We start from the raw sequence: 252,327 nt of genomic DNA, 5'->3' as shown, positions 1-252,327 counted from the left end.
GCATGCACCCCCGGGAAGACTTTTTTTTTTTTATATTGAAGTTAAAAGCATCAATCTGGTGCACTTTGCAACATTGGGAGATCTATGGAAACATCTCTCAACACCCATATGAAACAGAACTGTAAACAGATTTTCTTTTTCTTTATGGATATTTTACAAATCACTCCCCTTTCAAACTCTATTCTTGTTTATTAATAACAACTTTTTTGTACTGTCAGTATTTTATACCTGTTTTTCATCTATTCTCTTATTTTTTTATAACTATAATGATCATATAGAGGTGTGCCTTTACCTCACTGAGCTGAGGTTATCACCCCACGGCCGCTTACAATGTAAATTCCAATGTTAATAAAAGCACACAGAAGCTGTGTATGTTTTTTGGGAGTTTGATTTATTTTAAATGAATACAAATACAAATACAAAATAAATTAAAACCTATAATTGCACACTAAAACCATTATTTAAAAAAAAAGAACAATTTCACATAAACCTTTTTACTGGGACTGGGGCAGTTCAACTTGATTTGGGGGGGGGGGGGGGTGTGCCATAGTTTATGGGCGCTGTACGCGTAGTTCTGTTAGTATAAGATAATAAGATGTACTTTGTTGATCCAAAATCGGGAAATTGTGTATTATGAAATTAAAAAAATTTTTTTTTTTAAATTTCTAACTTTTCTTTTTTCTTTTTCCGGCGCCCCCTATGGGTTGATGCGCCCTTAGCATTCGCCTATACTGCCTATGCCGAGGGCCGGCCCTGTGCCCAGGGACACAACGACATGACTGCAGTGGGGTTTGAACCTGTGACCCCCTGCTCCGAACACATTACATTACATTACATTGCATTTAGCTGACGCTTTTATCCAAAGCAACTTACAATAAGTACATTCGACCAGGAAGACACAACCTTGAAGAAAACAGAATCATATAAGTACATCAGGTTTCATAGAGCTAAACATTTCAAGTGCTACTCAACTGGCTTTAGGTAAGCCAGTCCTTTATTAGTATAAAAGTGCTTCGTTAATAGTTCTAACGCTCGAAGTGGAGTCGAAAGAGATGAGTTTTCAGTTTGCGCCGGAAGATGTGCAAGCTATCTGCCGTCCTGATGTCAATGGGGAGCTCATTCCACCATCTTGGAGCCAGGATAGCAAACCCACGTGTTTTCGCCGATGGGTACGCACAACCCACTGCACGACACGCCTACAAGGCGTTTAAACATAATTTCAGCAAGATTAATGAATCCACCCACGATGTATTGAAAGAGGACAGTAGAAGAATAGTTTTAAATAATTGTCTCACGGCTGCTGGAAATAAATAAGAAACAATTGTGGAGCTCTTAATGTAAAATCATTCAGTTCTCGAATATTCAATAAAGTATTATGTTCAAAAAGCAGACCTAATTGATCCCGCTCTTTAGGCAACATATCTGCTATTTATCATACTGTCAAATTGAAAACATTGATTTCAAAATGAATGAAAGAATAGTGGAATCACGTTGCTATGACATTACTAACTATGCCAACAGTTTAGAATTCCCATTCAACAGTTGCAAGGGAAACCAGTAAATCCGGCAATGATCTGGTAAGTAGGGTTTGACTTCGCAAAGTATTTGGAATGCTACCGTGCTGATGATGAAAAAAAATCTAATGGTTCTATTTTCTTATTTATTAACTTTTTGACCAAACTGTTGGTTATTCTCCACAGGTTGTGAACTAGTTTAGACCGAACAACTCATATTGTGTCACTCCGCCAACACTTGCTACGCTACAAGTGTTCAACACACCCTTTGCAAAAAGGCGGTCTGTTTGAACGGTTTCCGTCTGCCATCTTGCTGCTACACTGTTTTACAAGCTAGCTGTAGCTAGTTCTGCTGCTCATTTAGCAAATTCTCTACAAGTGAGCCTGTTTGAGGCATGTTTATTTCGTGCTTTAGCTACCATTTGAGGACTTATAAAGGATGCATTATGAGTAGTTAGTATTTTTCCATGCTCTAAACTGGAGCGAAAGTGGGATTTCAACTTCTTCACTTATCAGGTGAGTATTGTAAGGCAAGTGCTGCTGGTACAAACACATGATGTTTATCTTGAGATGTCTTGATTCTGGAGTTTTTGTACTTGGCATTGGCAATGACTGTAAAACATGAAACAAGCTAGTTTACACTGCTGTAGGCATTCTGTTGGGGACTTGTTGTTTATCAACACTACTAAAAAGTTGAAGCAATTGTTCGTTTTTTAGGGATGCAACTGAACAAGCTTATAGTAAACATTGACATTATCAATTTATAGGTATTTGAATAACATAGGAACCAGGTTTCAGGGCGTAGCTTCCTCTGTGCAATACTGTACTTTTCCCACAGAAGCCACACACTTTTGTTTATTAGAGGTGTCTACACACTGATAAATAACCATTAGCTCGAATAATGTTGCAATGAATGATATAAGAAATGCACTCTTATCAAATGGAAATCTAATGTCTTGTCATTGGTTAAAATGCCTGGTGGTCTGCAGTGCGGCTGACATAACTTCTGTGGATAATGTGTGTAATGTGATTGATCTGGACATGAGCACGTTGTTTCTTATGTATCATAGCTCAGGGCATTGTTGCTTTACTTCGTTTTACGTGCTTCTACTATGATGTATTAGTGTGCTTGGATTTGCTGTCATATTGGCAATTCTCTATGACCAATGGGGTTGGTGCTCACTACTGACCCTCACCTCCTGACCACACATGATGTTCACTATCAAACTTTTCTTAGTAGCTTAATATTTGATGTCAGAGGCAGTGATAACTGATTAAGCGTATTGCTCATATAACATTTTGAGTCCCACCTTGTCCGCAGTGATTTTCTCTCAGAAAGTTTCTCAGCACCCTTTTCTGCTATGTTGAAAGTGGTTTATGTAGTGAGGAGATCAGAGGACTTAGATCAGTTGGCTGACTGAACTGAAGTTGAAACATTCCAAATGACACAGGGTGGTATTTTGATACGAAAGCCTTACAAACTTGCATAAAAAAGGTTTGCATTGCAATGATATTGATTGCATCTTATCGTTGACTCAACCAAATATAATTTATTGTTTGTGTAATAATAATACATTTTATTTCTATAGCGCTTTTCTTGAACCCAAAGACGCTTTACATTTGGGAGGGATGGTGGAGGGCTTTGTAAGTGAGGACCAGGAGTTTGTAATGGTGGCGGTGTGAAACGGGGAGCCAGTGGAGTTCTTTGAGGACGGGGGTGATGTGATGCCATGATTTGGTGTGGGTGAGGAGTCTGGCGGCTGCGTTCTGGACACGCTGGAGTCTTGAGGGATGTAGTGCTGATGCCGTAGAGGAGTGAGTTGCAATAGTCAAGGCGGGAGGAGATGAAGGTGTGAATGAGTCGCTCAGCTGCAGGGCGGGTGAGAGAGGGACGGAGTTTGGCAATATTGCGGAGGTGGAAAAATGAGGTTTTTACAACTTGACGGATGTGGGGCTCGAGGGAGAGGGTGGGGTCAAATATAACGCCAAGGTTGCGTGCCTGGGTGGAGGGGGAAACAGGGGTGCCATCAATGGTGACTGTCAGGTTGGGGGTTTTGCTGAGGGTGGATTTGGAGCCGATGAGGAGGAGTTCAGTTGTATTGCTGTTGAGTTTGAGGAAGTTGTGTTGCATCCAGGATTTGATTGCAGTCAGACAGGATTCGATGTGGGTGAGGGGGGGGTTGTGGGGGGATTTGGTGCTCAGGTAAATCTGTGTGTCATCAGCGTAACAGTGAAAGTCCAGGTTGTATTGGCGGAGAATCTGACCAAGGGGGAGGATGTAGATGATGAAGAGGAGGGGGCCGAGTACTGAACCTTGGGGAACACCTTGGGTGACTGAAGCTGTGGCAGAGGAGTGGTTGTTGAGGGAGATGAAGTGGGATCTGTCGGAGAGGTAGGACTGGAGCCACCTGAGTACAGTACCTTCGATACCGATGTCCTGGAGTCGGGTAAGCAGGATGGTGTGGCTCACGGTATCGAAGGCTGCACTCAAGTCGAGGAGGATGAGGATGAGGATGTTGAGGGAACCGGTGTCAGCAGAGGTGAGGAGGTCATTGAGGACTTTGATGAGTGCCGTTTCTGTGCTGTGGTGGGGACGAAAACCAGACTGAAGGGGTTAAAAAAGCTGGTTGGTTTGGAGATGGCGGTGGAGTTGTTTGGAGATGATGCGTTCTATTGTTTTTGAGAGAAAGGGGAGGTTGGAGATGGGGCGGTAATTACTGAGGGAGGAGGGATCCAGACCGGGTTTCTTGAGGATGGGAGTGACAGCAGCAGTTTTGACGGCAGAGGGAACGGTTGCTTGGACAGGGAGGAGTTGAAAAGGTTGACAAGGTAGGGGCAGAGGACGGGGAGGCAGGACTTCAGTAGAGGGGTCGGTAGAGGGTCAAGGGAGCAGGTTGTGGGTTTGGAGGAGCTGATCAGTTTGAGTATATTATATATAGTTTGAGTGTATGCATGCAATGTCCTTTTGAAAGGACCGGCCTATTGAAATATTTTGTGTACCCTGACAATTGCGACTTGCTTTGTGGGGGAGAGGATCCCATTCTGCTGCTGTGGGATGAATAAGCACAGATGTCAACCTTTTCACTGTGACTCTCACCTTGTCCACTCATTAGTAATGAAAACAGTTGCCTTTTGTTTTACGTTGAATATTACTCCAGGGCAACAAAAGGCACAATTCACATTCATCCTGTGAAGCAGATCTAGGCAGATAAAGGCAGGCCAGCGCTGTCTGCTCTGACCTTGGTGGCCTGACTCTCTGGGTTTAGCTGGCCGACTGCCACTCAGGTTCCAACAATGAAAAGAGCCACTGCCTTGGTTTATCTGTGTCTCCTTGCTAACTTCCAGGTGGAGGCACATTAGTATATCATTGTCACTTTTGGGCTTTCTCCAACTTTTCTACTTTCACTTTCACGGGATAAGAGCCTTTCGTCTTCCTGTCAAGTGTCTGGTTGGTGAGAAAGTGGTGAATTGAAGAGGCAGACGTATTATCCGGCTTCTGACCTGCCCCAGCCCCTCTCCACTGTCCCTGCCTCTTTCTTCCTGGCGGGATAGAGTGACAGCTTGTCACTGTGGGAGCGCCACAATACGGCTCAGACTCCCTGACTATTGTGGAGCTCAGAAAAAGCATCAAGGTCTTCCTCTCTCTTCTGTTCACTCTTTTCAAAGCAGGGAATCAATCAGCTGTACACACACACGCATGCATACACACGACTCACTTCTTTTCCCTTCCATCTGTCTATTGAGCAGCCAGTGATCATTTAGACTTGACATGTATTGTGAAAAACTGAGCAGCTCTGCCTCTTTCTTCTTCTTTTTCTTTCACTCCCTTTCTCTTTCAACTGTCTGTCATTAATGTCCAGGTCTTACAATAAACGAACAGAGGAGAAGAAGAAAGCGAAGAGTGAGGGATGAATTGATGGATGGGAGGATAAGCACTCAGTGTCCTTTCTTTAAAGATTTGTTATTGTACAGTACTGTCGCCCAGTCATTTTTGGTTGGTGTTTCAGTCTGAAAGCCCATCCACGTGCTCTTTTGTATGGGAAAGCAATAAGGCCCCATTGAATGAAGCTGAATGGACCTGCCATCCTTAGGGGCTGAGGCCTGAGGACTCCTATTCTTTAGCCCCCAATCTAATTGGAGCTGAAATGAAATGGAGGTTTCTTATGAAAATAGGCTTTGTTTGGCCGCAAGGCTGGTAATTCATAAACAATAAGCAGGGCCCCATTGTGTAGATAATAATATATTCATGCTGCTGGAGATGGGGAGAAGGCAAAGCGAAGGCTGAGGATATATAAGGAGGATAGGCAGAGACAGGGATGGAGAGTGGAGGGGTAAGGGGAAGGGGAGGAGGAACAGTAGTGGCTAATAGCAAATAGGGGGTCAGAGAAAATTGGTAATGGTTGGGTAGAGGCAGAGGACTTATTAGAGGAAGTGGAGAGACTCAAAGTGGCTGGGAGTGAAAACTGAGTGGGAGTTGGGGCTGAAAATGACAAGGATAGGCGAGATATACAAGATAAGAATCAGGCGGGAGATTGGGAAATGGCTGTGAGTACTTTGAAGCCTACAGGTGTCTGGTTTGGCAGCGGTGGGGGGAGATGGCAAGTGAGTGAGAGCATAACAAAAATGGAATAGGTTGCACAGTGCAAATCTGTGTGAGGTTGAGAGCGGTGGAGCTGATGGAATGGATTGGTCAAGTGCAGGGATGGAGCAGAGCAAAGCAGTCAGTGTCTAACAGGCGAGGGGGGAAGCTGTGAGAGCACAGCAGTGGAAAACTGACAGGAGGGCTTTCGATGCCTGAAAACACGATGGGTGGATGAGCGGAAACAGGTGAGCTCTCATGCCACTTTGATGCATCGGTTTTCTGGATTATCTCTCACTGTTATCGTCTGTAATCGTACAGGTCAACGCTGCTTCTGTGGGATCATCAGCTGAGTCTTGGAGAAGTGAGTTTCTCTGTCGGACATTCTCAAACGGGAAACAAAAGTGCTGTGTGGAGTGACGGACTGACTGAGGGGGACCCTGCTTCCTGTCAGCTCTGAGCTGCTACCCTTCCTCTTATATGCTTTTCACCATTTTCTTGGGAAGTGAATATAGACTGTAGGACTGGAGACACACGTTCCTCTGGATTCTTTGGGAAACTCTCTTCTGTGAAACCTTGACTTCTTCAGCCTTTTTGTCTTATTTTTCACCTCAAACAATATATCCTGAACAGAGTTTTGTGACAGTGGAGGGGGAGGATGTTGTGGACATGATTGCAAAACTGATAATGTAAACACGTCTGAGTTGATGTTACTGCCTTAAGAGATAGATGTCATAACTAATGGTGAGTAAACCTGAAATGGCACTTTGTTTCGGTGGACTTTAACTGAGTTTGTGTGAGTCTGTCTGTGTGAGTGTGTCAGGAGAGTTTGCATGCTGCTACACTAACAGGAACAGCATTTGTGCAATGTCAAGGTTACAAAGTAATCCACTTAGTTTATCACTACCAATTCTTATATCAAAGTTATTCTGTAAACACTTTGTGAAGCTTCTCAGCAGTGAAGGAGTCTCTAAAGTATGCAAAGTCATGAACGTGGCAGGCTTTATATACAAAAGTGACAATTCTTTAACACTGCAGTTGTGTTATTACATTTTTCAATACAACTCTAACATATTATGTGTGCGCCCGTACGCTTGTAGCCTTGACTGCTTGACTGAAGATGTAAAATTAAGTTAATTGGAGAATTACTTGTTTATAACTTGTATATATAATTAGTCTAGCGCAATTAGTAGTCTGGTGCTACAGGAGAGTTAACGTATCACTTTGCATCATCTTAAGAATGCATTGCCAATCAGTTATTTCAAAGGGTAGTGATTTAAATCAGAGTATTTAAATGTTCTTCTTGGAAAAATGTTGCCTATTTCATATACTGATGTAAGACAAATCAGGAAAAGGTTTTTTTCTTGTTACATGGCTGTATTGGCCATGAGGTGGTGGTATTTACTTAGATCTGAACATGTGTGATCTTTGCCCACCTGGCACTGAGAGTTCTCAGGTTGAGCCACTAGATGTCAGTAGTTATCCACATATGAACCAGAATGGCAGCCCGACTGCTGAACGTATGTGTTCTCTCGATAGGCTTGACTGGATGCATGCATTTAGCAAAATGTGCAATTATTACTGATGATTACAATGTGAGGATATGCATTTAACTATTACTTATCATACAACAGTAAATTAGTGCTCATGCTCTGTTTTTAATGCTTTAGCAGTGTCGTTAATATTTAAAGTTGTACTTTTATTAGCTTAATCACAGCGGCAGACTAGTCTAAGTCCTTAAAAGAGACTCTGAGAAACTCCCTTTATGATCTTGGCTAAGACTGAACTGTCATAGTAAAGATAATGCATTTATTCTTAATCATATGGTTACTCCTACCACGAGATGGCAATCACACATAATGAAAATCCCCTTAACTGTGCGTGTGTGTTGGGGGGGGGGGCATGGAAGGGCTTGATGTGTATACACTCTTCATGCATACTTTTGCAAATAACAAGATGTTTCTTCATTTAGATTTGGATGTGCTCTATCCTCAGTGTGTGTGTCTTTTCATTAACCTGCTGTCTCTAGTGAGTATCTGTGGGAGCTGCATGTCTCCCTGCTGGAGGTCCTTGTTTGTTTTTTGTTTATTTACATGCAGCAAAGTGGTTGCTGGCGGTGCTGGTCACTACAAGTGGCTGGCACCCGGAGCCTGGTAATCAGGCAGCGGGTAAACTGGGTGGCAGCGCTCCGAATGGTTTGCTGGAGATTATCCCAAAAATTATCCATGAATTATCCCTAAGAATTACGCCATTCCAGTCAGGCCTTGTCCATTGATGGGACTGGGAAGAGGGAGAGTGTTGGACCAAGAAGTGTGCGTGTTGTTGTCGGGGGGAGATTTGGATGGAGCAGTGTATTTCCGTGTGTGTGTGTGTAATGGCTCTGCATGGCAGTGTTGGTACATTGGGGTAATGGAGCATGTTAATCCACATCAAACAGCTATTAGCAGAAGATTTTACTCGTACTAGTTACAGTTCGAGGAAGGACAAAATTAACATACAACCTGTTTTACTTTTTCATTTTTTAATCTGCCAGCCAGTGTTTTATTTTTACAATAGGCATTTTCTATTGTGCCAACAAGAGACAATTGCGCTCAAATCTAATGCAACAGAAGTTTGGCGTCCAGCCCTTTTACCAAACTATCATCAAATCCCTGAAATCTGCAACAAGCTGCTGTGTAAATGTTGCGTATGTCAACATTTTTACAAGAGCTGTTTTCTCCCACAGCTACAGGTTTTCCTGCCATTTGGAGCATTGTATTAAATTCATTTGTGTGTGTCTGCTGTCACTGCACATCGCGCTGTCATTATAGTGGAGGTAGATAGGAGGGACTAGTTGCCTGCTTGTGTGTGGCTGCTGGAGCCCCAGGAGAATGAATAGTCCTGGTGAACCTCTCTGCGATAAGTGTTCGGTAAACGGGTCAGTGGATTGTCCTCCGAGGCTCAATCTGAGCTATTTTCCCTGACTGAGAACACAAATTATCCTTCGTATTCATCCCATAAACAGACCACCAGTGGTGCAGACGGCACATAGTTTGTTGTGGCTGTGTTTGTGTGCTCAATCACCCTGTTTGCCTGCGCTTTGGCTCAACGCAGGGCCGCGTGTACATGTGAATCACAGTATGGGATAAAACATGCACGCTTTCACCCACTCAACAACAAAGTCCAAATGCAGCGCTGGCAAACAGATGAAAGCGCAACTATTGAAGATGAGAAGACAATTAGATGAAGAGCGGTAGCAAGTGGAGGATCACAGTGAAACACACACCGGCAAGGAAAGGGAAAAAGAGGGATTGGCCAAGGTTGGGAAAGGTTAAGTAGCCTACTCCTCTTTTTTTTGGGATGCTGTACTTCCTGCAGGGCCTTGTTCCTTGACCCGCTGCTTAGAGGAGGGGGGGAGAGAGGAAAGTGAGGAGAAAAGGCTAAAGCTGCATGCGAGGTTGCAAGGTGAGAGGTGGAAGAGCTAAAATGGGAGGAGTATTTGCCGCTGGCTGATGGGGAACAATTGGACACACAAGGAGGCTCGCACACACACACACACGTACACGCGCACACACTCGAACCAGAAACAAAAATGGACATTCACACACACACACACACACACACACACAGAACTACAGTCCCAGCAGGCTATGAACTTCAGTGCAGTTGTTGCCATGGTGATACACTGAGTTGCTGACCCCCCGACTCCATTTTTCCTGCCGCTTGGCTATTGAAAGAGATGATTGACAAGTGTCCAAATGTCAGCCGACCCAGCCGGCCACACAGACGGGAGAGGGGGGTGTGTGAGGCGGCAGCTATTTAATGTTACTTTCACTCGCGGGGGGGGGTGGATGCATATATGCGTGTATGAGTGTCTGTTAAGGCTGAACAAGCACTTAAATGGCAATCACAACAAATTGTATCTACCCCCTGATGCTAAGAATACATAGAACACATCAGCAGAGATAAACACACATACTGTAGATGGTGTATTTACACTGACCTGCATAAAGGAAAGCCTCCTTTTCACTGCGAGACAGGGTCGTATATTTGGTTTGTCTTTTGAGCTGCAGCACTGATAACCCATTCAGGGAAGGCGCTGGATTGGTCGGTAGTGGCTATTGAGTTTTTAGCGTGCTGTGTGCATATTTATGTGTGCCGCCCTGATGGATTGAATCTGCATAAATCCACTTATTCCTACATCTAATATGATAAACAGTGGTTTACATGTTGCTAACACAAACAGATCCTTGTTAACGACAGGGACTTTTTTGCTTATTTTTCTATATTTCTTCCCACCTTTTTACCTCTGTTTTTTTGTATCCTCTCTCCCTTTCTCACCGTCTCATTGTCCGCGGGCTTAAAGGGATCGGTCTTATCTTGATCACCCACAGCAACACATTAACCTCTCCGCTCTTATCTCTACACTGGTCATTAGTGCCAAAACCCTTAACGTCCTATTGACAAGGGCCACCAAACTCTGCGTCTGCGTGTGTGTGTGCGTGTGTGTGTGTGTGTGTGTGTGTGTGTGTGTGTGTGTGTGTGTGTGTGTGTGTGTGTGTGTGTGTGTGTGTGTGTGTTGTGTGTGTGTGTGTGTGTGTGTGTGTGTGTGTGTGTGTGTGTGTGTGTGTGTGTGTGTGTGTGTGTGTGTGTGTGTGTGTGTGTGTGTGTGTGTGTGTGTGTGTGTGTGTGTGTGTGTGTGTGTGTGTGTGTGTGTTGTGGTGTGTATGTGTGCATGTGCATGCTTTGAGTTATCGTAGGTGACATGCGTTTGAGATCTGCTGAGTTGGTGATCTGAGCCGATAACATTATTAGCCTGCAGTGTGTGTGCGTGTGTGTGTGTGCGTGGGGTGTGTGTGTGTGCGTGCGTGCGTGTGTGGGTGTGTCTTTGTGTTCAAAAGAGAAGGAGATGGAAACATGCTGTAATATTTATTTCAAATGTATTTGACAGGTGACGGTATATGTTTGTGCTTTTTATTGCTTCTTTAGTTTAGTTAGAATTTTCCGATTTATTTCGAATTAGGCAAGGCAAGTTTATTCATGTAGCCCCTTTCAACACAAGGCAATTAAAAGTGCTTTACAAAAATGAAAGACATTAAGAAATAGTGCAGCAGAAACATATTATCAAATGGCATTTAAAAACACTCTTTAGTATATACAATTAATATATTAAAAACAACTCGTCATGTATGTGCTATGAGATCATTTAGAAACGATGAAATGTCCTTTCTGTCTCCTATGCGGCAGCAATGCTGTTGAATGGGTTACTTTATTTGTTGCTCATGGAGCATTACACTTCAGCTCAGTCAAACCGCTGTCAACAGAGAGTGTGTCGCAAATGAAATAATATCATGTCATTCCACACAGCAATCACATCTCTTATAGAATAAATATTAGCACCTGCTTTAAACACTCCTTGTATACTGAGGGGTGTTGAAATACAAGTAACAACAACAACTGAATACATCCTTGCATAAATCAATTAATTCATCATTTTCTATCTATTTCAGGGTCGCAGGTGCTGCATTTATTGTCATTTGAATTAAAGCGACAAACATTGAATTGCATATGTCTGTTTTGGCAGACTTATACTCATTACATCTCATTCATAACTGATAACCAAAATCTAATTCATGATAATATGTCATAGAGAGATTAAGGCATAGTTTTGTGTTACATGTGTGCCACGGTTTGTCTGTAAGCGCGGTACTTATCCGTCTGTTTTCTGTCTCCTCCTGGCCCTCTGTGTTAGTGCGGCTGACAATCTAACAGGTTAAAAGAATAATTGCAACTCTATTTACCCTAAACAGCCTCTCCTCTGCACATAATTACATCCACACACACACACACACACACACACACACACACACACACATGTACACAGACACACTATCACATACGGAGACACACTCACACATAGAGAGAGAGAGAGAGAGAGGAGGAAAGGGAGAGAGAAAGGGAGAGTCCCTGCACTAATATTTAGGTAGTAACAGTCATGTGTTTGAGTGAACCCTCCTCTTGTCCTCCTCTTCAACGCAAAGCACTGTTAACCACCGACACTCACCCAGAGAGGAATACACCCGCATTGACCGCACTCCTCGTGCTGTGGGTGTGCTGCATGTGGGCGTGCATGTGTGTGTGCTGGAGGAGAGAATAACAGATGTGTGTATGTGAAAATATTATGACAATACCATACTCCAAGGTTAGGTGCTATGTAGCGAGTCATATATGAAAGACTGTAAACATTAGGAGCAATTTATATTTATTATAGAATCATATTTGAATTTCCTTTTTTATTAATTGATAAACTGTTTCATTATGTATAACATTTCAGGAAAATAAATATCTATTCTATTTCCCAAAGCTCAAGCTGACATCTTTAAACTGCTGGGTTTTTTTGTCTGATTTATTTGCAAACTAACAAAATATTCAGTTTACAGTTAGATTATATAAAGAAAAACACCGGTATTTGTTTTGTTTTTAACTTAAATGATTGATTGATTGTCAAAATTGGTATTTTGACTAATTGATGCACTTAATAATACTTAAAATATGTTTATAATAGTTACTGGCTTGTTGTAATATTTGTTGTAATACTGCTAAATTGCTGCTAAATATATGTCAGTGCTTCGTAAAAATGGAATCAGCCTAATCTCCAATTACCTCTGTTTTACAAAGCTTACATTTTCTTAAACATCTGAATCAGAATCAGGGTTATTAGGCAAGTAAATGCACACATAGAGAGAATTTGTCTGGTTCATTGTAGCTGTCAATGCACCTTGACTTATTATAATAAAGCCAAAAAATCATATTTAATAATACAAAAAACTGTATAAATAAAATAAAATAAATAAAAAAGACTGCACAATCAAATGTCTTTTTACAGGTCGAACTGTAACAAATAGTGCAAAGAAGCCTATATTAATTGAAGGTAACAGTTTGTTTATAGGTGCATGTGTTCACACCTATGACAACATATATACTTCCATTTACATTTAAAAAGGTGCAAAATATTTACCTGTTCTTGCGAAATTGTGATATAAATATTAACATCACATCGGTGCATTTAGACAGTTATCCGTCCAGCTCAGCTCCAGGTACAGCGTCCGTCTGCAGGTGTTTGGTTCAGCCTGCAGCCCTGCAGTACCCCCCCTCAGACAGTGGGGGCGCTGCTGCTGCACTGCTATTAACGACTGCTGCCGCTATACTGTGGATCCACTCACAATACCCGGCATTGCATTAGCAGACATTATCTAAATACTCAACAAAGTGAAATTGAATTTAGGGCTCCGTCTCCAGTCTCCCCACCGCCCCCCCCCCCCCCCCCCTTTACACCCCCCCCCCCCTACAACCGGCCCGCTCTAGGATCCATTCTCTCCTTATTGTTAAAGCGAGCCGAGCAGGATCCTCTGCTCCTCATCCACTCTCAAATTGAATCAGTCTCAATTTGACCTTTTATGTACCAGAATCTGCTACAGATGTACAGTATGTGCATGCAAGTAACGTTTGACACGTGTGTGTGTGTGTGTGTGTGTGTGTGTGTGTGTGTGTGTGTGTGTGTGTGTTTGTGTGTGTGTTGTGTGTGTGTGTGTGTGTGTGTGTGTGTGTGTGTGTGTGTGTGTGTGTGTGTGTGATTGTGTGTGTGTGTGTGTGTGTGTGTGTTTGTGTGTCCCCACATGTGCCCTGGTGTCAACTCACATTGCTCACAGTGAAGTGGGAAACAGCATCTCCCTATTTGCCGCAGAATAGACCAATTAGTGTTGAGCAACAGAGCAGGAACCCATGTGAATGTGTCATTGATTAGCAGGATTTGGCTAATCATCACATCTCATAAACTCACGCGCTAATGTCAGCTGGATCTCCTACAGTACGCCTCCTTCTCCTCGCTCAATCTATCCTCCTATCTCCTCTCCTTCTCCTTTCAGCTCCCTCTTCCCGTCTGTCTTTCCGCACTTGTCTTTTCGCCCATCTGTCTCCGTCTGTCTTCTCTCCCTTCCTTCCTCTGTTTCTCTCCCCTCTTCTCAGTTTCTTCCTTCCTCTCTCCTGCTTTCTTCAACACTTGAGGGTTTATAGTAGAAGGAGCTGAGCGGATGCTGACTTTCCTCCTCGTACATCAGGAAAAGTCAAAGAAAAATAGTTAGTATTGCTGCTGATGTATACAGGCAATATGTATTTAGCAATTGTCCACTTTGCGGTTATATTTGACTGCTTCTGTTAATTAACCTGCAGATGATTTTCTTGATTAAACTTTGTTTTTTATTAAATGACATGACAAAGGCATAAAATACAAATCTCTCAAAGCCCAGGACATTGAGACATTGCACTTCAGCATCCAAAAATGTATTATTATAAAAGAAGCAAATACAATTGAAAAGTTTAAACAAATAATACATTTTCAAATGAGTAAATAGTTGCAGATCATCGACAAATCATATAAGTACTCACATTTGACATTGAGTTAGAAAAGTAACCTTGTTATAGAAAATTATAATTTGACGATACAGACCACTGGAGTGCGATATGTTTGAATTTATTTAATCTCCAAAATGTTTTAACTGAGCTTGTTTTGAATAATTCTTCAAGTACACTTACATTTCACCACCTACTCATTTATGTACTGTATTAGCTGTGATACTAACATCAAGAGTTTCTTTTAAATCATTTCATCTTTCTGCTTTTTGAGTGAAGAGAAAATTAAATGAGTGGTTTTGTAGCTTTGTGTGTTGTGTAATAGGTATTAGTTATCATATGAATTAGCATCTGTGTGACACAGTATGGTGGCCAGCTGGGAGCATGAAGGTGTGTGTGTGTGTAGGGGGGGAACTCGCAGCGTTTGATTTGTTGTGTTGCTAATGTGACACTGATTATACAGGTCAGAGTAAAACAAAGCGGTGAGACGCTGCAATGCTAATACAGACGCTGTGATAACAGGGTTGTCATCTCACACACACACTCTCAAACACGCAGATAGACAGATCTGTGAACATACACGTGTACATATATACACATCTACGCATGCTTGTTTCCTTGAGAAATACATGCAAAGATACATCAACACATACATTCGCAGGTCATAGAAAAACGTCTCGCAGTGACTTCAACAAACCACACTGAGCTTTTTTTTTTGTAAGAGGTAGACTGTTGCCATGGAGAGAAGAGGTTACTGATTTTGACCTATGCTATCATGCTAGCTTTGGTCCCGCAGCTGTAATTTCAAATGAGAGAAAAAAATATGTGTTTCTCACTGAATTGATTTATCCCTATGTTTATGAGTAGATAAGTGCAGTGATGCTTAGATGGAGGGTTATTTTCATGGGGTGACTCTTTTGTGTGTATTGTGTTTATCTAGGCCACTGTTGATGTAGGGAGTGCTGTAGCTCTTTTTCTTTCTTTGTGTTTGTGTGTGTGGGTTTTTCTGTATGTGCGCCTGCAAACATTTTTTTTTTCGGTCTGTGTGTGTGTGTGCCAGTCTCCACCGCAGGTACGGCAAAGGCATGGTAGACATTGTGCTTTATGAAGAGCGGTGCGTGATCAGACTGCCACGCAGCAGCAACGCAAAAAAACAGTGACAATAGGAATAAAAGAAACAAAAAAAGTGACCAAACAAGATGCAGTGTATTAGTCCTGAGTTAGTCACCATGTAACCTGCTCTTCCATTTAAACCGAGCCAGTCCTGTGGCCTTGGTTCTGCACTGCCTTGTGAAGGAAAATAAAACTCCCATTACCTGCAGCATCAGAAAGCTTTACATTATGTTACACAATCCATTGTGTGAGACAGAATGGAGTGTACGTGTATGTAACATATGGAAGACGACAAAAGAGCAAATAGGCAGCAGCGATATTGTCGTGTGTCTGGGTTTTGGGGTAATTTGGCCGCGATGGGCGGCGACGTGTCAATCATGTGTTTGACAGGGTCTTGTATAGGTTGTCATGTTGCCTGGCAGCCGAGGCAGAGGAGCCACGGACCTGGGGGCCACGCGGGGGTCACCGTCTGCCCTAAACGGTCCCCTCGACAGCACGGGGTGCAGATAGGCGAGGCGCTGCTCCGGGGAGGTCAGCGCAGGGGTGATTCAATTCTCTGTGTTTGGGCGTCGGGAGATTGTGTGCTCACCTCTGTCCACCCCTCCACACACAGGTCAGCAACAATAAGATGGGAGACTCACAGCAGCGGAGACAAGGGGTCGACATGACAGAGAGTATAACCTGTGTATGTATAATTCACCAAACAGGGTTGTGTCTCCTCCGTGCTTTCTCCAGTCGTCTGCACAGGCAATGTAGTGGACACCAATGTGCCTCTAAGTTCTCAGGTGACCCTTAAAGGCCCCAATGGGGATAAGAGGAGGTGACTTTGCTCCTGCAGCCTGGGACACTTCCATATTCATTGTTTCCTTTTTTCCTATCTTCATATACCTGTTATCTCGCTGTCATTGTCCGTCTTTACTTTCCCTTTTTTTTCTACCTTGCCGTCTCAATTTGTCTTTCAACTTTCCTCCTTAGGGACACTCTTCACCTTGCTCCTAAATGCTGACGGTGTTTACACAGATCAGTGTTCGGTATTCCTGTGTGGCGCTGTCCTTATTGGTTTTATAATACAAATCAATCACGTGCTAATCCTCTCAGTAATGTTCCAAAAGTGTCTTTGGAGGTGAAGGTTTCTGAAGTTGTGATCAGTTTTTGGCGAAAGGCTTTAGAAACATGTTTCACCTGCTAAAGGACTTTGTGTGTGTGTGTGTGTGTGTGTGTGTGTGTGTGTGTGTGTGTGTGTGTGTGTGTATGTGTATGTGTGTGTGTGTGTGTGTGTGTGTGTGTGTGTGTGTGTGTGTGTGTCAACCACTGGGAACTACCATCTGGTGGTGAAGGCCAGTAGACCGTTGGAGGCGGCTGCTCTACCCTTGTCAGTGGCAGCTGTGTGTGTGTTTGTGTGTCTGTTGCACATGTATGTGAATGTGTATGCACCACACTACGTCTGTGTGTGTGTGCTCACTAATTACGACTGTTGTGGGTGTCACTGTGCAATCAGACCTGTAACGGTCATCATGTGTTGACACATGGAGTTTCTAACATCTGATCGCTCCTGCCTCCCGTGGCTCTGACTGACTCCAGCAGTGATGGCTGTTCACGGCCATTACTTGATGTTTCACATGTGTAAAGTTCTCAGTTCTCTAATTGAAGTGCTTTAATTACTGGTAATGATAGTTTCTTGATTAATTAATGAATAGTTTGGTCTGTGAAATGTAAGACAGTAGTGACATTAACCTACTCAAGGTGATGTCAAATTGCTTTTGTGCAGTCTAAAACTAAAAATATATATTTAGTTTTCACACAAAGCAAAGAAAATAAACAAATACTCACAATTGTAAAATAATCTGTAGGTACAACATTTTCGCTCAACGGTCATTTGGTCTTGATAAGGTGAATAAGAAGAGGATAAGAGCTGAAATGATTAGTTGATGAATTACTGAACAGAGGATAAATACATAACTATTTTGTAATGGCTTAATCATTGTAGACATTTTGATCTCCAGCAAAATAGTTTTTATATCACTGTGAAATAAATCTTTAGTGTTTGAATTGATGGTTGCATGTCACATTGGGCTTTATGAAATTGTGACGTGTTTTTATTTTTGTATTAGTAGGTTAGCTGCAGCCCTTTATAATATGTTTCCATGAAGTACTCTACTATATTGTTTGAGCACAAGCTGGATGTTTCCCTGACACCGATTAACTTGAAAGAGTTAGCCTAAAGGTTCAATTGAGCGTCTGCCCAACATCCAAATGATCTCCTTTCATTTCAGTATGCAGGGACTCTTTTGAAAGCATCCTCTGCTGCTGCAATTCAAGATCATTTATTTACCTGTTTCCCCATCAGTTTTATAATGGCAATGCCACTGGACAGCTGACTCTCAATGTCAAAGCTCCCAAGAACACACAGGATGTCCCCGATGCCAGTACTGTGTGCTTGAGGAGAATTAAACGGATACAATGTTTTCTTTACTAGCTCACCTCAAACAAGGTTAAAACATTCAATGAGCTTAAACACAATAAATCGAGTGGTCTTAAGCAATAAAAACTTGAGCAAAAGACAGATATTCATGTTGGAATATGAACCTGGGCCGTTGGGTTTTAAGTAAATACTCTAAACTAAACCATTCACTCCTTCCTTTGAATTTCTTCATCAGTGAAGCATCCTTCACATAAAGATGACTGGATTTCAACAAAAGGCTTAAAAATGTACTTTTGCACTGCTTGCTAAATATTTGGAACTTAATATAACATGAGTTTGTGTATTAATTCAGGTTTTTCACATCTCTTGTTCCCAGTTTAAGACGTTTGCCAACTTTTCAAATCCAGCTGAACCCGCCGAGTGTCTCTTTTCCTCCTCTCCCCCCTTCATCGCTCCTCGTTCATCCGCCTGCTCCCCCCTCACTCCAATCCCAAGGGCAAGCCAAAAGCTGACAGCTTTGTTTGTGTTCACCACTAAGTGATTTTTAATCAACTGGTCTGCATGAGTCCTCCCAGGGGCCGGAGCGGCTGAGGCAGTGAGAGATGGAGCGAGGGCTGCTGGAGGCCTGGCGGGAGATAGTGGAGGTGAGAGGAGCAGCAGGCATCCACCGTGAGCGGATGGTTTAGAAAACCAGCTTATGTCTAAAAAACAAACACGTGTGGAGCCGCGTTTTGGCCTGAGATGGTACTAACAAAACAAAAAACAAACTCAAAATCAAAAACCCATTGCAAGTCGTAAAGCAAGTTGAACAAAGAACGACTCCTGCCCTTAATTAAAAACCGCCGTCAACTCAATTTGAATTATAACTACAATAATCACACTAATCAAATATTCTAAAAACTGCTGTACAATAAATAGATAAATACAATTATTAAACATATTTAGTTATTAAGTATTGAAAAAAAACTAATAGCTCCTAAAACGTGATGCCCACTCTTCAGGTTGTAGACTAGTGCGTTTATTTCTCTCCCCACAATCTTTTAGTCCTTTCATCGATAATAAATACTTAATTTTAACTGAAATTAAATCGTTTTCAGTCTGAACAGACCTTTTTTAAAAAACATTTTACAACTGCAAATTCCTAGTACATTAATCAACATAAATACAGCTTACTGACAACACCTGTATTCTGTGATCAGCTGTATTCACTTTTAATAGAGTTAGAGAACACACAAAGTATTTTTGGTGCTACTACCGTCCCCAACCATATGCAAGCTGATTCTTTCAAATAGTCTTTCAGATTCAGTTGCTGTTTCAGTATTTATCCACTCTGGGGACTACAAACTGCAGCTTTGTGTTAATGTTGGGGGGGGGGGGGGGGGTTTTTGAATGTGTCCGTACGTGGAGATGTACTAAAGGGTGATAGTGAAGGTTGGTGAAGGCCTAGAACAAACAGGTGGTCTTTTTTAGAAATCCAGTAAACTTGGATTAGATACATTTGTTTCCAGTGTTTTCATTTGTTTCACTATTGCAGTCTTTTATATGTTAATGGTTGGAGTGAGATATAAAATGATTTCAGATTTTTAAACGGTCATATCCAGGGTCACGCTTAGCAGGACTCCATTCAAAATGACAGTAAACTTCCATGTTTTTAATGGCCATTACAATATGAGGAAATTATGAATTTTATGAAGTTATTTGAGCCAGCTTTTTCTTTCATGTTTTGCCAAACTACTGTAAAAATGTGTCACGGTGATTGTGAACAGGACTCCATCGGAAATTACAGCAAAAAATATTTATTAGCACTTCTTTGGCGGTTCTATTTGTGGATAAAATGTGAGAATTTGAGTTTCTCTTTATCCTTTATGGTCGCTCAAAGTACCGCTACCGTAACACTAATAGATGTGCGTCCACACAGGGTTTCACTCCACCATATTGTTTATAGTGCTGCTCTTGCTCTGTGCTTACAGCTCTTGTCCATCCGTTTTTTTCATTACATGAGAATATTGACATGTGAAAGGTGTCATTGCACGGGTCACACGGTATATTCATGACTTTGCAGCGCTGCTATAAATGACACTGAGGATTACAAATGTTTTTAAAGAGAACAACAGATCAGGTCGCTGCTTTGATGTCACTAAGAAATCACTTTTCTAACTTATAGCAAAAATCACAATTAGAGTTTGACCATGGTATGATATACACTTGTCCATAGGTTTTTTTGTTATACTGTTTTCATTTAGTTAGATACCCCTCTAATATCTCTACTTGTATGAAGCCATGATGCAGGATATCTTGCAATCCATGATTGCATTTGTCAGGTATTAGCTGGAATCAGTCATTCCTGTCTGAAAATGGAGTATGTAATAATATATAATGACTAATAGTGATATAAAATGATAGATGATTTATCCACATTACCATGCCCTTGTCACAATCGTGAAAATGTCACTTTAAAGTGTATTATTCAGAGATTTCCCTGCCGCTCCGCTGACATTTGAATCCACGTGGTGCAGTATAATGTTGAAGGGAGTGTGCACTGATGGATTGTCGTCTGGCGGCTGTCAAAGTGGAGGCATCGAGTCTATGATGCTACTTATTACGAGATGGGATTAGTCTACAGATTATTTATGTTGTTATTAATGTGGTAATTCACAGCGACAAAGATCCGATGCTTAAATGCTTCAACTCTCCATGTAGAGCAGATGCAACACAATGCAAACAGCCCTCATCTCACACAGCTCTGTATCATGAAAGGCTTAAAGAGACTTGATGTGAACAAAATCCAATGAGCAAATAAATTGAAGGATTTAAAGCATTTATTTAATACTGGATTTTCTCTACTTGCTTCATTGCTACCACAGTGTCATTTAAAGCACTTAAAGTTCAGGTGAATAAATGTAACATTACAAGCCTTATAGCAGGACAGAGAGCAGGGAGGATGACAACACTCAGCCCACACACACAGAGAGAGAGAAATAGGCCATGGGCTGAGGTCTGCATTCAGTGTTTTCACGCTTCTTATTTCATCCAATCTACCCCGAGCGAGTCAAGGTCTCAGTCCTACAGAGAGAACGCGGTTTGAGTGTTATACTATTAGAGAGGTGGGGGCTACTTACTGTATAAGAGCTGTACTTGTGTTTTCCTATTGTTAAACAACCTTCAGGAAGAATGGCAGCTACTACCAATATAACCAATCAGGCCTTCAACATTGGGAGAGACGAAGGGGAGGCTGCATCTGTGGAGAAAAAAGGGATGCTGATGAAATGCGTCCTTGCATCACTGCTTTTGAAATGGGGCTAGGCGATATGGATCATATAAAATATTACTCTATTTCTGACCAGATATGTTGATATTGCAACAATATTGTAGGGTTGACTATCGGGTGCTTTTATTCACACAATGAGAGTTTTGATACATAAATGACCAGTAATGTGTACATAATGACTAAGTAGGTAGGTAGAGAATTTCGAAAGTGACAGTAAAAATACAACATTTGCCATATTACAGTGTGACAATAGACAAAATCTAACAACACATCTCATCTCGTATCACAATATCGATATTCTCCCCAGCCCTACTTTATAATAAGTCAAACTTTTGCCTTCTTTCCGACTGGTTCGGTTCACATCAGAGCGCACCAGTTGCTCACATTTGGACAGGTAGAAATGAGATTAGACTTCCTCAGTGGTTCAACTTTAGCTCCAGCAGATCATGGTGTAGGATGCTCTGAATACATCCACACACACACACACAGCTGTTTTGCCATCCCGAGCGTTTGGTCTCGTTCCCTCCTGCTCTGCACAGGCAGCTGCGGAGGAGCAGAGATAACTCTTAACTTTGTTTTGACACTTTTGATTAAGGACCATTGAAGGAACACCTGTATGGCGGGAGGGAACAATGCGCCGAGCCCGTAGAGAGATTGATTTTGTGCATTAGAGAAGCAGCCTTTGTCTAAAGCCACGAGGCCCTTTGTTATGCTAACCAGCCGTGGAAGATTTCCAATTCAATTTCACCTGAACGCTGGTCAGCAGCACGCTCCATTGTATGGCGTCCCTCGGGCCCCGGCAGCCCCCCCACCACCGCTGCCTCTCCCCTGTCGTCTCTCAAACTGCAATTTAGCTGCCGAGGAGTGTGTGAGTTGGGTTGTGTGTGTGGGGAGGTGGAGGTGGGGAGGGGGGGGGGGGGGGGACTGTGGCCTAGATTGACAGCCGACTGGATACTCTTGCCACAATATTCACTGCATCCCGTCCTCGTGTGTGCAGTGGGCCGCGCGGAGGATCACAGGGAAATGAGATGATATTAATTATCCTAATCCTGATAGCTCTCTCTGGAACTCGGCTTCCACTCCAGGGTCTCAGGAGAGGACTTGGATGGTCAGACAGAGAGAATGTCAGAGAAATGAAATGAAAGCCGACAAATTCAGCTGAGAATACTCCCAACAAAAACACTGCTCAGTGAATAAGGTAGATTTGCTGCTCGGTCTGTCTTTCGCTTTTCTTTTCATGATTTCATGGTCGCTTAATTGCCTCTTCTATTTCCCAATATTTCACTCTCATCTTGTAATTGAGGGTCTCCTTTTGCATAATTGAATATCTTGATTTGAGAAGGAATTAAACGTATGAAAATACGAAATATCCAAGTTGTTTTTTAATCAAAGTTGCAATTCTTTTCAAATAAAATGTAACTTTAATCAAGATTCCCTCTGTCGTGCACAACCCTGCATGCACACAGCATTTCAAATGACTATTTATATATTGCCAAATGTATTTTTTGATAAAACTAAAAAGAGGAGCCTTTTTAATTGAATATATCTTGAAAAGAGCCCAAGATAATTGAACCAGAGGGGAAAGGCAGGCTGCATGAATAGGCCTGTATAACATAGAGATTTGTATTAAGATGGAGTCCCTACAGTGATGAAATAACACAATGCTCAGCTGCAACCATTTACTCCCATACATGCACTAAGAGAAACTTCTTAACTCAGTCATTATACTTGATGATTGTATTATTTTAGTGGGGTCACACTCCAGTGGGCTAGATTTGATAACATAACTCTCACAGCTCACAGCCATTAATTAGTTTTTCTTCTTCTGTGGTGGTTTTTCTGAGTGAAATGCAACTTCAAGACTCTCTGAAGTTTCAGTAAATGCAGCTTTGAGAGCGTAGATACCTTTGATCTATTCCACATTTGAGTGTATTGTTCACAGCATGGAGTCTCCTTTATAAAAACCATTCAGATTCCAGCAATCCAACACAGTTTATTTCAACACGTTTTAAAATTAATTGATTTATCTGTGTTTGCATGGTTGTTTTAGATTCTGATAGCTCTTTGTGTCGTAATGCAGCACATCAACACGAATGTGTGCACAGAAAGGCCTAATCCTGGCCTGAAGTGGAGGTGCAGTATATTTAGAGCGTTTTTGATTGTGAAGGTTGTTATTATTGAATTTGAGTGACGATCACGCTCGTTTGATCACGAATCAATGCCTCGCTGTTCCTCGTCATGTGCTCCAGGGGACGCGGGGAGTGTAGAAATTGTTTCATGGGGCATTTTGTGTTTCTTGATCTTTGGGGGGCTCTTGTCTTCTCTCTTGAGCTTCGCCCTGTAGCCTGATGAGACCCTGCAGGCACCCCCCCCCTCACACCTCACACTTACTCACTCACACCCTGAAACCGCTGCAGCAGTGAAGTGAGGAGAATAGCTGTTTACCCCCTTGTGCCTGAGGTATCAGTGCCAGCATAGAGTGGCACATCTCCCCCCCCCCCACCCTTCAATAGGCTTGTGAAGTGTGAAGTATATTTTTGTTCTCGTGTTTTTACACCAATTTTAATTCCACAGCTGCATATCTGAGAAGCAGGATTTCCTTGGTTGGCTTCCCAGATTTCTCTTTCTCTCCATCTTGCTATTTCCCTCCCTTGTATCCTCCCCTCTCCCTCACCCCCTCCGTCTCCTATACTCATAGCCCTACAATCCCTAACCTCTCTGTGTCCTCTCCCCCCCTCTCCACCCCCTTCCGTTGCCTGGAGGCTGATTATTTTTTGTGGAAATACCGCCACCGTGCATCTCTGCCAGATCCTGCCAGCCCAAGCCTCTGCCACCCCGCCCCTCCCCCCCCCGCCCCATACCCCACATCCCTCCACTTAGAATAACCAATCTGATGATGTGACAGTTTCTTTCTCCCCGTAGAAAATCTGCCTCTAACCCTTTTTCCTCTCCCTCTTGCGTGTTGGATTCCAGCGTTGTTTGACATGTTATGGGAAGGGTTTCAGCTTCCCACCTCCGCAATCCTCATTCTATCCCAGGGAAGCGCTTGGCATGGGAATCTAATACTTGGCAAAGAAGGCAGGGAAGGAGGTGGTGATGGGAGAGGGTGATATTTAAAAAAAGAAAAAAATATATTTTTAAACACACTCTCTCCATGTAGTTCGCTTCGTTTCCATCTGATTTGTCTTGTGTTTGAGTTACGCAACTTCACTCAAAGTTACAAAGTAAATATTGTGTACTTGTGGGGAATTATTTCTCTCTTAGTGCCTGCATCTATTTGCGTGTGTTTCAGGTAACTATGCCAATGGTCTTTGGTCCTCAGGTCGATGGTCATCGGTTGCCATGGCTCTGGCATAAGGAGAAATCGGGTCCGGTTACAAAGCTTTGATGAGAGAGTCATGAAAGCCTTTTTCTTTATAACTCACACACACATCAGCGTTGTCTCTACACTTTATGTGTCAGTTTGCAGACATGTCGTTGTTGGCTAAATCACGTCTGAAGACTCTGATGCCAATCACAACACTTGACACCACAAAGTTCCAAACGCACCTTTTTAAATTTCCCCCCTGCCAACAGGTGTGATGTTGGTCATGAACTAATTTTTTGTCATCAGCTTCATTGTCAACGCAATCATATAGTTAGAATTTGGCCAATTATGATTCACTTATGTTGGTTTAAGGTATTTTAGGCACAGGGTAAGCCGGGAAGAGGTTAATCAACGCTCTCTTGGTTACATTGTCTCAGTTTAATGTATTGCCCAAAAGAGCTCCCTCTCTCCCCCCCTCTCCCTCTCTGTCTGTTTCTCACAATGGCTCAGCCTTGGTGGGATCTGGCCGCCTACAGATAACTGCAGGCTTTGTGCAAGCCATTCTAAGCAGATACATACTGTACCATTCAGACAGGGTTAGGTTATTTATTTGTCCATTCTGATCATTTACATGCATTTCCATCATACGTCCGTGAACTGATACGTTTATTCAGTCGCAAATCTGTGTGGTTTTTCAGCCCACATAATGCACATAAAAACCATAACACAGAGGCTTCAAATGTAAAATAGTGGTAATTTAATCTGGTATCAATCAACATGTCCAATCTGCACATGCAAATGGCCACATATGCGTTGCGATCTTGCGATGGGCCCGTATTAACATGTACGGGAGAGGAGATCGGTGTAGATAGCCCCGTCTACGGCGAGTTGTTTATCAACGTGCGTTCCTCTCGGCATGCAGAGCAGCCTGGCGGCCCCCAGCAGCCAGAGCTGTCATTGTTTAACGCCTCTCCTGATTAGTTTACTCTCGCCTGATTAGAAATTAATTAAAATGATGACACAGATCCCAGCAGAGGAGAAGGAGGAGGTGAAGGAAAATGAGGGATATGGGGAGGAAGGGGGGGGGCGAAGTGAAAAGAGGGTTAGTGGTTTGTTGGTGACGTCCATCGGGATGGGGTGATGTTAAGTCAGGGAGCTTTTAGCAGGAGGGTGTGCAGCAGGAAGGGATTTTGGTGTGGAGTGTGTGGCAGGCATGAGGGGGTAAGTGTTTGGGGCAGCGGGGGGGGGGGAGGGGGGGAGTGGTGCTCTGGCGGGGGACAAACATGGCTTAATGAGTGACTCTTGTCGCAATCAGAACATCGTTTCCTCATGCATTCTAATGAGCTGGATGTTGCAGAGGAGATCGGTGCACGCTCTAATTTATTCAATATATTTTGTGTATTCACCCTGTTTATTTAATAACAGGGACCGTGCACATTAATCAACATCTCAGCCATCATCACATTAGCACAAATATTCCAGAGTGAGTTTCCTCTGCTCGGTCACGTCACGCAGCTTCTGCAGGACAACAGGGTCTGCTATCTGCCTCTTGCTTATTGCATCTGTAGACGTGTTGCCGTGCAAATTCAGAACAAAAGCTCTGAGTATTACATCCAGGCCTGATAACATCGCGGTTGAGCAAATATCACTGTTGTAAACATTTGAGTGTGTGGCTGAGGCTTACATGTCACCCTTGGATGAGCCTGTAATTCTCTCCGCTAATAATTCTCCCTGGAGTCCCGCCCCCTGTTCTCCCACCACAGCCTGTTTGTTGCTTCCCCCCCCCCCCCCTCCCTTGTTTACACGTCCCGTATCATCGTCTCAGTGACACTTTTAATCCACAGGGAGATTTTCAAAGTTCTTCCCTACAGTATAGCAACCAACTTTTGATCTCTAGCAACTTTCCTTTTTGCACAATCATTTAGTCATGTGTCTTTTCCTCTTTTCTACATCCTTTTTTCCCTTTACCCATGTCATAATGTAATCAAAGGGTTGGAAAAAAGTAGTGCATGAGGTTATGGGTGCATGTGTGTGTGAGGGGGGCTGGAGACTTGTGGGTTTCCCATAGCGATGAGGGCCCGTGGTTCTCCTGGTAACCTAATTGGCATGTGTTTCCTGGCAGGTCTCATTGTGGCCTCTCCTAATCACTGTCCCCAGCCCTAACAAGAGCGACCTACAGTATTGCTGCAGCGCTGAAGGAGCATGTCTTTTGTTGTTTTATTTCTTTCTCCTTCTTCCTCTTGTCTGTCCTCATCCCCCTCGTCCTAACAGAGGGACTCGTTGAGACGGCCTGATTACCACAGTCAGATCTAGAGATTTATTTATATGTGTGTGTGTGTGTATATGAATGAGCTTGCTGTTTTCCCCCCCCCACCCCAAATAAAACCAGTTGGTTTATCGAGGCAGACTCCTGCCCAACTGAGCATGTAAACCCTAATTGGGAAATGCTTTAAATAATTTCTAATTAGTACAAGTGTGGTAATAATTGGCTGGGTAATCTGAGGATTAATTAGTGATGTTGCGCATGTGTGTGTGAGTGACTGTGAATGAGTGCATGCATGTGTGTTGATGAGCATGTGTTTGGGTCAGTGTGTGTGTGTGTGTGTGTGTGTGTGTGTGTGTGTGTGTGTGTGTGTGTGTGTGTGTGTGGTGTGTGTGTGTGTGTGTGTGTGTGTGTGTGTGTGTGTGTGTGTGTGTGTGTGGTGTGTGTGTGTTGTGTGTGTGTGTGTGTGTGTGTGTGTGTTGTGTGTGTGTGTGTGTGTGTGTGTGTGTGTGTGTGTGTGTGTGTGTGTGTTTGTGTGTGTGGTTGAATAGACCCCAGGTTCTGCAGCTTGCTAATGGAATCCTGCCCACTCAAGGAGGTCTGTGGAGGAGGGAGGCCAAGACAGAAGCAGCTTTGTTGGCCAAGTTGTACCGTGGGTGGCCCCCCCCCCCCCCCGCCTGCAGACCCTCATTTGTATCACGGTGGGCATCCAGCCCCTCTCTTATGACCCCCACCTTATTTAACAGCTAACCTCGCCTCCACCTCCCCTTCACCTAGTCCCTTCTCCAGCCCCCCCTCGTCGTGCTCTCATCTTCTTTCTTTGGCTAAATGACACTTTTTATTTTTCTTTGACCCAATATGCTCCCAAGCCTGGCTGCTTCTACCCCCCCCCCCCCCCCCCTCCTCCCTGTTTTTACCTAGACGTATTCTTCTCCCACTTTCTGCTCTCCAGCCCCTTCTACCCACCTCCACATTTCCCTCTTCCCATCTTCCTGTGGAGGAGAGGGTGCGGCGGCGAGCTAACGCCGGGCTCTTGAGTTGTGTACTTCCACCTGGTCTACCCTCTAATTACTGCATCCTTTCTTTACAAAAGAGAAATGGAGGAAAAAAAGAAGGAAATGAAGGGCAAGAAGAGTACAACCACTTGTTGCTCCAAGTATTGCTTTTATAACACTCCCTATTGAATTGTCGTCATTGAGCAACAAGAATATAAGCTTCTATGGATTCATTGGATTAGGAATTTATATTTCCAGAAAACATTTATAGCTCTGTACCGCAAAGGATCTCATTGTCCTCCTTTATTTCCCCTTATATTATACTAAGTCTCCACTCTTAACCTATTGGACGTTTTTTTTTCATCCAGCTTTATCTCATCACTCACATTAAAAATCACTCTCCCTCCCTCTCTGTCACCTCCTGCCTCCCTTCTCTCACCCTCTCTCTCTGTGTGACAGATGGCTGTCAAGGCCGCACAAATGGAAAGCAGTAAGCAAGTAAACAAACAAGACGCGATCAATATGGCAGACTAATTGAACAATGACACAGACAATTTTGCTGATGCCTGCTCTTAGTCATTTGTTGGTGTCTCGCAAAGCTTGAAAAGTGCGACTGGCAGGCAAGGCCGGCGTGAATCAGTGTGTGTGAGCAACGTCACTCACAAATAATTGTATTGCAATTAATAATACTAATTCATACATGATTTATTTTTTATTATGCAGCAAAAGAGGAACATATACAAATAAGCCAAGCATTAGATTTCACAGATGGGATTAATGCCTTTTTTGGAGAATTAAACGAAAGATTTAAGACGGATAGGATGACATTGTAATTTAATGACTTCAACAAAAGGTGTAATTTACACTATGAAAATATGCACATTGCTGAGTACTAATTTGCACTGTTATACTGATTTAAACATGGCATCTACTGCATGTTACAGGGTTTTATGTGTGTTTTTTCTGACAATAACACATGATTATTCTGTGTTTTATCACTTCCTTGCTAATCTGGATATGCATTCAAAACGTTTTCTGTTTAGTATGGCAGAACCTCCCTATCATGCTAACACACATATGGGGAGGATGTGAATGTTACTTTGGGTTTAAAGCTGTCCCCGTTTCCTCTGTGCTGTGCACTCAGACCACGAGGCGAGTCCGGGTGCTTGGCCCATTCTGTGACATTTACTGGGCTGGTACAAGGACGCACCCTCTCCCTTCCCCTCCGCTTCCTCCCATTCCTCCCAGTTAATCAGACTGGTGTGAAAAGGAGGCTGATAAGCCCATTGTCTGGCTGACAATGTCTTGGTGATAGGCCCGTAGTGGCCAACTGGATGGTGCTCTGTCCCCTCTCCTCCCGCATCAACCCATCCCATATTTCCCTGCCCTGAACCCCTCCCCCCTCCTCCTCACCCTCTATCAACCCTTCTTCACCCTTTTTCTTCAAAACTCTCTCACCCCCTTTCGCCTCTGCCATGCATGCACCTCTCCCCACCCGGTGCTATCCCTCCCTGACCCCTCTCCTCTCTCCCCTCACCCCGCTCTTTCCTCTCCTCCATTGAGCGCCGCAGAGCCACCAGAGGGAACTCATTAGTGCACTGCTCCCAGGTTAATTGGCTGGCTCAAAGAAAAGCACTGAGAAAGAAGAAATGAATGTGAAGAACACCCACTCTGTCCAGGGAGAAAAGGGAATCGACCTGTGTGTTTCTCACGCTAGCAGCTCTACTAAACAGTGATGCAGCTGCTGTCAGGCCAGATGTGATCCTCTCCCACTGATTAGCGCCGCGGTCCCATTAACCGAGCATGCAGAGAGAGCAAGGCCTTGGCCCCCTATTGTTGGATTTATCTACCGTGGAACTATGCAACAAATCTGTTGGGCGCCCCATGTGACAGGTTCATATTTCTCTAAGAAAAGGAAAAGCGATAACATCAAGCTGAATTGAAAGTGTTATCTCTGCCGGCTATCTGGATGAGTCTATGCAGAGATGGCGGCTGTGGAGGTGTGCACGACCATGTTTATCCACAACAGGCCGTGTGCTTCGGGGCCCCGGAGGGCAAAGCACGGCCCTCCAGATCCTAAGAAACAGAGGGAAATGACTCTTGAGGGAGTGTGTGGTAGGAGTGGTGCTTATGACAATACCAGAAGTGTGTGAGTGGGAGTGCTGTCCACTCTTTAATTAACCACACCGCTTCCTGTCACCTCGGGCAACCAGCACATGGCTCCCTATGTCAACACAATATTAAATACATTAGGATGACATTGCATTTGTTCTGACAAGCTGGGTCTGAAAAAGTTGAATTTATTATATTGATATATTATTTACATCCCCAATACAGAAGACAAGAGAGGTTTAAAACAAAGATAAAACGGCATGAATAATAACAGGGATAAGATATAGTGTTAGGCTTTGCAAACAGCCACAAGTGGGTCTATAGTGTTTTAGAATGTACAGCTTTTATCGCAAATGTTAGAAATTGTTCTCGTCCTGTACCAACAGATCAGTGAGAAACTCTGCAACTATAAATAAGAAGTCCTGCAACTAACATCAAGTACTGGTCTAAAAAATGACCAGAATTAGTGAAAAAATATCCATCTCAAAGTTGAATATGACATATTTAGATGTCTTGTTGTTTCAGTACAAAACACTAAGATATTCAATGGATGAAACCTACCATGTTCTGCTATTTCTGCATCAAACATGACTTTTCATTGATTTTATAAATAGTTCACTATTGCAGCTCTAGAAGTAAGAACATGAAGAATCTGTTAACATTGAAAACTTCAGAAGAAAGTGTAGTATTGTGCGTATTGGCTCAGAGACATTCGTGGTGGGGATTGAACCGCCAAACTTACCATTTGTCGCTGTTCGCACATTTTCACCTGAGCTACAGAATTGCTAGCATAAACATGTTATTAGAAGAGGTCCCTTGAGGTTAGAAATAATGTAAGATCTCAGTTTAGTTGCCGTTGGAGGAAACGGTAGGCCTGAGTGAAAAATAAACCACGCACATCCCTTCATCCCTTTCTCTTTCTTGCTCGTCTCCTCTGGTTCTCTCCGGTGAGATGATAACAGGATCAGTGGCGCACTGGGCTTCAGCCAGCGCAGGGATCATATTCATATGAGAGGGGCTGAGACTCTCCAGATTGGTGTGTGTGTGTGTGTGTGTGTGTGTGTGTGGCGGGGGGGATTAGGAGTCGGGAACAGCGTTATAGTCACAAGCTCATCTTCTGCCGTCTTCACTTCTCCTCTGGCTCTGCTTCAGTTTGTTGGACATTACTCCTTGTAAACCCCCCCATCTCCATCACCTCCCCTCTCTTCTCTGTTTTACACACACACACACACACACACACACACACACACACACACACACACACACACACACACACACACACACACACACACACACACACACACCACACACTAAGCTCCCTCTTGTCTTTTCAGCTGGGAGAGAGAGAGAAAGCAAAAAGCAAGACAGGGGGGCACTGCATAGATTCACTGCCATTGTGTGTCAATCATCCTGTGTGTGTGTGTGTGTGTGTGTGTGTGTGTGTGTGTGTGTGTGTGTGTGTGTGTGTGTGTGTGTGTGTGTGTGTGTGTGTGTGTGTGTGTGTGTGTGTGTGTGTGTGTGTGTGTGGTGTGTGTGTGTGTGTGTGGTGTGTGTGTGTGTGTGTGTGTGTGTGTGTGTGTGTGTGTGTTGTGTGTGAGAGAAATAGAGAGAGAGCCCTTGCCTTCAGTGATTAGCTCTGTCCATGCTGTGCTCTTGCTGCGTACAGAATAATACAGTAAGGAGAGGGGCACGAGGGAGAGGAGAGGAAGGTGGTCTGCCTATAGGCCGGTCAATGGTGTGTGTGTGTGTGTGTGTGTGTGTGTGTGTGTGTGTGTGTGTGTGTGTGTGTGTGTGTGTGTGTGTGTGTGTGTGTGTGTGTGTGTGTGTGTGTGTGTGTGTGTGTGTGGTGTGTGTGTGTGTGTGTGTGTGTGTGTGTGTGTGTGTGTGTGTGTGTGTGTGGTGTGTGTGTGTGTGTGTGTGTGTGTGTGTGTGTTTGAGAAACTGTGTTTGCTCTTCTGGGAGTGTGGTGGTGTATTTTTGGAAGTGAATTCAAGCTGAGTTGCTTGGTTTTGTTAGACGGCGTAAGAAATAAGAGTTGGATGTCTGAGACTTGGAAGTTGGAACACTTAATATATAACAATTACTACAGTCTCACACACATGTACACACAACGTGTATTCCTACATCTACAGTCAGTATACACTCTTCCTGTCACACTTTAACTCTGTAGTCTTTTGCTCTCCATTTCTCTCATAGACACTCATACACACACAACAATTATTCCTACATCTCAGGTCAGTATGCAACCTTTCTCTCTCTTCCTCTCTTATTATTCTGTAGTCTCTTGCTCTCCATCTCTCTCAGACACACACACACTCCCTCTCACACACATCTTTTTGCTGGTCATAAGTGGGTGTGCAGAGTATTGCCTTGAGCTGCAGATGAACATGAAATAAACACAAACTAGGGTAGTGACAGTTTTAAATCGGCTTTAGATCACTATGAAAGGTAAAGGATTAGGATGCTTTTTCCCGTCCTGAGGAGATAGGACGCAGTGTTGGAGGAGAGCCCACTCCTCTCTCTGTGGGCCGCCCGTCTATCTTCTAATCTTCTAAAGCACTCTTCACCATTTGCATGTAGTATGGCCTACATAGTTAGCATATGCCCGTCTTTATAGGCTGTTGTTTTAAAATGGATCTAGTGCACAATGGTGGAAGAGTATTTCCTTGTAGTCCTCAATTTCCCCCGGTTTGTTTTATTTCTACCTCAGATTACAAATTGTCCACTGGAAGCTGTTTTTAAATGCATGGTCTGCTCTGAGGACAATTAAGAAATTAAGGTTATTTGTTTAAAGTGGGTGCAAATATGTAGATGTATTATGTGTATTGTGTTATTGTGTGGGCTTCAGCTCATTAAATAGTCACATTTAATATGTGCATCACTTATTTATATTTTGGCAAATTACACAAATAATGCAAATGAATACAAATGAATCTGGTTCAGTCGATCTGAACTAGTTTAAAACTTACTATTTTTAATACCAGGTCAATTAAAGTTAGGCTACTAATTATTTTCTGTAATTTATCTTAATGTCTTTTGTTTGACCAATTTCCTTTCATTTCCTTGGACAAACCAAACTTGAAGTCATTTATTTCATAATAAACAGCTAATTTAATCCATGTTTAGGCAGTGTGTTTATCTAATCGCAGTTTTATTGTGAATATACGTGTAGGCTGTCTTTTGATTACCGTGGGTTTTGTCAGCTTTTTTCTAACTAAATCAGCCATGAAGACGTTTTTTTTTTTTAAATATGCTTTTCTTTCAGCTTCGCTTTCGAGTGCACGGAGGGAACTCGCAACAAAATCAAATTAAATTTCCCATTGAAAATGTTGCTCTTGTTATTCAGATGCTGGTTTAGGGTCTTTTGTGTGGATCTAATTATTCTCCACTATCAGGACGGTCCACAGGGTAATTAGTCACTTCTCACCAAAGTCCTCCTGCATCCTCAGATTCTTATCAACATAACTCTGACATTTTAAAAGAGACATTTTTCTCTGATAGCCTGGAGTTTTTTTTCTCATTCCTTCGCGTCCCCTTATTTATTTATTTTTAAAGCAATTTGGTGATACGCGCGTAAATAGTCACCGCTATCAGAAAATGCGTGTTGGAGGGGAGGCAAAATAAAGGATTGTGCCGCCTGTGTGGGGATCCTGGTTTTTGCAGAGAAGCAGAAAATGTTGCGCCGTGCCAATCAGAGCAAAAATAATGCCGTGCAGAGTTGGGAGGTGAGGAGGAACAGGAGCCTTGAAATGAAAAGTGCTTTAAGATCCGTCCGCGGAAAGGAGTCCGGCAGGAGCACAATTCAGCGACACACACTTACACTAGGTAAAATACTTCGAATAACCTCAAATATCATAAAAATACAAAGGTAATATGAAAACCCCATAACACCTATGAGTGTTGAATGTATTTAGTGCTGATTTGATTTAATCAGGCCTATCTTCTCACTACTTTTAAAAAGGTCCAGTCGTTTTTTGTTTTTTGCTTCAGCTCCAAACCCTTATTCCTGTATTTAATTGCTGAAAATCGACTATGCTCCTGATTGTTGCACAGCATGATATCTTTTTGTCTCCAAGCATTTATTTTATGTTTTGTTCCCCATGTTGCCCTCTGTTGTGTTTAAAAAAAAATCTTAAATAGTGAAGGCTGTGGAGTTTACTAATAAGCCTGTGTAGTCGGTGATTAGGCATAGTCAACCCCCTGGTTGTCATTTTAAAGAATTAAATCAGTTTGATACCTTCTAATGCAGCACTCTGTGCAACACCAAGCAGGTTTTCAGTACTTCTGACTTCCATATTTTTACAAGTATACATATTTTCTCTCTTTAATGCAATTAGAGCTTTACTCCTGACTTCATTTGCTGCTAAACTCTGCGTCTTTTAATCCACAATGCTCATTTCTGCCACCTGTAGGCTGTGACCTTTAGGTAACAGGAGAGTTTACACTTTATAAAAAATCATGGTTGTGCATCAAATCTTAGCCAGCCAAAAGTGTAGAGCCCTATGTGTTGGTCTTAAAGTGGCATCTAAATATCAGTCATGTCCGTTAAATAATTTAAAGTAAAATGACACAGACAGACAGTCGGGGGAAAGGGAGGACAGCAGCGGTCAGATCAGCAGATCAGTCTGACAGCAGTGAAAACTAACCAGTAATTAAGATAGGCCGATAAGAGGAGCGACATAAGTGTGTGTCTGTGATACAGCAAGTTTTACATGTGTGTATGTGTGCCTGCAAACATCCATTCATTTGTGTTTGGCCCTGGCAAATGTTGATAATATGTGATTTTGGTGGTTTTAGAAAGAGAGAATGGTTTGGGGGGGTGGGAGTGGAGGGTGTTTTCTAATCAGAGTCACTGTCGTTTTGTTGTCACCTGCTCCCAGACAGACAAAGTGGCATTTCCTGACTGTTCCCATCCCCGTCTGAGTTATCTGACACCCAAAAATACGGCTACGGGGAAGCAGGCAGACGAGGCACCACAGCCTTATCCCGGTGAGGAGATGGCTTCTTATCAGATCAGTCTAGGAAGTTTATTTTATGGAGTAAATCTGTATAGAGGGGATAAAGAAATGACACATCCCTTGCGGACACAAAGGGAGAAGGAGATTAGTCCTCCAGCAGCATATATGGCTTTAGTTCAACCTGACAGGCAGCGGATTGAAAGGTCATGAAATAATAATCCCCCTATTCTTCCGCTCTAATCCTACGAGGGTGTGTTTCACTATGGGAACGTATGGGCTCAGGCTATGTGCTGCAGGGTGGATGTTCATTTAGTGTTGTCACTGTATTTAGATAGGCATCCAACCCTGATTTAAATTAATTAGACTAATTATGATTGAAGAGGGATTTTTTTTTATGATGAATGTCAGCGCCAGTGCGTCTGATGTGTTTTCTACGTTTGTAATTCATGTTTGTACACAAGCTGCAGGTTATTTTCCGTGCCCCTGCCACTTCCTTTTTTTTTTTATCAGACAGGTTTTTAGGTTAAAGGGACATTACAACAACCTCCTATCACCAGGAGACTTTTCCAACACCACCTCACACACACACACACACACACACACACACACACACACACACACACACACACACACACACACACACACACACACACACACACACACACACACACACACATTAAGCATCAGGTGTGATACAAACACACACTTCAACCCATTGTGTAAGTGTGAGTTTGTGTGTCCATGCATGTAGACAAAAAAGAGGGGGGGATTACGCCATTTAGGGAAGTGTGATCTAGCACGGTGTGTGTGTGGGCATGTGTTATGAGTTTTGAGTGTGGTGGGTAGAGAGGTGAGGGAGGGGGGGGGGGGCACAGTCTGCCCAACAGCCTGATAATCAAGCATCGAAAATGAGAGAGAGAAATTCAATGCAAACTAATGTGTTCCACACAATTACTCGATTAATAATTCTTATTCCATTACAGTGCCATGGAGACTCGGAGAAAGAAAGAGAGACACGGTGGGAGAGGGAGATTTTCAGAAACAGGGAAGTAGACAAGAGGAGAGGGAGAGAGGGAGAACGCATCAGGCTAAGAGATCTGCAGTGGCTGTATATTTCCCAATGCCTAGTTAAGGCTGCAAGGCAGGGGTCAGGAAACTTAATTATAGCGTAAGTGGATAGAAACTGCAGGATGATAAAGAGAAACATGCAGGCGGATTGGAATGGCAAGGACAGGTTTAATACTATTTTCTCCCGTCTGCCTCCCTCCCACAATACAAGCCAGACCTGCAATCACACGGGGAAACAGCCCATACACCCCGTCTGACAATAACACTAATGCATATCAAAATTACATACTCGACAACTGCACCGCATTTTGCATGGCCACTATTACTTTCCAATTTCGTGAGTTGAAGAAAATACATATCCCATGTAATGGTGATATCAGAGGAACTTATTTCCATGCAGTGTGTGTCAGGGCTTCAGATAAGCGTTCACCTGTGGTCCAACGAGAGTTATTAAACCTTATCTGCCTGGATGGAGCAGCTGAATAAATAATGTTTTTTAATTTGTAGGTTTGACATTAATTCTTCCTCCTCTCCTTTTTATTTATTTCCCCCTTAATATCTCATGGGCCAGATTTTTTTCCCCGGAAGCCACATGTGTGTCTTGTAATTCTTGCTACTTGATTTGGATTTCAAATCAGCGGGCCTCAATGGGGCGGCCCAATACACACCGTCCATAGAGCGAGCTCCGCAATCTATTTGCACTGTATAAGATTTGCATATCTGCAGCTCATGAAGCAAGGCTTTAATTTCCTCCTGCTGGAGATAAACATCACCTTGTTGGAGCAGATGGGCGGAAGCAGGATGGGGTCAATGAAGAAGAAGCAGGACAATGGCATTGGTTCAGGCGCTGAATGGCCAGAAGTAATAAAATTGCACAATTTACATACGGTGGCCAATTCTTATTTTGATAAATTAGGATCAAATGTGATATAAGGCGATGCTGCAGAATTCAGGGGAGGAAAGATTGGAATTATATTCAGAGTTTTGTGCATGTTTTGAGGCATTCATACACGACCAAATCTGTGACATGCGGTATATTCCTCATTTGTAAACTGTGCTTTATTCTTTTGGACTTGGAAAAAAAATCCCTTTTCGTTGACTAAGGCTTCTTACCGGAATATGATCTTTAATGTTAAGCTAGCATTATAAACCATCATTTTAATATATTTTGTCATAGGTCAATGTCTATGTTGAATATAATTAATACTCTCCATTGAGCGATATTCTTTTCTCGCCACTGTTGGCATATTGTACTGATCACACGAGACGAGAAGTGCCACATCATATGAATTAGAGTGTCAACTAAGCACCTTTCTTATGACAATATTAGACACAATGGAAATGATTAATTAGCTTAACATAGATGGAATTTAATCAGTGACTGAGCTGGAATTCAGTGCACATGTACGGAGGAGAATTGGACGTAAGGTTATACAAAGTGAACTTTTCTTGATTTTCACTTTAACTTATGGGAAGTGCATTGTGGGAACTTACACACAGTGTTGAACGCCATTTATATTAGAGGGGGGAGAAAGGGATAGCAAGAATAGTTTCTGAATACTGAGCAGCTCACGCGGGAGTTATGTAAACCTCTAGTTATTTGGAATGTAAGAACCTCATAATTAAAGTACTTCTTAAGGGGATAGATCCGCTTTCCGCCTGGAGGAGGGCGGAGGTTACAGAGGGCTGGAGGATTGGGGGGGTGGGCGGAGAACACCCTGGTCTTTTGTTAGCTCGCATTATCTTATTTTTATATATTTATTTATCAGAGACACCTATGCAAATCAGGATCCCAAGTCATGGATCCCGCTAATGACTCCGACAAGAGTAATTTATTAAAAAGCAGATGCACATATACACACACAAGCGCTCGCATCGTACATGTACAAAACCCCTCGTGTAACAAGTTCATCTGATTTTCAAAGACGCCACATAGCCGGATAAGGCGAGAAGAGAGAGGAAAAGGCAAGAAATCTGCATCACAGTGCTAATTGAATCAGACTTCAGTAATACCTCTTCTTCTGCTCTCTCCCCAGGCAGCTCGCGGTTTCTCGGCTAGCTTGAGGAGAAGATGAAGGGAGCTTTCAGCCTCTTAGAAGATGAGGGTTAAAGAACGGAGAGATTAAGGAAGTGAGAGTGCGACTGAAAGGAGGGCTGGGGATTATGTCATCTACAATTGATGTGCTCTCTTAATGTACCTTTAAACATGTGCCACCGGGGCCTGCTTTTATAATGTCTATCCACTCATGGGAGGGGGAGGGTTAAAGTATTAACCCAGGGATACTTTGCAACATATGCGTGGCTCATGTATTGAGTGTAGTTATCAGGGTTTGTGTCACTTTGATATGTATACGGCATGTGGAGAGATCGGCGTCTTTGTCAAAGGAAGTCCATTTCTGCTCGGCTTCCCGCACACTGCCATGCATTGTGCTGATCTCCATATCAAATAGGAGATCCTTTATCGAACGATCATAGGGACAAAATGTGTCTTTATTCCACGTCTTCGGCTCCAATGAAAATGTTCCCGCAATCTAATCCAACTTGGACTACGAGCAAAGGATTTATTAAATTGACTGATTCTCCTCTAACGGCTGAATGAATTGTCTCTCAAATTGCTGCTTGTCTCAACAAAATGACAGCGCAGAGAGTGTGAGGAAGATCTGCAGATCTTATCCATAAGAATGTTATGGGGTTAAGAGTACTTGGAGATGTGTGTGTGCTTATACACTTGTCTGAGTGTCTGTAGTGTGTGAGCAACCATTCGATTAAATCCACAGCTATCACTAACAGGATTAGCTGAGTGGACAGCAGAAGTCTATCATTGCTTATTGATTCCCATCAGCCCATCAGGGCAGGACATTCAGTGAGTGGTCCCGGTGGGAATCGCTGCAGAGGGTCCGGGTTAACGTATTGTGGCTAACGTATATGAGAGGCTTCAATGCAGGCGGCCATCGTTCTGTGTCAGGAAAAGTCAAATAAGTCAAAGCTATCAGGGGCAACAGATGCTCCCGTCCCTCTGTCCTGTGTGAAAATTACAGTTCGACTGCATCTCCAGTGAAACACTCAGAGATCAATGTAATCAATGAATCACTAAGACGGTACTGTTGAGCAACAGCGACTCAGTCTCTCATGACACTGCGTAGGATGGGACATTCCTTTTTCTCTGGTAGTCAATTCTATTGGTCAAAATAAACAATGTAATTGACATTTGGTCTAACCCTTGCCCAAGTCTGTTGCATGTCAGTTTGTGTTACCAACAAATGCTTTAGTTCGATTTATACTCATGGTTCCCATCAATACATGAAATTCTTGAAAGGTTGAGAATTTGAGGGCATTGTGGGAGGAGAATTAAGGCCTCCAAAGTTTTTGTAATTAGACATCAATAGACATTGATCATTTAAAGTTATTGAATTAGTTTGAAGTGGACAAATGAAGTTTGTTTTGATATATTTTGACACTCAACTATAGTAGATAGGCTTTGTTCCACTGTCTGCATGCAGTGGCCTCATTGTTCACACAGTACTTCTTGCCACAAATGCCATTTTATTAGATACACATATACTGTGTTCAATAAAATGTGTCATTGAGTCTGCTTTGATGTTGCCTATAATGTTCAGCGTTGACTCTGTTTAAAGGGGTTGATTAAATAAAGTTTTAGCCTTGGAGTCATACTTATAGGTGGCATTGTATAGACTACACTATATTGAACAATGTTATTCATCTTCAGCCCCTCTCATGTAGGGAGGACAACACATACCTCAATATAATGCAATCATCTACCTTTGTGAGCCCAATAATAAAGACATATTTGATATACACATTTCAGACAGTGCCATAAAAAATGTTGACCGTGATAACGGATAGACGACTTTATATTATCTGTTTCGTAAGGATTCATAACACTGTGGAATGTATTATTTGATATAATAAGCCTTCAAGAATCGATTTTTACAGTAAAAAACAATACTAAGCGGTTCTTAATTCAGACAAATCAGCAACTCGTCTGCTGTTCAAACGACACAGGTAGATTATATCTAACTGAAAAGGTCTAAAATCATTGAAGACGAGGTTGCGTTGACAAGTTAGTTAGTCCAAAAGGATCGTACTCAACATTAAAACGAAATTGTTGATGGCAACCATTTTCCTCTGTCACAAATGACTGCACCATCGTCTCCTTCCTTCAAGGATAAGAGGAGAAGCGGTGATGGAGCGCAGAGTGATGGAGGGCAAAGTGCGAGAGAAACGCAGAGAGATACTAACGGGAGATAATAATCTAGAGGAAGCTGACAGCAGTTCACCCTCGATGGCTCGGGTGTCAAAGGCTAAAAGAGGTCGACGGAAATTTGCGAAATTAATAATAGCTTTTGTGAAAGGGTGAGAAAGACATGTACGAGGAGGTTTAAAAGTGTACCTCTGGATGCAGCTGTGACAGGACCAGAAGAATTAGTCCAATTAAAAGTGGTAATTGCTTTGCTAATTTCTCCTATTCATTTCTCAGAGTGTACGGAAAGAGTGGGAGCATAATAGGCGAAATGCTTTAACCCTTCATTGCCGTTAATTCCTTTTCCTAAATGATGCCTGCATGCATGCTCTTCTTGTATCTTAATAGCCCCCCCCCTTTTTGCACTCACCTGTGATTTTAAAAGTCTCTTTGTCTTTTGCTTTTTTTTTGACAACCCGAAGATTCCCAAATAATTTGTTCAAGTTGGCAGTTTAAGAAAAGATAATTGAAACAAGGAAGATAGTTTATTGAGATCATGGTTACACACTTTTATTGTTCAGTATATTGACAAAATAAAAGCATGACTATAATATCACAAAAATTGCATTTATCCATGTAGTAAAACAGTATATCCATAGCGCTAGAAAAAGCTCCGACTGCACACATGATCTTTATAGCGGGGAAAACTGCTCTAGCTTGTTGGTATTTATTTAATCCATTCAGTATTTTCTTCAAATGATGGTGCCTTTGTAAAATTAATATGAGCTAAACCGGAATTGGAGAATTCCTTGCGAAACAAATTGCAGGCTTATACCCACAGTCTTCATCCAATTAGGACTAAAACTGCAGTGGTACCGCAACTACAAATTTCAAATATTTGTTATATTCCACAAACGATAAAACATTTTTTGATATCAAGACTCAATTCAAGGGTTGATTGTCATACGCACAGTTGCTACAGACTAGATATGGCAATGATAAACTTAAGTCCCAGGCTCCTCCCATATCTTTGTGGAAACAGCATCTTAACATCATGTTCCTGGGTGGGTGGTTCCCAAATGTACATCTAAGGGCCAATGATGCTAGGAGATGCACCTTCAACTTCCTGTTGCCTGTTAATGCTAATACAAGGCAATTCTTCCCCTTTTCTATAACAACCTCATATATACTGTAGTTCTGGTTATGTATCAATAACAATGTCATTTGGGAGGACTCATTGAAGTCAATTAGACTAGCCTTTCTTTTTGTTCCTGTTATTGAAGCACCTGAAGAATCATCATATAATATGGCTCGTTCATGTAATGAATGTCAGAGTTCTAGCTATTGTGATTTTCTGACTTCAAGGTTCAAGGCTTTTATTAGTCATACGTACAGTGTAGATATGACGATAAAAATCTTAGGTCACAGGCCACACCAACAGTGCAACACAATAAAACAGAAAAAATAGTAATAGAAAATAGTGCAATAAGAGTCGATATACAAGTGATTGGAATATGATATATTAGATACATAATTTGTAAGTTGCAGCCAGATGAATGTTATGGATGTTGTTTCAGAAGTTCAGGTTGCAGATACATCAACTTGCAAGTTATAATTAAGGCTGGTAAACTCAGACACTCTGAAAGCTTGGCTATATCTGACATTTGCCACTTATGGCCCTCCCAGGTCACCTTAACATATATGGATGTCACAGATTATTTACTGTGATTAAACCCAAATGTAATGAATATGGTGTTATATTATGAAAGCACAGTATTTTCATCCACAACGATCAATCATTCAACCATCATTTTGAAGGACGTCCATCCCATATTATGCAAACGCAGCATCATTGTCTATCCACCAGTTTACAACGGAGAGAGGTTTATCCACCGTGAAATCTACAAATGTTGTTGTTTCATGGCAAATTTTGGCAAAGGAACAAAAATACTCATAATAAAACATTTGACCATTAAAAGTTAACAATCAAAAAGATCCCTTAGATACTGACTTCTTAGCAGAAATCTATTGTAATCTCAGTTTAAACACCAGCTTTGGACCTCAGCTCCCCTGTGGAAACTGCCTCATCATTATCACATATTTTGAATTCATGAAGAACAGCAAAGCATTTATTTTCTCACTAATCATTGTCTTATTGTGTTGTGACTGGACATCACTCCTGCAGGGTCAGAGAAGAGGATTTCCCTCAAAACACATGTGTCAAACAAATATCCGAGGAACAATTGATTCTTCTCCTCTGCTACAAGGTGGTCAGCCATGTAATTTGTTCCGTCTAGCTCAGAGTGTGTAGTGTAGGCACTCCATTGAATTCCCATCCGTCATGGTTAGTTACACGCTTGTCAGCTGCTCTCCCTCTGCCCAGCGGTGGAGCCATCACCCCTGACCTGGAAGCATTATATCTAAATCACATTACATGGCCTTGTGTTCCTTATTTCTCTTTTGAAGTCACCAGAGTGAGACATCTGTCCGGCCCTGTTTGAGTTTACTTCCCACTCAGCCGCCACATCTTAATTAGCTGATCAGATTTTCTGTGTTGTGCACTGTGTGTGCCTTTGTGCACTTTTTGGTGTGTTTGACAGTGTGCATCTATGTTTGTGTCGGCAGATAGGGGTTTGTTTGTTGGCTGAGGGTGATTGACACGCTGATGGGAAGATAATACGCTGAGAACGACAACCAAAAGGACCTGGAATTCATTCATTGTGACGATAATGAATCTGAGAGAAAATCCTTGTGTTTGTTCATTAGCCATTGAGTCTGGATGACACGGCCTTCCAGGCACTGTCAGCCACAGATGTCCCTCACTGAAGGATTCTGCTGCACCTGAGTCCTTTCCTGGCTAATAAGGTTGTAATTAGCACAGCCGTGAGAGCGGCATGGCCCTGAAATGAGATGAGAAAAAAGTAAACATTTCTACTTGGCAATTCCAGCTCCACTCAGAACCAGTGTACATTTTATTTTCTCCTATATAGCCTAGAGTGTGTGTAAGTGTGAATGTGTGGTTCATGCTCTCAACATGAGACCAAATGCTTCAACGCACCCCCATCTATCCGTGCCCTTGTCTCTACATGGAATTGAATGAGACTGAATGCTTGTCTCTAACGTTTGTGCCCATACCTGATGGAAATTGGGTTCACTTCTCTTGTGTCCTTGTCAGTACCGTTATGTGATTATGGCTTAGTGAACATACTAAAGTGTCCTTTAATATTGTCCTTTTGTACGTAGTTTTGACCAAACAGCATAAGGAAAAGTCAATATATATATATGTTTGCAATGTACAAGATAGATGAATGAGAGACGGAGGTGGAAGAAAAAGACTCCACATTAAGGTCATGGTTCTGAACCCCTAGCTAGAACCATTGTGCGGAAAAATAGTCTCGTTTATACTCTGCTAGAAAACTAATTAGCCTAGCAGCACTCGACCTCATACTCTACCATCTCTCCATGTATATAGTCTACTCTGTGAATGTAGTGCTCAAGGTATACTATTACTGCATTACAATGATTTCACATGGCAACGCATTGAGACATTGTGTGATCACGGCAATTAGCCTCAAAATTAGACAGCTTTGTTACGTTAGATTTGTTCAAAAGTGATCACTTAACAAAATATGGTTATTATCAGAGCCTAGTTGTAATGGTGAACAGTTTCAGCAGTAACAAGGATATTGGGCATAAATGAAGTCAAATACTGAGTCACTCTCTGTTTCATCGCACAGTGTCTTTGAAAGATGACACGTACTGTATACAGTAAACAACTTAGGAAGAATCAGCTTTAAGTGGTAGCTCATGCTGTTGGAATATGTTCACATTATATGGTACAAAAATAAATAAAGAAACCCCAAAGCTTGTTTGCAGACCTCCAGTGTCACCTCCAACTTAACTTGGCCTCCACGCTCTACATAACATCCATTTTTATAAACACAGCAAAGTGAACACACCCCATTTATCATGCACTCACATTCTCTGCCCCTGAGATCCCATGAAAAAGTGCAGGATAGAAAAATATCCTTCTTTTAGTACGAGGGAGCAGCTCAAGATAGGATCAGGCCCTTGTAAAGGGCAGGTGAAAGTTAAGTGAATCCAAGGGAAAGCACATTTTTAGAATAAGAGTTTACTATTGAAGCTGGAATGCTCAGGCATCTACATTTCCACTTTGCTATTTTCTGCTGGTTCTTAACGTGCATTTGGTTGGGTAAACACCTCATACATTGAAGCTCCACAAGTAATATAACACTTTCTGTGTGCCTCGGTGAAAAGGACACAGTTGGGTAGCTTACTGTGCAGCACGCTGAATAAAAGCATTCCCTTTTTCAACCCTGAGAGAACCACGTGTCGTTGGATTACATTAACACCTGGGGTTCAATGTTTCTCCATGTTTACATTGAAATCATTTGGTTCGTTGAATCTTTATTTCTGCTATTAATGTACATCACATGTGTCAAACTCAAGGCCCGGGGGCCAAATCCGGCCCTTGGTGGATTTAATTTCGGCCCGCAGGATAATTTGTAATTACTATTAGATCTGGCCCGCCGGTATATTGCACGCGCACCTTCATTCAATCCTGAGGATTTCCTCCGCTCAGAGCCTGAGCCCAAACATTGATGAACTTGCGCCCAAGATGAGATGCCAAGTATCTGAACTAGCATCACAGAGCAGCACACTGAGTTTACATGGATGTTTCCTTTTTGCACTTTCTTTCTTGAGACAACAGGGCATGTTTGGTTTTCTCTTTGAGGAGAATAGTTTTGTTGAAGCTGTTGTTGGCCTGTGGAAAAATGTAATCATAACAAATGACTGGAAAATCTGCAGATAGAGCCATAAGAAATGAATGCAACTGATTATTTAATGTTTAATGTTGTTTTTATCGGCAATCATTTAAGCTTTGTTAGTTCCAGGTTTAATATGTGCAATAAGTTCATTTCAATAAGTTTTGCAATAAACGTTGAACCAGTCCGGCCCTCGACTAGTACCGATTTTTTTATCTTGGGCCACTGTGTATTTGAGTTTGACACCCCTGATTTACATCTTGATCAAAAGTCTTTGAAGCCACGGGCATTTGTTGATTCTAATACAGAAGGAAGCAAATAGCCCTCGGACAAGACTAGGGCTAATACTCAGAATGTTATCAAAATCCAATGGGCACTTGTGCAATATAAAAATCACACGACTCAAATAGGACGCAAATAGTCACACGTCCATACAAAACCCACACTTTTAATAACATGGATCAACCCACATGTTGCTGTCTGTTATGCTGTTTTATTGTGACATTATTGAATAACAGCTAAAACTTGACACATTTACTTAATAAACTTCATACACACAGTTGCAAAGTTGTAGAAACACATATCTTAAAGTCTGGTCAGTGTCGAAGCCATGTTAACGCCTCCCCTAATTTCCTGCTGTATCATCATTTCTCTCAGTAACATTGTTTCTACTTGTGTACTAAGGGTGTATACAATTAGACCCTATTCAGTACAGAACAGTAATATGGATCTCTAACACAGATCAGGTGTATTGAATGAACACTGGGCCACTGATCAATCAATGACATCCAGCTCAATCCAAAGGAGTCTGGTTTAAAATACATTGACAGTACCAGGTCAGTGTAAGAAGTCCTGACAAACACACCATTTAAAAAACGTTTCTGTGGAGAGTACGATTATGGTTCAAAGACAAAATGTATATCAATACGCCTTCCCATTGCCTAAAATGTAATGTGTACGACTTAATATAAACACTTTCATTGTTTTAGTCCTAAGTACTTTTTTAATGTTGCTACAAGATCACTTTAAGCAAAAGTAGACTTCAAAGCAGTTTAAGTATATTTGTGGAGTCATATTTCTTGAAGCCTTTCCAATTCAAGTGTGCTTTGCTTATATTTAATCACTGTTTTGTTTCATCAACTCTTTGGATGAATATCTCAGCAACTAGCCACTCATTGCAAATGAGATGAAAGAGTCTGAAAGCTTCAAAGTGCAAGATTCTTAGGTTTATCATTTCAGTGGCACTGGTATTAGAATATTAATACTTATAATTATAATACAAAGTTAATCAGCCAGTCCTCTGAGTTTGTTGCTCACTTATGACAATGTGAGGGAATTTTTGTCAGCTTCACCTTCGAAACTTAACGGGTGACACCGTCAGTCACCGCCCCATCACATACTGTATCTGCAAACCGAAAAACAAAAGACATCAGTTTATATTTTTTGTTGCGTCAAACAAAACAAAAAATAAATGTGTAGAGGGTTGGGGTTAGACAATATTCACGTTTTTTTAAAGTACCTTATCTCGGTGTATGATTTCAATAATGGTCGAATGCACTTTGGATAAAAGCCTCAGCTAAATGCAATGTAATAAAAAAAATATATTTTATTTATATATTTGTCATTGCTCTTATACTCATTTCTATCCCACGCTAACGCAAACTATGAAATATCTATTTATTTATTTGAACATATTTATTATTTGTTATTGTATTTATTGGCATGGGACTGAATACAAAAGGTTCAAATGATGATTATCCTGGCTTTAACCATTGCAATTCACAATAATCATCAACGTTTACTCTTAAAATGCCACTAAAAGAGTGTGTTATCACTTAGCTTAAAACATTTTAAGACACCATTTTAAATATATAGGACACTAAACATTTGTACCCCTTATAATGAAAAGCAATCTTTAAATAAGGTTACCATAAATGATTAGGCCCCCTTTTCAAAGGATAAGATGATAAAATGATGCTTCCTGTATTTGTAAAATCCGGCGCTCTTTTTCACTTATCTCCCGTTATACCAAAAATAGCTTTATCAATATACTCTTTGTGTCACAAGTTAGACACATCTATTGTTGTTTGTTTGGTTTGGCTCATTTGAACTCTCCTGTCATTTCAGATCCCGCCTTCCTCCAGGCCCTTGTAATCAGCTCACTTCCCTCACCTGGTCTCCCCAGCCCTTCCCCTCACCTGTTACTCATTCCCTCATCACCCCACAGTATTTATACCACCTCACTATCACTTGTCCTCCACCAAGCTCTCCAGTGAGTGTTGTTCTCTAGCCTAGATTTTTGTCCTGCCCGGTTTTTGACCCCTGCCTGCCTGTATTCGGATCTCGAGTTCCTGTCTGCTCCCTGTCTGGTTTTGGTTGCCTATCTGACGGATTTCCTGGTTTTGCCCCTGCCTGTCCCTGACCTGAATAAAGTGAACATTGCTAAAAACTGGTTGTATCTGAGTCGTGCTATTGGGTTCTGATCTGTACCTGTGATCGTGACACTTAGAGGATATTCACGATTATCCTGATGAAGGAAATTCACCATGATCAGCTTATTGTGGGTTATCTATATCATCCTATCCCCTGTTATTACCACTCTGATTGATATTGCCAGTGTCTGTGTTGAATGTACACAGATGGAGCCGTCTCTTGTTCTCTGTTTACAGAAGAAGAGTGTCCATGTAATCATTATAATTTTTCCGAGTATACAAACGGCGCTTTTAGCTCCTTCATTTCTGGTGTTCTCAGTCCAAGGCCGTGTGCTCACATCCAAACCTCGGCTGCCTCCAATTAGCATTTAACTCACGAGTGTCAGTCAGGGGCTCCTTGTTCACAAAAGTAGCCGGGAATTCAATTTCTGCCTGTCCTTAAAATCATCTGCTCCGCATCCCCCCCCCCCACCCCGTCTCCCTTTATATCGTCCACCTCTGTTTTTCTCCGTCTTACCTGTGCAGACTTTCTTGTGTTCACAGTTGAACTGTTGACGAAAATCGTTTTATAATGTGTGATAAATAAACATGGCTGTTCATTTTATGTCATCTTGAACAAGTATGAAAATGGGCAGCAATAAGAAAACAGTTGTCTATTGATCCGTCGGAAAACTGATGAGTCAGTCTGCAAAACAATCAGCAACTTGTTGGACAATTTGATTTATCATATCGGTTGTTCTTTAAGCCTATACGCAAAAAGAATCTCACGTTTTCATGTATTTGATTCATCATTGTAGTTTATTTTCTATCTTTTATTAGACTTATGATCTTAGTTTTCCTCACATCCTTATCGACGTATTCCTGTTCTCACTGATAAGTTAACATCTCAGGTTTTATTGTTCCCCAGTGTTTTGATGATTCATCACGAAGCAAGCTTACAATATGATCAATCAGTCTTTATCAACTGGGCTAAATCAGATCCTGACAAGTCTCTCTGATCATTGATTTACTGGATGTTTTTATCGCTTCTCTGCTCTTTTTCTTTATCATGCTATCAAACCTCTTCCACATTACTCCTCTTTCTCTGATGGCCAACCCAAGCTTCTGGATGCATATAACAACTGAAGTGTCCATACACCTACCAAGATTAACACAGCTGTAGTACTTCCTGTTGTCAATCAATCAATCAATCAATGTTTATTTATATAGCCCAATATCACAAATGTTACATTTGTCTCAGTGGACTTTACAGTTTGTACAAAATATCAGTATGACAATACGACACCCTCTGTCCTTAGACCCTCACATCGTACAAGGAAAAACTTCCGAAGAAAACCCACAGTTTAAAGGAAAACATGGGAGAAACCTCAGGGAGAGCAACAGAGGAGGGATCCCTCTCCCAGGACGGACAGACGTGCAATAGATGCCGTGTGTAAATTGAAAAGATAATACATTTGCAACATAGGTAGTCCAAACGTTTGGAAATGCACGGAAATGTTGTGGTTGTTGTTCTCTCTTTCCAAGGCCGTGAGTCACTCAGGCTGCACTTCCATTCTATCTGCAATATACAATCTGCATATAGGCTCAGTTCTACAATTGCTGTTACAGCCGCCGTATGATCCGTTCTTCCCATCGTCTGTCTGAAAGTGTCATGATCACTTTCTCTGTTTAATTAACAGATGCTTATTTTTTCCTTCTCTGACTAATAGCATAAAAGCATCATGAGAGGTCCAAACTTTCACAACATCTGCACACAAGGACAGACACACACACACACACACACACACACACACACACACACACACACACACACACACTCCTGCGACCTTCCTCCCAACAAGGCCAAGGGACATTCATACTGATTTATTCAAAAGGACGGTTCTCATTCAATTTTCTCCATATTCATAAGCGTGTTTCGCACCCCCGCTCTCGTTTTCCTTTTCAGCTTTAAATTAAAGGTACAGGAACGAGCCAGGCCTTTCATCTCGAGCTGGGGGTGGAGGGCTGTGGGAGGAAAGCAAAGGTGTGTGTGTGTGTGTGGGGGGGGGGGGGGGGGTAGCGTTGAGTGAGGGATGGAGGGAGGGATTGGTAGTGGTGAGACTCTCTCCACTCAGTATTTATTAGCCCCCCTCTCCCGCCCCTTTAGCCCCCCTTACCCAACCTTTTCTCCCCCCAAACGACACCTGGCGAAAAATGATTCATTAATTCAAAAAAGCAGCATTTTTGAAAGCCGTATTTCAAAGGCTTTCGACAGGAAAGAGAGAGGAGCTGAGTGGGGCAGGGCGAGCCGGGGAGAGTGAACAGGAGGTGGGGGGGGGGGGGGGGGGGGAGGGGAGGGCAGAGCCAAGGTGTTTGAAGGGGCAGAGTACACTTCAAGTTTCTGTCACGCCAAAGATCAAGCTGGCGTTGGGGAGGGGGGAGAGCTCAGAGGGGGAAAGGTAAAAAGGATACAAGGGGGTTTACTTCAAATGTAGTCATACTTACTGATCTCCATGCAGGTGGCTTTCATTTAGCAATAGCATTACAGACAATAGTGATGAGATCAGTGTCTGGAGGAAGTTGACGTAAATAGAATATCCATATATGAATCATTGAATCATAGTTTTGGGGTTAAATGTAAACATTACAATGTGTGATGGATGGATGCATATGGATAGAATAATATTTATTATAATTTCCCCTAATCTACGAAGTCCCTGTTTGTATCTGGGCGTAAGGAGTAACCTGAACAAAATCCACACTAACATTTATAATACACATAATACATAATACACACGATTATATTTCATTTTATAATACTGTGATCATTTCCTTTTTTCTCAAGTCTGGACTTTAAGTGATGTTTTCATGACTTTTTTTCTGCAGGTTGGAAAGAGAAGGATTTTAATAATCACATCTCATTCAAGAGATTCATTCATTCAATTATTGTATAATAGTTAGCATGATGACTAACACCATTGATTTACAGTGATGTAACAGCAGAAGAATAATCTTGGGTATACCTTAAAGCTTCCATACAAAGAGGAAATTAACAACAATTAAATGGAAGAATTCAATTGATAAATAAATGTGCAAAAAAATCATAGATGGATAAAAAGATAGATAGACAGATATTGCTTATTATCAACCACTTGTTGCCTAAACGAGTAGATCTTCAACGCATTAACCAACACACACACATTTCTACACACGCGCTGTAAACACTAACAGCGGGATCATGTGTCGGCCACTCCCCGTCCAGCTGAATCTTTCATACGGCTGCAGATGATGTGGTTAATTATAGATGGCAGGACAAGCCGGGATCCTTAGCCTCAATTAGACGGGGCCACCGGGTTACTGACCTGAGCAACGACTGTCAGTGCCTATTACACACTACACATGGCCAGTGACAGCGGGGGGGTGGGGGCCGGGGGTGGAGGGCAGGGCTACAGGGTTACAACGACTACTGCTGTATTATTTTCTTTCCCGGTCAAAAACAGCACACACGTACACAAACACAAACACACACACACACACACACACACACACAATAAGATAATAATTTGATTAATTCCACTGATTGCAAAATCAGCCTGAAGAGACGACTGTTGTTTTTCAGCTTGTGGGAATTCTGATTGTGTGTGTGTGTGTGTGTTCATCAAGTCTCAGCTGTATTATTTGTGTAAACCAACTAAATGCTGCTGCCCAAAAAGCGGACATATTTGATATGTTATTACATGGGTTAGAGGCAAAATGATACTATGTACCAAGTTCCTTTTATCTGACATAAATGTACTGCGTGTGCCTCTACATCTCTTACTCACCTTACTCGTACCGACCTAACTTTGTGTGCAAATATCAGCATCATGCTCAGGTTATTTAAAATAATTAATAATAAGGCATCTTTCATTTAAAAAAACTAACATTTGACCTTATAACAAACAGCATAAATACTGTAATAAAATCAATACCAAGATTAATTTGATTTTCATCTTCATTAGAAGCATTTGGTGGGGTCAAATCGAACCTTGTGCTGAGCCAACTTTGGCCCGCAAGCCCTACTTTGCAGCACTGCTCTAAACATAGTAAGTTATTTTGTATTATTAGTTTGTGTCTGAACATCCTGGTCAAGACGGTCATTACAAACGCATTGTGCAACTCCATTAATCCTGCAAATGGCAATAAGGTGCATGTCAAAGTAATGTCCAATAACAAACAAAACATGGAGAAACTCAACTGTAATACAAATATTTAATCAATTAAGTTATGATAAAAAAGATACCTAACAGTCTGAATGCTCAGTGGATATGATTTCTGTTAGTGGTTAGTTCTACAAAGAGGTGAAACATACATTAATGATGCCCTATAGCAACTGAGAGAATTCACCTGGCAGTGCATGACCCAAGAAGCCAAAATGATGGCTGCTTTCCAGAGGATTGTCTTTCATTTTGTGGCAGAAATAATTCAGACCTCCTTGTTTAGATCTGACAAGTTTGATGAGACTTAAAAAACAGAGATTCTGGCTCTATTCCTATTATTCTGTGTTCATATTTAATTTGACCATGATAACATATACTTTAAACTGCTGAAATCTTGCTTGAAAGAAGCCAGTAAACACATTAGGTAAGACAATTAAACAGCCTTCTAAACAAACCCAACCAAACTTATCTTAAAGTTACAAAAGGGTGAGCTGTAAAACTACAACACAAAATGTAATAATTTAACACCAGGCTAAAATTGTTAATGATAATTGTATTATGTGACACGTTATGGTTGAGTTTTTTTTTGGTTTAGGACCCTAACCACTCTGTTAAAGGTGGGATGGGTAATTTTGGAAAAAACAGCTCGAGTGCGCTAGAATTTGAAAATACACAGCCGGAACAAATCTGCCACTTCCTTATAGAGCCCCTCCTCCAACACACACGAACGCGCACATGACCAATGAGGGCACGAGATAGGTTTGTGCACAGATGGAAGGCTGACAGGCAGGTAGGCCATCCAGTTATTTTAGCCGGGCCGGCTCAGATGATTGGTCGTGCTTTTTACAGGCTTCCACAGATGACATTTTTTTATGTATTTATTGTCAAAGCAATTCCATGGAATATAACAAATAGAAAATTAACATTTTAGTTAATTTAAAGGAATGTGTTAGAGGGAGGAGGGGCTATGGGGTTAAGTGAAGGCTGAAGAGGTTAATATTTAGGGAAACCAGACCATTGAGACCTTTAAAGAAAAACGGCAAGTTTAAAATTGAATTTGGTATAGTACTGTCAGTGCAGGTTGGCAGTGGGATTGATGTGGGCTCTTTGCTTTCTTCCACGTCTTCACGTTTTGTTGACCCATCTGTCCATCCCCATCACCTTCCTATGCAGACTTGTGGATCTATAATAACATAACTTTTGCTCCTGAGAGTCATAATTGCTACAGCTTCTAATAGGCTTTCACACTTGAGCGCTAACATAAGTATTTTATTTTCCCAACAACAGTTAAAAAATGCCTGTGTTTTTATTGAAAAGAAAGTCTTGAGTATTGCTATGCAGTGAGGGCTTAGTACCTTCATAACAGGAACACATTTTTATTTTTAAACTTCAAATGAAGAGGTTTAGATAATCTTTATAAACTATTCTCTCAACCTGCAGGTGCAGGTCACCCTTGAAAAAGAGATCTTTTGATCTCAAGGGGCTTTCACCTGGTTAAATAAAGGCTACAAACAAACAAACAAACCTGATAGAAAGTCTAAGAATTGTCCCTTTCTTGCCTGATTGGATGTCTTTGCCTTAATGTCGCTCTGAGTCTCAGCAATGTACCTTTCTGAGCAAAATGTTATTATGACTGACACAAAACAAAAGCTACAAATAAACTTGAAACTGAAAATGTGCATGGAATAAAGCTCCGATAAAGGTTAAAGGAACAGGGTAATTCAACACACAAAACAACACTTTTGAAAATGTTGTGTAATTTTATAAACTTGATGTTTCTATACACTATCTTTGCTGTGTCTTCCTGAGTTGTGATCTCTAACAATCCGGTGCGATAACAAGCAAGTAAAACATCAGTGTCACCCACAGCTCGGCTCAGAGCATTGATATTTTCCGTGTTTTTCTCACGGAGGTAACTATTGGTGTAGTATGTCCCATTCCCAGGGTGTCTGTCGTAATACTGTCTCTGGGAACAAAACCAGGCAAATAGCCCTGAAATCTATCATATAATGATCCAGGCCTAATGACTATGGCTTCAGGAATAGGACAGTCCTTGAGTTAATCACTGCTGTCTACCTTATACTCTGTGTCTTGTTATTACAGTGTCCTCCAGGCCCCGTCTGTCCTCTGTTCCAACACCACTTTATCCCTTTATCCCTGAAATTGTGGATGTTTCGGAACGGGATATAGCTTGGCCCTGTTATTGCTGCTTTAAGCTTTTTTAAGAAATGCTAATTTAAATAACTTCACCCTCGACACTGCACTGAGCAAAACATCCGCCAAGTGAGAAGTCGATCGGGGTAACACTTGATAAGGAATTACAAAAAAAATAATGATGTGCTGTAGATCCCCGGTTTCTCCATCTGTCTTACTTTTTCTGTTCTTGAATGAACCGTAGCATGTGACGATATTTATGCTGTACCTAACATAAGTTTGTCTGCGTAACACTAAATTGGTGACCCCCCCTAAATACATTAAACACAATCAATTACAAACTTGAAGGGCACCTGGAGAGCGCAGACCTCTGCCAAGGTGGTTTCTCTAAAATAGAAAAATAATTTGTGGATCCGCTCCAGAATGTTATGGATTCTTCCTTGAACATCCTTTGGCCATGTTTCATAAAAATCAATCTAGCTGTTTTTTTTAAAAAATCCTGCTGTCAAACAAACTGACCAACCAAACCGAAAACATGACCTCCTTGTGCGAAGTTATAAATATGTCCCATAGATCAAAAGAGCTTATACCCAATATTGCACCTTCTTTGGTTATTAGCAATACAGCAGCTAGGTGAACAATCTGTAGAATTATTATTTAAGGAGAAAATTGAAGATAGACAGATAGACAGAAACTCCTTCATTTAGTGCAATACTAAAAGGGAAAAAAGTTGTTTATATTTCCCTGAAACCGAGGTTGTGTGTAAACAACTTTTCAGACGATGCCAGTCATTTTAGAAGGAGGATGCGCCATGAGTTAAGTTTGTATCTCTTGATCAAAACTCCAGTTAATGCCACCGCCTCTCTTATCAAACCAGCTTCATCCAGCCTCCCCCATGCTCCTCCTCCCCCCCCTCTCCCCTGCTGCCTTACCTGTACTCACCTGTGTCTGTCTGTGCGGGTGAGTGCGAGCCAAGCCCCCGTTGGGACCTGCTGATTAGGGTATTAAAAATAAATAGGCTCAGTTTAGGGGGGGTTTGGTGGCACGATGGTATATATTTCTGTTAATTTTTCCCCCTCCTCCTCCTCCTTTCTACTATGTAGTGACTGATCTGGCAGAATATGATAGCATGGGCTGTCACGGCAATAATTAGGCCTATTTTCCGTGAGGTCATCTTACAGGGACGCTGGGCGGCTGTGGTTCACACACAGGGTGCTCTGTGCTGCTGCTGCCCCAGAGCCCCCAGGATATGATCGTCCACACAGGGCAACAAAGAATCACTCCGCAGCAAATGAAGGAAACATAAAACACCTACAATCTGATATGGACCGCGGGTTTCCGAAGCTTTATACACTGGGAGAGTTCACCTCGTTGGGCTTTCACAGCTCAAAAACAGCCTTGAATCGTGTCCATTCCAAAATATTAGACAAGATCTGAAGGAGGATTAAGTTGTCGAGGGAATCACCTGAGATGAATTTCAAAGCGAGAGCACGGTTTTTTGTTTGTTTCTGCACAGAAGTTAATTCAATGTGAAAAGTTTCAAAATAAAACCTTTAAGTGTGAGGTAGACTTGGGGGTAATTGGTAACGGTTCTGCTAGCAGAAAGCCAACGGTGCCAAGTCAGAGCGCAACATATTTCAGCTCCATTGAAAACACTCCCTGGTTGGGTCAACAGCTGCAGGCTAGAATTAGAAATCAATTATTCAGCTTCGACAAGCTCATTAAGTCTCTGAATAGGATTTTCTGTTCTGAGTCTGCCTCCTCATTTCTCCTAGCTTGCAGTTTCTAATTAGTATTTCTTTTTCTCTTTAAAGTTTGATGGGAGTTTGGGTAAAGACGTGGGCAGTGACTTAACACTCACAGGCCCGCTGGCTCCTCTGAACAGTATCATTATCTGTACAAGAGGCTGTATCGGTACATTGGAGGCACACTGAGGTTGTTTGCTTTCAGTTTGGGCACCATCTAATGATTGGAGTCATCAGGCTAAATTAGGCATTAATAATCAAAGGAGTCTAATCTGGGTAAATTAAGCATTAATAATCAAAGGATGACTGGAAATGATCACACACACAGCAAATGAAGCAGCACTAATCAGCAGGAGGAAAGAGGGCACGAGGCCGACAAAGTATTTTGAGACGGAAAATGGAAGGATGTGTACGGGAAGAAAAACGCATTTATAATCAGTTCCCGCTGAAGGACTTTCTCTCTGCAGAAATGATTGATGTTGTCATAGAAACTTCCATCCGCCCCACTCGATGGCATCCTTCGCCAGACATAAGCTTTCATAATGTCGCCTACTGTTGCCTACATCACCTACAGTGCAAGAAGGCTTATTAGCAAACCTGTTCCATCCCTCTCTCCTCGCTCTGCCTCCTCCCTTCCCTCCCTCTCTCCTCTCTCCCTCTCTTCTCTCTCCCTCTCTTCCTCTCCTCTCCACATTGTGTCTGTCTATCTGATCCCGTGGCCTTTTGTTGCGCTATGAAAGGCCTGATGCCACACTCATTATTTTCTCCTTTATCTCTCTCCCCACTGCTCTGATTAGAACAGTCGCCCCTGACAGACGCCCTCAGCCAGCTCCTATCCATTACACTGTGTGTGTGTGTGTGTGTGTGTGTGTGTGTGTGTGTGTGTGTGTGTGTGTGGTGTGTGTGTGTGTGTGTGTGTGTGTGTGTGTGGTGTGTGTGTGTGTGTGTGTGTGTGTGTGTGTGTGTGTGGTGTGTGTGTGTGTGGTGTGTGTGTGTGTGTGTGGTGTGTGTGTGTGAGAGAAGCTACCTACCTACATATAAATCATAAGTGTTTTCAACCCAGTAAATGTCTGTGTTACAAAGAAACATATGAAAACATAGATATTGCATAAAAGGGTAAAATATGAGGGGGGGGGAATTAGGTGCATTTTGATAATTTTGAGGTTTTTGTGAAGTAAAATGACACTCTGTGCCACACATGCACACAATACACACTCTTGCACTCACTCACATTTGCCACCACACCATGGGAAAACTGGCTAACCCAAGCCAAGTTTTCTGTTTGGGCTTTTGTGTTCTGGTGCGGCTAAGTTGGACGGCTCTGAATTCTGATTGGTTCTGAACTCCTCCTGGGGAAAAGTGCACAGACGTCCATGCACTGCTTTATGTGAGCATGCATTGCCTGCACATGCATTTATGAGAATTATTGTCATCCCATTTTCCTCTCCTTCTTATGTTAAAACACTAAAACACAGGTACGTCGCTCTGCAAAGGGTATTTCACTACTGAAGGTTTCTCAGTAGATACATCCGCCTTCTCTCAAATGAAGAAAATTCACATACTGTCTTACTGCGTCATTTTGTAATATTAGGTGTCATATATACAAAGTCTGCTGAAACCCAGCAGGGAGCATTTAATACATCAGTCGCTAATCTCTAATAAGCTGTTTACAGTTCAATTTATGCATAAATCAGTCAAGCTGAATTATGGGAAACACTTTTAAATATTTACCGATACATGTAAAATGGAACCAAAAGCCTTTTTTACTCACATATATTATTTTCTCATATGTGCTCTCCCTCCCTGAGTAGGCTGAATATGTCATTTGCTTTTAAATTGCATTATCATGCAAAACGAAGCAGACATTTGATGAAACTCAGATGGATTCACCTGAGTTAATGGAATATGGGTTTAAGAGGGAACTAATTATCCCAGTTTAGCAGGGAGCAAATGTATTTCTTTGGAAGGCCTGATTTTGAATGTAAACATTAATGGCCTCCTTGATTAGCATAAGAATTGCGTGTTATTGTGCTGCTCACTCTGCGTCCTATTGGATATGCGTGTTATTGTGCTGCCACACGCACACACAAACTCTCTCTCACACACACTGCCACAGACACACACACACACTGCCACACACACACACACACACAGACCTTTAATACACTTATTACCTGCCTTATCTACTAATGATGCCATTTCTATTTTATTGTTTTGCTAATCCAAAATCAAATTACTGTTTTAAAGACCAGAAGCATTAATGGAAGCTTCTTTTTTTTGTAGAGGCCACGACAAAAACAAAAACACAAACAAACACGAGTTACAACTGACTGTTGAGGTCAAGGACAATGTTTAATAGAAGCAAAACTGAAGAGGCTGGCTGAGTCATTGTGATTCGTCTTTGGTGGCTATGGGTCCTCATTTACTTTGTCTACTGTGAAACAAACCACAGGAATATGCCTGTTTGGTCAAAACAAAGAATAGATGCAGGGGAAAATAGGGTTTAAAAGAAAGAGGGAATCATGGCACCCAGGTGAAGAGTTAAATTAAGAAAAGGAGGCGATGAGGAGAGTTAAAGGGCAGGTGAAGAAGGGACGCTTTGACTTGGGGCCTCCCGGGGACGATGACCTTATTTCAAATTCTGGGTGAGGGACTATAGTTAGGCAACTGAGGAGCCCCCCTTCAGTTTCAAACACACACACTCATACACACTTTCAAGGCTGCCTTTAGGAGTCCTGCAGCTCCCTCAAAGGCCAAGCTGCTACCATTGTGGTACTAAAGCTACACAATAGGTAACAGCTTACAATGTTCCTCCAAGGTCCAACTCTTAACCCTTAGTGGAATAGTAACTAAGTACTTAATCCTTTTTAACTATTATATTTGATAAATGTGTAGCTCATTCTCTGTTTGTTTACGTACTAGATGTATTCTGCATGAGACCTTCGCCCTCACATGCACAATGTGAATTCACTTTCTGTTATTAATCACACTGAGGTTACTGTGTGGGCAGAACAAGTGCATGGTTCACATAAACTAACAACCCCAGTGAGTTTACACGTTATGTAGAGGTAATGTGCGGTAACATGCAGGAAACATCTTATAAGGTCATGTTGATAAAGTGTAACATTCTTTCATCATGACTTTAGTGGGTTTAAAGGCCCGGACACACCAATCTGACAACAAAGAACTGACACAGACGGACCCCGACTGTTGCGTCGCCTCGCGTCTCTGCGTTTTGGCCATGTGTCTGCCACTGGAACACACCGCAAAGACTTCAGCCGACGGCCAAGAAGCACGTACGAACTGCGCATGCGTGAGTGGCAATAACTCTCCTTACCAGCAGGCGGCGGTAGTGTGTATTCGTCATTCAAAAGAGGGCAACAACCGGAAGACAGACTGCGTGATATAAACAAACAACAAATAGCATGTGCGTTCCATTTTCACTACAACGAGAAGCTCATGGGGCTTTCCCGATCCTGTGTCGAGAGCTGGAGTTAAATGAAATCTCAGATTTGCCTTCTTAATAGTTTGTTTGGGTCCCTCACTTCCGTTTCGCTTCTCATGCACTGATTCGCTAGCTGAACAGCCAATCAGAGTGATTTATTTTGCCGACTGCCTTTGGCCGAATGCCCTCCGATTCAACATGGGCGTCGGCACGGTTGAAAAGACCCGACAGTGCGGGACACACCAATCTGAGTAGGGCGTGTCGACGCTCATCGTCGGCCTGACGCCCACCGACGCCGATAATCGGCCTGGTGTGTCCGTGCCTTAATACTCCAGCACACAGCCTTTATGATGTAAAGTACCAAACTATAAAAGACAACAATTGGTCTAACAATAGAGAGGTGCAGTGATGACCGACCTGAAAGTTAGCATCGCAAGCGGTCCCTCGGCAATGATTACCCATTGGATTTCAGTATATTGCAGAAAACAAGCTGTGGCCAGCACACGTTTATGAATCTTAACACATTTTGTTCAGTAGGATCATCTCCAGATATTAACACCACTTTGTGATGTGATTAAAAGCCCTTTATTTTGTTTAAAACTACTCAGAATAACTTCTTCCCCTAAAACCAAGGCAGTGATGAGTTGTCATAGCTAATATTGGTATACCTTTGAGGTAGCGACTCTCCAGTCAAACTATACCGGCAATCCTTTTTGTACCCATAAAAAAGATCTCTGATTTCATATTTTAGTTTGAAGTCAATCACTCTATCTTCGATTCAATGCAAAGTGTAATTTCCCCACCACTCAGCAGCTAAAACCTTTATAATCTGTGGTCTGGTCGAACCGAGTTTTGTTGTAATTGGCAGTTTAGCATTCAGGGAAATGCTCCCAAAACGTTTGAAAGTAGCTTGTACAGTTGTGTTCAGTTATTTAATAAAAATGTATTATTTTTAAGGACTTTCAAACGGTATTCTTGAATAAATCATCTGAATGGGGAGGGATGTTGGTGGCATTTTACACAACTGAATGTGTCACATCAACTTAAGTACTTTATATGTATCGCTATAACTTTAAGGATGATGGCATTGTAACTTATATCATATTTTTGTACCTAGCTCTCTTTACACGGCTCACTTTTCATTTCTCCTAACATGGGTCATCCTCCCTCCTTATCGTTACCTGTGGCGCTCTGCTTTGCTACACCCACTGCAATTTGGTGTCAAAAAGTGTAAAAACATGCATCAGCAGCTGAATGGGCTGCAGAGTGCATCTTTGCTAACAAGGTCTAAAGGTCCAGAGTGGTTAACTAAGCGTCTCTCTTCCTCCCTTACACTCTCTCCGGCTCTCTTTCTGCCTGCCGCTGCTTTATTCTTATCGTTGTTTTTTCTCTTGTCAGTCTCTATATCTTGTCAACATGATGCATTTCGCCGTCATCAAAGAAAGATTTTTCCATTAATGGGCGCTGACCTTGTCTGACTATACTGTACTTAAAAGCCTTCCATGCAGCCATGCGCACTCTCCCCTAATCACTCTCCTCCCTCCTTGACCTCCCCGCACACCCCCAACTTTCCATTTCGTCTCCTCACCATAATCTATTTTTTTCTCCCTCCCCCTCCTCCTCCATAAATGTTCTGCTCCTCTCACCTTACAAGAACCCCCCCTGTTGTTTGTGGGGGCTTGCCTGATAGCCATTAGTGTTACACCCTATTACATCAGTAATGACTGACTGTGAGCTCTAATTAGAGATGTGTTAGGGAGAGCTGACTTGCCCCCCCCCCCTCCTCCTCCTTACTGCTTTTCCGCAGAGCTGTTACCGTGACTCCATCGCCGTGGCGACACCATTAGCACAGCACCTCTAAGAGTTGCAACTCTCGACTGTTAAAACCATTATGTTCATTACAGACCAATCAGAGCGGATGGTGTTATGGCTAATTGATAAGCTGAACAGTGCATAAAATCTTGTCTCTAATTGCCCTGCGGGAAAAGGAGAAAGCGCCCTGGGAGGAAGAGACAGTGAGGGAATGAAAGAAAGTGGGGAAGGGACTGGTGTGCTAATTTCAAAATCTGATATTTTTCCACTCGAATAATTTAGGTTTACAATATGTCTTCATCCGAACACGGCGTGGAGTTTTTTTTCTACTTCTTGAATAATGGGATGTTTCTTCCGGGTTTGTTATCTGTGATAAGATGATTATCTGAAAGGTCTGGGGCACATTGTGAAGAGAGTCTCGCCTGCTCTGCTGGAGTAGGTAATCCTGGGTAATAGCATTATGGACACAGTGTTTTCCTAAAGCCCATGATTATCCACTGCTGTTTGCCGTGGGATTGACATTGGCCTCCCTGGTGTCTCTCTCCTCTCCCTCTCTCCCTCTTCTCTTTTTCTTTCTCACTTGTTCATGTCATCCTGTCTCTGACTCACCACTCCATCAAGCCCTTCTCTTACATTTCTACCAAGAGAAGAAGATGATATAAATAGAGCACATGGAGCAACAAAAGAACAAATTGCTTGTAGACAAGACTGCCCCAGATTTGAATGGCATGTTATGCTGCCACTTTTTAGTTTTTCGGTTTGCTGTTACCACCCTGCTCTGAAACTCAAAAAGGACACGGTCCATTTCAACATACATTAGTAAATCCTACATATATCAAGTCTGAATATTAACACTAGATCTCATTTATTTTAACGTCTTACATTCTTATTTTATCCATAGCTTTATTATGTTTTACATTCAATTAGTGCCATGGTACATTAGAGGTATTTTACATAATGTTCTTATGTAGTGAACTAAAGAAAATGTTCCACTTTTGTGTCTAATAGTCTTTTCTTCTATTAAGTTATAAAAATAATTTATTTCATTATTTCTATTCAAGTGTGTATAGTTTCAGCAGTGATTCACCTGCACAAACTATTTGAATAACGTTAAAGAGAGACTTTTAAAGGAAACACATATAAAACCTTTGACTTCTAAGATGTGTGTGTTGTTGCCTCTCGATGTTTCTGAGGTTTTTGAGTATCCTGTTGTGGGGATTTGTGTGTTGGAGAGTGACCATATGAACCGAGCTAAGACCTCTGCTTTTATCCGATTGGCTCACTCTTCCCTCAGCGCTTGTAGGCCTGAACCTGACCTCCTTTCTCCCTCGCTCCCTCTCGCTTTCTTCCCTCTTTCCTCCCTCTTTCCTCCCCCTTTCAACGTTGCCTTTCACTAAGCTTTACCACTTTGTGTCAATCTCCTGCTTGCGTAGTTTGTGTGCTACTTATTTGATGCAGTACATCTGCGCAAAGTGACAAAGTAATCTCTGGGGAATGAGTATAAATGACAGGACGTAGACGTGGTTTCAATGTGCAGCGAGTTGTTTTTTTTCTGGGCCGAAAGTGTATGAAAAGTTGTTTAACCATCATCATCTTTTCGACTGAAGTCAAGAAAAAGCAGAAGGGCTATTCTGAAATGTTGAACCAAAGTAGTGTTAGTTGAGATATTTCTCTGTGTTATACAATTCTAGAAAAATAAATAAGATTCTCCATGTTAAATTATATATTTGTGGATGGCAGGCCCACGGTTTGTCCAGTTTACCTCAAGTCATTATACAGCAATGAATGTTCTGTAGAAAAGCATCACCAAGATTTGTTTCCACCCCTTGTTACTAAACAATAGAAGGTCTTACTTTTATAGGACGCACACTGTTTTCACCTTGGCTCCAGCAGTTAGCAGATGGGTGTGTGAAGCAGCTCCGAGTCCTGCCAGCTACATCAGCTCCGTCAGGGCGTCTGGAGCCAGGAGGCCTGTTGCAGTGTGATTCATTAACAGGGAAGGAGCCGCCGTGCCAGGCTCTGCTGCTGTTTGCAAAACAAACAGACATGTGAGGGTAATATGAGAAAAATACATCTGTGAGGTGGGAAAGAGTAGATTGAACAGACCTGCTGGTGTGTATAGAGTGGCAAGGATTAGTCAACTGGATAAGCAGCGACAGAGAAATACCGGACAACTTTTTATGATCAGAAAATCGACAAAGGAATTCTTTATGGCAAGAAAATTGTTTTCAGTCCCTCAAATATGGATTTCCTTCTTTTCTATGCTTTATATAAAAATAATCTGAATGTCTTTGGGTTATTGAGTGGCAAAACAGACATTTAAAGACATTACCTCAGCACTTGAAGCAACTAGAATAGAAATGTTTCACAATTTCACAACATTTTATACATTTAACACATCAACAAAGGAAACAGTTGCCACTAGACCTGGGCAATAAGGAGAAAATCAAATATCACAATATTTCTGATAAAATACCTTGATATTGATATCGAGACAGGGTTGACTAGTCTATTGGTGCTTTCACATAATATTAACAGAACGACATTTTTGATAGATAATCATCAGTAATGTGAATATGACAATAATGTCATCACTTTATACTGTAATGCCAGTAAAGACTCTGATGCAATATTACGATCTCCCAAATGTAAGACGATATGTGAATAAGAAATCTTTAATGATCCCAGCTGTTTCTTATACAGTATTACATATGTTTGTGAGTGTGCGTGTGTGTGTGTGTGTGTGTGTGTGTGTGTGTGTGTGTGTGTGTGTGTGTGTGTGTGTGTGTGTGTGTGTGTGTGTGTGTGTGTGTGTGTGTGCGCGTGTGTGTTTCTCCACCTAGAAGCTGTCAGAGCCACATGCTTGCAAGCTGTGCAGGTTCATAGGAACTGAATCTAATTGGATACTGTGGACTTCACAGTATGAGGCAATATTTGAGGGTTTGAGGATCACATTGTTGGACACAGTGTATGTCCTGAGTAAAAAAACAGCCTCCAAAGTCAATACCTCTCCCCCCCCCCCCCTCTCTCCCTGCATCTTTTTCTGTTCCAGGATCAGTAATGGGAGTCAGTATACAGGAGGAGGTAAGGAAGGGGGGGTGCTGGGCTCCTCCCTACTCCTCGCCCCTCCTCCCCCAATGCGGCACAGCTGCCTTTCAGAACCCGCCGCTCCAGCCCCATTCATCCTGGAGAGCCAAAAAAAAAAGAAGTGGCTATTTATTAGAATACTTGTTTTGTATTGTTCTGTGGCACACAAAAGATGCTCCATTATGTTAAAAGCAAGCCCCTTTCGCAGAGAGAAACAATAACTTGGAATTGTCTTTTTTAGAGTGTATAATAAATGTCATTTCTTCTTGTGTCTGCCCCTCAGTGTGTGTGGTGGGTTTGGGCACCGGGCACGGATGGCCTTGGCACTCGAGCGGCCAGATTGTAGTGGGAGTAGCGGTTTTACATGAGGCTTTGCAGGGTTTAGGACGGCTTTAGGAGTATGGAGTATGAAATCTGCCCACATGGTCTGGAGTAGAGGGAACGAGGGGAACATGCGTAAGTTTGCATATAATTCCCTTCAGAGAAAAGGCATTTTTATAAATATGTAACCTGTGGATGCTTTATTAGGAAACCTTCCTGTTGTGCGTAAAATCTTCAATTGCGTAAAGTGGATTTAATCCTGAAAAACGGGAGGGGTAAAGCGAACTAAATATCTGTATTTATGGCATCCCTTTATTTCGGAACGTCTGCGCTCTGCTGTGTTTAATTCAAAGCAGATAATATGTGTTTCTCGCTGCAGGCTGTCGTTTTATTTTTGGGACAAGGGAGACGCACCGGGGCTTGGCTGCACATTGCGCACTGCTCTGGGCTCGCGGTGCTACCAGTTGCTCTCCGTTAGATTTTCCGAACAGCTCCTGATGTGTTCGGGAGTGAGAGGTTTTCGGTTCCACCTTTTTATTTGCCTGATTAACGAGAACGATCAGCTGCATGCTGTAAATTCTGGGAGTGTTTATTACAAGTTGTTTTACACGGCTCGGTTACGTGATTATCTCGGTGTTTTTACTTTTAGGAGGAGGGGGGGAGCAGGTGGGGGCTGATCATCACATGTTGTAAATAGAAGCAGTAACACATTTATTTTATCTTGCTCTTCCCGTGTAAACTGCTGTTTTTGTCCAGGTCAGGTGATCATTACTCTTTTTTTATTTTTCTTTCCCAAAACCAACACCACCCAGTTTTACGCGCGCCGCTGGCTTTGCACACACACACACACCGAGACACGTGGACATTGTTGTTCTGGCTTAACAGCTTTAGGAGGAAAGATGACAGATTAAAGGGGGGAACCTCAACCCAGATACAATCGGTCTCTCTTTCACTTTCGTTGTGCCTGCGTGTTACTTTGCGAAGAAGTTGGCTCATAGTAAACCGCACAATAAAACGCTGTGCATTTTAGATTTGACTATTTATACCTAATTTTTCTCTTTTTTAATTTTCACTTTTTTATTTTTCTATTTAAATTCATTAGGGGGGTTGGGGTATAACTGCTTTGACCCCTGGCCCCAGTTGTGCACCATCATCGCAGTGCGCACATCCTGTTGCAGAGGCCGCGCACAAAGGCCAGGTTTTGAAAAGAGGTTTGTTAAAAGAGGAGTGACTGATGGGGGATGACAGGGAGAGTAAACAGGGGCCACCGGGGTCCCAGTGTCACTGTGAAGGCTAATCCTCTACAAGCCTAAACCCACTCCACAATGAGAGGAACAAATAATCACAATAATAATTAATCATTCTCGATCGATCCTAAAACATATATACCCCTTAAATAATCCCCCCGGATTTGAACATTGTGCAGCATCGTTTGTGAAGACTGAATTAATTTAAGCAGGCTATATTAATATGTATCAAAAAATATTCAGATGTTTCATTTTTTTATTGGAAAAACATCCATTGTATTTTGGTTTATATTACTGTAATTAACTGATTTGGTAAATAAATAGTAATCCTTACTTTTTAAATGTAGAAATACGTTTTGAATACTTTCAAAATGTTTACTGTGATTGTGATGTGAGGTAGTTTAATCAGTGTTAATTCAATTTCCTTATCATAAGTTTATCGTAATTATTATTTGTTATTAGGAATATGTATTTTGTTGTGATGGCTTCACTGGCACTCGCTGACAAATCTGTAACTCTCCATGTGTCACCATCATCCTATCGCCATCTTCTCGGGCCTTGAGCCACATGGACCAGAGGAGACGCTTATTGACCATCGGTCTGATATCCCGTTAACCCCATTACCAGGGAGGCATGGATCTGTCCGAGTGATCCCTCTCCCTCAGGCCCTGAACACACCGCCATATCAAGCTAAGCTCCAATTAAAAATAAAAAACAACAAAGGACGATTAAATCGTTAGTCTCGCCACGGGAAGTGGTATTCCGTTTTCCTTTTCAATTAAGGGTTGATTGGGCTTTTCAGGGGAGGTCAGCTGTGAAATCTGGATTATAAATGCGCGGAGTCCAAGACTTCCCTGTCAGTTTTTACGCACGGGTAACCTGTTAAATAAGAAACTTTAAAAAATGTATCAGCCAGGTAAGAAAAAAAAACTCCAGAGAAGATGGCAGAGTAAATGACACGTGGCCTTTCTTTTCATCCTCAGCTATACACACACACACACACACACACACACACACACACACACACACACACACACACACACACACACACACACACACACACACACACACACAGGCGCATGCACCGCCAGCAGACGGCGATCACGACGCTTTGCCCCAGCAATTTCACGTCATTATATGGCGATCCATCCCGAAGGGCTTCTCCTCTTAGACCAACATTTTTTTTCTCTAAATCTCTTTCACATCATCTTCTGTATTGAGTGTGTAAATGTCTTTCTATTACACCTACTATTACTACCTTAATTACACACCTGAAGGCAGAGAGAGGCAGGCAGAGAAGAGGTCTGAACAAATGGATTTTGAAGCTCTGCTCGAGCCTCAAATCGCCTGATATTGAATTGGTTTTGGCTGACTGTTGTGTTATTTTAGTACATATAAATACAGTTGGGGCCCAGGGCTTCTAGTAATCACAAAAGGTTTGAGAATAACTCGCTTAAAAATGAAGGAAATTGTCTGATTTTCAAGCATTCATTAAGAGAAAAGTGGAAATATTTATACCCAAACTTTAACTGAAGCATGCGAATTTAAAAGCGGTGTTATATTGAAGCTGTGGGAAAGGGATTTCCGAAATTCAGCAACTAATCTTTAAAAATATGTCGAGATGTTTGACTCATGGTAATCACAGTCTGCACCCCACTCACTGCTAACAAATCTTAGTTATTTTTGTTTAGCTGAAGCCTCTGAAAGCGTGTTTGGAAATTTCAAATGCCTTGTGCTATTTGTGGGATTGACCCTCTTTTCTGCCCCCCTCCTCCTCCTCCTCCTCCTCCTCCTCCTCCTCCTACCTCCTCCTCCTCCTCCTCCTCCTCCTCCTCCTCCTCCTCCTCCTCCTCCTCCGGTGAGCTCTTCCTCTATGGTCCTCTGGTCACCTGACCAAACGCCATGCAAATCAATCTGCTGCTAGAGCCTCATTGGCCGCTTGTGGCTCATTTAACCGCTGCCAGTGCGCATCATATGGCCGCCGCTTTAACCCAACTTCTCAACTCCGACAGGGAAAGTGGCTCAAATGCGCATTCTGCCCACAGTGGATGTGAACCAACCCAGGCGAAGAGCGCGTGAAGTACTGGTTGGAGAACATTTTATATCCCTTTTGGATTAATTTTGATCTTGAATCATTTGGAGTTAGAATATTAAATTGTGTTATCCAGTCATCCTGTGCGCACTCGATCCTGTGCGCTGCTATCTTGAAATAGACTTTTTTCTCTGTTGGTGGCGAACTTTAAAACCAGGTGAATGTATAGCATGATGATGGAAACTGACCTCCATTCCCCCGGTCCCCAAACGAACACAAACACGGGGCAAACGGGGCCGAACAGTGGGTCCAAAGCGAACCAGGAGCGGGTGAAGAGACCGATGAACGCGTTCATGGTTTGGTCCCGGGGCCAGCGGAGGAAGATGGCACAGGAGAACCCAAAAATGCACAACTCTGAGATCAGCAAGCGGCTGGGCGCAGAGTGGAAAGTGATGTCCGAGGCTGAGAAGAGACCTTTCATCGACGAGGCGAAACGGTTGCGAGCCATGCACATGAAGGAGCATCCGGATTACAAGTACCGGCCAAGACGGAAGACCAAGACGCTGCTGAAAAAGGACAAATATTCCCTCGCTGGTGGACTTCTTTCTGGGCCAGGCGGTGGAGTTGGAATGGGAGTTGGAATGGGAGTCGGGATGGGTTCATCCGGGGTCGGGCAGAGGTTAGAGAGCCCCGGGGGTCACGGAGGTTCCGCCGGCTCCGGCTACGCGCACATGAACGGCTGGGCGAACGGTGCGTACTCGGGGCAGGTGGCAGCAGCCGCGGCGGCCGCAGCGATGATGCAGGAGGCGCAGCTCGCCTACAGCCAGCACCCTGGCAGCGGGGTGCACCACCACCACTCACACCACCACCACTCACACAACCCGCAGCCCATGCACCGCTACGACATGACGGCCCTGCAGTACAGCCCCATCTCGAACTCTCAGAGCTACATGAACGCTTCTCCATCCGGCTACGGCGGGATCAGCTACTCACAGCACCAGGGCTCCGGCGTCTCCTCCTCGGCTGCCATGGGGACGTTAGGGTCGCTTGTGAAGTCGGAGCCGAGTGTAAGCCCTCCCGTCAGCAGCACACACTCACGGGGTCCTTGCCCCGGTGACTTGAGAGAGATGATAAGCATGTATTTACCGACCGGAGAGCCGGGGGACCCGTCAATGCAAAGTAGACTCCATGCCTTGCCGCAGCATTACCAGAGCGCCACGGCTGGAGTGAACGGGACGGTCCCTCTAACACACATTTAAAACTCACAGAATAATTGAAAACTGCAAACGAACACATAACCAAATATTTACCTCTTTTTTAAATAACCCCGGTCCCGAGAACTACCTGCATTTTGTACAGAATGTTTATGATATTGTAAATGAAGGGTAAATAGCAAATTCATCTCGGCTTTTTTTTTTTAATAGCCTCCAGTGGAATTATATATCTGATACTGAGATTTTGGTTATTGTGCTACCATCTTTTTGTCCATTACTTCACAGTTTAAGTTGAGGGTTAAACCAGGTCCACTTGGGGGTATTTGGTTAAATTGTCTCATTTTTTTTTTTTGGGGGGAGGGCTCTTGTAAGTTATTGAAAATGAGATAACGTGTCATAATCTTAAGAAAGTGCTTTAAAAGAAATGGGGAAATCACATTCTTTAAACATTTGTGTTCATTTGCAGAAGCCTGTGTCTTAATTCTTCGAAATCATCTCTTTTTATTGTAACACTCTAATTATTGTAAATTGTGAATAATTTTAATATTTCAAATGATGACGGGCAACTGCTGTTGTAATTTAAGTGCTTTTCTGCAAGTGAAAAGCCCTGATATTGCAATGAAGAAGAATTGAATAAATTTCACCAGATGTTGCTTTGATTCTCAAGAATACGGTCTTAGATTGATTATTTTACACAATGTTCTCACAGGAGTGTTTTCACGTTTTAGGACACAAGAATATTATCAAGCTCCCACTCGAGAAAAATAGACACCTGTTAAAATGTTGATCCCACGAGCTTCTAAATAGCTTAATTGTTTGTGCGTAATCGTGCGTGAAATCTTCAGTCTGTAGGCCCTGAGGAACCCGTGTTGATAGGATGGTGTTTTTCATGGGTCAAACTTAAATGGGTGTAATGAGAAATTAATTCAAACATTTATTTAATATTTTATTTTTAAGTGGCATGCAGGTCAGACCATATTCAAGCTGTGAACATTTAAACAATGCCACATTAATAGCCAATATTCCATATGTATATAAAAAATACACATTAAATGGCATTGTCTAAATATATCTGATAACACAGAGTGGGTGAAGGCCTCATAACAAACCACCTGTTAGTGTAAATAACTAAACGTCCTCATTTGTTACAGGAATAAAAGGATTTACTTAAATAATACAACCGAATATTACCATATAAAGAGTTTTAAAATATCAGTGTCAATTTAAACAGATTTATTTTTATTGTATTTAATATATTTATTAACTTCTGTCAATGTATAGTCATTTTATTAAATACGTTATTCATAAGATTTATATTTTTCTAACGAATTCCAAAGCTGTTAAACATTTCAATTTCTTAGATCACATAAATAATGACTTTCTCTAACAAAAATGTACCAGCCTATCAAAAGGCTTTATTACTTATTTACCATTTTTCACGTTTTAACTGTGGGTTAATGTTAGCCTTTGGCCTTTTATAAAAAAAAAAAAAGATTTTAATATATAATTGTAACTATTCAAATGCCTTCATATGTTTTAGATGCACCGATTGAAATTTAGTTTGATGTAATTTCACTCCTTCTGTTTTGACTTTAAATCATTCGACTCAGACGTAAAATAAAGAAAGCAGTAACATATAATCAATATTTTAGTGATGAAAGTATTGATTTATTACATTAATTGAAGAATAAATAAATATCAGTGATCTTTAACCTAAACTGGTATAGTTTACACTGACGGACTTTTATTTTAAATCCTCCACTTTATTCTACTTTCTCACTTTCTAACACTTGAATACATAAACTGAAACATGATATTGCTTGATTCAAATATTGAAAGATTTGTGAAGACATTACAAATGACTTTAGGGAAAAAGACGTGCATCCTTAAAATCACAAAAAAAAAGAATTTAGTTTGCTTACCTTGGTAATCAAATGAACCGTTTTAAAGATGATAGATCAACAGTTAAACACATATGTATAATAACAGATCCTGTAATCGAGGTTTAATCCTTATTATATCATATTTTAGTTAAGCAGTGAAAGTGACACTTTACAGAGGCAGGACAGTAAAGGGATCCGGGAAAAGTACATGAGGCACAAACGATTATTTAAAGTGTACATTCACATTTAATAAAACAAACGCACTTCAAGAGACGTTAGGTTAATAAACCTTTGCCATATTTAATAAGGAAAATACAATCTCAATGCCAAATAAAAAAAACACAATTGCATTCACAGCACAAAGCAAACCATTAAATAATGCAACATTTATTTCGATTTACTGGAAACCAAAAGCATACAGGACATCTGATTCACAGACTGGACTTTAACTTCTCACTGACTGATGACTCATCATCATTTCAACGTTTTTTATTGAGGTGAGTTTTGATACATTTGTACAAAACACCTTCAGTATGGATCAGACATGTTTAAGAAAAAATACATACATTTTAAAATGCTCTTAAAATATTGAACATTTCTCCTGAAAATGACGTCACATTCTGACAGGCCTCAGCTGCTTTTGACAGTTTTCTTATTGCCTGTAGGCCCCGTATAGATACAGGCTAATAGCCATAAACATGCAAATGAGTGAAATGTATGCCCACTTAGGCATTTTGACAAATCAATTAATCTCAAATACATAGTTAAAGGGCCTATGTCACACTGATGAAGACTTGCATGGTATGTCAATTAAACCTGTTAGGCCTCAAAGTAGCGTGTAGCGTCTGGCTGCGCATTCATCTATTGACAGAAATCACAGGAACAATGTCTGGAAATTAGTTTAAATTCCATAACCCAAAAGAAACCTCATCTATGGAGACATCTCTCGCAGCGTATGGCACGGGGAAGGCCTCCTCGTGCGTTTTGCATCTGTTTCTATTTTATCTGTTGATGTGGAGAGATGCGGATTAACACTGAAAGCCAGAGAGGCGGAGCGCGTCACGGCGCATCGCCAGGCTAAAAGAGGAGCGTTCTGGCAAATTTAACCCGAATAAATTACACCTTGAGGTGGAAGAGGGGTAAGTGTAGGGTGCAGTGTATACAAGCTGTGGCAGCGATGTACGTGTTTGTGCGTGTGCGTCAGTGTGTGCGTGTGTTTAGCTGACCGGCCAATACATCTCTCCACTATGCGATGCTCTTATCTTGTAGCCACCGATATATTCCGTGCTAGGAGGCCATCAGCTCTGGCGCACACTCGCTCGTAAAGCCCCGATCCCTTGCACTCCCTGTCCTAAATGGGGATAATTAGCGTCACTTTATCACGCCTCTGCATATTTTCTCCACGTCTCCCCCCCTTTTCCTAAAAAAATTACCAGGCAGGCTGCTCTCGTCGCCCGCTCTGTCACAGAAGATTATGGAGACAGATTGCACAGAGCGAATGTGCCGGGCGAGATTAGCGCGGAATAGAGAAAGCAACTGGGCCAATGAATTCCTCGGAAGGGCCTTATCGTGCAATTACACGTTGACATGTTTAACAATCTTGCTGCCTCTTAATCCTGCAGTGCTGCTCTATCTTCCCACAGCTACGCTATATGTCGGCACACAGACCTAATGCACCGAAACGCAGCACAAATGTCCTGAAAGTTATGAGAAATTGCTTTATTTTCAAACTTTGTCCAGCATTCAAAACCGCCTTTTTTATTTTCAATTTTTTTTTTTTTTCAGATTTCTCCGTTGTTGGAATAGCATCTGCACTGGGACATTTTGACAAGAGGTGAGATATTGAAATGAAAATGTATAATGTTGGTTTATTATTGCACTAAATCACTGTTTACCAAATCGAATAATGACAACAACTCGAGAAATTATGTCCATTGAGAGTGGTGATATTACGCATAAAAGTGTCTTTGGAGTTAAATGTAGACTTGTTCATCTGTCTGCCCAACACACACACACATACACACTCACACGCGCACACATACACACACATACACCCCACCACCCCCTCCCTGTCCCTCCTGCCTGGCGGTATATCGGGGCCTGTGTGGGAGTGATTGTGGAGCTCCACTGTAGGAATTTGGCAGCGGTGGAGGTTTGGAGAGCCGCCCCACGCTGAGCCCCATTCAGCGGCCAGCGCGCTGTGAGGTTGGGAAGTTTCAGTCAGCCGTACAACTCAATGGCCCCCACAAAGGCGATTACAAGCCCCAGCGCATTCCTGTAGGGACCTGGGAGCGGCGCAGGTGCGAGGGGGACCGGGGTAACCCGTCAGAGAAGTGATAAAAAACGGGACAGTGCTGGGGCCACACAAAACCAGCCACTCCACGGGAACCGAGAAGTATTGGGGAGGAAGGAGGAGAAAGGAAAGAATAAGTTTGAAGAAGATGGGAGTTTAGGGGGTGGGGGGTGCAGCATACTGAGTGGCCTGACTGTCCATCACTGATGAAAGGATGAGGAGACTGTCAGGGTTGCAGCCAGGATTTCACAGAGGTCATGAGTCCAAAGGACCCCCAGCACATATCTCCTTTAAAAGCACAGAGACATTCACAAATTATTATTCAAGAGTCTAATTATATTTGCCGTAAACTTTGTATACTCTAAATGTGTGTGAGCTTTCTTTTTACATGTCATAGCTATTACTAAATCTATTATAATGTATGTTTTGACTTGTAATGTATTTGAATATCAAAACCCAACAAAGTTAATCACTGTTAATTCCTCTTGTTGTTGAATCCTCCAAACTCCCCAAAATGTTGAAGTGGGGGTGACCTCATAGATGTATAAAGAGAACTGGATATAGCACTAGAGGCTGATTGATAAAGATACCTGGTTTGGGAGATATTCCACATTATGGGCCTTTTTATAGTAAGTACACAAGTGTTTCCTTTAAACTCATCCCAGTCATTCTGTTTTATTCACGTGAATAAAGGAGGGTTTCTTACTCATTCAGTTATCAGTACCCTTTTCAGCCTCTAGTCATTTAGAAAGTGACACATTGTGATTATACTGAGAAGTTACCACAAATATTTCTCAGGCATCTCTTTCCCAATGTAAGCATGGGGAGAAAAACGTTTTGGGCATCAAGTGATATACCTGGAAGTTGTCATTTAACTGTTTTGGCACAAAAAAATAATTGCCTCAAATCCCGGCACTCTTCCTGGGGGTTTGGGTGACCTCACTAGTGCCCGGTCTACAAAAGAAAAGAAAAGTGCTTCAACTGAAAAAGCTGCTGAAAATAAGCAGCCTCTGCGTTATGCAAGGTAAAATGGAATACGAAAACAAGTCAGCTTTTACCCTGTGTCTGATAGTAGTTTGGAAGTTGAAGAAAATCAGATCACTTTCCCTTTTCCTCAGAGCTACCTTACACATGACATGACACACTTCATTTTTAGCCAAACAATATTGCAAGTAAATCAATCTATAGTTTTTAAAATATCTATATCACCATGGTTACTGATAGCTGCCTGGCGTGTAATAATGTCGAGCAAGACACAGTCAAAGGGGCTATTTGCAGTTTCCATAGTTCACACTTCTCTGGTTTTAGTGTTACCTGCGGATAACTTTTTTTTGTTGAGCTGCCAACGATAATGTAGGAAGTAATGTATTTATCAAGGGTCTTTTATTGTGAAAGAACTGTAAATCAATCCTTAATTTTCCACCAGTTTAGTTATCAGCCAATTAAATGGGCATCGTTCAGTGGTTCTTCTCCCTCATAGATGTGGGTCAGAAGGGGCAAGAGACAGACCTAACCTTATTTAGACTTAGGTTGGGACTTTTACTAAGAAGACAGGTGTTCGCCTCATGTGTGAAACCATCAATATGTTATCTTTGGGTTCACAACAACAATAAGTTCCACTTCCACTTAAAAAAAGTACTGATTAAAAGCCGGACCAACATCTTTTTCTAGAACTAACCAACTAACGTTTTGCTACAAAGTAATTTAATTCTGCTTAAGGTTTAACTTTCATTTATCACAATGTAGCAAGTGCAGCATTTCCCCGTCTAATGCATTAGAAAAGTAGACATAAACCACTAATAGCAACCATTTAATCTGCTCAAAACTTTTAAATGGGTGCATTTTCCCAAGAGATTGTACCTGGTTGGAAATAGAAGTGCATATTGAAAGTGAGGCTTATAGGGAACCAATTTATCAAATCAAATCAAGTTTTATTTTTAGAGCACATTTTTAAAACGATTTTTGGTCGAGCCAAAGTGCTGTACATATAATAATTACCTTACAGTAAGGACACTATACAGCAAATACAACAGCACAGTTTGTGCAGAATATCAGTATGAGAAAACGACACCCTCTGTCCTTAGACCCTCGCATTGTACAAGGAAAAACTTCCGGAGAAAACCCACAGTTTAAAGGGAAAAATGGGAGAAACCTCAGGGAGAGCAACAGAGGAGGGATCCCTCTCCCAGGACGGACAGACGTGCAATAGATGCCGTGTGTAAATCGAAGAGATAATACATTTTACAGCGTAGGTAGACCGAATGTTTGGATATGCATGTGTCTGTAATAAGAAGATGAATCCACGAGGATGTCAACAATCCTGTGGGAGCCATCAGGGAAGCAGCATGACGAGACCCAGGCAGGACCGCAGAGACAGGCCCAGCCACGACCCGAAGTCCACGACTTAATCCAGAACTCAGGATAGGGGATCCAGGGCACAGGACCACAGCAAACATGACCAGCCTCGACTCCGGATCCCGGCGTAGATATAAACACAAAACAAGAACATTTGGGGGAGGCTGGGTTAATTGGAACATGCAAATACACAGACAGGCACACGCAGGGAGCAAGGTCCCCGCTGGGGCCTTATTGGAATTAGTGAGAGATAAGGAGGTACGCTGTGACTACGGCATAACACTCCCCGGCCTTGGATAAGGACCCCTCTGCAAACCTGTTTCCCTCCAATAAAACCTTGTGAGGTCATGGAGGGAAAAGGTTTTGGATAAAGAAAAAATAGAAAGAGTAGTAATAACCTTAGTTTTAGGATTTAAGTGAAAGAGCAAGAACCAAAATGTAGGTGAAGAGGCACAGCGTATCTGCGTCAAAGCACTCTTATTAGATTATTTTATCAACTAAGCTTTATCAAAAAGGAAGGTCTTAAGCGTACTCTTAAAACGGATAGGCTGTCGGCCGCCCGAACACAAACTGGAAGCTGATTCCACAAAAGTGGAGCTGGATAAAAAAAGGCTAGAAGGCCAGAGAGAAGAAGTGAGTTTTAAGTGTTGATTTAAAAAACCCTAGGGTCTGGGCCGACCTCACATGGAGGGGCAGAGTGTTCCAGAGCCTTGGGCCCGCTGCTGCGAATGCTCGGTGCCCTCGGGTTTTGAGCCTGGTCTTGGGCACTACCAGCAGCAGCTGGTCAGCCGACCTTAAAGCTCTGGCTTGGGTGTAGCGATGGAGGAGTTTGGCTATATAGGCAGGAGCCAGCCCATTTAGGGCTTTGAAAATAAATAAAAGGAGTTTAAAATCAATTCTGAACCGAACTGGAAGCCATTGTAGTGAGGCCAAAATTGGGGTGATGTGGACACGCTTTTTATGGCCAGTGAGAAGACGTGCAGCTGCATTCTGCACTAGCTGCAGGCGTCTAATTGATGCCTGGTCCATACCCACATACAGAGCGTTGCAGTAATCCAGTCTCGAAGTAACAAAGGCATTAATAACCCTTTCTAGGTCTTTAAAAGATAAAAACGACTTGGTCTTAGCCAATAGTCGTATTTTGAAAAAGCAGGTCTTGACTACGTTGCTGACCTGCTTATCAAATTTAAAAGCGCTATTGAAGGTCACTCCAAGGTTCGTGACAGAGGAGAGGATGTTTTTATTGAGGGAGCCCAGAATATCAACCGGGGAGGCTGGAGGTTGGGGTCCAAAAAAGATGGTCGGTCTTGCTCTCGTTGAGGTTGAGGAAGTTTTGGCTCAGCCAGGATTTGATCTCTGTTAAGCAGTCCATCAACTGCTGTAGTGAGTTGACATTTTTATAGAGTAGCAGATAGATCTGTACATCATCAGCGTAACAATAGAAGGGGATATTGTGTTTTGTGAGAATTGAACCTAGGGGCAGTATGTACAGTAGAAAAAGGATGGGGCCCAGGATCGAGCCTTGGGGAACCCCACAGGTAAGAGGGGCTTTAGCAGAGGAGAAGGCACCTAGCTGCACTGAGAAGCTACGGTCTGTCAGGTAGGACCTGAACCATGCAAGGGCAGAGCCTGTGTTGCCTGCGGACTGTTCAAGCCGTGACAACAGGATGCTATGGCCCATAGTGTCAAAGGCAGCTGTCAGGTCTAACAGCACTAAGACAGCTGGGCTGCCTGAGTCGGCGGCTAGCAGCAGATCATTAAAAACTCTTAAAAGGGCTGTTTCAGTGCTGTGCATAGGTTTGAAGCCAGACTGAAACTTTTCGTGGATGCCATGCGTGGTTAAGAACGACTGTAGCTGGATATAATTTAAAGTGCAGATGTTGTTCATTATCCTACAGCCATTACGTTAGGCACTCTGCTTTATAATCATAAATTCAAGCAAAAAAATCTCTATTTATAACTCAAATAAATCCAAGCTGTACAGTTTTGTGAAGAAAACCATGACATTTTTCAAATTCCTGCTTTAGAATAACAGGGTCAACCAATTTGCTTGAATTACACTTGTATTAATACTTGTATGACATATTCTGCAAACTGTTCAAAGTCCTCATCCTGAACTACAATTTCACTTCAATTATTATATGTTCTCTAAAATATTATAAGGTTAAGTTTTTACGAATTATGTCGAGGTTGAACAAATCAACCTGAACAACATTTAGGATCTACTTGGCCTTCCAAAACAACCCTTATGAATTACAAACATGTCATATTATATTTGTATCGACCGCTTCTGTGCCTCAGAATAGTTGATGCTGCACTAATGGACACAATACAAGTGGATCAAACATCTGTCTAAGGTTACTTAAGGAGACACGTGGTAACAAAACCATCAAAAGTGATCACTGGACTCTGAAGTTTACTTTACTCATTTTAGGCTAACATGTTCTGATACACATACAACCACTTCTCGTACAGTCCATGTCCAGCATCTGTAAGACTGAGTTTTTGAATAGTTTTATGTACAAAATAGAGTATTTAGCAACTTAAGAGCCAAATGTTTCCCTAAGGCAATAAGCAAACATATTTGAAACTGCTTTATGAGGTGATAGTATGTCAGTGTTGGCACTTGGGGGCTTCCACTGCCCCCAAGTGGCCAAAAAAAGGTGTGCCCAGGTTTATCTTTTGGATGCCATTGTTGGCTGTTGCATTTGGAGGCTTGTGAACAGAAATCGTCAGCGTCAGGTGCGTTGAATGGGTTTCAGTGTCAAAGTTGTATGATTTATATGCCAAACCATCCACTGCAACTCCCATAACTTCTCAGGGACATACAAAGGTAACACCTCCTAGATTGGAGTTATTTGTATTGAAATTCAGCAGCCAAACATACTAAGCAAAGTAAATCAGAAGTGTAGAGATCTAGACATGACATTGCATTGACAACAGACTTTCAGCGGTAAATTAGGCAATTCTGTCAACAAGAGCAAACTGAATAGTTGGAAGAAATGTGCCACAACTACAGAAAAATGCTGAAAATATTAAGAAAAAAAAGACATTCCCGCAGATGCTTTTAAGGAAGCATTACATGTGAAATGTAATGTCTTTATTGATCCATGAAAACCTCTTTCAGTTACTTAAATCCCTGCTTCCAGCTGAGGGCAGCAAGACGAATGTATATGAAAAACGGCAGCCTCCACTTTAGGAGTGCCAAAAGCACAATGAGCCTCTGTGTTTAATCATGTGGGAGCTGCAAAATAACCCCACTCACCTCCACACACATCAGGCTGATGGATTACAATGTCGTATTCTGCACCGATACCTCCTCTTCATCCATTCTGGCAAAATGGCATATTTATAATTGTAAAATGCAATTTAATCAGGATATGATGTGCTACAGAAAAATGAATGAATTGCATATTGTTGCTCTTATTTATTTCAATTTTTCCTATTTTTATTGAAATGAAAAACAGAACCCAGCAATTGCACATAAAAGTCATTCCGTAGATATTTCTTTGAACAAAACATATAATCCAAATAATCCAGCTATCAAAAAGTTGCGGTCAGCACAAAAACAAAGACCAATGCCAAACTATAAACAATCAAAAATCTAAAACAGGATCCCCACTCTGACGTTCATGGCTCTTACGGCCCGTCCACACGGCGGCGTGCGTTGAAGCTTCAACGCTTCTGCCCATTCACTTTGAATGGGGTGACGTCACGCTTTGCCAAACTGCATTGTGGGAGCGTCGCTTCGCTTTGCTCGCTTCAAAAGTTGAGCAATGTTCAACTTTTGAAGCTTCGACGGAAGCGCCAGCCAATCAAATCATATGCCAGTACAAGCTCTAGCCAATCAAACCGCGTGCTTGTGTGTCCGGGGCGGGAGATTCATGTGATTGGTTGTTGGTCGAGTTTCAGACACGCCCGCCGGCAAGATTCAACGCGCGCCGCCGTGGCAGCAGATACATTGTAATATGTTTTTCGGTTGTCTGCAGCTTCCACACAATAGTAGTACTTTCTCAAGTCTCTCCATTTGGTGTGCCATATTTGCCATACCTGATTAGCACAGCTATTTTAGTGGTTGAAGACCAGTAGCGTGGCGAGCTAAGAAGCTAATGATTATTGGCCATGAACTCAAATCTTTTGTATGCAGTGCTGCAGCTCCCAACGTGTATGTTTTAAAAACTGGGCATTATTGCAACTTTTCTTTTACTTATGTAGCATCAGTTCCATTAACATTGTACTGACAAACGTTATTGCTGAGATCTCAGAGTGCAGCTGCGTAGCTAAAAATAGGTCCAACAAGGCAAGATACACTAGCAGCGAGACAATCAGACAAGACCCCAAGGATGAGTAATCAGTCAATCTACAGTGAGCGTACCTCTCATTCCCCTGCAAAGTATCATAATGAAGGTGCAATGGATCGCATGAGAATGAGCCGCGATAGTTGCATGTAGAGATGTGTTGGAGGGGGACTATAACCCTCACATCTCGTCTACATTGTTTGGCCTGTGTACATTTGCGGCATGTCACGTTAAAGGGTATACAAACGAAGAAGTCTCGGTTTTAAGACATTGGAAGCTTATAGTGTATTTTTTTAAAGGGATTAAAGGAGTGGGACTCTTGTAACTCCATTTTCCTTGGGTCCCATCTGTATTGTTTGGTCTGGACAAACACTTTTTAAACCAGTGGCCTGATAATCTGAGGCAAACAGAACAACAAGGAAAGGTCACACAACAACTTTTAGGTACCCTCTACAATCCTGCTGTTTTGTAAACTCGAAGGAAGTATGTTTGGCCGAGTACTCACTGTTTCTTTTTCACCATGAGTGGCTCCACATAGAGTCTCTTTCATGGAGACAAACACACTTACTCAGCGTCCACACGGCGGCATGCGTTGAAGCTTGCCGGCGGGCGTGTCTGAAACTCGACCAACAACCAATCACATGAATCTCCCGCCCCAGACACACAAGCACGCGGTTTGATTGGCTAGAGCTTGTACTGGCATATGATTTGATTGGCTGACGCTTCCGCCGAAGCTTCAAAATGTGAACATTGCTCAACTTTTGAAGCGAGCAACGCGAGCAAAGCGAAGCAACGCTCCCACAATGCAGTTCTGCAAAGCGTGACGTCACCCCATTCAAAGTGAATGGGCAGAAACGTTGAAGCTTCAACGCACGCCACCGTGTGGACGAGCCGTTAGGGTTGTCCCCAGGAGCACAAGTGGGAATTAACAATAAAATCTAAATGAAAATGTCCAAAGTGGCTTCCTGTTTATTTTCCACCAGCCCGAGCAAACCCTTTTTTTTTTTCAGACTACTTTAAAGCATGTGGTTTGTAATAACAGGGGTGAGAGTTGGGGTAGAATAGTTTGAGAGTAATGGCACCTCCTGCAGACTATTATTACTTTCTTTCTTACTTCACTGTTCTTTTATTCCTCCCATTTCAACAGGCTCTTGTACAAAATGTATAATTTCAGCAGGGGGAACGCTTTAATTCAGCCTCTCTGTGGCTGCACTGTTAGAGGCATGACTCTATAGATGGCAATGTTGGTTGGTCGATTCTCTGCTTTAGTTCAGGCTGAAATATCTGAGATACAATAATAACAATAACGAATCTAATGCCATGAAAGCAGATCCCCTTACTTTTACTCCAGCTCCATCAGCAGGGTTTCTACCTAGGCAGTAAATTATCTCAACCTATCATGTAGATTGAAAAAAATGCTGTACAGACATTCATGGTTCTCAGAGGATGTTTCTAAGTTCCTCTTGTGGTACTATGAAGTTGACGTTCTTGTTTTTTTGACTCTGTGCCGACACTAGCAGTGGCCAGAGGCAGTATGTTTCAGGTTGTCCGTCACTCCCACTCTCATTGCAATATCAAAAGAACACCTTGAGGGAAGCTCTCTAAATTTGGCTAAAACATCCACTCAGACCCAAAGATGAATTTATAATGTTTTAGTGGTCAGAGGTCAGGGTCACTGTTATCTCACATTACATAATTCTGGGCCATAAGATAAACACACCATTATTAAGTGATGACATTTTGGACGTACATTTAAACCGTTACCTGACTTCTTTGTTGAGACTTAAAACCGCCACACAGTATATATAGTTCATTGAATTGGCTCAAAAATATTTGATCGATTGCTTTGAAAATTGTTACCCAATACAGTTTTTACATCAGAATGAATTGTAATCACTTCGTCAATCATCTGACTTTTAATATGGTGTCATCACGTAAAAATATAAATTATTCCGTTACTATGGTACATGAGTGATCACTGAAGGACGATTTCCAAACCAAAACTGGTGTGTCGGCCCACAAAAATAAGTGTTATCACGATATGGTAGTTTACAAAGAATTACAAAAAATATATAATAAACCTTCTGCAAGTCTTAAAAAAAAGACTTGCCATACTTGTTGTCTGGGAGGAAAAACTACACTTGTTAGAGACATATGGCTTAAATACACTTTAAAGTGCCAGTGGGGGGGTTGTGAAAACAAAGAAGAGAAGAAGAAAAGGGTAGAACTTGTCATAAATCAGGAGAAATATGGCATATTTGTGACACTGAGAGGAAATCAGGAGATGGCAATGAAAAATGTGAATCTCTTTGCAATTTCTAGTCCTGTTCTTATACACTTTGCAGGTCGCTGTTTGACTGAAAGTCTCTTGCCCTCACTGACTCTCACTAACTCCACCATCCACTCAATAGAGAGCGCTGAACAACACACCTGCAGTGTCTCTCTATCACTGGCCTGCACACATGCGTACCCACCAGATGCTGTAAAGGATTTCTGCTCCTCGCTGGCAGGTGATAATTCTCCTTGTGGAAGAGAATGAGGTGAATGTGGGGTCAAAGAGTTCAAACCAGAAACAGCAGTTTTATGGCGCCTGCTGCACGCTGATAGCTGTTTCAACCGGGCTGACCTTTGGACCCTGCGGGGGTCAAGTGATCAACAAACCGGGTTGTTTAGATGCGTCAGATTGGAACAAGTGAAATATGTGTATGTCACAGCAGTATGTCCAAAAGGAGCAGATAAATTGTTCTTAATGATTATAACCCTACTCAATTTGTTTCCGCGGCCATTAGATTGTTGTCGGCTATCAGACTCTTTAAGCAGCGGGATACATTTGAGTAATTTATGTGATAACCTGCTGGCTATTAAGTATTCTGACTGAACCATGTGCTTATGTGTTACATTTTTTCATCTGTTAATGTTATAATACACAATATATGTTTGTTATATAGACATATTTTTGAAACTACAGGGTTATATTTGCTCTATTCTGCTTTATTTATTGACTTTTGACATTTGATCCCGCTACAAATCAATATCCTCTCTTTGTCCATCTCCCTCTTTTCTCTGTCTGTCTCTCTCTTGCAGCAACTGTCCATCATGGCTATCACCAGTGGACATGGATCACTGTGGGCCTGTGATTAACAGATAGCGACTCGTCTCCTCTGCTGGCAGCCCATCATTACGTGGAGCACTAGAAGATAGGTGCTGTGGGAGAAAAGACCTTTAGGAAAATGTCAGCGACAGTCAGAGCCCCAAATTTCCTCCATTCACTCTTTCCCATGTGATGCTACCTACTATAAACCCCTTAATTACACACATCCCTTTCTCCTATCGCCCCGTGTTTTATAGCTAAGTGAAGTGTTGGATTTCAGAGCATGTGGTGAGTTTATTTTATCTTATTTAAAAGACGAGCTGTAAAAAAGAAAAAAATAGATAGTCAGAAACACCAGCTCATTTTTGCAACCAAAAAAAAAAGAAAACCCAGCTCCCCTTTCCCTTTCACTGGAGCCAGCTTCAGTGTCTTAATACTCTTAGTCCCTCAGTTGGCAAGAAGCCGCTGCATTTTCAGATTTGTAAAATCCGTCAAAATGCCTGTAATGAATATTTCTACAGCCTTGAGTGTATTTAATGTGTGACCGGCCCGAATAACAAACATACTGATCTGGAACAAGGGGAACAGAGAAGCTCCGTCAGTGGGAAGCAGGTCATTCTCATTTAAGAAGCAGAATATAATCATTTATTATTCTCATTTCATCCTAGGTGTCGATTAACATATTTCTAGTGCATGAAGCTTTATGTTATGTATATTTATGTTTTAAATTTGAAAAAAATAATATTATTACATTTTTCTTCCTGGATTATCATATTGTGAGACAGGTCTTTGTTATGCGCTAACATTGTACACTTTGTTGTCTAGGCTTTTGCTGAAAAAAACATATTGAATAAAACTTGCATCTTATTGCTGCCTAATAATAAAACATTGTGCTCCTCATCCTTTTTTTCACATTCAATTTGCGAGGTAAATTAATATTTCAAAGTGAGAAGTTATTGAAAAGTTTTAACTATGTATTCATTTCAAGGCCTTAATGCGCCCTCAATTATTTTACCATTGCCCCTAAGTAATTGATTTTAGGTAGAGAGAAAGAGAGAGGTGGGGGTGATCTGTGTTGATGTGTGAAAACCGCAAAAGCCAACAAATGAAAATAACTAACGGCATAATTGCTACGAGCGTTGTAACCTTGCTTTATTGATTTTCTTTTTTTTTTCATCAAGGCATTTGGCAAACATCAAAGTTTGGCTTATAATAACACAAGTTGTTTCACCGCTTTCTGTGATCGTTTATTTGTTCACTCTGTCAGCCTCTCGGTCTATCGTAGCCTCGCTCAGGTGTAGAAAAACACACACTTCTAGCCGTGTGTGTGTGTGTGTGTGTGTGTGTGTGTGTGTGTGTGTGTGTGTGTGTGTGTGTGTGTGTGTGTGTGTGTGTGTGTGTGTGTGTGTGTGTGTGTGTGTGTGTGTGTGTGTGTGTGTGTGTGTGTGTGTGTGAACACAACAGGGACTAGATAATGAGCATCTCAGGTGACTACATAGTGATTACCAGGTTGCTCGTGTTATAGGAACTATATCCCGTAAACATACATTTCCATTTTGTGCACACACGCATCCTGACACACCCACACACACACACACACACACACACACACACACACACACACACACACACACGCACACACACTCTTGAGAGATCCTCGGTTATCACACCCTTCCAGATTGTTCTGAACTACTTATGGAAAACACACACATCTCAAGATGTGGCCACTCTTGCCAATATGAGCCCAGTGTTAAGAACAGTTGTTGTCGTCGTGTGTTTTTTTTTAGCATCTCTAAATTCCTAGCGTTGCTAAGGTGCTTTGGGAGGGGATTAACAGAGGCTGGCGCCGATGAGCAAGCCTTGCAGATTTCCAACCAGCAGGAAAAAGACAAAGAACGAGGGGAAAGAAGGAGGAAAAACAGCAGAGGGTTAGACAACAGGGAAATGGCAGTAACAGCTTGTGTAAACATGATGACTTCAGAGAGGTAAAGAGGTACAAATGAATGAGGGCTAAATAATAAGCATCCTAAAGAGGAGGCCTCAACTTTCACACAGAGACTCTTTCCTCTTCAACCTCTCAATCCAAAACATGTCTCTCTCTGCACATATCTTCCTCTCTTTACTTTCTTTTCATCTCCTCTCCTCTCTATATCTCTTTATTCCCCCAAGGGCAGTAGTTTGAGCTCCAGACACTTTTGTCTATTTTTTTTTTCTTTTCTCCGCCACTTCAAACAGCGCCGGCGTTCAGGTCACCCTGATGTGCCCGGAGCCTCTGTGACTGCGGCGTCTCAGGTGAATATCTCCCAGTGTGTCCTTGATGACACTCTCTCCCTTTCTCCCATCTCGCTGCTTTTAATTAGTGTAGTGAGCGGTGGAGGCACACAGCTGAGCCACATTTACCAATTATCAACCTGCTCCTAGGTATCTCTGCAACACCCATGCTTTTAATACTTCTGCAGCTGGTAGAGAGCGAAAACACAATTACTCATGAACTGACTGAAAAGAATGTCTTGATTTCCACCAAATCCCCTCGGAGGAGAAATCAGAAATGTATTTTTCTTAGAGTGAAATCTCCATTAGCCGAAGGAGGCGCACCAAAGGGTGGGAGCTCCACAAGCTTCTCTTTGAATCCTCTCCTCGGGCTCGGCGTCTCAGGTAGAGTGTAACTGGATGCGGCCTGTTTGTGGAATACAAGGCACTTGACCAAGGGCCAGCACTGCTCCTCCCTCCCCCCCACCTGGCTCAGGTTTCCCCTCCACCTCCTCCTCCCTTGAGTGGTGTGTTTTCATAGTTGCATGGGTGTCTGTGGATGTAGAAAAAGCATGTCTGTGTGTTTGTAGTGGTGTTAAGTAACTAAGTAGGCCTACATTTACTCAAGTACTCTGTAAAATGTTGTGGTAGTTGAGCATTTCCATTTAATGCTACTTTGTACTTCTTCACTCAATAGTGTACTTTTACTCCTCTACATGTATTTCATACCTTTAGTTACTTTGCAGATTTGGGTTAATGATCTAAAATGTAATCAACACTTCAATAAGACTTAATTTACAATTACACAAGCTAGCCTACAGTATACAAAGTGGTTAAACTAGCTGCACCTTTACCAGCTTTGATAACACTTGAATGCATCAATATTTATAATCAAAACATAAAATGTATTATTCTGGAATGGGCCAATCTGCCTAATGAGGACTTTTACTTTTGGTACTTTGTGTATATTTTGATGCCTATACTTTTACCCGAGTAACATTCAGATTGGAGGACTTTACTTGTAACAGAGTATTCCTACACTCAGGTACTTTTACTTTTACTTAAGTACAGGATCTGATGACGTTTCCCACCTCTGTATGTCTGTCCTCTGCCTCACACAGGTGTTTGTGGCTCAGTTTGTCCCGGCAGCTGGGCTCCTGTCTCTGGGCTAATGTGACGGGGTTGGCCGGGGCTCGCGGGCGGCTGTCTTTCAACCAGCGATCTCTCAGAACTACTCATCTGATCGGCCCCTGGATCTTGCGCTTCACGGCTGCTGGGGTCACACAACCCAACCCCGGGGTCAGCTAGCTAATTACAGACCCCTGTGTCCTCCGTCTCTGTCACCGCCGGTGGAGATGGGGAAGGTGGGGTGGAGAGGGACGAAGGCGAAAAGAGAGAGTATTGACTTAGACATCAAAAGGTCAACAGTGAGTATAACCAAGTCGCACGCATTGTCCCCGGTCCTTCAGGTGTGCGGCTCTGGTTTGTTCGCACCCTTCCCAGCCCTCAGGCAGCGATGAAGTTAAAACCCATGAGACCAGAGCTACGTCAGTTTGTGTGGATTTATGTGTCAGCCGGCAACTAACTTCACATGTGAGGGCTGAGCCAGTGTCTGTGTCTTTGTCTCCAATATGTACTGTAGCAGGGATATATCTCCTCGAACAGCACGGAAGAAACTGAAACGTTGACTCTAATTAAATGTATTATGTCAACAGATTTTACATAACTGTATTAGGTTAGTTGAAAGCAATAACATTACGTTTAAATAAAACATATTAGGTATAACCTAATACAGTTATGTGACATTGGTTGACATATTAGATTTAATTAGAGTCAACGTTTTAGTTTTTTCAGTGAATGAGGCTTTTAAGACAATGACAGGAGATTTCCTTAAGCTTGAACTTGACCATACACACACACACACACACACACACACACACACACACACACACACACCCACACACACACACACACACACACACACACAAAACATCCACCGTTAAATTATATTAGGCTGCAGGTTCATTAATCATAAACGCGAGGGCTCCTCAGCCAGTGTAGGAAATTAATCAAAAAAAGGGGGACATTAATCACATGCATGAACAGCAGTAGTTACACCTGTGACAATGCCATCTGATTTAAATGTGTAACTCCAGGCGGTGTTAATGATGCCACCCAGGGCCAGGGGAAAGCAACCTCTCCGCGATCACTGAAACAATAATGCACTAACTATGAAGCTATTTTCCTATACGTAGTCACGGGGTATGCAGATGCACGCTGCACCGGGGTCAGTGGGTGGAGCAGCAATTACCAGGTGCTGATTTTTCTGCACAGCTTGACCGCTGGGTTCTTACTTTGACTGTTGAAATTACAGCATATTAGTCATACTTCTTTTTTTATTTTATTTTCATTTCTTCAGTCATTTTTGCCTTGACAGATATAATTTGGGGACAAAAAACAAGTTGCTGTTAAAGGTTTGATTTGCAATGATGGAGAGTGGAACTGAATAGAAGCAAGAGAGGTGTATCCGTTACATGTGAGAGCTAGATGCTGAAATAGAGGAAAAGCCTGGAGCAAAGCTGCATGTGTGGTTACACTGCCCTCTTTTGAATGCTCTGCCGCGCATCCCTGATGTGATGCAGCAGAGGAAAACAGAAAATAGAAGCAGAGATTTAAAATTAAGCAGAAGTCCAATACAACAGTTGCTCATTTAAAATGTCCCATATTGAATTATAACGTAAATGCTGCACAAGAAAATACAATTGAAATGAAGTTTTAAGGCAATACTACTGATACCAATACTTCCTGTATGTTCTTCTTTTTGTCCCCAAATCTCCTGTTTCATTTAGGGGGGAAATAAATAATGTACCTGAGAAGAAAGATGTTTTTTTTTCAGAAATAGCTTAAAATCTATTGAAGCTAAAAGATGTTCAGTGTTGTTTATGTCCTTGAATATGATAGAGCAAAGTCGTAAATATTTAACATTATGAATATCTAATTAAATTGAACTTGACTGTGATGTTTAATTTATGAAACTCTTGACATTTTTCTACAGCAGCCATACATTTAAAACCTGTTTAGAAATCTGCTACAAAGACAGACTTCATGAAAGTATGTGGGAAGTTTGTCACTTTTCTAAATGACAAAAATGTGCAAAAAGAAACTTTATGAATGAAAAACTGAAGAGTTGGAAAGAACACACTCTATTATACCAAGACGCATATCTTTCATTTAATTCAACAGGAACAATACTCTAAAACTCACATATATTCCAGGCTATATGGTCACCTCATTGTGGGCATTGGTAAATATGTCACTCAATTCAATGCATGAGACAAAACGAAATATTTAAATAAAAAGAAATGTCTAATATTTGAGAAATACACATTCTCAAGTATCTATTCATGTTCATTCAAATCTCTCTGATTGGAGAATAAAAACTAGTAAAAAAAAAAAGTGAAGTTCAAGTGATCAGACTTCTTTTTTTTTTAACTTGTTTTGTGTCACATTAAATAGAGAGTGGTTCAAATGGAAACAATAAAGAAATTGTCAAATACAATCAGGAGTAAAACACTGTGAACATTGAGTTCGCAGGTAGTCACCCTCTTTCAGAAACGGGTCTTCAAACACAAAAAGTGCTCAGCAGAACATTTTCTATAAAAACCTGTGAAGTGTTTTTATTTAGTGTCACATCAAGTACAGCATTAGGGGACCTTCAGCTTTATTCACTTAACTTTTGAATGAAATAGTAGGCCAAGTGGTACTTGTTTACTGCTACAGTAGTGGTAATAATGAGGCGGTTACATCCTGTACAGAAGCTGTAATATAATGTAGTCCTCCCATCATAACGTATTGTCTTCTGCTGAGCCTTTTAGCAGCTCCTGAGCGTAAAAACAAAACATATAGCATCTCTTTTAACTCTGATCCGTTAGCTAGTTAGCTTTTCTGTCATGGCTGAGTTTGTACGCGGCTCAGGCTGCAGTCTGGTCCGACTCCACCGCTCTGTGACCCCTGACAGGCCGCTCTGATAAACTCATATCACACATGACGGGGAAACCCAAGACCTGGCCTAATTAGCAGGCAGGACGAAAAGATGGAGGGAGGGAGAAAGGAAAGAGAGAAGATTGGAAATCAAAACGAGAAGACTTTATTAGCTGGTGACCCCTGCTTATTTATTCATGGCATTACTGAAGAGGACTTTGGAACAGAGTGCTCTGCCAGGTGCCCAACAAGCATGATGTCTATGAAGCGTAACAGTATTTTATTTCTCTTCTCATTCATTTGTCTCCACTGAACCTTGAAGAACGTCTGTAAGTACTCAGATATTTTCGTGTCAAATATTTCTGGAAATTTGAAATAATGATAATGCTAATCGCGTTAGCTTGTCAAGAGATAGCATTCATGCTAATCGTACTCATCTTTAAAGTGGACCTATCATGCTATATTTGAAACATATATTGTAGGGCCATACCTATACAAAACATGTCTGTGAAGTTTTTTTTTCAAAACCAAACAGATCACCCATTGTAGCCATGCCTCATACTGCCCAAACCCCTCTTTTGAAGCCCTGTTAGAGAAACGCGGATCTTGGGTCCTTAGCTTGAAAAAGAAGAAGAAGAGGAGGCGGAGCTAATGCCTGATCAGAATTCTACCAGAGATAAAGTTAAATTCTGCTGTGATGAAACGCCATCCTGTTTAAACCACGTCAAGGATTATTTCTGAAACAGTAAGGAGCTCAAATGCTTTTTCTCTTTATCACAAGGTGAGTTCCTTTTTTTATTTCCTGCTTTTTAAACACATGTGCTCTACACAGTACAGGTTAGCCCTGAGTGTTAGCGAGGCTTGCTAATGTAAACAAAGACGAGATTACGTCCAAAACACGTCAGGCATTGTTTCTGATAGCAACTTTCTGTGGGTCCGCTGACGATTTGACGTCAGTTCGGATGGAATCTGTATCCGCTCGTTGTATACCCGTTTTTAAAAGATTTGGGTACGGAGAAAAAGAGAGAGGGTTTTATTTTCTGACGCTGTGTGAGTTCCCCGACGCACCGGGGACACATATATGTATAAAAGACATCACAAAGAGCATTTTGCATGATTGGTCCCCTTTAAGTAATGCATAGAAATATGATGTTTGAGTGCTTGTTACATTAATAATGATTCAGTTTTGGTTAATGAGACAACAAGGGTCAGACTCATTACACTTTGTAAATATGTGTTTTTTCTGAAAATCAAACAAAAAGTTCAGATAAACATCCTAAAGGTAATGTGTGTTTCCTGTATGTTTTTTGGAGAAACTGCTAGCTAACTGCCAAGGTAAAATCACGTCTCAGTTCGAATAAGAATATGCCGTTTTTCTCTAAACATCACAAACTCCCCTCTCTTTTCGTCCTCCGCCCCACTACAAACACATACATGCACTTGACACCTTCCTCACTACCTGTCCAGGTATTCCTGTAATCCAGGCCAAGCCTTGTCAGGTGGAGGAAAGTCTATCCCAGGGTGGGGAGGAGGAGGAAGAGGGGGAGGGGGGAGTCGCAGTAAGTCTAGCCGGTGGTGCGGTGCAGGAGGAGGGAGGGGGAGCACCAGGGACAGGGGGGCAGGTAAAGGGGATCGTGTTCAGGCTCCTGGGGACAGGAGGCTTGGCGTGGCACCGCACTGCCCACCCAACATCAACACTCTCAGGTTCCCTGGCTCAGATGGGCCAGATAATCACCCTCTCTCCACAGGGACCATCTGGAGGCAGGGAGGGAGGAGAGGGCCATATTTAATTTCAATAAAACATAGATTCACTCAACTGCCGTCTGGAAAAAAAAAATCTTCTTTTTTTTTTTTAACCCTCCTCCTCCTCCCTCCACCTGACAGATGATTCACACAAAATATCCACATGTAATGCCCGGTCACACACACGTGTTCACAGCAGAGCTGCCTCTCGTCTCCTGAGTGTCTCCGGTGTGATTGACGCTGCTATCCCTGTAGAGATCAGAGGACAGCCACTGTGATTATCATCTCACCGTGGTAACTGAGACACCCTTAATCCCATAATAATCCTTCACAGTCAGTCACCACAGTAGTGTTCTGACCTCCTGTGAGGAAAACAACATGCACACAACTACAGGTGCATACACACACATACAGGAGCTTTTTAACCACATTTTTAATGAAAACTAAAGCGAGAGTTTGGTATTATTTGTCAATTCTCCAGTACTACTATATTTCCTATAACTGCAGACATTAAGCATCACCACCAATTATTTTTGTCTCATTTGATCTCTTTCATAAAAACACCTCCTATGGTCAAAGTTCATCGCAGTCCTGAAACAGACACCTGCCTGCAGCTGTTTTATTTCCAATGATAACATCTTCTGTATTAGCTGTAAGGTCTGAAAACACGACAGAGATATACTGTTGACCCGTGAAAACAGACGCCAAAACATGATGTCTCGCAGGTAAAATAAATAATATGTGTTATGAAACCTTTTTTTGACTTAGATTTGGAGAGAAAATGTTGAAGACAATTCATTTATCAGACATTTGTCTTTTGACAAAACACAGACATAAGTAAATAGGACATCTTAAAAGAGCATAACCCTTATTCGCTCTGAAAGCTTCTAAGATACTGAAGTTGTTGACGTGATGTTGAGAGCTTTGGGTGTTAATGTGTGTCACCAACACTATACGCCTGTAACTTCATCAGCTTAATTGATGCAATCAGCTGGCACTTGTGATTTATTAGCTGCGGATTTATAAAACAATGGATCCAGGAAGAAGTCAAGGAGCCTGAGCTACACAACCTCCTCTCTAACATGTAATATTAAAAATAGGACAAGATGCAAAGGAAATCATGATGGTATCATCAATGTTTTTATTTAGTGTCACATCAAGTACAGCATTAGATGAGCTCCAGCTTTATTCACTTAACTTCTGAACAGGCTAAGTAGACAATAGGCTATACAATTAATAATAATGAAACTGTTTCATACTGTACAGACCATAGCTTCAATATTATGTATTAGTAGAAGTAAAAACCAAAGACAGGATCTATATTTTCTACTTTAATTATTATCCGTTAGCCACTGCACACACTATACACCTGTAACTTCATCAGCTACATTGATGCAATCATGCAGCTGGCACTCCTGGTACTTCTTAGCTAAATATGAAAACAAGAGATAAAGGAGGACAAGACGCAAAGCTGAAGCACATCATTCTCACAGAGAGAAGAACGTGTTTCTCGTCTGAAGTCATGATGGGTTTCATGTCCGTAACAACAAGGGAGCAGGTGGGTCAAACCATGTTTTCTCTCTTCTTTAATTACATGTTTTGACCTGTTTATGTATCCTTCTGCATTCACAGTACACATGCATGCTCTGTGAGGTGATGTAGCTTTTCTGAGGAAGTGGGGTGATGGCTGTCCGCTCTCATGAAGGCCTGGCTGCAGTGAGAGGTGCTCAGCGGGGGGGCTGGGAGTCAATGAATGTCACTGTTTAACAAGCTGTTTCTGCACTGTTCTGTAGACAAGAAAAACTGCAGAGAGCGGGCAGAACAAAGAAAGACCCTGCAAGTGGATATGGTAATAACACTATGGTTAGCACGTTTAAGGGGTGCACACACTGTGGGGGGGGCTAAATGGGTCATTATTTCACCTCTTAGGAAGAAATTAGTTGCCCTGCTTTAAATTTCTCTCATTCTTTCGGTGGCAAATTGAACCACAGTGGCACTCAACATATACCTGCGATTACTCATGACAATTATGATTGCCTTACACTACTTGTGAATTGAATATCCCTGCTGTTCTTTTATTCCATCACACACATTTTAAGGTGGCTTCATCTTCATAAAGTTTCATAGTATCGGACAAGTTCATGGTAAACACAGAGGAAACTCTATAGGCTGGATTAGAGCGCGATGTTATTTCACATCTCAAGAACATGCAGAAGCATACTGTAATAAAGCAGATTAATGCCAAAATTATATATGTTTACAGCGTTTAAAAGACAGTATGAAACTTCCTGAATTTCCCTATTTTTTTACTTCGATATAAATAAAAGTCCTCTTACACAAATATTGTATGATTCTGCTCCAATTTGCATAACTCCTTAGGTTTCTGGAATCAGTGAAAGCGGTGTAGAACCGCCACTGGCTGTTCCATAATCAATTAGTCATTGTAATTGTTCAATACAACATGTATTAAACTATTTATAAAAAGCCAAAATCAGTTCCATTTTACAACAAATTGGATTTTCTGGACTTTTAAGCTTGGTCTTAATTCAATTCTTGGCACAAGTTATCTATAAATTAGATTCAGTATGTTTTTCTTCCCAAATGGTTAAACAAATAAATAACATACCACATAACTTTTTTACTGAATCTTCTAATAATAGTTGCCCTTTAAAACTTAATGTAATATGACCTTTTTGTGAAGTAACTGAGGAAAACTTTTGATTAACTTTAAAATAGCCTAACCTGAATTAATGAAAGCGTCCGACCTCCTGTATGTAAAGTCAATAACCCCTCCTAATGTTAGGAGGTTTGCCAAACTGAATTCCCTGAAACCTGTTGCTGTTGATTGAATATACTTTTGCATTTGAATGAATTTGATCACAGTTGCAAAAACAGTCCCCAGCGTGCTGTAATGGGCAGAGCACTTTGCAGGAGTCTGCAATCAAAAGTGTCAGAATGTGACATCTGTTAAACCAGAATAGAACAACTCGTATTTTTCAGCATAAAAAAAACACAGAAAAATATGAAATGATCAAATCTACTGTCCACTTGGGATATGATCTCTTTTCTTTACATTAACAGACAGTATGTGATTCTCTCTCTCTCTCTCTCTCCGCTCTCTTTAATAGAGAGCTCGATCGTATGAGATATGATAGATAATCGAGAGAAGAGCTCTCATCTCTCGTCTCTCTCTCTCTCTCTCTAGTCTCTCTCTTCTCGCTCATGCTCTCTATCTCGCGCTCTCTTACTCTCTCGTCTCTCTCTCTCTCTTCTCTCTCTCTTCTTCTCTCACCTCTTCTTTCTCAAGCTCAGTAAACGCACACAAATATACAGAGACTACACTTTGAGGGAAATAGTGCACAACCTCCCTAACACCACAGGATATCACATTTTTACGAGCGTGGTGTTGTAACTACAGTACACATCCATCTCTTCGGCATTAGCGTGATAGATGTATTTTTCACGCTGCCATTAGGGCTGAAGCAGTGTGCTATGCGAGGCTCGTGTATGCTAATGTGCTCTCTCACACCTGCAGTTTCCAATTACCCCTGAGGAATGGTGCCAAGACTCGGTTTGTAGCCACCAGTAATAATATGAGTAATGGCAAAATTGCACAAGTCCTTTGTGGAAAATTGAAAAAAAAATAAGAAGCAATCATTCAAGAAGGGTTTGTAGAGGGCATGGAACAAGAGGCAAGAACATGGGAAGGAGAGGAAGAGGAAGTGTGAGAAAGACAGCAATGCAGGGGTTTAGATGTATCCTTGAAATGTTTGTCACCACACTCCTATGTCCATATTTGAACAACATCTACAGCTCAGAGGATATCAACTTTATGATTAGCTGCCTCCCTCAGATCAGACTTCAGCCCAGAGATAATAGAGATGGGATCTGAGAAAATTGCCCAGAACAAAATACATCCATCTTGATTTTCTGAAGCATCTCAGCTCCTCTGCGCTCGGGCTCCTAACTGATTTGTTTCCCTTTTTGCTCACTCAGCTACAGGCGAACCGAGCCAACTATTTTTTCCCTTTCTTCTACTCTCTGCGTGTAGACAGAGCCAATATGCTGATTACATATTTGTTATGACCACGTGAGAGAGAGGCAATGAGAGACAGATGATACTTGATAGGCCTGTCTCTGAGTATTGAGCTGCTGATAGTTCGTGTGTGTGTGTGTGTGTGTGTGTGTGTGCGTGCGTGTGTGCGTGCGCGCGCGTGCGTGCGCGTGCGTGTGTGTGTGTCAGTATCAGACAGGGGGGTATTAGGGGTCCTGGTGGCTGCTGGCCTCGATAACAGGGGGCGGAAAATCAATCACCCTCTTTGACAGCCATGTGAGTAGTCCCGCCCCTCTGTTTCCCACCTCCTCCCTCCTGTTTCTGTTTCTTGTCAACCGCTGTCTGTCACTTAGAGAGGATGATCTACAACATAAGCACACTTATAAACCCATACACACACCTGGTGAAAGCCCTGGCAGGATTAGTGAGTTGTATGAGTTGGTGAGGAATACATGTTCAGGTCACCGTCTCTCTGACTGCACCTTGTTATTGCTCCAAACACTGTTGTTGTTCTTAGTAAACTCCCCTCTTTGCTTTGCTTTTCTCTTCCTCTCCAGCCACAATTCCCCTCTCTTTCTTTCTCTTTCTGCACATGTGTGAGTGTGTAGAGGCTGAATGTGTTTAAGGGGTGAGGAGGGGGCCATCAAATCCGTAGAGAGGACTTGGCAGTTGCTCTTCTCCCTCTCGCTTCATTGCTTCGGTCCTCCCTAAAATCCTATTTCACGGTGCCAAGCCTCCGCTCCCTGGGATCTCCACAGCTCCCATCTCCAGACGCAGGTTTAAGCCCCTCTCTTGGCACCCGGACTGGGCATGGAGAGAGGGAGCCATGTGACGCACACAGGCCCCGCCAGAGACAAAAACACACCTATTATCTTAGCTCTGGCGTCCTGCAGAGTTTGCAGTGCTTACTCACACAATCTGAGGCTCACAAGCGGTGTTAGCGGCACCTCCGACATGAGAGGAGAGGTCACACATGAACCTGTAAAGCTGCTTCACTCACATGCACATCAACTAAATCAGTCAAGCAATCATTATACACACTCAAAAACTCATTCAGTGGAGTAACAACAAATCTGTTAAAGCTTCACAAATTAATAAACAGTAGACTGAATCCGTTAGGTCTAATTGTCACCTTCTGTTAATTTGTTCTCCCATGAGTAAACTCCTTTAACGGTACTCCAATTACAACTAATCAAAACAATTAATGAATTAGCTGCCAAATTACCTGAGTCTTCACCAACACAGCCACACAGTATGGTGTATGAGCGTCTGGTATTTGAGGACACTCATGTGATTTTGTGTAATGGCCACTAGATGGAACCAAATACCTGAGTTTATGTACTGCCTTCAGGTAAGGTCTTACTTTGACCAAATAATACATGATGACCTTATTATTAATTAATCAAAATTGCATTTTAATAATAATACAATTACTAATCACAAACACATTAATTTGGTCAGGATTCATTCATTCATATATTTTTTAATGAATATTACATAAATTAATACAATTTGGTTAAATACAAATATTCCTACCCCTTTTTGAAACCAGAAACTAAACTAAGTTATGGTCTGTTTGCACTTATTTAACATGAACAACAATTAAGCACATTTCCAATGCATTAACAGACCTCTATTATGTTTATAAGCCAGGCACCACAAACAGAATTACATTTCTCAAATCCACTGTATTAAACTGTAGCTTTTTATACTCTTTACACTTATTTTTTAGATTTGAAAAACAAACATAGATCCTAAACCTGCAGTTATATCTGTTTATTCAAACTAACTGCAGTTGTTCCTCACATACCTCATCCCACGCCCCATATTCTTTATTTTCCGCATCGCGTGAGTTGATACGGGGATACATTCAAATCTACAGCATAATAGGACCCAGTGTTTGTGCTGACAATCCTGCAGTCAGCTGCTCCGCTGCAACCAGAGCAATGATTAAACTACACATGAACAACATGATACCAAAACCTGTTCTGCACTGGAAAACATCCACGCAAAGCATTTAGGTTTCTGCCAGGAAACAATATTTCAGCATATACTGCAGAGAGTGCCTGATTAATTTAAAAAACAGCATTAACTCTTTTTTTACTGTAGTTTTATTATTACAATATTACAAGAAATAATGATCTTCACCTATCCAGTATTTTAAGGTAACTTACTGTGTGTTTAATAAAATTGAAATTCTTTTTAAAACATGTTTTGGAGTTTAAAAATACTATTTGTACTGCTTACATATTGTATATTAACTATGTGTACTGTAGATGATATATTTGTCCACTGGTAAAAGTGGTTTGTTGGGGCCCCTATTATCCCCAAATTAAACCGACTTATGTTTCTAAGTTCCCAGAATAAACAGTGTACTCATTAGACTGTGCAAATAATTGTTATTATATGCCCCAACTCCCAGAATACAACTTTGTAATGTGGGATTCATTAGTGTAGTTTATTTTAGAGAATAAACAGTTCAAAATAATAAATACACATGGTTTGAAAAATGGCAGAATCAGCCAAAAGACAATTTTTCATCTGTAGTCCCACCGCCCAAGGCAGTGCAAAAGGCTTCCCAAAATATACCAAAACAAAAACAAAACAGGAAATGAAGTCTAAAAGGATTCCTTAAATATATCAAAACAAAAACAAGGCGTGCGGTTTAAAGAGGACACACAGTATGTATTTTTTTTGACACTTTTATTATCATTACACAGTACGGGTACATGTAATGAAATGGTTTCTCTGCATTTGACCCATCCTTGTGTTAGGAGTAATGAGCTGCCATTATAAACGGCGCCCGGGGAGCAGTGTAGGGAACGGTGCCTTGCTCACGGACACCTCGGTAGCAGTTGGTCTAGCACGTGACCTTCCAGTTGCCAAGCCAAGCCCCTATGGACTTCGCCACCACCGCCCATGTAGAAGCAGAAGTAAATATATATGGATGGATATTGCAAACAAGCAGGACATTAAAGCAGCAGCAAGAAGTGAGTTCAGTGCTGAATGTGCATTCATCATCCAGTGTTTTAATGGCTTACTGACAGGTCTCTAAGAGCAGTTTTCTGATTTAGATTTTAATAATATTACACTCTGTAAAATCTCACAAAGACAGACCAGACTGACTGCCTAAAGGCAGTTCATCGCAAAGAGAATAGAGCAACTTTTGTTTGTTTTAGAGGAGAATTTTGTTTAACAAAGACAACTTGCACAATTGCCCTAGCTTATCTTTGCGTCACGTAGTTTGAGGTCTTTTATTTAACAAAAATGCACAATATGAGAACTAGCCTTTATAAACTTAGACAGTAAAGGTTTCAAACTAGACTCTGCGCTTCCAAGAAAAATCCACAAGATTAGTCACCTGCTGTTGTTTTATGCCTTTTATTCTACATTTTATAGTTGTACTTTGAATTGTGTCCTGTGTACTGTACTGTAAAGCACTTTGTACATTCGTGTTGAGAAGGGTGCTATATAAATAACGTTTGACTTACTTACTACTTAATACTTTACTCTTAATCAAATTAGCTAAATAAACTGATACAGTGATTTTAAGGACTTTCCTGGGAATATCCATATAAAAAAATGTGTGTCACGATATAACGATGTTGAAGATAATTAGCCCTCAATGATATACTTTAGTACAGTCATGAAAACCGATGCTCTCTATACTTCTCTACAATGAGGCAACTGTTTCCAATAACTTTTTATGAGTTGGTTTGACTTTGTTTAGAGATTGTAAAACTCACTAAAGAGGTTTGCCTACACTTGTATTTTGAGAGTTTACCAAAAATGAGACAAAACACCCATTTTATACCGTTGAGAACTAATAGAGAGTAGTTTATATTATTTAAAAACATTTCAAAAAATATTGTGATTATATTTTGTATAGTGAATGCTTTTAGCCATGATAATGGTGTAGTGAAAAACTGATATGGTGACAACCTTAGTAAAAGTTTACACTTTACTGCACCAAAAATTAGCAGTTAAACCTGACATGAAGAATATTATACAAAATAAAAGCACAACAATCAATATATACAAAATAACAGTCACCCAAAGATATTGAAGTGACTGTTCTTTTGTATATATTGATTGCTGTGTTTGTGTCTTAATGTGTGCAATATGTATAAATGTGTCTGTTGATTGTATATAGGATATACATATTTTTATATATATATTTTTATATATATTTTGGGATTCAGGATTGTGGGAAACGGTATTTCGATCACACAAACTGAAAGAATGACAATAAAGTTGAATTTCACTTAAAGATTATAGTAGGATGTAAACATGCCTCATTTTGCCATATTCCAGTGTCTGTGGCCATGAGCGTACCCACATGTTTTGAAAGAATATTAGCACCCAAATCTATTTGTAAAGTATTTTGACATCACTTGATTAGCACTCATTATGATGTGTTTTTAACATGCAAAACAGTTTTTCCAGATATGCAGATGGCAGATTCTTCCCACGCAGGACGTATGGCACCATGAGGGGAGTAACCCACGGCCCCATATGCAGCTCTGCCTCGCCCACACCCAGGACACAGAGCGGCACGAACAATGACACCGTTCATCCACTCAGATGGAACAGGAATATTCAGTCAGCTGTGTGATTATCACAGCAGTGTAAACATCAATTTATGATGAAAACTGAGAAGCAATTTAGATGCAGTTCATCTGTTTAAATCAACAACAGCTTCTCTTGGATGAACATTTTATGAGATACAATCATGTATGCTGATCAGTAAATGATCGGATATTTTTCTAATTTAGAGTCAGACAGTGAGAAATAATAATAATAATACAAATAATAAAGCTTTATTTATATAGCACTTTTCATACAACATATGCAGCTCAAAGTGCTTTACAAAATGACACATCACAAGTTAAAAAGAAACAACAACAAATTCCCCTCAGATTATTTGTTAAGAACTTTAAAAGGTACATGCAGCAAAATATAACATGTTATCAGGTTAATAGACACAAGGAGGTAAAATGTATGATAATACAAATCGAATAAAATAAATAATGGTTTCTCTCTGACAGGTAAGACACAAGACAACTGAGTCGATGCAACAATATAAAATATGCAACCCAGTCTCACGGCATTTCGTGTTCACCAACACGATTTTTAATCTATTGATTCGTGTTCACCAACACGATTTGCCCCTTTTTTTCGTGTTGCACAGCACGATTTTAAAAGCAATGTATTTCTACTGCCTGCAGCACGTCTTTTTCTCCGGTCGGGTCGAGGAAGACCGGAAGCTGTGTGGTTCATAAGAACATGTTCTTACTCAATATCAAGCCACAGTTATTGCTTTTATTTGAAATCGTATAATTTCGGACTTTTGTTGCCGTCTGTAAGGAAAATAAATGGGGCTCAGAGCCTCAGAATACGGAAATCTGTATTTTTAAATATTTGTTTCCTTCTAATTCGATATTCTTTTCAAAATAACACACTGTTATTTACTCACCAATAACACACAATTATCCTTGCTTTTATTTATTGGTTTAATTCCATAATCTCGGGCTTTTTTGGCGTCCGTCAGGAACTGAATTTCAAAATAAAAATAACCGGAAACAGACGTAGGCCTATAAGGGACATTTCGAGCATCATTGCGATTGTCAACATTTCTGAGTTTAGGATGGCCGAAGACACTACACTACCCATAATCCCCAGCTATCGTTTAGGACTACAGTCCCGTAAGGTTACGCAGAGCGTCAAACAGCTGTGTGAAATGGAACGAAATCACGCCAGACTATCCAAAACTGGAATCGAACGCCCCCCCCAGAACTACACATGCTGGCTATTGTGTTTCGCAAAATGTTCTATGGGACGTCTCTACTGAACGTTTTCGTTTTTCCCACAATTAGAAGTTGCCAGTATTAAACACATTGGTGTTATCAAATGTAAAACATATAATTAATAAATGGGTGAAAATCGCTTGTGTCCATAATGCGCAGCATTAATACACACATGACAGCTCATTGTTACTTTGTAATTCTACTCCACTACAATTCAGAGGTTAACCTGGTATTTTTACTCCACTGCATTTATTTGAGTTACTTTGCAGATTCTGATTAATTATGTGAAATATAAACATCCCTTAAATCAGACTTTAGTTACACCTGAGTAAAATTCAGGTAAGGTGATTGTCAAGTGCCAACAATCAGGAGAGATATTTGATAGTTGGTGCTTGAGAAGACTAGACATGTATCTGCAATTGACATGAATGGAAACGAGTAATAAAGTATATTCATTGCTCGTTATTCTCTACTAATAGTTCATTAAAGACTGTATATTATGGCTATTTTGCACATCCCTTTCAAGATTTTCAAAGGTTTATTGACATATCATATACACAACTACGGTGTAGTTATGCAGTGAATGAAACACTTGGGTCACAGGTTCCTCAACAGTGCATTACAAGACATCTATCAATATGTGTGTACCTCCACCATTAAACTGTCATATTCTGCACATTTCTTATTCTATCTACATAAGAGTATAATTCATATGTATAATATCAGTTAAAATAAGTGCTTCAACATAGTTACCATTGCAGGAAAGCAATATATTAGACGTTAAGTACTTTGTCAGGCTTAATATTTATCTGTAGATAGATAACCCCAAAGTTTTTTTCTTATTTAAAAGAAGACCTTAATCTGTTATTTAATGTTTAAATAAAGGTTAATTCGTTTTTCTGTTTTGCACCTCCTCCTATTAATATCTTTGTACATTCTGCACTAAACTGTTTTATTGTAGAGATCACTTATAGTATCTTCTTGATTTTTTATATTCTATATTTATACTTTCCCCCTATGAAAGTATGTACTCTTAATATTTTTGTAATCAAATAAAACACAATAATTCAATAACGTGCTTTAACCACTAGGCGGTGCACACAAGGTACACACAGCCATAATAACTTTGTATTATTAGTGTAGGACACTTTTGTTTTCGTACAACATCTGAAGATGTGTAGTTTTATGCATGCTTTCACATAATTGTACAGCATATTGCTATACTATTTCAGACTCAGTATTTACATTCTTACATTCAAAGAAAATCAGTAATATCTTTAAAAACTACAGTCCTTTTCTATCAGCTGTGCACCGTTATGGTGTAAATATAACCTATCTGTGAATTAGATCAAATGTAAAAGTCAGCCGAATTAGTGTTGATACTGCAAGGAGACGTATTGTGTGAAGAGAAATTGAAGATGTTGTTTAATTGTTGAAAATATTTATGATCCACGTGAAGTATTCAGTTTCGGCGGCATTTTCTCAGTTTTTCCAAAGGTCTTCTCATCAGGGCTCTATAAATAAAGAACTACGGCAGATCTGTAATATACAATGCAGCCGAACCGTGTATTACAATGCCGTTATGTGACGACTTTCAAAGAGAAAAGCAAGAGCGCTCGGAATTAAGTATTATTTTATTCTTTTAAAATGTTTTCCGGATTTCATATCATATAAACACCAAATCCCAGCATGCATTGCGGCTAAAACATCCAATAAACGAGCTCTGAGCCCCATTTATTTTCCTCACAGACGGCAACAAACATCCGAAATTATACGATTTCAAATAAAAGCAATAACTGTGGCTTGATATTGAGTAAGAACATGTTTTTATGAACCACACAGCTTCCGGTCTTCCTCGACCCGACCGGAGAAAAAGACGTGCTGCAGGCAGTAGAAATACATTGCTTTTAAAATCGTGTTGTGCAACACGAAAAAAAGGGGCAAATCGTGTTGGTGAAAACGAATCAATAGATTAAATATCGTGTTGGTGAACACGAAATGCCGTGAGACTGGGTTGGTACACCCGCTACAGGAGACTTGCCCCTTCGGGTAGTTGTGGAGCACCAAAGACGGGCAGACAGCAGTGGATCATAAGGCTGCAGTTTGCACACGCTATTTGTTGTTGTTTATCACGCAGTCTGTTCTTCTTCTCTGTCTTCCGGTTGTTGCCTCTTTTTAATGACAAATACACACTACCGCTGCCTGCTGGTAATGAGAGTTATTGCCACTCACGCACTGAAGTCTTTGCGGTGTGTTCCCGTGCGACACATGGCCAAGACGCAGGAGAACACCGCGACGCAACAGCCGACGTCGGCGTCGGCGAGTCCTCTGGTGACTGCTTGGTGTGTCAGGGCCTTTACACGTGTTAATAGTCAAATTCCAATAGTTAAGTAAACTATCAAAATCATCCTAGTGACCACAGTGGTCAGTCTAGTTACCCAGGAATTTTGAGTTGAAGAATTACAGGAATATTATGTCCTAATGTTCTAATAATGTTAAAATATTTTAGTAAATTGTTACCACAGAACATTTGCATAATGTTTTAAAAGTAAAGCACGTTATCCTACTCTAAAATAATAACATTCTGGCAACATAAAAAAATCTAACTTGCAGCTGAAAACGTTTTAAGAATAGTAGGGCATAATGTTCGAACAATGTTATCAAAAACATTTGAAGAAGGTCATCACAAAACATTTTAAGAACGTTATCCTACCTTTCAGAAGAACATTCTGGGAACCAAAATAAAACTTCCCGCTGAAAACATTCCTAGAACTATGAATGGTAACATTCTCAGAATGTTTTTAGAACCAAACATTTCTAGCTGGGAGGGCCCCTTTAATCCTCGTAGGGTAATTCAGCAACAGCAATAGGAGTTACACAGGATAGGACAGGTAGGAGTTCACAGAATAACAAAAGTTATATATATATATAAGATATCAATAAAAAAACTATATGATAATATAAACACAGTGCATCTGGAGATAAACACATACAGTATGAATGAAAATAATTAGGAATATGAATAAATATATGTCTCTGTCTCTGAATATAATGAGTTATTTTATAAGCCAGGGATTTGAGATGATTTTATTCCAATAAGTCAGCATGTTCTGCCTTATTATAGCACATTATGTTATTCTCATATCTGCTGTGTTGGCACTGCATGAGCTATTTAAAACTTTTGCCCACCATTGTGCTTTCTGTAGGTGTGACCAATAAGTGGGAAGGGAATAAGAGGCCCTCCTATCTCCACAACATGACATAAAACACAACATGCATGTAATTGTGACAGCACATAAACAAAGAGCGTGGTGTAATGTGTCCACTGAGGCGGACTCATCCTTAGACTCTAAGTGCCCCGTCTTCAGGGAGGTAAACAGCAGCGTAGAGCCTTAGTAGGTCACAGCTTAAAGTGCTCTATGTATTATTAATAAAGTCTGTGCTAATTGAAAGTCATAACGCCTTAAATGAATTGTCTGGGGCCGACATCACAACCTGTCCACCTGCAGACTGAGGATCCTCTTAGATGGAGACAAATTTAGATTTTCTATTTTTTTTCTGTTTGTAAGGTTTCACATAATAAAAAGGTATTCTGATTCTGATTGAACAATGGCAGAATTACAGTTGATGTTACATAACAAAGACTGTAAGCTTTGACTTGATCTTTGCTTATTTTGTTAACTCATCTGTTCTGTCTGAAGACTTGTTGTTTTTCGGTCCTTTAACATGTTTACTTTAGTAATGCTATGATAATTTTGATATTTCTTCGAAAAATGGTGTTCGTAATGTAATTTAAGAAAGCCATAATATAAAGTGATACCAAAGAGCATCCGAACACAGTGTGTTTACTGCAAGCTATTACTTTGAGTTGATGTCGTCGTGTAAGTGTGTATTCGTGTGTGTGTGTGTGTGTGTGTGTGTGTGTGTGTGTGTGTGTGTGTGGTGTGTGTGTGTGTGTGTGTGTGTGTGTGTGTGTCTGTGTGTGTCTGTGTGTAGTCAGAGTATGTTATGGAAACATGCTGCTGGCATTTAGAGCATGTGAAATGTCTCTGCCTAAATATACTCAGAGGTTAAATATACTGTCATATTGATTGGCCGATGTATATCATCTTTATAGAAGTGTGACAGCACAATATAATGTCAAAGAGTTATACCTGAAAGACATTGGGCACATCTGAACATTTCAGTTCTGCACTTTAGTACAGAACTGAGGTGCGTGTACTACTTGAGTATAATTTTATTCCACCTGATCTCCACTTAATTTGAGAGGTAAACAGTGTACTTTCTACCCCTCCACTGTATTTATCTGACAACTAAAGATACAGCATTAGATTGAGATTCAGCATATAGAATATGTTGCATTGTTATGCAGTAAATCAAACCACCAGCAGTACATAAAACATGCAGAATCACCTCAACCTTTGCCAGATACAGTATTAAATTGCTGCTTTCATGTTGATGCATCAGTATTAAAAATCAAATATTTGTTGTAGTACTTTTGCCTGCATTGTGGGGACTTTACCTTTACTTATTAAATATATTTGGCAGATATTATATCTGTACTTTTAGTTATATGTCACTGCAATTTGAATGCAGGTATTCGCCTTGTGATAGAATCATTTGGTTTACTATACTGAGGCCAGTGGTGTAAAGTAACTTAGTACATTTACTCGACTACTGCAAGTACAAATCTGAGGGACTTGTACTTTACTTGAGTATTTCAATTTACTTACACGTGTAAGTGTGTATTTGTGTGTGTGTGTGTGTGTGTGTGTGTGTGTGTGTGTGTGTGTGTGTGTGTGTGTGTGTGTGTGCGCGTGTGTGTGTGTGTGTGTGTGTGATGAACATAATACACTCATACCCATTCATTTCTATGGCGGTATATTCTGACCGAAAACATCATGGGTGTTTCACTGTTGAATAAATCACAACAAAATCAATGCAAGTGGTGATCATCAATTGTATATGTTCTGAGGCCTAGTGTGGAGGATAATAGCCTATAAGGTATTGAGGCAATTGGATGAAAAACACAATATTTATAATAAAAAGTCACTCGGTCACTTTTGACCCGAAACGCAAGAGAAGGGTTAAGTACACGATTTGAGTACTGTTCCCACCCACTGAATGAATGATCTCAATATTAGCTTACAGTATTTAAAATAAGAATATAAATAAACAACATTAAAGTCATATTATGACTTCTGTAGTTTTTCTCAGATCTTTTGACATGACTTTAGATGTTTAGATTGAAGCAAGTGTGTGTGTGATCATACAGTGCAGTATTCAGATGTACTCCAATCGAGGTGAGGGACAACCCCAGTGCGCATGCGCAGCGTAGTCATCTGACGGGTGAGTGTTGCCGCTACACCGACAGGGCCACCGCTGTAACACAGGAGTCAGACACACACAGCCTCCATGAGGGACCGTCTCCTGCTAGAATAACACAGTTAAACAACCGAGGAGTAACCGGGATCACCGCCCAGACGTTTGGAGGTCGGTGAAATTCCCCCGGAGATGTAGCCAGCAGCGCGGCTTTGGGTCGGTGTGTTCGCTCGGTCTCTGCATGGCTCTTCCCGGGGATGCCATGAAAATCAGAAGAGCCGACTGAGAGCCCGCTGCTCTTCGCTATCTCAGACACGGTGGCGGCGGCAGAGGTGGAGAGCGATGGATCCTGGTGGAACAATCCAAATTAGGTAGCGTTTACGAAGAGAACCGAGGAGAGGAGAGCGTCTCCGTTTTGCAGTTTAGTCGCCGCCGGAGCCGTCTTAAGGATGGACTTCACCCAGCTCCGGAACATCATCAGCAGATACGTAAGGGCCCCGTCTGTCAACACTGTCACAACTGTAGCTGTGTGTCTGCAGGTGCATGGATGTACAGTAGTGCATGATACATATTACATTTGTTTCGGTGCATTAACTTGCACCACACTGACTTCACAGGGCAGCGAGTGCACGCACAGGGTGATGTGCATCTCATCTGCAATGATAAACATTTCACTGAGAAGCTTTGGCAGACCATTGGCTGTGAGCTTTACAATGTTTGTGTGGAGCTGAATGGGGAATGTGCCAGTGGCTACAGATGCAGGGATGGCCGGTGAATGTGCAGAATAGAAATTAACTTGGCTGGCCCAGTTAAATTGCTTTCGTGAGAGCTACAATATGCAATGCACACTATCAACAATCACATGGCTTCCCCTGGTTCTGCAGAGGAAATAAATCCCACTCAGGACTCATAGAGCTCAGAGGCCTGGCTGGTACTCAGTTTTACTCTTGCTTTTACTCCCCTGCAGCCTGATAGAGAGATAAGTTGCTAGGTTAAACTAGAAGGGTTTTAAAGTTGTTGTTACTCTCACTATTTGGTTTATTATAAAGCACCAAGGGTGTCCTGGGGTCAACATTTAAAAACATGTAATAAACAGTGGAGATAGCCAACATAAGACATGCATAAGAGAAAAGCCTTTAATATGTATGTACAAACCTACACTAATGACTTTCTCAACATAGTTCCAAGCAAAAATACAAATCCTTATATTTATAGCATCCCTTAAAGATGTTTTCATTTGAAACACTGATTTATGTTTTGATGTTAGGCAGTGTCAGAGGTAAATAATTCCATATTTGCATCGCGAAACAACTTTGTGTTTTAAGAAAATAATGTTTGCCTTGGGGAGTTAAAACCAGCTTTTTTGTTTCTTTGTTGCCTGTTTGGTGGCATATGACTCTAAATCCTGTTTTTATTTTTAATTGGACTATTTATGATTGAACTATCCATCTTCAAAGTACAAGTGTAGCAATCATCCTGTCAACAACTTTTAACCAGTTAAGAGTCTAGACCAGTGCATACTATTGATAATAATCAGGGGAGGATACTCAAATAGTTAATTAAAGTAAAATAAGTTTTAATACAGTAGAAATGCGTTGTGCTGCTTTCAGATTTGAACGTTCTTTTTTCAAAAAGGCTTATTATTTACTATTATTCATGTTCAATTATTTGTTATTATATTTTATAATATTAATCTTAATCTGAATATTCAAAGTAACTGAAACTTTCAGATAAATACATACTTAAGTAAAGTACCTCAAAGTTGTATTTATGTACATTACTTGATTAAATGTACTTTTTTTTTTACCACTGATTAAGGGACATTGGGAACACAAACTTCAAAGTACCTCAAGACATCAGGAAAATGAAGTGAAAACAATAATACAGTGTAGTAGCAATGTATGGAGTAGAATCATAAAGTTGCAAGAAATTGAAAAACTCATGAACCTTTAAATTGTACTTCAGTAAATGTACTTAGTTACTGTCCACCACAGATATAAGTTAGCAGGGTGTGCCGCTTTGTTTTGAACTAGCTGCAGAAAACACAAGAGAAAACACGAGCGTCCTTATCATTATTCGTTATCAGAGATCTGTCTAATAGCAGGAAATGTCCACATATTAACAGAGCAGATGATGGTGAGCTGTAACTACATTACTGGTTGTTCTGGTGTCACACACACATCGCTGCCATCAGCAGTCTCCGCTCATCAGCCGGAGCAGGAAGCAGCTGCTGGCGGGGCGGCTGAATTAGAGAAGGAAGTGTCTGCAGGGAGACAAGGTGACAGGTCTGGTGATGATCATCAGAGTGGGCACCTCCGAGGGTCCTCACATCTGCTCCAAGTCTGAGACCCTTCACCTCACCTGCCTCAGGTGCTGGGAGATAACTATCTGTGTGTTGTGTGTGTGTGTGTGTGTGTGTGTGTGTGTGTGTGTGTGTGTGTGTGTGTGTGTGTGTGTGTGTGTGTGTGTGTGTGTGTGTGTGTGTGTGTGTGTGTGTGTGTGTGTGTGTGTGTGTGTGTGTGTGTGTGTGTGTGTGTGTGTGTGTGTGTGTGTGTGTGTGTGTGTGTGTGTGTGCGCGCGCGCGTGCGCGTGTGCAGGACTAATGTCAGGGGAAATCAGATCCACGGGTGAAGAAGAGGGGAGGAGGAGAAGGAGGCGAGGGTCAATGAACACGCCCCTTATTCCTCACCCTTCTTCATCCCTCTGCAACACTGTTAAGTAGACAAGGGATTAATCATTAATTCAATTATCCAGTTATTGATTCAGAATTGGAGGGATGTTTGATGTATATCTGGACGTCTTATTACTTGTATTGCCCTCCATTAACCCCGTCATATTCTGAACAGCTGCTCCCTTAATGAGGCTACATAGAAGAACAAACATTACATCATGCAGGGTGATTAACATGTGATCAGCAAGAGGCCTTTTCTCCGGACAGAGAGAGCAATAAACTCCCTTCAAGGTCACTGCCCAAAAGAAGCCACACATACTTTAATTATTTAGCTATTTCAAAAAGTAAAGCTTCCTCAGGCATGAAAGGATATACTTCTGATAACTTTACTCCATGCAGCGGACACGTTTATGAGCATTTCTCTTCTTATTTTGTTATTTTATTATAACTGTTTTGGACTATTTTTGTGTGAAGGAAATAAGGCTTTTTCACTTGTGTTGCACAAGCTAGGCAAACTCTGCTTTGCTTGTAATTGGTTTTGTTTATTGAGTACATTTGTATATATATATATATATATGTCTTGATATTATACTTTTTTGGGGGATAGGATACTGTAATAAAGTTATTTCCAGTGTTGCCATTTGTGTCCTACAAATATTATGAAGATGGAAACAGGCATTCAATGTTTGACACTAAAATAAGGAAACATTCAAAATAAAAAAAACAATTTAAAATAATTGAATCACCTTTATTAGCCAAGTGTATACAAGGAGTTTTACTCGAGTGTATTGCTTTCCTCTAAATAAAGTTGCACAAAAATTGACAAAACAGCTAGGAACAAGGACAACAAGCTGGACAATTTTACAAATAAAAAGGGCTTTAATATACACAGGTTTGTGAAAAAATAGGTGTATACATGTTTAAATGTAAAGACACACTGTTTATCAAAAATTAAATGCAATAAAAGAGAAAATCTAGTTAAGCATAAGTCTGGAAGTAAACTATACATTTTAGACATCCAAAAAATATTGGCGGTATGATACTTGAAGATGGTTTGCTAGGGCATCTGTTCAAACAAGACTTCTGTTTTTTATTTGAGATAATTTTATGATTTGTCAAACCGTCATCTTGACCATCTGGTGCTTCAGCTGTCACTGTGAAGTGAGCGTAACCTTTTTTTATAAATTGTAATTATTCAGTTCCATTCAGTCCAGGACTTCATAATGAGAAGGAAAACGTATAAGCCTGTTTTTCGGTTCCAAGAAAAGTTACCAGTGAATTGAGCCTGCACAGTTCAGTACATCGTTTTTGTGAAGAGAAATACGAAGTCATGGAGTTTTTCAACGCATGAAGTTTAAATGTAGTTAGTTTTGTCTTTTGGCATAAAATAATGGCTAAGCCTTCATGCAATAAGATATACAGTATAATAGGTGTGTGTATGTGTGTGTACTTTTGTTCTGCTATCTCAGCAGATACCTGGAACAGGACATAACAGGAAGACTTTATTTCCTAAATAGATTTATTTGAAAAATTATCTCATGTGGTTTGAACAGATCTTGTATGTGCCTGTGTGTGTGTGTGTGTGTGTGTGTGTGTGTGTGTGTGTGTGTGTGTGTGTGTGTGTGTGTGTGTGTGTGTGTGTTATATGGGTCCACCCCCTTGTCTCTAGTGCCTATTTGTCGCCTGATAATAATAATAGCCACGGCGTGATGCCTCAGACGGGCACAAAGCGTAAGAAATGCATGAGGTCAGGATCTAGATAAGGAAGATGCCGTTGGTCTTATTAAAGATACACATTATCTTATAGGGGCTTAAACATGTTCTCTTATTTATAAAATGTACCTTATCACTTTCACAAAACAATATTAATATCTTCCACTGCTTCTCTTGTCTGCAGCTTGATTCACCCTTACCCCCCCCCCTCAGTCCTCACCCTGCTTTGCGTTTTATCTTTGAATGTATGACTGCTATTCTTGCGTAGACCTCTCACAACCTCAGCAGATAAAAGGGAAAAGCCAGCCGTGTCTCTCTTTGATCAAATGGCTGCCAGCAGAGTCCCGGCGTGCTGAAGGGCTTTGGAAAGGTTTCTAGCAACTTTACAGCTCTTTGAGTCCCCCGGCTGGTGTTGAAAGGCAGAACACAACCTGCTGGATCTCTGTTTGCTACATTAGCGGCTACCAACGGTTAAGGGCAGTCTATTCTTGGCTGCAGCCCCCCTTAGAGACCAGGAGAAAGACAGGGGCTGTAGGTGACAAAAACACACAGGATTTTGTGTTTGGGGAAAAGCTTTTCCCTGCTGATTTCAGAGAGACAGCAAAGCATCTGCATCAAAAGACTTATTTTTCTCCTGCAGCGCAACCCTGGACAAAGAGGTTTAATTATAAGACACCGTTTCAAGCCTGTGTTAGGATGTTGTCGGTGTTAAAAGCAGATAAAATGAGGAAGAGGTTTTTTTTTTTTTAGGATTCAGATTACGGTGGCGGGAGAAAAGGAGAGCGAAGAGAGGGAGGGGGAGAGGAGAAGTAGCACAGCTGGATTAAAGACTTATGTAACAGTTGGATCACAGCAAGTCAAGTGGGAGCGGAAGCTGGGACAACAACAGAATACAAATGTCGTCATTTTATAGTTATCTTTTCATGTTTTTTATCCTTGGATTTTGCTGCAGGTACTTCATTATTTGCGTCACTGGGGTCTTGTGGTTTTTGTCATTAAGCGTTTAAGGCGGTATCTGCCGTCTGAAGGTCACTACATCTCTATTTCCAACCAACATAATGTGATTTTTGTTGTGGCACTTTCCCCCATATAATATCATCATAATAGCGACTGATGCTCCCTTTTTCCCCGTGAGCTACGTTCCCTCTCCTTGCTTCATTAGTTTCATCCTCACTGCTGCTTTTGATGTTTACTCTTTCATCCTGTTCCAAAAAAAGGATCGTCCACAGAGAATACAGTCTAAAAAAGTCTAAGTTGAACCAAATAAAAGCCCAAGGAAGATCACGAGGACATTGTCTGGAACAGAAATACTTAATACATTAATAATACATAATACATTTCTCTTAAAGCTTTATAATCTCTTGTCAAATCCAGTTTTTCAGCTTTAAATGTATGAGTAAATCCCATACGTTTGATCTCCAGTCTTCACTTAATGATGCCTCCGTGTGGTCCTTTGCATTATGAACGTGCAGCGTTAGCTTAGCTGTCTGTTGCTTCGCACTGTGTTGCTATGGTGATTAATGGCAATGAGAAGCAGTGAGTGCATGTTGAACAGGTAGCCGACCTGCTTTCAGCTGATCAAGGTCTCACGGCTCCTTTTATCTTTGCTCAATGCTACGACACACTCCACAGCTTCTATTAATAGATATATAGAAATATTTTTTAATTGGTGCTAACAACTGCCAAAAATAACAGTTTTAAGTTCTGCTAATGATATTGCATTTTAAATGTAACTGTTCAATTATTTGTAAAAGTAGTTATTATATAATTTTTTTGTAAATACATGGAGAACTATTTGTCTCAGAGTTGATATATTCATGTGGTTTAGAATGAGTGGGAAATACCTGATTATGCTAACTTTACCAATGCTAATCAGCTAGGCGTTTTGCCATCGTTATTAGCATGTTTTGTCATTTGAGTTATATTGATCAAATGTGACTTTGAAACCTTTCCGTTTACCCCATAATTAAACAGCATTTTATATTGTGTCAGGTGAGATATATACACTATATTAAGGATGTTTTCAGATTTTAACCTCCACCCTGCTAGCTTTATATTAGCGAGCTAACATAAGCTTTGTAAGCTAGTCCAGTTAGCTACGGCACAGCTACACCTTACATGATAGTTGTAAATATGTATCACTACTCATTTTTCATAAATAGTAGTTTGTGTATTGTAACTAATTTTTAGTGAAGTGTTCTCTAAAAATCAACCACTTAGTGAACACTAATATATCAGTTAAGGGTGAATTTGCAAAGAGCTTTAGCAACGAGCTTAATTTCTCTAACTTTCATGCATTCACTTTTTAAACGCTCTCAAAGCAGAAATATTTGTTCCCAATGTTATTTAATCTTCTCCCATAACATTGATACTCTATTGACTTAATTCTACCACATCCTGTTGTTGTGATATAATGGTTTGTATGTTTTCACTTCCTCTGTACAGTTAACATGAGTATAGTTCATTAAGGAAGAGCTCAGTCAGAGACATTTGATCAGGGAGTTAATGAGCGATGCTGCTCAACATGCGCTGTGCTCCGGCAGCACAGCATGGCAGGACAGTAGAGCAGGGATGAGACATGACCATTCAATCAGACCAGTTAATGGTGTATACCTTTTATTACACCTCTGCAGCAAAAAGGAGCTGCACCATAGGGATAGATCATGGCAGCGTCAGTGTCAAGGGTCGCTTTCCCACGATGAAGATATTCACATCCATAATTCTTGTCACGATGCTTGTGTTGTGTCCAGTGGCGTTTCTAGGTGTACAAAACTGGGGGGGGCAGAAAGAGGTCGGGGGAGAGAGAGAGAGAGAGAGAGAGAGAGAGAGAGAGAGAGAGAGAGAGGGGGGACAGAGAGAGGGGGGGAGGAGAGAGAGAGGGGGGAGTGTCAAATTACATACTGAAGACCACAGGAGCAACACTGTGAGCGCATACATTTACGTACACAGCGTGGGGATGTCATAGTAATGCACCTTCATACATGGAGTAAAGGTCACCATCACAAAGTAATTCTTAACAATAACAACAACCGTAATGCTTTAGCATTAAAACACCATAGACTGTAAATATAAGGAAAACACAGACACTCATCATCGAGGTCACAATATCAATCGATCCAGCAGAGGCAAAACACAGAAGATCAACAAAATATATGACATAAATGAACTTACCAAAGCTGAAGGCTCACTTGAAAAGAAAAGCGGCACGGCGGTCCTTCCTCTGACAGAATGTGTCTATCACTTTGGGGATGAAGTCCTGTAGTTGCTGGATCAACTGGCTTTCAATTGAAAGCATGGCCAATGCGTTAAGTCGCGGCTGTCCCATGGTGTTGCGAGTGAAAGTCTTTATCCTTTTGAGGGTGGAAAAGTTCCTCTCTGACTCGGATGTCGTCATCGGAGTTGTCACTATTATTTTGACCAAAATAACAGTCTCAGCAAACGTTTCCTCCAAGTTGTTCTCGTGAATGGATTTCAACAGAGACAGGGCAGTGTTTCCAGTGTGAAGCTCACTGTGGCGGTAGAGCGTGGTCAGCTTAGACTTCAACTTCTCCTTGTTTCCCAACGCAGGCCAGTTTCACGGCGCAGTCAAGCTCAGGTGTAGGAAATGACAGGACATGCTGTGGGAAGAATGAGCTGTCAACAAGCTTTGCAGCGATCAAATGGTCACTCTGTGAGAACCTCTGTTCCACCTGTGAGATGACTGTGTCACAAGCCTCCTTCATCACCGGCGCTGTGCTGCTGACTCGTCGGCCTGGCTCGTCTGTTCCATCATGAGCAGTGGCGGCCAATGCATCAGTTTTCTGCCTCATTTTCTGAACATTTTCCTTGAAACGGCAGAGCGCGCTGTTGATCCCAGGTGCATCGATGCTTCGTTTTTGCAGAGTGTTGTATAGAACATCCACTTCTGGCATAAGCAACGAAAAAAACTCCAGGAGCTGCATAAATGCTCGGTCCCGCAGTTTCTTTGACAGGCCGTATGCCTCACTTATGGTGACCGCATCCCATCCTGGTTGTGCGCGTATATGCTTCATACACTGAAGTAGTGCATCTCGGGTCTCCCAAACCGCGTTCACAGTTCTGCTTTTAAAGTTCCATCTCACAGCCGGTGGCCGTGGGATGCGTCTCTGTGTTGCCTCTGCAAGAGCTGCAACACGTTTTGGAGCACCGGAGAAAAAAAGTGGAAAAAGCAGTTAGATCTGCAAAAAACCCCTTCAGGATGCTCATCCTTGCTGAACACAGTTGCTGCAGGGTCAGGTTCAGTTGGTGGGCGTAGCAGTGAACAAACTGAGCGTTTGGGTACGTCTCCTTCATCACCGTCTGTACCCCGCGCACGTTACCGCTCATGACGGCCGCCCCGTCATAGGTCTGAGCGATTAGCTTTTCTTTCAGCTTCAGGGGTTCCAGAACAGCCTTGATGCTGTTAGAGAGACCTACACCAGTTTTGTCCTTTACTTCCACAAACTCCAAAAAACGCTCTGTAACTGTGAGGTCAGGCATAATGTATCGCAGCACAATCACCATTTGCAATTTACAGGAGACATCGGTTGTCTCGTCGGCCTGAACGGCAACAAATGATGTGTTGTCCACTTGCTTGGCTATTTCCTCCCTGTACACATCATACATGCAGTCCAAGAGTTCATTCTGTATGGTGCTTGATGTCCCTTTGAAAACAAGCTGAGCTTCGTAGTGCCGTTGAAGCCTCACACATTGTCTCGAAAATTGACCTGAATATCCCTGGATTCAGAGAGTCCGCCGACTCGTTGTGGCCCCGCAGTGCTGTCTCATATTTCCCACACAGTTTAATACAGGTGATGATCCGACCAAGCACGTACCTGTTTTCTTCCACCTTCCTATTATGAGAATCAATGCCGCGTCTGTAGGCGCTGTCAATCTGAGCTGCAACATTCACCCTTCCAAGTAATCCCAATTTTACGGCATTTTCCAAATGACTGTTGCTGCTCTCATGCTTCATTGTCCTCTCCGAAAGATGCTTTAAGTCCTTGTAACCTGTCCTCGACCAAGTACCTTGATCTTCACCAAAAAGCAGGCAAGGAAAGCAAAAGAGGGAATTCTTCTGGATGCTCGCCGTTAGCCATTTCTTTTTAGCAAACCACTCAGCGTTAAACCCACGTTTAACTTTGCCCGCAGTCTGGACCATTTGGAAATCCGGTGGATGGTGGGCTAAGTGTCTCAAATGTGTGCTCCAGTAAATGGTCAACTTCATTCATTTTCTTTCAGTTTTTTACTTCTTTTAATCGCTGGTGATGTTAGCTATATGCTGCTCTCTCGTCTCCTCTTCAAACTACACGTGACGTTTCGCAGCACTGCACACGTGAGTACTTACAGCCAATCAATTCTGAATTATGTGAGATGACGTATGGTGGGGATGGGAGCACTCTGCCCCTACGGTCATTATTTTTTTGCCACACACATTCAATAGAAAAATACTCTGAGCATGCGCAGTGTAGTTTTTACAATCACCGTTCACTTAGACTGTGAGAGGGAGGGGCAGGATCGGGTTTTGTCCCACATGGCTCTAAACAGCTCAAAACGGCACTCTAGACACTAATTAGAAGAACACAGACTAAAACAGAAATGTACAGACGAATCAGATTATTAAACATGACCTTAAAATATATTTTATATGTTTTTTTATTTATTTTTTTTTATTTTTTTGTAATCATTATTTGTAATACTTTCTTCTGACACTAGGTGGGGCTGTGCCCCACCTGCCCCTAATGACCCGCCGCCACTGGTTGTGTCACATTTTTAGTTTTGTGTGTCTGGTAGTGGGTGTTTTGCTTTTCTCCTTGTCATGTTTTCCTCCCTGTGTATTGTCTGGGGGCTCATTTATAACGCCGTGCGTAGGATTCACGTGGGAAGGTTGCTTACGTAGTAGAAATCCAAAAAATAGGTACAGAAATGTTCCGACATTTTCCGATTCACCAAACATTGCGTACCGGCGAGGAAAGTCCGTACAGCACTTCCTACGCCGGTTTCCCTTTATAAATCACAATCGACTCGAAATGCGGTGCAGCTTTTGCGGGCTTCACGTAACGCCCATATTTGCCTATAAATAGTCAAAGAAACGCCCATTCATTCATTCATTCATTCATTCTGACTGACTTTATGAAGAAGATAGCAGGAAATGACGACAGAACAGCTAAAAAAGACATCTCACACCGTGTCAGATTTTGGTTATTTTGGGGAGGTCGAGATAAATCATATTGTTTGGTGGATGCAGTTTGAACCAGAGTAGCAGCATGGAGGTCGGATCGTCACCAAAATAAATAAATAAGTGGTCCGAAAAAGGTTAATGACAAAACAAATACTCATAGCCTTCCTCAGGCAGTGTGTTTGTACCGGGGACAGGAGACACCTCCTTGATGAGAAACTGTAAGAAATGATCGGGGAATCCCTCCGGAGTGGAGTCATGACGACTGGATCTGAATTATGTTTTCGTATTTGGTGGTTTGTGTCCCAGCTGTCGATCAGCTGTGCTCAGCGTCTCCACTGCAGCAACTCTATATCCACCAGTTAAAGGAAATACAACTAATGTGTTGTGTTATATTAGCTGTACAATTTACCACATATGGTGTTCTTAGTTTCCATACCTCCTGTGTTTTATGAGCGACTTATCAAGTCTTAGCAAACGGCATAAAACATGATTAAACATGGTAGTATATAAAACCATGCTCGTACAACCTATATAAATGCAAAACCGCATCATTTATGAGAAAACATTTCATAACATTAACACAACATATTCGAGGTGGTTTTAAATAACATATCCGTATTTATTTATTTCTCCAAGTTATGTTTTTGTGTGCACTGAGGAGTCTCAAACAGGCGTTTGTTAAATCATTTTAAGATTGGCTTTAATCAATGTTTGAAAATGAATTCTTCATATATGATAAATGAGAGGTAACATTTTGTTTATGGTATTATTTCCACATATTTCTCTCCATTCTTCCTTCTGCCAACGGTGTCGCAGTTTCTCGTCTCTCCCGTTGTTGTGCTTAGTGCGTACACATGGGTTAGAGTTTGGGTGGAGGACCGCACGTTTTCCCGTCAAGTTAGTATTTTATAAATCGCAAACATTGCGTAGAAACTGGCGTACGCCATTTTTTTAGCGTATTTTCCCCTGTGTTTTCCTGTCTGTCGTTAGTTTCCCTGGTGTGTCCCCTCTCAAGTCCCCTCTCAAGTCCCCTCTCAAGTCCCCTCTCGAGTCTCCTCTCGAGTTCCCTCTCAAGCCACCTCTCAGTTTCCCTCTCGAGTCCCCTGTCAAGGTCCTTTTCAAGTTCCCTCTCGAGTCCCCTGTCAAGGTCCTTTTCAAGTTCCCTCTCCAGTCCCCTCTCAAGTTCCCTCTCGAGTCCCCTCTCAAGTCACCTCTCGAGTTCACTTTCAAGTCACCTCTCGAGTCCCTTCTCAAGTTCCTTCTCGAGTCCCTTCTCAAGTTCCTTCTCAGGTCCCCTCTCAAGTCTCCTCTCAAGTCTCCTCTCAAGTCTCCTCTCAAGTCTCCTCTCAAGTCTCCTCTCAAGTCACCTCTCAAGTTCCCTCTCAAGTCCCCTCTCGAGTCTCCTCTCGAGTTCCCTCTCAAGCCACCTCTCAGTTTCCCCCTCGAGTCCCCGCTCAATTTCCCTCTCGAGTCCCCTCTCAAGTCACTTCTCGAGTTCACTTTCAAGTCACCTCTCGAGTCCCTTCTCAAGTTCCTTCTCGAGTCCCTTCTCAAGTTCCTTTTTCAAGTCACCTCTCGAGTCTCCTCTCGAGTTCCCTCTCGAGTTCCCGCTCAAGTTCCCTCTCGAGTCCCCTCTCAAGTCTCCTCTCGAGTTCCCTCTCAAGTCACCTCTCAAGTCACCTCTCAAGTTCCCTCTCAAGTCCCTACCCTATGTCCTGTGCCGTTGGAGGCCCCGACGACTACTGTTCTGCCGGGGGTCCTGCCAACCCTATGTCCTGTGCCGTTGGAGGCCCCGATGACTACTGTTCTGCCGGGGGTCCTGCCAACCCTATGCCCTGCGCCGTTGGAGGCCCCGCCGAATACTCTTCTGCCGGGGGTCCTGACAATCCTATGTTCTGTGCCGTTGGAGACCCCGCCAACTACTCTTCTGCCGGGGGTCCTGCCAATCCTATGTTCTGTGCCGTTGGAGACCCCGCCGACTACGCTTCTGCTGGGGGTCCTGCCAACCCTATGTCCTGTGCCGTTGGAGGCCCCGCCGACTACTCTTCTGCCGGGGGTCCTGCCAACCCTATGTCCTGTGCCGTTGGAGGTCCAGCCGACACCTGTTTCGTCGGGGGTCCTGCCAGCTCCATGTCCTGTTCCGTTGGGGGTCCCGCCGAGACCTGCTCCGCCGAGTTTCCTGCCAACACCGTGTCCTGTCCTGTTTCGGGTCCCATCGACACCAGCCCTTGCTCCGTCGTGGGTCCCACTGACACCAGCCCAAGTTCCGTCCAGGGTCTCGTCTACGCCTGACCCGCCAGGGGTTCCACTAGCTCCTGCCCGTCCTTGTGCCCGGTCTCCTGAGTTCCCCAGCCAAGGACTTCACCATGAACTCTGCCTTGCCCCCGGACCGTCCGCCCGAGGACTCAACCATGAACTCTGCCTTGCCCCCGGGCCGTCCGCTTGAGAACTCCATCATGGGCTCTGCCTTGCCCCTGGGCCGTCCGCCCGAGGACTCCATTATGAACTCTGCCTTGCCCCCGGGCCGTCCGCCCGAGAGATCCATCATGGACTCTGCCTTGCCCCTGGGCCGTCCGCCCGAGAGATCCATCATGGACTCTGCCTTGTCCCTGGGTCGTCCGCCCGAGACACCCATCATGGACTGTGCTTTGCCTCTGGGTTGTCGTCCCGGACCCCCTCCACCCACCCTTTTTGGATTTTGGATTTTTTTTGTACGTCTGGAATCCGTCCCTTGAGGGGGGGGTTCTGTCACGATTCTTGTGTTGTGTCACATTTTTAGTTTTGTGTGTCTGGTAGTGGGTGTTTTGCTTTTCTCCTTGTCATGTTTTCCTCCCTGTGTATTGTCTGGTCTTTTCCCCTGTGTTTTCCTGTCGTTAGTTTCCCTGGTGTGTCTAATTTCCTGATTGTTTTCACCTGTCACCCCTTCTGTGTCTCCTGTGCTCATCAGTGTCAGCCCCACCCCTGATTGTTCCCACCTGTGTCTTGTTACCTTGTGTTTGAATTCCCCTGTCTCCCAGTGTTCAGTGTCAGTTCGTTTTTGTCTATGGTCATGGTCAGGTCTATGCTCCTTGTCTTTTGCCTTGGTCAGGTCTATGCTCTTTTGTAAATCGTGAAAACTTTTGTTCCTCACCACGTGAGCGATTTTCTTTTTGTTCTAATTTTTTGTCATCTCATCCTGAGATTAGTTAGTGACCATTTTTTGCTATATTTTGGAAAATAAAGTATCCTACCAATACTTTACATCTGTCTCCCGGGTCGTGCAATTGGGTCCTACCTCCTAAGTGCCTGAGTTTCTAACATTTCTGTAAAGTGCTACGGTAGAAACACAGTGGGAAAAGGTCACAACTACAGAGGTTGTATGTGTCTCTAAACCTTAAAACTAGCAGACCTGTTTATTTTCTGTGGGGCTCGGTAATATATTGATATAATATTAATTTTTGTATATGTCAGTAGATACTGTGTAGTCTTTTCCTGGTTTTAAAGGTGGTAATATAGTAAAGTGATGAATATTTGTTGTCTTTACTAGGGCTGCATGATTGGGAAGAAAATAACTAATTGCAATTATTTTTGACTAATATTGCAATTGCAATAGGATTTTATTGGAGGGAACAATCCTTTGTGCATCATTATTCTCAATATCATTGAAAAATAAATAATAATATGATCAAAGTTTATTCATCAAACATCTCATTCTGTACACATGTTAGGAAAGCACCAATAGTCAAGCCTACAATATTGTTCCAATATCGATATCGGGGTATTTGGTCAAACATATTTGATATAGTAAAAAATGTCCCCGCCCTAGTTGAATCCAGAGTGTTTTTTTAAAAGATATTTTCGGGCCACCAATGCCTTTATTCAAGTGACACTGTTAAAGGGGGGAGACAGAAAGGATTACATGTGACAAATGATCCCAGGCCGGATCCGAACCCGGGTTATCCACTTGGGGAACCATCCCCAGTTCATGGGCCTCAAGTTCTACCAACTGAGCTTTATGATGGCCCAATTCCAGAGTTCAAACAGTTCAAAACTTAGATCCGGCGCACCACCAGAAACATGAAAGGAGAAGTTGCAGTGGTGGGATACTTGATGATGGATGGTGATGTAAGACCAGCCTCGCTGCTCGGAGGCTTTTTCAGTTTTAATAAAGACAAAGCTTCCATGTCCCGCAACCAACCAGCCAGCCACTTTGTCTGATGGAGCGGCAGAGTGAGGAGAGAACAGTGGACCAGGGGTTGATACGGATCAGTGAGGATTAATGATCAGATAACTACAGTACAAACCACAATGCAATCTCTCTGAGTCTTTCTCCCACTGTCACACACAGAGTGTGACACACACTGCCGGAGATGGAGGGAACAAAAGAGGGAAAACAGTGCAGATAGAAATATGACAGGACGGATCAGGGACTAGAGGATGAAGACATGTTTGAAATAGAAGTCGTTGTGTAACAGAGTAGTAGATATGATGTGTTGTTATCATGATAATAACAAGGACAGAAAATTACTCTGAATTTAGTTAATCAATTAATCATCACAGTTATTCATCAGGAAAATAAATGCGAAAAACTCTTAACTTTTGGCATATGTTTAATTTGAATTTGCACTTTACTCAACTGTATTTTTTTAACCCTTTTTATTATTGAATTAACCATTAAAAAGACAAATTATTGACAAATCATAAAGGTCTGTTGGTATAAAGATCACAATGTCCACAACAACCTCTAAACTAGACAAGTATGGATAGGATATCTGGCTAACATATTGTTAAGCAGGATAATTTATGTATTGGGAACAGAGCCGAGGAAGTTATTTTTGACACAGTTGTGAGACCTATGAGCATGACATTTAGTTACCCTTTACCAAAATAACTAGTGCTAAATCATCTAGTTTACATCTCTGAAATTACGGCCTTTTTTACTTGAATTCTAAAACCAAATCTTACTTTGTAACACTTTCTTTTTTATCTCAACAAACTTTCCTTTCGCATCGTCTTCATTTCAGTCACTTGCTCTTGTTTCTCGCTCCTCTTCAATCAGCTGCTCTGTCTTATTATCTTGCTCTCTTTCCATTTCACTGTATCTCTCCAGGTCATGTTTCTCCCCCTAATGTTTTGGAGGGGTCTCAAGTCATGTTACTCTATTTATATCCTACTGCCAAGTGCCTGTTGATCATTGTGGATAAGTTTAGATGAGTGACTCAGAGCTTTTCACTCTTGTGATTCAACATCAAATACTCTCTTATTGCTGATTTCACCAGGACAAGTTGCATTAGTAAGTACATAATGTTTGTTTTGATTTCAAAGCAAAGTTTATTCCAGCTTTAAAAAAACATGTTTGAATTTACAAGGTTGCTGAGGAGACTTGTGAACGATGAAATATTTGGTCTTTGGCAGGGATTAACGACACCTCCGCCAAAATGTTGAGGACATTTTAAGCAGTGAAGCGCTGCTCCCCATGAAATGCTTGTTCCAGAACTTTTTGCTGATGGTCAACACTTCAGCTTCGCGCTGTGTCAGGCCGGCTGCTCTGCCAAAGGCTCACACTGCCCGCTCTGGCAAAAGCATTAGAGCCATGTAGGAAGCCAGATGGAAACAAACAGCTGAACGCCGTGCTCTCTTGACTCTTCTTTTTTCTTTTGAGAGCTCTATTTCCACAATATTGTTAAATGAAGGACACCTTGGGGTAAACTCCCAGAATGCACACTGTTATTCCCCCGGGGAGCTTCTTAGATGTATAGATGAGAGATGGACATGCACCAGCCAATGTGCTTTCATAAATGTTTGTCAAGGAATCATAGTAAAACTAACAGTGTTGTTTTGTGTCTGTGTGTGAGAGTAATTCAGAACGAAGAGTCCTGCTGGAAGGAGTAAAGAGATAAATGACAAATCCACACTTGTGTGACTCGGAGCCGATCCAACGTACACACATCAACAAACACACACTCTTCCTTCTGTCGGCTGCTGTCGGCCAGGGTGTTTGTTAAAAGTCGTGTTGCACTCTTGTGTAACGTTTTATTTCTTGACTGCACTTCTCATCCATGACAGTTAGGCTACTTCCTAATAGACTTAATTCTTAATTAATACAAAATAAAATACAAATTACATATGTAAGGAATTTGATGAGATGTTGTTTTGGGCTCAACTTCTTATAAAACTAAATCACTATAATTTGTTATAGTATTTGTAACCACAGATATGATGTATTTCCATCTCAGTTTTGATTGTGGTTGGTTTGTTTGACCAATAGCCCAAAACCTAAAGAAAAAGATAATGTTTAAAATCTAAGTTTCTGTATGTCTTTCCTTCATATGTATCAACAACTGTACATTTTACTCTACTCTCTTGGTGGGCATTGCTGAGGACCCAAGGAAGTTCAGTGTAGGGTGTGAAATTGTTTGGATGAGTGGTTTAAGATAAAGCTGCAAATAGAAATACCACAAGCCAAACAGTTGGCCATGCAGACACTGTACTTATATAATCATAATACAATATTTAAAGGGGCTGAGAACTGAAACTAGGGAATTTTGGCTTTTCTGCTTGATAAATGACCTAATTTAACAAATCTGCTTGCGGATTTATTCATTAACTAATCAATTATTCCAGCATTAGTGTTGTTAGTGCTGAGAACAGTGACATCACTATGTAACACTCGCGTTTCTATTGGCTAGCACTCCAACACATTGTGCATGATAGGCTAAGAGGCGGGACATCTCTAATAAGCGGTTGACCAATCACAACAGAGCTGGCCAGCTAACCAATCAGAGCAGACTGGGCTCTGGTTTTAGACAGAGGGTGAAAAGAGGTGCTGCAGCACAGGCAGTATGAGAAAAATAAAGAGCTTTTGAACATTAAAGCATGGAGACATGTCGCAGTAGAGACAATACATACTGATATGAAACCTGAAAATTATCATAATATGTAATCTTTTAAAAAACAACATCAACAAGAGATCAGATAATTAAAAACTATAAATGTATATTTCACAGTACTTGTAAGGCAAGGCAAGGCAATTTTATTTATATAGCACTTTTCAGCACGTGGCGATTCAAAGTGCTTCACAGATTAAGACATTTAAGAACAAATACAGCATAAATACATTATTAAAAAGGCATTTAAAAACAGGCATAATAAGCAAAGGTAATGAAATAAATTAAATAATAAACACAGCAGCAGGTACAGAATACATGACTAAAAAGGCATACTGTAGTGTGAGTATGGGCAGCTCAATTAAAAGCAAGTCTCCATTGAACAAAAGCATGGTTTTGATTTATTGTAAGGTCTGAAATTGTGGATGACAACGTGTAATAACTATAAGTGCTGTTATATTCCATAATAATAATAATAATAATAGGAGTTGTAAAACTCATCACCAAGGCTACACAGTGTGATTTAACCCCGTTTTTTTTCTCTCTCCACCTGTATTGCTATTTATAACTCTACATATATCTCTCTCTCCGTCAGTGTGTGGGGGAGGAGATCTGGGTGGACAGTCGGACGGTGTACATCGGCCATAAAGAGCCTCCTCCGGGAGCTGAGGCCTACATCCCTCAGCGTTACCCCGACAACCGCATCGTCTCCTCCAAGGTGAGCGAGCCTCAGCCCCCCCGAGTCACAGCCGAAGCATTGTTCATCATCATGCCGCTCCTTCCTCTTATATTGAGACAACCATCTAATCTCTTTTGTGGCCATGTTTTTAAGGATGACACATTTCACTTCGCTAGTTTTTCGTCAAGCTGTGCGTCACCGTTTCTCTCGTGCTGTTGTTTTTCCTTTTTCTGTTTTTTTATATTATGTGCGTGAGAATAACTCTGTCGCTCTGTCCCACAGTACACCTTCTGGAACTTCATCCCAAGAATTTATTCGAGCAGTTCAGAAGAATCGCTAACTTCTACTTCTTGGTTATATTTCTGGTCCAGGTGAGATTTTCATTAAAACCAGTGATCATTTTTCCAACTCATTTTATTCAACCTTAGAACACAAAGGAAATACTCTCCCAGCTGTCCATTAGTTAAAGACAAACTATCCAACAATGTATTACTAGTTCTATTTTATGCATTCATTTTCTGAATACCTACCTTTTTTAATGGCCTACTTAAAAATGAAAGTGCATGGCTTAGCATCAGGATATATTAATGGCAGCTGGAGGCATTTGACAGCTGAACATAGCCCCATTGTTGATACGTTAATGTTCAAATGTACATTAGGTTGCTGATGTTTTTGAAAGACTCTTCTCATAATTGAGAAGCAGGTTTCAATTGATTTGGCACAAAACTGCAAACTCTAGCTGGTGCACAGTGACTTACTTATTATTGGGTCTGGGAAACCAAAAAACCTGGTAAAAACATTTTTACACTGCAGATTATTTGCTGAAGTTTGCTTGAATTGACTTGGAACATCAATCTCTGTACCAAAATGCATAGCAGTTCATCCAATAATACTGCACCGTCATTTGTGAAGTCCGTTAGTGAAACTTTATCATAGTTTCTCAAAGAAAGACATTTTCCTCACATACAACCACATTTAACCGGTTTCTTAGACGGTTACAATCACATGCATTAACTAATCACATGACATCAGTTCAAACCATGTTTTCATTGCTTTTTGATGACCAGTTAAATCCTGCACCAGTGTTTAAGGTTACAAATGATTACAAGAATAACTTGAAGTTGCTAACATCATATTATGCTGAAGATGAGTGCTGTACTACCCAGTGTGTGTCTTTCTAAATTACAATCAAAGAGAAGCAGCTTATTTCCTTGAGCCACTATATTGCACCAAATGCTGAATACAAGGACAAACTCATCACAGAGGAGAAGGATAGAACAATTTATTTACCAGCATCACCTTGATAAACCACACTGCAACACAGCCAGAGCTTAAGTCTTTATTGCTGTGTGTTTTATCAGTAACATGTGAAATACTGCACTTTCCAAATGGGTCAAACTGGGCATGGCACATAGCAGCGATGTTTCTCCTCTTTGTTTTAGTCGACTGAAAGCTGCTACTTTGCTTTTATTACTTTCTAGAAATGTCTCTAAAAGTAGTGGGAACAAATGACAAGTTAACTATCCCAGAATGGATATTTCCTGTTAGAACAGATGGAGCATATCAAGCCAGATTTGATTACTTGGAGACATAAACGCTGCCAGATTGGTGCTTGATTCCTTATTACAGAAGCGTTTATAAGTCCTGCTGTACTTTCTTACTCAATGTTGCATTACTTGGCATCCTCTATGTTGTCCCCGCTTCATCTTCATCCCCTGCACCTTCCTCACACTCTTCCTCTCTCTTTGCAGCTCATCATCGACACCCCCACCAGCCCAGTCACCAGCGGCCTGCCCCTCTTCTTCGTTATCACCGTCACCGCAATAAAACAGGTAGGACACACACCAACACGCACAGAACCCCGCTCACACACACACCAACTTGCACACACACACACTCTACGAACCGGCTGCTCTATTATCTGTATATACACATTCCTCTCTCAGTGAAAGGACATGCCATTGAATGTGTCTGGTGATGTGAGAAATATGATAATGAATGGTCTCCTCTGTTAATCACTTGAGCCCCCAGGAGAAGCATCCTCTCTACCGAGCTCCGCTTCTGATGGGGAAGTATCAGTGATAGATAGAGCTGTTCTGGCTAAGGAAGCCTGAGCTTTACTTGGACATAAATCTAAGAAAACTTGACATTTGGCGAGAAATCCAGAAAACGGGTCAAGCTCAGGGAGCACAATGCTAATTAATTACAGCGCATGACTCTCACCTCTTCCGCTCTGTCTCTTGATCTCATACTACGCACAATAATCTATACTCTCTGCTTCCCCCATTGCCAACAAACACTTTGGCTTTCCCTTCCTTTTTCCTTACGATCTACATTACGATTACATTAATGCACATCATGTGACCGTGATCTTTTAATACTGTGAGCCATGTTCATCTCCCCGAACATTTTGCACTTCTCTGCACACATTTATACACAGCCCTCCACTTTAAAATACAACACATTGCAGTTTGTCATATATTGTCATATATTCATTGTACTAAGTTTTTTTTGTTTCAATACTTGATTTGTATAATCGTTATATTTTTGACCTTCTGTTACAACCTATTTTCTTATGTGGTTCATGTTTGTACCGTCATAAACCAAAGAAAATGATTTGTATGTGTAAGCGTACCTGGCAATAAACTTGATTCTGATTCTGATCTCCCTCTTTCTCCCTCTTTCTCCCTCTCTCTCTCTCTCTCTCTCAGGGCTACGAGGACTGGCTCCGACACAAGGCTGACTGCTCTATAAACGAGTGTCCGGTGGACGTGGTGCAGCAGGGGAAGGTGGTGAGGACTCAAAGTCACAAGCTACGGGTAAGAATGGCCTCATTAGAGCAGTGTAGCACCTGAGGCTAAAAAGCAACGCTACAGTGCTGCTTCATAGCCCACTTTTTAAAAACTCTCAACTCCCCCCTTTCTCTTTCTAGCCGCAGCCCTCTCTAACTTTGTTCCCTTCCTCTCTGGCCTCTCGCTTGTCTTTCCCACCAATTAATTGCCATGAAACTGTAGTAGAGGAACAATTATAGTGTCCCCTTGTGCACCGTACGGGAAGCCCCTTTGGCAGGTTCCCAGGACTGATGTATTTCATGAGAGAGGATATTCCTGTCATCATCCTGTGACGCTCTCTTATGTCAGTCTGATGCAACTCTTTGGTATCAGTCTCATTCTAGAAAGTGGCTTATAATCCATCAGACTTATATAATATCAAAACCCATGTTCGATTCTATTTAGGATCCGCATTTTCTGCAATAGCATCGACTATACCTTGCCGTATTTTGCTTTAAAATAGTACGTTTAAATGGTTTCCTATGTTTAATTGCATACCCACGCATGACAGATTTGATGTAATACAGATATTTGATCCTGAGTTCAGTATTACTGTTTCAGGAGACACTGTTAAGTCTCCTTTATTCACACAAACGACCCCCCCCGCCTCCACATCTTTTTACTTCTCCTGCTGCTGACATGGAAATCGATCTCAACGCTCCAACTTATGATCCAATTCCTAAAATACACTTAGAGTAGTGTTTTCGTAGTGCCTCGTAAGACAACACTCTAGCCACGTTCATTGATGACATTGGATACAACTTGTGTTTCTATCTTTACACATAATTCAATTGCTATGACTGTTACACGATGCTTTGCGCAAACAGCTGCTAACATAGGTATACAAAATATCCAACAGTAATAAACACATGATTAAAATGAGCACCACTTTTACCAGCTGCATTAAACACATTAATGGATTTATAATCATAATCCAGTAACTCGTATGATTCTAAATTGGGCCTATATGCTTACCGAACACTGTTGCTTTTGGTACTTTGTAGTTTATTTGATGCCAATACTTGTAATACTTGTGTACTTTTACTTAAGAAAGATTTTCAATGTTGTTATTCTCTCAATTTGGTGTTGCTACTTTAAGGAAAAGATCTGAGTTCTCAGCACAATACAGCAGCATGAATAGTGTGCTATAACAGAGTAAGACGCCCATTCATACTATTTTCTTAATTCAGTACTCCTACAGTATTTATGGAAGCAGATTAATATTTCTTGAGGAAAAACAGGAAGCAGCTTCACTGAGCTGCATATTACTCTGCAGATATGTATCTCATGTCAGCGCAGCGTGAATAAAGCGGAGGTGTCAGAGAACATGGCGGGAGTGTCGAGCTCAGCAGCTCCTATGTAGATGTTTAGATTGTACGCTGTATCTCAGTCTGCCTTCAGCATTGTGTGGAGGGTATTTAATGAGTGCAGGTACATGTAATTCTGCTGCGTCTGCTTCTCCTGTCGAGCGTGCACAGAGTGTGTGGGATGTTGAGGGTCAGAGTAGAATAAAGCACCCTGCTTTAAAGGCTACAGAGTCTGATCGTATGTGTTGCCGTAGCAGCAGAGGTGGACAAATTAGTAATACAGTAGTGTAGGTCTCTATGTCTCTCTGTCTTTGTTGGGATCCCTTTTAGCACTAGCATAAGCATGGGCTATTATTTCTGGGGTCCACACACATACGGTCAAACACACAGCTGCACACTATAGCCACATACATACAACACACATAAACAAAGCAAATCATCTCATGTTATTAACAATCAAGTACGGAAGTGAAACACAAATGATCATACTATCAACCATTATTAAGCCAAACACATCATTAACAATCCAGAACAAAAAAAGAATTACTCATGGCAAAGTCCTTGTCTGAAATGATCTTACAAATAGATATACAAACATCATTTTAGTCCTGTTTAAGTTTAAGTCCTGCATTCATTTATTTATTTACTTGTTTATTAATGTATGTATTTATTCATTTATATATTTAAGTACAAAGTTATTAGCATTATTTTATAATTTGAGTAGCAGAACAAAACATACTCATTATAAAGAATGGCCAGTAGGGATTCCTTTATGTGTACATTATTTTTATTTTGCAGCAGTAAAGCTGGAGATAACTTCAATGAGTTAGTTAGTCGCCAGGCATCTTAACCCATAAAAGCACATCATAATTCATTATTGGTTTATATTTTTGTATGAATAAAACTTACCTGCAAAGTAGCTTTTGTTGACAAATTAATGTCCAGGAGCCAAAAGTACAATATTTGCTTCCAAATTGAAGCAGAGTGGAGAATAACATAGAAATATACAAGAAAAAGTACCTCACATTTGTACAGAAATTAGGTACTTGAGTAAGTGTACTGTGCTTAAGAGCAGTGTTCACTTCATGCCATTAGTGGGGAAAGACATTTGTCATCAGAAAACAGAAACTCGCTCTGTCTCCCTTTGTGTGTCTTGCAGCGTTCTCCGTACCAAGGTTCCTCTCTCCTGTAGATCAAACAGAGAGGATTAGAGTGTGAATCGGGAGCAGGAATAATGATGAATATATTAATCATGCAAAATCAGAGAGAGCGTGTGTCATGTGTATGGTCAGCGTGGAGATGGGATTTATTAGAGCTTAAGCTGCTCCACTCGCATAATCCGTTATGCAACTTCTCAATCCTTTGGGGGAAAAAAAAAAAGGAATGGTAAAGGATGAGCAGACGTTTCCCCTCAGGTCTGTCTGTCTGTCTTTCACTGTGTTTATCTGAGGCTCTCGTCATAATACTCATTTATTATTTATGTGAAAGCCATTAATGTGTGTCCTCCTGTGTGTGTCCTGCTGTCAGGTGGGGGACATCGTGGTGGTGAGGGAGGACGAGACTTTCCCCTGCGACCTCATCCTGCTCTCCTCCATCCGCCATGACGGGACCTGCTACGTCACCACTGCCAGTCTGGACGGGGAGTCCAGTCACAAGGTGCTCCCATCAGGGGGGGATTTAATATGATGCTACTTGATTCAAAACTTTATCTCAAAACAGGAAAGCATTGGGATTTAGTAGGTCTTTAAAACATGTCTTTGCTCATTTAAAAGCCATTTGGTGGCCCATGTACTGGGATTAGCCATGGTTCGAATCCAACCCAGTAACCAATCCACACGTTATCCAGTCTTCCCCCCCCCCTTTTAACTCTGGCCCAAAAATGAACCTCAAATAAAAATGTCCAATTCCCTTTCCAGTTTACATTATTGATTGATTACATTTATTTGATGTGTTTGATGATTTAAACAACTAATGTAGCACTGCAGTCAGTATATTGCATAAACTGAATATCTCTGATTTTAGTCAGAATCTCGTCACAAAGTGTAAAGAGTAGTTCAGGATTTTTGATTTTGTAATATTTTACTGGATTTGAAACTGAGTATCTTTGATCCCAAAACAGGATCATTGGGATTCAGTAGGTCTTTAGGTGATATGTAAGCCAAATTAGGCAAGTGAAATAATAAATATCAAACACTTCCCGTTTCTCAAAATCTAAGAATTTGGTGATTGATTGAAAAAACACAAATAACTATCTTTGTTTTTTCAACTGTCTCAGACAATTTGAAGCCATTGCTTGATTTTTTTTCACTCATTTCGACAACTTTTTGAGAACAATCATTCAAGATGATCATGCGCAGATTTATTGATTTGAAAAATAATCAACACATGAACACAGACACAGAAATGCACAATGACATAAGTGACACATGTGGCATTTCATATTTGCGCTTCTACTCTGATGTTCATCGCTGTCACTCACACGCATGGCTTAGCACACACACACACTCACACATATATTCGTATCCCAGAGCGTATGGTGGAGTACTACAGCCTTTCTCCTCACACTCACCCTCGGGTCGACCCCCTGATGAGCGCCCCCCCCTCCCCCCGCCATGCTGTTCTCTGCTCACCTCCCCGCCTCGCTCAGTCGTTTAGAAAATCTGCCAGAAGCCGTATTGCGGTCGCCAGATGAACCCTGCTCTCATTAGTGGCTGTGGGTGACATTTCCCTCTGTTGTCTTCTTCTTCCCCCTTCCTCCACCCTCCTATCTCAGACCTATTATGCTGTACAAGATACCCTGGCCTTTAGAACGGAGCAGGAGGTGGACTCGCTACACGCCACCATCGAATGTGAACAACCACAGCCTGACCTCTACAAGTGAGTGTGACACCAATCACTGATGCATCACACTTTTTGTCATTTACTTTATCTTGTATTACTTTTTGTTTGCATTACTGTCTGGGTTTTATTATGTGTTTCTTTATTTTCTGTGTGTATTGAATGTGTTCTGTTTGAATGGAAAGCACTTTGTTATTATGTTTGAAAGGTGCTATATAAATAAGGATTATTCTTATCTTTAGTCGTATTAAAGTAGTAGTATTTATTTAATATTATTTTTGTATAATGCACAACTGTTTCTTGTCTTATTTTCATTGTACTGTGATTTTTGTTCCTCTTGCAGATTTGTGGGACGCATTAATATTTACAAGGACAAAGAAGAGCCAGTGGCTAGGTGAGTGTGCCTAGAAAGGTTATTTATTTGTATTTGTTGGTGTAACGCTTATTGACAAGGCCAACTGTCTTTCTCAATTCATCAAATGCATTTATTGTTTTTTATCAATGAAAACATTCTGTTTCTTTCCTGCAGACCACTTGGGGCTGAGAATTTGCTCCTTAGAGGAGCCACACTGAAGAACACACAACATATTTATGGTAACAAGTACTGTTTAATATCTCTTTAATAATGTTTGAGCTATGAGGCTGATATCAATCTCTTCTTCATAACCTCTTTGTTATCTCCCCTCAGCTGTTGCAGTCTACACTGGCATGGAGACTAAGATGGCGCTTAATTATCAGTCTAAATCTCAGAAGCGCTCCGCTGTAGAAAAGTATGATCCACGTCCACACTCTTCAATTTAATAGTATGGTTTATACATTTACTGTTCCCTCCTCCTGATCTGTGCCCTCTCTCTCTGCAGGTCGATGAATGCCTTCCTCATAGTGTACCTGTTCATCTTGATCAGTAAAGCGGTCATCAACACGGTTCTGAAATACGCCTGGCAGTGGTCTCCAGACAGAGACGAGCCCTGGTACAACCACAGGACGGAGAACGAGCGCCAGCGACATGTGGTGCGTACACCAACATCACATATTTTTTATTTATTTGTTGTACAGGCAAGAGATAAACATATATTGTAAATTACACAACAGTATGATGAGAGGACAATACCTACTCACACAAAATACAAGTAAATAAATAAATGAAAGAGACAAAACAAAGTTAACAGGATATCTTCAACATTTCAAATTACTAGGTCGACAGTACAATACACCAAAGAATCAAAAACTCATGACATGCAGAACATATGTATTCTTCAACATTATCACACTCTCTCTTAAAGCTAATTGTGTACCATTTCATGTTGTGTTGTCACCTTTTAATAGTCTGAAAAAAAAAATGGTCTCTACAATGAATTATAACAAAGTAATTTCCCCCTTTCCCTCCTTACTCCAGGTGATCCGAGCCTTCACAGACTTCCTGGCCTTCATGGTCTTATTTAACTACATCATCCCAGTGTCTATGTACGTGACGGTAGAGATGCAAAAATTCCTGGGCTCCTATTTCATCACCTGGGATGAGGAAATGTTCGACGAGGAGCTGGGAGAGGGGGCTCAGGTCAACACCTCGGACCTGAACGAGGAGCTGGGACAGGTACATGAGACGCAGACGTTAGCAAACAGTATCTGCATGTAAACTATTTAAAGACACACTCTTATCCTACCCTCTTCCTTCCCTCCCAGGTGGAGTATGTGTTCACTGATAAGACAGGCACTCTCACGGAGAACAACATGGAGTTTATTGAGTGCTGCGTAGATGGGAACGTCTACATCCCACATGCCATCTGCAACGGCCAAATCCTCAGCGCTGCTTCCAGTATAGACATGATTGACTCCTCGCCTGGAGGATACAGGAGAGTAAGTGTGTGTGTGTGTGTGTGTGACAAAGTAAACAGGCTTCTTAATCCAGCCTGAATAGACTCTTGGCTGAGCTAACTCAAATAGAGATGGAGAGTAAAGAAAAAGCTTCACATATTTGAGTTTAAAGTGAGTAAGACGCTTGTAGATTAACTAACATGTCACATTTTCAGGCAGGAGTACAAACAAATGTCTGTTTTGCTGATAAACACAGAAGGGATGCGGCGTGCACATCCATTTTATAACCTCTTTGTAAACCGTAAGCGTTTGCTGTGTCTTACACGGAGAAGAAATCCTCTGGTGCACAGAAAAGTGATGAGCCTTGCATTTCTGCCTGTAGCAACAGTGATTTGTTTAGATTTAATAGGAGGAGAATTGTGTAGTCAGCACGAGCAGCAGAAGCCACCACAGATGACCAGAGAGAGAGAAAAGAGCGCCCTGCGAAAATTAAAATTACAAAACTAGGGCCAACAGGGTGGGTGGAGGGGGTCTGGAGGACGGGCTTGGGCTGACAGCCCAGGGGCACAGCGGAGCTCAAGGATGGGGTCTCGGGCGGACGGCCCGGGGGCAAGGCAGAGTTCAAAAAGGGGAACTCGGGCGGACGGCCCGGGGGCAAGGCAGAGTCCAAGGTGGGGCAAAGGCCACAGCGGGCGAACTCAGTGGGCCGAGCATGAGGGCGAAGGCAGTGGCAGGAAGAGTCAGGGGGCCGGGCCCGAGGGCGAGGACCGCGGCACTCAGGGGGCCGGGCTCGAGGGCGAAGACCGCGGCTCTCAGGGGGCCGGGCTCGAGGGCGAAGACCGCGGCTCTCAGGGGGCCGGGCTCGAGAGCGAAGACCGCGGCTCTCAGGGGGCTGGGCTCAAGGGACGAAGACCAGACAGCTCCGGAGGCCGGGCAGGAAGGCGCTGACGGGACAGCGCCGGAGGCCGGGCAGGACCCGGTGTCGGCCGGACAGGAACCGGAGCTGGTGGGACAGGCCTCGGCTGGATCCCCCACGGAAGAGGACCAGGAGTTGGCAGGACCCCCGGCAGGAGAGCAGTCAGCGGGACCCCCAACGGGACAGGACACGGGATTGGCAGGACCCCCGGCAGAAGCGCAGTCGGCGGGACCCCCAACGGGACAGGACATAGGGTTGGCAGGACCCCCGGCAGGAGAGTAGTCGACGGGACCCCCAACGGGACAAGACATGGAGTTGGCAGGACCCCCAGCGGAACCTCCAACGGCACTTCAGTAGGGACTTGAATTGGGACAGGAACTTGAGTTGGGACTGGAGAGGGAACTCGAGAGGGAACTCGAGAGGGGACTGGAGAGGGGACTCGAGAGGGGGCTCGAGAGTGGACTCGAGAGGGGACTCGAGAGGGGACTTGAGAGGGAACTCGAGAGATCACTTGAGAGGGGACTCGAGAGGAAACTGGAGAGGGGACTTGAGAAGAAACTGGAGAGGGGACTCGAGAGGGAACTTGAGATGGGACTAGAGTTGGGATTTGAGAAGGGACTAGAGAAGTGACTAGAGGTGGGACTAGAGAAGGGACTAGATAAGTGACCTGAGGAGGGACTAGGGAAGGGACTTGGGAAGGGACTAGAGGGGGAATTCGAGAAGAGACTAGAGAGGGGACCAGAGAAGGGACTAGAGAAGGGACTTGAGTTAGGACTCGAGAAAATACTAGAGAAGGGACCAGAGATGGGACTATGGCTGCTGGGGCCAGAACTATGTCTGGAACCATGGCTGCTGGGGCCAGAACTATGTCTGGAACCATGGCTGCTGGGGCCAGAACTAAGTCTGGAACCATGGCTGCTGGGGCCAGAACTTGGGCCGGAACCATGGATCTTTGGGCTCGGGCTGCTAACCTGGCCTTGCGACTCTTTCCTTTAGGAGCCGTTTGGAGGCTCCTAAAATTACCTACCCCACCTTTAATATATATATATATACTGTATATATTATTTATTTTTTATGCATGCTACGTAGGTAACATTAAGCTGTCTTTGGCTCTTTTCTGCTGTAACAATGTAACTTTCCCCTCTGGTGTTTCTGATTTGCAATTTTATATTTCTTTTTAATGATGCATCTTGGACTGAAGCCTTGGATTCCTAAAAGTAAAAAAGCTGCAGAGGATTACTGTTTAATGTACGGCTTTGTGTCTGCAGGAACACGAGGATCTGTTTTTCCGGGCGCTGTGTCTGTGTCACACAGTGCAGGTGAAGGAGGAGGAGACGGTGGAGAGCATCAAGAGGGGCATCCACCAGGGCCGGCCCACCTCCTTCTACATCTCCTCCTCTCCGGATGAGGTGGCGTTGGTGGAGGGAATGAAAAGGTAAACACACTAAAACCATCTGCTTCACACGTTTTCAAAGCTATTTCTGGTCAGGATGTGACCCGAGGCACATGTACAGTAAGACACGCGGTGCAACATGTCAAATCACAGTTTGTTGATCTGCCCTATTGCTTTCACAGATGTAGTAAGTGTATGAGCTGTGATCAGGTTACACTCAATGCGTCACAACACCTTTGAATGTGAGTAAAGTGTATATTGATACTCAGATCTAAATGAATAATTTCTCCCTTTCCCCTCACTCTCGTTGCCAGGCTGGGTTACACCTATCTGAGACTGAAAGACAACTACATGGAGATCCTGAACAAAGACGATGAGATTGAAAGGTTGGTCCTTTAAAGGTCTGCTGTGGTGACACCGCTGGAGATGAAGTGGGAGTAATTCATTTGATGGAGTTGTGGTCATACATCAGCCGCCTGGAGAGAAAGGGCTCTCAGATTGTGTTACATGTTCAACAGAGCTCACAGAAAAGAAACTACAACCATAAAAGAGTGAGCAGACGGTTGTTTTTAGGAACTGCTCAATCAGATCAAAATGCTCCGACTGATGTTGAAGAATGAAAGGCAGCGAGATCCCATTAGAGAGTGGTTTTTGTGGAAAGTGTGTTTTGATCCATAGGGAGTGCTCATGTAAGCAGCTCTCTCTCCATCACTCTCTGCAGTGGCCTGTCAATACTGAGCTATTTTAAGGAAGCAGGGGAGCTGAGAGGGGAGAGGGCCGAGGGGTGGGTGGGTGAGGGGGGGGGGGGGGGGCACCCAGCAGATGCGAAGACTTTGGCAAAAGGTTACATTCTCACATGTGCTGTTTTTAAGCAATTAAAATGAAATGTACATTTTTTGGACCTTTTATACAAACTGGGCTAGACATGTTTTAAACAGCAGGGTCATGCGATGTGCTTTAAAGGGAGATAAAGGTACAGCAAAGGTAAAAGAGTTATAATTAAAAGTATAAAACAGGGTTCTTACGGTCATTAAAAACCTGGAAAAGTCATGGAAATTCAAAATGCTAATTCCAGGCCCTGGAAAAGTTATGGAAAACAATATTTTTCCCAAAGTTTTGGAAAAGTCATGGAAATGTAACTAAAGTTGCATAAAATATAATGTATATGTTATCTAATCGCCGAAATAGTAATACTATAATGATAATACATACTGTATGGTATAGTAATGAAACGTAAAATGGCATTTAACTGTTGAGGTGTTTTGCTGGTGAGAGATTTTAGTTGCTTTAGCGTGTAGGAGCTAGTAAGCCTACTATTTGATTTGTTTTGGATAGGCACAACATGTTTCATATGCAGACCTTATTTTCCTGTTCCATGTTAAAATAAACCATTTTCAGTGGTACCGCTGAGAAAGAGTCATTTATTTGGTCATGGAAAATTAGCTAAAGGTCATGGAGAAGTCATGGAAAAGTCATTGAAAATCATTGGTGAAAAAGTGTATGAACCCTGATAAAAGTACAGGCAAGTGAAACAAGATTGCAAAGTAAACAATTGCAGTTAAAATAGGAATCATAAAAAAAAGACCACAGAAAATCCTCCTACATTTAGAACCACAATTAAATAAGATTGAATAAATACGATTTTTGTGTCCAAAAAAGTTACCTAAATGACATGTAAACTGAGGAACAAACAAATCATAGAGAGTAGGAACTTACCAAAAATGTACAACCTGTTAAAAAGGCCCTGGTCCAATTCACAAAAAAAGGATAGTGTGCGAGGACATCAAAGCTGCCCTGAAGTGGATTTATCCAATTCTATTCACAAGACCTTGAAGAAACAAAAAAAGAAGATGAATACAAATCTGAAAAGATATCACAAAGGTAACAAAGAGTACCCATTTCATGCCAACACTGTCTCTCCTTCAGGTTTGAGCTGCTCCATGTGTTGAACTTTGACTCTGTCAGGAGGAGAATGAGCGTCATAGTCAAGTCCAGCGCAGGTAAAATACACTCTTTCTACTTACATTTTATAAATCCATGATTGGATACTTGATTTCTTTTGCAGTTATTTGAACCTGTGTTTTGTGTTGGTTGTATCTCAGGAGAATACCTGCTGTTTTGTAAGGGGGCAGACTCGTCCATTTTTCCCCGAATCGTGTCTGGGAAGGTGGAGCAGGTGAAAGCCCGGGTGGAGCTGAATGCTGTCGTAAGTGCACAGTTTAACCAATACAGTATATAATGAGATTTACGACACATTGTTTCAGGCCTAGTTATTCAGGGTGTCCGCAGGGTCTTAAAAAGTATTAAAAGTTGATAAATCAATTTAGCGAAAATTAAGACTATTACAAATATTAAACGGCATTTTCCAAGGTATTACATTTTGTAGCTTGTTTTCAATAAGTGTATCAATTGTCCAAATAGGTTGTATTCTACAGTCTGCCTGAATGTAATCATTGCGTAGGTGTGTAGTGTGATTCTGTGTAGTTTATTTATGGCATCCCGTTGGGTTTGACGTCATCTGAACAGGACATCGCACGCTCACTGACTGATTGCGCTCGAAGGTCCGTTTACGCCGGTTGTTAAACAACATCGTTATGGGGAAATGCAAGTTTGCGTCCAAATGGTTGGAAGATAAGGAGGAAGGACAATCAATACTATATATAGCAGTGGCGAGCCGTGAGTTTTATACCTAGGCCATTTATATAAACACCTATCATGACAGGGCACCCACAGCCAAGTAGCGATTACAAATGAATTAAGTCGGCACGGCGGCCCACATTGAAAATGACTTAGGCCTACCTTTGATGATCAAATCACTCAAACACAAAGTCCATCCTCCTGTCATTTTGGATGAAGCACTTGATGGCGGGTCATTCAGCTGATCCTTTGCCACTCCAGTTTATCATTGTAACTCAATCTTGAAAATGACTCGGTTAATAATTTCGCAACGATGTCATCACTATCACTGAAGTGAGCCATCATGAACGAACTTATGCTAATCATAAATCTATCGATCATAAATCTATCGATTAGATTTATGATTCAAAAATAGTAAAAGTAGGATAGACATGTGGATATTATCCGGCTGAACACAACGTGCATTTATCTAACAGGTTCGTTTTCCACAGACCTTATTTCGAGCTATTTTCCAAAACCCTATGGAGAAATCCCGTTGCTTTCTGTCGAGGGAATCCGAGCGCAGCTTACTTCCGGGTTTTAGGACGTGTCACTGCACCACTTGCATAGACCTCACAGCGGGCGGAACTTGTCATAAAGTCCGCGAAAATAAAGCCCGCCCATTTAGAGGGAAGATATGATTGGTCAATTGTACTGTCATTTGACATTACTCTCTCATTGTTTTACTATAGCGGGCCCTCTGTGAATGTAGAGAGGGACCAACAAGCCCTCCCGTCTTCACATAACTCGCAGAGACGGCATTTAACCCTTCACATTCCAACAGAAACTGAACAGGCAGATTCGAAGGATTTATTTCTTTGGAAATATTATTTTAAATACAATTAAATCAAGTTATTTTGGGTAAAACTAATGAAAAATGTAACAACAACAACAACAACAACAACAAAAAAGATTTTTTTTTTTTTTTTTAATGTTTTCAAATATTATTTTTTAGAATATCTTAGGCCCTCACAGAGGGCCTAGAGGGCCCTGACGGCTCGCCACTGGTATATAGTCAATGTGAGGTGAAGTGTGTCACCAAGGTAACCGGTTAGAACTCAAAGTGGCGATGAGGTCTTAAAATGTATGGAAAGGGTCTTAAAAAAGGTCTTGAAAGGTATTACATTTGACTTCAGGATTCCTGCATATACCCTGTTATTAGAATCAGAATCAACCTTTATTAGTCCCACAGCGGGGACATTTACAGTGTTACAGCAAAAGTGGCATAGCAGGTAAAATACATGCAATATTAAAAAAGAAAAGCACATTTTATTATCAGAATCAGAAACAGTTTTATTACCAGGTAGGTTTACACATACGAGGAATTTGACTTGACGTCATGGTGCGTACATAAAACATGAATTAAAAACACAGGTGGGGAACTAGAAACAAATGTTAAAAATAATAAAAAATACAATAAAAATATAGTAACATATAACAGTATTTACATTGCAATGGAATGGAAGGAAAAAAGGAATAAAATATGATTATTATTAATAAAGTCCAAATAAAGACAAATAAGTAAACACAACCATGGCTAAACAATTAGTAGCATCAATTTAAGTAAAACTAAGTGACATAAATGACAAAATAAAGTAGTTAAAGGTCATGAATGCATCCTTATATAAAGACCCTGCATCTTTTTCTTATTCTCTGAAACGCAGGAGGGTCTGCGGACTCTGTGTGTCGCCTATCGAAGGCTCTCAGAGTCCGACTACCAGGAGGCGTGTCTTCACCTGAACGAAGCCAAGCTGGCCCTGCAGGACAGGGAGCAGAGGCTGGCGCAGGCCTATGACATCATCGAGAGGGACTTTGTGCTTCTGGGCGCTACAGCAGTGGAGGACAGGTTGGTCGCCAGAGAGAAAAGGAGAGGGAGGGGGGAGAGAGATGGAAATAGAGGGAGAGGAGGGGGAAGATTTAAAAACAGTGCAGCAGCAGGGGAACAGAAGGGGAAGATTAATGAGTCATGAAGCCGTCTTCAAAGTATAGTAATGACTCATGAGGGCGAAAAAAGATCAAGGCAGTGTTGAATGTAGACGCGTTTCGGCTCTTACAAGGTAGACTTCAGGGTAGTGTTCCCTAGCTCAGGGGTTCCCAAACTTTGCCATGCCAAGGACCCCATATAGCATTATCGTCTGGCGGGGACCCCCCTGTTGCAATTTTTCTTTTAAATAATCAGTACATTATGATGGATAATATGACAAATTAATCATACAGATTAATACATTTTCTTAATATATATTTGTATTAATAATTAATAATCAGTTATTCTTCTAAAATGTTTTGTATTTATCTTTTGTTTGTCATTTATTACATTCATTGTGTCTTCTGTTATAAACATTCTTAACACAATATTAAACAGTAATATCAACAGTAAACATATTTTTAAAGCATTTTTAAAGTGATTTCTGTCTTTATAATATTATATAATTTTGAACAGTAATATGAACAATTAACATATATTTTTAGCATTTTTGAAAGCTACTTATGCCTTAATAATATTATATATAATATTCAACAGTAATATTAACAATAAACATATTTATATTCATATATATAAACATCAATATTTGCTACATCCATGCTCTCATCCAGCTGCAGAGCGAAATATTCACTAGCTCTCACTTGCTCCAAAAGCTGAGCAGATACTCAGCTTCACTCTTAGTAGCGGCAGCTCGATTCTGATTGGCTTGAAGGGCGGTCGTGTGATTTAAAAAAATATATTATATATATATATGAATAAGTAAAAAATATTAAAAGATTGGCATCAAAGGACACATAGATTGATAGATATGCAGTTATTAATAAAATCCAAAAAAAAAATGTAACTTAAAAAAAAAAAAAAAAATCCCCTTTCCCTCAAACTTTGCATGACCCCCTTGGCGCCCCCTGGCGGCCCCCCGGGGGGTCGGGGCCCCCACTTTGAAAAACACTGCTCGAGCTGATCGATCAGCTGCCTGACAGTTTGACTCCCCCGTAGATACACTGTTGATGGGCAGGAACAGGGGTGGTCGTGCATCAATGAGTTATCACCAGTTTGTAATTAATTGATTGAGGTTCTGATGACCTTCCCCACTGGAGGCTGCTGAAATACTTATTGACTTATTGACGCGCAGGCTCCAGGAGAAAGCAGCAGACACCATCGAGTCACTGCACAAGGCTGGGATGAAGGTTTGGGTCCTGACAGGCGACAAGATGGAGACGGCGGCGGCTACATGCTACGCCAGCAAGCTGTTCCGCCGCAGCACCCAGATCCTGGAGCTGACCAAGAAACGCACGGAGGAGCAGAGTCTGCACGACGTCCTGTTCGAGCTAAACAGGACTGTTCTCAGACAACGCTCTATTTCTGGGTAAGTAATAAAGCATGTTTATATATCTACAGAGCTGTTTTTCTACTTTTTGAACATTTAAAAACATTGGAATGTTGTAAAACATATCCATCACAAATGTAAGGCTTTGACAATGCTTAAATGACTTGGTCATGTTAACAGTCTTAAACCCAAAGGTATTCAATTTACAAAAAACAAGAAAAAAAACATTTAAGAAACTGGAAACATCCAACTTTCTAACCACAACCGTAAGAAATTAATAATGTGCATACACTTATCACATAATCACAAATCATATTTCCTTTAACACCTGGACAAAACAGGGGAATATCTGCAGATGGATCTATGATGTGTTGTGTGAAAAATCTCCCTGTTGTTCAGCCTGTGATATTCTCTCCCAGGTTGTCAATGGACTGCCTGGACTTCGGTCTGATCATCGACGGGGCCACGCTGTCTGCAATCCTGAAGGCGAACCAGGAGGGCGCCGGCTGTGGAAACTACAAAGAGATCTTTCTGGAGATCTCTCGCAACTGTAGCGCCGTGCTCTGCTGCCGCATGGCGCCGCTGCAGAAAGCCCAGGTGAGAGCGCTGCACTTCAGTATACAAATATCACCTAAATGAAAAACAGTGGTAATGACTGAAGTTTTTTCCTCAGATTGTGAAGCTAATTAAAGCTTCCAAGGAGCATCCCATAACCCTCGCTATTGGAGATGGTGCCAACGATGTCAGCATGATCCTGGAAGCACATGTGGGCATCGGTGAGCTCATTTTAACACTGTTCTAAGGAGTGCTGCTTCTATTAGAGAGCAAGATGATTTCTATTTTCTATTTATGTTTTTTGACACACACAAACATTATGCATCTCATTAAAGATTTGTTTTTACTCATTTCATTGGAACAGTAAAACTTTAATAATTATAATTAGTATACTTAAACATAATTCAGTTAATAAAACATGTATACAATAGATATATGGTTGGATGTTCTGCTTGTGTACTGAAAACAATCACATATTTGTTTATTTTGGCCTATATTTAGTTGGGTTTTGGGCGGTTAGTTGGGATCTCTTCTCTATTTTTAGAAAATGCCTAAGTTAGATTCCTGCTCATATTCTATGTTGTTTTTTATGTAACCACCCTCCTTTTTTCCTCAAGGCATCATGGGTAAAGAAGGCCGACAGGCGGCGAGGAACAGTGACTACGCCATCCCGAAGTTCAAACACCTGAAGAAGATGCTGCTTGTTCACGGCCACTACTACTACATCCGGATTGCAGAGCTCGTTCAGTACTTCTTCTACAAGGTACGCGCTCCACACCGGCTCTCACACTTTAATCACTTTATCGTAATTCCCAGTGAGACACTGAGTTACAAAGAGCCAGATTTTGCAGCTACTCTGACAGATTACTGGATTCATGAATCCCCGGTGTGACGTTCTCTCCTGGATCCACGGCTGTGATGATCGTGTGGGCGGCGGCTTCACAGCGAGCAGCGCTCTGCCAACTGATTCATTTTTTCTTTGGCAGGCCGGCTCTCTGCGGCCCACTCAGTCAGCTTATAGCACACAATCTCTGCAGAAACAGAAATGTGTAGATACTAGCATTTTTAGATTCTTTAAATCTCCTCACGTGTACTTGTCACAAGCTTATCACTCTCTCTGTGTGTTGTTGTTTTTCCCTCTTCTTAAATCTTTCCAGAATGTATGCTTCATCTTCCCTCAGTTCCTCTACCAGTTCTTCTGTGGGTTCTCCCAGCAGGTAAGTACTTTAGTTAGGGCTACACTCAGTGTCATGATTTAAACTAGTTTCACACAGAAATGAATGCTTTTTAAATGTGAACTTTTAAAGCTGCAATAATTAGTGTCGCTTGTTGAAAAACCTACAGAGAATTATCACCCTACTCTGCAGTTCCCTGACGGCTTTACTAAATATTTTCCTCTTCTTTCTTTTGATTTTACGGCCCACAAACTCCATTCTCATCAGCTCAGTTCAGTTTATTCACCAAACCGACATAATCGAGACATGTGCCCCCTAATAAGCTTTCTAAAATGTGAGCATTTGGGCCCAGAAATCAAAAAGTTAGTATTTAAAAAGTTATGTTTAATAAGACATTACGTAGATTTTAGTGCATTTACAGTAACACTTACGGCCCGTCCACACAGCGGCGTGCATTGAAGCTTGCCGGAAGGCGTGTCTGAAACTCGACCAACAACCAATCACATGAATCTCCCGCCCCTGACACACAAGCAGCGGTTTGATTGGCTAGAGCTTGTACTGGCATATGGTTCAATTGGCTGACGCTTCTGCCGAGGCTTCAAAAGTTTAACATTGCTCAACTTTTGCAGCGAGCCACGCCAGCAACGCTCCGCGTCAATTCCCACAATGCAGTTCGGCGAAAAGTGACGTCACCCCATTCAAAGTGAATGGTGAAGCTTTCAACGCACGCCGCTGTGTGGACGGGCCGTTACAACCTACACTACAAAGCCCCTAAGACCAACCAGAGACCACAAGTTAATGGTCCCAGGAATCAATGTAGAATGGCATTGATAAGAGGATCTGATAGATCGATTAAATCTCAACAATTAAAAAAAGCGTATTCTGAAACCCTCCTTTAGTTCCAGATGTCTGATACCGCCTGTATTCCTGTATTTATTTTAATGATTATATGGTCTTCCTCCTCCACAGCCTCTGTACGACACGGCGTATTTGACGTTGTACAACATCAGCTTCACCTCGCTCCCCATCCTCCTCTACAGCCTGGTGGAGCAACACGTCACCATGGATACGCTAAAGAGGGACCCCTCCTTGTACAGGTCGGCATAAAAAAAGCCACTATGTATACTTTTTCTGTAACTTTTCTGAGGTTTTTTGCATTTGCTCATCCGTTCTTTTTCCTGCCTGTGTTTTCTTTAGGGACATAGCGAAGAACTCGCTCCTCCGATGGCCCGTCTTCCTCTACTGGACGTGCCTGGGTCTGTTTGACGCTGTTATCTTCTTCTTTGGTGCCTACTTCCTGTTTGACAACACCACCTTTACTAGCAACGGCCAGGTGAGCCTCTCTCTCCATGTCAACAGAGGCAGTGAGATATATCATTTAGTGGAAACGAGTAGAAAACACAGTCATGAGTTATTTTGGCACTTTGTGGGGTGTTCCAGGGAAATTAAAAGAGAATAATGGACACAAAGTCAGTGCTTCATCCATCTCCATTGGATTGTCATGACAGAGGAGTTAAGTGTTGCAAGATGACTCGTGTTTTTTGTTTATTGTGGATAGGGCTGCTCAATTAATCGTATTTTAATCGCAATTACGATTTTGGCTTGCAACGATTATGAAAACAGCATAATCGAAATAAAACGATTTTTTTTTTTTTTTTTTTTTTAAAACATTTATTTTTTTATTGGTTTTTCAATTGAAATTATACTTTAAAGTTCAGGGTAATCAACTGTTAAAAACATACTACACATTTATTTTTTCAATAAATGTAAGTTTTCAAAGTAAATGGATAATCGTTTTTAATAATCGTGATATCAATTATTGACCCAAATAATCGAGATTATGATTTTTGCCATAATCAAGCAGCCCTAATTGTGGATGTGTAACAGTAAGGTTTCTGTCCCAGGCCCATCTGTAGGTCAGCAACATTGGATCTCCATTCATATCGACTACGCAATAGCATCTGTCTCTGTATTGTTAATTTGTATCATGTCAACTGTTTTTTGATTGCCTTTGGTCCTGTTTTTTAAGTTGATTCTCTTTTCTTCCCCCCTCCTTCTCTCTGCTTCCTCTCTCTTTATTTTGCTTCTTCTCTTTACTCTTCTTCTTCTACCTGTTCTTCTTCCTCCTCAGCTTATGACCACCAACACACAGATGGTAAGCCTGTCTCCCTCCCTGTCAGCTCTCTCTGTCTTTCACGCTTTTCTAGTTCCTGTCGTACTGTTTAAGCTTTCAGTTTGACCGTTTCATCCAATTTCATCCCTTCTCACTTCGCATCATCCATGCACTTTCATTTGAATGTGTAGTTTTCTAGTGCTCCATTATTCCCCTAATCTCTGTAAAGCCCTGAATCCTACACAGTACCTGATCTTAACAACCTCCACTGACATAGTAGAAACCTTAGATGCTCCCCCACGTTTTCCTTGTGTTTCCTTGTGATAGCAAATGTGCTGTAGATCAAGATCCTACATCTGTTTGTTGTTCTGTGTTTGTTTGTATGTCCATGTATTTGTGATTTGGGGTTTATTTAAATCACTGCTCAATCATCCAGGGCTTGGCTGCACTTTTCATTCGGTACTATTTGTGTCTACGGGTGACAAACAAACCATAATAAAGCAGCTTTAAAAACGGAAATTCTCAGAAATGGATTAATGAATGAAGGAGTTTTCTAGCGAATATAGGTACCAACAAACAGCTGTGGTTATTACATAAATTCCCAGCTTTCTCCGTCTTGATCTCTCTCCCCCGCCTTTCATTTCCTCCCTCTCAATGCTCATCCCATCTGCTCGCTCCGGATGTCTGCTTAAACCTTTTCTAGGATTTCAGCAGGTAGATTTAGATGCAAAGACGTGAAGTGAAAATACTCTCAGTATTTTGGCACAGAAGCTTAAAGGTGGGGTAGGTCATTTTGGAGAAACCAGCTCGAGTGCGCTAGAATTTGAAAATACACAACCGGAACAAATCTGCCACTTCCTTACAGAGCCCCTCCTCCAACACATTGGAACGCGCACATGACCAATGAGGGCACGAGATAAGTTTGTGCACAGATGGAAGGCTGACAGGCAGGTAGGCCATCCAGTTACTTTAGCCGGGCCGGCTCAGATGATTGGTCGTGCTTTTTACAGGCTTCCACAGATGACATTTTTTTAATGGATTTTTTGTCAAAGCACTTCAGATATTCATTGCTATCGGATGTTAAGAGCATTCCATGGAATATAGCAAAAAGTGTATCTCGAGCCGGTTTCTCAAACTTACCTACCCCACCTTTAAAAGAGTACCCTTTCTAAAACATCACCTCTCACTGGTTTGTGCTCATATATGCACTGTAAATTGAAAATATAGGAGGTTCACTAATCCATGGATGCAGGGTGATTGGGATGTTGTATTGATGTGGCCGCTAACCAGCTTCTTCCTCTTTTCCCTCGCAGATGTTTGGGAACTGGACCTTTGGGACCCTGGTCTTTACTGTGCTGGTGTTCACCGTAACGCTCAAGGTGGGTTTCTAGGAAATACATTTTTATGGAAAGAGAAACTCCATTAAATTGCATAATCCCTCCATTTAATAGAGTTATTCTCCATTGCATATGTGCGTCATCGTATGCGAGAAAAAGCTTGCGGCACAGATGTTAACTAGCATGTTACGTCAATGATGGACTCCAGTTTGCACGGCAGTAAACCCCGAAGGCAGAGTTATTGACTCCATTGACGTGTCGAGTGTTTATTATGTGTGTATTCTGTTTTTTTCAGCTTGCCTTGGACACACACCACTGGACCTGGATCAATCACTTTGTCGTCTGGGGGTCGCTACTTTTCTACGTTATTTTCTCTCTTCTGTGGGGAGGAATCATTTGGTATAACAATCTTCGTTTTTTCCCCAAGCATACATCATCTTAATTGTAATTAGGACATTTCTAAAAACCCGTTTGTGTCCTTCTGGTTGCTGCGCAGGCCCTTCCTGAACTACCAGAGGATGTACTACGTGTTCATGCAGATGCTGTCCAGCGGCCCGGCCTGGCTCAGCATCATCCTGCTCATCACGGTCAGCCTGCTGCCAGATGTCATAAAGAAAGTCCTCTGCAGGGCCTTGTGTCCCACAGCCATCGAACGCGCACAGGTAAGATCTTTGCACCAACACCACAGTGAAAGGGAAGCTTTCAATTGTTCCCATGTTAGGTTTCCCTTTAGAGGCTTCTGCTTTGCTAAAATCATTAACCAATTAATACATTTTTAGGAACGTTAAAGTGTGCCTTTTAGCGTAATTACAGTGTACAACATGACCTGATATAGTAGGTAGAATAATCTCCTATGCTAGCTGATGCATAATATGTGGACTTTAGGAGACCGTATGAGTAAGCTGCAAACCTTTCACACTCAATTAATCATCCAGAAAGACCATTAGGATCCCTAATAGCTTCGAGCAACAGCGTGATTTAGAATGACTTCCTGTTCCCCATGGCTTAGCCTCACCTTCCTGTGAAGAAAGCTTCATGGAGAAATGAATGAAAGGTCTGACAGATTTCTCCCTGCTGTGCTTTTTCTTCTCTTTTCTCCCCTTCTCACTGCAACCTGATGGACCACAAATCACACCATCCTGCATCGCTTCCCTCTCCCTTTCACTCACCTGCCTCATCCTGCTTATTTTTCCTCCCCCTTCATTACGTTTCCTCTCTTGTTTCCCCCACTGCTCCTGTGTGCCTGTGCCTCTGCACTCACCCTGCAGTCCTCTCGCCCGTGCCTTACCGTGGAGCCGTCCACCATCTTCATGCTTTCTCAGTCCTCCAGCAGAATGAGTTTCTGATTGGCCCAGAGAGACGAGAGAGGAGCAGGAAGAGGAGGTGACTCTCTCTTTTAAGCCCTCTGTATGCATGCTGGCATGTCCCAGTTTAAACCACTTATCACTGTCTCAACACCTGCTTAAAATGACACTAACTCCTAGCGCTGATAAAATACAGAGGGTTTGGTTTGTAAGGTTAGAATGTCTCCTGACCTTTATGAAGTTACATTTTCCATTATTATCAAGTTAGCTTTTTGTGATATATTTCCTGCCATGTTATTGTGTCTTTCTTATTGGTACCTTATTGTGTTTTTGTGTTATTATTTTGACATTAAGATTATTAAGATTTCTTGTCAGAAACAGAGTAAGTTAGACTTACTGTTGGATCTGCTGACATCATTTCACAGGTTTTAATTTATTTCTTTAGAAGTGTTGTTGTTGATCAATGTCGATTGACATTTAGTGTGGATACACTGACACATCTCTAATGTAAATGTAGCTTCAGTTTATCGGTTTAAGCTAACCAACCGCAACATATCGATATTATGATACTAAAAGCAACACCAATCTTTTTCTCTAGCTGCGTGGATGAGATAACCAAAAAACACTGGCCTTTAAATTAATATTTAAGCAACCTAACCCTCTTATTTTCATACAGTTTAAGTACATGAAAACTAATGAGAATTTAGTCTTTTTTGAGGAATCAGATTATATTGAACATTTCAGTCAATCCATCCAATCGAAAGTATTACTGTACCTGGTTTCTTTCTCCTGAGCACTTGTTACTTTTAACTCAAACTTGAGTCTTTCTGACTTTGCTCATTGTGTGCTGCTGCTTTAGTCCTGATATGAATTATTCCAGTCTATAATATTGTATTGCTGGTCAACAAAATAATGATTGTGGTCACTTTAATAGTTGTATGTACCTTTTAAGTCTGTTTTCTTCAAGAGTATGTTTCGATATAGTAGTTTGATATTGTGGCTGTCTCGTCTTAGTCATGGAAAATGTTGTGGAGCACCGTTAGTCATGAAATTAACGCTGCTTTAACGTCACCCACAGAAGGTTAGGACAGCAGGGGCCCTGGAGGTCTGTGCTGGTGGGGGGAGTGATGAGAGGAGCCCACTCCGCCCTGATAGGACCAGTGAGGGAGACAGTGGAGTTAAAGCTGCTAGGACCTATGACTCCATGATGTCACGCAGCCACGACACCCCTCTCAGCAAACCCTACAGTACACCCCTTTAGGTGGGCTAGGGTCACCATGGTAACAGCACACAGAGGGAGCCGGGTGTTAATGCTGCTGCCGTGATGCTTCCTGCTGCTCTGCTCTGCATGGGGCCTGCTGTACGACTGTGGCTGTTGGAGGGGGGGGGGCTTCCTGCATAACTGCATCAACATGAGAATTATTTTCTCTCCGTCAAACCTACTTTCAGGAAACACAATCTCCAATTCACTCTGCAGCGCTGGATGCAAAGTGTGCTCTGTGCTGCTCACTGCATGTGGGATGGGAATTAACTTGAGCAGCCAAATGAGAATTTGATCCTGGCTTGATCCTTTATTAGTCCCAGGCTACTTAAAGACCCATTGCCACCTGTCATGTGTGGACCGCAACAAGTGTGAGACTGTTGTGACTCCTCTTTGGTCCTGGACTGTAGCTTCAGTGATGAGAAAGTAAGTTAAAGCTCATACTGAAGGTTCTTGGTCAGAGGAGGTTTAGTTGTGATGTTTCAGGTGACTGTTTTAGAGGTTCAAACAGATGTGATTAGTATTTAGGTAGTTACTGAGGTGATGTTTAAGTCATTACTATTAACCTAATTAAGGTTGCCCAAGCAGCTTGTATCTGACAAGTATTTTCTTGTGTCAGGAAAACTGATGACATCTGGTGTCGAAAGATGGAATAGCAAGTTTGAATTTTGTCTTGATTTCATATGCATGTTTAATCTAACAAAACTACCAATCATAATGAACATTTTCAGAGGGTTTCTCATCATGGATCAGTCAATTATGTCCAGTTTTTACACTTAATTTATTTTCTTTTTTACTGTTCGTTCAGTAAATGTGTTTCAAGAGTCCATAACAGGGAGTCATTAATATTTTTTAACTAAGCATCTGGATATTAAGCTGCAACAATTAGTCTACTTATTGATTAATTGAGCACACAAAAATAATTGCCTACTATTTTGATAATGGATAGTTTATTTCAATAATTATTTTTGAGAAAAAAGGCAGTTTTCAGCCTCTTAAGAAGATTTCCTGGGTTTTTTCAGTCTTAAACTACATATCATTTGGAGTGACAAAACAAGTTATTAAAAGATACCTTGACATGTATTTAGAAAGTAATCTACAGTTCAAACAATAATTAAAGTAATGAAGTTGCAGTTGTATCTGGATGAATAAAACAAACCTTTTTAACATTTCTAAATTTAAGCCTGCTGTTAGATAGAAGATTGAGCCATCTCACATCTGTTGTTACTCATATTTTCTCTGATATAATCTGCATGAAGCAATTTTTTGATTTCCTTTTCCAATTATTCATGTGTTTTGAATTACCTTGTACTAACTTGTCCTCTATCTCTCTGCAGGATCATGAGAAGCTGTCGGTGGCTGTCGTGGCCGAGTCGACTCCACTGTCCTCTCGTCTGTCCTGCAAAGGCGCGAGCACAGACTCATCCCGCCTCCACCTGGCCGCTGCAGAGGTGCTGTCGCTGCGCAGGTCTGATCCCCTTCCCCAGAAACTACTGGTGCACTTGACAGAGGGTGGAGGGGCAGACCTGCGCCCTCTCAGCCCCTACATGCTCCGTCTATCAGGGGCGGGATTCGCCTACTACGCTCCAGGGCCGGAGACCTCTGTGTGAACCAGGCTCTGAAACTGTGTGTGTGTGGATCTGATGGGCTGAAACGTAGCAGGATGTGCGACCAAGGTCTGTGTCTCAAGGAGCGAGGATTTATCGAGCAAAACATAAACATGTTCACACACACGTCAACCTCCATGCTGAGTTCACCATGTGCATTTTCTGGGCTACACCTGAGTGAACAACCCTTTATATATTACAGCCCTGACGCCTCATCTTCATACTTTGTTAATTATTTTTTTATTCAGTGTCATCCCCAAGTCGCATCAAAGTTCCTACCCAAAATCTTACTTGAAAAAGTCTAAGAACAAAAGGGGAACTTGTGCAGAGGTGCATTGTTTCATGCACCAAGGAACTGTCCTGTTTTAACATGTCAACAGGCCTTTTTATATTCCTCGTTCTTATTTTCAGTTCTTGCCTGTTCCTCCACTTTTGTGTCCTTTTTGCTTCTTTGTGAATGTTTGTTTAAAAACATATGTACAGTAGTCTGGCCAAGTTAGGGGCAGCCGTCAAGCTCAGCCCTTTAGGTGTGCGTGAGTGTGCATGTGCGCGAGTGTATGCATGATATTTGCCTGTTACCGTATGTTTGTATGTGACACACCTTTGCCTTACAGGTAGCCACACAGCAGCAGGCTAGGAGCCAAAGGAGAAAGGTTTTTAAAAAACAAGTGGTGTATTACAGAGCCTTACACACACACACACACACACACACACACACACACACACACACACACACACACACACACACACACACACACACACACACACACACACACACACACACACATCAGCTAAAGGGAGAGAAACTGGGAAAAATCTGAAGAGGGATGTGCAGTAGTCTCGCCGCCCTGCCTTAATTCATACATTTTTTCGTGGATTATATTTCTAGTTTGTTTTGTGAGTGGACGGGATTTAGAGGGCATACATGTCTGGTACAGTGTGTCCGTTATTGTTTTTCTTTTTCTCTCACAATTGTGTCCACTTTCTTATCTACCAGTGTAGCATGTCGGATCTCCCTGCTGCATGCTGATCTGCTCTTCTTCTTCATCTTCTTCTTCTCTGTTTTTCCTTTATCTTCCTTCGTCCCAAACATTCATCATAAACCATATCTCAACATTCTTTTCTTTCTCCCAAGAATGAGCACACTGTACCCACTCCTGCCCTCATGTGGCCGTTAAGGGTAACAACAGCAGCCCAATACTTTATTTATGGATGTCTATTCCTCTATGTTGCATTGTGCTTGTGTGTTTGCTGCCATGCTATTTGTTAAGAAAAATGTACTGTAAGAATGCTAATGTCATGTTGTCACCTTATATGGGTTTTATCTCTGTGTTGCATTATCCATGAGGTTTTTTTTCTATATTCTAAAATTATTGATGGTGGTCACTGTTGATGTATGGATATTATAGTGAGATAAGGTGTTATATTAGACTGTTGTGAGTAGGAGGGAGACTTGAATTGGCGATGTCACAATCAAATCACTAGAATGTCGAACTGATTTATCCATCATGTCCTCCAGCTGACGATTGTAGCTCATAATGGATGAACCCCTTTTCTGCATTTCTAACATCCTCTAAAGTCCTCTTTGTCCAAAGCATATCTGTCGTAGCACAGCAAGTGACGGACTCGGGAAGTCTTGAATGTCAGATTACGAAGCATTTTTGTATGTTTATACAGTTTATTTTCATACACATCACCATCTGCCAACATGTATAGATTTAAAAAAGAATTGTTCAGTATTTTTTTACTGGGGCACAGATAATATATCAGTTTGATTGGAGGTCTGGATTTGTCTCAGTTTTTTATTTAAAGCCCACAAGCCTCTACAAGTGTTTGAACTTGGGGGGGCTCAACGTCCTGACCTCAGTAGATTATTAGAAGGGCCTTGGTGCTTGTTATGCAGTGTCCCACCTCACTGTGCTGTTGCCATACTGTTACAGACGTGTTCTACATGTCACACATACCAATCGTACCACTATAGCTACAGTATAAGGTCTATATTACTTTATTTTATTTAATGGGGAATTCTTTGGAGTCATTCTTTAAACACAGTTTATCTGAGTCCTCCACAGCTCAGTTTTCTCTTCTACTTGTCATTTTTGTTTTGTCCATTGTGAATATTTATTTTGTTACTTTTGTATCCCAGAGAGAAGACTATATTTGAACTCTGTTAGAATGTGTGTTCAAACCAAAATTAGAGCAACATATACGTTATATGATTCATTAGAGATTTACTTATAGGTCTACACACTGCACTTTCTACAACAGATCAGTTTCTCCCTAAAAAAGGTCTATTATCTGTGGACTGGGATAAGTGTTCACTCTTCCTCACAAGTTATTTTTCTAAGAAGAATGTAGTGGGTGAGAAAAAAAAGTGACCAAATAACTTGACTAGGAACGGACTGTCTGTAGCCTCTGTCTCAAATGGGTTTTATCGCACCAGCCTTTTACTGCTGATCAGAATGTCAAACTGCTTTTTCTAAGTCCATCAGCAGGTGCTCATCTCGTCACTCCTGAGCTTGGAAAATGTCTGAAATGTTGACGTATGTGCTCTGAGCAGCACGCCTCATAGCATACCTTCAGTACAGCACTGTTTGTATTACTAAACAGGTTTTGAGAATTTACTTATTTTTTTGGATAAAGATATTAAAAGTTCACCTGTTCACTTTTTGCCAGCCTGTCTGTAGCACACGAAGGCAAAGCACTGTATTGTCATTATGCTTGTAATAAAGAAAGATTGAAAACACTTCTCCTTGTTAATGTTCTAGTGTATAGGCCTAATTATTGTCATATTCTGTATTCTTTCAGACACAACAGATGGGATGAGATATGATTTTATCATGGATCACAACAAATATCTCACAATAAATTGGTCGTTGGGAATTTCCTGTAACTGGATAATATCTTCACATAAGTGATTTGTTAGAAAGAACAGACTGTCACAGTTATGCATTTGTATTTATTTATGTATGCACAAGGGACCTTATGATTTAACATTACCATATTATTCATTTTGTTGTTGTTGTTAAATGTATGTTAAAAATATATTCTATTTGGAATGCAGTACAAATATGTGTTTCTTAAAATGTAATGTAAGCAAAGCAGACAGGTATACCGGAAGTAAAATTTAACATTTCAAAATGAAAGTCAAGAGGATAGAATGGTCAATTTGGGAAACCATTGTTCTGACAAATATATGCACAAATATATTTATAAAGAGATGAATTAAAGTGTCCCTCTCTTCAGACTTCCGGTTTCCAACATGTCGGTAATGAGAGTTTCTAGAATGTTGCCTTTTAGACGAAGGCCTGACAATAATCTCAACAAAAATGTCAATTTACCTTTACACCAGCTCCCACCAGAAAAGGGGATACATCTTTCAGGTTACGCATTTACTGGTTGAGAAAATACTATTTTGATGTAGCTCACGCAACGCAATGTTTGGCAACATTTTATGGTTGTGTTATTTGGTTACATTCCTTTCGCCATATTGGCAAACGGTCAATTGCTTAGCCTGCGAGATCTAGCTAATGCTAACTAACTCATAGTTAATACACTTCCTTCGATTATATTTCTTGTTATAAAACAACGTTTTAATAAGCTAGAAATAATGCCAGAAGTGGAGTATGTGATGCTATCCCAACACACTTTTGGTACACTTTAGTGACTCTCCTCACCATTTGATAGCTTTCCATTTAAATTCAGATTTTATGGGGGTTGCCTCTTTGTTGAAAATGGTGCTTTACTCTCTTCGTGTGTCTGTATTGTGTAGGTGTTGTGTAGGTGTGAGAGTTTGTTGTGTGCTGTGAATTTTTGGCAAAAACATTAATTAAAAATATTTTTGAAATACTAGCGTTTGGACTGAGTGCTGACTGGGACAGTTACAGCAACAGACAGTGCTGATTTGTTTTTATACAGATTACATTTTCATATATTCCTATGGAAATTGCAGACGGTTAGTAATTATGTGGATTGTCTGTTCAGCTGTGTTGTGCTGGCACTGATTCTGATATTTTTTATAAATGCTATGATAATCACAAACCAAAAACCAATAATATAGGCTATAGATAACCTGCAATAATACAATAAATGTGTTTTGTAAACAATACAATCTTATCAAGTTTCATTTACTACTGTCATTTGTTCGGGCAAATAGCTTAGCAACTATATAACATCTGGTACTTTTATACCTTATATCCTTAACAGTGCCCTTTTAGGTTGACACATCCACCAGAATGTGTTAGTCTGTGTAAAGTGGTGTAATTTAGCAAAAACCTTAATAATATAATGTAAACCTTAAAAGTGATACCCAAAAGAGCTTGAACCTTCATTCAGTGAAAAATAAACAGTCATTGCAGTTTAGTAAAAATGCATCATGTATTTGGCCTTTTGGGAAGTTACCCAGCTGTAATGACCAAGTGTTGTCACATGGTGGCAACGCAGCACCAGCAATTGTACATGACTAGCAGCACTGTATATTTCTACAGAAGTAAATGTTCCATCCACACATGCCTTGTCTCCACACTGAGTGTCGCTATTGGATCAGCTATGTGTGTGAAACTGCATCGATGACCTTCACTTCCCCTCCCCCTCTGTGTCTACCAGGTCTGTACAGGTTCGCACCATCATGTGTGCTGACGCTGAGGCATGCATGTTCCCCCTGCTCCTCCTCCTCCCCATCTCCATCACCGGCGTCCTGAGCTCTGCATCCCTCTGCTGAGGACTCGTCACTGCAGCCGGGGCTGTGACGGCAGCTTCAGCATCATCATCCCCTCATCCGTCTCTGATGCATCCTCGAAAGCATCCTTTTCTCACATGCATCCCAGCACCTCTGAGCTGCACACACCCCCCTCTCTCGCACATCTCTCTCCTCCAGCATCCGTGTGTTGCAAAAGGCAACCAGGCAGTTAAATCCCGGGCTAGATTACCCTGGAGCATCCCCCTCTTCCCTTCTGCTCGCTGGGCTTGCCATCGCAACAGTCTCCCCTCTCCCTTCCTCTTCAGCATCATCCGCTCTCCTCTTCACCATTCAGTGAAAAAAGCAGGCAAGCTGTCTCTTTTTCCTACAAATGTGTCCATTGGCTGGGCAGCTGGGTTACCGCTGTCCCTTTGGAGGATGATCCTGTGGATGAAGTCAGAAGAGATGGTCGTTGGGGAGCTGCTGGAGAGACTGAGGACTGTCACTCGGAGCATAGGTGGGTGACAACACACTCAACACCAACTATAGTCATTTATTCTTGATTGCAGACATTGATATCAAGCAGATACAGCTGAAATCATAATGTGGATTCAGCTACAATAAGAGATGACATTGTATCTCTTTTTTTGATTGATTTTAGGCCAAATAAAGGGTGAAGCATGGGTTTGTAAAGGAAAATGCTGGATCATCGTGTCAATTAGCAAAACATTTTGTGTCTCTGCTGTTCATGCTGTGTCTGCCTCAAGCTAGGGGGGCGTTTGGCCTTAAGCTGTGTGTTTGTCGCATGTTATGATTGAACAGTTTATGTCTGCAAGGAAAATGTGATATTGAGTCGTATAATATAAATTAATAATAACACAAATTATTTGTAACGCTGCCAGATTCAAAATGTTTGATTGCATTGAATCTGATGTGTAATCTGAGGATGACAGCCAGATGTACCAACACACAGGCTGCAGACAGGATGATTTGTGTTGTGATACTCATGGGCCTCATGGATACTCTTCCTCATTACTCCACCCATCAGTTATCCCATCACATTTCCCTACTGTAACCCTTGACTGTTACTTAGCGTGTACACGCCACTCCAGGTTGTCACATCACCTCTTAAATGTTGCTGTCAGGGCCTTGCTATTGCGTTTTTTGCAAAGCTCATGTGTGTGTGTGTTCCTGTGCTTTCATATTCTCTCTGAGCGGTCAAAGTGGCTTCAGGAAAACATTTTAGGCTTTTTTTATATCTGACTGCAGTACAAATTCATTACGCAGTCATGTAAGAAGAAAGCTTTTTCTGACCCTGACACTAGAACCCATTTCCAGACTGCAGATATGATGTCCCGACGTTTCTCCTGCAGCTTCGTGATTTAACAGATTTTTCTCCTTTACCAAACTTAGATTAGTAATTGAGTGATAGGAGTCATATCGCTGGTGTTTATAGAAATCTCATTTAATCCACTCACTGCCTGCACACAACTACATTTAACAAGCATGCATGTGCACACACAAACACACACATACACCTTGACCTTGTTTCATTGGATATCGGTGATGGTGGTTGCATTGAGAGAACACACAGCTGCTCATGTATTGCCATGTGACATTGTAGTTTGCATCTCATTATTTATTTTCTGTATTTGTAGCAACTGTATGGAGAGAGAAGAGGAAAAAGGTCTTTAATAGGCTCATACTGTCAACGACTGCCCATTTAACTTCTGCATATATTTGTTATGTCGATGATGGCGAGGCTCATGCTGCAATCATAAATTCAGCACAGTGGACTCCAGTTGCCTCTCCTTCTTCACCAGATAGTGAAAGTATGGCTGCAGTGAGTGGGTGGAGAAGGTTATGACCATGCCAAAGCAAGAGGAATACAGATATGAATGATAATTCTTAGCTGAATCTCAAGCATGATTTAAAAAGTTCATATTTTTCACTTTACATGTACAGGAATGAAGTGCCTGGCATTATACTTTATATTTTCAGACATTGCAATCAGTGGCAGCTATGCGTTTGAGAGGAAATGTGAGGAGAATGTGCTGCGACAGGAGGACGAGAGCAGCAATCGGCTCAGAGTAGAGACTTAATCATAGTAGACAGCAAAGAGGAAGGGAGAGTGAGGAAAAGAGATATTCAGGGAAACAAAGTTAACTGAGGATGAACATAATTTAGCTTTGACTAATATGACAAACTGCTTCTCCTGAGCTGAAAAAGAGGTGTTGTGTTGTAAACTGGAGGAAACAGAAAATCCTTGCTGTTTTTATTTTCCCCAGAGAATACTTGCTCCTGGTTTCAGACTGGCAGTGATGTGCTATAAACATAACTGTACATGCAATATCCTCAAACTGATATAAAATCGGCAAGATCTATTTCTATCCCACACTGTAGCTGACTGTATCCTCTTTTTTGGTGAATATTGTACATGGCAGCGATCAAAACCATCCATCTATCAGTGAGGTCATCTGTCAGCAGTGAGTGGGCAGAACTGTGAAGTAGGGCTGAACGATTAATCGATTTTAAATCGAAATCGCGATTTGAAATGATGCGATTATCAAATCGCAAAGCCTGCTACAATTTTTTTTTTCTTCTTGTGTGTCAGTCATCCACACCAATCAGAAGTGCTGTGCTCCACATGTACCAGCCATTGTTAACCAATCAGAAGTAGCCCATGATAGAAGGTGATAGACGGATTGATCCAATCACCTGCCAAGTATTTTTGCAAGTGCCCGCCCTTTCCAAATGGCTTCCAATGGAGCTTGAGATGGTTTGGTGAAACAAACCATCTGGGTCAGGTTAGTAATGCTCCATCACATGTTTCTATTACAGGGTGAATCTTAAACTGAAGCTTGACTTTAAAGCAACCCAACGGAAGTTTCATGTAAGTTTAGTTTTTTCACTCGTAGCTCGGGCTGCGGGGTGCTAGAGACGGGAGCATGTTGATACGACCTTCCTAGCCGGAGTTATGGCCGCATTTTACAATAAACTTCCGTTGGGTCGCTTAAAAACAAATATCGCAAATCGCAATCGCAATATTTGTCAGAAAAATCGCAATTCGATTTTTTTTCCCAAAATCGTGCAGCCCTACTGTGAATCCAATCTTATCTTTGCTCAGTCAAAAAGAATGTGCATTTCCTTATTTCACATAAATAAATAACTAGCACATGTAATATTTACAATCTTCACCGTCTAATTTTACCATCTTAGCATGCTAACATTGGCTAATTATCACTAAAGGAGTACAGCTGAGGTTCATGGGAATTACATTTTTAACATGTTTTAAGGATTAAACATTAGTATTGGAGAAAACGATTTTATCCTGATAAAATGACAAGTCAAGGGACTCCAAAATGGTTCCAATATATCCTTAGGGGATTATAAAAATGTGTACCAAATGTAATTCAATAAATAGCTGTTTACAAAAACCTCCCAGTGGTGCTAAGGAAAACATAATCATTTCCTGGTCCCTGTAGTAGGTTTTAGAAAGTTTCCCTTGAAAAGCGAAAATGTACCTGCTAGTGGCGCTACAGGAAAAGTCAGGGCATCACCAACCAGTATGCTTCATCTTCTGGGAACAAAATATATCCATACAAAAGTTCATGTTAATCGTTCTAATAGTTGCTGAGATATTTCTGCTTGAACCAAAAAAGTTAACCACATGACCAACATTGCCACCCGTAAGCGACAGTGTATGTGTGGCTACAAAATATGATGTAAGCGAAGCTCTGGAGTGAGAACAAATACTTTAGATTGCAGATTAATCAGTGAAATGTATCTCTTTATGTATTAATTGATTGTACTTGCAGCCCTTCTCACGGGCAGTTTCTCCTCTCCCCGACTCTAACTGGGCTTTTGACCTACTTCCAGTTGATTTAAACAGACACATCCAGTTCAGGCAGTCACAGGTCTCAGCTTTTCCAGAAGGAATGTGTTTAACTGAAGCGGCTATTTTATTTATCAGTCAGTAATAGTGACCTAGCGTATTATGTGTTGTAGTTTGTATGTGTTTTTATATGCTGCGTATGGTTAGTATGTGTTCACACCTCTCTGCTTGTGTGTGAGAGTAGGCTATAGCGCTGTATTAGCAGAAGATGAGGTTAATGGAAGTGCTGTGGCTCGGTGGATAGTGTGCTGGACTTTGAATCAGGGGATAGCAAGTTCGAGTCGCATGTCGTTGCGTCCCTGGGCAAGACACTTCACCCCAAATTGCTCCTGTGGGGATTGCCCACAGTACTGAATGTATGTAAGTCGCTTTGGATAAAAGCGTCTAACAAATGACATGTAATGTAATAAAAGTGTCTGAGCTTCAGGCATCCCAGCTGTCTCATAACTTTATGTTTGCTATTTGATCTCAGTCATTGGTTATTGATCATAAGCTTCCCTGTTGCATTGTTTTTGAAAGAAAGCAGAACACAGAAGGCTGCTTATAAATCCGATCTTTGTAAGACTTTTTTGTTACCATAATGTGAATGTCAGGTTTCTTTTTAACTTGAGGTCAGGGGTTCATTCAGTCTGCTGTGGTCCGAGACCCCAGTAGCGAAGCCTGCGCAAGTAATGCGATAATAAAGGATTTTTTATTGCATTTTAGGGAGGACAGGGTATTTTATATTTTTGATTTGTTCTAATTTCAAAGCTTCGTTTTAAATGCCTCCAGTTATGTCCTTTAACTTCTTATACAGTGGACCATACTGTATATAGCTTATGGATGTCACAATACCAGAAATAACATTATAATCTACGTTTGCACAACACACAATTTCACAGAATACAGCATTTGGTCAATATGAGGGCAAACACTGATCAAATAATATTGCCTTTATCAGCCTTAGCTTTATTCATTTACAAATGTCTGCATGCTAACAAAATGCTATGATAGTAAATATCAGTTTATTATTATTAATATTTGTCACTGTGTAGATGTTTTTATGGTGATGTTAGCGCAAAGAACAGCCTCACTACTGACTCAGCTGTAGATTCTTAGTCATGGTCTTTGTGGATTTCAGCAGTTTTGTTCATAATGTTAATGTACATGCAAAACTAATACACTTTTGTGCACTTGCATATATTTGTGTCTTCCTAGGCTGGTACACTTGCATTTGAAGTCAGTGTGTGAGCAAACAGAAATGTAGTAACTCACAGACACAGGAGATAGGTGATTCCACAAACGAGGGATCAGACCTGATTAACAGGGCAACAGTAGAGAGGGGGGGGCACACAGTGAGATGAAGGGTTAAGGGTAGAAGGCTGATGGTGTGTGTCTCGTCCCCCTGCAGTCTCCTCATCAGTATGTGTGAGAGTCCTCTCATCTCTATTCTAAGCAAATAAACTGCAAGCAGTCTTTTGCTCGCCAGCTTTGACCACACAGACGCATCCAAACAAACACACATTTAAAAGCCTACCAGCAAACTCTTCCACTCTCCATGTTTGCTCCTCTGACACACCCCGAGCTGTTTATGTCCACCACTAAGTTTAAGTGTTGGAAGTTTTTTAACGTTTCCCCGGGAATGAGTGCATGAAAGAATCCATGGAGATAGGAAGAGGGAGGGAAAAGGCAGATTAGTTAAGGAGTAGGGGAATATAATTAGCCTAGCAGCAGAAGGGGATTTGTGCTCCACCGGCTGCCCTCTGCTCCAGCCCCCCCCCCCCCCCCCCCCCACCATCCTACCTTCCTGTCCTTCCTTGGAATCCTATGCTACTCTGTGCCATCAATAGATGCACTTGCGACAGGGTATGCATCCGAGTGTGTGTTTGAGCAGAGCTGGGCCCATTCTCACCTACAGTGTTTGTTTTAGAGGTTGTGCAGACAGTGACTCAGCTCAGTTTTTTTTTTCCTTTTTTCTCGAGTCCCCAATGTGGCACTGCAGCAGAGACACCTTGTGTGTAGTTAATGCTGACATCTCCTCACAGGATGCATGTGAGAACATCTCGGCGTGATTCTGTGTGACCCGGCACGTTACAACAAAAGAAGGTTCTTCCCATGCCTGCACTTAGAGGCTGCGATTTGGAGTCTATTAGAGTGTGCAGCGGAGCTTTGCAGGTGCAGCGAGGGATCTCTCTGGATGACAGAGTTTGTTTGAGTGTGTGAGACCAGCGGCCGGCTCTCATGTCTCTGCATGAGTTTCTGAGGGAGGGGGGTGAGGCATCGTACCGGATCGTAAACCGCCTCAGTCATCTGATCCAGAACCTGGACATCTCTGGACTCGGATCTCCTTTCCCTTTCAACCCTGCCAGCCGCAGGAACTCCTGGAGAGACTGGGATGGTAAGATCGAGAGAGGAAGAGTGTGTTTCTGGGTGCAACTTCATAATGTTCAGAAGACTTAATGCCTATATGTGTGTGTTTCTGTGAAATGTATTCCTTAGTTAAGCTCTGGCCAGAGTTCTGCAGGGCATCACGCCCAGAGCCTCACACAGTGTTTCCTGTGGGCTTCCCTTGTTCCCCACTGGCCTGTTTCTGTGTCTTTGTGCAGTTTGTGTCTGTGTGTGTCTGTGTGAGAGAGTGCGTGACTGAGAATCTTAAACTGCCACTTCAGTTTCCAACATACTCTGCAGCTGTGGTTATATTTATTTCCGTAACAGCTACGGATTCTTCGGAAAATGCCGAAATTGCAACACACAGCAGCTTCCAAGCACACGAGCTGGTGCAAAGGAGTGGGAACTGCTGATTACAGCTGCTAAATTGGCTTCCTGTCAGCCCGATCGTTGCCACTTCGAGACCTTGGTTTTTTCCCACTGCATAAAAAAGGACATTTGCAAGGTTTTACTAACACTCAAGGGGGAAAAGCATGGTGAGGAAGGCCAGGATGAGTGCTACTCAATGGGATAGCGGGATGCTGATGGTCCCTCTTAAGCCACGTGAGTCGGGAGATGTATGGATGGTATTTCTTGTGGCTCTTGGTGTGGGTAGACTGCATGTGTATTTTTGTGAGTGCATGAAAATCTGACCTTGTATCCGTCTGTGTAAGCTATTTTCCTATAGCTTGCTGACACAATGTATGTGAAAGCCTCCTATATTTGTCTCCCAGTGGGGTTGTACATGCAGCCTATGTTTGTTTTGTCCCTGGATGAAGGTCGCTACATGTTCAGATCTATAGCTGTGTCTGGCATTATGGATTATTTGTGTGTGTGTCTGCAGATATGAACATATGTGTACTTTTATTATCTGCTTCGCTCGTCTGTACCTCTGGCTGCTTGGTTTCAGGCTCTGTGTCCATGTCTCCCAGCTCTGTTAAAGTCATTAGCCATGAGGAGAATTCATTTAAGAGGAACTATGTTTTTGTGCTAAGCGTTTTTTGTTTTCGCAGGCTGAGGCTACCTTGAACTGATAGTGATACCATAAGAACATCTGTAAGAAAAGGAATCGTTTTTTAATGTAATAAGTATTTTCAGAATATGTTTTGTGTGTTTGCTTGCATTGTAGGTTACGCACACAATGATATTGATCTGCAAGTTATTCTACGTACAGCTGATTCTTTAGTGATTAGTGATAAGTGATTTTAGAAGAAGTCCAAATGAAACTCTGTTGTTTTGAAAATAACCTAGGATGTCTCGAAAAACATTTCAGTCCTTCAAGTGTTTGTTTTAAATGCAATTGTACCAATTTGTGGTCATTTTGCTTTGTTTAGACGGTTGGACTTCTCTCTGTTGCAATGGTGGGTTACGTTTAATTAACGATAGAAACGTAGAGAGTGTTGTAAGTTCTACAGAGAGTGACAAACTCGCTTTTAGGGGCTATATAAACAAAGATAATTTAGGACCAGGGGATCCATTTTTAGATATTAACTTAGATCCCAGCAGCTTGGATCAACAAAAGGCTTTAAAAACTGGATTCCACCCTTTTAACTGGGCGGACATAATCAATCAAACTATAATATGGCAATCTGGCAGTGAGAATCATTGTTTTTTGTTATGTGAAACATATTTTTCTTTTGCACTGACTGAATATTGTTATTGACTTGCATCGTTACGAGTCAATAAATTAGAGTAAAAGCACATTTGATACACTAGTTGCTTTCAGTCTTGGCAATCCCCCTGGCTTAATGTGACAACACAATGAATCAGTGTGTCTAAATTAGGCTCAGACTGCGAGTTGATCAGCGATCTGTCTCTTTGTTCGACCCTCTTGTTCAATTTGCGCTGCGCAGTTCAAACCCTAATGGCTCTTGTGTTTATCTCTCAAGGTTTATGACACTGATAACCTCGTGCTTGCCCTTGCGTATAAAGCAAACGCGTGTTAAACACAACCCCCACCAACACACACACGCAAATTAAAGCCTTGATACCCAAGCACACACACGTGCAGCCAGATATACATGTACACACAATCAACATCTCTTTCCATAACATTTCACCACACTTAACTTGTAATTGTAGATAATGGAGAAGTACGAGGCAGAATGGTGTCTATTAGCTTGTTTTGACTGAAATATATATTTTACATAACTCATTGAAATTGAGTTCAAATTGCCACATTCTGTGAAGAAACAGTGTCGTTCTTTGAGAGCTCTCCTCAGAATTAAGTCTTTCAGTAAAGTTGTAAGAATGGGCTCTTTTGTAAACAAGAATAGGGGCTGTGAATGGATACAGTCTGTGAATGGTTAAATGGGGACGCAGGCAGTGTTTGAATGGGCTGGTCAGAATGGAGGCTTTGTACTTGTGGTCCACATCTCCTGAGATAAGGCAGACGAGGAGCGAGAGTTTTGTTGGCCTAGGTAAATGAGCGCTGGGCAGAGGACTGAGAGCTGCAGTTTTACCACTGTGACACAACATGACAGAACCAAGCATGCTTTACTTTTTCCTGTTTCTCTCTTATTGTCAAAACTGGATCCCTTGTTTTTAGGTCAGACTAAGTCATTCATTCGCAGGTTGGAGACATTGCTATTCAAACGGGAGGGGTCAGGTAATTGTCTTTTTGTTAGGGGAGGGGAAAGGGTCGCTGGGTGAACAAGGAAGGTGGGGTTGAGTGCTACACTGTCGCTTTTGTCTACAGGGAAGGTAACCTGAGGTTGCAGTAGGAAGTCCACACGGTTACTGAGTGACGTCCTGCAGCCGAGCGGGAGGATAGATCTGCAGTCTGGTGACAGGTGGAGTCAGAATGAGAGGGATGTAGTGACAGTGATATCTTTTTTTGCAAAGCTGCATGGAAGTGTCGCAGAAGAGGAGTGAGCAAGACGTAGACTTGGACATCAGGATGGGGGGAGAGAAGAGAGAAGATTCAGGCTTCTTGATGGAAGAGGATGTCGAGGAAGACTCTGGGATTGGCTTTAAAGTGGATGGGAGTTTTGCTGTAAGTGCAGGCTCAGCAGAACACTCTGAAATAGAGGAGTTGGACTGGAGTGGAACTACAGGACACACAGATGTTGTGTTAAAAAACGTTGAACAAAAAGAGGGAAGTAAAGGAGGAGATGGAGGAAGTCAAACTTCAGAGGAAGGTGAGACGGAGGCTGATTCAGGGTCAACGGAGAATGAAGAGACTGAAGCAGAGAAAAGAGATGAGATTGATGATCAGAATGAATACATGAAGGAAGAAGAGATGGAGGGGTCGTTGGATGTGTGTTTGTGGCCGGTAGAGGAGGGTGGGGGTCATGTACGCATCTCTCTGGAGGAGGTGGAAAGATACTACAGATTTTCTCGCTGCTGCCACTGGCTGTGTGGTAGGTGTCAAATTATTTATCATTTTCTCTTGTCTTTTCTGTTGATGTGGCACACTGCTATTGACGCAGTCTTTAGTTACACTATTTGTTTGCAGTCTATCCCTGTTTTATATTGAAACTACATTTTGGTTCTGTTATCTTTACCGACATTGTCTACCTGCACTCTACTGTTTGTTTTCACCTGCCCGTGTTCTCAGCAAGAGTAAGGATTGGGAAAACATAGTAGTTGCTTTCTTTGTCATCATTGAAATTGTCACCCTATTATTTACTGTGCAGTTTCACATGAAGTTGGTTTTTTCTTCTTCTTTGATGTCCATTTGTTATGACTTTTTTAAAAGCTCCAAAAAGTGGAAGAAGTAGCTCAATAGATTCTGTAAATCAGAGATGCTTCATCTTTGTCATGCTGTGTGTACGTATGTGGGGATCTTGCACATATTTCAATCAAGAATAATGCATTTAGGCCAGCCACCTCTTAGTTGATAAGTCGTTTTGGTCCTTTGAAGATTTGAATGACAGGAAAATGATTAGCCCATCTCCGGGAAACACAAGAATTAAAGTGGTGCTATTGCATGATCATTTCTGAGAAACTTGGTTTGACAGTTCTGTCGATTAAATCAACTAATCAAGCATTTAAAATTGTGTTAGTCGACTTAGAATGTATGTCGAGGACAACCTATGTATTACTGCACTATATTTAGACAGAGCAATGGGTAGAGGAATTTATGTTATTGAACAGGATTTGATTAGCTGAAAAAAAACCTCTTGTCTTTTATATCTTTTTGGAAGGATTTATTAGTTTGTTGGCTATACATATTTCATTCAATTTCCACGTGTTGATTTGCTGTTTTACAACTTGTTTATATTTTGTTTTTCCTGATCACAAACCAAATCCTGCTGTACCATTGTTAACCCACTGTCTTAACCATAGCCCCTTTTAAGCCCCATCCCTGATATTATAAGCACTCATCTGCCACTGCTCAGTCCTATTTAGTGCTTTGTTGTTGTCATCCCCCTCCATGACCATGACTGTAAGCCCCTTACTCCAACTTGCTGCCCTCCCCCCTCTCTGTTTATGGGAGACCTTTCTGTCCCCTGTCCTTTTGCACTGAAACTCCGACCTGTCCAATACATACAGTAGCTTAAGTATAGGATATTATCTGAATACCTTCAGATAAGGACAGTAAACACACTTTTGCTGGCGGAGTTATCTTGATGGAACAAGCTCAACAGCAGCTGGTTAAACAAGTTATACTTTTTGTTTCGTTGGACAAAGTTTGGGAATATTTGGCCTGTTGCACCAAAGTGTTAGGCTTCTGCTGAAGTCCAGTGTAATCTGTGTCAGTAGAGGCAGGCAGTCCAGGTGTGTGACTGTGACCCACTAACGTTTGACTCTTCGCCCACAAACGTGAGCGTGAGTGCACACTAATCCCCACCGATAAGCCTTATAAAGAAGATTAGCTTCTCAACCAGCGGGAGCTGTATGTATGTTTACGTGTGTGTATCTAGGAAATGTTGGAATAATGTGAGTGTTTGGTGTGTAAGTGTTGTATTATCTAGTTTGTACACCAGAAAATAGGTCACATTTTTACGTCGTCTTTATTTCAAGGTTAAAACAGCAAATATCTTCTAAAACAAATGCAGACACATGAATAAATAAACCAAAAGTAATGTGAGACCCCATCAACAAGCTTCATACTTGTTGTTTTCCTATTGAGAGGAAGTAACCTGTGGGTATCAATAAACACAGACTGATTTTCATATAGGCCACTTCCTGAACAATATTGCATTGATAAAATAAACATTTTTAACCTATACCTCCCTGTTCTTTATAAGATTCTTGTGACATCATTGATACTTGCTGATTGTCCGGTTTCTTATCTTAGAGAAACAGTAGTATCTGCCCTCGTTCTGTTGGCTGAGGGCTGTTAACAATTGTATTCTACTATGAGAACAGTGAGTGGAGACTGGAAAGACAGAAAAGTGACCAAAAAGTGATTGAAACTGGATTCCTACATCTTCCACGAGGGGATTTTCAGTAACAGAATAGCCTCACTCTGGAAACAAAGTACAGCTATTGCTGACCTGGGTGGGGGGTGGGTTTGATACGTGTGGGAGTTGCTTGGGGCAAGGTGTGGCTGTCTAAGTGAGTGAGGCTGGGTCAAAAAGTGGAAACTGATGGAGGTTTCTGTGTGAACTTGCATCCATGAGGAGCGTGTGAGCGCTCTGCAGATGGCTAGACAGTTGCAGTTTAGTGTCCTCAGGCTGTTAGTGGTCATTATTAAAATGGAAACATCAAAGATACGTTGGTCATTTATCAAGTCTCATTTACACTTGTTTTGTTCTGGTGCACACGCCCTTGCTTGAGGTTGAATTGAAAGAATAGAAAATGGTCTCAAGTAGCATCCAATATCAGTCAAACAGTTGTCCATGATCAATATCTGTTCACTGTGACATTGGAAAAAGTACAAAGAGAAAGGTCAAATGAGTTACCATTTTACCTATAGGTCTCGTAAGAATAAAATAAACTAAACTGCTTTGCTTCTAAAGTCAAATAATGTTTCTCAAATAAATAATGATAATAGAAACTGGCCCAGTGCATGAGGCTGCGTGATCAATAATGCTTGCAGCTACTGGTGGGCTATTCATTTATAATAGATGAGCCATTTTCCATATACAAACATAGGCATTCCAGTTGAAGAGAGTTTAATTGAATAGCACTTCAGGACACCATTAGTTAACAAGATTGAAATTCAATTTGATAATCAGCCTGTTTATTTGTAACATTTACGATACATAACGTGTACGTGTCTGTCAGTGTGTGTCTGTGTTCCTTGGCGTGGTAGAAAAGTGTAATATGTGCGTCAAACTGAGAGGTCTCCTGCTGCCATGCAGGATTTGAAACCACTTGCTTCAGTGAGCAGAAGCTGCAGAGAGACGAGGTCGTGTTGTTGTGAAGTTCTTTACTAACTCATTATTACCTACTGCTGTATATATAGTCCTCTTCTCATAAATACTCAGCAGCTACCTATAAACAATTCATCCATTATCAGGTAGTTACTGACTTGTTCCTCATTAGTTGTTTACTCACAGTTTCTTATTTCCACTTCCTGTTCTGGATATTGAACTCTTGTTTCTATAAATGCACTTTTTAGAAATTGCTTTAGACAATAGCATCTGCCAAATCTGAAGGCACAGGGAGTAGGATTTTCCTAGAAGAAAATGGATACATTCATAGAAAAATAATCCCTGTCAATCATCATACTTAAAGTTTCTAGGGTTTGAGCTCTATAAAACGTACTGACCAGGGGCCAGATTGTAAGCACGCACCCAAAAGGAAGATAAGAAAATGGGAAAATGCAAATACAGAGAGGCAAAACGCCAACCGGATAAAGCTCCTTCCAAGTTGAGAGTGAATCCTGGGATAGCTTTCACCCGCTGGTGTGCACCATAACCCTCTTTGAGACGGGGAGAGGTAGAGCCAATTCAATGTTGTGTTTACAAATCAAAACCTACTCATTGTACATTCAATGTAATGTTACTTAATGTGAGTATTGTGCAACAATCTTGACGTTTAATGGTAGTTTGGAAATCAATCTAACATTGTATGGCATGCTCTTTGAAATGTGTAACAGCAATGAAATGTGTCAGAAAGTTGTAGTAAATGGGCTTACTCTGGCTAAGACATTGGAGTGGTCCTTTAAGTCCCCTGAGCAGCTAAAACCTTTGATTGATGCTGTTTTGACACAACAGACATGGCACCAGCTGGTCTCAGGTTTATAGGAAGTAGGAGATTGGAAATGGCCATAGCAAGAAAGCCACACATGAATGAATCCTGTCCTTAAACTGTTTGTTTGTGTGTGTTGTGGTTTTGTGTGTAAGAGAGAGAGCGCGAGAGAGAGAGAGGGATAGATATAAAGCAAGCAATGAATGTCAGTGTACTAACACCCTGAGGCTAAGTCACCTGATAGGGCTCGTTGTCAAACAAAGAGTTAACAGCGAGACTCGTTGGTTTGTTTAAACTGGAGTCAGAGGAGGGTTTGGAGTAAAAGGGCTGTGCCTGTGAAGAAACAGTCAGTCATAATAACATAAAGTATAAAGACGACAACAACAGTCATAACGGTAATGGATATTATGTTAAACTACAAGATGGATTGAGCTCCAGTTAATATGAGACCGGATTAAGTGGGGACGAATTTGCCTGGTGTCACAGGACAGGTGTGCTGTCAAACAGGTAGAGTTGTACTGTGTATTTATCAAATGTAAAGTTGGGACGAGTTACTTTATGCTAAGAAGCCGTATGAAGGATGAGAAAGTAGTATTTCCTGAATTCTTCTTATCTTAATTTTTGCTTTTAAAGAGTATAATGACATGAAATATAACAGCCAATCAGATGACAATGATATATTCAGACAGTGTCACAAGCTGTGTGGAAGCTAGTAAGCATGCTCTTAAATTCAGCATGTGGTTGATAACTGTGAAGATAGCTTTGAAGTAGTGGCACACGATTTAAAAAAAAAAAATAATAATTGCAATTGTTTTTTACTGATCTGCAATCGCGATATGATTCACGATATTAATGGGAATGAGCATTATTACATCATTGTTATAATCCAACATTGACATATATGATAATAGCGGGATTACGTTTTTTAAAAGGATCTCTACCAACAAGATTTGTATTGATTCGAAGGCGAGACCTATCTGAAAGACCGCAATACTGTTCATTCACATATTTTACCATATTTTGCTTCAACCAAATATTGCGCCTCCTGCAATAGCCTATATTGAGATTTGGATTACACTTTGATTAACTGTGCAGCCCTACCTTAAAGCATTGTGTACCCCACTATATACGGCCTTCTTTTGGTGTTCTGTAGAAAAAGTAACGTTGCTTACGACGAAACTTGCTCCATAGCGTAGTGGTAGCTAAATGTACGTTTATGTATTATCGCTATTAGCTCCGTCATAATCAGTATGATTGTTTCAGAAAATAGTCGCTGGCCAATGAGCTCATTCATAATGTTTAGCCACTAGCGCTCCAGTGTGGGTTCAGTCTGCTGATATCTGACTTGTTGATATGACAAAGCTGCATTTTTAGAACTATATAATCTTTAAACATTGTATGTTATTTATTTTAATTATATCATTTATTCCTATTATTATAATTATTATTTATTTTAGAAATTATATTTGTTTATGATTATCATTAATCTAGGTGCCTGACAGTGTAGTTCGTGATTTCCTCGAGACTTGTTATCTTTACAGTATTAATAAACCGTACACTAAAGTTCTGTAGCCAAGAGAAAAAGTCCAATGATTTCATATTTAGTTATAAGGACAGAAACATATTTGTAAAGGGGCTTTTTAGTAATGGTATTATGAATTAAAGAGGGGGGATGTAAGCACTTGCTCTAAAGTTACATACAAACATAATACGTTTTGAACACTAACGGTTATGAGCGCTACAAATAAAACTAGAAAGACCTTTAATCCACACAGAACAACTCTACACAGCGTGGGAATATCTTGTTGTTTATCTGTATAATGTGTGTAAGGAAAATGGAGCAAATAAAGTAAGGGTGGGATGAAAAGTCAATATTGTCCTCTACTACTTTGCCTTACCTGTCTTAGCTGTACCATTGCAGCCCGTTTACAGGATCATGTCTGTCACTGCGAGACACTCCCTTCCTGTAATCCGCTGGCTTTTCTGGTCCCTGGATGACCCTGCATTGTTGTTGTTCCTCCATCATTTCCACCTGTATTTTATGCATTCAGCGCTTTCAAACTGAAGTACATCGAATTCAATTATGCAGATGCTAAAATGGGCATGCAGAAAAACGAAAGCTCTCCAGCCCTGGGCATTTTGGTGGAGTGGAAGTGCTTTAATTCAGAAAATGGAAAAGTAATGAAAAGCTGAAGAGGCCACGCTTCATGTTTTTATGGCTCTAAACTATATGTGTTCTTTTAGCTTTAATTACAGGGCTACTTTTGGCTGGATATATCATTCGTAGCACATTTAAACATCCGCTGGGCAGATGTGGCCAGTAACCGAGGAATTGTTTTTCAGGTTGCCCTGATAAAAGCCATCTTCACACAAATGTTTGCTCACCAAAATGCCCCAAGGATTGATACTGAAAACTACTTCACCTTCCAGCAGCTTCTCACGACAGTATCTGACCACAATGAGCCGGATATCTTTCATTTCCCTCAGGCCTCTCGCTGTGACGTCTCTGTTTTAAACTGCTCACGGACAGCGGTTCAGTTCAAAGAGACATGAAGCAGATAATGTTGTCTTTAGGGATTTAAAGAGCCATGTGAAATGTGTTTTGTTAATATATTTTGGGTTAGGTAGTGTGAATCCAGTGAAAGACGGGTGTTTTGATGTGTTTATTTGATATTTTAAGCTTGAGTACACTGTATGCCAGAGATGTTAATAATAATAATAATACATTTTAATTTTAGGCGCCTTTCATGACACCCAAGGACACCGTACAATTTGTTAAAATAATTAAAATGAATAAATAAATAAAACGCTAATGGGGAACAGAACATGATAACAACACAAACAGGAAATCATGGAGGAGACAGTCAAGTGGACACAAATGAAACATATAATGGGGGGCACTACAGTGAGTACACACAGAGATACATAGCGAAGCAGCAGTAGTAGTAACTGTACTCATGCCAATGTTTCTGTATTGATCTGTTTTGCCCCTCACTCCATAGATCTCATTTCAAGTTGAAATGTTGCCCAATTTCATTCAGGAAACAAAGCTGAAAAGTTCCTCATATTTACATCAGTGCATATGCTACATATTGTAGGGAGGCTGTTTATGTTTTCTGCATATTCATGAGGCTCAGCAGCTGGCAGAGACAGCTGTTTTCAGTGTAACCTACTTTTCCACATTCATTTTGTCTGACTAAATATCTCTCTTTGTGCTTTGTATTACCACTTAAAGCACACTGGAAAGATATTTCTGTGTTCAATGTTCATCGTTTAATGCTATTTATATGATTTATAGAGGTGTACAGTCTGTTAGCTCGACTTCTAATGCCATCTCCATCTCCTACTGGGGCAGTGAACCTTACATCTGATTATTTTAATCCTCATGAAGGGGAGACTTAGGGGGGATGGAGAGCTGCTGAAGGTGGAGTGAGGGGACCATAAAGACTGTTAATTTATTAATAGTGAATGCAAGTCCCCAGTAATCACAACTCCCCTTTTTATTTAGTTTGAATGCTGTCTTTCTACAGAATGAATGGCAAAGCAGTTTTTTGATATGGCCCGTAGTTTTGGGTGGAAAGTGCCAAATGAAACAAAAAACAAACATTGTACTTAAACAGACTAGCGCTGCAACAATTAGTCGACATAACAAGAATTGTTAACTAAATTAGTAATACATTTGGTTAGCAATAAATAATAAACCTACTAATACATTTAAATACAATTATTTCCGATTTTAGCTAGATTTCCTGCTTTTCTCAGTTTTATTTCATAATAACTGAATATCTAGGTTTGGGGCTGACAAAACAACGCCATTTATGTAAAGACATCCCCCTGGACTTTATGGAACGGGATGGACTGTTTTCACTATTTTCAGACATATCAACCAAACCCATAAGCTATAAAACATCTGGCAGATTCATCGATAATGGAAATAATAGCATCTACCCTTTCCATACTGTACATTTTCAGCATATCTGATGTCACTAATATTATCCTTTCTCTGTTTCCTCCAGATGAGATCATGCAGCTGGACAGCAGTCCCCTCCGAGCAGCTGACATCACCTCCGACCTCAAGAAGCAGTTTGCCATCCTTTCAGGTGAAACTTATTCATATCTTCTCCATCTTTCTGTCTTTGTGGGCAATTGGGGATTAGCGTTTCCCATCTCAGCTGCTGTCTGTCATTTTATTTCTTAATTACCACACACACCACTTATCATCCGTCGTCTCTGCCACCTGAGGAATCATTTATATGTAACCTCGCCGCTTGATATTTGCATAGTTAATGTGAACAGTTTTCTCCTGGCAGTTATGCTTTGCTATTCAAATGTAACCTTCCTCCTTTTCCTCTTCTCCGTTAGTCTGTCTTCTTGCTGCTGTTTCCTAATCCATATTTCTCTCACTGCCTTTGTATCTATCAAGCTTATGATAAAATACGTATTTGTGTTTTATTCCCAGATATTTGAGGCATGTTTCACAGCCAGACATTTGTCACAGTTATGATCCAGTCCTACAGTAGTATTAAAGCTCTGTGTGTCTGAGGTGACCTTGTGGCTGCAGCAGACTCAGGGAACCATTTTGCAGAAAAACATCCAAGCAGACGCTGAAACCATGACCATGCACTTGCTGTTGCTATAGCGATGAGACAAGAAAAGGCTGTCAGATTTATATTCCAGACACATGCGCTGACAGAGCAACTGTTTCACAACAGCATTTCACAAAACACTACAGCATTTCAGAAAACGCCAAATCACTCATCATTCCATCCATGTTCGTTTTAAAATCATTTTATTAAAGAACCTCAAAACACATTTTCTCCATCAGCTTCAGAAATGGAAACACAATTTTATTCAAATTTAAGAACAGTTTTTGTTTTATTATTTCATCTGAGAGTTTCTCTTAAAACCTCAATATTTAAAAATAAGAAATGCATCTGTATTGGAAGAAAAATAATTGTATCTCAAACTACAGGCTTCTTCTGTTTGCTTTAATATAGAAGTGTTTAAGATTAAATCCTTTTTATATGATAGACGTTTCCTTTCTGTTCAGTTTCCAGACTTAAAGGTGGGGTATGTAATTTATTTCAGAAACACTTTTTGTTATATTCCATGGAATGCTCTTAACATCCCGATAGCAATGAATATATGAAATGCTTTGACAATAAATACATTAAAAAAATTCATCTCTGGAAGCCGTGGTACTGTAAAAAAAACACGACCAATCATCTGAGCCGGCCCGGCTAAAGTAACTGGATGGCCTACCTGCCTGTCAGCCTTCCATCTGTGCACAAACTTATCTCGTGCCCTCATTGGTCATGTGCGCGTTCGTGTGTGTTGGAGGAGGGGCTCTGTGAGGAAGTCTGAAGGAAGAGGCAGATTTTTTCCGGTTGTGTATTTTCAAATTCTAGAGCACTCGAGCTGGTTGCTCCAAAATAACATACCCTCATACCCCACCTTTTAAGCAACACAGCTTAAGCATCAGCGCCCCCATGTGGCCACAGTGTCCTTCACTCAGTGATTATTCCCTTTTATTCCTCCTGTAATAAATCAAGAGACCTCTCCTTGGCGGTTTGATTAACACGGCGACTGACAGCATGAAAGTTATTATCAGCTCAAATGGTTTTATTGTTGCCTCAGTTATTATACCGTCATATCTTTTGAGCACTCTACTGAAATGCAACATCCCCAAGGACGCAAAACATTGTTATGTCATTTTGTATATTCACGCAAAAGGTATCAATGTTTCTGTTGTTTTTTTGTTTTCTAGGAGGAAGAGGGGATACCGGCAGCCCCGTCATTGTATTCCCAGAATTCCCTGCGTTTGGAGAGATCACGGACGGAGAGTTTCACAACGTGCTGACCTACCTGACCAGCGTACCCAGGTAAAGTCTGACACTGGCTGAATGTCACACACACAGATCTGAGATGATGAATGTGCATTAACCACAAGCCTGTCTTTTTTTCTTACCTCTTGTATCATCGCTGATTTCTATTGATATATTTCCTTGTACTTTTTTTGTTTTAACTACTAAATTCACCTGCCACAACCTGCCCAGTTGATGCTGATGAAATTGCTTGGTTTTATAGTTAAACTGCGAGCAACAGCCATAATTAAATATATACTAAGACATCGATTAATAAAGTAGAAGTGATGTTTTTGGGTTTGAAGACATGCAGGTCAGGTGAACTGAATAGATGGATGGGGGGAATAGATAGAAATTACTTGGAGAGAGGCAATATATAGATAAAGGTGTTGTTCCTGAAGATGCTTATGATGTCTGCCAGTAGGTGGCAGCGGGGGCCTCATCACAGTTTAACTGCTTAAAGGTTTATGCTGCAGAGGATTTGTGCAGTGGAAGAGACAGTCAGTGTATTGCATATATGTATTTAGGGGGAGAGTGATTCCTTGTATTAATAAGATGGCCAATTAATCATCCCTGGTCTTTATCAGTTCTCTGCAGACAGTCTTTGTACACATGGTAGACCAGACGAGACATGGGGGGAGGGGCAATGTACAAAACCCTCCCTTTCTTACAACTATTCCTCAAGAAAACCATCCCCCGTCCCATTTTCCTCTTCAATTTCATATTTGTACCTAACTATTGAGTCCTGTGTTGTCATGTGTTAGCTCTCCCTCTGGCGGTCCCACCCTTCTTTCGTCATTCCCAGAATGGCAAAGTGCTTAAAAATAGAGACTGCAGCGATGCTGACGTTTTGAATCTGAATAATACATACAGACAGCTGAGCAGAGCTGAGTCACGGAGTGTGTGTGCTCTTTTGGGTGTGTGTGATAATTCACATGAAACCTGTTCAGATATTCTATATGAAGGCAGACATGTGCTTCTTTTCTAGGCCTTTAAAACATCAATATCAATACAGCCTGTTTTGTGTCACTTACTTGAACACGTTTTTAGTCAAGATTTTAAAAAAATATTATGTTTCAACATCTGGAACATAATTTCAAGTTTTTATTTCAAATCCAAGCAAAAAAACAGGTAACAGGCTAGTAGACAGATACAATTTGCATATCATAACTTGACCTTCTTCGTGATCTGAGCCTTGAGGTTTCCAGTCATGTGACGGCAGGTCGTCCACAGGAGTGAGACTGCGTTGAGCCTCCAGCTGATCTGAGTTCAGCGGCAGATGGCTGCAGCTACCTGAGGGACCGACTCCCCGACAGGACACACAACAAATACCTTAAGATCAATATTAACGGCAGACATAGTTTCATCATGACCTTCTTGTATAGATGAGAGTAACACCTACGTCACTTCTGGGCGAAAGTTACGGCCCCGCCCGCTTTTGGGGGAAAACAACGCTGTCATTTGAATGGCGGTCAATACAAATTCTGAAGTTTTTGCCAATCCGATCAGACATTTATGAAAACCGTGGGTTTTGGGATCTTCAAAGAACCCGATTACGATGGTCAGTCAGGCAAACAATTACATTAAATCATATGAAATCGACGATCGGGCTTGTTTTCAACTTGTTTATTAACTTGCAAACATTTAGATTTTTAAAGCCAAGTTGTGTTAAGTATTTAATTACTTCCAGAATCCTAATTTATTTAGGATTTGTGCATATACGAAATGTAGTAATAACTAAATCCTCCGACCATGCTCCCATCCCTCCCTTCTTTCTTTATCCCCCCTTCGTTTTGCATATGTTTGCACTCATGAATATAATAATGCCAGATGGTTTTATGTTGAAAATATACACTGGACACTAATATATTATTCCAGATTTGAAACGCATTCTGCACTCATGGCTTATTTATTTAATCTGTCTTTAATTTGACATACCATTGCTCTTGTATTGATCAGTCAGAGTGCAGGAACATGTGAGTTGCTACCTCTGCACATGCATTCATGCAGCACATTTCCCTCATCGCTGCATCGCCACTAACCTTTCTCAAAACTCACAGCTTAACACTTTTGTCCGGAGGAATCCAATTATTATTAGGACACTCATGCATGTGCAGCAGAAACACCACCAGACGGTTTCTATGAATATTTGAATTGAATCGTTTATATGTGAAACAGTGTCTGTTTACAGCACAATATGTTAACTACTCAATATACTCATTGTTGTGCATATAAACTAAACACATGTTAAACAGATAAAAACATGATATTATACGACAACAACTTCGACTTTGTCTAGGATGGTGATTTGTAACTATTTTATTTTTTATAAGAGCAAAGGATTAATCAATGTTTGGAGAAAAACGATTAATAATAATATTTGTTGTTTCTTTTTTGTCTTTAACTTTAACTTTTAACTTTATGTAGAAAACATGAGCTTGTATTTTGATAAAGGTGCCTCTGTTAACAAACTAAGTCAATAAATAAAAAGGATAACAAAAGAAGAAACACTCTTAGTCCCAACGAAATTAAGAACAAGAACAGATTCATATTTTTTATTTTATTATTGTGGAATGGAAACTTAAAACAAAAAAGTCAAATAGGACACAAGCAATAGAAAGTATTCTGACAGACATGATACGCAGCTAGGATTATAGCAGAGACTAATTTCAGCCTCAGGTGCTCTATGATCACCATAAACCATCCTCTCATCTCAGCAATGTGTAAATGTGTTAAAGGCAGTCCAAGCTCTTGTCCCACTCGCCCTCTGTCCTCCTCCTCCTCCTCCTCCTCCTCTGCGTCTGAGATGTAAAGCAGTTTGGTCTCTGAGTGGCTGAGAGTGTCCGTGTGGATGACTGAGCGACAGCTAAGAAAAAGGTGATGATGGAGGAAAGAAAAGTGCAGAAAAAAGGATAAGAAATGCTGCAATGAAATGACATGCTGTAAAGTGAAAAAGGAGCCATGGATAAACAGTCTGTATTTTCTAGGTAAAGCGTACAGTGGCCTCACTTCGAGCCTGTCCCCTCCCCCACATATGTTAAGATCTGCTGACTGGCTTCCAGATCCGCTCATCACTCTGCAATAGGCTTGTGCTTGAGCAGCTCCTGGTGTATGATTGGACGGCTGATAGATGCAGTGCGTGTGTGTGTGTGGGGGGGGGGGGTGCAGTGTGGATGCTGTGGTGGTTCGCAGCATTTGGCTCCCTCCTATTCAAACAGCACTGGATCTACCTCTGAGACACATCCTTGGATCTGTGTTTTTATACTGGCTCCATTAACTCAAGGACTGCATTTCTTTATCTGCTGCCACTCTGTTTGTGCAGAGTGATGGACCTGAGAGCAGATACTTGAGGACTGCTGGATTGTTATATGACAGTGATGCACCTGTGCTGTAGGTGCAGCATGTCTTTAACAGGGCAGTCTGCCGGTGTGATGCACATGCGGTTGTCATTGATTGTTGGTGCTGTGTAAAGCTCAGCCCTCCTCTCTCCGGGGAACAAAGGGGGGGTGCAGGGGGAGAACTGGGGGCTGATGGCCAAGAAATCTGGAGGTACTTCAGCGCATCTCCTTTTATAGACTGCACCAGCTGTCTAAGAAGATAAAGAGCAGCAGAACAAAACAAGAAGCTGTGAACGAGCACTTCAGTTGTCCACTGTCTCACTGTGCACACGGCAAAGGAAAACTACGTTGTTATCTCTCCTCTTCAAACTCTTGCATTTTCTCAGGACTAACTACTTTTCAGTCCTTTAAAGTCTCTGCTGCACAGACTGTCTCTGTGTGGATTTACTTATTCTTTGTTAGTGTGAGTTAAAAGTTGATTTCTCTCACCAGTCATCGTGCTGTTATATAAAGATCTGCTCACCATTAAGCTGTGTATAATTAGTCCACTGTTTGGTTTGTGTTGAACATGTTTTGCCTCTTTGTTTGTTTTAGTTTGTCTTCGACGGGAGTGGGTTTCATTCTGGTTATTGATCGCCGGCAAGACCGATGGGCAGCCGTGAAGGGGACCCTGCTTCGAATCGCAGTAAGTCTCTCTTTGTGTGTACATGTGGAGGAGCACCTACTTCCTGTCTGTCTGAAACACGATAGGTCAAATTTGAGGGTTTAAACTATTTTGCTTCCACGGCATGTCGTCCTTCAGAATAATGGAATGGAAACATCAAAATAATAATTTTAGGTTTTTCTGTTTATACTTTACTTTGTTCATGATTGGTTTTAAAGATCTCCAAATTCACCAAAAAGTTGGCATTAGACTTATTTAAAAATTAAAACATAACATTTCACAAAAGTTCAAATATGTATTATTTACGTCAATAAAGATAATATTTTGGGAAGTTTCAGGGTAGTATTTAACTACATGTCTTCAAACTAAATAGAAATGCTCCTTCTCTGAGCCAAATATCTCCTCTTGAGTAGCACAAACATTAATCAAACTTTTAATTTTTTATTCCTATCTATATTCTGAAGATTTATTTTAAGGACTTCTTAAGATAATGCCTCATTTGCACATTTAAACTACATTATTTTGCCATTCGAAGACATATTATCTTAAAATATGTAATCAGCCAGGTAAGTTTCATGGTGATTTCTAGTTCAAATCCTTAGCCTATTCACCTGTAGTGTCTTTGTGTCTGTGTTGGAAGAGAAACAGCCCTTTGTAATCTAAATGAGAGGAACCATTTCTTTAGAGTGCAGGTCCTTCACCCTCACCCACAGAGAGGGGGGGGGGGGGGGGGTCTGTCCGCCTAGAGGAAGGTGTTTGGAGCGTCTCCATCTCTCTCCCTCTCACAGCTCCAACACTAATATCACCCCCGCCCTGGGGGTTGATATGAGCCAACCTCATCCTTGAACTCCATCCCATCACCATCACAGCCTGCCATGTGTTTCCATAGTTACAGTGACAAATAAACAGTCACATGCCAAAAAAAAGGAAACAGAAGGAGAAAATGTTTCTGTTGTTCGTTCATTCACAAGAAAGCCAAAACTAAATTAAGATGGATTTAAGATTTAAAGGACTTATTGTTATATGCAAAATAGTTATTGTGTTATTGATGGCACTAAACATCCAACATGGCAACATACTATAAACTAATGACATCAATGTATATTAGTGCAATAGAGTATATACTGATGTTATGGATGCCTTATATTCAGCCTGGTTATAGACTTCCCTGCTGTGTTTCAGGAGATGTTCTATATGTTGTTCTCTTAATCAGTTGCGTGCTCCTGCAGGAAGAGAAGCTGTTGTATAAACTTTAAAAAAAATCACCTCTCTCATTGCTACTTAATGCTTCATCATCACACACCTTGTTTTGAGACACATAACTGATACTACTCATGTCATTTTATTGTGGCTGGATACAATGCAGCAGTGGAGCATCCCCCCCGCTCGTTTCTCATGTCCCAGTGTTCTCCTCTAGGAGCTGAAATGCTTATCTGTTCATCTGTGTTTCATGTTTTGTGTGTAGAGGTGATGAAGCACTGGCAGCGCTCCATAAAACGTGTGGGGGAGAATTACACTCATCGCAGTATATTGCTTTTTGGGACTCAGGCAGTCGACATGAGTTTTTAACAGCTTTACCACCTTCACTTATATCAACGTTAACCTTTATTTCCTGTCAGTGCAGTACATACATGTTCATTGTTGTTGATATACAGGAAACAGGGGAGCGTTTGTTTTGCACAGATCTATCATTAACACTGAAGGCAGCACAGCAATAAGTCAACACAGAGAGGGATATACGAGAAAATGAAATGTCTGAGAGAGAGAATGAGAGATGAATATCAGCTCCCATGTCTCCTGAGACCACATGGGAGACCACATCGCTCATTTCAAATTAAATCAAGCTTTATTAATCCCACAAGGGGGAGTTTTACTGGCTGACAAGCTGCTAATAGGCAGCGTTCACTGATCTCTGCAATAATGTCCTGTTGAGGTGATTCAACCGTGCTGCTAAATGGATGATGATGAAAACTGGCACTTCTTTATCTGTAGCAGCGTATATTTGTAGTCTGTTTATAGTCAAGCTTCAAAAAATTGACGACCAGAAAAACAATTGCCAGTCATTTTGTTCATGCTAAACAAATGTTATTTTATACCGAAAATGTCCTGCTTTTCGTGGTATAATTTCATACTAAACTGTATTTTTGGGTAATAAACTGACAGAACTATACATTTAAATCCATAACCTTGGAAAGGAGGAACTGAGACAGACTTTTACTTCTGTTTTCTGACTATTTATAGACCAAACATAAGAGTTAGTTGCAGCCCCATAGATTCAAGGCTTTATTGTCTAGCGGAGACTAGTTCATATTGTATTCAGCTCACACTCTGATGTGTTCACTCTGCCAGGTTATTCAGTCTGTGTTTACAGGATGTGCTTGCTCTGTGGGAGAGAGACAGGATAAGCGAGTATATTGAATGTTTACGCTGTCAATGGATTCCCCTTTGTCTTCCTGTGTGTCTGTATATGAGCACACTTGTGTATACATCTGCTAGTGTGAATGTGGGTCAGTGTGTTTCAAGGAAAAGCCGTCTGCTGCTGTGCATGGCTGAGTTTGATCTGATGACAGACAGGAAGTGTCTGCAGATCGAGACTAATTAAGTCTGCGGAGTTACTGTCAATCCTAAAGCAAACCACTCTCCCCTGTCGTGTGGTGTGTGTGTGTGTGTGTGTGTGTGTGTGTGTGTGTGTGTGTGTGTGTGTGTGTGTGTGTGTGTGTGTGTGTGTGTGTGTGTGTGTGTGTGTGTGTGTGTGTGTGGTGTGTGTGTGTGTGGTGTGTGTGTGTGTGTGTGTGTGTGTGTGTGGTGTGTGTGTGTGTGTGTGTGTGTGTGTGTGTGTGTGTGTGTGTGTGTGTGTGTGTGTGTGTGTGTGTGTGTGTGTGTGTGTGTGTGTGTGTGTGTGTGTGTGTGTGTGTGTGGTGTGTGTGTGTGGTGTGTGTGTGTGTGTGTGTGTGTGTGTGTGTGTGTGTGTGTGTGTGTGTGTGTGTGTGTGTGTGTGTGTGTGTGTGCCCATGGCAGTCTGAGAGTAGACGTGTAAAGAACAAAGGACAAGTAGACCATGACCGTCAGCAAACACACATCCAGGCAGCACGGTTGAATAGTTAGGAGCTGCAACATACATTCAAAGGTCAAGACTGGATAATTAATATAGTGTTTCTGTTGTTGAAAAACGCCATAACCAGATGAAAAGAAAACGTTTATTTTGTGCATCTCTCAATACCTTCGGCTTATTTTACCCAGTGTGTTGTCAAAAACATTCATACTTACCAAATAACTAAATATGTAACTATCTATAGTAGTTTTTTATACAAATAGGGTATTAAACCGGGACTTTCTTTCCACCACAAATACTCTGGTGGTTGCTGAGGATTCACAGAATGGTACTGGATGTTTGTGACATGGACTCAAAAATAAACTAGTGAACATGTCCAATGTGATTAAGGCTCAAATGACCCAGTTCAAAAATGTTGCGCGTGAATATGTTTTGTAATAGTTAATTGGACAGTCCTATATGCTACTGAGGAATAACATTTTGAATGGCTTTGGCTATGACTGCACAGTTTTACATTTGGATCTTTTAGTGGGATTTGTTGACTATAAATCAAATATAAACCCTTGCCAGGCTTATTAGGAAGGTAGCCAGTTTCCGAGCTGCACAACATATTTAACCCCATTAACCTTCAATATATTATAGCTCTTTGTTTTATGGTATAACCTGCTACCAGCATGTTGTAAAAACAGTCGTATCCGCACAATCATTTCCATTCCTCCAGATGGTTGAATGACTTTTTTTCCCAGTGCTCCTCCTGGTTTTGGCAGGTCAACCAGGACAAACACAGCATTGATTTATTAATTCCATTAGCAGTGCCTATCCCTTGTGGTTTTTATAAATGATGTATTCATTGTCATTCTTGCTTAGGCCAGCATTCCCCAACTCACTCGGGAAGGGCAGCCAATCAGGCGAAGCAGCCGTTTAGGTCATTAGCTAATTAAAGTAGCATTAACAATCGCATAGCCTCAGGCGGGGAGATCAGTGTCCAGACTCAACCATCATCCGACTGCTTCCACAGCAGTACTTATGTCGGCAGTCGGTGTCAATCATGACATTTTAATTGGCTTTTTATTGAGTCCTATGGCTGAGCAGAATGGGTGGTAGCTACATAATGTGATAAATATGAAAAAGATGTCCCGACAGCATCTAATAAACCTTTGTTCTGCTTAGGTAGGATATATTTGCTTTATGCTGAGTATATTTGTTAGCAAAGAGATCTCTACTTATTCCAAAGTCAAGGGCATATATTTGGAAAAACTACTCAACCACAAACAGTGAAATTAAAATAACTCAATACATTTTTTGTAGGCAGCTTAAGTCAGAAAACTTGGGTCAAGCAATTCAGATTTGGCTCCCTTTTTGTCAAATGCATAATTGGAAAATAATGTTCTCTATCTCAGTATTTTCACCCACAGCTTGAGAACTACCTTTGTGAAAGTGCTCCATGTTTTACTTGCAAGTCACTCTTAAATCAACAAAACATTGGGCCTTTTTCAGGGGGCTTAAAGAAACAGCCACTAAAAAGGACCACTTTAGACAAAGAGGAGAATGCATGTAACATTAAAGCATGTAAACATGTCCCAGCACAAACCCAAAATAGAAGTTCAAACTTAAAAATGTTTTTGCCGTATCTCAACAATAACAGAAAACCCTGAATACATGAGGCTGAACACATGTAGGAGATGGTGTCTTCCTCATTATTCATGCCGAAGCGTCTCAGGGACATGAAGATTAATGTCCCTGCCACAGGAGGGTGTCTGACATCCCCCACGTCTTTCCCCTTCTCTTGTTCTCAACACACTCCACACACGTGCTTTAATGTGTGCGAGTGAGGGTTTTCACAAGGGATACAAAGGCAGGGAGTAATATAAAGGAAGTGCAGGCTGTCAGCAGAAAGAACAGAGACTCTCCTGGTGAAAAGTGATGTATAATGGACTCAGGGTTCAGGATGCTCTCTGCTGTGTAAATGAAAGTCTTTGTCCTCTCTCTCGTCGCAGGGCTCCTTCCCAGGGAACCTCCAGCTGGTTCTGGTTCTGAGGCCCACCGCCCTCCTGCAGCGAACACTCTCAGACATCCTCTTCAAGTTCAACAAGGATGAGTTCAAGATGAAGGTGCCGGTGCGTACACTCACTCTCACCTCCAGAAAACTGCATCAGTGACTTGTTCTTTCCCTCTGTAATATAGAAATGAGACTCGAAAGAAGTGAATAGTGTACATTGCCGGTTATATGATTATTATAAAGTGGAGCTTAACCAAGTCCTTTTTTAATTCACATTAAAAACTCATTAGGATTGACCAATTGATATATGTAATAATCTTCTGGTTCAGGTGATCATGCTGAGCTCCATCACTGATCTGCACACCTACATCGACCGCTCTCAGCTGACCCTGGAGCTCGGAGGAACGCAGCACTACTGCCATGAGAAGTGGATATCTCACCGCACTGTATGTACACTGGTCAACATTACTGTGTAGCACAATACAATAAGAGGGATAAATGATAAAAACATGGTAAAGTTAATAACAACATTGTTTAATTTGAGATGCTCTAGCTACATTAGAATGGCTGTGTTTTTTGCATTTATGTCAACAGTCTTTATTATTATATAGACAAAGGTTACATCCTCAAAACATGGTTATTTTATTATGTAACCCTCTATTTAAAATGTGAAAATAAATCAAGAAGAAGTGCAACGGCATTCAAACTAAAAGCATTATTTATCAGCCTCATCTGAATCTAAAAACTGAACTCACTGTACAAATGACATTTTCTTGATTTCCATAAAGAGAGTTGCATGCTGATAATGCTGTATGTGTCTTGCTTGCATCAGGCTATAGAAGGCTTTGCGTTGATGGTAAAGAGAACAGCTCAGATCCTGCAGTCGTTTGGGACCGAGCTGGCTGAAACTGAACTCCCCAATGAAATCCAGGCCACAACCGTCCTGCTGAGCACACATACCAACAAGAAAGACAAAATGAAGGTAACACTGTTAATACACACATACATTATTCACAATATATTCAACATGTATGAGAGTTATGTATTTGGATAACATCTCCGAATCTGTCTGTGTGTGTCTGCAGGGGGATCTGCTGGTGGCTCTGGGTCAGGGTCGCAGGCTGCTGGAGAGCATCAATGAGCCGGTGGTGCGAGACCCCGACCACAACATGAACCAGGACGAACTGGAGAACCTGGCTACAGTGCAACGGTGAGAACCACAAGATATACATGTCGCTGCAGGATGACTACTAAAAAACGATGCTACGTTGCAAAAACCACCTTATGTTGCAATATATTTCTCTAAGCTGTCTCCTGGCCTCAGTGTTTAACAGTGTCTTTCGTCGTATTTACTGTTCTAGTAAAGCACAAATGTTCCTAAATTGCCTTCGCACTGAATCATCCATGCAACAAAGAGTAAACCCAGAAGACTTTTTTGTTGGTTTGTTGTTTTGAAAGCATGTGATTTGCTTACTGCTGTCTCAGCTCTGCCATCCTTAGATCTATACAAGTAGTTGGCAAGGCAGTTTGCTTTGAGGTCAGTCAGTTCAGTATTTTAAGCAGCACTGAAGGCAACGACTGACATGTAAACGTGCTTAAGCTTTACATAACATTCCTAAAAATTGAAAATATATCCAAATACCTCACTCACTATTCCCATTGCATTTATCCTCTATTAATTACTCTCTTTACAATTTTTGTTACATTTAACTTCATTTTTTTATTAACACTCAATCTTTTGCTGTCTCCCTCTCTTTCAGACTGTTGTCCCAGCTGGACGAGACAGAAAGGGCTTTCGATGAGTTCTGGGTGAGGCATCAGACCAAACTGGAGCAGTGTCTCCAACTGCGCCACTTTGAGCTCAACTACAGAGAGGTGAGCCGGTTAACTCAGGTTAAATCGTCCGTGAAAGACTTGAACAGAGTCCACGTGATCCTGTTTACACCTGAACACTGACTGTGGTTCTGCTGTTGCTTCAGGTCAGGGCTCTGCTGGATCAGGTGTCTGAGAAACTCTCAACCTTCTCTGAGGTGGGGATCAGCCCGGCCCACGCTGAACACATCTTCTGTGAACTCACCACGTATGAGGAGAGAGTCTGTGTAAGTGACACCCCTCACAATCAAAGCTTTGTCTGACCATGCCATGAATAGATGAGTGATATATTCTATAAGGTGGGTTTGTTGTTGTTGAGCCAGTCAGTGTCACAAAATAGTTTGTTAATCTCGTACTCGTAGATCGTAAAATCCTTACAAAAATTAAAGTATGCAGGTGCGTTATGGAAAAAGGTCTTACTGAGCGTCATTTCACGAATACAAAGGAAGCATTTAAGTTAAATTCAAAGTCAACTTTATTGTCAAATCTGCAATATGTACAGAATATTTAGAGGGTTGAAAAGCTGTTTCCACAGTGTTAACTAAGAGGGTTTTAAAATACAGGATAGAAACACATCTATCAAATATAAGATGCGATTATGTACTCCTATATGGTATCTTCCAAATCTGTTAAATCCTCTACATTTGCTTAGAAGAGATTTTAAAATGTTTTCAATCTAATATGGACCCAGATCCACTTCAAAATGCACATTTCAGTCACTTTCATTGGCTGAATATGGCCATGATTTTGTAGTGGTAATTAAATACTGCCCAAGAATATTATGGCGTTGTACAAAAAGAGATTTTACAAAATGTCTCATAACCAATCCTGATTTGCTATCAAATCATTTTTGCTCTACACTGCCATCTAGGGGAAAAGGGCCGTCATTTTTGTTTCAATTTGACTTGATGCATGTTTGCTTTGCATTTTGGTTGACATTAAAAATCGATTCAATATTTGTGGCAGTATATGTTATATGATATAGCTATAAAAAAAAGCATCACAACCAGTGCTGAACAACTGTATGAAATATGTCTAAAAATAGACTCATCCAGATATGAAGGATTTAGGGGAAATGAATAATAATTGTATGTTTATGACTCCACTCTGGTCCACAGGACGGGTTGAACAGAGCCTCGTCGTTGGCCCGTGAGGGAGATGAGCTGATCCAGAACTCACACTACGCCGAGGACTCCATTCAGCCCAAATGCAGCGAGCTCAGAGCGATCAGTGAGAATGTGAGCAGCAGCCTGAGGGACAGGAAGGAGCACCTCGTCAAAGCCATGGAGCTGCACCGCAGTTTGGAGAGAGTAAGAAAAACACACATGGTTTAGTTTCTTTGTCTTGTTTGTTGTTGTTGTTGCTTTGACTGACTCTTTTTCTTCTGCTGTCCCCCTCAGGCGTCTAAATGGGTCGATAATGGTATTTACATGCTGGCGTCTCAGCCTGTGGACAAGTGTCAATCACACGAGGGGGCAGAGTTAGCCCTGAAGGAGCTGGAGCGTTACCTTGACGATGCAGGCCAGAACCAACTGACGGAACTCGGTAACATCTGGACCGAGTTCGAGGCGGTGCTGAACCCGCAGTTTAAAGTAAGACGACCGAAAAAAACATCTTTAATCAACATCCCTCTGTCACTGTCAAATGGATTGTGAATATTTGGGTCAACTATTGAAAATAGATTAAAAATGTCCATATTAGTATTGTTGTTATTGTTCTAGTTGTAATTATAAACCTTTGTCTCACATCAGTGTGGTATGATTTTTGCCAGAGTTTATCAAAATGTGTAAGTCTATTTATCATTCAAAAAGCTGTTTTATTATTTACTACACGGACAAGGATGATCTTTTTTAAAAGTAATTTTCCCTTTTTGTTTTCAAATATCTGATTAGATTACAATGGTATTATTTGTCCTGGAAAACATGTAACCAAGATGATTTATTGAATACAATAAAACGATCTTGAATCCAAGCCTATTGCATACAGTGTCACTGATATCAATTGTTGTATAGTATGTCTCAAAAATAATAACAAACAGTAGACCCAAAACATTAATGTTCATTTAAAAAATGTTCTATTTGAACAAAAACTTAAATGTGTAGCACATGTCCTTATTGACTATCCTCTCATAACTTTCTGTGCATCAGGACCAAGTGGAGAAGATTTTCCAGAAGCAGACGTCCATGCAGGAGATGTTTGACAAGAGGAGGGTCAGCCTGAAGAAGCTCGCAGCCAAACAGACCCGGCCGGTGCAGCCGGTGGCCCCCAGACCCGAAGCCTTCATCAAATCCCCTCTCAGCTCCCCCGGTCAGTCTCCAACATGCTTACAGTCATCAAGATATGTCATGGCTTAATTAAGGGTTATACTAGTCATATTTAGATATTTTAATATTCATTTATAAAGTTTTTAAATACTAACTGTAATATAATACATTTTATTTACACGTTTTTAATATGTTGTTTATGTTAACAATTTTGACAAAACCTAAAGGTGTGATTTCAACATTATTTAGGTGAAGACAGTCATAGACAGGACATAAGCAGTAAATAACCGAAAACAACTCGTTCTCTGGTACAAATGCTTATTTTCTCATATTGTACTTTCAGGTAATATCCCATAACACAAAAAAATAATGCAATCATTTCTTTATTTGACTATACCTTTGACTTGTTCTAAATCTAGTGTGAATACAATTAAAATACTTGAGATTTAACCAAAATGTCTACAATATGTGTCAATTAAAAATGTAAAAAAGCCTATATATACTACCAATCATGTTATGCCTTAAAGGGGACCTATCATGCAAAATGCACTTTTGTACGTCTTGTATACATGAATATGTGTCCCCGGTGTGTCAGGGAACTCACCAAGTGTCAGAAAACACAACCTTCTCTCTTTTCCTCCATACCCAAATCTCTAAAAACGGGGCTGCAACGGATCTGATACAAACTGATACAGATTTGAATTGTTCTGAAGTCAGAAAAGGGTTGCTCCGCCTATATGGGCAACTCTCCACCTATCAGGAGGAGACAGCCACGGCCATTGCCGCTCGAAAGCGCTGGAGACGCTGTAGTACATATGCCAGGCCTGTAAGTGGCGCTGTAGTTTGCCACAAAAGCAGCGAAGAAGACTTCTCACAGATTCAGCCCTTGCAAAAACAGGGCTGGAAAAGAGCAAATAGAGCGAAATGAGGCATGGCTAAAATGCATGATCTGTTTGGTATTTTGAAAAAGAAACTTCACAGACATGCTTTATATAGGTATGGCCCTACAATATAGTTTTCAAATATAGCATGATAGGTCTACTTTAAATATTATGTTGAATGACCAACCAACTTGTTGTAATAATATACTGTACTTCCTCTGTACAGGGCTCAACATAATTTGTTTCTAAACATAAACTTTCCTGTTTCCCTTCCTCAGCACACAGAGCTCAGCAGGAGAACAAGTGTTCAGAGACAGACTCTGAGAACATCTGTGAGAAAGTGAGTGTGGTATTGTCCTATCTACGTCTACGTCTATCTACGTCCATCTATGTATGTCTCTAAACATTGTATTGTCTGTCTCTTGTCACGGTAACCCGATGTTTTTTCCCCCCAGGAAAACGACCAACTGCAGAACGGAGACGGTAACACCAGACATGCCTCTCTGTCGGAGGAGGAGGAGAACCTGGCGGTGCTCAGGAGGTGAGGGGAGCCGCGCTTTCATCTGTAATCGAATTACACAGCAGATGGACTGTGTGGCGGTTATCTCATTATCTACAGACCCCTGCAGCCATTTTTTATGAGTCAAATTCTTCGTTTGATCCCTTTCTCTTTCCTTTCTACCTATTCTACTCCTCATGTCTGCAGGCACGTTATGAACGAGCTGCTGGAAACTGAGAGAGCCTACGTGGAGGAGCTGCTCTGTGTCTTACAGGTGTTTATTTATATATAAGTTTATTGTTTATGTTGTTATTGTATTCATGTTTCTGTGGACTTAATTTGAACTTGTGTTCTTTCTTGTAGAGCATTTTTTGAATTTCTGTGAAAGGTTAAAGGTGCTATACGAAATAAACGTATTATTATTCTCTCCAAAATGTTTCTTCTTCTCAGTTTTTTGCTCGGGTTAAGACTTTGTGTTGTGTGTTTCAGGGATATGCCTCAGAGATGGATAATGCAGCCATGGCTCCCCTCATCCCCGCTCCTTTGCAGAACAAGAAGGATGTTCTGTTTGGCAACATGCCAGAAATCTACCACTTCCACAAGAGGTGAAGGAGCGCCATCTGCCTGTCATTAATGATTCAAGGATGTACAAAGCCACAGTGTAGTTATGACAATGACATTCGTAGGTCACAGGCTCCTCCAACAGTGCAACACAATAAAACAGATAATAGTGCAATAAAATAAAATAGAATATAATAGAAATTGTGCAGAATAGTCTATATACAAGTAATTGGAATATTGATATACATATATATATATATATATATATATATATATATATATATATATAAGTTACAACCAGATGAATGTTATGGATGTTCTTTCAAATACTTACATGTCCCAGCCATCAAGCTCAGTCTATAAAATTGCCAACTCTTTCTTCCCTTTTCATCAACACAATGATTTTTGTTGTTTCCAGGACGTTTCTGAGGGAGTTGGAGCAGTACACCGACTGCCCAGAGTTGGTTGGAAGATGTTTTCTAGAAAGGGTAAGTGAATGATGACATTTCAGCATATAAATGTAAATCCAACTGTGCTGATGAGGTTTCCTGAATGCAAATGTTCTCACCGCCTTCCTCTAGATGACAGACCTGCAGATCTATGAGAAGTACTGCCACAATAAGCCTCGCTCTGAGAGCCTGTGGAGGCAGTGCTCAGACTGTGCCTTCTTCCAGGTGAGCAGTCACCTCTGTCGGGATTTTAAAGTAAATATTTGCTTGTTTGTTTTATTTAATACAATGCTTTTCTTTTATTCCCTCAGGAGTGTCAGAAGAAGCTGGAGCATAAACTCGGCTTAGATTCCTACCTGCTGAAGCCTGTTCAGAGGATTACCAAATATCAGCTGCTCCTGAAGGTAAGATCTATCTACAATACGATAATACTTTAATGGCATAGGCGGATTTTGCAGGGGGCAGGGGGGGTTCCAATACAAATATTTCGTATATCAATATTTTAATAAGGTAGGACACTGGTTAATATTATTGTAGCGTGTTCAAGTAACCAAGGGATATAGTAGTTATCAAATAAGTATAAGATGTGCAGTTATGATTTACAGTTATGAAATGCACTGTTGTTGGGGGGAGAGACCGCCCCTTCCATATGAGTGTGTGTGTACGGCGGGCATGAGGCGTGCATGACGGGACGAGTTGTGTTCGTATGTGGAAAAGTCGTATACTCAGTGCGGTGAACGCTGGCTTTATTGCTACTGTATCCGTAGCACCCCACGCAATAGTTGGGACTGTGTACTGACGTCAGTAAAAAGGTTTTGCCCCCCCAAGCGCAAATGTCAAACTCCGCCTATGTTTAATGGTCAGATCAAGTCTGACATTTGACTTGCATCACAGCAGCTCCATGTGTAACATCAACATAGACAAATGTCAAGACACAATACTTGAAAAACAAACAACAAACCTTTAACATAACGGCACAATCACTGAGAGAAAACATGCTCAAAGACCCTTTAGCGTGCCTTTGATCTGGGATTTAGCTCTGTGTTTACTGTGAGGATTGACTGATGCACAAAGTAGTCTGACTTTATTGAATCGCGGGACCCTGTATCTCCGATTAGATGGTAGCAGTTAATATTCGCTGATGTCTTTACAGTCGTATTTTCTGCTCTTCAGTTATTGAAACATGTTTAATGTGTACTGTTTCTGACTACAGGAAATGCTGAAGTACAGTAAGAGCTGTGAGGGGGCTGATGACCTGCAGGCAGCGCTCACCTCCATCCTCGGCATCCTGAAGGCCGTCAATGACTCCATGCACCTCATCGCCATCACAGGATATGAGGTGAGACATTAAACACGCAGAACAAAGCTTTGAATAGATCTCTGGAACAAACTGGAAGACAGAGACATGCTGAGTGTAACGTTTGAATATGAAGTAGTGAAAAGCCACACTGATCTGTGGTGAAGTGTGATGTTCTGGGACTGTACCAGTGTTGTAGTCAAGTCACCAATTCACGAGTCCAAGTCACTCTCGAGTCCCCACTCTTCGAGTCCGAGTCCAAGTCCGAGTCACCTAGGGAGAGTCGTAGTCGAGTCCAAGTCCGAGTCACCCAAGGAGTGTCCGAGTCGAATCCGAGTCACCATTACCTGTGTTCGAGTCCGAGTCTGAGTCGCGTCAATCAGTGCGCAAGTCCGAGTCAAGTCACGAGTCCCGAAAATCGGCACTCGAGTCCAACTCGAGTCCGAGTCCAGGACTCGAGTACTCCATCTCTGGACTGTACCAAGCACATTGGATTTCTTGCATGGTTGGATGTGTGATTTAGTAGAACCCATATAAGAAGGGGGGGATACAAAAAGTGAGAAATGAAAAATATTACATAAAGAAAAGGAGAAGGCGAAAACACAAATTATGAAATACAATAAAAAGAAACAAATAGATTGACAATGTGTGTTTTCAGATTAGTGATCCTCCAGATGGACACCGGCCTATAACACAAAGCTAGACAGAAAACCAATTTTTACAGTAAAAAGGGAAGGAGAAACATTCATTTAAAAAACAAAAAAACAACAACAATTGTTTAATGCAACTGAAATGCATAAAAAATACAAAATTAACTGTTCAAGTTTAGTACAAATAATATATCAACATGCTAAGTCAACAATACACAATTAATTTATAAAAAACAATACACAGTGCCCTTGGTGTTTAGTGGTAAAGTGCCAGTAAACACCCATAAAGTGCCTCACTGCAGGTTGCACTGGTTCACATCACAGAACAGAGACTGGACAGAAAACAGATGCATTAAATGGAACAGAGATTGAGTTGTTTTAAAAATCTAATGATGGCCTCTTTACAGTATTTCAGTACAAAACAGTAGGCGGTCATTGGCTCTGTCTTACAGCACCTTTCTTTTCTCAGGGGAACAAGAGTGAGCTGGGGAAGCTGCTGATGCAGGGATCATTCAGTGTGTGGACGGAGCACAAGAAAGGTCACGCCAAGGTCAAGGATCTGGCCCGTTTCAAGCCCATGCAGAGGCACCTCTTCCTCCACCAGAAGACGCTGCTCTTCTGCAAGAGGAGGGAGGAGAACGGGGAGGGCTACGAGAAGGCCCCCTCATACAGCTTCAAACAGTCCCTCAATGTGAGCACCTGTTCGGCTGCATTGGGTGTTGCTGTGTTTGTCTCCTATACTGCCATTTACATTATATTTATATATTAATAACAAACATTTGTATTGATTGGTTGATATCTTTGATTACAGATGAGTGTGGTCGGCATTACTGAGAATGCAAAGGGAGACAACAAGAAGTTTGAAATCTGGTGCAACTCCAGAGAAGAGGTGTATATTGTTCAGGTACAGCGATGTATAAAGGTTAACCGTGTTGATATGCTATGTTTTATTCTAATTGTAAACAAAACCCATGAAGTAGTAGAAGTGGAGCCCAAGCCTGATAAAGCCTCTCTGCTATAGAGCTTATTCAATCCCTCATCTACATCCTGGTGCTGCAAATTCTCACTTGCTCTTAATAATGTGATGCTAATATTGAAGCCAAACGTACTGTTGTTTTAAAAATGATTTCTAAAACAACAGAACGTTTTCAGTGCCTCGCAAACAATATTGGATGATAGTCCAAGTGTAGTTAGAGTGTTTTGGACTGAGATAAATCATGGGTCAAAATTGACCCGCGAACACCATGAACGGTATCAGCTTTTGAACACAACACAAGGGTTAATGTACAATGTTCTGTCTTTGACCAATACGCATGCAAATGGATATCTTCCTCCAGAATGCACCAAGCTTTTCTATATAGGTTTTATTTAAATAATTTACCGTCCTGTTTCAGGCTCCGACGGCAGAAGTAAAAACCACCTGGGTGAATGAGATCAGGAAGGTGCTGACCACCCAGCTGGAAGCATGCAGAGGTACACAATCGGTTTTATTACCAAGTAGGTTTACACATACGAGAGAGAGGATGTTATCATTATCAACTCTTTTCTAAATGAAATGTTCACACTGATATCCCTGTTCAACCAGAAGCTGACACGCTTGATTTCTTGCAGTAATGACTATGAAAGAAAACGGTGCATAATGGATGTTTATTCAGTCGTTGTCCTCTCTATTTGTGTATCAAAGCGAGCCAGCAGAGGGCGCCAGATCAGGTTGTACAGTCTCCTGCTCTCAGTGGATCAGTGAATCTCAGGTAAGTCGGTTTTTCCCAACATCTTATTATAAAGGACTTTTTTAAATGAATCTTCAGCTGATCAGGAACGACCCGGCTTCTTATTCTCCACTTGGTCCTTGGTCTTGGAATGACCTTCAATCACGCCTCAAACTGACGTTACTTGTCTCAATAGCCTGTTTTTAAATTGAAGTTGCCTGAAGTCCTTACCACCAGCTGTTCTTGCAGTAATTAGTAGTACCTTTCTTACTGTCCTAGTGTACAAAATGTAGTGACTGCTTTTTCGTCTTTTGTTTTCTTGGTTATGTTCTCTGTATTTTATATGTCCGTGTTATGTGTAACGTTGCTGCCTTCTTGGCCAGGTCAGCATTGTAAATGAAATGTTATCTCAATGCTTTTTATCTGGTTAAATAAAGGTTCAAAAAAATTAATACAAAAAATATATATATTCTTTCCCGACACAGTCCATTCAAATCCGGTCAGAAGAGCTTAAAGAGAGGAGAGGAGAAGAAAGCTGAGCCCTGCAGCCTGGAGGCAAACTCTTCCTCCTCACCAAAGCCTACAGGAAAAGGTGAATAGAAAGACAGCCAACTAAACAGAGAAAACTCTTATTCATCTGTATTTCTTAACACATGTACTAGCATGTGTAGAGCTTGTCTTGTCCAAACTGCTACATGTAATGTGTGGCTCTTTGTGACTAACCCATGTCTTTGCTGTTTCCTGTCTTTTCTACTGAATCATATAATCACATCACCTTTACATCTGTATTCTCTTTTCTTCCTCCGTACTCGCTAAACTGACCCTCTTGCTTGCTTCTGTTTGTCTGTCCTGTCTTACTCTCTGGATCAGAAGAGGCTGTGACAAGCCCGACCTCAGACAGAGCTGCTGTGGCTAAAAAGCGCTTTACTTTACAGGGCTTCAGTAACCTCAAAGCTCAGAAAGGTAACTGCAGGCCAATTCAGACAAACGCATATCCAACATACCACCTCATCTTATGTATCTGTGCAATAAGAACATGTATGTCCAGTTAGTCAAAGGCAAAGAGTTCTGTTTGGCAGATATTGGCTTTCTTTAGATGTCTGTAAAGTAACAACAAGTTACTGAAAGTCAGTAAATCAGAGAGACATCCCTGATCCCTGCCAAGAATTAGACAGAAATAGTATAATACCTCCCTATAAAAAATAAATACGTTTATGTTTGAACACTTAGCTGGAGAGCTATAGCCGTTATGGTATGTTTTGAAGAAACAGACTAGATGTTTCCTTTGTTTCCAATACAATATGCCAGTGATACTCAGATGATGCCGCAGGGTTGCCTCCACTCCTTTTATTTACTTTACAATAAGAATACGTTTATTCACAATTAGAGTTGTTTTATGTGTTTTAAATGTTAGAAAGTTGCAAGAGTGAATACAACAAATCATCAAATGCAGAGGGTCCAGCTATGTTTAGTGTTGTATGAACTCTTTTTTTTTAAATAACAATGTATTATACTGCAAAGACGATTGGTCAGAAGGTCAAAAACTGCATGCTTCCCTCCTCAGAGCCTTCTGATGATAAAAGCTTTACGTTACCATCCATGATGATCTTCCTGTCTTCAGGTATCACTCAGCTCTAGTAACCCCCAGTTTGATTCAGTCCAGCTAAATGTCTTTTCACAGCCCTGGCTTTTCCTAGTAGCACAGGTGTTACTTATAGCATTAAACCGTGACAGTGCATTCTGAGCAATACCAGGACCATGAAACTGACGCTACTAAATGGAGTTTAGTCACCATTTATTTTATTAGTGACACATGTTGCTGGACTCTGTGTTTTGCTTTGCGATTCCCATCTTAGAAATAGTTTTCGGCCTTTTGTGTTAGCTCTCCTACTTCTCTAATCCAGCTGTTACATTATGATCAGAGCCGAAATATTGCTGTTAACTAAATCATGTCTGTGCCTTTCTCATCAAGATGTGCCTTCCTAATGTCTATACCTTAGTTGTGATGTATTTCTTGACTCAACCCACATCTTAAAATCTGTCTTTCTTTCTTTACAGCAGGTTGTCCTACGAGCCCCGATCACAAGACGAAACGGCAGAGCGACCCGACGCCATTCGGCTTCAAAGGTAGTTAGTTTGTTCATCAACACCTGCACACTCCTCCTGTCTGCTTCCTGTCTCAGAGTCTCTAACATCTCATTGGCTGTAGCTGCTGCTGGTGAATGACTAGCTTTGTTTCTGTCGCCTCCTGTCCCTCAGATGCAGGTCCTCCCCCGCTCCACCTGAACAGGGTCAGGTGGAGCAGCTCCTCTAGTCTCTTACAGACAAAGTTGAGAGGTACACAGTGTTGGGCCCACTGTCTCACCACTATAACCCCTTATACACACCCTCTCTCAGTTTAATGCTTTGCTGTAACTGTAACACGTCACCACGCTCCTCAGGCTTCATGTCATAGAATTACACACTAATATAGAGAAATTCTGCCTAACACTTTTCCTTAGTTTGTGTCACAGAGTTTAATATTTGAAGATGCATGCCTGTCCTCCAAATCTTGACGTTTTTTAGAAATAAAATGCTGCATGAATTAGTTCTTAAACCTGAGAATGAGTAAGGAATTTTACACTTCTGGTTCACCCCCTTGATGGGTCATTTGAATGGGTTTTTTGGTGAGATGCCGGAAATAAGGTCTGTGGCGAACACAAGCATATGAGATTATTATATAATACTTCAACCTGTACCCCAGTCTTCTCGGTTTCATATGTCTTTTAAAAAAGTGGTTGCCAAGACTACCGAATGTCATTATGCTGAACACTTAGTAGTGGGGACATTGAAATCATGCAACGACGTTGTAGTTTGTTTTTATTGCCTTATTTGACTGTTAGGATATGCAATTACGCTTATAAAATCATCAAAGTAGGGTTCCTTTATGAAAATGATATTGCTGAACTAAACATGTGATTTATAAACTTTTGTTTTACCACAGAGTTTATTTTCCGCAACAAAAAAAATGAAAAATACCATTGGCACCATACAGGGTTTCAGGGTGCTGCTGACTTCCCAGTCGGCCTGAAAAAAATAAGTCACGCCTTTTTCTTTTTGTAGCTGTGGTACTGAGAGCTTCCTCCTGGGATTACCTGCATGTTCTTACTCTTCTCAATAGAGCTTTAAAGTTCCTCCTCTCACTTCTTCACACTTCGTAGACTCCTCACTCCACTTCACGCACGTTTTAGACGGCAGCAGAAGATGAGTGTTGCTGTGAACTAAACACTTGTCTTCATCCTCTCTTCAGGCTGGAACAAAACCTCCCTGTCGCTGGACGCCTCAGAGGAGCGTGACGGATATTCCAGCGCTGAGGAGCCTCTGAACTCTGACCATGAGGACGACACCGCCAATAAGCTGGTCAGTGTCTCTGTGTCACAGTCGTGTCACATTGTGGGGACCGTTTACACATTTAAATGATGGGGACTTGCCTCCAATTGTCCCAAAATAGGAAGCTGACCCCCTCAAAGTAAACAAATTAATGTTTTGCTTTTTTGTTGGGTTTTAGGAAGAAAAAACAACAACACAACAGTAATAAAGTAATCACCTTATCAAACATGTCAGGAACATAAGTCACATACTGTATTGACTCTCCGAGCAGACACAGAGCAACATTAGCTATCATTAGGAGTCAGATGAGTGTTTCATTTGACATTTGATTTGCCTCCGCCACTACAAATGGAAATATCTGGCTCTAAATGCTAACATGTGTTTCATTTGGTGCGAGGCACTTAGCATATAGTGGGTTTATCAGAGCTCATTCACTCGAAATAAGTTATATAAGAGAAACTGAACCAATAGTGACCATAGCAATGACCCCCGTAAGAGAGATGCACCCTATTTTTTTTGTAGTTGACCTGACCTAATTCGGATTGAAGCGAGTAGTATTAAGACAACCGTATGTGTCAAAATTAGATGAAGTACCTGATAAGAGAGTGATTTATGACCCTCATAAACCTTAGTCCCGCCTCCAAATCCCTTTAAAGTGGCACCTGTCACTCTGACATCTGACCTTTGACATCTGACCTATGACCCTCTTATCTTTTATGACTTGTTTGTTTATAGCCCCTGATAAGGATATTGCACAATAGAGGAGTGATAAGACTTTATCACCCTTTTGATGTGAAACCTGTTAGTGTCTTAGTAGGTCATTATTTAAAGTGGACCTATCATGCTATATTTGAATAATATATTGTAGGGCCATACCTATATAAAGCATGTCTGTGAAGTTTTTTTTTCAAAATACCAAACAGATCATGCATTTTAGCCATGCCTCATTTCGCTCTATTTGCTCTTTTCCAGCCCTGTTTTTGCAAGGGCTGATTCTGTGAGAAGTCTTCTTCGCTGCTTTTGTGGCAGACTACAGCGCCACTTACAGGCCTGGCATATGTACTACAGCATCTCCAGCGCTTTCGAGCGGCAATGGCCGTGGCCCAACCCCCCATTCCCCTGATAGGTGGAGAGTTGCCCAGGGTGGAGCACCCCTTTTCTGACGTCAGAAACATTGAAATCTGTATCAGCTCCGTTGCAGCCCCATTTTTAGAGATTTGGGTATGGAGGAAAAGAGAGAGGGTTGTGTTTTCTGACACTTGGTGAGTTCCCTGACACACCGGGGACACATATTCATGTATAAAAGACGTACAAAAGTGCATTTTGCATGATAGGTCCCCTTTCAGTTAAAAGCTTGAAAGCAATAGCTTTAAATGAGGTTGAGTTAATAATAGAGGCTAACTCTTATGGAGATTGGTGATTTAAGTTAAATTTGGCTCTAATAATAGTATGGTATATCAGAATATCATAACTTTTTTTTTTTAAAGGTCACACAAACTAGCCTTTTAGAGTCACAGTATTGTGTGTGTGTGTGTGTGTGTGTGTGTGTGTGTGTGTGTGTGTGTGTGTGTGTGTGTGTGTGTGTGTGTGTGTGTGTGTGTGTGTGTGTGTGTGTGTGTGTGTGTGTGTGTGTGTGTGTGTGTGTGTGTGTGTGTGTGTGTGTGTAACCAACAGTGTGTGTGTAACCAACAGTGTGGGGACACCTGCCAAATACAGTCACAGGGACTGACCATAAAACAGGAAAGGGATATAAAAGAAGGGGGGAGGGTCTGGAGGGGGGAGGTGTTTTGACTCTGGTCCCTAGGGTGGGGGAAAGGAAGAGGTAGATGATTAATTTGATAGATCTTACTTGATTGTTGTGTTGGTTGAAGGAAGAGACACGGGCGAGGAAGAAGCAGAAAAATAACTTGTTTGTAAAAAGGACAGCACGTCTTTTTTCTCAAATGTATGTCAGTTTCAAGAAAGATGAGAGGTTTTATGCATGACGTGCAAAATATCCTGGAACCCTTCAAAAAAGAAAAGAAGGTACAGGTAAAGTATGTTGAAATATGTCACAAAAAATGAGTTGTATGTTGTAATAGTTGTAGTTTTTCAAAATATAGTGAACGAAGTCATAGAGAGAAAAAATAGATGTGGAAAATATGAAAACAGCACGTTGAAAAAAGTAATGTTATGTTAGAATAACATGAAATATTTCACAGTAAAACATCTAAAAAAAAAAACATTTGAAAAAGTCAGGTTATTAAAGTTAGCAAAACTATTATTTCACCGAAACTTTCCATTTAGAGTTTGATTCTTTAAGCAGTTTTGCATCCATTAAAGTGTAACTATAAGTATCTTTGTAGGAGAAAAAAAGCATAAATCTGTTCATAGTCTTAGTATAGTATTTCATATATATAATTTAAAAAGAGTCACAGTGTAGAATGTCCGTACATTTATTTAAAAAGTACTAGTATAGTATGTCAAAACTATCTTGAAAAAAAGTCCAAGTATAGTATGTAGTTAAGAATTATATTATGTAGTTTGTCTGCAATGTCAGTATAGGATTTCAAAACAAATTAAAGAAAGTATAGTTTGTCTAAAAGATCTTGAAAAAAGTCATGACATTGTGTGTTGAAATGGTTTTTAATAAACACATCACGTCAATTTGTATCAAGTGCATCAGACAACTCCAATTACTCCATTTGAACCATATTATAAATAAGAAAAGAATGGTCATAGTATATAGCAGGGCTATTTAATAGTGCAGTTATAAATCACAAACTTGCCTTTTGGAGTCAGTCTTTAAGAAAATACATTTGTTATTAGTAATTGACAATCTACCAGTTGTAAAATGTTATAAAAGTGTATCAAAAAAAGTATCTTGGTAGCAGAAAGAATAACTAAAATATGTAAGGTTATCAGAAAAAAACCTACATTGTTTAACTGAACAAGTGTTGAAATAAAAAAACAGCCATTAAAAGAAACCCAATTCCTTACAAAGTACTTCATATTCTACCAGTTGTTAAGTGTTGCATACATCAAAGTGTATCTAAAAGTATTTTAGTAACACAAGAAACTAGAAAAAAGCATTGATGTTAACAAAACTGGATTGTTCCACTGAAATAGCGTTACAATCAAAGTGCCTTTTTAAAGAAAATCTATTCAGACAAAGTATTTTATCTTCTAGTTTTTAAGGTTTTGCATACATAAAAGTGTATCTTACAGTTCCTCTGTGAGAGAATTGCACACAAATCTGCAGTGTCAGTAAAAAAAAGTGTTAAAAATCACAAACTTGCCTTTTAGAGAAACAGTCTTTAAGAAAATCCATTCAGACAATGTACTTCATTTTCTAGTTTTAAGGTTTTGCATACCTCAAAGTGTCTAAAAGTATCTTGGTGAGAGAAAAAAGCCTAAATCTGCCTAGTGTCAGTAAATAAGTGTTAAAATCACAAACTTGCCTTTTACATTCACAGTCTTTAAGAAAGTGTGTTACCAAGTGATTCTACCAGTTGTAAAGTTTTACAAACTTTATCTAAAAGTATCTTGGTAGCAGAAAAATCAGTAAAGTAAACGGGATGCGTGTGGCACAGTGGATAGAGCCTTGGTGTTGGGATCAGGGGGTCACAGGTTCAAACCCCACTGCAGTCAGCATGTCGTTGTGTCCCTGGAGACACTTCACCCCAAATTGCTCTAAAAATCACAAACTGCCTTTAAATAAACCCAATTCCTTAAAAAGTACTTAATATTCTACCAGTTGTAAAGTGTTGCACACTTCAAAGTTTATCTAAAAGTATCTTAGTAACACAATCAAAAGCAAAAAAAGCATTAATGTTAACAAAGCCTCAAATGGCTGACTCCTGAACTCCTTAATGTCCCCCTAACATGACACTTAGACTATGTACATCATCCAAAGAAACACACCAGTAAATACAGCTCTCTTTGTCCGATCTTCAAGCCTCAAAGGGCGGCCTCATGAGCTCCGTAATGTCCCCCTAACATGGCACTCATGCCCCTTTCACACCAACGCGTTTTCAGGGCCGGCTCGGAGCTAGAGCCTGAAAAGTACAGGTTTTTCCTCTTCACACCGCAGCGGCGCCGCCTCTAAGCTCCGGAATCCGGTTCGTTTCCAGCTCCAAAAAATTGTTGGTCTAGCTTGCTAAGAGGCGGCGCCACTTACGTCTCTCTTACATCTCTCTTACGTCGAGGCGGGGGCAGGGGCATGGGCGGGATCAACCTCCTGAAGACCGCAAATAATTCTTGAATGTCGCATATGATGTTTGTAAAGTCCCTAGTAAAGTCGTCCCCTGTAAAGTCGTTCCTTGTAAAGTCGTCCCATGCCTTCCATTTCGTTTCGTAAGAGCATAACCAAAGCGAACAGCGCTTCAATACAATCGGCCATTGTTGTTGTTGTCGATGTGAGGGATTTCCGCGCGGTTTGGCTTTTATGAAGCAGGCACGTAAACGGTTACGTCATGACGCAAACAATGAGGCAATGACGCAGCACCACCCCGGCTCTGGGCGGTGTGAACAAAGCGGGAGCAGAAAAGGGAAACCGGAGCTGAACCAGAAAAGCTCTAGCACGGAGCTAGAATGGGAAAAGGGCTGGTGTGAAAGCCGCATTAGACTATTTTCATCATCCAGGGATCAACACCAGTAAATACACCTCTCTTTGCCCGCTCCAAGAGCCTCAAAGGGCGGACTCCTGAGCTCCGTAATGTCCCCCTAACATGGCACTTAGACTATTTCCATCATCCAGGGAAACACAACTTCAAAGGGGCTTCCTTATAGTTAATAAAGTAATTAAACAATAAAGTGTCATATAACCTTATATTACTATAAAAGAGGCACTAAGTAATATATTTAAGAACACTATCTTATAGAGGGCCATACAATCACCACAGGTGACCAAAACAAGTCATATTATCATACTATCTGGTTTTATCATTGACAAATAATGACCTACGAAGACACTAATGGCGCGTTTCCACTGCAGCGGGTAGCTCGCTTTAAGCGTGCCGAGCCGTGCGGGGCCCGTTTTTGGTTGCGTTTCCACTTGGCCTAGTTTTGGCCCGGGGCTACTTTTTCACCTTTTTTCTGGCCCGACTAAATCGTGGTTCTAGGGCCAGGAACAACCAGGCTAAGTCGGGCTGAGTATGCGACATTATTGTCACAAGTAAGAAGGAAATTACATACCTAGGATCTATTCTTGAGGCAAACCTCTCCTGTGACAAAATGGCATCCAATGTAATAAAAAAAGTCAATCAAAGAACTAGATTCCTATACCGGATCTCCTCTCTGGTAAACAAAAACACCCTGAAAACTCTGGCAGGAGCACTCATTCAAAGGTACTATGACTATGCTTGCACGTCATGGTACCATAGCACCTCCAAGGCGCTAAAAATAAAAATTCAAACATCGCAAAATAAACTGGTCAGACTACTGCTTGACCTTTCATCTAGAACCCACCTCACCTCTGCCCACTTTGACAACCTAGGATGGCTTTGAGTAGACGACAGAGTACAGCTACTTGCAATTAGGGTTGCCAACTTCCAGAAATGGAAAAACGGGACACAGGCATGTGTCCCCGATTTTCGGGTTTCTGGCGGATTTAGTTACTTTTTTTTGTTACTTTATTTCGATTTTAGGGTTAGGGTTATGTTATTTAATTATTTTGGGGGAGCCAGCCCCCTAGGATTCGAGGGGTCAAACCCCCCAAAGCCCTAAAAAATGCATAGAAAACTATGCATGCCTATAACACAATACAAACACAATGGTCTTACACCTGCATTAGGCTACTACATCACATTGTACATCAGCATGTTCAAATTGGATAGGTGGGCACTAGGGACATCTGGGCACCTCGATGTACAATTGGCTATTTTGTCCAAAATGTTAAAAAATAAATATTTGAAAAATGGTATTAAGTAATGCAAAGTATACATGATGTGAACATGCACGGTACATCATTATTAGACTTAATGTTATCCTTCAACCAACCATTTTCCCAGCATTTCCCCATCAATCAGCTGACTGACTCTCTCACACACACACACACACACACACACACACACACACACACACACACACACACACACACACACACACACACACACACACACACACACACACACACACACACGCAGAAGACCCGAGACAGATCTCCACTCACAGGCTTTACCCAACTGTATTTTTCTTCCACTATTTGTTGTTAAGACACAAGTATTTTCTTTTTAGAAGGGCCAGGGCCCAGAACCACATCCTCTCTCTCTTCTCCTCTTTCATCATCACCTCCTCCACCGGCAGCGCTTATTTTCCCACACGACTGAACAGGCTGACATGCCACACAAACAGTGATGCCGCGCCCGCGGCCCACCGGAGAAAATCTCACACACACACGTGCGATCATTGTGCCTGCCCTGTCAACTGAGCGGTCCTAGTGCCCTTCGGATACAGCACACAAACACACAGGCACGCAGCCAGACACACTGCATTGCGCGCAAACAGAAACATATTTTTATTTTTCCCTTTACACGGGAATCCGGGACAAACAAAGTCCCGTACGGGACACGCCCATTTTGGCTCAAATACGGGACGTCCCGGCTAATACGGGACGGTTGGCAACCCTACTTGCAATGGGCCTGGTCTACAAGATCCACTACACCTCTATGGTACCCATGTACATGTCAAAATGCTTCCCAAAGGTCAAGGAATACCATGATCATAACACCAGAGGGAGCTCCACAAATCATGTGAAACCCAGCTTTGGCACAAAAAAGGGGGAATACACGTTTCGCAATTATGCCACATCAAGGTGGAACGCTCTTCCCACAACTGTAAATGAAAGTAAAACTATACTTACCTTCAAAACCTCTCTTAAAGAGCACCTTCGGAGGAGAGCATTGCAAAACTGGCCCCGGTAATGGTACAAATCTCAACCTGTCGTTCAATGGACAGCTTCCCCCCCCCCCCCATCTATGTATATACTCGCATTTTAGACTCTGTTACTAACTGTATATCTGTAGACTTGGTATGTCTTAAATGTCCGGTTAGGATGAATTAGAACGAAATCTAAAATGAAAATTGTAAATAAGCAATCTGTATGTAAAAAACCACCTGTATGTAAATTGTAAATAAGCCATCTATATGTCAAATATGTCTTATATGTCTTAAATGATATGATGAATTGGAAATGGGGGACCCTGATGTAAACAAGACGAAAGTATTTCTCTGGTCTGCATCCCCTTAACAATTGTATGTTTTGAGCTGTACTGTACTGTACCCAATATACAAGCTGTTAATAAACTTTTCAATCAATCAATCAATGCTAAACTAGAGAGAGAATCGCTGGCAAGGGGGCTACAACTACAACAAGATGAACATATTTGACCGTGAATTAATTGTAATACACGTTTCAAAATGATGCCGAAGTAACAACATACTGATACCGGTTAGTAAAACCATGAATTAATGCTTTGACAAGTCTGCAGACAGACGGCAGGCGAAAAACCTTTTGAAATGCGTGTTTTCTAAATGTTGCTTGGCTAAGCTAACGTCTGGCCCGGACTGGCCATCGGGAGGACCGGGAGGTTTCCCGATGGCCTGGCCTGTTAAGTGGCCTGCTGGCCTGAGGATTCTTTTTTTTATGTATGTATTGTGAACACAACGCTGCGCAAATGTGGGTCTGACTCTGCCTCACATGCGGCTTTCACACCAGTGCTTTTCCCTTTCTAGCTCCGAGCTAGAGCTTTTCTGGTTCAGCTCCGGTTTCCCTTTTCTGCTCCCGCTCTGTTCACACCGCCCAGCACCCGACTGGTGCTGCCGCTGCTGCGTCATGACGTCACCGTTTACATAGCTGATTTGCTCCCCAACGGCATTACGGCGCTCACAACAACGGGGAACTGCGTCGGGTCGATGATCGTGTTGCTTTTAATCACACGAAGCCAGAATAAATTGAATAACGACTTCTCAGTTGAGTAAAGTTAGAACGATATTGGCAGATTCGGATTTCACGGATCAATAACTCATGAACAAAACGTTATTCACACACAAATGATGTCTCCTATGTACCGTGGTAAGGTTGACAACGAACTACAATCATATGTTGATTAAAAAAAAACAATATGCGCCGTCCTCCGAGCTGGACACATTAAATTGGTCTCTTTCAGCAGCCGGAGATGAAACAAGTGCTCAGGGACCGTCTGCAAAGTGCAACTCCGAAAAAAGAAAATACAATAATATTCAATAACGTCACTATTATACAGTATATTTCTACCAAACTCACTACACACATCAATAGTCTCCTGGTGGTTGGACTACAGCAGAGAGTTTGAAAGAATGTGCTTTGGAATAATTTGAATAATTTTGGTGAATATTTATAGTGTAAAATCTTCAATAAATATGGTATAATCTTCAATAGCGTCACTATTATACAGTATATGTCTCCCAAACTCACTACACACATCAATAGTCTCCTGGTGGTTGGACTACAGCAAAGAGTTTGGAAGAATGTGCTTTTGAATAATTTTGGTGAATATTTATAGTGTCAAATCTTCCATAAATATGGTATAATCTTCAATAGCGTCACTATTATACAGTATATGTCTCCCAAACTCACTACACACATCAATAGTCTCCCGGTGGTTGGACTACAGAAGAGAGTTTGGAAGAATTTGCTTTTGAATAATTTTGGTGAATATTTATAGTGTAAGATCTTCAATAAATATGGTACAATCTTCAATAGCGTCACTATTATACAGTATATGTCTCCCAAACTCACTACACACATCAATAGTCTCCTGGTGGTTGGACTACAGCAAAGAGTTTGGAAGAATGTGCTTAACGTTGTTTTTATAGCTCGAAGAATTGCTTACTTTGTTACTCTTTTTAAAGCATACATTTTAATATAGCAAAACAATACCTCTGTTGCAGGCTTGGACCCTTTACTTGTGGGGTTGCTGCTGTTCTCCACATCTGTGCTGCTCTGAATATCTTCACCAGTGTTCAGAGTTAACTTTGCTCTTTTTGGAACTGGAAGAATGTCTGGAGTGGTGTAATATTTGGAGCTGGAAGTGCGAGGCTTTGCTCCATCTCTCTTTGCCCAACCTTCCTTCGATTGACTGATGTCTTTTGGTAGCAACGTTTTGAGGAGTAACTGCTCAGATAAGTGATGTGCCATTATGTGTTCTCTGTAGCTCCCCTGGAGAGAGCCATACATCTTTCTGATGAATGTCGCTGGCCTCAGTCGTCTCTGCTTTTTTAGAATAGAATGTTTGACTATTCCAAACCATCTCTCCACATGGCAGTTTGTGTCCCTTGTTTTACTTTGGCCAAATGTGTCTTCCTCTGTGTCAGTTGCATATCTTTTCAAATTCCCCAACAGCAGCCCACTCCAAAGGGGAAAAATCCCTAGATAGTTGTCAAAAAGGACATCAACAATGCCAGGGCAAAAGTATGGATTTTCATCCTGTGGGGTTTCGACCTCCTCTTTTTCAAGCTCTCCCTGTACCTCCTCCATGACCTTCCTAAACTCATATGTGAAGGGAGATCTGCCAACAATTGTGTGGGCATTTCTTCTTTCTTCATCATCTTCCTCCTGAGTTAAGGGACTGTCTCCTAACTTGTCCCCCTCTTCCATGTCGGGAATCCTGCATTCTTTTATGAAGTCCTTCATGGCTTTCAGATGGATCAGGACAGCATTGGAATTGTGCTTTCCAATCAACACAGTGCACAGTGAGCGGAAGATGTGTAGTGCTGTGGTCATTGAAGTAGCATTTTGCAACCTCGCAAATGCAAATGTTGCAAATTCCTTCAAACCCTTGTCTGCAGTCCTTCTCCCAATTGACTGAGCTACAGCTTTCAGCACGTGTGCAGAGCAAATGTGTAGCACTGTCAACATTTTGATTTCCTTCCATGACTTCAGCTTTGAACAGATAGCGAAAGCCCTGTCCAAGTAACTGACAATGCTCTCTTTGTTAAAAGAAAGGAGAACACTTTGGAGCAGGGCCCAGCTGTAGTCTGTTTCTACCTGATGTACTTTTATTTTAGTGTACTGTGACAGTTTGCGGAGGAACTGCATTAGCCAGAATGTGATTGGTGGAATGGAGTGTTCATTTGTCAGCATTTCACAGACTGGGAGGGGAGGTACTTGCTGACCACCTCCAGGAAGAGTGAGGCAGTAATAAAGCACTCTTTTGGTCTGACCTGGAACTTTGGATGCAACATTACCTGTAGCATCTAGATATAGGGTCAGCGGTTTCTTCTTTCTCAGGTGTTGCACAACTATGTTTACTCCGGTTTCAGAATACATATGTACTCCAAATGGGTCAACTTGAAAATGCTGTATGTACCCAGGCATCCTGCGATAATTTGAGTCACATTCCTTAATGATCATTTGTGTGAGGTACATCTCCATGAAAACATCCTCATGGATTCTTTTACCTCTTCTTACTTCTGAACGTATCACTTTGAGAACATTTTTGTTCAGACTACGGCTTATGTTTCCTGAAATCAGTTCAGCAACAGGTGTTTTTTTAAGTTTACTGTAAAATACTTGACTCACTCCTTTATGCAGGGCTCTTGCAATTCTGCCTCTTCTTCTGTTTGCTGCTGGTCGGAATTTTGTCTCATTTGCTTTGTGTGCCATTTTCCCTCTTTGCAGCACAGATATTTTAACAAGGGTGTCTCCCACTGGCTGATTTTGGATTTTAAAGAAGAATTTGGCCCTGCAGGAAGGGAATGTACAAACTGCACAGATGTTTAAGTACGGACTTTTAATTTTCCTGCTGTTGGGAGTTTTTATGTGGTGACTCTTGAAGGCAAGCGTACAACAGGGATTTTTATCTCGGAAACTCTTGTACAACACGTCGGTCCACGGTTGCCTCAGTTTGTTTGAACCCGTCAAAGGAACAATCTTTTGCCATTTCTTTCTATTTACTGTTATTCCGAACCTTTTAGATACTACTGGCAACTTCCGCCAATGTGTTTTGGTGCCTGTGTTTTTATTGACATCTTGTGCTCCTCTTTGCAAATTCTGTTCTTCAGTTTCTGCCTCATTCTTGTCTATGTCCTCATCTGATAACTGGTCATCTTCAAGTCCACTCTGAGAAGACATCCTTTGTTGTTTGTCTTCTGCCTCATTCTTGTCTATGTCCTCATCTGATAACTGGTCATCTTCAAGTCCACTCTGAGAAGACATCCTTTGTTGTTTGTCTTCTGCCTCATTCTTGTCTATGTCCTCATCTGATACCTTATGCTGAATCATGCTCAGAGGCAAGTCCTTTGAAAGACAGTCTTCAGAACATTCCCCTCCAACATCTCTCTCGTTTTGATTTTCCTCCATTACCTGAACTTCCTTCTGCTCTAATGATTTTTGACGTTTATTGATCAAATCCCTCAATCCTTTTCGATTGTTGGTCCATACAACCCACAGCCAATGACGGTGTTTCTTATCATCATGACCAAAAAGGATTATAGCGAGTTCCGACCAAATATATGAAGAATGTCCTGTATCTCTTTTGGTAATGTGAACACTCTTCAGTCCTCGGACCAATGCTTCCATTCCACCAGCCATTGCCCATAAGTCCTTCCTCTGGGCCCTCTTTCCTTTTTTAACTCTTCCCATTATTTTCAAACTTCCTCTAACCTAAAGGAGGAAAGGCAAAGCGAAATAGTTTTTCTCAATATAAAAAGATAAAAATTAAACTTTTTAGAAGCACATATAATAAAAAACTGTGTTCAAATATGTAACACTAAGTTGGGTTTTTGTTTTGGTTTGCAAAAATAGTCATTTGTCATTTTAAAATGTGTAATATTACATCACAGGAACAAATAACATTTGTTTGTAGTTTTAATTCAGTAACATTTCAGTTGATCAAATACTAACTAACTTCAGCTAGGTTAATAAAAATAAAAAAACATAATTTTTTTTATTTAATCTGAATGATGGCTTGTTAAAGTATAAGAAACATGTTTTGGTTAAGCTCAGGATATTATGTTTAAATAATTCCACCCTGTTACTGTGAAAAATAGTAACAGGGTAGACGGTAACAAGGTGGGCATTTCATGCTAAACTTGGCTATTGCTACATGTGTGATGATAATCAAGCTAGCACTTGTGACAACAGAGAAAGATATTTGATAGATATATTCACATTTTTTTCTAAATGTAAACATTTTGATCAGTTTCCACACAAAATGAGCATAACAGGGTGGACATGTTATGCTTTACCGCAATAGTTAAGTTCGTTAAAAACATTAAAAAATCGTTGAAGGAAGAGTGCATACTTACTCTGCTTCTTGAAGATGATTTTCCCACTCAAAATGTATCCTTCTTCTTGAGTCATACAAATAGTAGAATAGTAAAGGGGCGTGTCCAGAGGGATTCAAATCAGAGTAACAGGGGGGACATTAAAACAGGGGACACACACTTTAAAAAAAAATTAAATCAAGAAAATTGAATTAACAACAATTTAAATTTGGTGAGGAATATTAATAAAAGGGTTATACAATAGTGACAAAAATGTAGAATTTGATTTCTTTGTTTATATCTGTTAGAGAAGTTGAGCAAACATGATTTGGGACACAACAATTTGGCCTACTTGTGCTAAAATCAGACTAATTATTTAGCATTTTGAATATCCTGGGTAAATAACATTGATGTTTTATAGTAGAGGGTAATAAAAATGTAAAACCAAGCTTTTAAAAATAAGCATTTGACCTTTTAAATGCAAAATATATGATATAATGTGTTGGGGACCTAACCACCAGGAGACTATTGATGTGTGTAGTGAGTTTGGGAGACATATACTGTATAATAGTGACGCTATTGAAGATTATACCATATCTATTGAAGATTTTACACTATAAATATTCACCAAAATTATTCAAAAGCACATTCTTCCAAACTCTCTGCTGTAGTCCAACCACCAGGAGACTATTGATGTGTGTAGTGAGTTTGGGAGACATATGCTGTATAATAGTGACGCTATTGAAGATTATACCATATTTATTGAAGATTTTACACTATAAATATTCACCAAAATTATTCAAAAGCACATTCTTCCAAACTCTCTGCTGTAGTCCAACCACCAGGAGACTATTGATGTGTGTAGTGAGTTTGGGAGACATATACTGTATAATAGTGACGCTATTGAAGATTATACCATATTTATTGAAGATTTTACACTATAAATATTCACCAAAATTATTCAAAAGCAAATTCTTCCAAACTCTTTGCTGTAGTCTGACCACCAGGAGACTATTGATGTGTGTAGTGAGTTTGGGAGACATATACTGTATAATAGTGACGCTATTGAAGATTGTACCATATTTATTGAAGATCTTACACTATAAATATTCACCAAAATTATTCAAAAGCAAATTCATCCAAACTCTTTGCTGTAGTCTGACCACCAGGAGACTAATGATGTGTGTAGTGAGTGTGGGAGACATATACTGTATAATAGTGACGCTATTGAAGATTATACCATATTTATTGAAGATTTTACACTATAAATATTCACCAAAATTATTCAAAAGCAAATTCATCCAAACTCTCTGCTGTAGTCCAACCACCAGGAGACTATTGATGTGTGTAGTGAGTTTGGGAGACATATACTGTATAATAGTGACGCTATTGAAGATTATACCATATTTATTGAAGATTTTACACTATAAATATTCACCAAAATTATTCAAAAGCAAATTCATCCAAACTCTCTGCTGTAGTCCAACCACCAGGAGACTATTGATGTGTGTAGTGAGTTTGGGAGACATATACTGTATAATAGTGACGCTATTGAAGATTATACCATATTTATTGAAGATTTTACACTATAAATATTCACCAAAATTATTCAAAAGCACATTCTTCCAAACTCTCTGCTGTAGTCCAACCACCAGGAGACTATTGATGTGTGTAGTGAGTTTGGTAGCACTCCACTGTATAATAGTGACGCTAGTGAATATTATTGAATATTATTGTATTCTCTTTTTTCGGAGTTGCACTTTGCAGACGGTCCCTGAGCACTCATTCCTTTTCCGGCTGCAGATAGAGACCAATGTAATTTGTCCAGTTTTGAGGACGGCGCATATTGGCTTTTTTTTTTATCAACATGTGATTGTAGTTCGTTGTCAACCTTACCACGATACTTAGGAGACGTCATTTGTGTCTGAATAACATTTTGTTCATGAGTTATTGATCCGTGAAATCCGAATCTGCCAATATCGTTCTAACTTTACTCAACTCGACTTCTCCAACCTTATGCTTTGCTTCAGAGTGCCGTGGTTCATGTGTTTCTGCAGCATTTACCGACCGCTGCAGTGTTGGCTGCTCTTCCACGGGAGTTTATTCTCCTCCGTTAGCTCCCGGTTAGCTCACACTGTGACTGCAGCGGCCGCTCTAAAGTATTCACTGTCCGACTCACACAAGCAGCTGATACATATCCCCAGTTCCCCTTAGCCTAAGTGAATGTGTGTTAGTCTAAATTGACGCTGTTTGGCATCACAACGCTGTTATGAAAGTTTCTCTGGTATAAAATGGGTGATGTTAGCATAGCAACCGAAGCTAAACTGACTACTTGCTATTGCTATCCTATTGTGGCATAAACCGTTTTCTACAGGCACATTTTACCGGCGTATTTTTATTATGATTCTACTTGTGATAGTCGGACACGACAACCTGTGCAGCCCATGTATTGATTCCATCTGATAGCTGCTATAATACAAAACAACACATCTGCCTATCTCCACAATGATCAATAACAATGAACGAATGGTCAAAGTAAGGTACAAATAAACAGAATCACACGAAGCCTGGTTAGTGTTGCCTGACTTTATAAAGTGTGTTTATAAGCACTACTGCTTGTAGGCAGGCACGACAGTCGACCCATGTTCAGGGGAGGAGGGTTTAGTTTCCTGCACGCCTCGACGTAAGAGAAACGTAAGCGACGCCACCTCTTAGCTCCGAAGCTCCTGCCTCTAGACCGACAATTTTTTGGAGCTGGAAGTGAACCGGATTCCGGAGCTAAGAGCCGGTGCCGCTGCGGTGTGAACAGGAAAAACCGGCGCTTTTCAGGCTCCAGCTGCGAGCCGGAGCTGGAAAAGCGCTGGTGTGAAAGGGGCAACAGAGGGTGACTGGCTGTCTACATGATGTGGCCTGGCGACATGGCCACTTTCATACAGATCATAATAATGCCCTGAGGGTGTGTGTATGTGTGTCGCGAGCGAGCGAGCGAGAGAGAAAGCGCGCACACCGGTTACGTGTATTGTTGTTGTTAGCATCTGGTGCTAGCTAGCTGCGCTAACGGATATCATGAGCTGTCAACAAGGTGGAGGAGAGTCCTCTCCTGTCAGACTGAGAGACTGATAACTACAGCTCAGGTGAGGTAAAGTGTTTAGATAGTTAACTTAGTCTAAGTTCTCTGTGGGTCTCAAACGGTTTGGTCACCATTTATGTAAACACATATTTCCATTTGAAAGGGGAGTGATTAGTAAAATATGGATGAATAATAAAACTAGGTGAAAAAAGGTAAGATAAACTTTAAAAACGTGTTGAGAGCTAAAACTAGTCTTTGCTGCTGCCTCAACAAGGAGCAGGGGGAGAGGAGGGAGACAGGTGAGGCTGATTCAGGCTATTCAAGGCTATATTCGAGGCTATTCGAGGCTATTCAATATCCTTATCAGGGGCTATAAACAAACAAGTCGTAAAAGATAAGAGGGTCCGTAGGTTTTCGGATTAGGGGGTCTCAGGTTCAAACCCCACTGCAGTCAGCATGTCGTTGTGTCCCTGGGCAAGACACTTCACCCCAAATTGCTCCTGTGGGGATTGTCCACAGTATTGAGTATGTAAGTCGCTTTGGGTAAAAGCGTCTAATAAGTAACATGTAATGTAATGATCAATGCATCTGTAGCTTAAAAACACCAAAATGCCCCGTAGTGCTGTGGGCATCACAGATAATTTTTCTCTGTGGGTTGATTTTGGACATACAAATATTGATTAGTGCAGCTGAAAACATGTTGATTTATTTGTCAAATTGACATGTGGTGCATTATAAAGTTATTCTTAATGAATTTGACTGTGATTTGAATATCTTTTTCCTTTTCTCCACTGCAAACAGACTGCCGGCAAATATACAGTGACTGCTGACTATGAGCAGGGCGGCGCTGAAGAGCTCTCATTGAAGAGCGGAGACATGGTGGAGCTGGTCAAGGAGGGGGAAGACGGACAGTGGTGAGAACACAGCCTTACTGCGGCCTATCAGAAACTTTAAAAATATATTTATATCGGAAATGATTATTTTAGTGTTTGTGTGGTCATTCAGGTTGGTGCGTAACCTGAGCAGCTCCACAGAGGGCTGGATCGCTGCTGCTAGTCTCATCACACTCATTGGAAAATCCAAGTCCTGCCAGTCTCTCACCAGCTCAGGTATTCATATAAACAATCCCAAATAGAGATTAAGGCACATGAACAGATTTTAAGCAACAGTACCTCAATATGTGTGTTTCTCCCAGAAGGCAGTGGCTCTGGAAACCTCAGCACGTCGTCCAGCTGCAGTGAAACCTACACAAACTTCCCGGACATCAAACCCTGAACTCCTGCACTTCCTCCTCACCAGACTGCCCTCGTGAATGCTTGCATCTGTGCTTTGTTGCCAACATCAGAAGAATTCTTGTAATTTTATTCCACAGAAAGCTGTATTTTTTTTTTAAACATCATGCACACACCAATTCTTAAGATAATGTTATACATGTGCACATGTTAGGGACGTGAATTGTGTGGTGAAGAAACTGAATATATCAAAACATCACAGACACAGTAATGGCACATTTCCACTGCAGTGGGGTAGCCCCGTTTAAGCGTCCCTAAGCGTCCTTGCTCAGGCCTCGCTGCCTCGCTAGCCGTCCGAGGCCGTGGCGCATTTCCATTACAGTTTAGGACCTGGGGTAGCAACGCAGTGTAGGCGAGGCGATCGGCTTTTTGGCGGGCTTTTTGGGCGGAGCGACGCTGGGTAAAACTGCAGTGGCGTCATCTTCAATGTGACACAACTCACAAAACACACACAACAATGGAGGATGTGGAAGCGATCGTTTACTTGTTTCTTGCTGTGTATAAAAATGCTGCAAGCTTGCTTCTAGATATATATGCGACGCTAGGGATGATCTCGCGCACGATCTTGTGACGATTCTCTCTGACCAATCAGCAGTCGAGAGTGTTGACGTCACTAGTTCAGCTCTGGCCCGGCCTGATAGAGCCACGATTTTATGGGGCCGGGAAAAGAGGGTACCCGCTAGCCGGTGCTACGCAATATGGAAAGGCCACCAAAAACTGGCCTGGCCGCTTGAGGACGATTAAGGACGCTTAAACGGGGCTACCCGCTGCAGTGGAAATGCGCCATAAGTATAGTCAAAGGATCTTCCTCCAGTCATACACTTCCTGTCTGTTTTTTTCAAATGAAGAACCCTCTGTTCATAATGTAATGAAGTATGAATGGGCCAGCAGGACTGATCTCAGTTGATGCATCCATGTGTGTTCCCAAGTGGGGGAAGATGTGTGATTATATGCAGATGACAGTTGTCTTTGTATAATCTGCAGTAATTGACCCAGGCAGGAGTTTATAAATCCACTGTTACTGTAAATAAAACCGGAGAGAGATAAATGCAGCTGGTTTAGCTTGAATGGATGTTTTCTCAGTGTCTACTCACCCTCTCCTCTGCTTTGCCCTTTAATATATGTTTATTTATTTTTACGAAACAACAAAGCCCACTTGTATTTAGTCACTTTATAATTTTCCTGCTTCTCTTACTGTCTTTTTACTCTGTTGTCTGTCTCTCTGTTGTCATTAGAAACCTGTTCTGCCACCAGCTGCCCAGACTTTGTGTTTTTGGGGTCTCTTACGGCCTCATGGTCTAACTCTGTGAGTTTTCATGTACGCTACAGTTTAAAAAAGCTTCTCCATGTGGATAATCAGAGGTCACTGTAAAGCGCTAACTTATTCCCCGTGGAGGGATCACGTTCTGAATGTAGATATTGTTCATTACTTTCCGTCTGTCATGAAATGTTTGTTATTTGAGATGCTATATTATACATTAAGTATGGTGCGTCACTACTTTGTGACTTGTCATTTTTTTTTTACATAAACGACTTATGATGAATCAGTCACTGTCTCTTGGACTTCCTTTCAGTCTTTTATTTTCATACAAAACATACAAAGAGCATGTTGAATGTCACGTTTTCTTATAAATTAAACTACCCAACAGTAAATACTTGCAGCACTAAAGCTATTAGTCGATTTATTAATTAGTGGATTGACTGCAATTGATTTATCGGATACTATTTTGATCATTGTCAAGTCACTCTAAATGTAAACATGACAATTATTTTATGATCACAGTTTTTCAAATATAAGGATTTGCCAATTTTCCCTTTTTTATTATTTAAATGCATATTTAATAGTTTTGTGAGACGCATTTCTCAAACCAAACAAAGGATCCTGTCCTGTAGAAAATGGTTAAAATTGCACTCACTGCAACAAACTTCACTTCTGCTTTTAAATAACTAAATGGATAATGATATGATAATTGTGTAATATGTTATAGTAAAAAAGGCCATTTCCCCCATTGATTACTTTTAAAACTTTAAGTACTTTTTCCTGATTATACTTAGAACCTAAATGCATGACTTTCACTTCTAACACAGTATTTCTTCATCGTGATAGTACTTACTTTTAGTGAATATGGGAGGAGAAAATGTAAATGCCATTACCACGTGTCATTATTGCTCATTATGAACGCATATCCGTTGTTCTAATCTATAGCTATACAGTCAATTATGACTCACAAAGGACTGACACAGCTGGAGAGGAAAGGTCTTCAGCACCATAAATGAAACTGAAACTGTTCAACTGGGTTGCCAAGTTTGATCGTTTTACTTGTTTGTAACCTCAAAGTCAACTTTATTGTCAATCTTTCAGTTTGTGTGTACAGACGGTACAGACAGAGAGATCTAAATACTGTTTCCCACAATCCCGAATATAAAAATACAAATATGTATAAAATATGTATATCCTATATATAGACAATTAACAGCGTTAGTATTAAACTGAAATTAGTGGTTCCATGTAATGAAGTACCCTACATCAATAACATTTAGAATTGTTGCCAAATTGTGATGATAATACGTATGAAACCAACTTCTAAGTTAGAATTAAAATGCACCACTCTTACTAGTAGCAGAGTATTAGAACACTTTGGTATTGCTATTTCTACATGAAAGATCTGAGTACTTCTTTCAACATATACTAAAATCCTCACTACGGTCCATTGATACTACTCAGATAGAAACACTTTGGTCTGAATACTCCATTTCAAGTAAAACTTCTGAATTGAAAATTCTACTCTACTCGGGTAGAAAGTAAGAACACAATCAGCTAAATGTAGTTCAAGTATGATAGGTGGACCAGGTGGTCATGGTGATAGGTGGGCCTCTTTCCACAAAACTAAATGAATAACTCACTAGCATGGCTTAAAACACATGATTATATAAAACAGATTCTACAGTATAGTAGCCTACTAAATCATATCATGCAGATCATGTGTATTCAAAAGTAAGCTTGTAGCTATAGAAGCTAATTTCCGCCATAGAAAAAAACAATGTATCCTGTCAATCATTATTATGACTTATTTATCTCTATAATATGACTTACTATCTCAGTAATTAGACTTATATCTCATTATTATGACTTACTATCTCATTAGTATATCAGTATATAGGCCTACTGTTATTTTTGTTGATTGTAGTTTTTTTTATCTAGGTCTTAATGTGTGCACATGTAAAAACGTCTTTGACTGTGTATATATATACATATTTGCACAAATATTTTACATATTTTGATATAGGCTACATTTGTTTTTATATTCGGGATTGTGGGAAACGGTATTTCGATCTCTCTGGTTGCGTTCCGATAATCCAAAAATCAGCTCCTAAATTCTAACCCTATCTCCTATTCCTTGACCTCTGAGTGAAACGTCACGGGGTTAAGGGATAGTGGATAGGAGAATTTAAAAGGACTCACTTTGGCAACTTACCACATACGTTTTAAAATGCTTAATAAGCACCGTAACTTTCATGATATCATTTCTCGGTCATAATCGGTTGTTTCCGTGAACGGCCGACTGTTGAGTGACGGCAAATGCTGCGGCTGCAATGCATTGTGGGGCAGCATTTTCTCCTCTCCTTTCGGTTAGGGAGGTCCAGTGGTTCCTAAACTAAAGGAGGTTATAAAGGAAGTTTGAAACCTCCTTTCCTTTCATTTGGAGAATTGGAACGGCACTTATCATGGCTGCCAGTGACGTACTTCCGGGTCATTTCACTCCGTGAGGAAGGTTCCTAAACTAAATGGACTGCAACCTCTGTCTGTGCACACAAACTGGAAGACTGACAATAAAGTTGACTTTGACTTTGATTTTGACTTATTTAGACTTACCATCTCATTGTATAGGCTTACTATTTAGACTTTAATTAGACTTTCTATCTCATTAATTAGACCTACTATCTCGTTATTTCTAACTGACATATAAAGAGATTGGGGGCTTTAGGCACATCGTTGAGGGGGATATTTCGAACAATACCTGGCAACCCTCTACTACATTTGATTTGACTGGCGGGCGACGGACAGAGGAGAGGAAGTAGCTTTGAGCAACGGTTGTGAACTAAACACTTACTTTAAACAATCAACGAGTTTATTAGCAGTGAATCTGGAGACATGCACGAAGATGACAGGCTGCTCTGTATACTTTGTCAGCGGTCCGAACAGACGAAGATCACAGGAGCATTATCCACCAAAGAGGACGTCACGGCCCACCAGAACTGTTTGGTAAATATTCAAAAATATGTATGCTTTAATTGTCTTTTACTACTTCTAAAGAGATTTATGTTAGCTAGAGAGGTAAAAGTGGGAAGCTATGTTTAATATACGGCCTTTATGGAGATGCTAAAAGGATAAACAGGCAGGAAGCAGATGTGGGAGAAGTACTCAGATCTTGTAAAAGTACAAGTACCAGAGTGTGGGAATACTCTGTTACAAGCAGGGGCGGCGCCAGGGGGGAGCTAGGAGGTGCTGAAGCACCCCCCAGGATTGCCAAAGCACCCCCTAAGCACCCCCAAGAAATATGTTTTTTTTAATTTTTTTTACTATTATTATTATTATTAAATTAGAAAAATTATTGATTACATCAATGCATATGTGAAACAAACACATTTTTGTTACCAAAAACATAAAGCCAACACAGGTGATATGATTAGGCCAATGGCCAGCACCCATTCGACTTTTGACCTACTCATAGGCTAAATTACTTTGTGACACTTGAGTGACTTCCTGTTAGCTAGAGCGCCAAATGATTTGCTAACAGCAATGTGAAAGATGGATCGTTTTTTAGTCCTTAAAAGTCCACGTGTGGACATTCAATCAAAACCACCTGAAAGCGAGAGGGATTCTGCACATAATAGCCTAGCGTTCTGAGTACAAGTAGCTTCTCTGGTCTCTGTGTTTCATTCAAGCTCTGCTCTGTGTGTGTGTGGCACGAGCCATTTTGTGTGCGTGTGTGCGCGAGCGAGAGAGCTCGCCTCGCGCACCTGTAGGTATCTACTGGAGATCGTTGTGGTTAGCATCTGGTGCTAGCTAGCCAAGCTAACGGGTATAAGGAGCTTTTTCAACAACAAGGTGGAGGGAGAACTCTCTCCTGTCAGACGGAGAGTCTCAGATAACCTCAGCTCAGGTGAAGTAAAGGACTCTCAGTGTTTAGATAGTTAACTTTAGTCTAGTTATCTCAGTGGGTCTCAAACGATTAGTTTTAAAAGGGTGTGTGATTTGTAAAATGTCTATGAAGAAATAGAAAATCTGTTTACAGTTCTGTTTCATATGGGTGTTGAGAGATGTATCCATAGATCTCTTAATGTTGCTCTCAAAGTGCACCAGATTGATGCTTTTAACTTCAATATTTAAAAAGATCTTCCAGGGGGAGCATGCCCCCGGACCCCACTAGAGGAGGTGAGGTCTACCCCCCACTTGTAAAAATAGCACTTTACCCCTGCTTACACCTATATGCCGTGAGCTGATTATCGAGCCTTCATTGTAACAGTCGTGGGTGCACTGTGTGTGCGTGTGGGGAGTGTTGCATTAGAAAATTCAACTGTAGCGCTGGTGCATTAATGGGAAACCCTTAATGTTTGAGCACCCTCTATGAAACGTCAAGCTACCCCACAGTACCCCCTATAGAAAATCTCTGGCGCCGCCACTGGTTACAAGTACAAGTCATGCATTCAAAATGTTACTCAAGTACAAGCAGTGGACGACGCTGAAGTTGGCTTCTGATTCAGAGCATCCGATTCGGCAGTTAAGGGAAAAGTTAAGAGACATTTAATTTACAGCGCTGAGCGAACAATCCTCCGTGTTTGAACCTCTTAAATCGCTGCATAGCCGATTTATTTGGACTGGATTATCCCAGAGAGTCTAAAGATTCTTTATAACCCAGTTTGAGATTTGTGAAACCTTAATTCTATTTGTGAAAATACAAACAAGGGAGATTTCAGTGCTTTTTTTACATGTAGACCACATTAGACCAGGTCCTGATCTAAAACCACTAGACCTACACTCATCAAATCTGGACTGGATCATCCCAGAGGGTCTAAAGATTCTTTATAACCCAGTTTCAGATTTGTGAAACCTTTATTCTATTTGTGAAAATACAAACAAGGGAGATTTTGCTGCTTTTTAAAAAATCCAGACCACATTAGACCAGGTCCTGATCTCAAACCACTTTTCCTAGACTCGTCAAATCTGGACTGGATTATCCCAGAGGGTCTAAAGATTCTTTATAACACAGTTTCAGATTTGTGAAACCTTTATTCTATTTGTGAAAATACAAACAAGGGAGATTTCAGTGCTTTTTTTACATTTAGACCACATTAGACCTGATCTGAAACCACTAGACCTACACTCATCAAATCGGGTAAGTATGGACAGCTAATTAAGGAAGAATAAAGTCTTTACTTCTCAAATTTATTATAATTTTTTGTTGCAAATAAAAATTCAACAGATAAGTAGGTATACTTATATAAACTTACAGTAATGTATTTACAGTTGCAGGCAAAACATTTCAACAGGAAATTAAATATAGTCTATAACTATATCTAGCATTGTTCAAGTTTACTTTAAGCAACAAGCTTTGTTTGCCTAATTACAGTATGTCATCTTGAGTACTAGGATTGCTTGGAATGTGAAAAACATTACAAGATTAGAAAATAACACTTTGGTAACAATGGTATGAGAAAGTTGGTTCATTGTAATCCTGTCTTCTCTCTCAGAAAAATAATTGCTAATCATATTTTGCTTTAGGACAAAGCAGCAGAAGCTGTTCAAAGTGGATGAAAGACTGAAGGTTAGCCTTTATCTCATGAACCTGAATTCCTTTAACATCTCTTTCATTTTTTTGTTTGCTATGAAACAGTATTTAAGATACGAAAACGTTGTAGATAAATAATTATCACCTAAATGAGGAGCACTTATTTTTATTTATTTATTCATTTGTTTAACAGGGACAGTGCACATTAATTAACATTCCTGTAAATGTGCCAGAGTTAGCCAAGAGGCTATTTTTCATCTGTTGTCCCTGGACAGATTTTATAAGTGAACCGAAAACAAATTTCATTTAAACAAGTAAATACAATCAAATTAAAACATGCAACATACATTACTGGAATACTTAAATAAATAAAAAGACAGAACAATAAAACAAAACAAAAGAGCATGTTGTGACGACCCCTTCTGCCTGTCTGTGCTCCCTGCCTTGCTGTCCTCTGGCAGGTACTGGGAGTGTCGTCCTGTTTGTGCCCGCCCATCTAGAGGCGGAGCCTCAAGAAGGCATAAAGGCTTGCCCAGCTGGCAGGTTCACTTTCTGATCCTGATCCTGGCCTGCTGCAGCAACCTCAGCCTTCCACCTGTGTTTGTATTTTCACAAATAGAATAAAGATTTCACAAATCTAAAACTGTGTTATAAAGAATCTTTAGACTCTCTGGGATAATCCAGTCCAGATTTGATGAGTCTAGGTCTAGTGGTTTTAGATCAGGACCTGGTCTAATGTGGTCAGGATGAGAAAAAAGCACTGATATCTCCCTTGTTTGTATTTTCACAAATAGAATTAAGGTTTCACAAATCTGAAACTGTGTTATAAAGAATCTTTAGACTCTCTGGGATAATCCAGTCCAGATTTGATGAGTGTAGGTCTAGTGGTTTTAGATCAGGACCTGGTCTAATGTGGTCTACATGTAAAAAAAGCACTGAAATCTCCCTTGTTTGTATTTTCACAAATAGAATAAAGGTTTCACAAATCTGAAACTGGGTTATAAAGAATCTTTAGACCCTCTGGGATAATCCAGTCCAAATAAATCGGCTATGCAGCGATTTAAGAGGTTCAAACACGGAGGATTGTTCGCTCAGCGCTGTAAATTAAATGTCCCTTAACTTTCCCCTTAACTGCCGAATCGGATGCTCTGAATCGGAAGCCAACTTCAGCGTCGTAAGCAGTGGCGACTGGTCATTAGCAAGCCCCCAGGAAGTGCGTCGGACTCAGATGAAAATATTCGTGGTGGCCAAACGGCGGTACTACACTTCCGTTTGGTTGCCAGGCCCGGAAACACTTTTTCCCATTGACTTACATGGGGAAAGAGTGGTCTGTAAATCGTTGGATACTTTTTTTTAAACTAAATAAACTACCCAGTATGAACACTTGTATAGCCCTTATTAAAAACATTCGTTCCTCAAGTTGTAAAAATTTGCTAATAACGTTATTCTGATAGTTATTTCCCTCTGCATTATGAACGCGCATCTAACCCACGGGACCGCGCCGCCCGGCACGTTCATGTTACGTGTTCAGCATGGTCCAGACCAATCAGAGCACACTGTGCTCACAGGGAGGGTGGGGGCTGGAGCTACAACGAGCCTTTAGTTTAAAGGCAGAGAGTGAAATTCAGTGAATACAATACACGTAGTTTACAGAGATGCTGTATGAGAAACCAATGTGAGTTGCGTTTATCTTTACCCATGGATGGATCCATATCGTCTTACTGCCATCCCACGGAGCTGTAATAATGGATATATTGCACATGTTTGCTGTAATTCATTATTATACTACATGGGTTATGATTCAAAAGACCTCATGAAAGACGATACAAAAAGTGAGGATACCCGGCCCGGAGGAAGCCCGGGGTCCCCTTCTGGAGCCAGGCCCAGAAGGAGGACTCGTCGGCGAGCGTCTGGTGGCCGGGCTTGCCACGGAGCCCGGCCGGGCCCAGCCCGAAAAGGCAACGTGGGCAACACCTCCGCTTCTCCGTCCCGCGGGCCCACCACCTACGGGAAACATCAATGGGGTCGGGTGCGCTGCCAGAAGGGTGGCAGTGAAAGCGGAGGGTCTCGACGGACCAGACCCGGGCGACAGAAGCTGGCTTTGGGGACGTGGAACGTCACCTCTCTGGGGGGGAAGGAGCCGGAGCTTGTGCGGGAGGTGGAGCGTTACCAGTTGGATCTGGTTGGGCTCACCTCTACGCACAGCGTCGGCTCTGGAACCTTACTTCTGGATAGGGGTTGGACTCTATTCTTCTCCGGAGTTGCTCAAGGTGTGAGGCGCCGGGCGGGTGTGGGGATACTCACAAGTCCCCGGTTAGGTGCTTCGTTGTTGGAGTTTACCCCAGTGGACGAGAGGGTCGCCTCCCTACGCCTGCGGGTTATGGGGGGGAAAACTCTGACTGTTGTGTGTGCTTATGCACCCAACAGCAGTTCAGAGTATACGGCCTTCTTGGAGACCCTGGAAAGAGTCCTGTATGGGGCTCCTGAAGGGGACTCTTTAATCTTGCTGGGAGACTTCAACGCACATGTGGGCAATGATGGAGACACTTGGAGGGGCGTGATTGGGAGGAACGGCCCCCCTGATCTGAACCGGAGTGGTGGTTTGTTACTGGACTTCTGTGCTAGTCATGGATTGGCCATAACAAACACCATGTTCGAACATAAGGATGCTCATAAGTGTACGTGGTACCAGAGCACCCTAGGCAGAAGGTCCATGATCGATTTCGTTATCGTATCATCGGACCTGAGGCCGTATGTTTTGGACACTCGGGTAAAGAGAGGGGCGGAGTTGTCAACTGATCACCATCTGGTGGTGAGTTGGGTCGAGTGGCGGGGGAAGCCTCTGGATAGACCTGGTAAGCCCAAACGTGTAGTTCGGGTGAACTGGGAACGTCTGGAGGAGGCCCAAGTTCAGGAGGCCTTCAACTCACACCTCCGGCGGAGCTTTTCGGGCATTCCTGTGGAGGTTGGGGACATTGAACCAGAGTGGTCGGTGTTCAAAGCCTCTATTGCCGAAGCCGCGGCGGGGAGCTGTGGTCTCAAGGTCCTAGGTGCCTCAAGGGGCGGTAACCCTCGAACCTCCTGGTGGACACCGGTGGTCAGGGAAGCCGTCCGACTGAAGAAGGAGGCCTTCAGGGATTTGTTATCCCGGGGGACTCCCGAGGCAGTTGCAAGGTACCGACAGGCCCGAAGGGCAGCAGCCTCATCCGTGGCCGAGGCAAAGCAGCGGGTGTGGGAGAAGTTCGGAGAAGACATGGAGAAGGACTTTCGGGCGGCACCAAAGTTGTTCTGGAAAACTGTCCGACACCTCAGGAGGGGGAAGCAGGGAACCATCCAAGCTGTGTACAGTAAGGATGGGACGTTGTTGACCTCAACTGATGGAGTGTTAGGGCGTTGGAAGGAACACTTTGAGGAACTCCTGAACCCGACAACTCCGCCCTCTATGTTAGAGGCAGAGCTGGAGTATGACGGGGGATCAACACCAATCTCCCGGGGGGAGGTCACTGAGGTCGTCAAACAACTCCACAGTGGCAAAGCCCCGGGGGTGGATGAGATCCGCCCGGAAATGCTGAAGGCTCTGGGTGTTGAGGGACTGTCATGGTTGACACGTCTCATCAACGTTGCGTGGAAGTCGGAAACAGTACCGAAGGAGTGGCAGACCGGGGTGGTGGTTCCCCTATTTAAAAAGGGGGATCAGAGGGTGTGTGCCAATTACAGAGGCATCACACTACTCAGCCTCCCCGGGAAAGTTTACTCTAAGGTACTCGAAAGGAGGGTCAGGCCGATTGTCGAACCTCAGATTGAGGAGGAACAATGCGGATTCCGTCCTGGTCGTGGAACGACGGATCAGCTTTTTACTCTCGCAAGGATCCTGGAGGGGGCCTGGGAGTACGCTTATCCGGTCTACATGTGTTTTGTAGACTTGGAGAAGGCGTATGACCGAGTTCCCAGGGAGTTACTGTGGGAGGTGCTGCGGGAGTATGGGGTGAGGGGGTCTCTACTCAGGGCCATCCAATCTCTGTACTCCCAAAGCGAGAGCTGTGTCCGGGTCCTCGGCAGTAAGTCGGACCCATTTCCGGTGAGGGTTGGCCTCCGCCAGGGCTGCGCTTTGTCACCAATCCTGTTTGTAATATACATGGATCGGATTTCGAGGCGTAGTCATGGGGGAGGGGGTCTGCAGTTCGGTGGACTAAGGATTGCACCACTGCTTTTTGCAGATGATGTGGTTCTAATGGCTTCATCGGTCTGCGACCTTCAGCACTCACTGGATCGGTTCGCAACCGAGTGTGAAGCGGCTGGGATGAGGATCAGCACCTCCAAATCTGAGGCCATGGTTCTCAGCAGGAAACCGATGGACTGTCCACTCCAGGTAGGGAATGAGTCCTTACCCCAAGTGAAGGAGTTCAAGTATCTCGGGGTCTTGTTCTCGAGTGAGGGAACAATGGAGCGTGAGATGGGCCGGAGAATCGGAGCAGCGGGAGCGGTACTGCAGTCGCTTTACCGCACCGTTGTGACGAAAAGGGAGCTGAGCCAGAAGGCAAAGCTCTCGGTCTTCCGGGCCATTTTCGTTCCTACCCTCACCTATGGTCATGAAGGATGGGTCATGACCGAAAGAACGAGATCGCGGATACAAGCGGCCGAGATGGGTTTTCTCCGCAGGGTGGCTGGTGTCTCCCTTAGGGATAAGGTGAGAAGTTCGGTCATCAGGGAGGGACTCGGAGTTGAGCCGCTCCTCCTTCGCGTCGAAAGGAGCCAGTTGAGGTGGTTCGGGCACCTAGTTAGGATGCCACCTGGGCGCCTCCCTAGGGAGGTGTTCCAGGCACGTCCAGCTGGGAAGAGACCAAGGGGTAGACCTAGGACCAGGTGGAGGGATTATATCTCTTCGCTGGCCTGGGAGCGCCTTGGGATCCCCCAGTCAGAGCTGGTTGATGTCGCCAGGGAAAAGAAAGTTTGGGGCTCTCTGCTGGAACTGCTACCCCCGCGACCCGACCACGGATAAGCGGGAGAAGATGGATGGATGGATGGTTATGATTAAATATTGTACCGTAAATGTTGTATTAAATAAAGTTAATATTACCGACGTTAGATTAACGTCCCTGTAGCTTCCCTGCACTAAGAAGCTTATTGCACTGTATATATATATATATATACAGTGCAATAATTCTTTCATGCTAAATGAAGCTCTGTCACTAGATCCTGTTACAACGTAATATAAGTGTAAAGGAAACTTCTGTGTAGCATGCAGTGGAGTCACCGACTCAGGAAGGAGACACGGGAAGAGTCGGAGCTTTGATGTCAAACCACTGTGATTTATTTGGAGTTGGTACCAGAGTATTCACATCACAAATCCAAGAGTCAGAGGTTCTGACTTCACGGTAGAGTTGCCACGTCAATTCTGGAGAACCTCTCTCTTGCCAGCCCATCTAACTGGTTTCGCAGAGAGTAAACAACATATTTGAGAAGATAGCTGATGGTGTGTGTTCTGGCTCGGTAGCTCCCGATTCAAACCACCGGCCTCGACTAAAACCTACAATATATAAGACTGTTGACGGCCTAGTTATTGTAGAGGATGAGTTACTCAACTTCCTGGCGGTTAAAATTAAAACTATGACCCAGGACGAGCTAGTCCTTGTAGCCTCTAACACCTTCGATTCCGAATGGATCGAGACTTCTAAAAAGACGTTGTTTGAACTCTGTCCTGAAACCAAGCAGCGGTGTGTGGCCTTTAAAGGCAACCAGAAGGATGCAAACAATATTAAAAGCTGCCTAAAAGTGCTAAATGAATGCGGTGAAAACATCCCCCGTTTTGTCTCCCACTACCTGGATGAGCTGCCGCCTGTTACGTTTAACAACCTGGATGTGTCCAACCTGCTGAGCAAGATGGAGCGACTGCACAGCGAGGTTTGCGCATTAAGACACGTAGTGGAAGTTCAGGCAGATATCGGTGAGGACCTGCGTGCTGTGGCTGCGACCATGGTGTTGCTGCCGTAGAACGCCAGTTGGAGCCGAGTCATGGTGGAGGACTGGCTGTACCAAGTGACGCTGAAACTACCTGTGGGATCGCTCAGGGTGATGGTGCGGTGTTGGTGAAGGATGCGAGCCCCCCCGGCTCTTCTACTGATGTAGTACATCCCAACTGTGTTGACCCGCTCGCTGCGTCAGGGACCGTGAGTGCCTGTGTGAGCCCTGGAGGAACTGCGGTAAATTCGCAGGTATGGAGTCAAGTTGTGAAACAGGGCCGAGGTCGGAGGAATAGGGCCGAGGGCCAGTCTGCCTTATCAAAACAGCTTGTTGGGAAACCTGAACGGAGGATGCCTAAGCCTATTGTTGGCACTGCTGCACAAGGGAATATCAAAGTGATCCGTACGAAGTTGGTGAGTGTTTTTGCTACCAAATTCTCGCCAGACCTTGATGCTGAGACACTGTCCGAATATCTAACTGAACAACTCGGCCGTGATGTTAACTGTCACCGTATTGACACTGCAAGCAGCAGATATAGCTCGTTTAAAGTGTGTGCTGAGTGCAATGAAGTTGCGGAGATGTTTAACCCAGAACTCTGGCCTGAAGGCTCAGTTGTGAGAAGATACTATGAACCACGTAAAGCGGAGGTGATAGGGGCTAGCAGAGCTAGACCTTTTGCTGGTGCAAGGGTACTGAATGGGGCTACGGCTGAGCTGCTTAGCTAAACGTTATGCGGGTTGGATCATTTAACTGTCGCGGGCTGCGCCTGGGCAACAGCGCTGCTGATAGGATCCGACGTGTAGTGGTGGACAACTTGCTACAAAAATGTGACATTTTATGCTTGCAAGAAACTTTCTTACCAAAGCAGGACTTGGGAAAGTTGAACTCTCTTAATGACAATTTTCACGGGGCTGGTGAGTCCACTACGGACCTATCTCTGGGAATAGTGAGAGGAAGGATAGCAGGGGGCGTGGCTATCCTGTGGCACAAAAAGCTGGACACTGTCATTAATGTCATCAGGCTTGAAGTTGACTGGTGTATTGCTGTACAGATCAAAATGAATAACAAGGAGTTTAGCATTCTCAATGTATATACACCATATGAGTCACAGCATAATGAAGATGAATACCTGAACAGACTTGCTTTTATACATTCTTTTATTGCTGATAATCATTCCACCAGTGTTTTTGTAGTGGGTGATATGAATGCTGACATATCAGACAAAAGGTCCTTGTTTGCTAAGCATATGCTACAGTTTTGTGATGATAACAATCTTATATTATCAAGCCAAATACTTCTGCCTACTCAGCTATTCATATATAAGCGAGGCCTGGCATACAACTTCATGGCTTGACCATTGCATAAGCACTGCTAATGCCCATGACACTGTAAGATCAATCGAGATTGTGTATGAGGCATCAATGTCAGATCACATTCCTTTTATAATGTCACTAGATTGTGATAGTCTCCCTGAGATGTCTCAGGAGGTTAAAAATGCCTGTAACACTAAAGTGGATTGGTCCAAGCTCACAAATGAGGATAGGCTATTGTACTATGGAGAACTGATGTCCTATTGAGTGATGTATATCTACCCAAAGTGGCAACTCTGTGTGTTGATGTGGGTTGTAATGAAAACTCTCACCGTGAAGACCTCTGTAACATGTATGATTGTATTGTGGGAGCTGTATGGGAGGCCAGTAGACCGTGCTGTACCTACTCTAGGAAGAGACACAACGTCAAGCCAGGCTGGAATAAACATGTGGCTGATCAATATGCTGAAGCCAAGAATGCTTTTGGGGCCTGGGTCCAGGCAGGTAGGCCCAGAGAGGGGCCTGTCCTGGATCTCAAAAAGCGTACAAATGCTAGATATAAATATGCAGTTCGTTATGTCAACAAACACACAGAAACATTGAGAGCGGACTCTATGGCTGAAAAGCTGCTTCATAATGATGTGACTGGCTTCTGGAAGGAGGTGAGAGCTCTGAACAGGGCCAGTACGTCATTACCGTGTACCATAGAGGGAGTATCTGGAGCAGATAACATAGCTGAGTTGTGGAGGCAACATTACTCTAATATACTTAATTGTGTTAAAAGTGACCCCTACAAAGTTGGTAATGTTGTGAAGAGTGACACAGTGGGAATTACAGCTAAAGAGGTTTATCGAGCAATTGCACAGCTAGCTGATAATAAAGCATGCGGCTCTGACCGAATCACTGCAGAGCAACTTAAACTGGCAAGCCCGAAGGTTGCAGTTCTTCTTGCCATTTGTTTTACCGGCCTCATGACTCATGGTATGTTGCCAGACTCCATGTTGACTGTTACTTTGGTGCCTGTCATTAAGGACAAAGCGGACAAGGTAGGGAGCTTGGATAACTATAGACCAATTGCTCTAGCCAGTGTGTTATCCAAAGTCTTGGAAAGAATTTTGTTAGATAGACTATGTTCCTATTTATGTACCTCAGATAACCAGTTTGGCTTCAAGGCTAAGCATGGTACTGAGCTATGCATCTATGCTTTGAAGGAAATGGTAGAAACATATAGAAGACAGAATTCCACGGTTCTGATTGGTTTCATTGATGCCTCTAAGGCTTTTGACCGAGTTAACCACCATAAACTGTTTTTAAAATTGAGACAAAGGGGTGTGCCTAACAGTATAATTAGGATCCTGGCTTATTGGTATGCCAACCAGAGCATGCGGATCAAATGGGGGAATGCAGTCTCTGCGCCATTTGGTGTTGGTAATGGAGTCCGCCAGGGGGGGCTCCTCTCACCATGCCTTTTTAATATCTATATGAATGATCTATCAGATGATTTAAGTGTCTGTAAAACAGGGTGTGTGATTGGTAATGTGATTGTAAACCATCTTATGTATGCCGATGATCTATTGTTTCTCCTAGCAGTGCTGGTTTTCAACAGTTGCTAAATGTTTGTTCTGATTACGGAGTCAAATTTGACGTTAAATACAATGCTAAGAAGAGCGCTGTAATGATCTGCAGAGCAAAAGGGGATAAGAACCTTTGTTTTCCAACATTCTACCTGTCAGGGCAGGTGCTGTCTGTTTGCTGTAACACTAAGTATCTGGGACACATCATCACAGATGAAATGGCTGATGATGATGACATGTATAGACAGCGGCGTGTCTTATATATGCAAGCCAACATGTTGGCTAGAAAATTCTCTTGGTGTTCAGATAAGGTTAAGGTGAACCTCTTTAGAGCTTATTGCACTCCTCTCTATACTGCCCCCTTGTGGGTCAAGTATAAGAAGGCAAGCCTCAAGAAGCTCCAGGTTGCATATAATGACTGTTTGCGTATACTGCTTAGAAAACCAAGGTGGTGCAGTGCAAGTGAAATGTTCTGTAACGCACGAGTCAACACGTTCCATGCTCTTTTGAGAAATCGAATGTACAAATTCATCTGTCGATTGAATGTTTCTCATAACTCTGTCATTATGCTGCTGTCAATATCCGTGTTTCAGTGCTGTACGATATCAGTCACCTCTGTGGAAACATTGGTATAACTGCCTTTTTTAATTTATATTTGAGTGTTGTATGTTTTTTGTAATAATGGACCAAGAGTCTCTTTAAATAAAAGATGATGATAGCCTAAACAGTGTGGGAACACTGAGCTACTTGCGTCGGACACTTATGACCTCGAAGATTTCACCTTGGAGTCCACAAATACAGAGAAGGAAGTGTCCCACTGTACCCACAACACAGACCATCTGTGACCCAGTATTGACCGGTCACAGAATGGGAACAATAACATTATTGGCTAAGCAGCCTGTGTCCTTAAAGAAGGTAAACAGACATCAAGGTTTGTCCTGTATGTTACAAATTGGCGTCTATGATAATTATTTCCATAACAATAAGTACGATTGATGTGTACATTAGCATAATTACTAGCTAGCCGCTAGCTGCTAACTGCCGCCTCGTTAATATCAAATCCATCATAATAACAAATCATTACCATGCTGTCATGAACGCACGGTGCTGTTACGTGTACGCAAATTGACGTGCTTGATGTGAACGAGCATTTTGGTTAAAGTTGCGCATGCGCTATGAGCGCACATACGGGTATTTCTCAGGCATGCCGGGTAATCTGTGACGTTTCGCTCTCTCAAAAGTTGGGCCATTTTATCATCATGCGCTAATGAGCAACTCTCATAGGAATGAATGAGGCCCCGCCTCCCACGCTGTATCCAGTTCTTATTATACATCCATGGTCATAGAGAACCGCAGTGACGCATCCTAAAACCCGGAAGTAAACTCCTTCCGGTTCCTTCGTCAAAAAGCAATGCAATTTCTCCATAGGATTTTGGAAAATAGCTCGAAATAAGGTCTGTGGTTGACACACATTTAAGAGACGGATCACGTTTTGTTCAGCCGGATAATATCCACATGTCTACCCTACTTTTATAATTTTCGAAGCATAAATCTAGTTGCAAAATGCTAACGTTATGCTATAAAGCAGGGGTAGGCAAGTAAGTTTGGCCTTGGGCCAATTTTTTGCTGAGCCACAAGATGGCGGGCCAGAACATAATCAAAGCCTAATTCAAGGAATTGATTTTGGTAAGAGGGCGTAGCGCCCCTGTTCCCCGGTTCAGAAAGAACGCTGATATCGCTGATAACCGTCCCCATCAACACTCTGATGCGCAGTCAGATCCGCTGATTGGTTCAATAGGCGCCCAATCCAGAGCCTCTGGCTAGACCCGCCCAAAGGGAGGCTCGTCCTCTCTAGCCCCATTTCAGTCCCAAAGCCAGGGCTATTATCTGTATTTTAACAGACTTATCTTTTAAATTGAGGTGTAGTTATTGTTCTCTTCAAAGTTTATTTTTCTCTGAAATTTTAGGGAGGATGGTCCTCCCTTTCCTCAATGGACGAGCCTCCACTGAGAAAAGTAGAGTTATTAACTAGGTAGCAGTGTTATTTAACATATTCTGATAAGTATTGTCAAGTTCTCTGGGTTTTTGGCATTTATTTGAGTGTTTGCCCACATTTGAGAGGCTTGAGGGGCAACAGAGAATCCTTTTTCCTTTTCTTTATTTCAACTTTTCAAGGACACATTAGGATTCTTTCAGGTTGAAAACCTTTAAAAAATATCAAAGGACAAAATAAATCAATTACAGCATGTTTTGCTTTGCAATTTAATATATTATAACCTAAATTAATCAGTAACCAAGTATTTTACTCAAACTCAATGTATTTAATAGTTAAATAAGTACTTTAATTGACCTGGTTCCCCCCAACCACACATTTGCCATATGTGACCCGCTCTATCGAAATCAGTCGGAAGTCGCAATGGCTCATTGCAAAATAAACGTTGATTTGCGTAACAAACTAGTTTTTCCGGATTCGGGTGTTTTGTTTGATTTTAAATAAACAAAGTATTGGCTTTCAGAATATGGAACTTTTATTTCCAAAATCACACGATAAATACATGTTTGAAGCTTGTAAAGGGAAGATGACAGCTCTCCCTCGCCACTCTGCTCTTCCACAGCGCCGCTTCCCTTCCCTCCGCTGACATTATGAATGTAAGCGGATATGTCTGGACAGAATTTATTTTACCGGACAAATTTTAAACTTACCGTCATGTTTCAATAATAATAAGAATTGTGTAGCAAAGTTTCCGTTAGCAGGTAATCACCGGACTAGGACAGGATATTGATGTTTAAAACTCAGTTAATGGGAGTAATTTTTATATTGCTTCAGTTTATAATCGTTACAGATTAACCGCCGAATCAGATTCATTTTTCAATAAATGATTCCACAAACAACAAACAACATAATTATTACATTCAAACAAACTACTTGTAGTAGATGAAGTACATTATTCAAAAGTTTACATTAACTTTGGATAATAACATGGGAGAAACGGATCCTCTCTTTTCCTCTGTCCCTCCCTCTCTCTCCTGACAGCCCGTCAGTTTCTCATGCAGCGCGCTAAACAGTGGGCGGGGCTTCAGGTGATTATGCAGCAGCTGATCTGATCTCTCTCTCGGGTCCGGTTATACTTCACTCGTGTTTATGTCCATATCGATCAGATCCAGCTCTCCTGATCGGCCTTTATAGAGAGCACCGATCAAACTATTAAGAGTGAATATCGGCTGATAATGACCGGCGGCCGATCGATCGGAGCATCCCTAATTTTGACCAGCAGGTTTTGAATTTACCGGTTTTTAATGAATTTTACCAGATAAAAACCGGTAAATACTGGCTAACGGAAACCCTGATGTGCGACTCTTTGGTCCTATGTTGTAAAAAAAAAATTCAAAAAAAAAATTCAAAAATAATATTTTATTTTTGATTCTCAAAATTACGGGCCAAATATTATTGCTGGCGGGCCAACAGTGGCCGCCTGTTGCCGACCCATGCTATAAAGCAGGGGTGGCCAACCAGTCAGAGGTTAAGAGCCACATTTTTTCTATGTTACTGCAAAGAGCCACATCAAACACACAGTCACTGATACCGCTTGTTTCAGTTTTTTGTTTTCTGGAGACAAGATTTCAACCACGTCACTGATGCATTTTTGTGGCATTGGGATATATTTTTTTTAAATCCTCTGGAGCAGAGAGAGGAGCTGTGGATTATTGTTATTGATTAATGCATCAGTGTTTCTTAGGGTCAAAAACACTAAACTCACAACTTCAAATGAAAGCGTTTAGTTTATGTAATAAAAGAGCACATGTTCAATGTGAAAAGTGACAGTAGTTATAGATTATTTGCAATTTGGTGCGATATATATATTTAAAAAAAAATTATATATATTTTTTAAACACCTTGAATTTCAGAAGGGGGCGCGGGGCTCCGTTGGCGGGGTGCAGCGCCCTTCCAAGACAATGGTAGGGGAAACACTGGATAGTAGTGTTTAATCAACGATAGGTTTTCCCCCCCTCAAAAAGTGATTGGTTCACTGCATCGCAGGTATTATTGTGATTGGCTCTTGGGCCACATCAAAATTAGACGCGCTGTCATCCTCTCATACTGACACCTGACACCACACATACACACGTAGGGAGAGCCGGGACGAAAGTAACACGGGACGAAAGTAACACGGAACGAAAGTAACGGAGCAATTTTATCCGAGCCCAAACAACTTTGACCGGCCAAATTACGTCAGAATTATCAGCATTCAATACTTAACAGACCTACTAAATATCAGGTTTAACTGTCGTGTTGTCACGATACCAACATTTTGGTTTCGATACCAAGTCAAGAATTGCGATTCCGATTATTTTTCGATACTTTTCTTAAAAAAGGGAAACAGTCTTAAATGTAATTATTGTGCTTTATTTCACACCAGAACCATAACCATAACACAACCTTTAAACAATGAGAACAATAAATACAATAAATGACAAGAATTCGTATTAAATACAATTAATACATTTCTTACAGACAGGCCTCGTGGTGTCCGTAGGCTTGCCCTCACTGTCAGAGATATAGCTAAAATACTTCCACATTTCGCTTCTGGCGTCTTTTTTGTCAACAAGCCGAGGGGCAGCGGCAGTTGCACTCCCACTTGCAGCCATGCTTCTCGTTTTCTCACATGCTCTGGCAGCTAGCGCGTGCACGAGAGCGGGGAGGCACTTGAGCGTGCTTTAGAGGGGCGGGACTGCAGGCACGGCTGCAGAGCAGGGAGTGGAAGCAGAGCGCTGAACACACACGGCTCTTATTTAAACGGCGCTTTCTCACCGGAGTACTTTCCGCCGTCATTCTTAAACGGAGGAATCGTAACGTTTTTAACGGCAGGGTATCGCGGTATACCTTTCAAGTATCGGTACACCGTGCACCACTAGTCAGGAGTCAGTGTCTCTCCCCCAAACTCACACATATAAAATTCAATATGAACTGAAGAGCCGCATGAAACTAGGCAAAGAGCCGCATGCGGCTCGAGAGCCGCAGGTTGGCCACCCCTGCTATAAAGGAACTACAGCAGGGTCGCTGCTTCAACGTCACGCCAATTTAAGATCCATATTCAAACATACAGATTGTAAATGGTACAAGTTGAAGTGTTTGTTTGAACAGTTTGCAGGAGGCAGGGACTTGCTTTCAAGCAGAACAGGGCAAACAAACTTAGCGGGAGTGTTTTACGTGTTCGGTGTAATGACGTAAAACAGCCTGGACAACTTCTGTAGTCCTATTCAGCCACTTGGTAACAATCATCGTTTTTCAGACACGTAAACTCTTCAAAAATCACCAGAGGGGTCACTACTGATGGATTTAATGTCGTAGAACAAAACGTGATCTGTCTCTTCAATTTGTGTCAAACACAGACCTTATTTGGAGCTATTTTCCAAAATCCTATGGAGAAATTGCATTGCTTTTTATCGAAGGAACCGGAAGTGGTAAAAATGCTAACTTACTTCCGGGTTTTAGGACGCGTCACTGCGGTTCTATATTAGGGGCAGGTGGGGCACAGCCCCACCAGAAAGTATTAAAAATAATGATTACAACAAAATGCAAAAAATTAATTAAAATATATTTTAAAATCATGTTTAATCATCTGATTCGTCTGTACATTGCTGTTTTAGTATGTGTTCTTCTAATTAGTGTCTACAGTGTGTGCCTATTGAGCTGTTTAGAGCCATGTGGGACAAAACCCGATCCTGCCCCTCCCTCTCACTGTCTAAGTGAACGGTGACTGTAAAAACTACACTGCGCATGCTCAGAGTATTTTCCTATTTAATGTGTGTGGCAAAAAATAATGACCATAGGGGCATAGAGCTGCCATCCCCACCATACGTCATCTCACATAATTCAGAGCTGATTGGCTGTAAGTACGTGTGCCGCGAAAAGTGTGGTGTGTGAAGAGCAGGTGAAGAAGAGGAGAGAGACGCGTCCTAAAACCAGGAAGTAAGCTGCGCATGGCTTCCCTCCACAAAAAAGCAATGAGATTTCTCCATAGGATTTTAGAAAATAGCTCAAAATAAGATCTGTGGGAAACGTAGCTGTTAGATAAATGTACGTTTTGTTCAGCCGGATAATATCCACATCTCTACCCTACTTTTATAATTTTCGAATCATAAATCCATCATTTAGATTTATGATAGACTTTTGAAACTACAAGAAGATAAGGAGGACTTTTACAAAAAAGTAATAGAGATTTTTGTCCAGAAGGATAGGCAAATGGACTTCATCTTCAAGTCAAGGTAAGACCACCATTTTATTGAAAATGGGATCTTACTAAGAGAGAAGAATTCAATATTTAAATGATATATTTTTTTTAATTACATTTTTTGGGTATCCTTCTGTTGAACTGTCTGTTTAAAATTAATTGAAGCATCAGACTAAAGAGGCTTTTGAAAATAATATGATATTTTGATTTAGGTCAAAATATAATATTTGTAAACCTGAAGAGTCAGTGCCAGTGCCTCACCAGCCATGAACCTCACTGCAGAAGCTTATATATAGACATCTAAGTTGTTTGTGCCCCACCACTTTTGTACATATAGAAAAGTATTAGCATCATAATATACTTTAAGTACCAAAAGTACAAATACTCATTCTGCAATTTGGTTCATTTCTGAATTAGATATATTATATGTTTTGATTTGAATGATTGATCATTAAAGTGTTATCAAAGCTGGTAAAGGTGCAGCTAATTTTAATGACTTTGTATACTGCAGGGTAGCTTGTACATTTTGTCCAGGAGTCACTTAAGTCTTATTTAAGTGTTGATTATATTTGTTCAGTTTAATTTTGAAAGTCAAGATTACTCTTCAAAGTCTCATGTTTTTTATTTGCACAATGAATTAGTTGTTTGTTCTCAGACTCCCTGCAACAAAGCTCCTACAATATGAATAAAAAAACACAAACGTAAACATTTTAATCTACTAATATTACAATTATGGAATTAATTACAAATGTATAAAATGTAATAAATATAGTACAATAAAAAAAAACAATTGAAGTGATGCACATGATAGTCTCCTGTACAGTATATGTGTTGAACTTTGTCCATCCAGTATTCAGTTTGCATGCATGCTTTAAATGTATAATTCTTAAGGCCTTTGCTTACAGCTGAATTTTGCTCCTCCAGTGAAACCCTTATGTTTCCATGATTTACAGTTTCACTGTATTAAACATTTGTTCTCACTCGTGCTGTTTCTTTGTTTTTCTCCAGTTGTTTTCCTCTGCACTCTTTTGTCGCAACACTCCGCAGTTCGACGATCTGTTTGGTTTCTCTGTGGATGATGTGTTCATCGAGGTGAAACGAGGACGACAACTGGTAAAGATTCTTGATTGTTTTCTGTCATGAATTGGCCTAATCCAATGTTTGTGTGTTTAGTTGTTTAACGGTCCCCTATCATACTGTTTTTCATCAATTTATTATAGGTCTCAGATATATACAAAACATGTCTCTGAAGTGTTTGGCTCCAAACACCAAACAGATCATTGCAGCATCCCATAATCCCCTCTGTTTCAGCCCTGTTTCCAAAGTGCTGATTCTCTGTCTGTTACTTTAGATCAGGGGTGCCCACACTTTTTGACCAGCTCACCGAGGTCTACCAACCAAAAATAAAATCCCAAATTGCAAGGGTTGCTGAATAACACGTTTTATTTATACATGGGACAACTAGGCTGCAACAAACGACTAATTTGATAATCGATTAATCTATCGATTAATGAACGATTAAGCGACTATTCGGACAATTATGCCTTGCACAATTTCTCAAACCCTCTTATTTAGCCATCAACTTTTAGATTTAGCTTGAGGTTGTTTTAGGCATGTGGAAACTAGCAATGAAGACAATAAAGATGAATACTTGATTCAAAAATACATATATTATTAAATTAACTAAACAAATTCTGAACAAAATGAACATTGCTTTTTATTAATTAAATAAATAATATTTCACATCAAAAGAAACAACAATGTTTTAACAAATCGTATTAAATAATCTGATGACAGAACTGTTAACAGAATAGCTGAAACTTTAACAAACTAAATAACTCAGTTACCTCTAATCATTAACCCATGTTTGTATAATTTTGTTAACTGCGTGTGTTGCTGCTAGCATACATAACACCTGACGTGGAAACGTTACTCGTGGATGGGGCTACAGAGCTACTAGAAAGACGGTCGAACCCGGTGCATTCCTCCGTCTGAATGTGGTGCACTTTTGCTAAATGTTTGACACATTGCTCGTGTTACCGCCCTTACATGCTAAACTCTCTTGGCAAGGAGCATTGTCCACCTCAAGACGGGTAACATTTAACCACACCTTGGAGCGCTTCTCTCCGCCATCCCCGCCGTGTGTTGCTGCTTGTAGCAGCTGCGTGTGTGTAAACTGCCCCGCCCCCTCGCACACAGACGGGGGAGAGAGATCTCGTCTCGATTGGAAAGATCAAAAATACACCATAGACGCATTTGTATGTCTTTTTGCATGTTAGAAACGAGTTAGCGACACTAAGACTGCGAAATAATGTTTGTGTAGCAATAATACATGACCTTTCTCAACTCGCTACTCGGAGGGAAGTCGCTGTCATATGCCTTGTGAACACTCCGATAATGCCTCTCCACGTTACCTTTCTTTGGCAGAGCGACGCTTGCTTTACAAATAACTAAGGCAAATAACCTTTGAATGTGACATCACAAAAAAATATTCTTCCTCCCATTCTGGATGGAAGTGGTTTGTCTTTAGCTTTTTGCTCGGTCCCGCACTCATTTTGTTGTTTGTCTCTTGTTTGTCTCTTTACCTTAATTTGAGTTTTCCCGGCACTTGACTGATTTTGCTGAATCGCTTTGCATTCTGGGTTAACAGACTGGAAAGCGATAGGTCGCTTTTTCTGTCAAGTAAACTCTGAATTAAGTGGCAGGGAGGCCAAGGGAGGAGGGATCAATCTATTTTAACGGAGCTGGATTTTTTTTTTATGAATGAATCGCGATCTACCAGCATTGCCCCCGCGGTCGACCGCGGGGGCAATGCTGGTAGACGTACTGGGCACCTCTGCTTTAGATGAAAATAAGGAGCCCCTCCCCACGCCCCTCTGAGAGATATTTGGTTAAAAAGAACACAATGGTGCTCTAGGAGGAGATTCAGGTGATAAGGTGGGGGGGGGGGTTACCTTGGTTGCTGATTGGCTAATGGTTACACAAGCCAAAACATCGTTATGACATCATGAAGTGGCCAAAATCTGATCAGCTCATTTTCAGACAGGTTGTTATATAAATGGATCAGGACAAAAAGAGAGTGAATCTTTCTTCCTGAAACTTTCAGAATCTCTTTACGCAGAGGGGACACGTGTTGATGTATAAAAGACATGAAAAAGTGGATTTTGCATAATAGGTGACCTTTAACTCATTTGTTTATGTAAGATCTGTAACAAATGTAAGAAGAGGGGAGCCACGGTTGGGTGTGAAGTCAGACGCTGCAAGAAGTCCTACCACTACCCGTGTGCTGTGGAAGAAAGAGCCAAGATCGTTGAGGATGTAACCAAGGAGGAATATGTGTAAGTCCAATATCAACGTTTTCTGTGTGTCTGGGTTATAAATGACCCTGTCCTGCAGTATGAACAAAGTTAAATGTAAATTGGTTTTGATGTAAAACAACTTTGTGTTCTGCTTCAGGCTGTACTGCTACAAACACTATCCAAAAACAGAAGGTAGGTGTGGCTTTTTTTTACCTTCTTCCTGTCAAAACATATTTTCAGTTTATGACATATTATGTGTTAAAAATGTATTTTCCGATTCCAGAAAACAACCCCTCCGAAAATGGATCTCTCGCTTTAGGCTCAAAGTCCAGAGCTTACAGAAATCCTGAAGAAGCTAGAACATCTAAGGTTTGATTTATGAAACTGTCTTCTACCTAAATGTATAGCAAACCACTCAAAACTGCGCATGTCTTTAATAAATAATTACCTTAAAGAGTTGGGCTCTGTAGATTTAAACAAATGCCACTTAAAATAAAATAAACTGTTCCTGATGCAGTTATTTTGTTCAAATGTCTGTATTAATGGCTGTAAGGGCGATGATATTTATCAACACACATTTGTTTTCACAGGTTTATTGCCTTACCTGTGAGAAGTCAGAAGGAAACATCAGCTTGGAAAGTTTGTCTTATAGCGTTGTTATGTAAGTATGTTCACATTTTGCAAAGCTCTTTCTTTATAAGGCTAAAACTAAACCTTTTTATGCTCTGAACATTGATATCTGATCCCTTTCTAACATCCACTCGTGTGTTTTTAGGTCATATTGTGACAAACATGCTCCTGGTTCACACAAGAAGAATGCCAGTGGTATGTCGTGCTCACAGCAACTCTGTCTTGTGTTTTAAATCGTTGTATTCCTAATGTTACAGATAAAGTGATTATTCTTCTCGACAGGTGACTCTACTAACCAGCGGCCGACTGTGTACAGCAGTGACTCAAACTCATCCAGCAGTAGGAAGCCTTCATCTATCAAGGTACACATACTGTTCACGATCACATAAATACAGCTTTTTAATACTTTAATCTCACCATGTTATGGTGATTTTAATCATTCTGATTTTGCTTTTGAAACAGAGACAGTTGAGTTTCAGAGACAAGTAAGTGTGTGATTATTTTCATGCTTGCTTTGCTGTTTTTCCTTAAAAGTCTTGAAAAAATCTTGTAAAGTTGGTTTTATATCAACACTTATTATTTGTATTTTAAAATCTATTATATAGCTCCTTCCGGTCACAATTACGAAACACTTCTTGCAAAATAAAGCTTTATGAGAGGTGTGTAGGATCAAAAACTCGATCCTGCCCACTCGTCCTCACTGTGGGTTCAAATACTTTTATCAGGCAAAGTAAATATATATATAACCATGACCATGCGTATAGCGACAGCAGGAAGAACAAAGTTGTTGAGAGGCTGAGGCCGGGCCAGTTTGCTATTGTATGACACACTATCAAAAAAGTACTTGCTGAGATCAAGATTGAAGTGAATGTAGTTTAATGAAAAATGAGATGATCAACTTATTTTACATAGACATAGACATTGTAATAATGATCAAAGCAATCCTAAAGCTTGCGACCAACAAAAAATACAACGACCCTGTGTCATCCTCTCTTCCACACACACCTCACGCAGTTGAACAGGATTATAATTCCCATGAGTGGCGCCCATATCCATGTGACCCAAACCAACCAACCCAGTACAAAACTAATTTGTATTCAAACAAAAGGCATTACTTTATACGTTTCATGGCTCCTACAATGCTATAAAGGCTAAAAGACTTCCCAGGGGAAAATCCACCAATCAGAGTATGACAGTAACATGCATTACATTTAACAGGGATGCAAACTTGTCACCTTTCGGCGAAATTCGCCGTTTTGAATCCAAAATAGGTCGTGTGTGTGATTCATGTAGATCTGCAATAAAAATATTTTTGGGGTATCATACCCCAAAAATATTTTTATGGGATTTACTCCGGGTCTGGGATCCGGACTAATCTGCGGCCGCGATGATGGTCTAGCTTCAGCAGCTACATTACCTACGGGTGCGTCCGTTAATATTAACTGTGCGGTCCGGAGTCACTGTGGCACAGACTGGACCGCTGGTGAACAGCTGTTAAAACGGGCCGTTCAGGTGTTCAGAGCAGAGCTCCCTGTCGGAGCGGCAGAGCATGATGTGCACTGAAAAGTGTTTCTGTCGCAATATTATCGTTGAGCTGGCTAACTAGCATACATTGGGCCCGTCTCACTTCTCTTATTTTTCATTTCCTCGCTCCTCGGTCTCGGTCTCACCGGAAGTTGATTTGTCTGCGCCATCTTGAATAGCGTCCCAGTGGCCTTATTTTTGCCGGAGGATCGAGGAGCGATAATGGAGGAGCTATAACCGAGGAACCACCAGACCATCCTCCGATGAAATCCTCAGATACTCGCGCCGCCCCCTTACTGTGTATCACTCACTGATTGGACGATATTATTATTATAAAGCCGATATTCCGTGGGGTTGGGGGGGCTCGGATCCTTGTCACCTTTTTCATACCTGATGAGTTTGCATCCCTGATTTAAGGTTTAACATTAAGTAAGAACTTATTTATGTTACAAACAGCGTCATATTTGACAAAATATAGAAACATCCACTAACGGTTATATAAAATCAAACAGGTCTAATAATCACAATAAACCAAATTAATGAAATACTGTATATGCGGTGTTAAAGGGGACCTGTGGGAAATTCAAGACTCAAATCCCGTTCCTGTCTACATAAAGGCTCATAGCTGACAATGACAAACAGTGCAAAAAGCATACTTTGAATGCACTTTATATAAAAAAAGGAAAAAGATCACCTTTAATGCACCGAGCCATCAACACCAAGACTAACATCAGCGACTTGTTCTGTATCTATCGTGTATTTATGAAGCTTAAGTTGATATTAGATGTGAACTTACTTAAGACCAGAATACTGTGGTGTTTAGGTTTCAGGTTTTTGTCAATTACTGATTTAGGGTGGACAAAATCACCGTGCTACCAAACAAACATAAACTACCAAACTTAATATCAGATGTTCACTAGTTAATTCTGCTCTATTCTCTAAGTACTTTAAACTGCAAAAAAAAAAAAGAATTAATAAACTCAATTTACCTATAATATGTATTACTCTGTGAAAAAAACTAATTCAACTCTTTTAAAATAAAGAAAAATGATCTTCAAAATAATATTAGATAACATGGGGTTTTGTCTACCTTTGGCTGATGAAGGTCTGAGGGACACAGTGTGAAATATGTTCATGTTTAAATTCACTTCTTTTTATTTTGACTTAAAATCAAGCAACTTGTTTATCCGTACACTTTACAGTGACAGTGTTAATAATAACTGACTCTCTCCTCACAGACAGAACGGGACCCCTTCTAAACGTAGTTCTAAAGTCTCATGGGCTTCACTGCGGGATGATTCTTCAAATTCAGGTTAACACACTTACAACGCATGAGAGAAAATAACCTATTGAACACTGAACAAAGGTTTAATGTGTTTTCCCTTCTCTTACAGGCAATAATGAACCGGATTCAATAACGGCCCCTTTAGATACTGATATAGATGATAGTGAACACCTGGTTGGTGAGCCTCTCGTAAGTCTCTTTTTTGATTCGGTAACAGAAACATCATCAATAGTGGTTGAAGAAGATCAATAATCTCATATTTATGTTCCTTCTCTTTCATTTATTCACCCTGTTGGCTGTCAGACGAGGTAGGCTCAAGTCTCTGTGATTCACTGAAAATAACTTTATTTCATTTTATGATATTTACAATGTGAAATGTACAACCATTTTTGCATTGTGCTGTGCATTGTGGGAACTTGTTGAAGCTACTGTTTTATTTGTATTATTAGGGAGACTCATTTCTGTCTGGAGGAAGAGAGCAGAGATGAAGATGAAACGGTGGGTTACGTATTGTAACCCTAGTTATATAAGCACGGACAGAGCCCTCTACTCGGGGCCCTGTCTGTCCTATGTCCTATGGGGGGTCAGATACCTGCTGACCCACAGTCCCCCCCCCTCACCAGCCCTGTGTTGCCTCAGCAAGCACAGATGATGAGAAGGAGCCAGACATGTCCAAGAGATAAAACCTTATGAAGGGGCCTGGCATGGACCAAGACGCCGCCGCATATATGTCCTCCACACTCACTCCGTTAAATAAGGCTGTTGACACAGCCATACCCCGTGTAGAGTGTGCACGGAAGGCTCTCTCCACCTGTCCGTAGGCATGTGAGATGCACTCGCAGAGCCATCCCCCAAAGCACACAAACAGTTGTTCAGTGCGCCTAGTGGCAGCCGTGCGCTCCACATAACATGCAAGCGCACGCACCGAGCAGAGGAGGTGCAATTTAGCCTCCCTGGTCCCACTATGGGGCGGAAGATTAAAGCCCCCTAACTGAATAGCCCTTGACCTGAATGAGCTCCTTAGATTCTTGGGAACAAAGGAGGGGTTCGGTCTGAGTATCGCCCTGCTACGGTCACCCCGGATCACTAAGCACCGACAGCGGTCAGCTCGTACACTCTCTTGGCCGAAGTTAAGGCAAGAAGCAATGCTGTCTTCCATGACAGTGCTTTCAGGGAGGAGAGCTCCAGAGGCTCAAATGGTTCTGTGGCCAAAGCCTCGAGCACCAACGGCAGGTCCCACTGCGGGGCGGAGGCGTGCACTACTGGGCGCCGCCTCCTGACCCCCTGCAAAAACCGCGACATAAGCGGCTGACTGAAGGCTGACCTGCCGCCAAATCCCTCATGGCAGGACGAGATGGCTGCTGCATACACTTTAATTGTGGAATGAGCAAGCCCCCTGTCCACCAGTATCTGTAAGTAGGTAAGAATAGAGCCCAACGTTCACGATAGGGGCTCTAGACTCCCCTCTTCACACCATCGCTGGAATGCCAACCACTTTGGCCTGTAACAGGCTGTGGTGGATCCTGCTCTCGCTGCCTGGATAGTCTGAATAACCTTGTCAGACAGTCCCCCCTGTCTCAGCCTGTCCCTCTCAGGAGCCAAGCCTGGAGAGGTTGGCCCAGAGTGGGTAACGCCCCTATTGCCCCTGCCGCCTGAGAGATCGCCCCCCAGAACTGAGGAATCGCCCAGGGCGGGCCCACCATCATCTGTGTCACCTCTGCGAACCACGGCGCCAAGCGGCGATCTGGGGGCACTAGGATGACTGACAGATGCTCTCGTCTCACCCTCTCCAGGAGGGGGAGAATGAGAATGAAGCAAGGATGCCTGTCTGCTCTCTGACAGGGTGGCACGTAGTCTGCCTGCATCGAGCAACATCCCATCATACTGCACCTGCTGGTGAGGTATGGGGGAGCTCTTCTTCCAATTGAATGCAAAACCCAACTTGGTTAGGTGTAGGAACATTCCCCATTCCCTAGACCTGGCCATGACTATGAGGTCGTCTAGATAAAAGAACACCCTCATGCCACGGTCGCGCAGCGGCTGAAGCGCTGTGGCCACACATTTGCTGAACGTACCTGGGGATAGGGAGTAGCCGAACAGTAGTCTGTGGTACTCGTAGGCTACACCCTGGAAGGCAAAACGCAAATACTCTCTGTGCTTTGGAGCAATTTTGACATAAAAGTAAGCGTCCTTCAGGTCGATGGTTGTGAACCTATCGCCTGGCTGCACCAGTCCCAACAACTGTTTTACAGTTAACATATGGAATTTTCTGCGTACAATGTGGAGGATAACAGGTAGGCCCGTCCCAGGGGGGCGGCTACGGTTATAGATATTTCAGTTGATGAATGCTCGCATAGTATGGTTGAGAGGTAGTACCCATAGAGTTCAGTAGAGAGCGGAGCCTGTGTGAGATATAACAATTGATTCAGTGAGTCATTACATATTAGATCAAAGTCTAAGCTACATTTCTCCTTTTAGCAACATTTCATAAACTCTATTTATCATGTTCTCAATCTCATTCAGTCCTGTAGTAGAATTGGTGATGTTAACTTTTCTTAAAAGTCCCCTATTATACTGTTTTTCATCAATATATTATAGGTCTCAGATACAAAACATGTCTCTGAAGTGTTTGGCTCCAAACACCAAACAGGTCATTGCAGCATCCCATAATCCACTCTGTTTCAGCCCTGTTTCCAAAGTGCTGATTCTCTGTCTGTTACTTTAGATGAAAATAAGGAGCCCCTCCCCACGCCCCTCTGAGAGATATTTGGTTAAAAAGAACACAATGGTGCTCTAGGAGGAGATTCAGGTGATAAGGGGGGGGGGGGGTTACCTTGGTTGGTGATTGGCTAATGGTTACACAAGCCAAAAAATCGTTATGAAATCCTAAAGTGGCCAAAATCTGATCAGCTCATTTTCAGACAGGTTTTTATAGAAATGGATCAGGACAAAAAGTAAGAGCATTTTTCTTCCTGAAACTTTCAGAGTCTCTTTACACAGAGGGGACACATGTTGATGTATAAAAGACATGAACAAGTGGATTTTGCATAATAGGTGACCTTTAAAGAGAATTTGATATTTAATCCCAGAACCTATATCCTTTTTTAAATATTGGATCCATAAATGGTATATTGAGGGTTCTTCATCTGACATGATTTGGGTTTGCTCCTGTCAGGAGGCTGAGTCAGAGAGTCTGCTGCCTCCTTTCTCTCAGCCACTTCCTGCCTCTCAGGCTGACTTCCCCACTCAGACGCCTCCGATGTCTCCGGTGTTCCCTCCCAGTGAAGTTTGGTGTAAGACGGAGAGACAGACACAGGCAGACGATGGAGGTACATTTTCACACCACGATGAGATGAACTTAGTGTTAGGTAATTTTACATTTGAAAATACAGTCAAATTCACTATATTAACATATACCAGAATAAAGTCTTAACATTCATTGAGTTTATAAAGTGAGCAAGTAAGCAAGAAATGGGGCGAAGCCTGCGAGCTAGTTCAGGCAGTCAACTCGAGCACCAATGATACATTAACACGTGACGCACCTTGTCCCTCTTACAACAACCAAACACATTCTTCTAAACATGCCGCTCTATTTAAGCCGCTTGGTCTTCCTGCCTCGCTATGCTGCTGCTGCCACTGCTGTGTTCACTTGCTAATGTATGGGCATAGATATGTCTCATAATTATTTGTGTGAACATAAAAATAATTTGTGTGTAAATATGTGATTTGTAAATGTAAAACACCATCCACAAATGCATTTAAAAGATTTGCAAACTCACAAATACATTTGCAAGTGTAAAACGGATCTGCAAATACGCAAAATATTTTCACAAATAAAAAAAAGATCTGTGAATATCTCTTTAACATATTAAAGGATCCGAAAGTGGCGTATAGCCTGTACTTCAACATCAACGAAAGTGCTCGATATATGCTGTATTGAACCAAACTAACACAACTAACACAAACTAACTGTATCACTATAACATGATAATGATGATGATGATGGTGATAAAGAATGCATCTAATGTTCCGCTGCTCATTATAATAAAAAAACAGAGCATTAAACAAACCATCATGCTCTTACTTTGAAACCATGCGGAAATGTCGTCATCAGCAGGCCATCACATGGTTTCCGAAAATAACCGAGTGACACGAGTAGATTTTAGCCGAGACCGGCGGAAAATATGTCTCAAAATTCCGTGTGTGTAAAAAGACGATCCGCGAACAGAGATTTGAGATCCGCAAGCGCATTTTTGGTCGACAAATACAAAATGGATTCACAAATGCCTGATCGAAAGTTGTAAATGTTAGAGATATTCACAGATCTTTTTTTTATTTGTGAACATATTTAGCGTATTTGCAGATCCGTTTTACACTTGCAAATGTATTTGAGTTTGCAAATCTTTTAAATGCATTTGTGGATGGTGTTTTACATTTACAAATCACATATTTACACACACATTATTTGTATGTTCACACAAATAATTATGAGACATATCTATGCCCATACTATTGCTACGTTCATGTTCCTGCTGCTGTGTTTCATGTTGCTGCTACTCGCCTGCCCCCCCACCACCTCAGCTTCCACCTGTAGGCTCGGGGATAGTTATCTAATCATCACTCAATGTTCTTTGTAAATCTGTGGAGTGATGAGGCCCGAGCCTAGACGCCAAACTCAAACTATATGCTGCTTCTAATAAACATATTAAGAAACACGTGAGTTGTCTGAAATACATCTGAGGACTTTTAACAACATTACATAAAGCACTTAATTATTTGCTCTGGAGCACTGTTACTTGCTGACATGAGACCAGGTTCTTCTTCTATGCTTAATGCTGCCTAAGTTAAGACACTTTGGCCTGAATTAATGGAGCTTAATTATTAATTTGGCTAGGATTTTTGTAGTACAGTTTTTTAAAATATTGTTCACATCCCTACAAGATTAAAAACACTAGCCAGGGGCCGCCAGATAGATCAGTGGTTAGTGCTGGTGCCCGTTATGCGTAAACTGCTGCCTAGTAAGCCGGCCTAACATTCAGGCAATGTCTTCCCCTCCATCTCCCCCTTTCAACTCTATATAACCTCTAATAGAGCCCTCTATGGCCCCAAAAAAAAACTTTAAATAAAACACTAACCAGTTCAGTTAATGTGCAAAAGAACTAATCGTGAACCAAGTGGTGCATTTGTCCATTTAGACCTTTTTCCACTTACAAATGAAATGCATATTTTGCAGCAAAAATCTTTAATATTAGAATATTGTGTATAATTACCTGCATAAAATGTTTGCAAAGAAAGTTGGCCAGAATAGCATCCCAGAATATGGCAGTTCACACTTTTGTTAACACTTGCATTGAATGTCGAATTATTATTATTATTATTATTTCTTGTGTGATAAATGTCAAAGTGCAGAAAGAGTCAATGAGACTTTTTTTTTGGTTAATACTATGTGTAAAACAGTATAGGACATGTCTAGTGACCGGAGGAAGGTGCTGTTTTTGCAGGAAGCCTGCACATGAATAAGGAACTGGAGTTGTGTTGCTGTGTAATGTGTGCTGTCAGTCCTGAGGAGAGTCCTGTCGACAGTCCATCTGATCCACACACCGCTGGACCCTCTCCCTCTGCTCTCACTGATGCTGGCAGCTCAGCCTGCGTGACCCTCCCCACTTCCTGTTCCCCTCCTGTGGCCCCTCCCTCTCCTGTGGCCCCTCCCCCTATGGATGCCCCTCCCCCTTGTGTGGCCCCTCCCCCAGACCCCTCCCCCAGCGGGGCCTCCAGACGGTTCTGGAGGAGCTGTAACGCTGCCGGCTGCACGCAGAACATCTTCAGAGGTTTCTATAAGGAGATAAGCGACGTCTCCGACAGGATTCAGGCAGAGCAGGCCAGCCAGGAGGGTGAGAGACACGGGACACTCTGCAGGTGTTGTTTATGTCTCAAACACTTTTATTAAGATCTCTCTCTTCTTCCTACAGATTATGATCTGGCGTTAACAGTGATGAGGGCTTCTGGGAAACTGTTAGAGCTTGTGGTCAATCAGCAGGAAGGTGAAGTACTAACCTTACTTAAATAATATACTATAACTTTTATGTGTATTTTTTTAACATTCTATACTTTTCTTCTGGTATTTTAGACATACACATATTACTTTTCTTTTTAGACAAACTTTATTTATGCTATACGTTTTTTCATACATTTTTAACATGCTATAATATGACATTCTTTTAAATACTACACTATAACTTTTTTTTCTACATACTTTACTTTTGCGTTTTTTTTTCATACTTTGACATTTTTTGGAAATAGTGTACTATGACTTTTTGTGCCTTTTTTCCTGATATTTCCCACATAGTATATTATAACATTTCCTTCAACATACCATACTATAACAATTTTTTTTATATTTTCGTCATTCCATGCTATGATTTCTTTTCACATTATACTACACTGGGCTTTTTTCCAACATACTGACCTCTAATTTCTTGTAGACAGGTGTGTGGGAGGAAATGAAGAGAGAATAAACGCACATGCTTATTTAGAAATAACTTAATTGAAAATATACTGTTTAGACCCTTAGACATCCCATAAAGCAGAGGGACAATAATCACAGTTATACCTCACCATGAGACGGACGTCAGTCATTCAGTCTGTAAGAAGGCACTTCCCAAGGACTTTCTGATGGCGTAGATCACCTTTTTCTGTGGCATAATATGAAAAGATTACATTTTTACATTTTTCCAGAGTTACAAGGGAAGCAAAGGGAGCTTCAGGAGGCAGCGGCAGCGATGGAGGAGGCCGTCTCAGCGCTGAGGAGAGATGAGGAGCAGCTGTCGTAGTCACACACACATCACAGTTAACCGTAGACAATGGTAAAGGGCTGGATGTGGAACTACAAAACTGCATCAATATAAGCATCGATAAATTCACAAAATAGTAACAAATTCGACCCAAATACATTTTTATTGAACCAAATAATGGGTTTCATTTTAAAACCTTTTATTAAAATGGAAAGAAAAATTATCTTAAAGAAGTTCCACATCCAACACGAGCAACTGACCCAAGTTTGCAAGAGTTTTGGAATTGTAAAAATAACTATTTTGCAAAGAAATGTGCATTTAAGTTTCATCCTTTTTATGACGTGAAGCCGACATATATTAGACATACGATATTATTCACATGTGTGCAATGTTTAAAATGTATATTATACCTTATGTGAATGTCCGAGGTTGTTGAATGTTAATAAGAAGTTGCTTCTCAAAAGGTACAAGAAGAAGAGAAGTAGTCCAAAGATGTTTTTTATATCACTCTATGTGTAAGTTTTGGAGTTTTTACCTCTAATAATGTCATTGCTGTGAAAAGGATGGATGCATTTATTTTAGATTAGATATTGTTCAAACTGGTACTCAAACGCAGAAGAGCTGAAATAGTTCTACAGTTAGAGGTTGAGTACTTGTGGAGTCAGACATGTTTACATTATTGATGTTCAATCAGTCGTCTTGTTCAGGGTTACATTCATCAACTGTTGCAGAGTAAAGCTGATCGTCTTCATGACACGTGTTGAGTATTTCCTTTTTAAACCCTTTGATAAAGTTTGCTCAAGTCAAACATTATAAGTTAAATAACTCATGACCCGAGTAGAGACGTGTCTTTCTGATATTAATCGACATACTACACCAAGACTTTTTCTGATCATATCATTCAACATACTAAACTATCATGTTTAAGAAAAAAAATATTTTTTACGTATTTTCTACATACTATACTATGAATTTCTTTTGACATCCTATATTATGATGGCAGTAATGAGGGCTTCTGGGAAACTTGAGGCCGGGCAGCAGGATGTAAACTCTTGTGTGGCAGGGAGGGAAGTGTTGGTTGCTACCTTGAGTGCACACTATATATATATTTATATATACAGTCTATGGTGCACACTTAATAAATGTAAAACAAATACAACATATTGATAACTTTTCAACATGTTTTTAATGATATTTTCAACATTAAGTAAATTGTTCCATTGTTAACTTTTCTTACAGTTATTGAATAAATATGGCCCTTTAGTTTAAAACAAAAAACTCACTGTACTGGATCTTTCTGTGAAGATAGTTGCATCTCTGGTTTGTCAATAATATAATAATAATAGATTTATTTTGTAAGCGCTTTTACAGGTGCTCAAAGCTAAAAAAAATTAGACCGTTTTTTTGTCATACATCATCCTCGAAATCAAGCAATAACGTTAGCAATGTTGACATGCAGCGGCAGCCGGAGGCTAACGATAGCTCACCTGCCTCACCACCATCAATAGGCGCATACACACCGCAGTACTTTCCCCACAAAGGTTCATGAGAACTCTTTAGTTCTCATGAACTAAGTAAAGATCGCGTTCACACCGGAATAAGTCCCTGGGGGAGGATTAGGCAAATGAAGCTGCTGGGAGAAGCTGCTGGGACTCCCAGCAGCTTCTACTGAAGCCTTCAGAGTAAATCGCCAGAACGTCGACACCTACTCATCTCCACCGCTCCCATGTTTTATTTTGTGTTGCCATAAGTTAGTCTCTCTGCGTTTCTGCGCTGGGCTAATGCTAATGATAATAATGCTAATGCGAGGATAATAAAATGACGGCTTCACAAACTTTTTGGGGAGTTTTACGGGGCGTGGTTTGCAATCCGCCCAGCCAATCAGAAATAGGAACCTTTTTCTCCCACGAAAGTCCCTGCTCTCTAGCAGGGACGGAAAAGGGGGTGAAAAGGTTCTCATGAACTAATTTTAGTTCCGGCTCTTTTTGGTGTGAACGCAACAAAAGAGTTCTCATGAACCTTTGTGGGAAAAGTACTGCGATGTGAATGTATGGGGGTTATTCCCTATCTTTATTCAAGAGCGTGGTATTTAAATTTGAGAGCATACTTTATGTATTTATTTCCCTCAAACCCTGTCCTCGCACTCAAATAGTGCCTGCATGCACTTAGATTTGCTCTGCTTGTGCTCAAACTGTACGCTTGCACTCAGATATATTGCTGCTTACAAATGTTTTCTGCTCTCAGATTTATTCTGTGCGCGCTCGAAACTTTTGTGCAACAATCCTGTCAAAATCCCTCAACCAATAGGAGGCCAGGTGTCCTTGCGGGTGCGTTCGCTTTACTTATTACAGCGTCCCGTAAGGGCGCATTTGGCTGTGCCCGGCGGTGGTCCAACAGTTCCCCCAAGGGCCCCAACCGATAGGGGACTCTATGGCGCTATTGAGACCCCCGACGCCAAGATCAAAAGCTATATTATAGCAACCGGTCCATGTAGGCCTACCGGCCCATTCAAGGAAACATCAAGGAAACAGGTGTAATCGCTTCTGAGTGGTTGTGTATGTCCGTGCGTGTGTGAGCGCATCAGTGTGCGCTTATGTTTGGGGGGGGGGGGGGGGGGGGTGTGCCCAAAACAATATTTGCACAGGGGCCAATCATAACCTTGTTACGGCACTGGATGCTATATTGTACATTAAGTATGGTGCGTCACTACTTTGTGACTTGTCTAATTTTTCTTATGATGAATCAATCATTGTCTCTTTCAGTCTTTTATTTTCATACAAAACATACAAAAAGCATGTTGAATGCCACGTTTTCTTATAAATTAAACTACCCAACAGTAAATAGGCTACTATCAGCACTAAAACTATTAGTCGATTTATCAATTAGTGGATTGACTGTAATTGATTTATCAGACACTATTTTGATCATTGTCAAGTCACTCTAAATGTAAATATGACAATCATTTTATGATCACTGTTTTTCAAATATAAGGATTTTCCAATTTTCCCTTTTTTATTATTTAAATGCATATATTTAATAATTTTGTGAGACACAATGGTTAAAATTACACTCACTGCAACAAACTTCACTTCTGCTTTTAGATAAATAAATGGATAATGATATGATAATTGTGTAATATGTAAAACAGTCACAAAGGCCATTTCCCCCATTGATTACTTTTAAAACGTTAAGCATATTTTCCTGATTATACTTAGAACCTAAATGCAGGACTTTCACTTCTATCTTCATCTGGCACCTCCTGAAATGGGAGGAGAAAATCTAAATTCCACCACCATGTCTCATTATTGCTCCTCATAGCAGAACACTTATCCTGTTCTCTGGCTCAAGTTAATTATGACTCACAAAGGACTCTCACAGCTGGAAGGATAAGTCTTTAGGACCAGAAATGAAACTGAAACTGTTCAACAGGGTTGCCAAGTTTGATCGTTTTACTTGTTTGTAACCTGAGTATTAAAGCTGTAATCTGTGGTTCCATGTGATGAAGTACCCTACATTAATAAAATGTAGTATTTTTGTCAGGATT

At 41.4% G+C, this 252,327-nt stretch overlaps 4 protein-coding genes across 17 annotated transcripts; all 4 read left to right on the top strand.

The window, feature by feature from the left end:
- Positions 1-67,329: 67,329 nt before the first annotated feature.
- Positions 67,330-83,448, top strand: sox1a (SRY-box transcription factor 1a). 2 transcript variants are annotated; one of them, XR_004568709.1, is made up of 4 exons: positions 67,330-68,495; positions 72,311-72,359; positions 81,817-81,981; positions 82,556-83,448. XR_004568709.1 is itself a non-coding variant. In XM_034213789.1 (3 exons), the coding sequence occupies exons 1-2, from the start codon at positions 67,650-67,652 to the stop codon at positions 72,329-72,331; spliced, it is 867 nt and encodes a 288-aa protein (XP_034069680.1). In that variant the 5' UTR covers positions 67,330-67,649; the 3' UTR covers positions 72,332-72,359; positions 82,556-83,448. The 2 variants fall into 2 exon arrangements, 1 of the variants encoding a protein (XP_034069680.1); XM_034213789.1 differs by lacking the exon at positions 81,817-81,981.
- Positions 83,449-105,758: 22,310 nt separating this feature from the next.
- Positions 105,759-153,013, top strand: LOC117544587 (probable phospholipid-transporting ATPase IH). Its single transcript, XM_034213773.1, is given in 30 exon segments — positions 105,759-106,207; positions 123,743-123,865; positions 124,109-124,124; positions 124,127-124,197; positions 125,578-125,658; positions 126,538-126,645; positions 129,492-129,620; positions 130,738-130,841; positions 131,146-131,196; positions 131,332-131,396; positions 131,491-131,572; positions 131,663-131,813; positions 132,199-132,396; positions 132,486-132,659; positions 134,802-134,968; positions 135,241-135,312; positions 136,853-136,926; positions 137,029-137,132; positions 139,267-139,448; positions 140,719-140,952; positions 141,333-141,510; positions 141,587-141,689; positions 142,086-142,231; positions 142,626-142,685; positions 143,613-143,740; positions 143,841-143,976; positions 146,070-146,135; positions 146,389-146,492; positions 146,590-146,755; positions 149,996-153,013. Coding segments are annotated over 30 exon segments (3,585 nt in total). The 5' UTR covers positions 105,759-106,168; the 3' UTR covers positions 150,269-153,013.
- A 1,867-nt stretch (positions 153,014-154,880) lies between these two features.
- On the top strand, positions 154,881-214,934 carry mcf2lb (mcf.2 cell line derived transforming sequence-like b). 12 transcript variants are annotated; one of them, XM_034213747.1, is made up of 32 exons: positions 154,881-155,460; positions 172,347-172,430; positions 174,098-174,212; positions 178,127-178,217; positions 183,246-183,365; positions 183,577-183,693; positions 184,080-184,229; positions 184,333-184,457; positions 185,008-185,122; positions 185,227-185,346; positions 186,238-186,429; positions 186,520-186,711; positions 187,267-187,426; positions 188,543-188,604; positions 188,720-188,805; positions 188,971-189,037; positions 189,253-189,368; positions 189,743-189,812; positions 189,906-189,998; positions 190,085-190,177; positions 190,987-191,112; positions 192,190-192,411; positions 192,532-192,624; positions 193,115-193,217; positions 193,405-193,471; positions 193,915-194,021; positions 194,300-194,392; positions 195,488-195,556; positions 196,719-196,828; positions 212,895-213,007; positions 213,099-213,202; positions 213,289-214,934. In XM_034213747.1, exons 1-32 carry the CDS (start codon positions 155,052-155,054, stop codon positions 213,366-213,368), a joined length of 3,864 nt encoding a protein of 1,287 aa, XP_034069638.1. In that variant the 5' UTR covers positions 154,881-155,051; the 3' UTR covers positions 213,369-214,934. The 12 variants fall into 12 exon arrangements, with proteins under 12 accessions (XP_034069638.1, XP_034069641.1, XP_034069642.1 ...); XM_034213750.1 differs by having other exon boundaries at positions 154,882-155,460; positions 193,115-193,193; XM_034213751.1 differs by lacking the exon at positions 154,881-155,460 and adding an exon at positions 160,757-161,215.
- A 2,479-nt stretch (positions 214,935-217,413) lies between these two features.
- On the top strand, positions 217,414-249,534 carry LOC117544572 (actin cytoskeleton-regulatory complex protein PAN1-like). Of its 2 annotated transcripts, none has more exons than XM_034213736.1 (17): positions 217,414-217,649; positions 236,263-236,367; positions 238,459-238,592; positions 238,711-238,745; positions 238,837-238,922; positions 239,144-239,214; positions 239,329-239,378; positions 239,466-239,545; positions 239,646-239,668; positions 241,946-242,019; positions 242,102-242,181; positions 242,296-242,300; positions 242,442-242,490; positions 245,168-245,321; positions 247,494-247,883; positions 247,962-248,033; positions 248,728-249,534. In XM_034213736.1, exons 1-17 carry the CDS (start codon positions 217,539-217,541, stop codon positions 248,820-248,822), a joined length of 1,614 nt encoding a protein of 537 aa, XP_034069627.1. In that variant the 5' UTR covers positions 217,414-217,538; the 3' UTR covers positions 248,823-249,534. The 2 variants fall into 2 exon arrangements, with proteins under 2 accessions (XP_034069627.1, XP_034069626.1); XM_034213735.1 differs by having other exon boundaries at positions 245,168-245,360.
- Positions 249,535-252,327: the final 2,793 nt, after the last annotated feature.

This window comes from Gymnodraco acuticeps, unplaced genomic scaffold (genome assembly GCF_902827175.1).
Source record: "Gymnodraco acuticeps unplaced genomic scaffold, fGymAcu1.1, whole genome shotgun sequence".
In the NCBI taxonomy this organism is placed as follows: domain Eukaryota; kingdom Metazoa; phylum Chordata; class Actinopteri; order Perciformes; family Bathydraconidae; genus Gymnodraco; species Gymnodraco acuticeps.
This window is presented reverse-complemented; position numbering and strand designations above follow the sequence as displayed.

What these genes read in the sequence shown, in the direction of transcription:
- sox1a (XM_034213789.1), top strand. Translation starts at nt 67,650, where the DNA reads ATGTATAGCATGATGATGGAAACTGACCTCCATTCCCCCGGTCCCCAA. An exon ending in TTGTGAAGTCGGAGCCGAGT is followed by an intron (nt 68,496 to 72,310) that starts GTAAGCCCTCCC and finishes TTTTTTTTTCAG; the next exon opens with ATTTCTCCGTTGTTGGAATA.
- mcf2lb (XM_034213743.1), top strand. Translation starts at nt 164,093, where the DNA reads ATGGAAGTGTCGCAGAAGAGGAGTGAGCAAGACGTAGACTTGGACATC. An exon ending in ACGACACCGCCAATAAGCTG is followed by an intron (nt 196,829 to 212,894) that starts GTCAGTGTCTCT and finishes CACTGCAAACAG; the next exon opens with ACTGCCGGCAAATATACAGT. An exon ending in CCAGTCTCTCACCAGCTCAG is followed by an intron (nt 213,203 to 213,288) that starts GTATTCATATAA and finishes TGTTTCTCCCAG; the next exon opens with AAGGCAGTGGCTCTGGAAAC.
- LOC117544572 (XM_034213735.1), top strand. Translation starts at nt 217,539, where the DNA reads ATGCACGAAGATGACAGGCTGCTCTGTATACTTTGTCAGCGGTCCGAA. An exon ending in ACACTATCCAAAAACAGAAG is followed by an intron (nt 238,746 to 238,836) that starts GTAGGTGTGGCT and finishes TTCCGATTCCAG; the next exon opens with AAAACAACCCCTCCGAAAAT. An exon ending in GGAAGCCTTCATCTATCAAG is followed by an intron (nt 239,546 to 239,645) that starts GTACACATACTG and finishes CTTTTGAAACAG; the next exon opens with AGACAGTTGAGTTTCAGAGA.